Source organism: Caretta caretta, chromosome 7 (assembly GCF_965140235.1).
Source record: "Caretta caretta isolate rCarCar2 chromosome 7, rCarCar1.hap1, whole genome shotgun sequence".
Lineage (NCBI taxonomy): Eukaryota > Metazoa > Chordata > Testudines > Cheloniidae > Caretta > Caretta caretta.
Genome location: NC_134212.1, coordinates 35,607,078 through 35,895,435, shown reverse-complemented (window position 1 = coordinate 35,895,435; position 288,358 = coordinate 35,607,078). Strand labels below are relative to the sequence as shown.

General features: G+C 42.8%; 1 protein-coding gene across 6 annotated transcripts; it reads left to right on the top strand.

Annotated features, from left to right (window-relative positions):
- The first annotated feature begins 55,873 nt into the window (after positions 1-55,873).
- On the top strand, positions 55,874-246,775 carry FBLN2 (fibulin 2). 6 transcript variants are annotated; one of them, XM_048858464.2, is made up of 18 exons: positions 55,899-55,959; positions 94,154-94,225; positions 102,117-103,572; positions 177,316-177,427; positions 185,462-185,591; positions 197,282-197,468; positions 206,752-206,958; positions 211,688-211,816; positions 212,271-212,372; positions 223,002-223,136; positions 226,676-226,813; positions 227,151-227,294; positions 233,651-233,779; positions 234,281-234,406; positions 237,155-237,271; positions 239,453-239,581; positions 243,302-243,425; positions 244,791-246,775. In XM_048858464.2, the coding sequence occupies exons 3-18, from the start codon at positions 102,186-102,188 to the stop codon at positions 245,146-245,148; spliced, it is 3,654 nt and encodes a 1,217-aa protein (XP_048714421.1). In that variant the 5' UTR covers positions 55,899-55,959; positions 94,154-94,225; positions 102,117-102,185; the 3' UTR covers positions 245,149-246,775. The 6 variants fall into 6 exon arrangements, with proteins under 6 accessions (XP_048714418.1, XP_074986632.1, XP_048714417.1 ...); XM_048858462.2 differs by lacking the exon at positions 55,899-55,959 and adding an exon at positions 73,409-73,531; XM_048858461.2 differs by lacking the exon at positions 94,154-94,225 and having other exon boundaries at positions 55,874-55,959; positions 206,758-206,958.
- The last annotated feature ends 41,583 nt before the right edge of the window (positions 246,776-288,358 follow it).

Genomic DNA, 288,358 nt, shown 5'->3' with positions numbered 1-288,358 from the left:
ATTGTTTCCAGTGCTGCTACCTGAGTGGACGCCAGGCTCTGTGTGTGTAGGGAAGCTGTAACAGTTCATTACGCTGAATCTTAATGGCAAATGTATTGGAGCCTACAACAGGAATGAAGTTTTCATAAACTTTCAGGGCAATTGGCTAGTCTGTCATCTTGTTCTCCATTTCTGTCTTTTACTGGCTCAACATCTGTAATAGCTTTATCCCATAAAACACGGTGTGTATCCACTCCAAGTCTTATATCCAAGTTACTGATTGGACTTGCACACCTAGGCTGTGACCATATAAATTTGTAGTCTTCCTTTAATCCATTTCATGGTGGATTTATATAATATTTTTCTTCAGTGCTTCCTCTGTTGCATTTTACGCCCCTATAGTTAACTACTTCAAGGTAGAAGATCTATTTTCATTGTACACAACTCAAGAAATCAATCTGTGTTTCTGTGTCTTAACACCAATGCTGACTTTACCCCGCATCCATCCCTAATACAGTCACAAACTAGAGAAAGTTTGCTATGTATTTGGATAATGCTAGGTCATGCTAATGTTATAGGGGTTGATCTTTTGATGTATTAGGTACCCTCTCAAAAGCGACTACCCAGAACCCTGGTGGATTGCCCCATTAACTGATCACAGCTGAACACAACAACAAAGCAAAAATAAGATCCCTACTTCCAGTGTTTTAATCTTGACTCTTATACAACTAAATGGCAAATTACCCAATATAAACATCCTTCCTCTAAGTCTTTAAGGGCAAACCAGAAGTGTGAAAACAGGATAATCTTTATTCATCTGTCCTCATATCTTATTTTTACAGGTGTTTGGAATGCAAGGGTAAATCATGAATTATTTTTATGGGAATGCTGGCAACTCTTGCATAGTGTTGTTTCTGTTTCATGATAAAGCCTGATTTCAATTAAGAGGTACTGTTTACTGTGAAAATGATCACAGCAAAGGATTCTGCTGTCCCAAGGACCATAAGCCCCAGTCCTGCAAACACTCATGCACATGCCTAACTTTCAGTCACTGAACTCAGTGTGAGCACTTGCTTGCTAAAAATTAACCTTGTGCGTAAGAGTTGGCAGGATTAAGAACTCAAACTGTAAATTCCTCCTGGCAAAGGCCAGTCCTCTCTTTGTGACTTGTACAAGAACTAAGAACTGTCCATACTTAACAAATAAAGTCAGTAATAAACTATTAATTAATATAGCAGCCAGATACAACTGAATCGAATTAATTGGGGATACCAAAACACAAACTTTTAAAAAAAGACTTAGCTAGCAGTGCATGTGATATACCTGATCAACCTCCAAACCACTTGAGCTGAGCTTTGAGTTTTGTGTTTTACATATTTGAGAACCAAACACCTACAAAGAGCCATTCCTTTCTAACTGCACAAGCTCAGTGATATCTAAGGGGACAGGGGTGCCTCCTCTGGTATTCCAGATGGTCATGCTCAAAACTCCAAGTGAACCTGCCTGCAGAGGTTGCTTTGCTTATAACCCTGTGAACCAAACCCTAGGATTTGCATAGCACTAGACGTAACTGCCTCAACTCTGGTCATCCAAAGGGTGAATTGTAAGACTCTTTGAATATAATCAGGACAGAACACTGATGGCTCCCTTCGTGTATCTGCAACAGCAGACACCACTATCAATAGCATCCAATGCTTGGTGAAATATAGATTGTCTACCCAAGTCTAAATAATGTTATGTTGATTTCTTTTCCCTAGAGGGAATTTTGAAGTTTATTTCTCCAAAATGTTGTGTACACCTGTTCTTAGCTTTGACAGGATCCTGATGAGTACTGTACAGCCAGAATGGAGCACCATCAAAATATACCTAAAAAACCCCTCGTTAATGTTGCTGACAGTTCTGAGCTAGTCATTCAAGCTTCTTGGTGTTTTCTGAGTAGCTCCTTTGAAATTTAGTGTTAAATAGTTAAGGGAGGTCCGTGGAACTGCCATTTTTGGTGAGGTTTCAAAAGGCCTATTTTTGTGCTAAGACAGATTTTAATAATTGCTGTAAGTATGCTATTAGTCAAAATGAAGCCAAAAGAAACCCAATTATTGCAATAGACTGCTGTGATTGGAATCTATAGCTGATATATTAAAGCTCCACTGTCATGCTTAATAAGTGACTTAGCCCACAGGCAATTTTGGAAAGGAAAATGAACATTAATAATGAGTTAAACTGATCATTATTTCTTTTCTTTGTGCTATTAGAACAATATCCTGTAGTGGACCAATTAATCACTACAAGAATTGTATTACATACGCCATCTGTTTTTTCCCATGCTCCCCCACCTCCCTGGCACCCTTCTTATGTAATTAAGGGCAAATGCTTTTACCAAAGTCCCCATTTGCTGGGCTGGCAGGTGTGAGTGTGGAAGACCCAGGGAACTGTCAAGGTATGTTACTGTCGCTTGAGATATTTGAGTTTTCAAATGAACCAAAATGAAATACTCCAGGTTCAGATGGTCAAGTGCCCACAGGAAAATACAGTCCTGCCCTGATTTCTGATTGCTCTAATCCTTCTGATTGCTTGACCTGATAATGGCAGAATAGAAAGAATCTGAAGAAAGTGACCAGTGGGTTACAAAATACTTCAGTGAGAAGACCCTTTCTTATTATAACTCCCTCCTACCAGAAATAGGCTCATATCCCTCAGTAAAATCTCATTCTCCCCTGTTTTTGTAGGTGGGATGGCTATTGATAGGTTTAGTTCTTCTCCCAGTAGGCACCAGAGGAGCATGTGGGTGGCCAGCTGGCTTCCCACTGCAGGAAAGCATCAGTCCTGAAAAAGTGCCTTGGACAGGTTAGTTGAATCCCCACATTCTTCTCCGGTTCCTGTCCCTGACCCTATCTATTTTAAGGGGGAATCTTTCTCTCTTACAGGAAGGAGAGATGGACTTGTGGTTAAGGTACAGGATTGGGAGTGGTTACCTGAAATTGGGCCAGCTAGTAAGCTTAGGGAGGATTAATGACCCACCAGAGTTTGGCAGAGAGTAGCACGTTTATTACACTGATATCTAAGCTCCAAAGAAGAAAAGGTGGGGGGGACGGGGCGGGTCAGGTCACTCACATCTGCATAATCACACTCCCAGGACAGGCACGGCATTGGAGATGTCAGGATCCTTCAGGGTAAGTGTCCCACAGCGCAGCAATGGATGGTGTGATGGAGGTAAGTCTTCCCGAGGCACGATGGAATGCAACTCAGCGAACCCCTGGCCAGGTGGTCTGGGCAAAGGGCCTTTTTTGGGTGGTACAAGCTTGTGAGTTCACTCTTGAGCCCCTTCCCCTTTTAAGGACTGCTCCTCATGGCCTGTGACTAGAGATGACTTGGCCGCATCTGGTTGGTCACACTCCACCTCAAGCAGTGTCCATGCATTGGGTGCGTGATCGCTGCCTAATTAGAGTCCCAGACACCTTGTCTACCTTGAAGCTCTTCTGAAGCAGCCCATTCGTCCCACAAGCATTCCAGGAGGGAGGAGGAGAGGGAAAGCCACTTCACAGGTATTCAAAGAGGGAGAGGAGGCAAAAGGGGGGAGTGTAACAGACCTTTTGAGCATAGAGGTTATACATAGCATAGTCATACAGATCACTGCTGCTCCTACAACAGGAGCCAAGAGATCTGGATTATACTTCCAGCTTCGTTACAGACTTCCTGTGTGATCTTGAGCAAGTCACTTAACTTGCATCTCAAGGTATGTCTACGCTGCACACTCCTTATGGCAGCATGTTGAGTACCTACGCTACACCCAGCACAGGTAGAAAAGGCAGTGTAGACAGTGAGTCACTGCTTAGGCGAGTATAATAAGGACACTGCCTGAAGCCTGTGGGTACCCGTCCCTATTCACCCAAGCAGTGCTGCCTACACTGCTGGTTTGAGCATTATAGAGTCCCGCTGCCCTTTCTCTGCTGCAGGGAGCTGCTGGGGTCTTCCCCCATTGCAGGGAAGGGCTCCAGCAGCAGGGAAAGACTCGGGCAGGATGGAGGAGACAGGTGACAACTCCAGCAGCTCCCTGATTTTCCCTGACATGTAGCTACATGCCGCAGTGTGGACACACCCTGCTTTTCCCTGCAGCATGTAGCTACTGTTGTGATTATCCGGCCTAAAAAATTACATAATTTTACGATCAACTGTAAAAAGTATGTGAAAGTTCATAAGATGTCACAATGACCTATAACGTTTCGCCTGCTTGCAGGGGTGAAAGTAAAATTGAAAACTTACCAGTAACCGGTACAGGGGCTGGCTCTGCCCCCCGGGAAAGGGCAGGGCCTTGGGCAGAAGGGGCGGGGCTGGGGGGGGCGGGTCAGTGTCCCCCAGGCAGCCCTTCCACGCTGCCTGGCCTGCACCACCTGGGGATTCAGTTGGAGCCCCGGGCCCTTTTAAATCACTGGCCCTGGAGCAGCTGCTCCTTTTGCCCCGCCCTGTTGGGGGGGCAGTGATGATAAAGGGACCGGCATGGCTGCCGACGGGGGGCAATTTTACTTTCAGTGATTGTTAAAGTGCTGCCACAGCAGTGCTTTAAAGTAAGGCAGTCGGGGCTGGTACCGGTGGCCACTTTTTATTGGTATGCTGTACTGGCCTGTACCGCCATACTTGCACCCCTGCCTGCTTGGGAATTAACCATGGAAAATAGGTCGGGTTGTTATTAATAATGAACAAGTGCAAGAAAATCAGAGGGGCTGAATTAATCCAAAAGACCTTCCCAAGAGGGAGGCCATCAGGTCTCGCTCCTGTTGAAAGAACTTTGTTTTTTTTACCTGTGAGTCCTGAAAGTCATCATTATGACACCCATTCCTCGGCCCTTTGTGGGGATGCCAGCACTGCAGAGGCATGTAAAATCGTGTTCTGTCTCCCTTCTTTTTTATGTTCCTTTCTGCCCCGCTAGTTCTTTCCTCCTATCCTCTCTCTCACTCTCTCAGCTCTTCATCAAATCCTGAAATCAGTTTCACTGCATCAGCACAGCGAGATGAGATGACCACAACCCTGCCCTGTCTAAGGAGAAAGGACCCAACCAGATGACGTTCTGGACCAAATGTGAACCAGAGTCCAAGCATCCAGTCTTGTGGTCGACCTGCCAGCCAAAGTATTCATTCATAACCGACCAACCATCTAGTGCTCCAGAAACATCAACAAAAGCTGTATTTTCCCCACCTTTTCTATCCTCTCTCTCTTCCAGCTTGTGTCTGCCCATTTGTGACAAACAGGTGAAGTGAATACCCTACACACATCATCACTGAAAGTAAAATTAACCCTTTCTTCTTCATCAAAGAAAGGTTGTTAATGAAAATAAGAGAGACTGATATTTTGCCTCCAAAAGGAGAGACATTAATAGATTCTGATTGCTTTGCATAATCATTCAATTTCAGTTTCAAAATACATGCTTGTTTTAGTTTCTTTTTCCTTCTTGTGTATGATCAATAAACTTTCAACTTTAGAATGAATGCTTTTGAGCGTTTGCCAACAAATTGAGTAAACCAGAGCCTCTGTGAGAAAATAACCCAAACCCATGTATCACTACGTTAATGTTTGGGCAGTGAAAAAGTTTATAATACCTTTAATTCTTTTGACCCTTGAGATCAACACAACATGACATACACGCTGCATATCGCCACCAGGGGTGTGCAGTGTAGACATAGCCTCCATTTCCTCATCTTATGTACATGACCCTGTCTCCCAGCACTATTGTATGCCTACACTGCTATCCTGGGGTGTGACTGCAGCTCAAGTAGAGCTAGCTGTCTGAGCTAGCTTTAATCCAGCTAGCTTGGGTACTGGAGCAGTGAAGCTGCAGCAGCACGCACTTCAGCATAGGCTGTACAAGCCCATCCTGAGCCCTGGGTAATTACTTGTAGGGGTTGCCTATAACGAAGCATGTACTACCACAGCTTCACTGCTCTGGTATCCAAGCTACCTAAATTAAACCGAGCTCAGGAATGCCTATGGAAGCTGCCGCTCCACCCCATGATTGCAGTATAAATGTACCCTATGTTCATTAGTGTTTGCAAGGCGCTTCGAGATGCACAATGGAACGCATCGTACAAGTGCAATGCATCATCTCAAACTGGCTATCACTAAAGAAACTAGTTCAGCAGAATCCAAAGTCTGCATACATCTATGGCAGATCCTGAACACAAATTTAAAAATTTGCTGAGCCAACTCCCCCAGATCTTTTGGGTGCCCCAAGATCTTTGGATAATCCAGATTCTTTGGTGCATTTCCCATTTGGTTGTTTTTGAAAGGGAAACAGTGTTAATCCAAATAGAGAAGACTGATCTTTGTATTGTACAAATATCCATGTTCACATGCAGGCAAGGGTATTTGAACAAGAACATTAATTATTCGTTATTCACTATTTGTTATTACGATAATATTATTTAGCTCATCCGTAGCACGTTTCATCTATACATCTCAAAGCACTTTACAAAGGGGGTAAGAATCATTTATCCTCAAATTACTTGGTGGGGAAACTGAGGCACAGAGGTGCAGTGACTTGCCCAAGGTCACATGCCAGGTATGCCGACTCCTAGTCTGGTGCCCCCTCCACTTGACTGCTCTGCTTCCATTAATAGCTTCACTTAATATGTTACAATAATTCACAACTAAATATGTAAGGAATTGTTATGGCAACTGTGATATGGACAAAGCTGCAACACGTCAAAGGGTTCTGGTGCTATCCAAATACACTGAGAGTGGCGTCTGCATGACTTGTAATGTATCAGAACCCTTAGATAGTGTAACCCTTGGTCTCAGTTTCATGTTTTTTCTTAGTACAATGCCCAGCAGTGCTCCCCTCTCGCCTCTCTTCCTGTTGTTTAAATGTTTTCCACTCCGCCCTTTCTCTGTGAGTCTGTTTATGTTCTGTTTACCCCCTCCCTGGCACAGTGACAGGCTTTAGCAGTACTGACCTGTGCTCCCTTTTACTTCTTAATTACAAAACAAAATCAAAACTGGAACTTCATAGCACTCCAATTAAGCTGTGGCAGGTGTGCTTCGCCCTGGATATAAGCAAGTGGGAGTGACCTTCTAGGTAAGAGGAATTAGGGTTTGACAACAGGAAGAGCCAAATCTTAGGTTGATATTTTTACTATTTAAATTGTTAATACAGCCAAACCTCAGGAAAGGGGCATGAGTGGACTGCAGGTGGAGGGGTTGCTCTTTTTCCAAGCCAGGTGACAAATCCACCTGCTTACAGGCAAGTACTGTAAGTCTGTAATGCAGTTGGATGTTTTACAAAAAGCTAGTGTCGTAGGCCAGATTTTGCCAATCTTGCTCTGTCAATCGGAGTGTGGAAAGGTATGTTCTGTGACTGATATACCTAGTGCCAGTAAAAGCCCCAAGTATAACTACGATACCTGCAAAATGACTTCACTCAGGAGGGCTAGAGTAAACTCTGCCAGCAAAAGCGCAGCTTTGTGGCACAAGGTGTGTCCACACTAGGAGCATTTTGCTGGTACGGTATACTGGTATTGCTATACTGACATAGGCCTCCTAATGCACACCCAGCCTTATTCTCAGTAGAAAACCCAACAGCATGAGGAAGCAGTGGTAACCACCTCAGTTCTGAGGCAGAGTAGTGTGTGAGACAGAACAGGGATAATCCTTCAGTGGGAGAAGGGGAAGGGAGCCCAGAAAGATATAAAAGCATATATGAAATAAGAGCATATAGTATTTAGACCCTGATCTTGGAAAGATTTCTGCATGTGCTTAACTTTATGTGAGTGATAGCAGAGTGGGACTATTTGTAGAGTCAGATCCTCAGTGGGTGAATTAACCTGGCTCCATTGAAGTCAATGGAGCGATGTTAATTTACACCAGCTGAGGATCTGTTCCACAGTGCCATCAAATTAAGCATGCTTATGAATTAAGTCTTTGCAGGACTATGGCCTTGCTGTTTCCTTATGTTGGAGTGAAAGGGAGTTTGCATGTGTGACTGTCGTAGGAGCAGTCTCTAATGGAGGATTTCATGACAAGCTAGCTGTCAGTAGAGACAGACTGGATCAGAAGGGCCTTATCTGAATGCTTTTTAATCTAAAATGTTTAGCAAAGAACAACTCTGAAATATACTGAAAAATACATGGTAAACACCCCCATTTATAATGTGAAAGAAATGCTGGGAGGGGTCTGGTAATCTATTTTTTGGTTTTGTTTTTTCTTGGCTCTGAAAAACTTAGGACCTTAATTATAGGTCTAAATTGCCACTTGAGTGTACTGAGTCTGCTTAAGCTACTTGAATCATTGTACTGCTGTAAGTCCTCAGTGGGTTGGGCCCTGATCTTGCAAACACCTATGCCTGTGAGTAAAAACTAATTCCTGTGAGCTGTCCCATTGTGACACTGCTTACATGAGTAAAATTATACACATGCATAAATATTTTCAGGATCAAGGCCCATATTACGAACTGCCCATGTGTTTTCTTGTGCCTTGTCTACATGACTGGATGTTTGCTATTTGCTATTAATGCTAATTCCTGCTGCAAGAGTTTCTTGGTTAGTCTCAGTAATTTGGACTATGCCCCATTGTCGTATGTGGATAGTGACATATACTATAGAGACTGCCTTGATTGGGCCTATTGTTTTTAACAGTTTCCTTAATACAGCTTCCCTTATTGTGGCTTTAGAAACTACAAAGGTTGTTAAGATTTTTACCATATGTCCTATCCTGTGTAATAACTTATAGGAATTGCAATGGATCATATAAAACTTCTCTTAAATCCTTTACAGTTCATAGTCGTTTTTGTACCTCTTTCTGTGGAAAGTCATTTGAAAATTATTTTGATTATTTAAGAAGGTCTCTTTGATTTGTATGGTGTATTTAAACCAGAATTCTTCTGTACCGTGGATTTAAGTATGTCTAATTCAAGCAGGTCTATAGTACAGTATGTAAGAGTACAATCTACTTTGCAGCATATAGACCTTAGTTCTAGTGTGCAGCTAATCAGGGCATCTGCAGAGACCTGTGTGGGGAATAACTTCATATTTACAATAGGTAGTAATTATCTTTAAGATGAAGCTCAAAATTCTTCCTTGATCAGATCTACAGACTTAACAACATTTCATTTGCTACAAACTAAGATGGTAGTTTAAGGAGGATCTTTCACCCTGAAGCTTTTGTAAGAGTCAAAGTACTGAAAAGGTCAGAATTTATCAGAGCCCGACTAAAACTAACAGGGTTTTAGAAGAGTTAAGGAGACCTTCAGGGTCAGCTGAAGAGAAGTCAAATCTAACTATTGGTCCAGCCTGGTGGTGGAGCTCAGTGTTATGCGATCAGAAAAAGGGATCTGTTTGAAATGAACATTCCTGAAAACTGTAATGTCTAATATTATTGCATTTTAATTTAATGGCTATTTACTGTATGCTTTGATTTTTCTAAAATGGAAAGTGCTTTGTTTATAGCTCATGAACACCCCAACCCACATACACACACCCCTCTTGTGAATATGTACATAGGTGGAGTATGCAATTACGCAAAGTTGGGTATCTGGAAGTCTCCTGGTCATGTTTTCTCCTCTATGCTCTTTCCATTAAAATTTATGTTTGGCATTGTCTTCTTTCCATTTACAGTGAAGGTTTTTGTGTCTCAGCCATGTTTTTAATAATAGCTTCATACTATTTTAGCACATGCAATAATTGTTTAGAAAAATATTATATGGACAAAACCTCACAAATATGCTAACTACGCTTGTTTGGAATCCGAGTGATGTTTTGACATTGGCTGTTAATCAGAACTCCCTATTGAAATTCCAGTGCTTAACAAACGATGGCCCCAAAGTGCCTCACTTGACATCAGTTCGGTAAACAAATAACAAAGCAATTTATCAACAACAAAATTATGCAAAGGAGCAGCATGATTAGGGGGCTGCATCAGAGCTACATGATTCTTATGCCCATAAATGTATGAAGGGAGTACACTGAAGCTACCGGTGAAATTTTTCAAGGAAAAAGAACTTGACCAAATACATCACTGACTGACCATCTAAGCTACCATTGCAAAGTAGCGTGGTTCCACTCTGAAAAGATGGTAAGTATCTACTCCCTGGGGGCAGATCTGTTGACTCTTCTGAAAGGACTTAGGCCCAGATCCTCAAAGGCATCTGGAGTTAGGCACCCAAATACCTCTGATTTGGGTCTTACTTTGGCTTTGCAGCTAGAGTAAAAACAAATGGAACCAAGAGCCAGTGAGCTGGATTCAGTTCCTCCTTGTATCTCCTTAATGGAGTTATGTATTAACACAGGTGTGAGTGATCAGAAAGTCCATGCAAGAAATAGAACTGTACAGGTGTCACTGAGAGCATTATTTGGCCTGAAGAAGCTTTTTACTTGTGATGCTCCATATATAAGGGGACTGTTGCCCCCTTACTAACATTCAGTGGGGGTGTTTTGGTTGGCTAGCTCCCAGTACTAAAAGGGGAAAGGTCTATGGGAAATCAGGACCTTGAGACTGATAGTCCCCAGGAACAATAGGGAGAGGCCACTGCTCCAGGTCAGCCTGAATGACAGGGCGGGCAGGCTAATCAGGGAGTCAGGAAGCCAGGGAGGTCCCGTCCTCCATGTGAGCTGGAATTGCCTGGGTCAGACAGAGTGGGACCGAGCTAAGGAGAAAGCAGGGGCCCAAGCTGAGCTGGGGAGCAGAGCTATGCCAGATCCAGAGGGTCCAGAAAAGCAGCCCAGAGAGAGCAGACTTGTCCTGGAAGGAGAGCTGTAGCAACCAGAGCCAGAGGGGCCAGAGAAGCAGCCTAGGGAGCTGAAGGCAGAGCAGCAGCCGTGCTGAGGCAGAGTGGAGCTGGAGCTAAGACAGAGTGGGGCTGGGGCTGGAGCAGTCTGGAGCCGGGTGTCGTGAGCAGCTGGGGAGAGCGAGGGGGGACCCTGGGCAGTGGGCCCAGCACAGGGAGACGCCTCAGCCATGAGGCTCTGCAGGCCAGACTCGAAGGGGGATTGGTAACCCCGAAAGGGCGGGGCAACGCTGGGAAGAAGGGCCCTGCCACCTAGAGCCTGTGGCCACCACCAGAGCGAGTGTCCAACCCACAGCATCCCTGTAGCACAGCCAGGGCCTGAGAAGAAGGAACAGCCTGTGAACTGCCCTGACATTCCAGAGACGCTGTGACGTTCCCTGACACAGAGCTGGTGCAATGTGTTTCCTTTAACCTTTCCCATTTCCCCTTATTCTTTTTAAAATTAATTGTTGATTAACTAACTTGCATTTGCTTCAAATTATATGTAATGGTCAGTGGGTCAGAGAAGTGCGCAGTGCAGAGAGAGTACCCGGAGTGGGGACACCCTAGCCCCTGTCCTAGGTGACCACAGCAGGGTTGGGGGTCGAGCCCCCCAGGAATCCTGGGCCCAGCCTTGTTGGGGTTACGAGGACTCTGCCAGACAGGAGAGTGGAAGGGGAGTCCTCAAGGGCAAGGAGGCCACTGGGTAAAGGAAGTGGGAGCGAGGACTCGGATCCTTTCGCTAGCCCACTTCACTGGGGTAGTTCAGAAGCCAGGAAAGTTCCCCACAGTAGCGGGACTATTCCCCCTCTTACACATATATGATAAGGAAAGAAATATGAGAAGGAAAGAAACCCAATGGGTGTCTCAGAGCTTAAGCTAATTCTGCAAAGTGAGCAGGCCATTTGACATAGTAAGCAGTGACTCACAATAAGCATGGAATTCTATCAGTTACTTTTCTGAAAGGAGTTATGCTTTTCGGGGTTTTACGTTATCAAGCCTCTCACAGAAACTAAATCTCCTCCCCTGAGACTGTCCTACAGTGTAGTCAACATTAAACAGAAGTCCCACTGAAAACAAATATCCAGAATGAGCGTTCTACTCCGAAGGTGTAAAGCAAGAGATAAAATATAAGAAAAGTGCATAGGGAAGAAATCCATGTGACTACTTGAGGGGAAAAATGCCAGTGTTAAAAGATGGGCTTGAAATGTAATGTATTTCTATTACCATAGCACCTAGGAGCCCTACTCATGGATTGGGATCCCAGCGTATTAGGCACTGTACAAACACAGAACAAAGAGCTTACAATCTAAGTATAATTAACTGGTTTTACAAGCCATTTGGGGATAGTATTTTTATATGGGGGATGCTGTGAAACATTTATTAAAATGAATGTTACAATTGTTTAAAGCTTTTTTCCTAGCTATACTAGATGTTTGTTTTTTCCTGAGTGTTTAAAGCATGCAATGACTCATTGCTTTTGAGGATGTTTACTCTCTAAATGTCTCTAGCTAAATCCCCTGCTGTTTTATGTTTACCTGACTTTTTTTCATATTCATTGGCAACCAGTGAGAGCAGGTGTGTATCACAGGAAGTACTGCCAATTAGATTATTCATTTAATTCTAGATAATGAAAATATGCTTAGACACATCTAAAATCTCTGGTGGGAGTCAATGCATTAATTTCTTATTAGATTCCCACTGGCATTCTATGTAAATAGTATTCATAATTAATAAACCAAAATAATAACTAGAAAAGGGTAGAAGCCCCAAAGGGGACAATGCATTCCTTAGTTAATACGGGTTTTAATTGACTGACGCATCCATTGCCTTTGCAATCTGCTAAGAGTCCCAGTTTGAGTACTCGACAAATTAGTTCACTGTGCACTTTGTATAAAAGCTATAGCTAAAGGAAGATCTAGCTTTCTATTATATGAGGTGGAATAGTAAGTTCATATAATGTGTCCGATGAACTTTTTCCCCATCAAAGTTGAATAACTTAATTTTGAGTAAATGTCTTCATTAGTAGACAGCTTCATGGATTGTAAATAGATGGTCTGGGATTTTTTTTCCTCGGCTTTTGGTTTTTGTTTTTTATTATTATTGAGCCAGCTCTATTCTACCTGGATAAAGTGAAATATACAGCAGTCCAAGAAAAAAATCTGTAACTCCTTTAAAATCCATGAGGGCTACTTCTTTCATAGCCAATCATTTACAAATTTAGTCCCCTAACCTGTAAATCCTTTTGCATGTGTCTAATTTATTGAAGTCAATGGAGTTACTCACATGAGTGACAGGTTTCAGAGTAGCAGCCGTGTTAGTCTGTATCCGCAAAAAGAAAAGGCGTACTGTAGCTGTAGCTCACGAAAGCTTATGCTCAAATACATTTGTTAGTCTCTAAGGTGTCACAAGTCCTCCTGTTCCTTTCACATTTTTCTCTTAAGGATCATCCCCCTAATTGCTCCGTACTCCTAAATGTGCATCAGTTTCACACTAACAAGTCACTCAATGTAAGAAAAAAAACAAATGTTGATGGGTAGGATTAATGGAAACACACTGTAAATCAATGGCTTCCTGCCTGTTGCCTGCCTTTCTGATCCATCTGCTAGAAGGCAGTTCTTAAATGCAGTGTGTCAGGAGATGAGAATTTCTTTGTTCTGCATGCAGTCTGAGTGCCACGTGTACTTCAAAGACGTATTTGGGGTAAACATGGATAGTATGCACAATTCATCTCCTACACCTCAGAATACCATTACAGTTGGCTAATCTAGAAGAGGAGATAGGCCATGCTGCAATAAGAAATTCCAGAGTGATTTCAACAGCTAAGTGAGAAGGAAAAGAGCCAAAGATTATAAAAAAGAAGTGAAACTCAAATGCCTCAAAGATATCTAAAGCTGTTTTGATTGTGTAACTTGATCAAAGACGGCAAATGAGGTAATACAACGGTGTGTTCAAAAGATTATGATCAGAGCAGTGTGCGAGGAAACTTTGAGGTAAAATACAAAATTTGAAAACTATTTTACAAAGATGCAAATCATTCTTAGAGTTCCCCTCTCGCTGGCCCCAATATCAGAATGAATGGTCCCAAGTTGAAATTGAATGGCTAATTCTGGTCTAAATTGTGCTTTCAATTACACAGGCATAAATTCAAAGAAACTAACGATTGAATTCAGTTGAGTAATTCCAAATACACATAGGTGTCACTGAGAATGGGACAGGGCCTTAGTTATGTGATGTTCAATTGAAGAATAACGCCTTGTGAATTTTGAACATGGGGTTGACCCTTTAGTGACAATAGGTAAGAAGAGCCAAACCTCACACCTAAAAATATATCCAATCTTCTCTCTGTACATGTAGCTTACATTTCCCTATTCACTGACTTTCTTCCACTGATGCCTGCAATGGAGTATTCTGTAATAAATAGGCCTTGATCACTCAGTCATTCTCCATGTAGGCACCAGGCTCTGCCTGTATGGAACCAATTGTGGGACTGGAGCCACCGCTGGTTAATACAACAACCTGGCCATTTGGCGTAGCCAATGCTTCATTGTTTCACCTCCAGAAAATCTGTAACATTTTTCCCACCTCATCTCCCAAATGTATAATTCACATCTTGCAGCTGCCTTTGGCATCTGACAGTCCACGAAATCTTCATAGAGATTTTCATTTGATTCCTAACAGTAAGTCAAGTAGAACACTATGAGATATGCCTCGGAGGTCATGTAGTTACAAAGTATCTCTGTATTTGCATTATGGCAAATTTAAAATCATTTTATGATTTTTTTTTTAAAAAAGTGACCTGAGTGCTCATTTGGGTCTAACATATGTTCCTCTACTACTTGTATGCTGAATCTTTTAAAAAAAATATTGTCTGGGAACTGAACTTTTCAGACTCTTGAATGCCATTTCAAATGTGCCACGCTTGGTACCTGGAGGCCCAGGCCTGGATTTAGGGAATGTTGAGAAATACTTTCAACGAGTTACTGCATGATAAGACCTTTTCTTCCGATTGCTTTGCTTGAAGTACAAATGCTGTCCGCAGCATTCCATCAAAGAAACGGGGCTCTTATCAGCTGAATGGCATCCTGATTCACTGAGGGTCAGGTTTGCAGCTAGCTTTTTTTCTTTGCTTTTTAAATGACTGATAAAAAGAAACCCCCTAGTATCTCGAACCTGGGTAGCATACCAACATTTACACATCTTGAAAGAGAGTATTTTAGAATCATAGAATCATAGAAGCTTAGGGTTGGAAGGGACCTTTTGATTCTGTATTTGCCTCTAGAGTGCATATCTATGGGCATGAAACAGTTTCATGTCTTTGCTAGAGGTGGTGCTCCTGGGAATGCTGCAAGTGTGATGGGTAGCCTCCTTCCTGTTTGTAGATTAAAAACATGATTCATCTAATGTTTCATGTTCTTACAGAGCAGAGGTGCCTTCCTATTAGTAGGTAGCAACTCATTGGGCAGTGTTCCTAGTAGCCTTGTGAAGGAATTTATTTATAAAACTAACTCCATGAACTTGATTTTTTTTTTAAGAAAAGTCTGTAGTGCTCACTATTCTTTCCCATGGTCCCCTATATGTAAAGGTGGCTTGTGGATGAGACACTGTACAGATAATTGGGAGATGTGGATTCAGTCCCTGGCACTGCCCCAGACTTACCCAACATGCCCTTCCCAAGGTCCCACAGTATGTCTACATAGCAATTACATGTCTGCGGCTGGCTCCAGCCCAAGTCCAAATGTCTACACCCCAATTTTACAGCCCCACAGCCTGAGCCCTGTGAGCCTGGCCCAGCTGTTGGTGTTATAATTGCTGTGTAGACATACCCTTAGTCTTTGTGCCTCATCTGTCCAATGGGGATGATAATACTACTGTGATGGGGTACACAAACACCATAGTAGGCCCAAAAGGTTTAAAAGGCAATACTGGGTCCAGGTAGCCCTGCCCCTCTGGGCAGGTGCAGCATGTTCTGACTGGAGGAGCAGGTCAGAGGTTGCTCAGAAGCCCAGGCAAAGGGTGAGGGACAGGCTGCAGGACAGAGGAATCCTTCTCAAGCCAGAAGAGTGAGCCTGAAATGGGACCACAGAGTGGATAAACGCCTCAGGCAGAGCCTCCTCTAATCAGCACTCCATTTGAAAATTTGCAAGTCCAGCGGGGCCCTACTCTTTTGGTTGTAAAGTGATGGACAGTTTAGGCCATATGGGTCATGCCCCAAACTGCATGGATCTATAGGTCGGAAGTAGCTCAAGGAAGCAACTTAGACTCATTGCAGGAAGGACCCTGCCAGTGTTGCTTCCCACAGGGCCATAGGCTGGGACCAGGTGGAAAGAGATGGCCCAGGTCCCTCTATCACACCCCCTTAAGGGCCTAGACCCAGATTTTGTGGAGGAGGGGCTGCTGAAGATCCTCAGCTTAAGGTCAGGAACAGGTACCTCCACTGCTGTCAGAGGCAAGGGGCTGGAAGTCGGGTGCTCTAACCACTAAGTCATCTGGCCCTCTGAGCCCCCTATCACAACAACTTTTTGCCCATTTTTTTCCTCTCTTGTCTATTGAGCTTGAAAGCTCTTCAGGGCAGGGACTGTCTCTTACTATGTGTGTGTGTTTTTCTGGTGGGGTGTGTGGGTGTGTGTGGTTTTTTTTGTGTGTGTGGGGGGAATACTGTGCCTACCACAATGGGTCCCAGATCCCATGGGTCCCTTTAAGCAGCTGTATACCAATGTATTGCTGGTGCGCATGCAAACTTGGCTGCTTGCGCAGTCACTGCATACTCACCAGGAGTGCTTGGGTCAGTGCAAGGGGCAGTGTACCAGTGTGGTATCCTTGTGTGCCACATGCTGCAGTCTGGCTCGGTGCCGTCTTGGAAGTTTTTTGCAATGTGCTCTGGGAAAGAAATAGCTTGCCCGGGGATCTCTGGGAGCGAGGGGTCAAGTTCCCAGCATGCAACTTTCTACATCCCATAATACCATCCAGACCCCATTTTAAAAAAAATCATGGAATTTAAGATCCCATAGACCTGCGTGGCACTGTTGGCCCTCTCTGACAGAAGCATGGAGCCTACAAAGTTCTGTGCTGTTCTCATGAATGTTGTGAATGCAGAATATATGATTCTCTGGTACTGTCAGGGCTGGGGAAGAACTGCAACAATGGGGGTCATGATGATTTCTTTGAGGACAGTTTGTGAAGGACATAGCAGAAAACAAATCAAGGTGATTGGTGATCATGGAGCAGCTGCAGATGGTGAAGCACTGTTTGTGGGCCGGAGAAATGAGCACTGACTGGTGAGATTGCACCATAATGCAGGTTTGGGATGATGAGCAGTAGCTGCAGAACTTTCGGATGTGAAAGGCCACGTTCCTGAATCTGTGTGCTGAGCTCACGCCAGCCCTTCAGGGCATGCAGAGCAGAATGAGAGCTGCATGGACAGTGGAGAAGTGAGTGGCAATTACACCCTGGGAGCTTGTAACCCTGGATTGGTATGGGTCAGTGGGAAACTATATTTTGGAGTTGGAAAATCTACAGTGGGGGCCATCGTCATGCAAGTGGGTAGGGCCATTAATCCTGCCCTACTATGCAGGACTGTGACTCTCAGCAATGTACAGGATAGATTTGTAGCAATGGGATTCCTGAGTTGTAGTGGGATGATAGACATATCCCTATTTTGGCACCAGCCCACTTTGCCACAGAGTACATCAACTGAAAGGGCTACTTCTCTGTGATTATGCCAACTTTGGTGGACCATTAATATGCGTGTGGGCTGGTCAGGGAAGGTTCCGAAAGCTGCAAGCAGGGATCTACTTTCCTGACAGGCAGATTACAATTGGCAATGTTGAAATGTCAAAAGAGATCCTGGGAGACCCAGCCAATCCCTGGCTCACAAAGCTGTGTGCTGGCCACCTGGACAGCATCAAGGAAAGGTTCAGCTACCAGCTCAGCAGGTGCAGAATGACAGTTGAATGTGCTTTTGGTAGACTGAAGGGATGCTGGCATTGTTTACCCCAAAAAATTGATCTCAGGGAGAACAGGGAAGAAGGAGGATCCTGGGAACTACAGGCCAGTCAGCCTCACCTCAGTCCCTGGAAAAATCATGGAGCAGGTCCTCAAAGAATCAATCCTGAAGCACTTGCATGAGAGGAAAGTGATCAGGAACAGCCAGCATGGATTCACCAAGGGAAGGTCATGCCTGACTAATCTAATTGCCTTTTATGAGGAGATTACTGGTTCTGTGGATGAAGGGAAAGCAGTGGATGTATTGTTTCTTGACTTTAGCAAAGCTTTTGACACGGTCTCCCACAGTATTCTTGTCAACAAGTTAAGGAAGTACGGGCTGGATGAATGCACTATAAGGTGGGTAGAAAGCTGGCTAGATTGTCGGGCTCAACGGGTAGTGATCAATGGCTCCATGTCTAGTTGGCAGCCGGTATCAAGTGGAGTGCCCCAAGGGTCGGTCCTGGGGCCGGTTTTGTTCAATATCTTCATAAATGATCTGGAGGATGGTGTGGATTGCACTCTCAGCAAATTTGCGGATGATACTAAACTGGGAGGAGTGGTAGATACGCTGGAGGGGAGGGATAGGATACAGAAGGACCTAGACAAATTGGAGGATTGGGCCAAAAGAAATCTGATGAGGTTCAATAAGGATAAGTGCAGGGTCCTGCACTTAGGACGGAAGAATCCAATGCACAGCTACAGACTAGGGACCGAATGGCTAGGCAGCAGTTCTGCGGAAAAGGACCTAGGGGTGACAGTGGACGAGAAGCTGGATATGAGTCAGCAGTGTGCCCTTGTTGCCAAGAAGGCCAATGGCATTTTGGGATGTATAAGTAGGGGCATAGCGAGCAGATCGAGGGACGTGATCGTTCCCCTCTATTCGACATTGGTGAGGCCTCATCTGGAGTACTGTGTCCAGTTTTGGGCCCCACACTTCAAGAAGGATGTGGATAAATTGGAGGGAGTCCAGCGAAGGGCAACAAAAATGATTAGGGGTCTGGAACACATGAGTTATGAGGAGAGGCTGAGGGAGCTGGGATTGTTTAGCCTGCAGAAGAGAAGAATGAGGGGGGATTTGATAGCTGCTTTCAACTACCTGAAAGGGGGTTCCAAAGAGGACGGCTCTAGACTGTTCTCAATGGTAGCAGATGACAGAACGAGGAGTAATGGTCTCAAGCTGCAGTGGGGGAGGTTTAGATTGGATATTAGGAAAAACTTTTTCACTAAGAGGGTGGTGAAACACTGGAATGCGTTACCTAGGGAGGTGGTAGAATCTCCTTCCTTAGAGGTTTTTAAGGTCAGGCTTAAGGTCAGGCTTTAAGGTCAGGTTTTTAAGGACAGGCTTGGCTGGGATGATTTAACTGGGAATTGGTCCTGCTTCGAGCAGGGGGTTGGACTAGATGACCTTCTGGGGTCCCTTCCAACCCTGATATTCTATGATTCTATATATCCCAATGGTTATAGCTGCCTGTTGTGTGCTGCATAATAAATGTGAAACAAAGGGGAAAAGTTATTGTGGGGCTGGAGGGCAGAGGTGAAGCAGCTGTTTGAGTTTGAAAAGCCAGACACAGAGGCCATTACAAGAGCCCAGCATGGAGCTATGTGGTTGCGGGAGGCTTTGAAAGAGCATTTTAATGGTCATCCACTTGAATGTGCTGGGCTTGGCTTGCTCTGGTCCTGAAGGTTTGTAGTATACATTTATGCATTTAACACTCTTATGCATGTAACACTCTTATAATGAACCTATGAATTATTGTGTTGCTATACACTTATAACTATTCCACTGTTTTTCATTCACACTATGCAGTACACTTAAACAAATGACTGGGTGTTATTCTTGAATCTTCGAGTTCTGTGGTGCTGTACACTTACAAATACTTTCAGTACAGCTATCCATTCTGCAGTGTGTGTGGTGAACTCATACAGAAATTGAGAGGAACAAACATATAAGGAAGAAATGCCTGCAAGCTCCATGGAAACTTTTTTTAAAGGTACCATAATAAAGGCTCAAATTAAATGTATACCCCCCAATAAAATAAAAAAGTAATACCAACAAAAAATGCTGCCATGGCTAAACAGAGTAAAAAGTGGGTAGAGGCAAAAAAGCATCCTTTAAAAATTGGAATTCAAATCCTACTGATGAAATAGAATGAACCATAAACTCTGGCAAGTCAAGCGTAAAAGTATAACTAGGCAGTCCAAAAAATAATTTGAAGTGCAACTAGCAAAAAACTCAGAACAGACTTATCAGACACATACCCAATTTGTTGGGGAAAAGTCAACACAGCTTTTGCAAAAGGAAATCATGCCTCACCACTCTATTAGAATTCTTTGAGCAGGTCAACAAACATGTAAACAAAGGTGATCTGATGGATATAGTGTATTTGTCAAAGGCTTTCTGAAAGTCTAATGTCCCTCACCAGAGGCTCGTAAGCAAACTAAGCAGTCATGGGTTCAGAGGGAAGATCCTCCTATGGATCGGTAATCAGTTTAAAGACCAAAAACGAAGGGTAGGAATAAACAGGGGGAAACAAAAGGTAGGAATAAATGGGCAAGTATTAGAATGGAGAGAGATAATGTAGCCTGATCTATAGACTATGTATTAATTTTATTGATTACTTAAAAATTCCCAGTTATCACTTTGAGGGTTGATAGTTCTTGTCTCAAGATCAGGCCCAGTATTATTAAAATTACTATATAATTGTGTACCCTGATGTGCACAGTTGCAACACTCTCACACTCTAGGAACTCTTCTATATTTATATATAGTTTATTAATATAGCTAGCAAAGTCAAACACTCTAACTCAGTAAGGTAGATAGAGATAATACAGACTGTACATCTGAACATCTATATACTCACACCATCCCTTGCAGGACAAACTGAAATGTTAGCCATCTTCCTCATCACCATCTCCTTCATCATCACCAGTGGCCATCATTCTGGCTCCTCCCAAGGGCTACATCTCTGTCCTACTGCTCACAGGTTGGGATGTAACTTTTATATGTTACGCTGATGCCATTATATTTAATGCAGATTCAGTAGGGGTATTTCCTCTCTTCCTTATTTGTATTGCCTCAATTTACTAATGTTGAGGTGTCCTTCCTGTATATGTTAGTATATTAATACGTGTAACTACCATTTCAGCTCATGATCATACCTGTCACCCCTTGCTCAAGTGGATTTGAATTTATGACTTCCATGTTCCTTGCGGTAGCACATACAGGAACATTCTAACTCATACTAGTGTGCAAGCTCTTCTTAGTTCCCAAAATCTAAAGGTAACTATTAATCTGTGCCAAGGGTTATGATCTACTTAACCACACTTTTATATTAGCTGAAGTGTAAGTTAGCATCTTACGGGATATAGGCCTGTAGATTTCTTTTGTTATGGCTGAATATAATGAAAGCAGGTAAATATAATGTATTCATTGGCTTGCCTTCAATAGGAAAGCTTGCCCTATGGGCTACAGTAAATAGCAGTGTTCCCCAGGGATCTGTACGGGGACCAGTGCTGTTCAACATATTCATAAAAGATCTGGAAAAAGGAGTAAACGGTGAGGTGGCAAAGTTTGCAGATGATACAAAATTACTCAAGCTAGTTAAATCCAAAGCTGACTGTGAAGAGTTACAAAGGGATCTCACAAAACTGGGTGACCAAGCAATAAAATGGCAGATGAAATTCAATGTTGATAAATTCAAAATAATGCATATTGGGAAAACCTCTCTACTATACATACAAAATGATGGGGTCTAAATTAGCTACTACCACTCAAGAAAGAGATCTTGGAGTCGTTGTGGAGAGTTCTCTGAAAACATCTGCTCAATGTGCAGTGGCAGTCAAAAAAAACCCAAACGTGTCAGAAAGGTTCGGGAACCATTAGAAAAAGGATAGATAATAAGACAGTAAAAATCCTTACACCACTGTATAAATCCACACCTTGAATACAATGGGCAGTTCTTATCATGCCATCTCAAACAAGGTATATTGGAATTGGAAAAGTTGCAGAAAAGGGCAACGAAAATGATGAGGGGGATGGAACAGCTTCCCTACGAGGAGAGATTAAAAAGACTGGGACTGTTCATCTTGGAAAAGAGACTTCTAAGAGGGGATAGGAGAGAGGTCTATGAAATCGTGAATGAGATTGAGAAAGCGAGTAAGGAAGTGTTATTTACCCCTTCCCATAACACACAAACCAGGGCTCACCCAATGAAATGCATAGGTAGCAGGTTTAAAACTAACAAAAGGAAGTACTTCTTCATACAACTCAGTCAACCTGTGGGAGTCATTACCAGAGAATGCTGAGAAGGCAAAAGCTATAACTAGATTAAAAAAAGAATTAGATAAATTCATGGAGCATAGGGCCATCTATGGTTATCAGCCAAGATGGTCAGGCATATAATCCCATGCTGTGGGTGTCCGTAAGCCTCTGAGTGCCAGAGGCTGGGAGTGGACAACAGGGGATAGATCACTTGATAACTGCCCTGTTCTGTTCATTCTTGTTGAAGCATCTGGCATTGGCCACTGTCAGAAGACAGGATACTGGCCTAGATGGACCACTGGTCTGAGCCAGTATGACCGTCTTATGTTCTAAGACCTGACAAGATCTCACCCCTAGTGCAATGGCTACAGATGACCCATGAACTACTCTTTATTTCGGTAGATTCAGGGTCAAGCTGGACAGCTGCTTATCTTTTTACTCCAGTTACCTGTAAGTTTGGTTGGGTAGTAGGGAGTTCTTGTGCTGTACTATAGTGTATATAATAATACAGACGGAGTTAAATTGGGGATATTGGACACAATCACTATCTAACTCCTTAAATGTAATTCAATCCCATTTGGATTCTTTATATCACTATTTGAACATACGAATGAGATTCTCTTTATTGTAGTCTTGATAGGATTTATAGCCTTTACATTAATGAAGTGTTAGGATCTGTAAATAAGATTTAAAAAAAATCCTATCACTGTACAAAAATTATTAGTGGCAAAATCAGTGGAATTATAGTAAAAAGAAGGCTACAGTGTCAGCCTCCACAAATATCTCAGGAATATCAAATAACATTTTATTAAACGGAGAGCAGCCCCGATAACAAGTTTACCTTGGGTTGCTGCACTCCTAAGGCAAGTGTCAACAAACAAAAGTGAAGACCATGCTGCTACTCAGAAACAGCGGATCACTATCTCCTTTACTGCCCCAAGACTATTCTAGAGGGTATATTTTAATTGGTGATTGACGAAGGGCTGCTAGTATTAGATTATCAATTAGGATAGTTTATTATTAGTCAAGATTTAGCAAATTAAGATTGGCAAGTGTTTGTGTTGACTCTGATTTGCCAAATTAGTTGAGGCAAAATTTTAAAATCCGATTTTCTTGGGAGAAAGGAGACCCTGTTCAGAGTTATAGATGACCTTTGAGGGCATTAGCTACTGGGGTACAAGCAGAGAGTTTCTGAATGCTTGGGAAATGAGAGTTGAAAAAAACAACTAATAGTTGTGTGAAAATATATAGAAGATATTAAGAAAAACACCTGATTACAAGAGAATGAAAAATCACTTGAACTCTACTGGGTCCAGGGACACTGAACAACCCTAAAATGGTAGAAAGTCTCTGAGAAGAGAGGGGGTCAGAACCCCTGCTGCATTGCCTTTTAGACTGGCTTAGCAGGTCACTTGAGGGTTCCACACCACACAGAGGAACTTGTGGGTGGTATAGAAACACCACAACCACTTCCTCATCCCTTGAAGCAGGGGCAGGGCCAAAGGAAAGGAAATATGGTCAGGGTTTGCTATGGCCCTTGGGCAGCCACTGAAAGACATAAAAGGCTACTCTAAATTGTGTTGTGGGACTGATCCAGCGCTGCGTCAGCAGCTGTGCACCTCCTTCCCTTCTGAGTGCTCTTTGGACACAACTCAAAATGTGGACTCAAGCTTTCATATCTGATGTAAGAAAATATAACCTGTGGGCCTGCTCCATCAACATCCGTTCATGCACGTAGTTCTTTCTCAGTGCAGCCACTTATGTGAATTAATGTTTTAGGAGCAGGCTCTCCCTTCCCCCATGTAGGTTCTCGGCTATGCTCTTATTAGAGAAGGAAATTCACCCCTTTAGGAGTGGGATGAGCAGTTCTAGAAACTCTTCAAAGCATCATTTCTTCCTTTCTTCTCTGTGTAGCTTGAAAGCTTGTACCTTCCAACTGGTCCAATAAAAGAGATTATCTACCTTGTTGTTTCTATCCAGTGAGAGAGAGAGAGTCACTTGTCTCAGTGAGTCAGTAGAACCTATTTAACTCTTCTCAGACAATCAACATCTGCTAGCATGGTGGTGTGTTCTAGGCAAACACTGTTAGTCTGTTAAAATCCTCAACTAGTCTCAAGTAATGTCTAAAACTGGCCCTTGCTGACATGTTAATCTAGTGATCCCTCCTAGATGAGTTTCTCAGGCCACCAGTAATGCTGATTTTCCCACTCACCAAAAATAACAAGATACTTCACTGAAACAGAAGTGGAACACACATTGCAGGTGTGCAAATACCAGAGAGAGAGAGCCTAACAGTGTAAAAAGGGGATGTAACGTGAAGCTAAGGAAGGGAAAATTTACATTTTTGTATCAAGAAAAAATGTCCCCATGGTGCTGTTGATTGGCCTGTGACAAGGGAAGTGGTGGAAACCCCATTGCTGGGTACACTTAAAACTAGGACTGGACAAATTAGTATCAATGTACAGTCAGGAACAACTGTGCATGGACAGGGGGATGGATGAGCTGGCATGCTGTGCCTTTTCCATCTCTAGAGCTATGATATCTAATCCAAGCTACCCAACTGAGATCATTTAGATCAGTGAAATGATATATATATTGACTAAAGACCAGGTTAGGTTAATGATTTAATATGGAAGTGTTGCAACCAAAGTATAAATCACAAGTCTATGCAGTTGCCTATGGTGCAACTATGAAAAGTTAGCGGGCACACAGGTAGTTCTGCTTTCACATAGTTAAACAGCAAGCCTTCCCCCACTATTCCTTAGGGAGAACCTTTTCCTGTTCTGCACAGACACTCAGTGCAGAGTGCTTTACTAACTTCCACCTCACTTCCCCTCTCCCCCCTTCTCTTTCAGTGTCACTAGGAAGCACTGAATGTAAGTAGACATTAAGTAAGTGGCTCTGTCAGAGAATAACTTTCACCAAGGCTAAGCACAGCCAATTTTCTTGTTCCTGGTGTAGTAAACACCCCTCCCTGGTACCTGTAGTCCTTCCATAAGAGAAATAATCTTTCACTGGTGCAGAGGAACAATAGATTTGATTGGACAATTATACCGCATACCTAAGTTGAAATGGTGAATTATTTGCCTGTCTGAGACATGGTTTTTGATTCGCTAAATTGTCTGTTAGATGATATTTTTAAAAAACAATTAATCTTATATCCTCTGTAGATTATACAGTGGATTAATCTTTGTATAGATGCCAACACTAGAAAACTATTAATAGGGACACTTGGAAGGGAAATTAGGGACAGAGTGTTAGCCCCTATTAAAACCTGCTGGAGAGAATGGATTCTTCATTCCCTCCCCCCTTCCTCCGCCCCCAAGATAAGTGGGGAGGGAAAATATCTTAAAAAGAGGAAGAGCTGGTAATTCTGTGTCTTGCTCTTCGCAGAACTTAGATGCTGAGATGGACCAAACTATTTTTGGTGGGTTCATGAGGATCAGAGGGCTCATAGCACAAAATACAGGTCTGACCTCCAAGCTTTTGACTTGAGAGCTATGGAGCTCCTGGGGAATTGTTTGATCTCTGAATGTGTTTGTGGATTGGCAGTTTCGGTGTCAAATATTCCTATTGTTAGTGCAGAAAGCACATATGATGGAGAACAATTTCAAGAGATTGCTGCATGCTAAGTCTTGCAATTACCCCTCTACCCTGATATAATGCGACTGGATATAACATGAATTCGGCTATAACGCAGCAAAGCAGCGCTCTGGAGGGCGGGGCTGTGTGCTCCGGTGGATCAGCGCGTCAGCGTGTCTGACTCAGAAAGGGCAGTAATTGGGCCCCACTGCTGGGGTCACAAATGGATAAACTTGTAAGCAATTTATCCACTGATATCTTAAGGAAAATTGCCCAGTACTTATAGTAATGGCCAAACCACTGTAGCTGTTATAGCCTGTGGGTCCCAGGATATGAGAGAGAAAAGGTAGATGTGGTAACATCTTTTATTGGGTCAACTTCTGTTGGTGCAAAATACAAGCTTTCGAACCACACAGAGCTCTCCTTCCAGTTCGGGAAGGAACCCGAGTACATTACTACAAGTAGTGGATTGTGCCTTTAAGACATAGGCCATGGCACGGGCTGTTCAGAGTTGCATTACTGCAGTGAGAGACAGGCAGAGAGCCTCCTGGGAAGCTTTGCTGCTTGCCACCCTTGGGCCGGGTGTAACGCCATGTATGGAGAGCTGATGTAAAGAGCAGTCAGAGGAAGCCATTTGCAGTGTGTAACCCACTTTGTCAGCCCTACAACCCCAGGGACTATACTACAGGTTCTTTGACCACCCTCTTGCAATGACAGGCTCTGTTTTCCCTGTATAAGGCTTCCTTGCCCCTCCTCTTTGGCTTTGGACAAGCTACCATCACTGTCAACACTCACCTGGAGCAGTCCTTGGACTCAGAAGAAATGCCATCTTTCCTTGCTCCATGCATAGCCACGAAGGCCTGTACCTATTGGTACGGCCGAATGCCATAGTATTTGTAACAGAGGCAATTATGAAGTCCAACAGGAAAAAGATGTTTTTAAATCCATTTCCAAGTTTACACTTGGCTAGAAGCTCTTTCTGTGTTTCAGAGCCATGCACTGAACAAAAAGTGGAGTGGTTTCCCTTTTAACTACACAGGAATGGGCTGACACATGAATTTTTGACACTACATGAGGATTGGAAGGATATGTTGACATTGTCATTCAGTTCTTTTGTGATTAACAGCAGCCTCAACACCTTTCAGAAAAATCTCTTTAAAAGTCCATTTTAGGCTTCCTTTACAGGTTTGTCATCTTAGTCGATGTATTAGGAAGCTGATTTTATTTTCCACTTTTTTTAAGCATTCACATTTCTACATGGTTTTGAATGTGTATGAGGACCTGCCTTGAAGAGATGGCCTGTCAGTGTAACCCTCATCCTATGGAAATGATGCATCCAAGAGATCTATTGGTTTAATAGTTTTATGGTTTTCCTGGTTACTTTTTTCCTTAATAAGGTCAACAAACCGACTGAGAAGACTTTCCTACCCACTTTATGTCGCATCACAGAAAAAAATTCATTCCTTCAGACATCAATTTGCAAAACACTGCCAAATAAAATGTTTGTCTATTTACTGATCTAGCAGTCTGGCAGTTGGAACAGACTCAATGGTTTCAGACCCACAGAGTTTATCTTTGGAAATACTAGGGATTTGAAAGAGCATTATAGATGTTAAAAATGCTTCACAATCACGCAGAGACAGATTGAATAGTTGCAAAGGGAGAGCAGGGGCTCAGGATGATAAATGGCAGAGATTTATTTGATGGAACTTGATTAGAAATAAAGTGGATGCGGAAAGAGAGAGCAAAGAAAGAAAATCCAGAAAAGTGAGTGAAAAAAAGCATTTTGGGGGGCCAGAGTATAGGCTGGAAAATGAGGTACGTGGGAGGGAAACAAGGTGGAAGATCGAGGAGAGGCAGGTGAAGCTTCTGGTTCTACCATGGGAAGTCTTTGTGCATTTTGCATTGCAAATTCATCTAATTTCAGAGAATTTGACAGCGATGTACAAAATTTAGCAAAATCTTCTGATCTTGTGATCAGACATGGATTTTTCATTGCTGAAAGCTTCTTGTTTGTTTTTCTTTTATTTATAGTGCTGCTTATTTTTCTCTTGGTACATATACAGTGGGATTTCAAATTATGGTAAAATCCCAATCTTCACTTACTGCATTGTTTTTAAACTAAGTCAATACAGCTCTATTTCTAGGAAAAGCCAAACCTTGCTAGAAAATTGTTGTGGGTCTTCAAAAAAACTCCAATCTTCATAGATAGTGTGTGTGTGTGTTTGCGTGTGCGTGTGTAAAATGCCTGCAAGGTCACATGGACATTTCAAATTCTCTCATCACCGATTTTTAGCTGCTGCCAATAATGGAAGTGTATGGAAACAGTACTGTGAGACAGGAAGAGTTTTGTTGCTGGAGACTGAGAACGTCTCTTCTGTTCTGTTACTTTTTTTTTTTTTACCCAGGAAAACTCAGTTTGGATGAAAAATCTGAGTTGTTTTTCAAAGAGGTTCTTTCCTTTACCCACTTTAACAATAAGATCGAGTAAGAATGCTCAAGAGTCAAATCCTACTCCCATTACCTTCAATGGGAGCTTTGACATTGATTTCACTAGGACCCGGATTTTGCCCTAGAGAAGTAAAAAGATTTGCCACGGATCAGAGAGTAGCACCATGAATCAATGGCTCCATTAGCTTGAGATCCATTCTTCTCCTCACTCCTATTCTTTCGCTGTAACTACTAGACCACATAAGCCTCCTTACTATGTTGTAACATTTTTTGCATGTGATTGAAGTCAGCAGGTGATTTCTATAAAATCCTTTAGCATGAGACAGACTGTGGTGTTACCACACAGGGCAGGTGGCTGGGGCAGTAAGTTATGTGTGAGGATCCACGGGTCTTGCACCCGGGTCCCTGGGTCTCCAGGTAACTCTTGTAGCCCAGCCACCAACCAGTAGCTGCTTGTGGTGGGTGGGCTGGGTGGCTAATGGAACCTTAGCCCCACCAGAGGCACTGCCTATGGGAGTCCTGACTGGAGGAGTATCCGCCCCCACCAAGTGGTCTGGCTGCACCACTAAGCCAGAAAGAGGCACAGGTAATTGTTTATGCAGCTAGGTAAGTTCCTGGCTAGCTGCTACGCTGGGCCCAATCTTCTCACCTGGCTCCTGAGCCCTGCTTCCCTGCCTTGTCCCTGGGTCCTGTCTTCCTGCCATGTTCCTAATTCATGCCATTGTTCTCTGACTCTGGTTTCAGCTCCAACCCTAGGCCCTAGCATTTGGCCTCTGAATCTGGTTCTGACTCTCAGCTCCATTTCCCAGTGCCTGACTCCTGCTCTGACCACTAGACATGACTGCCCATGTCCCCATCCCTAACAGTGTGACTGTGTGGCATGGATAGAACCTTGCCCAAAAGAGTATGGAAAGAAACAGTTATTTACCACTGACATAATGGAGACAGGATGTGAGATTTTTAAAATTCAGATTAAAGCACTTTGTTCCCATTCTGCAGGTAAGAAAAATTATTGTAGAATCTGTATACTGTCTGATAAAATTAAATGTTGTGAAGTGGCTTTGCAGGAGTATATGAACAGGTATTGAGACAACAAATAATGGATGAGGAGAATAAGTCAAGTTAGTGAAGTGGTACAAAAGAAAAAGAGAAAACATGCCACTCATTAAATGACTGTACACTGTCCCTTGAATTTTGAAAATGTTTTAAGCTAATAGAAAATAGATCCTGATGGGCAACATTTTATAGTTAAATACAGGAAGATATTGTTCATGGGGATGTAACTTCTTCAGCAAACACAGAGAAGGGAAAGTAGAAGACAAGGTTACAGGAGATAATTCAGAAATGCTGCCAACATGCTGATATGTTAGTTTAGATGATAGTGAATGACAGCTCTGGGCAAGTTACTTTATAACCTTCTATGCTGTGTTAAGCATGTGAAGTGTGTGTGTATGTGAGATACTTTAATACATTTTAGAATTATCTAAGTTTCAAAAGACGTAAGGCTGTGAATGATGGATGATGTCCAGACAAAATGAATTCACTCAATATTAGATGGTGGGCCAAATTCATCCCTGGTGTAACTCCACTGATTTAGCAGTGATGAATTTTGATCAAGATCTAAGGCATGAAGGGTAAGTCTGATCATGTACTCAGCATTACTTCAGATGGCTAATATTCACTTCCAATATTCTGTGGATAGTTAGTGAAATTTAGATGTTTGGAAAAAATTAATTTGAAAGTATACTGGAACATTTCTTGGACCAGCCTACTCTATTACTCATGCATCACAAATCCCTTAAAGTATTAAGGGAACATTTCTTAACATGGGGCCCTATTCCTTAAAGAGACATTAAGCAAATTGGGTTGTTTTCCTCTTGTTTAAACCATGATTTAGCATGTGCATTTCAGGAATGTTTAGTAAAATGTTACTAATCTGCATATTAGTCAGCAGATTACCATGGCGCATTGGCGCAGAAAAGATTTATTTGGAATTGCAATAAAGTCTGAGCATTGGATTCTCTTTCATTTAGACTATATACAGTGTAGTGTATAACTCCATGATGTATTGGTGCCATAATTACATCTCCTAGTAAATACTAATACGTTTTAACACTTATATAGGGCTTTTCATCTTCACAGCACTCTATAAAGTTCAGGTTCCGTGCTGCATCCCTTGTGCACCTAAATCTCCCATTAACTTCAGTTGGACTATTGGGTATGCAAGGAAAGCAGAATCATGCTCATAAAGTAAGAGCTTGTCTACATGGTGCAGCAGTGTGCTCAATGGAGATGTGATTTCTTAAGTGTGCTAACCTATTGTGTAATTGGCCCATGCAAAATGCACTAGGAAACTTTTACTACGCACCAGCAGGGTCTACATGGGCCAGTTAGTGTGCAGCATTTTAGCATGCTTTAGAAATCACTCGCCCGTAGAGCATATTGCCGCACCTTGTACACAAGCCCTACATGTACTGGGACCATAGCTAACTTATTGAACTTGTCTTAGTTTCTGATGGGTATATGTGTGTGTGTACGTATGTGTGTATGTAGGGGTGTGTGTATATATATATATATATATATATATATATAAAAATTTTGCAGTATTGATTTGCTTGTTTTGCAGGCCTGTCACTGTCTTGTCACTTTCATCATGTTCATTATTGTGAAGCAAGAAACGGGGAATTAAAACCAAACCCTGTTTTTCCACTTGATGTATACTGAAACGCACTTATTAGGGTTTATCTTGCCCTCTGCTTTAGATCCAATTGCGGCTCCTGTGAAACTGACTACTGTGTATAAGACACACTAGTTGGAATAAAGTTTGGAATGAAATAGACTTACTCTCAGGTGTTACATCAGCTGCTGATCAGCAACAAACTCCTTTAGTGAGTTATTTTTCTAGAGAGACAAATTTAAGGTGGATGCTGCCATCCCATACAGGAAGGTAACCTGTTAAAATAGAATGCTTAATTTATGGAAACCACACCGAATACTTAAACATAGAAACTGGGCATTTTTGTTAGTCTCAACATAAAGGCAAACAGCTGAAGTAGATGGAGACTGAATTTCTGTGGGCAAATGGTAACTATCCCTCTATGGCAAAGTTGATCCACATTGCTGCTGCCTGTGATAAACCTATCTAAAAATAAACAAAGGACTTCAGCCTCCCCGCTGTCAATGTGGATGTTGTTATGTACACTAAATGTACCTAATTCTTTGAAAACTATCAGTAGCCGATATTCCTTCTTATGTACTTAGTGACACATGTAATGTATTGCGAGGACAAGACTGGATCCCAGATCCTGAAAGGTATCTAGGCACCTAACTTCCATTGATTTCAGTGGGATAGAGACACCAAAATACCTTTGTACATCTAGGCCTGAGTCCTTAAGGTGCCGCATTTGGGAATCCGAAAAACTCAAAAGTAGCTGATCATTTCAGTCTCAGTACTCTTGCATCAGTATCCTCATTATTATTCAAGTCAATCAACCCCACAGAATGGGCAATTTTACAACAAATGTAACCACATCAGTTAGCTCTTTCCCTCAGGCATCCCGTCCTTTGAAGATCACCCAGCTTATATAGGAAATAACTCTCTCCTTCCTTGTTTACATCTTGGGGCAAATCCTCAAGGTATCTTGGTGTAAATTGGCATAGCTCCATTGATGTCACAGAACTATGCTGATTAACACCAGCTGAAGATCTGTTCCCCTTTATGTACACTCCCTCTGTTTTACTAAGTATTTCTGACTTTGCCAATACCAATTTATATTTTTGGCATGTACTTTCTTCCCCTCCCCTATGTTGGGTCTCTATTTGCCAAGCCTTAATCATAAAAAAAGGGCTTTATCCTGCATCACAAAAGTCAATGAGAGTTTTGATACCGATTTCAATTGCACAGGATCAACCTCAACAGCTGGTGTAAATCAGCATAGGTCTATTGAATTCACTAAGCTAAGAATCTGGCTTTAAATGGTCTGTTGTTCATTACATGGTCTAACATACAAGGATTATCTATACAAATCTTTTCGGCAATAATATTACTATTTTTATTAGATATTAACGAGAAAGATTACAATGTCAAATCCATTTTAGGTCTGATCTATCTAATGTGTAGGGCCCTACCAAATTCAGGGTCCATTTTGGTCAATTTCACTATCAGGATTTTTTAAATTGTAAATGTCACGGTTTCAGATATTTACATCTGAAATTTCACGGGATTGTAATCGTGGGGGTCCCAACCCAAAATGGGTCATGAGATGGGGGGGTCGCAAGGCTATTGTGAGAGGGTTGCAATATTGCCACCCTTACTTCTGTGCTGCTGCCTTCAGAGCTGGGTGGCTGGAGAGGGGCAGCTGCTGGCCAGGCACCCAGCTCCGAAGGCAGCGCCACCTGCCCCAGCAGGACAGAAATAAGGGTGGCAATACCATACCATGTCATGCCACACTCACTTCTGCGCTGCTGCTGATGGCAGCACTGCCTTCAGAGCCGGACTCCCAGCCAGCAGCTGTGGAGCTTCCTGCAGCCCGGGGAGGTTCCCAGAGATAGGTCTGAGCCAGCCTTGGGAGTGGCCCATGCAGAGGAAAAAGAAGTCCTGTCCCTCCCTAACCCTTCCAAGACTAGCAGCTGGAGCTCAGTGCTTGGGAGTTAAAGGGCTCTGTGTGTGTGTGTATGGGGGGGAAGCGGGACCACGGTGCCCCAGGCAGTCACCCACTCACCCACCCGTAAAGCCAGCCCTGCCCCCTCCCCAAAAATGACTACCCCCCGCCCAATACCATGCCACCTCACTTCTGCGCTGCTCCTGGCAGTGCTGCTGCCTTCAGAGCTGGGCTCCCAGCCAGCAGCTGCCACTCTCCGGCCACCCAACTCTGTGAAATCTGGTCCTCCCTACGATAGCTAGATTTCACAGGGGAGATCCGATTTCATGGTTCGTGGTGCGTTTTTCACAGCCGTGAATTTGGTAGGGCCCTACTAATGTGGAAAGACATTTGCTGTACTGTACTCTCTGCAGAAATCTAATGGCTATGGAAAACCCTTTTGAATATATATTCTTTTCTTTGTGCGTGCGTGCGCTATGGTAGAAATAAATGAACAACGCTAGTCTGAGGACCACATAGGAAAATTTCAGTAATGTACTTTCTACTCTTCCATAGCACTTGCATCTTGAATGGAGCATTCTCCTCTTTGAAGGTCATTTTAAGATGAAACTGACAATCTGTAGTGAAAAGCCAAAGGTCCTTTTAAAGAACACAGGCCAGATTTTGTCTCATTAGTTACCACTCAGCTTGTGCTACTCTGCAAGTAACCCATTGAGGAAACATAACTACTCAGAAGCTGGTCCTTTGTGTATCATTCACTGCAAATACACTTAGCCCCGTGCACTCTGGGTGAAATCCTGACTCCATTGAAGTCAATGGGGCCAAGTTTTCGCCTTCTGTATTTAACATGCATGGGTAATTGAAGATGGCAATTGCTGATTTGGACAAACCATGTAACTTCATGCTGTTCAAGAGTGAAATTCACCTCTCTAGAGGGCTAGAAGTGCCCTATTAATAGGATTTAAGCAGTAAATTTCATCCCAAGAGTTCAGTTGCTTCACTTACATTTGCCCAGAGAACTGAGAGGCTGACAGTGATTTAGAACAGCTGGAAACTCGTATTTTCCTCTGTCTTAGTGGAAAATGTTTAGATGTTTTCATTGGTTATACAGCTTCCTTTTTTTTTTTTCTTTTGCAACTGGAAATATCTGCAATATATAACTGTTTGGTGGTTTATCATTCTCTTGTTCATGGTACTAAATGACTGATCATTTGTGGTTTACATAACGGGTTTCCCTCTTGTGCCTTTGCATAAATATGTCTCTTACAGAAATTGGGTGAGACTTTTTTCTATAGTAATAAAAAAGGATTTTTAAAGAGTGCACGGATAATACATAATATACAGTAGATAAATCTTCAGTGGAATTTGATGTGACTTCGAGAGACCTATTGATTTGAGCGGTGTATGTGTTCGGGGATGGGGGGGGGGATCAAACTGCTAATTAATGTTCGCAGGAAGCTTCTAGTCTATGATATGCCATGTGGGTATTAATTCCTTCAAGTTGTGACAACCCGATGGAGTCACTACTAAGGGAAGAAAATTATACGCAACATATTAACCACAGCAGGTACTTCTCAGCTGTGAGGGACCGCAGGTAGCAATTGGTACAAGGATCTCTGTCATAAGGAAGCCTGGAATCTTGCAGCAGTCTATCACCACCAGTGGTGGCACAAAGGAAAGGGAGAAACACAAATAGAATAGGAGGCAATAAAGAAAGCACTTGACATCAGAGAGGTCAATACTGCATTATTTTTATCAACTGAATTAGGAGTGAAAACTCAGATATGCTTTGACTATATTTGCAGAAATACAGCAAGTCTGTAGCTGTGTAGTGCTAGTCTCCATGCAACTCGGATGGTTGATATATGGTAAGTATGCCCTGGCCTGAGCTTAGATCTTCAAATCACTTTCACAGAACCTGTTTAGTAAAGAAGGTAACTTCAATTTTTCTGCAACATGGTTTTCAATTGGCATTCTCTTACTTTGACTCTCTATAGCCCTTTCTGTGTGAGGATCTCAAACGTTAATGAATTCAGTTTCACAACACTCTGTGAGGTAGATTAGTAATAGAATTTCTCTTTTAGAGAGGAGGAGACTGACAAAGAGAACCTCATTTAAATTGATGGCAAAGCCACTGTTGACTTCAGTAGAGCCAGAATTTCACTCAGAAATATTAGGGGAATGGCCCAAAGTCTCACTGTGTGAAGTGCTTATGATTGGCTTAAATGGTTGATGCAGAGTATTATGTGATGTAGCCATTCTCCACACCTCCCTTACTTCCTGTTTTAGTTGGTGGCAGTCCCCCCCTCCCATGCTCTGTTTTGAAGTATTTAAATAAAGCAGCAAGTTTCCAGTCTGCAGCCCTGTGAGCTTACTTTTCTTGCACTGAGTGGTCCTTTATAAAATTGGCAATAAGGAAAAAACATAACATGGGAGAATTGAAGAGTTTAATACAGAAAATAAGAAGTGCAAGCAATATATTGAAAGATTGGGCCACTATTTTCTTGCAAATGGCAGAGCCTAGAATAGAGCCTGAGTCTTCCACCCCACAGGCCAATGTATGAACCATAAGGCCATCCTTTCTCTCTCTGCTGCCAAATGTGGAGGCTGTGAAATACTGCCTTGCCCTCTTCCCAAATAAGGCTTATTACATCAATGGGTGTCACTGTTCTGTTACTCTGTCACCTATAGAGCAGTGACCAGCTCATAGACTGTACACAAGGTCTGTCTCTCACCGCGGTACGTGTCAGGTTAGGGCAAGGTGGGGTTAGCTAGAAGGCCTGCTTCTCCACTGCCTGGCCTTTTGTCTAGTCACTTACACCTGTGCAGAGCCAATATAATCCATTAGATTGGAACAAGTGTTTTATACCTACTTTGCACTTGACCTCATGGTGCAGGATAGCTTCTGGGGTGCTGCTGGCTTGACTGCTATGGTTATTGAAACCACTTTCAGGAAACAATTCCATCTACCCCACCCTAGATTCACATTTAACTTTTTTCCTAAATAAGGGTTTTTATTACTTCTTGCTTAAATCAAGAGTAAAACATATGGGTCAGATCATCAATTGACATATTCTTGATTATTTAAGCAGCATCAATTACTCACAAAATCAGTAATTCTGGGTATGGACAATTTTGTATATGATTGCAATATATCTAAGCCCTTACTGCAATTAAAAGTTAGAAATCATTCTGCTAGCAATTTGATGAAGAATAAATAAGCACATCATTAAGCTAATGAGACCATATGCTCATATGGTAAAATAAAAGTGAGCTACATGCAATGAAAGCGCAAGAAGCAGATGAATGAGCCACTGCATACATCCTGAAATAATGCTTAAAAATGCAAATATTGATATTTGTCACACTTTTTTCTCATGTAAATCATTGCTAAATAAGGCATCTGGTGGAAGAAAACGTATTTCTGCCTTTAAGCTCACTCTCAAATTAATGAAACAAAACCAACTTGAGAGAGTACCTACAGGCTGCGACAATTACTCAAAATTGCTGGCAATTGGCTAGTTACAAAGTAGTTTGTCATCATGACGGAAATTGAGCTGAAAAGCAATTTATACAAAAATCTGCACAGACTCATCTGTTAAACTTTCTCTTAAAGCCTAAGCAGCTGAATGTGGAATCACAAATCTAGATTTGGGAAGCTACAGAGCCCTCCTTTCACAAAAACATTTTGAAAAATAGTTGCAATCTGACAGAATTTTAATGCCACGGAAATGATATATTCCCCCGCCCCTCTCTCTTTTTCTTCCCCCATTTCACTTTTAAAAAAACATACAGGTATCTTGTTGCTTGTTTGGAGGGTTTGCATATGGGAAGAGATTTCCCTAGCTTTCGCCAAAGAGCTGGGTCACTTCTTGATGTCTTGAATTAGCTTTTCTGGTGCTGACAGTGACTGACTGTATTCTGTCCATTACTAGACTAAGTGATTAGCACATCTTTCTTTACCAAAGGTGTCATTTGGAAATGACTTGCAAATTTTTGTTTGCTGAGGACTAGCAGTATCAGGCTTTGCTCCAGGAACAGAAACACCAGCGGTACTCACATTCCCTCAGAAGGTGCCAGTTTGAGCTGTTCGCTTTACCTGCTTGGGTCAGGTTGACTGGACTCCCTAACCCTTGCCCCAAATACATCCTCTTCTGGAAAGAATCTTCATAGACTACTGGCTCACGGCTACCTTGGATGAGGCACAGGTGTAGAAGATGCGACTCTCTTGCTGACTGTAGTGGTTGTGCCTATAAGAGCATAGGGCTGCTCATGAGCACTGAAGCATATGATTAAGGGTTGGATGGTTGGGTTACTGGGTTGGGTAACTGATCTGAGGCCTGTTCCAAAGGCAGCAAATATTTTCTGGTCTCTGTAGCTAGGGAAGGGAGATACAAGGAATTATTAGAGCTTCCTGTGAAGCTCAAATGCATCTCAGTCCAGAGCTGCATCTCCCCTACCCCCTCTGCCCTAGATCTCTTGAACCTAGCTTGGTTTTTAAATGATCTCTTTTGGTAACTGGGAAAACGCTGAATATTCATCATGCTTAGTTTAATTAATGTTGGCCTCCCGAATGGAAAATATAAATAGCCAGCAGATGGAAAAACTAATGTGTGTCTTTCCTTCAGGAATTTTCACTTTACAAATTAAAGCTCCCCGCTCCCCCAAATCAGTGAACAGCAGCATAAGATGTGTTTGGTTTGGAATCTCTGCTAATGGTTTTTAACAAATTGTAGACTGCCTCTGCATGCAGCCTCAAACTTGCCGCATAAAGCTTACAGACATTTTCCCTTCCCCCCGGAGTGGAGAAAGTAAGTTTAAAAACTATTTTCCACCATATTTAGGAATCTAGAGATGCAGGTAAGTGCCAAATAGGATTTTTCAAAGGTCCCCAGGCACCTAACACCCATTGATTTCAGTGGGAATTAGGGACCTAGGTTCTCTTGAAAATCCCACTCTCTTGAAGAGACTAAAACCCTTGTATAAAGCTGACCCTACGATATTAAGAGAGTAAGGGCCACAGCTGGTGAAAATCAGTGTATCTCCACACACTTTAATGGAACTGGGCCAACTTACAACAGCTGAGGATCTGACCTTTAACTTCTAAACGTTACCTGATTACACACGTTTTACAACTCCAAATCAAAATTATCTTTGTCATACCAGCTGCAGTATGACAGCTTCATTTGAAAAGTTTGTAACCCTGTCAGTCAGCAGCTGACAAACTCTTCCTTTTGGAATGATTTTGTGTTCACTAGAAACACTAATGTACATCAATGGTATGCAAACCTCATACAGGACTAACAGCCAGCATGCTAGTTGAGAGACCATGCTAACCCTAGTGTAAACATACAGCCAGTTATGTGAGAATTGCTTCTATCACAGTGAAGTGTGGAGCTGTGGGGGGTTGGGGGGAAGAAGGGTCGCTGTCTCAAGTGATAAACGGACCTATATGCATTTTACCACCGATTAAAAACAAGAATACGATTTGACTGAACTCAGATGAAAATCCCTAGTTCCCATTCCTAAATCATCATGACTTAAAGTGTACATTCACTTCATATTATTTGACCTTATAAAAATCTATATTGGTGTATTTCTGCCTAGACACCCTATGAAGCTTAAGTGCTTGGAAATCCTATTAAATGTTCTAATTATGTGAAACATGTTGGTTAATCTTTTTTAAAATTAGTGTAACCTTTCCAGTCTCAGCTGGCAAATAAAGGTGAAATGAAGGGTTAATTTGCAATGTGCATTGTTTTACAATTAATGCAAATCTCTCCTTCAGGTTCCACACGGTCTTTTTATCTCTTTCTGCTGGTTTATCTGAAGTGCAAAGGAGAATCATGAAAGAACATAACTATCTGAAGACAACAGCTCAGTTCAGATAATAAGCTTTTAAAACTATTATTATAGCAGGGTGTCTCTTATCCAATGCCATGTAAATACCACACAACACCAGAGCATCCCTTTTATCTTTAAGCTTCTACACCAACTAAGGAAGATGCAAGCTATTTTGGGCAATTCTGATTCAGGTCCCCACATGTTATGAAGGTCCCAGTAGTAGAACTAAAACAAGAATTTGCATCTCAAATAGGCTTACAGCAAATAGCAAGGAACTCAAACACAACACTCTCCTGTCCCCAAACACGCACACACAAGTTGTACAAAATGCTTTGAACACAGCTAAATCTCTTGAGAAACCAGCTGGTAAATAATAGCTTGCAAGCCCAAATTTAACATCAATTCCAGCATCTAAGAATTGCATTGAAAGATTGAAGTTCTGAAAGATAACTCTAAAGGTGAAGAAGTTCACATTTATGCGAATTAAATTATTAGTTTGCACGTACACAGGGCCTTTCATTGTAGCATCCCAAAGCACGATATAAACACTAATTAAACATTACAGATCCCCCGAGAGATAAATAAGGGGTTACCCGCTTTTGAAATACAGCCACCCCTAAGGTGATATTCAACAGTAGTCTGCATAGAAACATGACATAGCAATTTAGAACAGGATATTAACACTAATAGTGCATCAAGCAGAGATGGAAAGGAGACTTTAGGAAGCCAGAATGGAGTTATTTAAACTGGAATTAGATTAGGACACTGCTGGAAATGGCCCACCTTGATTAGCACTACAAAAGGTCCCCCCCCCCCCCCCCCGGCTCTCCTGCTGGTAATAGCTCATCTTAAGTGATCACTCTCCTTACAGTGTGTATGATAACACCCATTTTTTCATGATCTGTGTGTATATAAATCTCCCCACTGTATTTTCCACTGAATGCATCTGATGAAGTGAGCTGTAGCTCACGAAAGCTTATGCTCAAATAAATTGGTTAGTCTCTGAGGTGCCACAAGTACTCCTTTTCTTTTTACAGTGAATATCTGGCACCAAGTGCCCTAGGTCCTTTATTTCTACACAGCAAGCAGGATCCCACAGCAGCAAGTCTCAGAGCACAGCTCTGCAACGGGAACTATAGGTTGTCTTAAGGAAGCTTTCAGTATTGCACTCTGTCAGGCTATTGGAGGACATTAAGTGAAAGTCTGAACTATGAATTCCCTTACTTCTCTCTTTAATGTGTGTGTCAGTACAACAGACTCAGCCTGGCTTTAGCAAAGGAAGAACCTTGGCTTAGAATTCCTAGACGAGCCCCACAGAATGAGCTCAATTGCAGGGCAAGTCATAGAACTGCCCCTCCCGCCGCAGGTTTGGGCTTTTCCACTGGCAAACCCCTGGTGATCAAACTTTGCCGGAGAAGCAAAGAAAGGGGTGGGTTCACACATGACTCATAAGAAACTAACGCCATGGAGCTGTTTCAGAAGTATTTTAAATGTGGAAAAGACTGATCTTGTTACTCAGTCCATCCCCTCCCCTTCCCCCATCACCCAGGGTCAGTGCAGAATTGCGCCCTGCTCTGCTTCCTATTGTTTTGTACAGCCTGGTTTGAAGTGTCTCTCACATCTCTTGGGAGACTTGCCCAGCCTATACTTTCTCTTGGATAGAAAATGTAACCTTTACTCCCATTCTCAGCCCCTAGTACTGCCCTAGATTATTTCTCTCTTCCCTGCAGATATCTGTGTTCTGTAATTCTGCCCCCTTAACTTTTCCTTAACTAAACTAAATATTTTCAGCTCTTTTAATCTTCCACCATAAGGCAACCCCTCTAGCCTCCTATTTATTTTTGTTGCTCTTCTCTAAACCCCTTCCAAGTTATCAGTGTATTTAATGGGCACCTCATTATCAGACTGAACACAAATGTTCCAGGTGTTGTCCTATTAGAGGCCCATTCAGAGGGATTATTACCTCCCTCTCCATGATGTGCGGTCTCTCTATGTGTAGCCCAAAACATCCGAGCGAATACATGTCTCACTTGTTTTTCACTACCACTCCAAGGCTCCTTTCAGCGTTACTGCTTTCCAGGTTCTCTGCTTCAGTTTAAGCCTATTTGCTTTCCAAGAAGTATTTGTGTTCCAGAGGATTTTTCTCCAGGGGTATTTTCTTGCATTTATTCCAAGTTTCATCTTTCTATCATTTTTTCCCCACATTTCTACTCTCTCTAGGTCCCTTTGTATTGTTGTTCTGTCTTCGTTGCTCATGCTTGCTGTACCTCCCAGGTTTTATCATTGCAGGCTGCAGTGCAACTGCACAGACAAGGCAGCAGACTAGGTTGTTAGAACGCATCTAATGGCTAAAGAGGCTAAATTTTGGCATATAGCCACAGACCCATGTTAAAGATGTTGTGGAAGGGCACCCCCAGCAGGAGTTCCTGGAGAAGGCTCTGTGCCTGAGATGAAACGCCTTCTGAGAAGTACATGCTCTTTACCACTGTTACGGGTAAAGTACTCCTCTCCATGGCTGGCTAACATGAGGGGGAGGGAGGTGCGGGGGAGACAGCGGGCAGTGCATCCTCCTTGCTCTCTTTCCAGAATCTAGAACAGATACAGATCCAAGAGGAAAAGGCTTATTCTCTCCCTCCCTTGTTCACCGATGTAGGGGCTGAGTACAATCTGGACTTAAAAATTCAGGGAAAAGCCAGAGGTTTAGTAGGCAGCATATGGTAAATGTAGCCTGTCTGCTGAGGCATTATGTCAGCACTGTAGTAATCCAGGGATTGATTTTTTTACAGATCACGTAAGAATGGCCATACTGGATCAGATCAATGGTCCACCCAGCCCAATATCCTGTCTGCTGACAGTGGTGGATGCCAGATGCTTCAATAGGAGTGAACAGAATAGGGTAACGTCTCAAGTGATCCATCCCTGTTGTCCCGTCCCAGGTTCTAGCAAAAGAAATATCTCAAAAGAAAGATCCCTTTGTGGCGCATCTCCTTTCCCAAATTCCCAATTTCCCCTCCCCCCCGAGCCCCCGGTATATTGTTTCTGCTCTAGACCACCAGAGAAAGCTACATGGATAATTGGTGATCCATAGGCCACAGTCTGAAAACTCCTGCTTTACATAAACACTTTTCCCAGAAACTGAAGTGCTGAGGGAAAAGGACCACATTGCTGCAGTTTAGCTCTTCATGGTAGGTTTTTTGTTTTTTAAATGACAGCTATAAAACTAAGGGCCACATTTCCCTTCTCTCTGGTGTTATTAAGAAATAAGAATAAAACCAAACAGTTCACATCCGTGTTCTGGATCTTAGGGAAAATATCCAGCCAACTTTCAGAAAAAAATTGCCGACAGCTGGTAAGGGGGTGCGGCTCAAAGTCTATTTTGCAAGAGTCATCCACTCCCTTTGCTAGAAAAGTGAGAACTGCATCCAAGGCAATAGTATTTCGGCACAGTTGGCCTTTGAGTAGGAACGAGCCAAGGAACCATAATAGCTATAATCTTGTTACTTCCTTATACACTCAGGGTTTGTGAATGTCAGCAAAAGAGAATACATTGGAACAGGGATGCCAATTAACCAGATTCAAATCCAAAACTGTAGTCTCAGCCAGGTTGGGGGGAAAAAGATGAAGGAAGCTGTTCACACTGTCTGTGCTGTGTAATAGCTAAAAACAGAATCACCTAGTTTGAACTCTCAAACTGTATTGTTCTGGCAGTGACAGATATCTCCAAGTACCCTGGGTGGAGTTTAAGAGAATGGATTTCTTGCTAGTGACTTGGCTAGCTGCAAATATGGGGCTCCCCAACAGGGATATTTCATCTCCATAGATGATGTAGTTGCTGTCAAAGTAGTTGCTGCCAAGCAGCACCCAGTGCCAACCCACTCAATGCAATCTAGCAGCACCCCAGCTTCCCTGCAGGATTTGCCCTTCGGGTGCCCATGTTCACTCTGGCTATTCCTAACCCTATGCCTTATCAGCTGGGAAAGGACCCTGGCAGCAGCTCCTGTCTGGATCAGGGACTGTAAATCCTCCAGCATTACTCAGTACCCATCACCTATCTCTCCACAGCAGTGGCCCGTATTTTGTTTAAGAGATCTAGGCTGTTACATGCTGCTGTGAATCAGAATGTATTTTAAAGGAATTGGAAAGCAAATAGAAGGAGCTTAAGAATCCTCAGCAGGGCAGTTTCTAGTCAAAGACTGATCTAAAAACAAACAAACACACAAAAATTCAGTCTATTTTTCTTTTAAAAGCTGCCCTCCATCTGAAAAGTCCATTGCTGCTTTTTCTGCCAAAGAATATTTTTTGAAAAAGGTTGAGGGTCAGCACTCCCTTGGTGCCCTGGGCTGCTGGAAATAGTTTGGCCCTGGTGTAAACTAGAGCAGCATCAGGGCTGTTCTAATTTATGATGGCTTGTAATATCCCAGTAGGGCTATCATGCCCCTGATGCTGAAAGGGGTGGCATGGAGCCAGCTAAACCAGCTTTATGTCACTGGAAGATTTCCCTCATGCTGGGACAATATCCAGCTGTCCATTTAGGGCATTTTTTATTTTAATATTATTTGTATTGTGGTGGGGCCTAGGACCCTCATTGTAGATCAGGACCCCATTGTGTGAGGGACTGTAGAAACACAGAACAAAGAGACACTCCCTGCCCCAAAGAGCTTAGAAGTTTTATATCCCCTTTGTGTTGTTATGGTGATGCAAAGACCAAACCCTGTGGGACAGAGTCTGGCCCTTCCCACTTGTTTTACCTATTTATACTCAATGTAAAACAGTGCACAGGCCTACTTTTAGCTTTAGGGTTTTCTAATTCTTTAGTTATTTTTTATTGCTATTATAAACGCCATCTGATGTTTGTAATCTCCATGGTTACTGCTACATAATTTAAAGGCCCAGAAGTGCTGCCTGTAGACTTTTTAAAGCTCCCTGCTAGTTGCCACAGAGATGAAAATACCCAAAGTCACTGTCTGTGTCTGGTTGAGAGTCTTAGTTCCAGTGTGACTGCTACAGAGCCCAGAAGCCCCAGAGAGATGACTGTGGATTTCCTAAACTCTGGATGGACCACTATGACGTCTCTAAGTAATTTATCAGCCATTGTGTAACTTCTGTGATCTGTAAGGGTAACTCCAGGCCTTCTTTGCTCTGCAGTGGCTACTAGGGAACCATATGTTAATATTTCACAGTTGGGTTTTTTAAAATTAATACTGTCCATTTTAAAAATCTAAGGGCATTCACAGATGCCTTCCTTAGATAATTCAGCGTATAAATAACTATACATTATTCTCAAGCACATTATTAGAATGATTCAGTTATACACACAAGGTAAGGAGATATCTGTTAAGGTTTCTCTGCAAGCCTTAACTCTGACCCAGTCCTTTCTATCCTTTCTGTCCTTTGGGACAATGGCAATCTGTGGTATATATCAAAGGAAAACTTCATGTCCTGACTTTTGTAACAATGCTCCTGAATGGGCCATCTGTGGGGCCTGGAACTGGGACCTCAAGATCTAAAACAGGAGCATCTACATCCTGAAATGAAGGACTGAATCTATTAGCTTGGCCGCAGTAGCAGACTCCAGCCACTAGAAAGGCACGAAGACTCACACTGGGTTAATGAGGGTTCTCCCTTGCCATGGAAGCTCATCCTAAGCACCACAAAACTACAGCAGTTCCAATACCCTGGTCTGCAGGGATAGAATGTGGAGTATTGGGATCTAAAAGCATGGACTTTCACTGCTTCTGTTAGAAGATCAGGCATCTTAGCATAAGCTGTGATCCGACCATATTATGTCCACTGGACCACAGTGCCTGCATTTGAAACAGAGCTGTTTCTGCCTGCCTCCCAGGTTCCTTTAGCTTAAGCCTGTGTACTTGTTTTCCACTAGGGGCTATTGTGTGTGTGTGTGTGTGTGTGGCGGGGGTGAGAGGGCGGGGATCCTTTCCCGGGGCAGTTCAGCTGCGCAGACTATTTGGAGGCATTTCTCTAGGATTAGATCTGTTTCTCGCAATCTCTCGTTTGAGCTGGAACTGCATGTCTCACAAATGATCCCATCTCTATATAGTGAATCTTTTGTGTCTGCAGAGTTACACGTGGAAGCCAGAATTCTCAGTTCTGCAATGTAAGCATCTATTCCTTCTTCTGTTTTGTGGTTTTGGTTTTGGGTTGTTTTTTTTAAAAACCCAACATATCTTTCTATAGTCTCATTCTGTCTGCGCTCATCAAACACCTATCAGATGCTCCAGTGTTTTGTGTGTTGTTCTTGATAACAGTGCCTCTCTCACTTCTTGTCCTTTCCCCCCGGTGAGAAAGTGTTACCTTCATTTTTTCATCTTTATCTCCCTTTATCCAGGTACAGACTCAGTTGTTCTGTCCATGCTTGTGCAAGGTTTTTTGTCTGGAAATCCAGCATTCCCAGTGGTCTGAGGCCCTCCATGCTGCTTGTTTGCGCTATCTCTAGGTGCTGCTTTGTTTGCCTGTTCATCACACTCTTCCTTGCCGTGTGTCTTACTAGCCTGACCGCTGCCACCCTGTTTCATGTACTACGTTCTGGGTAGTAACATGAAAGAACTCAGTATTCGTACAACTAAACTGGCTCTTTAGAATCATAGAATATCAGGGTTGAAGGGACCTCAGGAGGTCATCTAGTCCAACCCCCTGCTGAAAGCAGGACCAATCCCCAACTAAATCATCCCAGCCAGGGCTTTATCAAGCCTGACCTTAAAAACCTCTAAGGAAGGAGATTCCACCACCTCCCTAGGTAATCCATTCCAGTGCTTCACCACCCTCCTAGTGAAAAAGTTTTTCCTAATATCCAACCTAAACTTCCCCCACTGCAACTTGAGACCATTACTCCTTGTTCTATAATCTGGTACCACTGAGAACAGTCAAGATCCATCCTCTTTGGAACCCCCTTTCAGGTAGTAGAAAGCAGCTATCAAATCCCCCCTCATTCTTCTCTTCTGCAGACTAAATAATCCCAGTTCCCTCAGCCTCTCCTCATAAGTCATGTGCTCCAGCCCCCTAATCATTTTTGTTGTCCTCTGCTGGACTCCTTCCAATTTTTCCACATCCTTCTTGTAGTGTGGGGCCCAAAACTGGACACAGTACTCCAGATGAGGCCTCACCAATGCCGAATAGAGGGGAATGATCATGTCCCTCGATCCGCTGGGAATGTTCCTACTTATACAGCCCAAAATGCTGTTAGCCTTTTTGGCAACAAGAGCACACTGTTGACTCATATCCAGCTTCTCGTCCACCGTAACCCCTAGGTCCTTTTCTGCAGAACTGCTGCCGAGCCACTTGGTCCCTAGTCTGCACCGGTGCATGGGATTCTTCCTTCCTAAGTGCAGGACTCTGCATTTGTCTTTGTTGGACCTCATCAGATTTCTTTTGCCCAATCCTCTAATTTGTCTAGGGCCCTCTGTATCCTATCCCTACCCTCCAGCGTATCTACCTCTCCTCCCAGTTGAGTGTCATCTGCAAACTTGCTGAGGGTGCAATCCACACCATCCTCCAGATCATTACCGAGAACTATTTACAGAGGTGACACAACTGCGGCTAGCATTCAACCCATGTGCACACAGACAGGCTTCCTGTAGTGTCCTGCAACCTGTGCTGCTCCCTCTAAGTTCCATGTAGTTCATAGGTGCTGGAACTAGGGGCGCCAGGGTTGCTGCTTGAAGTGGTTTCCATTATATACAGGGTTTACAGTTTGGTTCAATGGCTCTCAGCACTCCTACTATAAAAATTGTTCCAGCTCCCCTGATGCAGTTTACTATGACTACTTACTATTTACTGATGCCCATGTCCCTTTTACTTAGGCCTAGATCCTGCAAGTTGCTCTGTGTTGGCTGACTCCCGTGCCCATAGAAAGCCCCACTGATTTCAGGGAGTGCAGAAGCACACTTGTTCAGAGCAACTTGCAGGATCAGGCCCTGAGCTGGTACTCCTTGGTATTTTTTTAATGATACAGCTGACATTTCAGTCATTTTTATTCATTTTAAATGAAAAGCATATTTGAGAATCTTAATGCAACTATTACTCAGAGCATAACTCAGTGCAGTGAAGCATATCAATGGTCACTTTTATCTTGGGTGGATATATATGTATGTACTTTTGTTACAACCTGCATATAATTTGCTGCAGCAAACCTCAAGTGGAATTTAACAAGCTGTGTTACTCAACTCACTTCCAAAAGAGAGAGAGCTTTGTATGTTCTCTGCAAACTTGCAAGGTCAAGACTGGAACATTTGAAAAAAAAATATATAGCTTAGATTGCCTTCATCCTTCTCCTCGCTCACGGCCATAATTCACAGATACAGGAGTTTCTGTGAGAGAAATTGTGATGATAAAGAGGCAAGAGGAAATTTCAATAGTGGATGGCTGGGAAAATGCAATGTCTGCAGGCTGAATGCTTGCCCCGATGTCAGATTTAAACCACTGTTCCATAATGACAGGTCCATTCTAGCTAAGGCGCATTTGACATGTTCCCCCATGCAGGCAAACTACTTCCTCGAAACTTGCTTCACAGATGCTAAATGTTAGGCAGCTGATCTGCAGGAGGGTCATGTAATATCAGCGGATGAGACTGGGGAAGTGAAAGGCAGATTGCAGACCATGTTAGAAGCATTACCTCAGAGGGATTGGCTGGCTGAAAGTTCACCGGATAATTAACTTTTCCTAACATCAAAAAGGTAATTTGACAGATGGAATTCTGCATTTTCTTGCTGTTGAATCATCGCTGAGATATTCCCTCTCCCACTCACAAAAAAAAAAAGGGCACATTGGCTGCCCGAGTATCCTCACCATGCCAAAGTTCACCAGCCTTGTATTGCAGATTTACTTATTTTGAAAAAAACTCCAAAACAAAGAGCAGTCTCCAGTTAGTCTAATATCAGTATTATTTTCCTGCAATTTGTACACTAAAGCCTCTTGTTCTTGGTTTGATATTTTTGCCAGGCTTTCAGAAGTTCAAGGAACATAGATCACTATATATTGTTGTTTATAATTGGCCTTCCTTTGGCAATATATTAAATTAACAGGAGCTGCAAAATTGCTGTAGGGTGCACTCATTAGCTATACAATAGACTAACCTCTGCTCTGTTCATCTATGCAACCTCATTTCCTTTCAATGGATTGCAAGGGTGTAACAGACAAATTTGGCCCAGTACCTGTGGAAAAAGTGGCTTGCTGACAAAGGAAGGGCGGTGCTGTTTTCCTCTAAAATGTCCAAGTACATAATTCTCATATTGTACTCACTCAGCACAGTGGGAATCCTCTCTTGTAAGCTGTTTCTTTAACTCTCTGCTGTCAGAGTTCAACCATTTAGGTCACAGCAAATCTTAGCACGCACTGAGCTATCAGAAATTAGGAAACACCCACTTCCTAGCAGAACCTCCTTCTGCCGGGGTGCTTGGAATAGACTTTTAAAATTGATTAGCGTGGGTGGGGGCGTTCATCTTTAGATCTTGTCATTTTCCTCCCATTTAAAATGTTAGAATAAAGACTGGCATTTCAAAGCAGGTGGTGTTGCTAGCATAACTAAGAACACCATCTAGAGGTCCCCCCCCCTCCCCATTTGTAATTCTGCAGCAACAAAATGCAGAATTCCATCTGTCAGATGATCTTTCTGAATATTTGTCCAAACAGACTTTTGTTTGCTTTGCTTTGTGACTTCTCCCAAAGGCCTAAAGCTGCAGTCAGATGCAAAAATGTGAGACTAGATTTCATTCTGGGTCCACCCACATGTGACAAATGTTCAGCACTGCTCAGTGGTGAGTCAACAAAAGGAATGCTAGGGGAGCCTGGGAGTGAGCTATGTGGATCACACGCAATAGATGTGGCAGCACACCCAACTTTACCAAGAATGTAGAGCTCAGAGACACAAAACAGCAGCAATGGGCACTTGATGGTAGAGCTACACATCATCCCTGTTTTGCAACTAGTGAATCCTTGATTATGAATTTGTCTTGCTGCTTCTTGTACAAGGGCAGAGACTTTGCTAAATCGCTCTCTCCTCCTAGAAATTTTGTTTGGAAAACCTCCAGCTGCTTAGTAGCATAGGCCAGATCATACTTTCGAGGGTGATGCATGGAGAGCCCTCTTCTCCATGCAGATCTACTCCGGACCATGTGGAAGGGGAGGTCAGAGAATCTGTAGCCCTCTCTATGGGATCTGGGGATCTACAGCCCTGGAGGGCAGGGCAGGGGTCTGGAACTAGGGAGAGTCTGGGAATGCACATTCTTTTAATCTCCAAGCCCTGTGGGGAAGTTTAAAGTGCCGGATAACACAGCTTTTACTGTAATGAGGTGTTGGTAATGAGGGAGCAGGACTTCAGGGGGCTCAGGGGTTACACAGAGCCCATGACTCAGAGTCCCAATAGAACATACTTGTTGACATATTTATCCTCTGGGAAACAGTCAAATATCCAAAGAATTGGCCTTTTGGGCCTCCAAAACCAGCTTCTTAACAGAGTAGGTAGTGATCCACACAAGAGACTAGTGCAGTTGCATATTCTGTGCAGAATCACATGATCTGTCTTGCCACTCAGTCCCAAATGGGCAATTTTTTTCTGTTTGTTTTGTTTTCCTTTTCAGGAATGACGGATATTTCCTTCTTTTTTGACTTTATAAAAGCCTAGTGCTGTACAATGCATTTTGGAATGAAAGCAAAATACTACAGCATGCTCTTATACAATGTAGGCGACTGGAGACCTCTAGATGTACTCAAGTCCATTGGACCTTGAGATTTTTATTTTGGGGCCCCTTGTATCTTGTGCGCGCTCTCTCTTTCTCCCTCCCTCTCTCCTGTTGGATCAACTATTGCTGAGCCTGATTCTTATTCAGGCAAAAGTCCCACTAAGTGAGTGGAAGTACTGCAGGTCTGGATCCTCCATTTTTGAGAGTAGGCTTCCCATGGTTTGTCTGGCTCAATAGCATAGTCCTCTCCTAGGACATAGACAAGACAGTCCTTCATTAACAAATACTGCGTTGTGGTGCTATTCTGAAGACTTCATGTGCTTTACGAAAAGGCCTTGCTGAGGGAGCTATGTACTACTATGCATTTCATTGATGGGGAAACTGAGGCACCGAAAACTAAAGTGATGCCCACCCCCACAAGGTCTTACAGGAAACTATTGGTAGAGCAGGGGACAGAACCAGGTCATCTGTATCTCTGCACTGTGCTTTAATGACAAGAACAGAAAAGTGGTTTAGAGAGGGGCAATATCCTGTTTGGTATGGGCCACTGGATGCAGACTGAGACTGTGAGACTTGGCTTACTATCTTCCAGAAGGGTTGTGTGCATTCATTTTTTTTCCCCCAGGACACAGGGCTACTGTCAAGGCTGAATCCCCATTCTGTCACTCTGAGTGCACAAGTGAGGGCCCGCAAGGATTTTAAAAATTAATACTTGCCACTCCAGGCTTGTATGACACTCCCAAGGTTACAGCTTTTCTCTGACCTTGGCTTGGTAAACGCTGCCACCACCCAAATGCAAAAAAACCCAACCCTTTAAACCCAGGAAGGAACACTTGGGAATTCCTCCCTGTGGGGTACCCTTAATCCCTTTCACCCCCCACTCCCGGGAAAGAGCTGAGAAAGAAAACAAAGGAAATTAGCTGTGGCTACCAGCTAATCAAACAACATGCACAAACCTCTTAGGACACCAAAAATCCAATCCTGTTCTTAAAAAAAGAAAAATTTATTGAAAACAAAAAGGAAAAAATTACATCTGGATCTTAGGCTTTTGCTAGATTTTAAAAGAGCAATTCCAAAAATCAAGCACCCAAAATAGCTTTCTTGCGGGATCAGCTTAAAGGTTACAAGCAAACAAAAGCATCTGGTGTTAGCACAGAGGAGATCCACAAGCCAAAATAAAAAATAAACCTGATTGTGTCTAGCTCAACATTCCCTATCCAAATAATGTCTTCTAGGTATGGAAGATGAATTTTCATACCTGGTTCAAGCCTTACACAGCGTTGCTGCTCCATCCCTGCAGCCCAGCCTACAACAGACAAAGGGAAAGTTTCTTTCCCAAGTTCTACCTTCCTATTGGCTCTTTTGGTCAGGTGCCCACTCCTTTTCGTTTACCTGTGGGCTTGTTAGCCCTTTTCAGGTAAAGCAAGCAGAGAACAGACCAAGAGGAATTTTACCACTAACTGGTTGGCTGGGTGTCCATCAAAGGGAGCTACTGCCACCCCGCTTCATGTATCACAGCTCCCATCACTTCAGCTCTACCTGTAGTAGCCACAGTGGGCATGCTACTGTGCAAAAGGTGCAAGATACATTTTAACCACCTGCTTTAGAGCAGATCTAGATGGCATGAGAGTTAAAATTCTGGCAGCCGCTGGTATCTTGTCTACTGCACTAAAGTTCAAACCAGGGCTACCACTTGTGGAGGCAACTATAGAAAACTGTGCGGGGGGAAGTCGGGGGGGGGGCAGGGGGAAGAGGGGAGAACCTATTGTAGGGAAAGCCTAATGTAGTCCAATATGCAACTGCTATCCTAGCTTAAGAGTACCATGGACCAGTTCTTTCTCAGCTCTGCTGCTAACCTATTGGGTGACCCTAGGAAAGGCATTTCAAGGCCTCTGTTTTTGCTCCTGTTTTTTGTCTCTTTATACTCAAAGGGCTTGTCTACACAGGGACACCCAGGAAAATTTAATCTGAATTAACTAAAGGTGTGAATTTAAAATGGATTTGATAAAGTGCACTAAACTCCTGTGTGGATTCTCTCATTTAGAATTAAAGTGGCCTTAATTCAGTTTAGCTTATGAGTTAAAATTCCCTGTTTATACAAGCCCTAAATTCTTCAGAGCAGGGACTGTTGCCTTCTATGTTGTTGTCGATTACCCAGCATGCTGGGCCCATGGTTTTGGCTGCGGTCTCCAGGTGCTACCATAATACAAACCAATAACAGAATGAGTTACACTCAAGCAACGGTCTCTGATCTCTGGAAATCATGGTCCAAGCTCTGCTTAGATCATAAGGAAAATTATTTTGGTGATTAGGTGAGATGACTCTCCCTGCTCCCCAGTGGGTGGGTCATTTATACATAATTAAATACAAACAAATCATTTTCCTGACAAGCTTGGCTCAGGACTGGAACAAAGAGGGTGCTGTGATCCAGCACTGAGGGATGGTGCATGGGATCTGTCTGTCTTCTCTAAGAGCAACAAATACACCAAAATATTACAAACCAGATAACCAAATTTTGCCTAGAAAGCACTATTCTTAGTTTAAGTAAACTAAAGTGTGCGTAGTGTAGGTTAACACCTGAATATCAACACCAAAACAAGCATCAGTAACTTACATCCAGAGAATACTTCTACGCTATTAGCAGCAGCATGTGACTGAAGCATATGAGAATTATTATACTTTGAAACATATATTTATCAGATTTCAGAGTAACAGCCGTGTTAGTCAGTATCCGCAAAAAGAACAGGAGGACTTGTGGCACCTTAGAGACGAACACAATTATGTGAGCATGAGCTTTCGTCAGCTACAGCTCACTTCATCGGATGCATGTATTTATCAGTTATTGTGCTGCTGCTATTGAATTACAGCAGCGGGCCTGAGCCTGAGGTCTTCGGAACAAGACATCTGTTCCTGCTCAGGAACTAATTGGTCAATGGGAGTCTGGCCACTGCTTTTAAAGGGAGCAGGATCAAGCAGGAGCCAGCCTTAGCACTGGCTCAAATCAACTTTCCATTGCACTAAATCCTGAACTACTTATTCAGACGTGACCTAGTCCAGGCAAATCTCCCAAAGAAGTAAATAAGGCTTTGGGCTGAACAAGGACTTCAGAATTGGGCCCACTATTATCAAGATGCTATCACTATGATAAAATCCCCAGGTACATCTCGTGCTTTCTTGGACTTTGCATTTAATTTTGTTCCGATCTCTTTCTGCTAGGCTTATACCATTGCCTCTCTTTTGTGTGCCCACGAAGTTAGGTTTGTAATTGGTTGACAGCACTTGACATTTAGTGATGTATGTAAACCAGGGATTGGCGATAACATAAATGCTGTGCTCACTCCTGAAGTGCTTGAGGCACATCACTTTGTAGCTAGAAAGCAATCTGAGTCCTGAGGCCAACAATTCCCCTGCTCTTTTCTAAATTCTGTCCTTTTCACCTAAGAAATGATCATTTGGGAAGGGTGCTTGATTGTTTCCTCACCTCAACAGGAATTTTTTGGGTTAAAGTTACACAATCATTTCATGTAATTACTCAAACCTCAAGGGTATAAAGTGATTACCAAGCAGGGTCAGAAAGCATCCAGGAGGGCGGGGCGGGAGGGGGGCAGTGTAATATTGCACAATAAGGCAGTTAAATGCCTTCCTTTCCCATTGGCCTGTCAGAGACAGGCATTATTCAGAGATGGAAACTCTTAGTCTTTTATAGTTGTATACACATTTCCCATTCAGTTACGGTCAGATTGTTCAAAAGAGCTCAGCTCCCAGTTAGACACCAGGTTAAGTGGGCAGTTTTTGAAGAGCCCAGCATATTGCATGCTGTAAGTGTCAGCGTGGGAGTTGCAGGGCGCAGAACACATTGAAAATCTGGCACTTAGGTAGGTGCCTGCAGGAGAACAGACCATTTTGAAAAGCGCATCCCATGTTGGGGGGGCCGAGCACCTGAAAACTTGATTAGAAGGAATTTGTCTGGCCTGTAGTTTGTACTATCCGGGCAGTAGGAGCATGGCCTAACTGCCTGGTGGTCTGATCGGACGCTTGGATCAGATCATCACACTGGAGACCGGGCTCATTCTATGTCTTTGTTCTGCCCATCACCTCCATAGTGGCGAATACCAGGAGGACCTTTATGGTCTGAAAGAGCCCAGCCACGCTGGTGTGCAGGTTTTTCCAGGGTGCTTATCATCAGAGCACCTCACAGGTATTAACACCCCTGTGAGGTAAGCCCCGAGGCCCAGAGCCACACAGGGATTTAAGCATTGCAGCGCTCAGCCTTGCAGCACCTAGAGAATCACAGGAACAACACTGAGAGCCACAAAAGCTGAGTGAGGCACCTAGGCTCCCTATACAATGAATGGGGAGACACGGGTGACTTCGAATGGGATCCACAAAAGCCAGCACCTTAGGCAGGGAGTTGCCTCAGCTAGCCAGTGGGAGATGCTGTTGAGAGGAGGTTGTGCTAACCCCCTCAGAGACAGGCGCCTATCTCCGCACAGTGAGCCACAACTGGGGAACCAACTCCTGGAGTCGGGCAGCTTAGGCACCTAAGCGGTTTCCTGCAGGAATGAATCGGGCACTTGCCTCACTCCCCACAAAAGGGCTGGAGAAGGAGGTGGCGGTGACACTATTTCATTTGCCAAGAGTGAAGCAGCATGCAAGTTAAGTTGAACAAGTGGAACTTTATTAAAGCCTGTGCACTGTTGTTCTGTCTACCTGGCTGAATTGCTTCCAGCTTAACTCCCCGTGTTCCCTGCTCCCCTGTCAAGAACAGCTCCCACAGGGCCCCTTTGACTCCATTTCCCCTGATCCTGACACACTCACCTTAAAACTTTAAATCCAGCCCTTAGATCACGCACCGGGGATGTGGTGGACCCAGCTGCAATCCCCCCTCTACCTGAGACAGAGAAAGTATTTGAAGAGGGGCCTCCCAGAGCTCAGGCAAGGGCGCTAACCCCCAAGCTCTGGGATATTCTGATGTAGGGCTCCCTCCGTCTCTCCTGTTGAAACAGTTCCACTGTGACTGAATAATGAAAGAACGATTAGAGCAGGAGGGACCGGCACAAGAGTCTCCCAGCTTCCATGTGGATGCCCGAACCACCAGGCTACACAAAAGTGAGACTGACTCTGTAATCCAATGGTTAGGGCCACCCACCTGGGAGGCAGGAGATCTAGGGTCCAGTCCCCTTCTCCAATCACTCTTCCATTGTTTAGAGGAGCAGGCAGTGGGGAGCTGCTGGACTCTTTTCCTGCGGTGGGGAAAAGCTCTGGCAGCCTGGAAACAGTGGGACACTATGCTGCTAAAAATAGCAGTGTAGATGCAAGGAGCCCTGTTTGGGTGTGTAGGGTACATACCCTGGTGTTCTGGCATGTCTGCACTCTGCTTACCTAAGCAATGCCTCGCCGTCCAAACCGTTATTTATATTTGAGCTGGGGGCGTGCCGTGTATGCACTCTACACCTCACCGTAAGGAGTGTGCAGTGTAGCTGTCCCCTTAGAGCGAGGGAACAGAGCACATGCTCAGAGGCAGAAGCTTAGTCGCAGAGGGAACTTTTACCCTGAAACCTTAAGCACCAAGTGAATTTAGGGACCTACTGGGTTTGGTGAGAATTTTGTGGATCACAGTGGAGCCTAAAATGGGGATCAGGGCCACAGAGATTACATTGATTTGGTCAAGGGGAGACAGGAAATGGCTATCAATTGAGTAGGGGAGCCAACAGCCAGCCTTCCCTGGATGCCTCTGGAAAGCTGGTTTTAGCTTGCAGGGAGAGAAGGGTGGCTGAGTTATCCTGCTTTTAAGGCTATCAGAGACATTTTCTTGATGGGACACAGCACTATAAGGATTTTGTTCTTTGCCTAAACCTTGTCTTTATAGCAGCATGCATTTCTCCAAACCGTCTGTATTTTCACATCAATATGCCAAGTGGAAGATCTGATGTTAAGGTCAAAATCATCCAATGCTGCAGTCATGAGTTACTGCAAGGAAAGCAAACAGCAGCCTGGATCTCTGCAGTCAGCAGTGGAAAATTAACAAATAAACATAATAAAATCAATCCTTAGCAGAACTTTTAAGCAGGCTTTGATGTAACTGACTAAGCTTCTAACCTCTGAAAACCAATACAGCCAGGCAGTTTTGCATGGCATGGCGACCAAGGTGGGGGACGGGGACATTGACGTTGTTTAACTTTCTTCTTTTTCCACCAGGAAATATGATGCAGATTTTCTCCTTCTCCAGGAGAATGTTATAAAACAGGCTGTTTCATTGTTTCAATATGTGCAGCTTTCCCCTGGCTTTTTGAGTGGAGGGCGCTACAGGCAGAGGGTCCCGGGAGGCTGCTGGGGACCCACCTCGTTCCTATTAGAGAGTAAATATTTCCAGGTTTTCCCCTTTCTCCTCCCCTCCTCCCCCCACTGGTATAAGAGAGGGGGAAATGCCCTACTGTAGAAAATGGCCTAGTTGGTTCAATCTCCGGTTAGGTCTCAGTGGCTCTGCAAAGCACCTGTGGGGTCTACAAGCCCTTTCCCCACTAAAGACGTTTAACTGGCGAGGTGGAACTGAAGCTCGGCTTTATCCCCAGATAGTTCAACAGCAGGGCAGCCCGGCCCTCTCCTGCAGGGGGAAAGGGGGGGGGGTCCTCAAGGGCCTGGTAATTAACAATGATTGATGGGCCATCGCCCCTGGGTTTCAGGTTAGACAAACACTTCGCGCAGTTGGTCAGTTTCACAGACACTTTTGGTCCCTCCCCTCGGGTGCTCCGGGATCCCCCCGGTATGAAACGGCTACAGCAGCAGCAGCGGCGCCCGCCGGCCCGGCAGAGGAGGGTAAGTGTGTCCGCCGGTGGGAGCGAGCGAGGGAGGGAGCCGGGCGAGCAGCAGCCCTCCACAATTGACGGGAGTGTCAGTCAGTGCTGCGGGCCGGGGGATCGCCCCCCCCGTGGGAGTTCCGCCTCTGCAGGGAACTGCAAAACGTAGCTCTGGGCCAGGTCCCCGGGCCACTCGCCCCGCCGCTGCCTCCTGCTCACCTGGGAGTCCCCCCTCTCCCCAGCCACCCAGCTCCTGAGCGCAGCAGCAGCGCTCCCAGGCACGGCGCAGGCGGGGTCACCGGCCTGTGCACGGTCCCGCGGCTTCGCAAAAGCCCCGGCGCCCCTGGACCCTCCCCGTTTGCGCGGATGGTAGAGCCACCGCCTTGCGTGGACACTTCTGGCTCCCCTAATAAGTCAAAACAACCAGCAGGCATCGCGCTACGGCGTTCAGAAATCCTGTTTTCGTCCCGCCCCCGGGAACGCGCACGGAACAAACCCTAGCCCGCTTACAGAGGCTCAAGCGGCTGCAACGTTGAAGTAATTAAACAGCGTGCGGTCCTCCTAAGCGACGGACTGCGTGCGCTGGAGGTGTAATGGAATAGAGAACTCTGCAGTCCGTCAGAATAAGCGATATGATCCAAAACCTGTTTCCTGCCCACCCGGACAAATATGCAACTATTTGCTTACCTGGTGGTGGTGGTTTGTTGTTCTGAAAGTGGCAAATTGCCCCTCCACCCCCCCCCCCAAAATAATACTTGAAATGTTTCAAAACTATTGCTTTACTGAAAACAACTCTCGGGGTGGAGAGGAAGAACTGAGAACAGTTTGTGGAGTGGTGGGGGTTTGCAAATCAAATTACATGTAGAATGCGGGGGGAATTGGCAGATAAACTCACTTTTTCATGAAATTGTTGAAGTTGTGCAGACTTGCTAGCCCAGTGTGAGCTTAATGAGACCCAAGGAGGAGTTTACAAGGAAGACTGTGTATATATAAGACAGCTAGGGGAATACTATGGGCTTCTTAATTTTGCTGTGGACTTCCTTGGTATAAATCTACTGTCTAAACAGTTTTCAGAGTAGCAGCCGTGTTAGTCTGTATCCGCAAAAAGAAAGGGAGTACTTGTGGCACCTTAGAGACGAACACATTTATTTGAGCATAAGCTTTCGTGAGCTACAGCTCACTTCATCGGCTGTAGCTCACGAAAGCTTATGCTCAAATAAATGTGTTCGTCTCTAAGGTGCCACAAGTACTCCCTTTCTTTTTGTCTAAACAATGCTATGTGACATGCTCAGCAGATACACTGCAGTAGTGAAAAACATCCAGATTCTTGAGGAGGGAGATGTGTGACAGATATTTGCGGGGAGAGGAAGGGAAGAGGAATGGGGCAGTGGAGGGAGAGATTCAGTCCACTGACAGGAATAATATAAGACTCCTCCATGACATGCTCAGTACTTGAATCAGCCAATCGCTCCTTTTCTCCTGCCCACACCCCCTCCTCTCCTTCCCTCTTATCTCTTCCTCTTTACAACTCAGATACTTTGCTGGACTCCCCCTCTAGCCATGTCCAGAGTTGAGGAATCTGACAGGTGAGTGGAGGGTGTAATTAGACATGCACATTTGTACCACCTGCTGCAAGTTCTTTTGTTCTTTTTGGCTCTGTGATAGCAATTGGCCTTTCTCGAATTCTTCAGCGCAGAAGGAAAAGATGTTATTCAGTCACTCAGCAGCTAGTGAGATGGTATTTGAGAGTATATTTGTCAGTGTGGCTTCTGATATATCAGCAGCATCTAACTTTTCTATGTTGTGAAATCTGCACTCTCCCTTTGGAGGGCTCAGTTAGATATTCTATATTCCCGAATGTCTTTCTGGGCTCCAGAGAAGGAGAGAGATTCCAGGTATGATCGATTCTGGATCAGTATTATATCCAGTGTGTGATTTTGTTTTAACTGAAATAGTTATTCCAGTACAACCCATAATGTGGACACATTACTACAGGTATAAAGGTGCATTATACTAGTACAGCTTATTTCCTTTCTTGTATAAGACTAGTTGTAAGGCTAGAAAGCATACTTGGGCCACTGTATCTGCATCCTCGCTAAGGGCTAGTCTACACCAGAAACATTTTGTATTATAGTTATACCATCAAACCCTCCTAGTGTAGGTGCAGTTGACACCTGCAAAAAAGTGCTGGACAAAATGAGCTAGACAGGCAAAAGCACTTTCATGTCATTATAAATGTTTCTACACTAGGGCTTTTGTTTGGTTAAAAAAAACAAAACAAAACACCTTACCACAAAACAACCCCCAAAATCCATATTGCACCCTGAACTGACATTGGTAGAATAGCAAACGTTTCTAGTGCAGACTTGGCTTCAGGTGGTTGCACAGTTTAATTATAGCAGTATATTTAAGCAGTCCAACTTTTGTATGTAAACAAGCCCTAGAATGTCTCTAGGGTTGCCGCGACAAGTACTACTGCAAACTTACCTGGCTGAAGTAGAGCAGAAATGGACGCTGCAGTCTGGGAGCATGTCTAGATGATGGAGGAATGTGTTTGTGAGTTTTTTCTCCTTCAGGTTAGCGGAACCCTCCACTGCCTTAACACCCCTTTAGAAACAGGTTAACAGTTAAGACTCCCACCTAAGGAAGCTCAGACAGAGCTAAATGGATTGAAAAAAGCATTCGTTACCTAGACAGGGCGTTTGTGTTCGTTCCATGGTGGCATTTGTCTTGGGTTGCTAACTTTGGCATATTGCAGCATGTTCACTGCTTTTAAGGGGTCACTAAAGTGATGTGAGTTCTAGACTCGTCATAGTACATTCCTGGGTACATGCAGCCTAATTCAATTCTGTTTCGTGTGCACAGCCCCATTTTCCATCCATTATATGAGAAAATGTATGTGCCAGATGTATGTGGAGGGGAAGCTGAATTTTAACCTTGCTGCATATATGTCAGAGTAGAATTTGGCCTGTCACATTTAATGAATGTGTTGAGAAAGTTCTGCAAACGCACACATGAGTAAATGCACTGGACTAGTCACAGGCTTCTAGACATCTGACGTTGGCTTTTGACATTGCTAGGTAAAATCAGGGAGGAAGGAAGGAGACTCATTGATTCCAAGGCCAGAAGGGACCATTGTGATCATCTAGCACAGTGGTCCCCAAACTTTCACGTCATGCCCCCCTTTATTCCTGTCTATGCCCCCCCAGGAGTTGGGTCTGCGGCTCTGAGGAGGGGGAGCGTGGACAGCAGTAAGGGGGCCAAGGCTGGGGCTGCAACTGGGGGCAGGTCTGGAGCCGGGAGCAGAGCTGTGGCTGGGGGCCAAGATTGGGGGTGGGGCTGGGAGCCGGGGCCGCTGCTGGGGGAAGGGCTGGGAGCAGAGCGGGGCTGGGTGGCCCACACTCCCTCTCTGCCCCCATGGAGGCTGATCTGGGCCCTGCCGTGCCCCCCTGAACATTCCTCCAGGGGACAAGGGGGGTGGTGTGCCACAGTTTGGGGACCACTGATCTAGCCTGACCTCCTGGATAACATAGGCCATTGAACTTCTTCAAAATAATTCCTAGAGCAGATCTTTTAGAAATACACCCTATCTTGATTTAAAAATGGTCAGTGATGGAGAATCCACCATCACCCTTGGTAAACGGTTCCAGTGGTTAATTACCTTCACTGTTAAAAATTTACACATTTATTTCCAGTTAGAATTTGTCTAGCTTCAACTTCCAGCCATTGGGTCATGTTAGACCTTTCTCTGCTAGATTGAACAGGCCATTATTAAATATTTGTTCCTCATGTAGATACTGATAGACTGTAACCAAGTCACTTGTTAACCTTCTCTTTGTTAAGCTAAATTGATTGAACTCATTGAGTCTATCACTGTAAGACAGATTTTCTAATCCTTTAATCATTCTCGTGACTCTTCTCTGAACCCTCTCCAATTTATCAGCATGCTTCTTGGATTGAGGGAGCTACAGCTGGACCCAAAATTCCAACAGCAGTTGCGCCAGTTCCAAATACAGAGGTAAAACAACCTCTCTGCTCCTATTCGAGATTCCCCTATTCATGCATCTTAGGATCATATTAGCTCTTTTCACCACAGTATTACACTGGGGGCTCATATTCAGCCACCAAAATGCCCAAATCTTTTTCAGAGTCACCACTTCCCAGGATAGAGTCCCCAACTGTGTAAGTATAGTCTACATTTCTTTGTTCTCAGATGTATACATTTACATTTAGGTGTATTAAAACACACATGTTTGCGTGCACCCAGTTTACCAAGTGATCTAGATTGTTCTGCATCAGTGACCTGTGCTCTTCATTATTTACGTCTCCCACAATTTTTGTATCCTCTGCAAACTTTATCAATGATGATTTTATGTTTTCTTCCAAGTCATGGATAAGAATTTAAGTAGCCTAGGGCCAAGAATCTATCCCTATGCGATCCCATCGGAAACCCATCTACTTGATGATGATTCCCTGTTTACTGTTATATTTTGAGACCTATCAATTAGCCAGTTTTTCATCCATTTAACGTGTGCCATGTTAATTTTATTTTGTTCTAGTTTTTCAATCAAAATGTTGTACAGTACCAAGTCAAAAGCCATACAGAAGTTTAATATGGTCTGTCACTTGTTGTAGACTAGTTGTCATTCAGCACTGGAAGTATGCTTTTTTCAGAGTTTATTTTTGTTTTGCTGGACAGTTCCTTGGCAAGCGGAAGGGGGGGGGCTTCCATCAGGTCTGGGGGATTGTGCTGTGGAACCAGCTTTTCCAGGCAGGATCCATGGATTTCAGCTCCCCTCTGTTTGCACAGGAGGAAAAGAGCATTCAGTTCCTAGCTTGTGGGTATAAGCCACTTTCTCTTACAGCTTACCTCACTTTGTCTCTCAAATCACTGACTCCTTTCCAGATTTACAGTTAAATGCATTTTGCATTTATTTTTCTGTTTGTTGAGGTGTTTATACAGTTCTCATCACGAGAGTATCTTCTCCCAGATTTTTAAAAGAAGTATCTAAGAAACGTATATGTGCATAGGAAGAATACACTTTTCCGCTCACTGTCTTTGTCTTGTGGATATTGAGTATTTAGCTTGGCTATACTGCTTTAATCAAAGCACTGACTGCCTGGTTAAGGGCCTTTCTGCTTCCCTGAAAATAATTAAATAAATAAACAAGTAAGCAATTGGGCGCCGTCTTGTAGTTCTGAGTCGGGGCCTGATCTTGTAGTTCCTACACAGGGAATGCTCCGACGGAAGTCAAATGTATACCCAACTGTCCTTGACGTTTTATTTTAAGACCTTCTAACTGGACTAGTTTGGGACCAAATGGCTGGTTCAGGGCCCCCTCTACATATCTCTAGTTTTCATGTCCAAAAAAAAAAAAAACGGTAGCAGGGTGGCCTGCCTTTAAAGGCCAAGAGGCCTGGGGCTAGCCAGCCCTGTTCAATCAGCCTCACCTGTGCCGTACTTAACTGCCTCCCAGCCTAAGGGGGCAGGGCTGTTTGGGGTCAGGGGACAGCCTGAGTATCACCTCGGCCTTATCCAAACAGTGGAGAGAACTCGGGTAGCAGGAGGAGAAGAGAATTGAGTCACAGGGAGTCTTGTGGAAGGCACTGAAGTAGGGGGTGGAAGAAGCTGGGGACTCCAGGGAAGCAGGCTGGGAGTCCCTGTCCTATCCCAGTATAGGGAAGGCTGAAAGGTAGTCTATAGGGGCTGAGGCTATGTTGGGACGCTGGGGAAGCAGCCTGGAAGTCAGTGCTCTATCCAAGAATAGAGAGACTCAAAGGTAGCTTGGAAGAGGCGCCCGAGCGGGGTGGGAAAGCTGTGTGTGTGTATTTTAGTGTTGCCCTGGAAAGGGTTACGTTTGAGTGACTGACTTGGCTGGAGGACAAAGCTATGGCAACAGCTCCAGCCTGGGTGGGGAAGGCTGTAGGGACCCGCCCTTGGAGGAGGAAATGGAGGCAGGGAGCACCTGCAGTCTTTTTATTCCCCCAGCTGTTACAATTCTAGCAACTAGCCTCAGCTGAGGAGACCAGGAATTTCCCTGTTAACTTTTTAGTGGCTGGAGTAGCCTGGGGTTTATACACCCCGGGACAATACTCTGCTAAAACTTGTCCTGGTGTGGCTGTTTTCTTTTTCTTTGTCTCTCTCTGGGGCTGTGTTGGGGATTGTGAGATAAAAATGCCTTTTGAACTTTCTCTGTGTCAAACCCTCTCTTGGGGATTTTCCTGTGCAGGGGAAAGAAGAGTTTCAGCTTGTGGAATGTCCATCCCCTTGGGGTGGGGGTGTGACTGGGGTTGAACTCTTCCCCAGGGAATAAGCAGGGGTTTCACTCCCTTCAGTCAGTGGCTATCCCGAGCTTGTGGTGAATGTTGAGACCCATTGGGCCTGTGCTTCCAGGCTGTACTTCCAACCAAGGCCTTCTGGCAGCTTGGGTCCTGAAGGAGCCAAACTCCCATAATTGATGCAGCGTAGTCATAAAGGTGGATTCATAGGTTTTGATGGTGAGTGTCCCAATGTCACATCTGCAGGGGCAGCAAGAGAGCATCCTAGGGAAAGGGCCAAGTCGCCCCTCTCTTGTTCTGGATGTCTTTTCCAATCAAGTATGGAGGCTTACCCACAGAGCTCAAGGGGAGACGTGTCTGTGAGATTCCCAAGAGCAAGAGTGGCTAACCTGTGACTCCGGAGCCACATGCAGCTCTTCAGAAGTCAATATGCGGCTCCTTGTATAGGCGTGTAGCTACAGGTGCCAACTTTCCAATGTGCCAGGGGGATGCTCACTGCTCAACCCCTGGCTCTGCCACAGGCCCTGCTCCTACTCCAACCCTTCCTGCCCCCTCCCCTGACCCTGCCATGCCCTCGCTCCCCCCCCTCCCTCCCAGAACCTCCTGCATGCCACGAAATAGCTAATTGGGAGGTGTGGGGAGAGAGGGGGGAGCTGCTGATCGGCGGGGCTGCTGGTAGGGTGGGGGTGGAGCTGATGGGGGGTTGCTGATGTATTACTGTGGCTCTTTGGCAATGTACATTGGTAAATTCTGGCTCCATCTCAGGCTCAGATTGGCCACCCCTGCCCAAGAGGCAGACAGCGTGCTACATAGCTGACACTTTCCTCAATTCTTAGTTTACTTTGATACCTAAACTTCCTCATACCCCTCCCCTTCCACAGAGTGTATTCAACCCTCTGGGTGGGAATGTACTTCAGTAAGTTATGTGCATACAAGAAGAAGAGAAAAGAACCCTGAGTCTTATTTAGTCCAACTCTTATCTCATCTTGCACACACCAACAATCCATGTGTTTAGACCAAGGCCTTGATATAGTGATATGGTCTCCCCTGTTTGCTTTTGTGTAGTTCTTCCCCTGGTTCTCTTGCCCTTGCGGAAGTTTGGATTTCCTGCTAGCTCTGGGGCACAATGTTAAATTCATTTTTGGGCTCAAACCAGCCAAAAAAAAAAAAAAAAAAGTCAGGGGCTGGTCTGCCAGGGATTGAATTGTTTGCGCCTGATTATACCATTGTGTTCTCCATATAAGAAAGTGAACTGTTGAAACAAACAAAATATAATGATGTCCTGCTAAGAATATGGTGTGATGATTTTTTGGGATGTATGTGGGGGAGGGCTGGGTCTGCATCTTCTCCCACCGCAGTCAATGAGCCATTAAGTTCTAATATCTTTTGAACTTGTGTGTTACAAACCTATCCTATTTATTATTCATCAGAATAAAGCTGTGCTAATTTAACTTCATCTTCCATTCTGCTTTAAGAGTTTTATACATTCCTATCTGACTGACTTGCTAATGAACTCTCTACATGGATTGCTTCCAAAATCAGACAGAAGTTTAAATATTGCCCTTGATCCATGTACACAACTCCCATTGACTTCAGAGTCCAGATGTGACCTTCGGGCTTTCCAAGTAGAGGCAATTTATGGAAGTATGTTTTTGACTGAGATATGACATTATTTCTGGGTGCACAAGAAGCTGTGGCTTTCAGCAGTGTGGTCACATTTTATGAATGGGTATAGGCAATGACAGCTGAGCTGTCCAAATCTGTGCCAAGAATACAGCATGCAAGGGATACGGGCTGAAACGTAAGCTTGAGAAACATTTCCATTATGGACAATAGAACAGTTGAATAGCAGACTACTATAACTCCCTGTGTGCCCGCTTACTCTGCTGTTCATACTTAAACAGATCTCAAAGGGTAAAGGGGTAGTAGGACAGTAAGGCTTTGTCTATGCTGGCAACTGAATGACAAAACTTTTGTTGTTCAGAGATGTTAAAACAGCATACACCCCGAAAGACAAACGTTTTGCTGAGGAAAAGCGCCGGTGTGAACAGCGCTTTGTCAGCAGGAGCATTTTCCTGCCGACAAAGCTACCACCGATCATTGGGGGTGGAAGTTTCTTGTTGGCAGGAGAGCTCTCTCCCGCTGACAAACAGCGGCTATGCTGCCTGCCTTTTAGTGGCATGGCTGTAGCGGTACAGCCTGTCAAAGTTCCTTCCCCACTCTGAACTCTAGGGTACAGATGTGGGGACCTGCATGAAAACCCCCCGAAGCTTATTTTTACCAGCTTAGGTTAAAACTTCCCCAAGGTACAAACTATTTTACATTTTGCCGTTGGACTTCATTGCTGCCACCACCAAACGTCTAACAGATATATAACTGGGAAAGAGCCTGCTTGGAAACACCTTTCCCCTCAGAATCCTCCCAAACCCTACACCCCCTTTCCTGGGGAAGGCTTGGTAAAAATCCTCACCCATTTGCATAGGTGAACACAGACCCAAACCCCTGGATCTTAAGAACAATGAAAAAGCAATCGGGTTCTTAAAAGAAGAATTTTAATTGAAGAAAAAGTAAAAGAATCACCTCTGTAAAATCAGGATGGTAAATACCTTGCAGGGTAATCAGATTCAAAACCTAGAGAATCCCTCTAGGCAAAACCTTAAGTTACAAAAAGACACACAAACTGGAATATACATTCCGTTCAGCACAACTGATTTTATCAGCCATTTAAACAAAACAGAATCTAACGCATATCTAACTAGATTGCTTATTAGCCCTTTACAGGAGTTCTGACCTGCATTCCTGCTCTAGGCCCAGCAAAAGCAACACCCAGACCGAGAGAACCTTTGTTTCTCCCCCCGTCCAGCTTTGAAAGTATCTTGTTTCCTCATTGGTCATTTTGGTCAGGTGCCAGCGAGGTTATCCTAGCTTCTTAACTCTTTACAGGTGAAAGGGTTTTTCCTTTGGCCAGGAGGGATTTAAAGGTGTTTACCCTTCCCTTTATGTTTGACATAGCCGTATTGCTAAAAGCTGCCTAGGGTAGTAGACATAGCCTAAATATTCCGAAAGTCATAAGCTGAAAATCTTTTGAGGTGTACTTCTTCTCTGCAAAGTGGCTAGGTAAAAATGTGTACCTTCTGACTTGAGACCTGTTCCCCGTGTGTACTCAGAGTCCTCCTAAGGTCATTAAAGTGAAACTTTTATTTCTTTTTTACTCCTGTTAGCCCTTTGGAGCAACATAACTCAGATGGAACGAGCTGGATTCAATCCCTGTTTGTGCATCAACAGAAATATTTAGTAGGGCCTAACTGGTTACACTCAAGGAGACAGGGCTGCACTGGTGTCAGCCAGGGCCTAATTTGACAAATACCTGTATACCAGGGTGTGAGAAGGAAAAGAATGCTGCTTGACTCTTAGGTTTTGTCTACACTGGAGAACTGAAGCCTTAGTTATAGAACTGTTTGTCCTGTACCAATATCAGCTCAATTGTTTCAGTGCATCCATGTTCACTGAGCTGGATTGGTTTAAGATACCAGATACCAGCATTTCAACCAGATACCTATCCCAGTATCCAAGCTGAGTTCTTGGCTCAGCTTTCATTCACCGTGCATTCTGGGAGATTTCAGAAGATCATTGGTATACTGTGGGCTGGGGGGTGGGACCAGTGAGTGCAATGGCCAGTAGCAATAAACCAATGCAGACTGAACTAGTTAGTGTTTAACTAGTTATGAAACCTGCTGAAAGGCAGTCCTGGCAGTTAGAAAAAACATCTTTTTGTTTTTTTGTCTGAGTACCTTTAATATGGAAATCGGCGAGATCCGATAAGTACAGAACCTTCACTGCTGTTATTACCCAGTACCTTTTTCGAGAAGAACCACACACTAAATATATGTCAGGGCCTGGAAAAAATGCATTCCTGTTACGCATACTGATTTAGGAAATTAAAAATAACCATATAATTCATTTGGCTTTGTTTAGAAAAGAATTGAATATTTTAAAAGTTTAAGAAGCTTGTCTGCTTACAGTGATATTACAAATGATTGCATTTTGTTTATTTAGTTTGTTTTAAGGTTTGCTTTTTACTGTATCATTAATTGTAATGGACTCGTTCCAGCTGACTTGCATGCATGCATAACACCACTGAATTTTGCATGCAAAAGGAATACTAGATCTTAGTTTAGATACAAAACCTTCCATTTATTTTCTTATTTATTTTTAAAGTTATTCTTTCAAAATTTCCTTTACAACATACACTATTGGCTTTGTTGGAGATGGGAGGCGACTAGTTCTAGTTATATTGTGTAGAGTCACATTCTGCCCTGGTTTTTATACCCTGTGCAATGCCATTGATTTGGGGGTTGCACAGGGTGTATGCGAGCACAGATAACTGCCCTTCTAGTGAAGTCACTAATCCAAGGCCCAAATCACACTTTCTGTATTGAGGAGAATTGCCACAATAACTGAGTTGGATTCAGCGGCTATAAAGAAGGCAAAGAGATTTGGCCTTAGGTGGCTCCCTCCTTCTAAAAAACCCTTTGTAATCAACATGATCTACCAGCCCAAAAACTTTACAGAAATAGAAAACTAGGGGTAATGTGAGTCATATTTTAAACAATGCTGGAAACTTGAAAGGGAAATCACTTGAAACAGCAGTGGATTTTCCTATGCAGATAGCTTTGGGGATTACCTCTGGATCCTGCATTGATAAGTAAGTGTCAATGGATTCATTCTCTAATATGAATTGTAGTACGTTATAATATGCTGCAATTTGCCTTTAAACTTGGGAGGCAATGCTGTAAATACATTTTGCTTTCTGGCATGCTCTTGGGTTACTGACATGACATTCTGCTTTGATGCTGGAAGAATTTGCCCTGAGGAAAAAGCATGTTTAATCTTTTGTTTTTTTTTGTAAAATGCCGAGATTAATATCTTGAGCACATCACGAGAGAGGGATACGTCCTTTTGGGATTCTACATTCATTTCATATTGTTTAGGATCACTTTGATTTCTTCCTCATAGTACAGCGTGACAGAGGATGAGCTGAGTGTTCGAAATCTCTATTCTGTTCAACAGGGAACTTTTAAGAGTCTCAAATATATAAGATGTGTTAAGGTACATGAGCAATTATATTTACAGCTTCTTTTCTTGGCTCTGGGCTGTCAGTTGCTTGTTTTGAAATTTAGGACTAAAACAGCACTGTCAAGTTAAACACAACTATATACCAATACGTTTCCTTAGCTATTTTACTGATAACAGCTTGAATTGTTGCAATGTGTTCTTTTAAAATATCTACTTTACTTTTCACTCTGTTTCGTACAGATCTTTCAACTTAGACCAGCCCCCCACCCAAAACAACAACAAAAACCCAAGTCAGTTTCACTTTTGTTTATAATTTCTGGTTACTTTGTTTCTAACTTAGATAACAAGTTCCCAGGGGCTGGGACTGTCATGTGTTTTGTGTAATGCCTAGCACGCTGGGGTCTTGGACTATGATTGGGGTCCTTAGCTACTACTACAATCATCATCAACTTTGGCAGGTTCTTATGCACTAAAATAATATTTTGGTGATTCGGTTGCAAACATTGCTGGGGAATATTTTTTCATTAAAAAGAAAATAGCCTCTACTGAAATTTTAAAATAAAATATTTTCATGGGTTTTAATTTGTCTTTTTAGTTCTGTCAAAACATGTTGATCTGAATCAAATATGCTGCTATCCATAACATCCTCATGATAGGAAACTGCTGGACTCCAGTCCTACAATTGATACAATGTAAGTGGACTGCCCTGCTTCAGTGGGGATGCCATTTTGGTCAATGAAATTCTGGTGAGTGCAGCAGTTTGCCCATGTTTTATCATTTGCAGGGCTGGAGCGTGGTGTATTAGGTGGTTCTTTTGTTTTTGTTGTCCCCTCTCGTTCCCCACCCAGGTCTCTACGCTCTGCTTCCTGATCACTAAATTCTTGACGCTTCCATTAAAGGGAACTGAGTTCTAGAAAAATGACTTCTCTAGGTGGACTCCTGTTTTATTCTCCTTTTTTATTATCTAGAATTTTAATTTGCAGGAGTGATTGTAATCAGCATAAAGCTACTTTTCCCCTTCCTATTGACATGGATATTAGAGCTGTGAGAACAGTCTCACTGCTGGCCACACAAGACTGGAAAATCAAAAGTTGGATGTTTTTTCTTGAACATTTTGTGGTTTCTCCTCAAATTCTGTTTTCTCCCTAAAACAAAGGGTATTCTTTGTTTTTCTTTAGCCCATTGTGAAATTCTGCCATGTCATCACAGATTGTTGCTTTTGTGCTGAAAAATGGCCCTTTTACCCGAGGCAAAGGAAGAACATTGCAAATTGTTCCACAGTGGAGTTGTGCCTATTTTGGCAATGAAATATCGTCTGCTGGCAGAACTGTGCACTCACAGGCAAAATGTCAGTTATTTTGAAATTTGTGAAAACTGATGATTTCCCACAGCCCTAGTTTGGAAGATGTCAAGGGTCTGACTTTTCATTCTTCAGCAAAGCTCCTGCTGAAGCAATGTTTGCGAAAGCAATATTATGCTTTCCTTTTTAAAATGCCATTGCATGGTGTTAAATACTGTCCTAAGGTTATCTATATATTTTATTTTACTGTGGTATATTTGGGGTCAGATGTAAAATGGATTTTTAATTGTTCCATTAAAGCTCCAATGGGACTTTCCTTAAAGATTTATTTATTTGCATTGCAGTAGTGCCTGGAGGCCCCAGCCCAATTGTACCAGGCACTGAACAAACATCGAACACAAAAAGATGGTCCCTGTCCCAAAGATCTTATAAAGTGAGACAATGAGGGGATACAGCAAACAGAGTGGGGAGAACAAGATAAGAATGAGGCAATTAAGGTCAGTGTGATAAGCAGCGGTCACAGCACACTAGACACCAGACTGTTGTCAAGTCGTTGGGCCTAATGTAGGGATCAGAGCAGAGGTGGGATTTGAAGGAGGACTATATAGTGGCTTTGTGGATTTTTATTGAGAACTCCTCTCAGGCATGAGGAATGGCATGAGATGGAGCCTTGAAGGTGTGTATTTGGGGAAATTTGACAAATAGGCAATGAAGACTGGCATCATTGGCAGGATGGAGGATGATAGTCAGTGTCCCCATTGGGAATGGAAAATGGATAGGTCCATGAAGGGCCTCACAAGTCGCTTGTTTGATGGTGTGTTAACTCCAATATGATGGCCAAGTTCCAAGTATGGGTCATAGTGTGTTGGCGTGATATGGACCAAGGCAATTACTTTCCAACTACATTTTTCTGGCACTTTCAGCTCATTGTGTTTTTGTTTTTTACTTCTGTGAAATTAGTTAAATAGCTGCTGATTTTCACCCAAGAACTGACTTCATTTTGGAGAATCCCTAAGTATCTCTTAGTTACTCACAGAGTTAATGTGAAAATTCATTAGTTGTTCATACACTGCTTTGAGGTTGTTAGATGAGAGGTACTACAGAAGTACAAGGTATGAATCATAATTTCACCAAATTCTAGCCTGGCTCAAATGGCTAATAAAATTAAGCATTTTTGAATTCTTAAGTGTGAGTTTTCTAGATAGTCTGATCACCATCCTATCTCATGCTCAACAGCTTATTGATTTAAACTCTGTCCTGGAACTACAGCAAAAATGTAACCTGAGGTTAGCAGGGAACAAGCTGTAAGGTCTTCACCGTGTCTGAACTTGGCTCTTAATGCTGTAGGCCAGCAAAAGTCCCCAGGGAGTTGTACTCACAAATACCAAGTCTGAAATTGGCTCTAAGAATCTATTTAGACTTTCAGCCATTCAGAGCAGGGATCACGTCTATTTCAGTTTGTCGAGTGCTTAGAATGGTGGGTCCTGATCCTGACTGGGGCCTTCAGGCAATATCAAGATGTATATAAATAATCATGATAAATGTATTTAATCCCCTCTGCTGCCAGAAGAGAAGTGTGCTCCAGCAACAGTATAATAGAGAACCGCTATGTAAATGAATGGTAAAGGAAGATGTACCTGGTATGTGCAACAGTGAAGGGGAGTATTGTGCCATTAACATTGTCTAGCACAGAAGAAATTAAATCCTTTCTGTGTCAGAGAGGATGTGGCTCTCCAAGTAAACCGTGAACTCCTTGACACTGGGGCACTCCACAGTTTAGGTTATTGGTTACAAAATCTGGATCCTTCTAGAGCACTGAGACACAGAGCAATCCAGTGGCTAAAAGTGATTATTGTGTGATGGCTGCTTGGCAATTTGAGACATATACTGGTGGCTTCAGTTAAGTTCTTAAACAAGCATTTACATCACAGAAATCATTGATTTCCTTGCGCCTTGCTGGTCTCTTCTAAGCAAGACTGAGGCATGTTGGTAGAGTAGCAAGTTGCTTTTCCTGAAATGTAGATTAAAAATGGACTTTTGTTTTTAGAGATGTCTATTTGTAATTATTCCTAAGCACTGAAATCCCTCTGTCTGCTCCTTTTTTGTTGTTGTTGCTTTGTAGCGTATAATTATTATGACTGAGCAAGATAAGAATTCTTGAATGGTAATATAACTTTTAAATCCATTATGAAGGGTTTCTACAATTGAGGTTTTATTAAAAAAAAAAAATTGTTCCAGTTAAGCTCACACAACTGTTTCTGAACAGCACAAATAAGCTGGTTAATTAATCAACTGGAGGATCTCCAGTCACACAGAACTAGTGCCTTCACTTTAGAACAAATTGGTTTCTCCCAGTAGGCAAAAGTATGTGGATCTGGGCAGAAGGGAAGTGAGTTCATATGTTACTTATATGGAGCTTCAAAATATCTTATAAAAAGCAGGTGTTACCACCAAGGTCCATTAAAAAATTAATGACAAAAAAATTAAAAGTAAGCAAATCCCTTGTCATAAATTGCTTTGCTTTGCACTTTTCTGACCAAGAGTTATTGTTCTCAGAGTGTTTGTATTTCCTGTTTGTTCTGTTGCCTTGATGTCTCAGATTCTCCTTCCTCCATGATTCCTAACTGTTGCTCTCCTTTAATCTTGTGTTGCAGCTGTTCCTTGGTGAGCATTTCAAAGATGATATAGCTTTCTCTCCATGTCTCATGATCTTAGCCTGGCTGGGAAGCAAATGGAAGCCTCCACCCCTTTGCTCATGAATTATTGCCAGATAGGGTTGTATCCTCTTTGCTTTGCTTGTGTAATTTACTTGAAAATGTATGAGCAATTGGGGAGTGGCAGGGTCCAAGTGATATTGACAGTGGATTACTTTACATGCTGTTTTCTTGCAAAAGTCTGTCTGGAGCAACGAGATCATCTGTTTCTAGTTCTTACTCTTTTCAGGAAATCTAGATTATGTATCTAAAAGCACAGCGGCATCAAATGAGCATTTTTCTTAAAATTATATGGGCTTTAGGTGTGTGCTGATTATGACCATCGTTGTTGGTGGGATTAGATGGCAAGGAGGAGTTATTCTGGAGTACCAGTTTTACCGATCTGCTGTTCCTACTTTGTGCCCCACGGGCAATGTGAAGCAGCCATCAATCCAGTTCATCTGACCAGTTAAATTGGGTTTCGGACTCCTTTACATTGCTGGAGTGGAACAAAACTACTGGAACATAGCAGTGAATGTGGTCCCAGATTTTTAATGTAAAGAGACAAAAGGATGTCTTACGACTGTATCCTCCCACTCAGTGACAAAGCGGTAAGCGAATGCATCAACATGGAGTTTTCTAGAGACACTGAAGAGGGGTAAAGCTACTGCACAGCATGCTCCCACTTTCCCTCCTGCGTACTTGGTGGTGGTACCAGGGGATAAACAATGTGTGATTTGCAACATCTGTCATTTGTGGCTGGGATAGTCCCAGGCACCACCTTCTTCGTTTAGATGGGGCTGATGAAGCAGGTTTTTTTCCTTGAGCCATTTCTCATGTAGTTCTTCCCTCCTCATCGTTGCCTATATACTGAGGTATGCTATCTTCCCAATGTATATAGGTGTACCTATATACCGAGGTATGGCCTCACCCTTAAAGAGGTACATGGTCAGAAAGAGCTACTTCCACCTCTCCGTAATGCTGCTCTACTGGCACTGAATCATTTATACTTGATTTTTGACTATTTCAATACAAAGAGAATCAAATACAAAAAAGAAATGTAATAGAAAAATGTCAACAGCCAGCAGAAGGTGACCCGATTTCTCAGCTAGAATGTTGCCAGCGTTTGAGGAGTCCATTGGCAGTATGGCTCCATTTTGCTTTTACTTCCAAAATGCACAGGCTTTTGGTCAACTGATGCAAAAGGAATTACAGTGCCACCGAAGGGCTAAGGGTGCTGTTGGAGTCAAAAGGCCAAAGATCACTATTGAGGGTGAAATTATCACTGTCTTTACGTTGGCAACCCGGCGGCTTGCACTCCAGGCATTCAGATAGTTCAAAAGCCTAAGATAGAACACTGGGTGTGGAGGTGGGAGGGGAGATGTGCTGTGCTTCCTCCCCTGCACACACCACCAAAGAGTGCTTTTGGGCGCACACTGCACTGGGCAGCACTGGGAAGAGCGCTGCTGCCTTGCTCAGCATGCTCCATCCAGCGTCCACAGGCATCACGCTTCCAGCACTGGGGCACTCCTGCTCTGGTGTAACCAACTTGTCAGTGTGTGTTGGATGTTTTCCTGTCTGTCCCATACGCAATGGACGTGAGTCTGTTTAAGCTCCCTCCTATAGAGCCTAGATTTTTATCTCAAGCTGTAAAGGCTTGTGCTGGTAACTTAGGGTCCCCAGTTCAGTCCTTGGTGTTGGCCAAGTTGATAATTGTCACATTTACTCTCCCCTGGAGCAATAAGTTAGCTGCTAATAAGGGTTAGTTTCTTCCAGACTGATCCTGCAAGTCCCTGTATGTGGACCTCCTAGAGAAGTCAGTGGGAGTTTTGCATATGGCAGGATTGAAGAATCAGGCCCTGGGGAAGTTTTATATTCAAATGATTGTAGTTAGTCGTAATATCGGTTTCTGACTTCGAGATGCCAAATGAAAGTCTAAACTGCCAGATACAAAAGTCCTGCCTTTCATTATACCTGGATTGACAGGACAGAGAACAGTCCTTTGAAACTCTAAGCTGTTTCCTTACACATCACAGGGGGTAAGAAGTGAATTAACCATATCATAGGCACATGGTACTTCCCTGCTCAGATTACACCACAAAATCTGGGCAGTTCCTAGGACAGAGCTGGGAAAGGGAACTTGTGAGTGTAAGAAACACTTGGAAACAGAGCACTAGTAACATGACTGCAGACAAAAGGTTATAGGAAAATTTAACTGCATCTACAGTCCTGCACATCTACAGGTTAGCAGAAATCATGGTTAACTAGATGCTTGTAGTGAATTTATTGTGACTGGTATGAAATAACTTGGCTTTAAGCTTTAGTTTTGCTTTATGTTATCTGTTTTGCTTGTAGTAGAGATTATACCTTACTGTGTTATCCCTTAACTTTGTACTGACTTTGTTCTCCAAATTTACTTTCTAAATGTTAATCACAGTTTTAAAGCTCTTGTTAAATGTCCTCTGTTTGCTTGATACAGTAAAGACTTCAGCAGACTTAGAAGTGTTTACTATGTGTTCTTTTAGCAGTGTATTAACTACAAGCTATGGCTGCACTGCACATGAACAAAGCTCTTTGCAGTAGAGTTTTCTGCAAAATACTTCATAAACAAAATGTGTGTGGTTTGTATTTTAGTCAGAACTCAAGTGAGCTATTTTTTTCCGTTCCTCACAAGTGAATGTCTCAGAAAAACAATTATTTCTAACACTGCTTCTGGCCTTTTTGACTGTGAATTCTGAGAGGATTTTATCTCACATACTGAAGTGGAAATTAAGTTTGTTTTTGTTTAATGCAAGTCAAGAAGTAGTCATGATTCAGTGTGACAGGCTGAATGTAAGCCATATGAGCTGAGCTATATAAGCATAAAGGATGATTGTACTGCAGAATACCTCCAAGTAATTTTAGATTTTTGACACATTTACCACTTCACAAGTTGTGTTTTTCTCTCCTCCACGCTCCCCCCCACCCGCCCCCAGAACCAAGTATCTGATGTGATGAAAAATGTCTGTATTTTTTGTGGGAATAGTAAGTGTTTGGTTAAATTTTCTCTGCTACAATGAATTTCTCATAGGAACATGGAATTTTCTCTGAAATATAATGGGAATGGAGTAATCCAATAGTATATGTACTTGTCCTGCTTTACTTAAAAATGACTTTATAGAAACCTTGAAGTGACTCAACCTCTGATACTAATAGTTATCACTAGATCAGGCTATTAGCTGGTGATCTGTCAGTAGTTTCCTTGACTAGCTTTTTTACATGCAGTGATATAATACATGGCAGTCTTTGGTTGTTGAGGATTACATTTTCACTGTGGCATGTGGAACGTAGCTCACTCCACTCTCATTAATGCCCCTAACTGGAGTTTGCATGTTCATCGAGATCACTGTTTGTCCCTAGGAATCCTGCAACATGAGTCAGATTTCCATAACTAAACTTACTTTTTGGTGGGTGTGTTTTTTGTTTTTGTTTTCGTTTTTTTTTAAAGGGTCATCTATTTTTTTCTTCTTTTGATATTTCTTCTGTCTTTGTATAATGTATCACTGTTGTATAGATGGCAAATGAAAGGCAGTTTTAATTCTAACTCGAAATATTTGGGTTAGTAACAGAATTGCTGATTTAATCCTATTACTGGTAAATCTCTGTATCTCCTAACATTTGTGAAGGTAGCTGATCATTTTGCAACCTAAACAGTTCAGCAATGGATACAAGTTAAGGTCCATTTCTGAATTACAGGCTAGTGCTTTCTTTCAGATGTTGTGAATGGTGTGTTCTGATATTTAGTGTGTGTGTGTGTGTGTATAAAACGGGGTGTGTGAAATTAATATAACAAGTAGCGTACATTAGAATGTAGTAAAAAAAAAAATTGATCAGCTTAATCTACAGGGCCAAATTCTGCTCTGTTACAATAGGGTGACTTTGTCAGAGGAGTTACTCTAGATAAACACCAAGGTATATATGAGAGCTGAACTTGGTCCAATAAATCTGTGCCAGTGGAGTGGGATAGTGTAAATCCCACTGGAGTTAGTGGAAAGCCTTTCCATTGACTTTGATGGCAACAGGGTCAAGCCCATTATGACGGAAGATGGTCCAGATCATGGTGTATTTTTGCTGCTTAACGTTGTGTGTTAATACATATTGGATACTATTTGTTTTTTAAGGAAAATGCCAGTAAAATGTCTATTGTTAGGCTCCAAAGTATCCTTACTCCACTTTCACAATAAACTAGCCAATATATACTCTGAATATATGGAATGTTAAATAATTTCTGGCATTAGTGTGCCCTTGCAGGAAGAACAGATGGTACATTAAACAAGTTTTGCTATGGGATAAAATGTTCCAGGTCTCTGACAGATCGTATCCATCTGTAAGGAAGAAACAGGATTTGTGTAAAGTAAACAGGGTAGATTCAAACGATTTGAAATTCGCCTCAGAAGGCAAAACAGGTTTTGTGCACTGCTGTGGTGGAAGCACATTGCTGTATTTGACCAGGTGACACGTATTATTTGTGCTACCATAGCATCTAGGAGCCCTAACTATGGGCAAGGATCTCACTGTGCTAGGTCCTGTACAAACACAGAACAAAAAGATGGTCCCTGGTCCCAGGTGCTATTTATGTTCTTCAGAATGGGGTGTCGTCATTTTAAACATAAGTGCATTTTTGTCAGGTGGATCCCAAATGGGTGTGTTTTTAAGAAATGGAAGACTAGGACATGGAAGATGGTGCTCAGCCTGTAACAACATAGTTCCTAGAAAATAAGAACAGCTGTATTTATTATCAAATAGGTATTAAGGGGCCGTGGTCCTCTTTGGCCATAAAAGCATGTGGGAGAGGGAAGTATCAGTCCTCGCAGCCACGCAGCTATTTTTGACCAGAAGGTGGGACTAACATCAGAAGAGAGGGCTTGGGCAATAGGTTGAGTGGAAGGAGGAGAGTTGCATAAATGAGGGCAGTTTCTGATGGTCTCAGTCTGTCCATGCTCCTACCGCTTGCCCCTGGGATAGTGCCCCTGGTCCTTCCTCCCCTGCAGTATGAGTATAGCTTTTTGTCACTGCCCCACCAACTACCTTCCACAGACCCTCCACAGTTTGGGAAAAGCTTAGGATGGGGAACTAACATTGAGAGGCTGTTCTTCTATAACCCTTTTTGGTACTGTAACTTAAACGGCCTTCGGAGGGGCATGTACTTTGTAGGATGCCCTAGATTTCCCACCCTTCCCTCAACTTATGCCTCTCTGGCTGAACAGAGCAGGACATCTACATTGGAGCCCCCGAAGGGCTAGATGGGGGCATAGTTGTAGGGCTGCTGTGTGGCTGCTTTTCCTCTCCTTGTACCCCAATTACATTCCATGTACATTGGTCTCCCTCTTACCTACTGAGCTGTGGGGAGCATAAGTCCCAAAAAAGAATATGGTGGTTCCTGATCTTATGGTTTCCATGACTGAAGTATCCTTATAATAACCCTGTGAAGTAGGGAAGTACTGCTGTCCCCATGTTGCATATGGGGACTGAGGTGCAGAAAGACCGAGTTGCTCAAGGTTACACAGAAAGTCTCTGGTGGCACAGGGAATTGAATCTTGAATCTCCTGAATCTTGAGCTATTGCCCTTCACTACTGGACCATCCTTCTTCCCTTTCTGATATCTCTACCCAATTCAGGACTGACCTGGATTTTCAGACGCACCTCTGAGTATGTCTACACTGCAGCTGGGAGCATGCTTCCCAGCCCGGGTAGAACAAGATGCTCTATCTCTGCTTACGCTAGTGCACAAAAAGTAGCAGTGTGATGGTTGCAGGACAGGTAATGGAATGGGCTAGCCACCCAAGCGTGGACCCATGGGGTCTGGGCAGGCTGGTGCTGCGACATCCACACTGCTATTTTTAGCACACTAGCGTGAGCAAGCTCATGTAAGTCTTTCTACCTGGGCTGGGAGGCATGCTCCCAGCTGCAGGTTCAACAATCCACTTCACTGAGTGCTGATCTAGTGGACAGCCAACACTTCTTGGGTGGTTGAGGGCACTTGGTTTGGGGTTTATTCCTCAAATGGCGGGTAGGTACAATGGCACAACTTTGTCACCACAATTTTTCCCTTAAACCTGCTGTGTTTCCAGAGCCAGAGTGTGTTCTAGAATCACAGGACTGGAAGGGACCTGGAGAGGTCATCTAGTCCAGTCCCCTGCACTCATGGCAGGACTAAAGATTATCTAGACCATCCCTGACAGGTGTTTGTCTAACCCCGCTCTTAAAAATCTCCAGTGATGGAGATTCCACAACTTCCCTGAGCATGTCTGTGTCCACAGTTTGGTCCAGTGTATCATCCTCTCTGTACTTGGATTATTTAAGGTCACAATGTCTAAACTCTTGTCTCAGTTAGTTGTTTTTTAGATATGATTGTGGAAAGAATGTATGTTTCATGTTCATTTAAAGTTTTGTAAACCTCCTTTCTCCCCTCCTCCCCCCTTGAACATTGTGCCCACTGGATCTGAACCTGTGGCTGCACTACATAAGTGTGAAAAATCTTGTGGGGTAGGGGAGGGAACCAGAGGGTGTGGCTCAGTAGCAGAAGGGTTGTGCACAGGGGTGTCCCTTCCTACTGGCAGATTTTAGGAGATCTTCCAGTTTAGGTGGCTGGAGGGCAAATCTTGCCTCTTCAGTGGGGAAAATTCCAGGGAAATTGCAAGCTGAAAAGGCAGGGGACACACAGAATTTAACTATAATGTCCTGAGGTGGCATTTCTGTGACCTAATGAAAGATGCATTTTAGCCATAATCACTCAGGTTTATTTCTATCGAGATCTGACTCTGTTTCCCATCCAACTGCATTTTTCTTTTTTAATAGATAGGGCAATTTCTCTCTCCAGGGACTCCAGCACATAATTTATTTCTGTCATATTCGTTTTATTTCCTCTATAGTCTGGTTCAGCATCACTATGTGGAATTAGTGTGGATGCACTGTATATTAGTTCTTTCTTGTTTTCTTGTATTAATGGTTTATTTTCTCTTCCTTAATTCCTCTTATGTTTATAATTTTCTTTTACTGGAAAATAGAAGGAAAGCAACCTCTGATCAAAGGGAAAAAACACTGTCAAAAAGTTTGAACATTTTATATGGAGACTATCAAATTCAAACAATTTGCCTTCACTAGTCCATAGCATGCTTGGAGTATTGTTAATTTTAATGAAAATCAGCCTTAATTTACTATATGGCTTATTCGTTCAACAAAAACAAGATGTGGACAAAGAGAAAGGAGCATTCTCGTTATTTAGCTACATATATTCCTCCATAAAGTAAAATATTTATTGAAATGATCTTTTTCATTTGAGGTTAGTGGGAGTCAGTCTGTATATATATTTACAGAAGGAGTAAAGCTTTGAAGTATCTAATTATCATGGCAAGATCTAAGATTCTGGCTCTGCACCAGCATCTGTATTTGGCCTAGTATAAAAAGAGAAGGTTTTTATTACATTTTTTCCAAAAAATTCCATAAAACCCAACTATTTTTATTTAGTTTATCTTAGGTCCGTTCCTTCACTCACCTTTCTTCTTCGAGTGATTGCTCATGCGTATTCCACAATCCCAGAGCACTGCACCGGTCTCCTCGCCCTGCCCGGAGGAAGTGATTGCGGCCCCGACCTCTCTGCACCGCAGGAGGACTTCAGGGCCCACCAAGAGCTCTTAAAGAGAGTGGCACCAAGCCTCCATCTCCAAGCAGAGGAGATGGAGGAGCCCTCAGACTCCCTGTTTAATGTGTTGTCCCCGTCAGCACCGGGCAGGGTGGCCTTGCCTCTCCATGAAGGGCTGGCTAACATTTGAAATGCCCTGTGGCAAACACCCGCCTTTATAGAGAAGGGGGCCAATGAGGCCGAACGCAAGTACTTTGTACCCACTGAAGAGTACCTGTATACCCACCTGGTGCCCAACTCCCTGGTGGTCGAGTCGGTCAACCACAGGAAATGGCAGGGTCAGCCAGCCCTGACCCCAAAGAACAAAGACTTTCGGAGACTGGACTCTTTCAGAAGAAAAATTTATTCGTCTTCGATCTTCCAGTTACAAGTGGCAAACCATCAGGCTCTCCTGGGTCGGTATGAATTCAATCTGTGGGGCTCCCTGTCCAAGTTTGAGGCCTCCCTCCAGGAGCATGATAGGAAGGAGTTCAGGGCACTAGTGAAGGAAGGGGCAGCGGCCGCTAGGGCGTCCCTGCAGGCAGCATCAGATGCTGCAGACACAGCCGCATGATCAATTGCCTCCATGGTGTCCATGAAACAGGCGTCATGGCTCCTGCTCTCTGGGCTGTCCAGTGAGGTGCAGTCTTCCATGCAGGATCTCCCGTTTGGGAAGGCTCTGTTTGTGGAGGAAACAGATTCAAGGCTGCATGGCATGAAAGACTCCTGCACGACCCTCCAGACTCTGGGCCTCTATGTCCCTGCTCCGGCAAAACCTAAGTTCAAGCCGCAGCAGACTCCCACTCAGGCCACCCTCCCGAAGTATGAGGTCGCCCGTAAGAAGCAGCTGGACTATAAGAGACGCCCTCAGAGGCAGTCTCAGCCTGCCCTCCAGTCTGGGCCCTCCAAGGGCAATCAGGCAGGGAAAAGGCATTTTTGACGGGATGCTTGGGGGCACCCTGCCAATCCTCACCAGGGATCCACCCCCAATAAAGCTACCCTTCTCCAACTGGTTGTGTGCTTTCCTCCTGGAATGGTCGCGGCTAACCTCGGACCGATGGGTCCTCAACACCATCTCCCGTGGTTACCCCACCCAGTTTACTTCCTCCCCACCTAACCATCCCCTACCCCCATCCTTCTTGGGGGACCTCTCACACAAAGCTCTGCTCAAGCAGGAGGTGGGGCGGCTCCCAGGACTAGGAGTGTTAGAGGCGGTGCCCAAGGAGTTCATGGGCAAAAGGTATTACTCCCGTTATTTTCTTATCCTGAAGGCCAAAGGGGGGCTCAGGCCCATCCTGGACCTGCAAGGTCTGAACCAGTACATGGTGAAACTCAAGTTCTGCATGGTCTCCCTGGCCTCCATCATCCCCTCCCTGGATCCTGGGGACTGGTACGCTGCCCTCGATCTACAGAACATCCACATATTCGAGGGGCACAGGCGTTTCCTCTGTTTTGTGGTGGGACAGAATCATTACCAATTCACGGTACTCCTGTTTGGTCTGTCCACTGCCCCCAGGGTGTTTACAAAATGCATGTAAGTGATAGCGGCCTACCTCAGATGGTGCAGGGTCCAGATATTTCCCTATCTGGATGATTGGCTTCTCAAGGGCACCTCCCAGTCGCAGGTGAGGGATCTCGTGGCGCTCCTCCTGTCCATGTGCACCGTCTTGGGCCTGTTGGTAAACAACACCAAGTCCACGTTATTCCGGGTCCAATGCATAGAATTTATTTGGGCGCTCCTGGATGCAGTGTTATCAGACAGATTCAAGATCCTGAAAGGTCTCATCGACTCGGTCACATGGTTCCTGGTGACAACAGCCAAGGTTTGCCTGCAACTCTTGGGTCACATGTCAGTGTGCACATATGTGGTCCATCATGCCAGATCCAGGATGAGGCCCCTCAGTGGTTGGCCCTGAAGTTCTCCCAGGCCCTGGACAGGATGGACAAGGTCCTCACCATGCTGGACTCTGTGATCACCTCCCTACAGTGGTAGTCCGCCCAAACAACATGCTCCAAGGGGTCCCATTCAGGGACAGGGCCCCGTCATTGGACCTGGTGTCCGATGCATTGGATGTGCATTGGGGGGCCCATGTGGGGAACTTTCAGACCCAAGGCCTGTGGTTGGCTCAAGATTTGACCCTACATATAAACGTCAAGGAGCTCAGGGCGGTGCAGTTGGCGTGCATGGCCTTCCGCTCGCACCTGGAGGGCAAGGTAGTCAGGGTCCTCATGGACAACACAGCCTCAATGTTCTATATCAACAGGCAAGGTGGGGCCCGATCCTCTACCCTTTGCCACGAAGCCCTCAGGCTGTGGAATTTCTGTATAGCCCACAACATCCACCTGAAGGCCTTCCACCTGGAATGAGAGGGCAGATCGCTCGAGCAGGGACTTTTCCTCGCAACATGAGTGGTTCCCTTAACTCGGAAGTGGCCCACCAGCTCTTCCGAAGGTGGGGAACTCCCCAGGTGGACCTATTCGCGACTCAGCAAAACCGGTGATACCCCCAGTTCTGCTCCAGGGGGGACCTGGGGAGGGGCGGTATCTCCGATGCCTTTCTCCTGTCCTGGTCAGGCTGGCTTTTCTACACCTTTCCCCATTCTCTCTAATCAGCAGGGTCCTGGAGAAAATAAAGACGGACAAGGCCCGGGTCTTCTTGATTGCTCCGGCGTGGCCCAGGCAGCATTGGTATGGGACCCTCACAGGCCTGGCAGCAGACCAGTTCTCTCAGGACCAGGGCCGCCTCCTCCATCCCAACCTAGCAGCGTTTCACCTCACAGCGTGGCTGCTCAGTGGTTAGGCGGAGAGGAAAGGACGTGCTCAGAGCAGGTTCAGCGCGTCCTCCTCAAAAGTAGACGGCCCTCCACTCGCCACGCTTATTTGGCGAAGTGGTCCCGGTTCTCTAGGTGGGTGGTGGACCAGGGTGTCTCCCTGGTGGCCACCCTGATCCAGCTTATCCTTGATTACCTCCTCCACCTGAGGGTTCAGGGCCTGGCGCCCTTATCAGTCAAGGTGCACCTGGCAGCCATATCAGCCTTCAATCGGCCGGTGCAAAGGCACATGGTATTTTCCCATGCTATGACTGGCCGGTTCCTTAAGGGTTTGGACCGTCTTTTTCCGTATTCTAGACCCCTGGTCCCACAGTGGGACCTAAGCCGCCTTTCATAAGGACAAGGTCCAGCTTTGCTCACACCCAGCGTTCCTCCCGAAGGTGGTCTCCGCCTACCACATGGGTCAGGACATTTTTCTACCGGTCCTCTGCCCCAAACCTCACGTGTCCAGTGAGGAGCGCCATCTCCACATGCTTGATGTGTGGCAGGCTCTGGCTTTCTACCTCAAGTGGACCAAGCTGTTCAGAAAGTCCTTGCAACTGTTCGCCGCCTTGGCTGAACAAGCGAGGGACCAGCCGATTTCCACTCAGAGGCTTTCCAATCGGATCACTTTGTGCATCCGCTTCTGCTATGAGCTGGCGGGTGTCCACCCATCACCCATTGTGAGGGCACACTTGACTCGGGTGTAGGCCTCGTCGGTTGCCTTCGTGTCCCACATCCCCATCCAGGACATTTGTAGGGCCGCTACGTGGTCTTTGGTTCACACGTTCACCTCGCACTATGTGATCGTCCCCTAAACCAGAGATGACACCGGGTTCGGCATGGCTGTCCTCTGTCCTGGGAACTTGTGAACTCCTGCCCACCTCCAACAGATATAGCTTGGAATCACCTGTTGTGGAATACACATGAGTAATCACTCGAAGAAGAAAAGACAGTTACCTTTCCGTAACTGGTGTTCTTCGAGATGTGTTGTTCATGTCCATTCCACATCCTGCTCTCCTTCCCCTCTGTCGGAGTTGTCTGGCAAGAAGGCACTGAGGGTGGGGGGAGCATGCAGCATCCCTTATACTGTGCCAGGCAGGTGCCACTCCAGGGGTCGCAGGGGCGCTCCCCCCCTACGGATACTGCTAGGGGAAAAACTTCCGGCACTGGTGCATGCGACGAGCACGCACACCTATTGTGGAATAGACATGAGCAACACATCTCAAAGAACACCAGTTATGGGAAAGGTAACTGTCTTGTTCATACTGTGCTGGGAAACTCAGGCAGAATAGCATTATGCTAGTGTATAAGAACCAGAAAGTGAAAGTCAACAGTAAAAATAAGGGGGGGGGAAGGGTGGGAGAGAATCAAGTTTACTTGTGAAAGGCAAAAAGTAAATAGACCCTTCCTTTACTGTTCTCTAATTCTGACTTTTGATGATCTTGGTGTTATGTGAGCAATTTAAGAAAAAAGATAAAATAAATGGCTATCTTAACACTGCCTTTTGATTATGAATTTTAAGTTTGTTACAAACTTGGGGTCAGATCTGAGGACACTTACTACTTGGCTTAAGATTCTGATTCAGGAAAGTATCCCCATTCAGGACAGCCCTTATCCACATGGTTTAAGGCCCACTGAAGTCAATGGGACTTAAGCATGTGCTTAAAGTTAAACATGTGCTGTGTGGTGTTCTGACTAGGGAAGGACATAAGCACGTGATAGATCTTGATTTTAGTAAGACTTTAGCACTGCCCCATGACATTCTCATAAGCAAAGTAACGAAATGTGGTCTAGAGGAAATTGCTGTAAGGTGGGTGTGACAGAATACAACCCTGTGTTCACACCCTAGACACTATTGTAATAATTTTTGTACAAGGCATGTCTTGTATGGTATAATTTGAAAACTCATAATTTGCTAGTCAGTATTATCCTGATAAAATATGTATGGCAACGTTGTATGTAAAGTTATAAGAGTTCCCTGTATGATGTTATTAACACATGTTCCAAACTCCACAGCCCTGCCCAAATAGAAGCTAGGTCTGTCCTAAACAAAGGTATGCCTGCTCTGCTTAATTTGTATTTAAGCAGTAAACAGAGTCTTCAAGCAGGAAGGGAAGACAAAGGAAGTTCAAACAGGTGAAAAATCCAGCAGAAAATATCCTTCCACATAGACTCTTTGACACCTAGTGCCCAGCTGGAAATGGTTTTCAAGAGTGGGACTGAAACTATAAAAAGGAGGGAAAAACCCCACAAGGCACCCCCTCCCTCTCCCAGCCTGTTGCATTCACTGCCCTTGAAGAGAAAAAGGAAATAATCCTTGGGACTTTGAAGGAGGGGCCCAGACTGAGGGAGTTTGGTCAGTAGGACTGCTAAAAGCAGGTGGTGAAAAACTTGGCTTGAATCTGATATAGGTTGTTAAATTAGGCATTAGTAAATGTTTTTTATCTTCATTTTTCTTGTAACCATTTCTGAGTTTTATGCCTCCTTATTTGTACTCACTTAAAATCTATCTCTTGGTAGTTAAAACTTGTTTTACTATTTTATCTAATCCAGTGTGTTTAAATTGAAGTGTCTGAATAACTATTTGAGATATTCCCTTTAAGGGCTAATAGACTTAAAATATTTTGTACTGTTCAGGAGGGGGCTGGGCCATACAGGACATACATTTCTGGAGGAAAATCTCAGTGTGGGGGTGTGTTGGGTTACACTCTGGCTCTCACCAGCCTTGGTTATACTTGGTGACCCCAAGCATGGCTGGCAGTCTGCAGTCAGACACAGACATTCAGGGTGTGGCTGGCTTACATGCTGGAAGGCTGTTTGTTTGTGAGCAGCCCAGTTGGGAGTTACTTCAGCAAAGCATTGTAAGGCACCCAAAATTGTAGGGTGGGGTGACACAACTGCTCATTAGACTGGATTGTACCCTGGTATGTTACAGTGGGTGCACAACTGGTTGACAGGCCATACTCTAAGTGTAGTTATCAATGGCTCACTGTCAAACTGGAGGGATATATCTTTAGGGTTCCCACTGGTGTCTGTCCTAGGTCTGGTACTAGTGCATATTTTCATTAATAACTTGGATGGTGGAGTAGAGAGTATGCTTATAACACTTGCAGGTGACACCACGCTGGGAGGGGTTGCAAGCACTTTGGAAGACAGGATTAGAATTCAAAATAATCTTGTTGATTTCAGATCAGTTCTCCAGTTTGTCACGATGAAATTCAATAAAGACAGGTACAAAGTGCTACACTTGTGCATTTGATTTTTCCTTCCTAACTATAAAATGGGGAATAGCTGGCTAGGCAGTAGTACTGCTGAAGAAGATCTGGGGGTATAGTGGATTGCAAATTGAATATGAGCTAACAATTTCTATGCAGTTGCAAAAAATATAAACAGGAGTGTCATATGTAAGACACAGATCGTAATTGTCCTTGCTCTACTCAGCACTGTTGAGACCTCTGCTGGAGAGCTGTGTTCAGTTTGGGCACGATACTTTAAGAAAGATGTGGACAAATTAGAGAATCCAGAGGAGAGCAACAAAAGTAATAAGACTTAGAAACCTGAGCTATGAGGAAAGGTTAAATAATGTGGGCATGTTTAGTCTTGAGAAAAGACTAACTATAAGGGTAGTTTAATCTCTGGAGCAGGCTTCCAAGGGAGGTTGTGCTGTACCCATCACGGGAGGTTTTTAAGAACAGGTTGGACAAACACCTGTCAGGGATGGTCTAGGTATGCTTGGTCCCATCTCAGAATGGGGGGATGGTTTAGATGATCTCTTGAGTCCCTTCTAGCCCTACATTTCTATCATTGTATATGCTTACTTGCTTCCCTGGCCCTAATTCACCAAGGTGCTTAACAACATGACTACCTTTAAGCATGTGAACAGTCCCACTGAAGTCCAATGAGTTCACCTATGCCTGGTAATAGCTGTTAATGAGATCAGACTCTTAGCTTTGTTAGTGTGGTTCACTTGTACTTGTTAATAAACAAACTTCAAAGCAAAATTCCATGCATGATTATAAATCACATATTATTTATGAAAAAGACCACAACAGCTTCATGTGGTAATGAAAAAAATGTAATGTATAACCTGAAAAGGAAACGAGCCTAGATCTTCTAACACCATTCTGGTTTGTAGGGTAAACATGGTACGAAACCGCAAACTCATTATAAAACTTGGAGCCGCATGCATCCAAGGGCAGAATTTGTCCATAAATATTGAAGATGAGAACAAACCCTATATTTGTAATTACTGTGTGTTAGTAGCTGATGCTGAATAACAGACAGGAAAAGACACTGTCCTTGTCCAGAGGAATTAATCATCCAAATTGAGGATACATCTCAGACATTTTGGGCCTTGTCCAAAACCCACTGAGGTCAGTGGAAAGAGTCCAGGAGCCAGGCTTCCGTGCGTGTGAGAAGATGAAGGGGTCACAGATGGTAGTGGTCTTTTCATACATGGAGCAAACATTCCAGAGAGAGTAGAAGAAATGGAGGAGGGACAGGGGGGATAGATATGCGTCAGAGAGTCCAGTGGAACAAAGGTGGTGACAAGGAAGAGTGTGGGAGTTGGAAAGGGTGGGATAAAGGGAGAGCTGGAACTGGGGCAGATGTCACTGGAGATGAGAAGCAGGGAGAGTAGTGTGCATGTGGGTTATGGATTTGTGAGTGTGGGAGACTGAGAAGGGAAGGGGGAGAGGAAAAGACAGATGTGGTGGGAACAGAAGGGGAAGGTTCAAGGGAACAAGAGATGGTGCAAGAGGTTGAAGGAACAGACTATGATGCAGAGAAGGGATGTGGTGAGAGCCATGGGTGATTAATGGCTGCCCATGATTAATAATGGTGATTCACTGGGGAACTCAGTGAGTTGGGCAGTGCAGTAGATTTTGACTGAGATCAATTGGAATGGAACAAGCAGCTAGATTTATACAACTAAGCAGGTGAATGGTCGATAATACAAATCTACAATACATAGAGTAACCTAGATGTAAGGCATACAGCAGGATATTGAGTTCTGAGGGGATAGGGGTGGGAAATGGCTGTTTATCTCCAAATATTAGGGTCTGAGGTAAAAATAATTAGGATATAAATAACATGAAATATTTTCCCATATGAAGTGTTTCCCATATGAAATATTTTCACCTAAAGATGTCAAAGCACTTCACAAAGATCAATGGCCAAGATTTTCAAAATGGACATGTAACTGTGGATGCCACAATTGTGGGTAACTAACTTGAGACATTTTAAAGGGGCCTGGTTTTCAGAGAACAGGTGCTCAGTGTTCTCTGAAAATCAGGACCTCTTAAAGCATTTCAAATCAAACAACTTGAAAATTGTTGCCACTAAAGATTCGTTCCTCCAGCTCTAAAATGGGGCTATTGAGACACAGAGAGGTTAGGGCCCAGATCCTCCAAGGCATTTAGGGAACTAACTGCCATTGATTGATTAAAATGGGAGTTAGGCACCTAAATGCCTTTTGAAGATTTGGGCCTAGATAACTTGCCCATCTTTACCCAACTGATCTATAGCACAGCAGGAAACGGAGAGAGAACTTGTCCCTTGGCCCCATGCTGAATCCATTAGCCCAAGAACAAATTAATTTTCAGCACAGCGAGCCATGTAGCAACTCTTCAACTTCTCTTTGACAGCTTTTGACAATCACTGCAGTTCACTGAAAAATAAATACCAGATAGAAGATGGGGAGGAACTGTGAGAGTAACTTCTAGTAGCTACATCTGGTAATATTGTTTGTGAATGATAGAAATTTAGACGAAATAGCAAGGCTTGCATCTTCTCACATTTCTGTATCCAGCAAACAAAATTAATTCTATTGTCTTTTATGGAAAGCTTGTGTAGGAGCCGTTTTGATTGGTGGATTACATCTGCAGTTGGAGACTGAGTAAGGGGATGATAGATTCAGGCTTCAGTTACAGGGATTTCACTTTTCATTCATGAAGAAAACTGAAGATTTCTTTCCAGCACATTTTATTTTGGCATTAGAACTTTTCAAAGCACTCCACAAATGGTGGGCTTTGATTTCCACTTGTTTAAAGTCAGTGGTAATTAACATTTCTTTGAGAACATTCTAACCAAATGTTCTAGTTTTGTCCTCCATTAAAATAATAATTTTTGCTCTTAGCTAAAAGATGTTAATTAGTGTTTATAATAATCCCGTTGTGGAAGCATTATTGTCACCAGTCTGAGAGGGGGAACAGGTTGTTTGGGTGCAATTGGAGACTCACGAAAGACATGGAAAACTTATAATTAACATAATACATCCTGATAGATCTGTTTCATCTGCTGTGGATAATGCTTTGTCTTCAGTCCTTGTGTACTTGTAGTTTGTTTTCTTGGAGGGGGGGAGGGTTGTGCCTGGGAATAATGAAATAATTTCCTTCCCTCCCTGCCCAGTCTAGTAAACATATTTGGGAGAAGAGACGACAAACTGACTCCTAGATTACGGAGGTTGTGGATGTTAGGTGGCAAGGCTGGGTCATCTTACCCTTTCCATGAGGAAGGGGTGGGTATCAGGACTCTAGCCCATCTTGCCCTTCCTGGTCTGATGTGGATGGCCATGGAGATTTGAGGAGAGAGCTGGAGATGCAAGAGGGTGGAGCAAGGGAGGAGACTATCCAACTTCATCACCTGTGTTGTGCTCAGCTTTCCACGTGGAGAGCCAGAGATTACACAGCTAGGGAGCTCTATAACCTTCCTTTAGAGCCCATCCAGGGTTGCTCTGTGCGATCATAAGGAACAGTCCAGTCGAAGGGAAGGCAGCTCCTACAGAGTCTACACTATCAGTGGGGTCAATAGGCCTCTGATTCTTTGCTGAAGGGAGTCCCCTTTCCACACACAGAAACAGAGATGAGTGAGGTTGGAGAAGGCTCAGTCTGCAAATCTACATCCCCCCCCTGCTTTCTCTCACTAGGGGGAAGACCATGCAGAAAAATCTCCCAGAATGCTCCTCTTCTCTGATACCACTTCTGTGAGCTTTTCTACTGGAAAGCAATCTGGCCATGAGGCTGTTTCTTCCATAATGCCAGCTACTCTTCCCCCTTCCCTTGTAAGAAAAGCCTGTATTGAAATTAGATCACAAAAATCAACCCAGATTACTTCCAGGATCAAGAGAGTACCCGAATCCTAAGAAAATTGCAGTGACTGGCTCTTTTTTTTGAAACCAGTGGAAAAACCTGCCCCATGACGAGCATGCATCCAGTATGTTGTGTGGAGCCAAGAATATCCAGAAAATGAAAACTGCTTAAAAATGCCCTGTAAATAAAGGAAAGACACCAATCATAATGATTGAGAAGAGGGTGCTAGCCCAAACCAGGGAGATGAGGTGAAGAAGGTTGCAAGGCTGGATGGAGAAAGGCTTTGGAAAACTGAACAATTTTGTATGCTATTGCAAATTTGCTCCTGTTAAATGTGCAGAGCTAAAAGTTTAAAATACCATTTATATTGGCACCTAACTTGTTCAGGCAATCGAATAGAGCCCTGCAGCAATCTCTGAAATCTGCATCTGAAAGCTTGGAAACATGCCTTATACCAAATGGAAAGACAGAATAAAGCAACAAGTAAGAGAGCAAGCCAATGTAAAGCACCTCTGGAAGACCCTGGAAAAAGCCAAACAGACAATCAGCTGCCATGTGCAATAGCCAGAAGAATTGGAAGGTGAATTACAACAGACTGTTGATTAGTGGGAAGATATAACAATGTGTGAGAGAGTGGTGAGCTATTAGCTGGTACACAAGTTTGGAATATGCTTCATTTGTCTACATTTATTAAGTCAATGGGAGCCTTGCCTGATAGGGACTGTAGGATTTGGCCTGATCTGTATTACCGGTGGTGGTGGTGGTTGTCATCCTCTTGCAAATTTGTACAGCATTAGATTCACTTTCGTGTGTGTGTGTGCTGCACTAGAGAAATTGTCTAAATTTGTTCATCGTATTTAGTTGTTTTTTCTACAGCCATGGTGCATAATTCTTTTTTTATTAATTAGACTGGGTAGAGGAGGTGGTATTTAGAGCCTCCTGGCTCCCTTCCTTGTACATCCATGTGAAGGGGAAAAGATGTGCCAAATTCTGTTGGAGCAAGTAATGAACAATTGCACCATAGTATACTCTTGACAGAACATATAGCACTTGGTTCCAAGTGGAGCAAGTAGCAGAGGAAGAAAGAGACAAGGGAAATGAAATAAGGCAGAAAAACCTATGGAAATCCTGTGTCCAGTCCATTCTCTGAGGGCCTGATGAACACGATGGGTCTTCAAAACATGTCTTTTAGAGGACTATCTTCATGGCTACCTTCACTGATGTGGCATGATCAGTTCACATGCTACCCTGTTCTTTTTACAGTTTCTGTTGTGTTCCTGTCACGTGCACTAGAAGTTACCAGTGCTATAAGAAGAATTAACGTGCGATAGTATTTATCCCATGTTGTTCAGATTGTTCCTAGGACATCCTCTGATGCCAGGCTCACGGTTGCTGATTCTCTTCTTCCACCTTGCTTCTGCCCCATATCACATCACCATGCAGTACTCATGTCATGTACTTTTGTCTCACTGTAGCAAATCTTCTGATCAGATCAAGCTGACTTTGACTCTGGTCCGGATTCTGATACCATGCTGAATGGTAACTCACTCAATGAATGGTCCCATGGAAGTCAATGAGAGCACTTGTAGAGTAAGGTGCCACTCAGCATGTGTAAGGATATCAGAATCTGGCCCCTAAGCTTTATACCTAACACCCTCACACACTGGGTGTGAGGCCTCTCTTCTTGTAGAGGCGATGGTGGTGGCTCACTATATACTGATGCTATGTCTGTGCCATGCAGGTGATTGGAGAATATGACTTTGGGGCAATAATAAGCAAATGATGGAACAAGAATTGCAGTAGATACTCAGGCAAACTTTCATTGACTTCAGTGGAAGTTTTCTTGAATGAGGACCCAGTCATCCTTTCTTGGGTATTACTCCTTGCAGAGATTCCCTTGAATTCTCCCAGCAGGGACAGAATCCATGCAGCCCCTTGAGAGCATGGCTCTCACAAAAGACTTCATACTAGGGTCTTGCTTGATTGCAGCTCCCTACCTGTCATAACCAACCTCTAAAGGGGGAAGGGTTCCACACTATGGAAAGGAAAGCAGCACAAATTACTGTGAACTCTGTTGCAGTAACTTACACTGTCTTGTCTCAGAAGCCAGCAAAGACCTGCCGGCCCACCTACTCCCAACCCCACAGTGGAAGGGAGATTAGGCTGTGAAGCTGGCTTTCCCCTCTTTCATTGTTCTCCCAGCCAATCCGCAGGTGTAGATTCCCCTCTACTTATGGAACTAAGAAGCTCATGATCTGGTCTGATATTTGTAAGTATGACATATTGCCATGCCCATGTTTTGGCTTTACGCATACAGAAGTTTGCTCCTGGGCATGGCATTCTTAACTCTTAGCCAAGCACGTTCTGGCAGCTGAGAGAGTAGAAAGTTGTCTTTCTTCAGCTGCACTCTCCTACACGTAGCTGAGAAAATATATCAGTTTGCTGCTACAGTTGATTCTTGAAAGCAGCATTTATTCTCTGGAGAACTAGGTTTGAATCCTGTTGAGAAACAGAGTTTTATCTTAGATTCTAGTGGGTGTTTGGTACATTACAAAACCACCATGTAATATGGGAGAAAAACTTTTGTGATTGGCAGTGTATTCCCAGGAGAACCCAAGATTGCAGTCTGCAGGCACACATGTTGCAGATGGACATAGAGGTACATTCACAGAGTTCTGTGTACCTAGCTCTGTTTACTGGAATCTGTCTCTCTCGAAGTATGGAAAGTCATGGAGAAAACCCAAACAAGAAAGAGATTGATGTAGATAAAATAAAACTTACCATGCAGTTAACATGTTACAATGTATTGCAATGGAAATTCAACATTCATCATGAAAATGACAATGTCTAGACAAGTTTGACTGATTTATTTACCTCAATAAACATTAGACTATAGCGGCAAGATTTATTTTGACGCAAATGACTCCTCACTCTTTAGGAGTCCATTGTCAGAATGAAACCAAATTGTGTTGGTTACTTTGGGGACCTAATGCTAATAGAATGGATTCTAACTTGAAGATGAGATGAGCCGAGAGAGACCCACTACTGTAACTGACTTTGAAGCATTTTTGCTTGGGGAGCGGGGCATAAATCTGGGATAGAATACATAGCTGTTCTGCTTCCGTTTTTACCCAGTTGTTAATGATGTTGAAACACTTCCTATATAATCCATGAGGCAGGGAACCCCAGAACTCCGCTGAACAGTCACTTACCGTATTTTCCCCATTCACTTAGCTTATTTTCCCTCAATAAAGTAAAAACTGTTCCAGCAGGACTGCCCAATATAGCTAGAAAGTAACTAGACAGGTTTCCATCTGATGCTTATATTCAGTTTTAAAACAACATGTTCCCTAGTGAATGGAGGTGGTCTCCTGCATCATAGCTCCCCCCATGCTTAGGGTGGTTAGGTTCAAAGCGCCTTAGGAGTACTGTACTGTTGCCATTTTAAATGCTTTCATCTAAGTATTTTTCAAAGAGTAAGTTTTAATTAGCACTGTAGTAATTTAATTGCTACGGGGGAAATTCTGAAAACTTGCATGCCACAGTCCATGAGATCACTGCTGCTTTTTCTCTCAAATTTCTGATGGAGAGAGTGAATAGAAACTCTTTGTATGCCAGCTGAAGGAAGAGAGAGGGAAGGAGACAAAGACTTGAATGTATCAGAGGAAGTTTGGAGATTGAGAGGGGAACAAAGGATGAGCACCACAAAGGACTTTAGAAGTGCAAAATCCCAAACCACTTCCTACATGAACAGGGGTACAAGCAGCTGTGTCCTGGCCAAATTGAATAACTTAATTTTGCCTACCAAAATTTTTTCCTATATTGTCCAATCCTTCTGCCATTCTTACTTAGGCAAAACTCTGGAAAATTTGGCTCATAGTTTCCTGAGCGTTCTAACCTATTTTACTTAATCTATATGCATTTTTATACTACACTCATCACAGAGCTATGTGAGTATCATCTTGGTTGCATACACCCCTACGTGCATGGTGTTGAACTAATTTTGCATGCTTGTTATAGCATCTGTATAATAAGTGTTGCCAAATTTGCAGTGCCTACATATAGTAGAATATTCTGCACATGTGTTGTGCAGTCGGAGTCTGTGTGGTCAGGAGCTTCTCTTGCATTTCATGTGCACTGTGAAAGCACAGTAGTTCTGTTTGCTTGTGGAAACTGTACTGGGACGTTGTGAGCACAGAGAAGTTTTTGTTGGCTGCATCTTGTCACACTGGTTTTTATTTCTTCCAGATTTTTGACTGTTGTGGAATTAGAGGGGTTTTTAGGTGCAAATAGGGTGGTCTTTAACTTTCTGGAGTGGATAATTTCTTTCTTATAAATTAAACCAATTTATTTTAATTTCAAAGATGAATAATGAAGCAGATTTCCTACATAACAGCTGACTAAGTACCTGGCCAGTTATGTTCCAGGATATAATACAGTGGTCCCCAAACTTTTTACCTTGCACCCCTTCTTACCCCTGTCTCCCTCAGCTGTGGTTGGGGGCTGGGCTAGGAGAGGGGCGGGGGCTGGGCTGGGAGCCATTGGCTGAGGACGGCGCTACAGCTGGGGGTGGGTCTGTGGCCCGGAGAGGGGTTGGGAGCAGAGCCACAGCCCGGCTGTGATTGGGGCCTGAGGCTGGGGCACGGCTGGAGCTGGGGCCGAGGCTGGGGCTTCACCTGGTGGCGGGGCCAGAAGTGGAGCCATGGCTGGGAGCCAGGCCTGGGACCAGGACTGGAAGTGGAGCCATGGCAGGGAACTGTGGCTGGAGCAGAGCAGATGGCAGACCAGGACTGCGTGGTGCTTCCTCCCTTCCCCCAAATGTTCCTCCACACCCCACAGTTTGGGGACCACTGATATGACGTATACAGTGGGTTGTATTTGGGATGCATTTGTGGGAATTTGAATCTTGATCATCTTGTTAGGCACCTTGTGTTTCATTGGTTTTGTAAAGCACAATAGCCCCATTTCAGAAGGGCATGTGTTTTAGTGCTATCCGGAACAGGGAGGTTCTCCTGAGTCAAGGCTCATGTGCCTTTATGTGACTGAGAAAAATCCAGCCCCTCCTTTTCCCCCCAGTTGTTTTGTTGGAGAGGTCCCCATGGCATTGGAATTAGTGTGGTTCCGCAGCACCCATTAGCCCAACAACAACCCCTTCACTGCCCCACAAATCACCCTGATGTGCTGGGTGTCAGGGAGTTGAGGCAGAGTCCAGCTGCACTGGGGGTGGGGTGAGCATTTGTCCCCCCATCCCCATCACACATGTACACACTCATATGCAGGTCTCTTTTTTTTTTTTTTTTTCAGCTGCTCATCATCCCGTTGAGTCCCTTTTTGGATTTGCTGCGCTGGGGATTTTCCACAACCCTGCAGTGACAGGTGAATTTCTCCATATGTGAGGCAAATACACGTTACGTTAATTTGGGTTGAACTGCAGAGAGGAGAGAGTACTGAATGAAACATTACACCTAAACTGTGGCTCACAACCCCGCCGCCTCCCCCACCCCACCCTCTCCTATGGTATATTTGGGGCTGGGCTGCTTTTTACTACGTGACTGCAAACACTGCTTCCAAAGCTGCACTTCCCGGAGAAGCATAATAGTATAGTTTAGCAATTGGTTGATTAGTTGTAATAGTTAGTTACAGGTTTCCAAAAACTTGGTTTGAGGGACTCACCTTCCTCTGAAATAATTTGGCCCACATTTGGTTGACAGGCAGATAGTAATGCTGACCTTACCACAAATTCCTCTGAGCATATCAAAGGACTTTAAAAACATTAATTAAGCACCATAACATCGGTACAAAGTGGGTAAATAATTACAGTAGATGGTGTGTTGTCTGATTTGGTTCTCTTTCTTTGAATCTGCTATCATTTCTGCCTTGCATGTCTTGTGCCTTAACTTTCCTCCCGCTTTTAATGTCTCCAGTGACCTAAGTTATGTCTATGCTTCAATCGGGAGGTGAGACTTCAGCATGTGTAGTTATATCCAAGCTAGCCTCAATCTGCCTGACTCAAGTACTAATAGCAGTGAAGCCATGGCAACACAGGCCCCGTCTTCCCAGGACCCTGGGTGCATACTGCTGTAACTTCACTGCTATTGTTACTCAGGCTAGCTTGGGTATATCTACACATGCCGCAGTCATACCTCCCAATTGCAGTATAAACATATCCTTATTCGAAGCTCCATAAGGCTCTCAAATGTTCTTCCTGTGTGGGTTAACTGCAGTACAATTTCAAGCTTTTCTCTGCAACCACCAGGGCTAGAAACATCTGTCTTTTTTTAAAAGAAATCTGAGCTTCTCACCTAATCACAGGTCCCCAGGAGATGGGGCTTTGAGAATAATGCCAAATATCACAAGACTTTTGTGATAAACTCATGAATTGGTGACAGTGTAATTAAGTACAAGACGTGTTATTTTTAATAAGAGACAGGACAAAGCTACAACAATTGGATCCAGGTTTTTGTTGGGGTTCATCAGGTCCATCTCAAGTTTCAGTAGTTCCAGAAGGAAAGGGCTAGTGTTTTTGTAGACTGTATATTATATAAGAGAACTGCAACAAACATTTCTCCTGTCGTTCTTTCATGTTCTGAGTAGCCCTTCAGTTACACCTAGTGTGAGATGGGGTGGAGTAAGCCATGAATTCTCTCTTGCAGCTTTTGGTGAGATCACAAGTTTCTGGCGGGTGAGGGTGTGAAAGGAAGAACTAATCTATTAGCTGGCACCATCTACTCAGGAGCAACTGGGTTCAGGGTTGTTCTCCCCCAGCGGAAAAAAAAAAAAGAATAGAAAAGATTTCCCCCCCCAAATTATTTTTTCATCCTCTCTTACATTTAAGGGTTAGTGTTCTTAGACTGATCTTTCCTTCCTCATTTTCTCCTGCCGTTTGTGATTCTGACAGCTACCAATTTGACTGCCAGCAGTTGAAGTAAGAGGTATAAAAGTATATAGCATATAAAAACACATTTAAACTTCTTGTATAGTGTGTGCTTTCCAGATTACTGCACCTTTTTGAATGCTCTTCAAAAAATGTAATATCCTGGTTGGATGCTCTGTTTATTCACAGACCATGGGCCATGGCAGTACAAGTTTTTATATGCTGCCCAGTCAACAGAGCACATGAGGGAAGGACAATTATTTCTAAACCTGCCATAGATAATAGATAATTTCGTACGTTCCTTTAGGATGAAAAGGGCTGTCTGCCAATTAAACACCTCTTAAACCCTGAAAGTAGGGCTCAAGTGGGAATTAAGGGATGCATAAGCTTTGTGCTGGCCCAGGTGAATTTCACCTTTAGTGCATGTATATCATACAATTTTTTTATACTGTATCTATATGCTGGCTATACTTCTTTCCAATAAAAACATTTAAAAGCATCCTGCAACACCATATACACCCGAGTAATCCTTTTGTGTGTCGCCATATTGCAGTCCATGGGACTACAAGCATAAGTAAAATTTACTCGTATAAGGAAGCCTTGTAAGGAATGGGCCTCCTGTCATTTGTGGGCACCTGAAATAAACTGACGGGCTCAGGGTGACAACTGGAGCTGATCTACAAATTTTTGACAAGACATTTTCAACTTGTTTATACTATTGTCAGAATGAAACACTTTTGCCTTGTTGAAATGAAATATGTTTAGAATATTTAATGGAATGAAAAAGTTTGAGATTTTGACTTTTTGTTGTGATTCAGGAGGAAACATTTTGAACTCTCTGATCTCCCCACATGATGGAAATTCTGCGTTTTGACCAACTCTAGTTATAGTTTCTACTGCATACTGACAATAGCCTTGAATGTCCTATCTTGGAAATCTGTCCATCTCGTTTGCTAACTCAAAAGACTCTTCTGTCCTTCTCTCCGTTGTCTAATGCCCATATATCCCACGTGTGCACTTGCCTCCTTCCCACCCACCCCCATCCCAGTGTTCCATAGAATGTCGTCTTTCTTCCTTTGTTATGAATTTGGGGAGAAAAATGTTACCAACATGAATAACATTCTCCTGCCAAAAAAAAATATTTTCCTTAAGGTTGATTTTAAAATAATGGAAATGAATCTAAGTTATTCTTTTAGTGCTTAAATTGGTAATATACTTGAATGTCATTTTAAAATCAGAGACCTCATGAATAGTCCTTTGTTTTAGTTGGGATGGTGGGGGATTAGTCTCCGAGAGACTCGCATGAGCTCATTCTTTTTGCAAAAGTGGCCACCTTTGGAATGTTGGCTTTATTGCGGGCATTATTATGAGGCTAGGCTGCTTTTGATGGGCAACTCAACACCTTGAGGTTTCATTCTGTCTCATTGTGGAGTTACTCCAGATTCTCACCAATGTAAGAGGAGAATCAGGCCTTTGGTGCCCGTATTAACTGGGACCTCCTTTATGTGGTACACTATGCATATTAGCATGGCAACAGAGGTTCTGTTCTGCCTTTTGCCCAGTGCAATCCCATTGAAGCCAATGGGACTACATGGAATAAAAATCAGTGCAGAATGTGGATCTGTAAATTTAATAAATTTCACAAAAGATGTATTTAAACAAACAAAGAACACCCAAACTTTCTGGGTAATGAAGTGGTGTACAAGCCTGTGGGTGAGATTTGGGTGGTTTTGCTGCAGAGTTGTGTGAAGCTCAGATACAGTTGTTGGAGGGATTTTCGTTCATATGTGTGGGGTTCTATTTGTTGTGACATCCCATCCAAACTCTGAGCAGCAAATGTCAATGAAGTTAATAAGACGCAGTGAAAGATATAAATGGGCCTGATTCTCTCTCACTTACACTAAGGCCCCTCTCTAGTGCACTGGCTGCAAAAAGGGGCATTTAAGTGAATGTAAATACAATCACAGTTGTGGAGAATAAATTATTGAAATCATAAAGTAGTTGTAAAAATTCCAAAAGCCTCACACCCACTGAGATGATGCAACTTCTCCAGTCAGTCATGACACCCTTCTTCTACAATTAGAGTGACCAGATAGTAAGTGTGAAAAATCGGGGGGGGGGGGGGGGGGAAGAGGCACCTATATAAGACAGCCCTACATATCGGGACTGTCCCTATAAAATCGGGACATCTGGTCACCTTATCTATAATAACATGAGTTGTATTTAAACTAGTTGGTGTCTCCACAACACAGTTTGTCTCCAGAAAGGGCTGAGTTCCCAAAGCAGTTATACACAAACTCCTTAGGACTATACAGGATATGCACCCATTCTTTGGAACAAGTGTAAGATACATTTTCCCCAGCTGAACAAAATAGACATGACTCTGTGTTTCATTCAATGCTTGGGTTCCACCATCCCCCCAACCCGGTGCAGAAGGAAGCTTAATTGGGGTGGGGGGAAACTGGTAGTCAACAAAGGGAAAATATAAAGAAGATTTAGCAGTTTAAAAGAGTGAAATGAGATATTTCATTTGAAAGCATTTTCTCCAGAAAGACACAGGCATCAAAGAGAGATTGGGCATGGGTGACTGAGAAGATAATGTGGTTACTAACAAAGGATTTCAAAGGGGTAGATAAATTTGGCTTTAACCAGCTTGATATGAGTGTGTTTGATGAGAAATCAGTTAGAGATGTGAAAGTGACTAGAGGGGGAGGAGTCAGAGTGATCATGGACAAAATGCTGTGATTGGATAAGAGATAAGAGGTTGGACTCAAGAGATAAGGTGTAAATGGAGAAGAGAACTAGGGACAGAACTCTGAGAGACCCAACAGAGGGGGAAGAGGAATCGTTAATGGGAAGGGAAACTGAACTATCTTCTGAAGTGGCTGGAGAGTGAGGAAGAGAACCAAGAAAGCACTAAAGCCAGGAAAGACCAAGGCAAAGAGAGAACAGCTGTGTCACAGCAGATAGCAAAAGAGACAGAAGATCATCTTAGGCTAAAATAGGACCAGGTAGGATCAAAGGAGATTAAGGGGAAAGTAGACAGTAAAGGGAGGTTGGAGATGGAGACAAGTGGAGTTAAGAGGTTTTCTTTTCAGGGAAACTGGAGTGATTTTGAAAGCTATAGAAAGGAGCTAGGTAAGTAAAGATGACCATGCAGGAAGAGATAGAGAAGCTGCAGTTTCTAGATCCACTAATAGTTAATGCACCACTAAAGGATTTATTAGGCATGCTAGATATAAAGTACAGCTAATTTTGTGTTATTCACTTCAAAAAACAAACTTTGTGGCCTTTCGTTGAAACGTCAAGTTTTGCTTGAGAAGTGAGCCTGCTCATATGCTACATTTGAGAGGCAAGAAACAATGGACAGCATATGACGAACGTTATACTGCACTGACAAGTATCACTGTGTGATATTCACTGAACTATCCCGCTCCATTTGTCATGTTTAATATGTTGGTGCAACAACTATAAATATGTGGTTGCTACCCAAGTATCATTAGTCATTTTAATATAAGACTGAAAATATATAAGCACAATACATCTTTTAATGAGGGGTCCTTTATTGTGGAAGCTGGGGTGAATTTTAGTGCTGTGACGGGTCAGATTGACAGCCTTCGTGAATAAACTGTTTTAGATACTCTGAAGGACAGATGATTGCAGTGTGTCTCTCTTGACACTGCTCTCACCAATCTGCTTCAACCCTGACTTGGAGAGACCAGCTTTAGGATTTAGTGCTTGATTGCTTTACTGAGATTATCAACAGAAGTGCTCGTTAGTGCTTATTGTTTTTATTGAGTTTGGAGGAAATAAGGAATGTAGGACACTCCCCCCGAAGGGAACTGGAAAGGGAAACCGTTCCAGTGGGAAGTGGAAATTCCAATTTCACGTAGGTCAGCGTAGATGGTAACAACTCTTGGTCACCACACAGCTGCACTGATTTTCAAACTGATAACCTGGAGGTGAGAGGCTCTCTATTCCCTTATTAACCTCCCGACTAACCGGCCTTACTGTAGCGTGATAGGACATCCCATGCTCACGTTGGTATCAATATGGGTACTATGGGGAGAGGGATAGCTCAGTGGTTTGAGCATTGGCCTACTAAAGCCAGGGTTGTGAGTTCAATCCTTGAGGGGGCCATTTAGGGATCTGGGGCAAAAATTGGGGATTGGTCCCACTTTGAATAGGGGGTTGGACTAGATGACCTCCTGAGGTCCCTTCCAACCCTGATATTCTATGATTCTATGGCATTGCATGATTTGCCTTCTCTGGACTAAGAAACATTTGAACATAGTCACCCTGGTTTCAGTAGACTGGTTTAAGTTGAGAAGTTATGACTTGACTCCCAGCTGCCCCAAAGTTCAGCAGTGTGCTTGAGACCATCTGTAAAGTTAACCTTATGTTAGGGAGGGGAAAATGGACCATAGTGGAGTGAGTGTACTGGCCACCAGCAAAAAATTTGGCCTGATGACTTAAATGTGCTGAGGTGTTATAACCTGGATATTCTACTGTAAGAATCTGATAAAGTCCTGTCCTTAAAGACTCTCAGTAGTGGCTTATCTTTAATTCTCCTTCCAAGTATTACTCCAGTCTAATCCAGATAATCAATTACAAATTCATATTACCTGAAAGCTGCTGAAAGAGCAGAGCAGGCTTTGTATATAAACAATGAAATGGTTAAATCTTATGAACCCATATTGAATTCATTCAGGAACTGCATAGTGAATACTCTACCCCTTATTCCTATGTGTCCAAAGTTGAATGTGGTTCTCAGTAAATGGATCTCTTATGACACAATGGTAAACTTCCTTTGTATTTTTATTTTTCATTGAATCACAGTAACATCCTTAGTACCTTTACTGAATTCATATCATAGTACTGGAGTTTTCACTAATTTGACTCAGAATTATCATATTAATGAGTAATGTTGTCTAGCAATTCAAATTGTAATACAGAATGACAGAAAACTCTAAATATAATAAAATGTTCATATCTTATCAGGACAGGCAGTCTTTTCCCACATTTTGGCCAATTTCCAGTAGTACCTCTGAGCTGACTTGTTGGAAACCCAGTATAAGGGGAAGAAGTAATCTTTGGAATGGGTTTTTTGGCAAAATTCCTGTTTTCTGCTTAGTTTATTGTTCCTGGTGATGCTGTCAGTGAAAACTTTCCCCCTATCAGACAACTTTTAGAATTAGTGGTTCAAAATGTTTTTTTATTTTATTAAACTAAAGTCAGATTTATTCTGCATGTACATTTCCATGTTAACCATAAATAATTTGTGTGTTTTGTGACTTGACAGCAGTTGATTTGCTTTGACTTCGATATTAATCATTCCACAGTACACAGTGTCAAAATTATTAAAAATTTCCAATGCACAAATGTTTATTTTACTAATCATTAGTAGGTATTAATGTCTTAGATTCAAATGCTTCACATGCGATTACTCTAGAATGTTTGGTTTTAAAGTCACAGGAGTCCAGATCCTCAAAAGTATTTCAGTAACTAACTCCCATTGAGGAGCTGAGCCAAAGCCAGGTGGGCACTGTCACAAATAAACTACATTGCTACACATTGTAGCAGATCCTCAGCTTGTGTAAATTGCCATAGCTTCACTGAATTCAGTGGTGGATGGGTATTTACACCAGCTGAGGATTTGCGGTTGAGTCTTAGGCTTTCAGTGGAGCTATACCAATTTATACCAGCTGAGGATCTGGCCCCAATGTGGTAGTAGAACAGGGCTTCCTATATGCACAATTGATAATGTGATGTTTACACATAACTGCAGTGACATGTAATGCAAGTTTTATGTCTTGAGTTTACAAGCATTACAGAGTCAAAAATATCGTTGTCAGCAAAATGTCATTGTATTTAGTTAATGGAAAAACCCCCTCACATTAAGTGTTTACATATACAGGGACAAATCCAAAAGTCCCTAATCAGGCAAAGTTTTGCCTGAGTTACATCTCCAGGATTTGATCCTTTGTAATTAAAACATAACGAGTCAATATCTGAAACTGACATCTGCAAAGGAAGAGCTGTGTATTTGCTTATTATCTGCCAAAAGTATCTTGTCTTTGTTTAGCCAGAAGAAATTACTTGACTTAAAGCCCACTGAAGTATAAAGGGCTAATTTTTAATGTTACTCTGTTTTTTATGAATAGATACAAAAAAAAAAAAGCAATCTTGGATTTTTCTTAAATAAAAGAGAGAGAGAGAAAGAAAAACATGCAACTTGAAGCCTAGTGCCTGCAATGCTTGGAAGACATTATGATTAATTTTATACTTGGGTTTCCAGATGTTGGATTGTATCCCAAATTTTAAGGATTTCTAATGTTTAACAGGATATGTGCTGAGTATAGCATTTAACAGAGTTTTCTTTCATAAACCTAGGATCTAGGAGAAAAGGAGAATTCAGGAAAATATTGCAGACTGGGATACAGTTCTTCCAGAAAAAATAGGATGAGCAAAACTGGATTGGTGCCATATTTGTTTAGGAAGACTATGGATAGGCACAAAGTCCCTCATTTGAGCTGTTTGTGCACTGTCCTTTTGGTGCTCGTCTGGACTGGCATCTCACACGCCCAGAAGGATTGTACAGGAGTGGAGTGCCAGCAACTGGAGAACTGTATTGAAGAGGTGCTTGAGCCTGGTGAATGCTGTGCCTCTTGTTTGCAACATGGTTGTACTTGTGAAGGCTACCAGTACTATGACTGTGTCAATGTGGGATTTATGAATGGCAAAGTACCCGAAGGGCAATCTTATTTTGTGGACTTTGGAAGCACTGAATGCTCGTGTCCCAAGGGAGGAGGCAAGATCAGCTGCCAGTTTATGCTTTGCCCTGAGTTGCCCCCAAACTGTATTGATGCTGTGCTACCAGCTGATGGCTGCCCTCAGTGTGGAAGAATAGGCTGCCTCCATGAAGGTCAGAAGTATGTAGCAGGCCACACGTTCCATATTCCTCCGTGCAAGGTTTGCCATTGCCCAAATTCTGGAGGTGAACTGATGTGCTACCAGCTCCCAGACTGCGGGGCATCCACATTAAATCCTCAGAGCCCAATGGATACTGAAGAGAATGAACCAGAGAGGCACTACGATGATCCGTACAGCTATGACCAAGAGGCACCCGAAGGAGACTCCTCTCAGGTGGAACCTCCTAAAAAACACAGGACCTCTGCAGCCCATACAGAAGAAGACAGCATTGGCCAAGAACAAAGTGAGGATTATGAGTACCGTGGAATAAGCGTTACTTCCCCATCCTTGACTCAACCTGTTACACACACTAAAGAAGCTGCTGTAGCAGTCAGTGTGCACACTCCTACTTCCCACCCTGAACTTAACAGTGCAATGGAACAAGAAGAGGAAAACCGAGACCTAAGCACCACAATGGCACCCACAGTGCAGGTTCTGAGTGAAAAAATAACTGTGACTAGCAGTGCTCCTGAGGAGCAAACAACAGTTATGACGGAGATGCCCACGCAAGTGGTAGAATTGGAGAGAAAATCAAAGGGGAAACAAGGGGAGAGAGGGAGACATGAACAAGAAGGATATGCTCGCCCTAAACCAAGAAAACACATGAGAAAAGATTATAAAGAGCAGGGGAGCAGTATGTCTCCAGGTCTGAAAGAGACAAATGTAACAGTGTCACATGGTCACAGACCTTCCCATGAAAAGCATGGAGGAAATACTTTCCCCAAGGTCAAATTTAGTCCCACAACATCCCCTCCCATTGCTCTGAAAGAAGACCGTAGTCAGGCATCCCCAAAGCAGTCACAGACGCTTTATCATTACCAACCTGAAGAAGACAGAGACCCCAATTCTATTCATGCTGCTTCCAGGTTACCAGAAGGTAAGGCCTCTTTTTATTTACAGTATAGATGTTTTGTTGATATTGAATTATTATATAAAAATGGCCCAGAAACATTGTTCTGTCCTTCTCACTGATACACACGTGCATGAAATCAAATAAACCTCCAATCTTCTTTTGTCTTTCTAAAAGAAGCAAGGATTGTTACCTTTTTAATTTGGCGGAATAGGTAGACTTCTACTGCTGTTTGCCTTACTTTAATTTCAGAGACTGTGGACAATGTTTTCTGGTATTTCAACTGCATTTCAGATTAGGCATTGTTCATATACTAACCCTTTCCCTTACCCCACTCATTACTGATGTTGAAATGACTTACTATGCAGAGAAGGAATCAGACATAGCTGGCTATTTGCCTGATTTGATTATCCACCTAAACAAAATCTTAGCTTTGACCATATTGACAAAAATCAATTGTTCTAGTGTTCCTAAAAGACAAAGTAGGTATTAATACAAAGAAGTATTTACAGTAGTTGCTGTATGTGGTGATAAATTTTTAAATGTTGTCTAAACCTATTAATGCAAGAACTTGATAAATACTCTAGAATATATTGCCATGGAAGGAAGTAGTTAGAAGCAAAAGAAATACTGCATCTTTCTTGTCGTTTTTGGGCTAGAAGTTTTATATTTTTGATCAGGGCTGGCAAGAGCACGTATTTGCTCTTTGCCTCTGGGTTCCTTTTGACATCTGTAATAAACATTGATTATAAGCTTTATGCAGTGCTCATTACAGTAATGAATGCAGACTCCACTGCTGCAGATCAGTATGAGTGCATCTCACACTTCTGATTAATTTTTCATCAAATCAAACGTAACATCATTTTTTTCATGGTGTGGCACCAAATATTCTCATGATGGTTTTTAATGTTACATTTCTTTTTCTTGTAAAATATCTGCAGTTCATATAGAGAATGCTCATTAATGTGGGCCATGGTTTTCTTCACATGTCATCCAGGTAACATGCTGAACCACCTGGTCCCACTCAGATAAGAGGGGAACTGAGTTCAGATCTAGATCCTGGGTTGAAATAGACATTATGGCACCTGTCCAAAATAAACTATATACACGATACATGAATGGGCATGGTAGCCTCTCCCTTTCCTGCCAATCTGAGAACCCAAGTACTTGCATTTTTCCTTTGTTTTTATTGCAAATGCTGATTTAATTGGCTTAATCAGAGTGGGACCTTGTGTTTTCAAACTTAGAATAATATCCTGAACAACAGCAGTAGGCCAAAGGTCTTGTTCTGTATAAAAATCTATACATTGACACCATGGATAAACACTTCAAGTGGCTAAGTAAACATAACACCTACAGAAGTGAATGCTTAGTACATAGCAGCAGGGTAATATGCAAATTTTTAAAGGCACATCATTAACTTCTGACTTTAAAAAATGATTTTGAAAGTCACTTCAGGTACTGATCCTGGGCCTACCTCCCAGTGCTTTGGATTTACAATCTCATTGTCTTTTTTTCTTTTCTTTTAAACATTTTTCTGAAAGATCAGAACGCACATGGGAAACTAGATGTGACCCTCTGGGGGAAGCGAGAAACTGCCTGTACAAGAAGTCCTGGCCACTTTGCAAATTAAAGATTGGGGAAGTGGAGCGCAAAGTGGAGAAAGAAAAAAACACTAATTATTTGTTAGTTTGGGATGAACTGTATAAGTCACTCCCAGCCAATGTAGCCATCCAAAAATTCATGCCAATAAAACTGACGCACCACCCCACACTATCATGTATTCTTTTGATAATGTTCATCAGTATAATACATTTTTTTCCGTCTTCCTCTCTGTCGTCTTGCCAACACATCCCAGATATTATGGGTCTGAATCTCCAATGTTCTTAGACCTGGCTACACAAGGTAGATCTGTGTAAAGTGGAGTAACACACTATCTGATCTCAATGGTAGCCTCTTTGAACAGATGTAAATGATCATACAAGGTGCAAGGCCATTAGAAATCAGACCCTACTGTTCAGAGATTTCTGATAATAAACAGGGGACATAATCCCAACTCCTGCTCAAGTTTCTTTGACAATTTAGTGTCATACTTTTGTACACAGCTACAGGATCTAGGTTTAAAACTGAGCCACTGCGTTTCTTCCATCTCACTCAAAGGAGTTGTAATGGATTGATGACTTTAGTATCAGGGTTATGCTTTATCCTTGGATCTGAATACAGATGCCCCATTTTTATGGTTCTGAATGAACATTGGAGCCATTTGATATTTTGTCCCTGGTACAAATCCTTTCTGAAGAAAACCTGAATGTGAATCCTAGTAATAAAACTTCATCTATTATCAAAGTTACTTGTAGCATAAGGCAGGCTCAAACTAAAACTTCAGCAGCAAGCCTTGCTCCACCACAAAGTGATGTTTTGCCAACCCCAAGCCCTGCCTTCAATCTTTCAAAGTCCCCGGAGAGCCAAGAGCCTTACAAATTTAGGTTTGAACCTCTCCACAACATTCCATAAAGAGTCTTGTGTCCACTCCCACCAGAACATCATTCTCCTTTCGTCCTTGTTGCTGTCTTGAGAGAAGTCTCAATGCACACACACACACACACATGTACGTACATATGTATGTATCTGGTACCATAGCTGTATGGTTGTCAGCTGCCTGTGGAGGGGTTGTGGACCATAACTGCCTATGGACCATAACTCTCAGGAGGCCAGTGTGGCTAACTACTTCCTCAGGTGATTTTATTTAAACACGTTTCAATAGAATTGGCTGAATTTGAAGCCTGGATGTGGTTAATAGTTAATAATAATAATAATAATAATAGTTAATAGCAAATAGTTAATTTGCATGACATGGACAATATGGATATGTCAGCAGAGAATTTTCTAACCAAAGTAAGGAACATCCTAGTAGGCCTTGAATATTCTGTTCAATGGGGAGGTGGATGGATACCTTGGCCCTTAAATAAATTAGTATTCCTGTCAAGATTTTGCAGTAGAAATATGAAAACCAGTAGTCTTTGTTCACAGCCCTTTTTGTTCAGATATAAATGATGCACCTTCATTGTGGTCAGCAGTACTGAATTTGGCTCATGGAGTTGAAGAAGTTGCACAGAGCCCATGTTTGCGTCAATAACCGAAGACATTTCCTGAGACCAGTGTTGGGCAAGGCACAGAAGGCCAGCTGTTTCATGTTTTCCCATGATACTAGGTGACAGTAACATATTTCTAAAGACCTATTATAAAGCTGACACTGTCCACAACTGGGAATGTCATTCGTCATGGTTAGGACCAATGTTATTGCCTGGGAACTGGGTTTTTTGTGTGTGTTTCTTTTGTTTCTGTTTTTTGTTTTAATTTGGATGGGTTGTGACTCATGAATATAGCAATGTATTTTGAGTAATAAAATACATTAGTCCTATATTTTTGGTGATTCTTGAGCTAGACTGGTAAAGAACTTAGCCAGAGCTTGAAAGAAAATTGAATTTTGCATGTGGGTATAGAATGGAAACTTGAATTTGTTAGGTAGACTTCTAAATTGTAAATTTAGTATAATCTGCCAGAACTGTCAGCTAATCTTTGCCTTTTCCCAGAAATCAAAATATATTATGCTGACTGCACCAATCAGATAATCTTGTTTTGAAGGGTCAATTTAAAAACTAGGGAGACAGATTAGCTGATTCCAAATTAGCTGCCACTGAAATCCATGAATAAAGCAGTGCAACCAATACACTCACTTTTGGAGAGATTCTGATTCCCACGTGGATTTTTATGGAACCTGAGCCCTATATGGATTTCTCTGAAATTTCTAAGCCTCCCATAGATAGGGCCAGATTCTCAGCTGGTGTAAATTGGCCTAGTTCCACTGAGGTGAGGATGTGGCCCATAGACTCTTGAGGAGTTTAGAAATCACTGGATTTATTGATAGCAGAGTCCTTCCATATCTCTTTCAGCACATATGCAAACGTTTCACCAACACCACATCACAACTCTCTTCAGATATAATCCCTCCCCAAACCACACCACCTACAGAAAGCTATACTTCCTCCTGGGCATTTCTACACCCCACAGGGACTCTTCTGAAACATCTAACGCCCCAGTGGGGACTCCTTTGAAATCCTTAGAATCACCTTAGTTAAAGAACTTTTTAAGGAGGCTTTGTCTTCGTAGACCTACTGGTAATAGGTCTGCTATTGGTTCAGAATAGGTCTGAATCTGCTGGGCTGAAAGATTTTAAGATGGCTGTCTGCTTTTATCAAACACTGAAGAAATTTTGGTGTCCTATGAGAAGGAGATTGAGATATGCTGATTAACACAGCTGAGTTTACCCACTTTTCATTTGGGGAATTAGGTTAATTTATCCACTTCTTTTAATCACTACACCACTGGTGGAGAGTAAATGGTTCCATCTGGCAGGAATGCCAGTACTTTCCCTTGACATCACCTCAGAAACTAAGGGAATTCCTAGATGAGAAACTTGAGGGTCAAGTTAAAGTTTTTAAAATTTGTGTTAACCACTTAAAGAGAATTTTTTAAAAGAAGCAATAGACCTAGAAAACTCAGAAAATTTATAGAATTTTTAACGAAAAAATAGAAAAATATGGAAATATTATTAAGGAAACACCAGACAAATTTAACCTTTAGTCTGCCACCTACAAAAGGTAGAGTTATGTCTAGAACAAGTATTACACTAGTTGGCATCTTAAATACAACATATCTTAGTGGCTGGGAACATCTCAATTCTCTATATGGTTTGCCTATGTATTTAAAGACATTGTGAACATTGTTACCAAAGTCCCAATAATTTTACGTAGCAAGTTACTCACAGTTCAAGATCTCCACCCGTCACAGGGAGCCTTGATGAACCAAATAACAAAATACTGCACTGACATATAAATACCCATTGTCTATCATGGGAGGAAAGAAAATCCTAAATTAGAAACGTGGGATAGAGACTGGATAGCAGAGGCCTGAATCACCAATACCCTATACTCGGGATATTTATTTACTCTGAAACAAAGTTAGTGTAAAATCCTATTATTCTGATTTTGTAATATTATATATCCACCTTGCACTGTGTAAACGCTTACCCAAAGTGAAGGTTAACGATGAATTGTGTCTTGTATTAAGACAGTGGGATAGAAGTTGGTCAGACTTGGGTGTATATATGAATGTGTAGTATGTATTTTTTTTTCAAGTTTGTTCTTAACTAAAAATATCCCATCTTCACAATCTACATGTTTGTTTGTTCAAAGGTGTAACCTTAATGTCAACTGATTTACTTTTTTTTCTGGGAATAATATTTATTTACTTACATCCCTGAGCCACCGAAGGATACATTAAAAAAATTCTCATGCTTACAAGCAAGTCCTGATACAAATATATTCTTGGGGCTTTTTCCAAGAGCCCAGAAATTTAAAGGAGGCTTCACAGATACAAATGTTTCTATCAGTTGCAGGACAGTGTGTAAAGATGATGGAAATAAGTCTTCACAAGTTGAAAGCATTTGGTGATCTTTCTGTTCTTCCTATTAACAGGCTCCAAATAACAGAATTCAGTGATGGTTGGTTTCCTGATGCCTTTGGTTAAAATTTTGGCTTCACTACTTACATTTTTTAGGTCTCAGTTTGGTTTTATATGTCGTTTACTTTTCATGTCCTGAATCACTGCAGCCTCAAATGTAATCTCAGTAAGTACTATTGGTGGAAATAATGTGGCTTATCTTGTAATTTGCTGGTCAGAAACATTCTGTTTTTGGTTTGATGCATGTTCTTTTTTCACACTTCAGTTGTTCATCTTTCTTTTAGTCTGAAATTTTGGTTTGAGAACACAGTGTCCCTTCTGCACGATGAATAGTATTTGGCCACAGGGTGGAAGTGCATGGTCCTAGCTCTCTGTAGCTTCATACTTGAACCATTTTGTATCCTATTTCAAAAGCATTCCTGTCCTAATTTTCTGTGGTAAGACCACAGTGATATCGATTGGCCTAAAGTACTAACTGTAGCATGCAGACAAACCAACTGCAAACGTATATAATAATATAAGATGTAACATTGCATTACATCTGTGATTCGTTAGCCGGCATCTTTTAGGAGATGAGTTACTGCATGTAATTGATGGGATTTTTATCCATGTGGTTGTCCATTTAACTCTGTATGCTAATTTATTGGTATACTGGTTCCATGTTACTGGGAGATTTTGGTTAGTAAACTAAAGATCATTGTAAAGAACAAAGAGGTTTATTGAGTACCATACAGCATTAGTGAGACAAAGTGGGTGAGGTAATATCTTTTATTGGACCAACTTCTGTTGGTGAGAGAGACAAGCTTTCGAGCCTACACAGAGCTTTTCTTCTGTGGAAGGTCAAAAGTTTGTTTCTCTCACCAACAGAGGCTGGTCTAATAAAAGAGGTTATCTCACCCACCTTGTCTCTCTAATATCCTGGGACCAACATGGCTACAACAACACTGCATACATACAGCATTGCCAGTTATCCACCAGGAAAGGTATCATAACTCTCAAAATATCCTGACACTGTATAATGCATCTGTGGACTCATTCATAGAGAACCACGTGGTTTTAGTGGAGAACCCAGAACCTTTGGTTCCATAAACACAGGCCTGGAATGCTTGAGCTAAATAAGGTCTTTTAGCTGTTGTAAGTCATAGGGTTTTTAATCCTTTGTAGCTCTTTTTGCTCACTAGAGGGCAGTAGTAGACATACACTTGTGTTTATAGGGGGATATCATCTGTTTTTGTGAGTGTGAAACCAAAATCCTAGACAGGAGATAATTCCAGGATATTATACTAGCCTCAACCAATGGAGAAGAAATGTGCTTTAGGAGTCTGGTAGTCAGGGGCCCTATTTCTAGCTCAGTCATTAACTTACTACGTGATCTTAGGCAATTCTCTGTACCTCAGTTTTCCCATGTGCAAAGCAATCATAATGACACCACGTTTGGAATGGTGCAAATACTTTGATAGCCTGAGGTGAAAAACTTTCTGAAAGTGCAAAATATTATTACTGCTTGCCCACCTTCAAAGTATCTGTTACTGTTTTGCTTTCTATCGTGTTGTTTCTTTAAATTCTTGTCTATGCTGCTGCCGCTTCTCTCCTGGATTTTTTTTTACTCATCTCTGCGTACGTTGTGTCTCCTTAGTCTATATTCATAATCCATTCTTTCTTCAGCAGTCTGTTAGACCTTCTGAAGTTCCCACATCAAATGCTAATTAGTGCATTCCGGAAGGCTTTCTTGGGAACATTGAGACTAAAATACAAGTAACTACTCAGCTCAGAAACTATAAATTAATTACTCAATCACTTTTACAAATAGCGGAGAGGAGGAAAACAGATTTTCTTTAGCCTGTATCCTGCACAAAACATTTAACACTGATCTAGTGCTGTAAGTTACTGTGATAGTAACCCCCGCGGCGCCCCCCCCCCCAAAAAAGTGTTAACTGTCTCCTCTTCTTGCCACATTTCCTGTTTCCTCTTCCTTCAAAAGTTATGTATGTGGAAAAGAGGGATAAATCATCTTAAAAGCTATTGCTGTCAAGTTTTATTACTATTTTCCCAGTCATGTCCATTTGCCTACTTTCTGCCATTAGAGTGCTGGTTTTTGAATAAATGTAGCTCAGGTAGCAAACACCGTTGTTGTGAATGTTTTACAGTAGTCTTTTTTGTTTTGACAGTCTGCATAGCAACTTTGCATCCAGCTGGAACCAGGATCTTTCAGACCATGTGCATGTCTCCATTTTAACCTCTCCCCACCTAATTATGGATGAATTTATTGTCATTCCTAAAAATGTAACGATCGAACATAAGAATGACCGTTCTAGGTCAGACCAATGTTCCATCTAGCCCAGTATCCTGTCTTCCAACAGTGGCCAATGCAGCGTGCTTCAGATGGAATGAACAGAATAGGTACTCATCAAGTGACCCATCATCTCCTGTCGCCCATTCCCAGCTTCTGGCAAACAGAGGCTAGGAACAAAAATAGTTGATGTCCATCTGTAGAAAACTGCACAAGGTAAATATTTGTAAGGCAAGATCTTGGGATGAAAACAGCATGCATTGTACACAAATTTTGGCCAGTTATGAAATACTAGCAAGTGCCTTCAGGATAATGCTGGGATAGAAAAGGTGGAAGAGAGGGGCTGGTGGAGAAGATGTTAAAAATCAAGAAGAAAGATGGATTAGGCCTTCATAGCTAGAGCCCTGCCAATCTGTGGCTAATCCGTGGATCATTTCTGCGGATCGGGGATTGAATGCAGATACAAATTTTGTATCTGTGCAGGGTTCTATTCATAGCTAAAGAGGGTGTGGTTGGGGGAGGAGAAGTAGATGATATAAAATAAAGTCTGCAACAAAACCTTCATGAAAGTTTTTTATAAATATAGAAACCTAACATGTATAGTGCTAATGCATAGAACTAGCAGTTAATAAGATTGAGCAGAAGTGAGTGAATACTACAGAAAAGGTTCTGCAAATATGAAATCTAATATTGTAACCAATTTGCTTCACTGAATACCAGATCATACTTAGGGAATGAAACTTTAGCATTTACATTAACTACTTTGGGCCTAACTCTACAATCTTTGATCACTCAAAATTCTCAGTGATTAGGAGGACTTCAAGGTTGAGCTCTTAATTATGAAAACTAAGGAACACAACTTCTTATAAAAAGAATCAAAATCTGCAGGCTAGATCTTCAACTGGTATAAATCAATATAACTCCATGGGGCTGTGATTTCAAACAGTTATTTCTCAGACTAGTTAGGATTTTGAGATGAGTTGCCAAGTAAGGTCATTGAAGAAAATATCATCAATGCGTTTAAGAGACAGGTCGACATATTTATAGAGAGGAAATTAGATTGAGATACTATAAAATTAGAGGAGGACTAAAAGGAGGGCAGGCACACTGGTCTAAGTCGTGGTCAAAAATGTATGCTGATGATTTAAGAGAGAACTGGATGCAGTTAGCAGGGGAAAAGGAAACACATTTTCCAATGCAAAAATGCCATATACTGTAACTATTAGCTGTTCCTATGGTTTCAGTTAGTGCATAGTTCTATTTTTCCTGCACCTCTCCTTAGAATCTTGCCTTAGTTCTTCTACTACAGATACCCCAATATAGAGGAGTGCCCAGGGAGTATAAAGTATAGCGAACTTCTACACAAACCCTCTCCACAGCACAGGAATTGAGGTGGAGCAGATGATTTTAATTTCTTTTTGTTAGATGCTCTTTTGCCTTGTGACCCATGAGATGAACCAGTCTTTCCACCTCAATCTCTCTAATGCCACGTTTCCTGCTCTGTTATAGTCTGTTTCAATGACAGAGGGCTCTTTCTCAATGGTTTTTTTAATGTCATCTGTTGTCCTCCTCTTTTCCCTCTTCCACCAGGTAGTATCTAATCAAGAACTTGTCTAGGAATACAGTTTTTTGGCATCCATACAATGTGTCCAAACCACTCTACTCTCTTGTCTCTACTGTCTGCTGGCCAGTCCTTTGTAACACAGCAGGGTCGGTTACCAATGGATACCAAGTGTTCTTTGCAAGCATCTCTGATGGAATGCATTTAGTTTCCTGTTGTGGGTTTATAGCATTTGCCAAGTTTCAGAAGCATATAACAATGTGGGTATCACAATAGCATTGTATAATCATAGAATCATAGGACTGGAAGGGACCTTGAGAGGTCATCTAGTTCAGTCCCCTGCACTCATGACAGGACTAAGTATTATCTAGACCATTCCTGACAGGTGTTTGTCTAACCTGCTCTTAAAAATCTCCAATGAAGAAGATTCCACAACCTTCCTAGGAAATTTATTCCAGCGCTTAACCACTCTGACTATTAGGAATTTTTTTTCCTAATGTCCAACTAAAACCTCCCTTGCTGCAATTTAAGCCCATTGCTTCTTGTCATATCCTCAGAGGTTTAAAAAGAACCATTTTCTCCCTCCCTGTAACAACCTTTTACATACTTGAAAACTATTATCATGTCCCCCCTCAGTCCTCTCTTTTCCAGACTAAACAAACCCATGTTTTTCAGTCTTCCCTCATAGGTCATGTTTTCTAGACCTTTAATCATTTTTGTTGTTCTTCTCCAATTTGTCCACATCCTTCCTGAAATGTGGTGCCCAGACCTGGACATAATACTCCAGTTGAGGCCTAATAAGTGCAGAGTAGAGCAGAAGAATTACTTCTCATGTCTTGCTTACAACATTCCTGCTAATACATCCCAGAATGATGTTTGCTTTTTTTTGCAATAGTGTTATGCTCTTAACTCATATTTAGCTTGTGGTCCACGATGACCCCCCATATCCCTTTCCGCAGCACTCCATCCTAGGCAGTCATTTCTGATTTTGTATGTGTGCAACTATTGTTCCTTCCTAAATGGAGTACTTTGCATTTGTCTTTATTGAATTTCATACTATTTACTGCAGACCATTTCTCCAGCACCATCATTGCTGACTCCTCTTTGGACAGTCATGACTTTCATGAGGAGGAGGAGTAGCCAGAGCTCATTGTGCTCTGGCTACATTCAATTGGCTGATGGTCATTTAGGGACTACTGCCAGGTGGCAAAATTAGAGCAATTCCCAGGCTGCTGTAGACTGTGCTAGGGCAGAGAATCAAGAAGCAGAGTACAACAGAGAATCTGACCCTGCTTCTTTGTAGTTTTGGAGGCCGTAAGACCTGGAATGCAAGTGTCACGATCACTTCTCCTCTTTCCCCTCACTTGCCTTCCCTGCCATATCTGAAAACCTTCGAAGAATGTGAGCAGGGGATGATGGTTGATAACTCTGCCAGTGGCAGGAGAGTAAAAGAAACGGCCTACCCTGGAATGAAACAACCCTCTGCATAGTGGCACACATTAATAAGCCAAGTATTTTAAAGTGTCTGTGCACACGAAAAGATGGCGTAGAATGAAAGCAAAGCAAAATATATCTAAAATGAAATGTGTAGTATTGAATTCATATATATATATATATATATTGGAACTAAAACCTCCATTTCCTAAAGTGAATGTCCTCATTGGGAGAGGCACTGTGACAGCACAAAGAATGATAAAGTTTCTCTACAGTCAATGGGCTAGATCTGCCACATACCACACCTGATTCTGGAGGATGCTAGGAGCTGGGTAAACCCCTAGTGCAAGTGAGAAAAGCTTTAGGGCTGCTTTCAGTTGCAATGGCTTCAAACAGGTCACAAAGGCCCATTGTGCTGGCAGAATTCCAGTGCAGTGTGCGCCAGCCATGCTTTTGTCTGGGAAGCAGGGTGACCGAGCAAGCTTTATCCCACCTGTTGGTTCTGACACGGCAATCTCCAGCTGTCCTTTTAGGGGTGGTGCAAAGCAGGCTTGGCCTATGCCAGGATCAGGCACGCTCTCTGAATAGCGATCGTTTGTGGAAGCTAAAACAGGCAGCACCAAAAGGCATGAAAGATGCTAAGGGTAGGATTTTTCAAAAGAGCTCACCATTGGCCTAACACTGCTCCCACTGAAGCGAATGGCTAAACTCCCACTGCTTTCAGTGGCTGTGGCTAGGCGCCTTTGACAACCCTTTAACCACCCAGTTCAGAGCAGGCAAAGTCTAATTTAAATGTGGGTGGAAACCTTTCCAGAGTATGTAGCCAGCCGCTGCAGACACTGCCATCCATTTAATGTAAGTATGCAGTTTTGTCAGCATCTTAAAAGACTCAATTCCTGCCAACAAAAAGTGTTGCCCTTATCTTTGGCTGTCTGGATATCTCACTACGTCATTTGCTGCTAGGCTGGCTGTATTTTGGGTGACTGTAGCAGGCCAGGTGATTATCCAGCAGACTGTTTGCTTTCCAGCTGGCCTTGGTCAGACTTTCCCCTCAGAGTTAGCTTCAACATGTATTTTAAAACAATAACATTCAATATATTTTGACACCTTCCTCCATCTTTGAATTCAATTTTTATGAATGTTCTCATCTGTTACTGGCTCTGTTCCATTCATCCCATGCTGCCCTTTTTCTGTTTTCTGAACCAGCGTCCCTGGCTCTGTATATAATATTTGAAATGACTAGGATGTATCATTCGCAGCTTTACCAAAATGCGCTTCGCCTACTGTGATGTGTACTACCCTCACCAGGGGTTGCTTACATTATCAGACACCCTCTGGTCTCCAGAGCAGTAACCTGTATGGAGAACATGCTGGAGGATTTCCTCCTGGAGATAAGGGTGGTCTAGTGGCTAGGGCCCTAGCCTGGGCGTCAGGAGACCGAGGTTCAACTTCCTGCTTTGCCACAGACTACTGGGTAATGTTGGGTGAATCACCTAGGGCGTATTTGCAAAGGTAGGTACCTAAAGATGCAGATAGGTGTCTAGTGGGATTTTCAAAAGCATTGCATTTCAGTAGGAGTTAGGCGCATCCCCTGCTTACGTGCTTTTGAAAATGCCATTAGGTGCCTATCTGCATCTTTATGCACCTAAAGATCTGTGAAAATCTGGCCCTCAGTCTGTCAGTGTCCTCTGTAAAACAGGGATCATAGAACTTCCCTGCCTCACAGGGGCATTGAGGATAAAAACATTAGACTGAGGCATTCAGATACCATGGCAATAGGATCCTACAAGTTACTAATTTGTAAATTAGAAGGTGGAACACACATGCTTGCTTTGTACCTTTTCAGATTCTTTGTAGCCTTACCTTGGTTAAATTTAGTCTCAAGAGCAACTTTTCTCTTAGCTGTCAAGATGATATGATGTAGTCTGACTTGTCATCCATTGGTAGATGTGTACACATTTGTATAGAGTGTATTTTCCTCACTGCGGTTCAGGGAGTGAATATTATTCATTTGGCTGGAGTTTTCTTATAAGGAAACCCACTTTGTGGTATGTGTTTGGTATCATAGGTAATAGCAGGGAATGTCTAAAGAAAAAGTAGATGAGACACAGAATGGAATATTCAGAAGGAACTGGGAAACTTTACTTCTGTGATACCAAAAACCTGCATTCTTCAGTGCAGACTGTCGATGTCATCTAAAAACGCTGCTGCTGATTGGAATTCACCCCTGTGCAAAGCACCCATCACATTTAGGTTCCTGAGAATGCACACAGGTAGCTAGTCGGATTTTCAGAAGTGCCTAAGCAATTCAGAGGCCTAACTTCCATCTCTTTAGGCACTTTGTAAATCTCATTAGGACCCTAAATAGCTCTTGAAATCTGGTCCCATGCCCCTATTTTGAGGGCTTAACTAGGCCTTCTGCATAGGAGCAGATTTCGTCCATAATGAATACACAATCTGCAACAGGTGCATTCAGGTTCTAAAGAAAGAAGCATAATTTGAGCTGAAGGTAAAATGTGGATAGAAGTAAACTATGAAAATAATGAGAAAATGAAATTTTGTTGCAAGAGCAAAGTGGCCAATTAAAAAGAAAGTATTGGGCTTATCATGTTTCTAGTTTCCTTTTATTCTGCCTTTTTAATATCCATCTATAGTGTGTGTCTCGGAGAGACTTACCTTGATACATATATTTAATAGTATTTAAATATGATTTTCTGCAGTACAGTAGTATTAGGTGTGGTGTATTAAAATCAATCTCTGAGAGAATAAAAATGACCCTGAGAAGAATTCCTTAAAGAGAGACATTAATGTAACTGGTATTTTGTGATGTGAATTTTGTGAGACAATAACTCTTTTTGAACAGTTTCAGATATGTAGGCCAAATAAACCTAATATGTTTAATCATGAAAGGCGCTGTAATTCCATTACCCTGGGCCTGTCAGAGAGCAATATATCATACCTCTTAGGGATTCTTAAGTAACAAGCCAGCAGTAATTGGAATTTTACGAGGGTCCTCAAGTGTGTGCGGGTTTCATGTTTTATTGACTCTCCCCAATGTGTCTGTGTTCTCCCAGAGATGACCAGTTGCTTTCCAAAGCCACCTCGAGAAACCATTGGTGTCGTTCATGGCACTAAGCCAGAGCCCCTAGGGGAAAGAAAAAGTAATTGTTATCATTAGGAACAGCAAACCTCCACTGCACAGTATCCCCTTTCCTGCCTTTGTCTAGTGGTACTCGGAGCCATTGTTATAGGGCATTAATTCTCTCGGTGTGGAATACAGAGCAGTAGATGTTGGTGTTTGATTTACAGTATGTATTAAATGGCAGTGATTCAAAAAAGTTAAAAAAAATTGGCTGCATATTTTGCATGAGAGCAAATGAACTTGAAAATAGCGATGCCATAGAATCTCTGGGATTGGGGGTTATTCCCCCTAAACTTTAAATAAAATTCACTGGATGTTACTTTAGAATGTATAAGTGGGACACATTTTGTTCATTTCTTTAGTCCTACAGGAATAATTTCTTTCTTGAATGGCATCTTAAAAATCTTTACCCCTTGAGCAGTGCTTAATTTGTAATGAAAGGGGTGCCAGGGCTCAAGCAATTGGGTGTCGGGGCTCAAACAATTGTTTTTTACTTTCATAACTGATGCGGCAAGCCCAGAGGTGCTGGGGCTATGAACTGCCAAGCTTAGAGGTGCCGTGGCAAGCCCTGGCACAAATTAAGTACTGCCCTTGGGAAAAGAACCTTTCTGTAGTAAGGAAAATATATAAATGACAGTAGTCTTCCCCCTGCATTGTTATGTGAAGTGGTTGCTTCTTTTGACTATGTGTTGCAGACCAAAGTGATGCTGACTGTAAATCTAGGGGTTCAGATTTTTTTTTATCAACATGGTTTTGAATTACTGAGTGCTAAAAATAAATGTTTAGGGCTCCAATAACAATGGACTTAAAACATATAAACAGTTTCATAGGAGGGAAGGTTTTCCATCAATGCTTTTTTTATAGAGATGTCATGAAAGTTGGTGGTGTTGCAAACACTGGGCCTGCAGGGTACCAAGCAGATTGAACTTCATTACTTGTGTCTACTTGAGCCACGGTGGGTGGGTAGTTTAGCAAAGAAATGTGTATGTCTTTCTATTAAAATGATTTGAACGGGATATCAGTGTGCCCCAAAGATAACAGGTAAGTTAAAGATGCCCATAGCCAGCTTAATTTTGTAGGTAGCTTTTTTAAAAAAAAAGTTTTCAAGGAGATGAATGTGTGTAGCTTGTTCATTTCAGATTGTTATGTATGGTTTCCTCCCCCCGCCCCCAGCCCCTATTTGCAGTTCCCTTTCCTCCACTGCTTATCTTATGTTTCAAGAGCATCAGGGGTTGGAGGAACGATTTTCTAAGGTTTTGAGTAGCGCTGGAATGAGCATTCCCTAAAGGTTAAAAAAAAACAAACCAAAAAACCAGTGTAGCCTACACATTTCTCAGAATTCACTCTGAAGATGCAAGCTAACTATTCTCTCAATGCCAGTTAGCTCGCTTTCCACCTTCTGTTGCAGTTTCTATGACTGGTCCAGTGCACCATCTGCATGACCCCTGAACCTTAGATTTGATGTCAGTGACTGTCGGTAGCAAAAAAAAGAAAGAAAGAAAATGCCACTAGTAAGAAGACGACGGGGGTATATCAAAAGAGACAGTAAATGGTAATGTGCTGGTAAATGATAAGGCCATGATACAGAAATATACTTCTTTGTACAAGTCAGTGAGCACAAAGAGAAAGGAGGAAACTGATGCAGAGAGAAGTTTTAATATGTGATGGTAGGGAGTCCAAGAAAAAAGAATTGATTGGTACCAGATGGAAAGAATTGGCATCTTCTAGGAACCTCATGTACATTCTGAAATGTCTGACCTCTTTACCCAGTGTGTCATGACTTAATGCCTCACAAAGACACTTTTGATGTACTATCTGGGTGAGCAAACTGACAAGCACTGTCTGCCAAATGAAAGCCAGAGTCTGACACCCTTCCTGAGGCTAAGTAACACCTTACTCCACAAAAAGTCCCATTATTTGCCTTATTTGTGCATTAATAAGGTGCTACTTGCGATGAGTAAGGGTATTGGAATCTTGCCCTAGATGATTCACTGACGTGTGAATGTACACCACAGAAAGGAAAACGAATGAGTGCTCATTGTCATGGACTGGGTAGGAGCAGCTGGGCCTACTTGTTGGAGCAGGGGCAGTTAGGCCTAGTGGTTGGAGCTGGAGTCAGGCCCCAAGCAGGGCTAGGAACAAGGCCAGGAGCTGGTCTGAACAAGGCAGGCACAGGAGAGATCACAGCTGTGGGCATGAGTGTTCAGCAGCCTGCTGCTGCTGAACTTAAATGCAGATCTGTAGGCTCCTTGCAGCCAATTGGTCCAGCCACCCAATCAGGTGATTCTGTTGCAGCCCAGCTGGGCTCATTAACTGGCCTGAGGGCTGAGCCAGCTAGATGCAGGTTCAGCTGAGGGAACCCAGGCCCATAGTTCCTGACACTTGCAACTTTAACGTCTGGACATACCTCAGTTCCCTTTTCATCTCTCCTCTCACTAGTTCCGTGTTAAATGGTTTCCTGCTTATAATATTAAAAATGTATATGCTCATTTGCTTGAACATCTCAAAAGCTGCTCCTTACTGCAGTTGCTTGCTGAGCACGAGTAAAGGTGGTGAATACCGTATATGGAGCCTCTTTTGTGTATTTACAGTATTTGTACTGGATTTGCGCAGTCTCACCGAGATGTAGACGATAATTCCAGCCTTGAGATCAGAATATATCCTCATCAGTATCAAACTCTTAAATGAAGAGTTGGGATTGTCTATTTATACTGAACCCATTGTGCAGATAGTGCATGTGCACATGAATTCCAGAAAACAATAAAAGCCAGGCCCCACACTTCACAAGACTTAACAGTGAGAAGCAAATACTGAAATGAAAAAGACTAATGGTATCCAGATCCCATCAGAAACAAATTTTTTTCGTGCAATTTTTTTTTATGTAAATGAGTTATGTTTGGCCTAAAATGTTGTTAAAACTTTTTTCAGCTTTACATAAAAAATTATAAATATTTGGGTTTAGAGGATCAAAAACCTGGAAATGTTTGATTTTTTTTTTTCAATTTGTGAAAAAAATCAGTTTTTATTGGAAAAATTAATTGAAAATCCATATTCCATTGGGAAAAAATATTTGGTGGAAAATTTTCATCCTGCTCTATTGTCATCCATGGAATCTCCTTATGACCTTGAGCAGCCTTTGGAAACAGTTTTTTTGGAGACCACTGTTAACTCAATCCATTATTTGATTGGTAACATTTTATGCAAAGCTTTCTATCTCTTCCAAACACTTTCAGTAGCAGGTAGATTGGGCTATCTATTTACAGAAGGTATTTCAACCTGTCTCTAATTTCCAGCTCGGCCTATTGCGGTGCTTCATTGTTAAGATGACACAGTGCATTGCAAATATTACTATTAATAGCCTACCTAAGGCTAAAGATGCCACAGTTCTTCCTCCTTTCCCAGAATTCTCCCTTGCAATATACATCCATTTTCAACCTCTTGGAATCATGTCTTGCACAACAAAACTATTAGGACTTTTCATTTTCTGATTCAGAACTGTAATACTGTGGATTAATGATTTTGTAAGATGTTTGTTATGAGTTATATAAGGAACTGTTTTGCATTGGAAATAATTTAAACTCTAGGTAATGCCTGATCTGTTGATAATAGTGTTTGTGCTTTTATTGGTTCTGAATCAAAGCACATAAACATTGGCTTAGTGCAATTCATGGCAGTTTAAATAAAAAGAGAAGCATGGCAGATGTGGGCTACTGCCAGGTTTTGAACTCATGAGTTACATAAAGGAGTAAGTGCACAGTTATCAGCGTGGATTGACTAAAATCACTGGCAGATTTGAGAAATAATTTCACAATCTTATTGTCTCATTTAAGGACAACATTATTCAAGTTCATAATCAAGTCGTTTATCTTGGGAAATTTTCAGGGTGAAGGAGGTAGAAATCCCAGCATATGGCCAATAAATTGTGCCTAACAAACTTCATCACATTTTAAAAAGCAATCTCAACAGGTTTCTTAATGTTACTTCAGTGTTTTATAATACAGAGTTTCCTCTTATCCATTGCAAAACATTAGTTGTGTTACCAACCCTTTTTTGTTTTTCTTCGTATGCACATTTTAAATATCAAACTATTTTATTATTCATTTTCTGGATTAACTTTCTATTTCAGAAGATTTCTTTTAAGCATCCGTATTATCTAGTAGTCTTGGTGTCTGTGTGTAGAGCCAAATGGAACTCTGATACCTAAGAACAGAACTAATTTTTATCCCATTCTCTCTCACGAAAGCTTATGCTCAAATAAATTTTAGTCTCTAAGGTGCCACAAGTACTCCTTTTCTTTTTGCGAATACAGACTAACACGGCTGCTACTCTGAAACCTGTCATTATATATGAGAGATTCCTCATGCTTTATAAGTAGTTGCTTTGAGGCTTCAAATAAAGAGCTGTAAGAATAAATCACAATGGTGGATGTTCTCTCCAGGATTTCTTCTTTTCTGTTAGACACGTGGCTAATTCTTCAGAGGAGCCGTATTGATTGTGTTAAAGTATAGTGTATAAAAAGATACCTCACAAAAATATTGTATGTACAGCAGGGCTGTCATGCAGCAGTGGCCCTTTTAAAACTTGCCAGTTTCCTGAAATACTTTGGATAAGGCAGTATTATTTAATTAGTAAATTTGGGGAAGAACAAAGGAGTACTGTAGATATCGAAAGATTTTATCTTTGGTTAAAACAGTTACGTTTGTAAGGGACCTCATTACTGTATTTGAATTTTAATATATTTTTCAGACATAAGAAATGTATACCAGAGATTTTTATTTTTCTTGATTCATTCACAAAGTAAATACTGTGCAGATGATGATGTGTCTCTCTCTCAGATGCCTCCACTGTCCACATTCATCTAAGAAATGCCAATATGAAGAAATGCTTGTTGCGTCTGAGGAATTTGCACCTTATCCTCACCATAAACCCACGGTAATGCGCAAATGCTTGAGTCTCACATTGTTTATATATAAAATGAAGTTGGGGAGAGAAATCTAGAACATAAGAGCCTAAAGATCTATGCTATGCCCCTAGAGTTCTAGATCTATCAGCAGAGTGGGCAGTGCAAACAGGAAACAAAGAAAATAGCAAAAGAAGAAGAAGAAAAAAAAGCTATAATCCAGGAATGAGTGTTAAAGACCGTTTTAGAGAGGGTCTTCCAGTTGTTAGGCTCAATTATATGTCTTTAAGGTAGGGGTGTCGTGTGTGTGCATGCATGTGTTCGACAGAGATCCTAAATTCTCTAATTTTAAGCAGCTGATGAGGATGAATTTGAAAGGAAAGAAGTAGTGGCTACCATCAGCATTGAGGCTGGGTACATACACTGGAATTGTGCTGCTCTTTAAAAAGAAGTTACAGTTGTGTCAAGTACAGCTGTCTGTATATGCCAAGATGAAGCTTTGGGGGTTGATTTTGTCACGATGCAGCTGTCTGTGTCTAGTCTCAATGCTATGATATAATGGAGTTTTAATCTTGCCCACAAAACCAGTGCAGTTACTTACTAGGGCCCTCTATAGGCTTACTTCCCTGCCTTGAGCTGGTTCGCCTCATCAAGCTGGTGATGGTGTCTGAGCTACAGCTGTGTCCACGCCCTGCCCATTTGCTTCAGGTAGGGGCAGTAGGTGTGTGGTACCTGTTGTCCTCCCTGCACCTGGACTGGCAATTGGAACAGGTTACATGAGGGAGCGAGAGAGACCTTGTGGTCTCTGATTGCCCTCCCTGTCTGAGGGCTAAGTGGCAATTAAGCCCTAAGAATGTATGTAACAACCCATGTATGCATATCTTGTTTCAATGGATATCATCAACATTTCATAGAATCAGAGACTTTAAGGTCAGAAGGGACCATTATGATCGTCTAGTCTGACCTCCTGCACAACGCAGGCCACAGAATCTCACCCACCCACTCCTGTAACAAACCTCTAACCTATGTCTGAGCTATTGAAGTCCTCAAATAGTGGTTTGAAGACTTTGAGGTGCAGAAAATTCTCCAGCAAGTGACCCGTGCCCCATGCTGAAGAGGAAGGCAAAAAAACCCCAGGGTCTCTGCCAATCTGCCCTGGAGGAAAATTCCTTCCTGACCCCAGATATGGCGATCAGCTAAACCCTGAGCATGTGGGCAAGACTCACCAGTCGGACACCCAGGAAAGAATTCTCTGTAGTAACTCAGATCCCACCCCATCTAACATCCCATCACAGGCCATTGGGCATATCTACCACTAATAGTTGAAGATCAATTAATTGCCAAAATTAGGCTATCTCATCATATCATCCTTTCCATAAACTTATCAAGCTTAGTCTTGAAGCCAGATATGTCTTTTGCCCCCACTGCTGCCCTTGGAAGGCTGTTCCTCAACTTCACTCCTCTGATGGTTAGAAACCTTCATCTAATTTCAAGTCTAAACTTCCTGATGGCCAGTTTATATCCATTTGTTCTTGTGTGCACATTGGTACTGAGCTTAAATAATTCTTCTCCCTCTGTGGTATTTATCTCTGATATATTTATAGAGAACAATCATATCGCCTCTCAGCCTTCTTTTGGTTAGGCTAAACAAGCCAAGTTCTTTGAGTCTCCTTTCATAAGACAGGTTTTCCATTCCTCAGATCATACTAGTAGCCCTTCTCTGTACCTGTTCCAGTTTGAATTCATCTTTCTTAAACATGGGAGACCAGAACTGCACACACTGTTCCAGATGAGGTATAACAGTACTAACACCTCCTTATATCTACTGGAAAGACCTCGCCTGATGCATCCCAAGACCGCATTAGCTTTTTTCACAGCCATATCACAGTGGCGGCTCATAGTCATCCTGCGATCAACCAATACTCCGAGGTCCTTCTCCTCGTCTGTTACTTCCACGTGATGTGTCCCCAGTTAATAACAAAAATTCTTGTTATTAATCCCTAAATGCATGACCTTGCACTTTTCACTATTAAATTTCATCCTATTACTATTATTCCAGTTTACAAGGTCATCCAGATCTTCCTGTATGATATCCCGGTCCTTCTCTGTATTGGCAATACCTCCCAGCTTTGTGTCATCCGCAAACTTTATTAGCACATTCCTGCTTTTTGTGCCAAGGTCAGTAATGAAAAGATTAAATAAGATTGGTCCCAAAACTGATCCCTGAGGAACTCCACCAGTAACCTCCTTCCAGCCTGACAGGTCACCTTTCAGTGTGACCCGTTGTAGTCTCCCCTTTAACCAGTTCCTTATCCACCTTTCAATTTTCATATTGATTCCCATCTTTTGTAATTTAGCTAATAATTCCCCATGTGGAACCGTATCAAATGCTTTACTGAAATCGAGGTAAATTAGATGCACCGCTTTTCCTTTGTCTAAAAAATCTGTTACCTTCTCAAAGAAGGAGATCAGGTTGGTTTGACACGATCTACCTTTTGTAAAACCATATTGTATTTTTGTCCCAATTACCATTGACCTCAATGTTCTTAACTACTTTCTCCTTCAACATTTTTTCCAAGACCTTGCATACTACAGATGTCAAACTAACAGGCTTGTAGTTACCCGGATCACTTTTTTTTCCTTTCTTAAAAGTAGGAACTAAGTTAGCAATTCTCCAGTCATACGGTACAACCACTGAGTTTACAGATTCATTAAACATTTTTGCTAATTGGCTTGCCATTTCATGTGCCAGTTCCTTTAATATTCTTAGATGAAGATTATCTGGGCCCCCCGATTTAGTCCCATTAAGCTGTTCGAGTTTGGCTTCTACCTCAGATGTGGTAATATCTACCTCCATATCCTCCTTCCCATTTGTCGTCCTACCATCATTCCTAAGCTCCTCATTAGCCTCATTAAAGACTGAGGCAAAGTATTTATTTGTTTAGATATTGGGCCATGCCTAGGTTATCCTTAACCTCCACTCCATCCTCAGTGTTTAGCGGTCCCACTTCTTCTTTTTGTTTTTTCTTATTTATACGGCTATAGAACCTTTTACTATTGGTTTTAATTCCCTTTGCAAGGTCCAACTCTACATGGCTTTTGGCCTTTCTCACTTTATCCCTACATGTTCTGACCTCAATAAAGTAGTTTTCTTTGCTAATTCCTCTCATCTTCCACTCCTTGTAGGCTTTCTGCATTTTCTTAATCACCTCTCTAAGATGCTTGTTCATCCAGCTTGGTCTACAACTCCTGCCTATGGATTTTTTCCCCTTTCTTGGGATGCAGTCTTCTGATAGTTTCTGCAACTTTGACTTGAAGTAATTCCAGGCCTCCTCCACCTTTAGATCCACAAGTTCTTCAGTCCAATCCACTTCCCTAACTAATTTCCTTAATTTTTTAAAGTTAGCTCTTTTTGAAATCAAAAACCCTAGTCACAGATCTATTTTTGTTTATCCTTCCATTTAGTTTGAACTGAATTAGCTCATGATTGCTCGAACCGAGGCTGTCCCCTACAACCATTTCTTCTCTGAGGTCCTCACTACTCAACAAAACCAAATCTAAAATGGCATCCCTTCTTGTTGGTTCAGCAACTACCTGGTGAAGGAATCCATCAGCTATTGCATCCAGGAAAATCTGAGCCCTATTATTATTACTAGCACTTTCCTCCAGTCTATATCTGGGAAGTTAAAGCCTCCCATGATCACACAATTCCTGTTAGTATTTACTTCATTAAAAACATTAAAGAGGTCTCTATCCATATCCAGATTGGATTCCAGTGCTCTATAGCATACCCCAACCACTCTCCCAGGGGAGGCTCCAGTAGCTTTCTTCCCCAATATGATTTTTGCCCAGACAGACTCTGGCTTATCTGTTCCATCATTTCTTACTTCTTTATGGTCTACCTCATCATTGATATACAATGCTACTCCACCACCTTTGCCTTTATTTCTGTCTTTCCCAAACAGCACATACTCTTCAATACCTGTAGTCCAGTCATGACTACTATTCCACCATGTTTCTGTTATCCCGAAAATATCTGGTTTCAATTCCTGCACCAGTAGCTCTAGTTCCTCTATTTTGTTACCTAGGCTCCTCGCATTAGTGTAAGAACATCTTAATTTTTGCTGTTTGGCCTCGCTCACATTCTTTACTCGATTAGACACAGATATTCTACCACCAGTGTCACCTATTAGACTGGTATGTATGGTACCCTTCCTCCTTATATTCATTCTTCTACCCATGGCTGTATCCTTTCTTACTTCGTTTTCTTCCCTCTCAATGTTAAAATCTGGCATGGAGATTACCTGGATGTCTCCCAACCATCTCCCCCAGATTCCTAGTTTAAAGCTCTCTTGATCAGTTGTGCCATCCTCCATCCTAGAGTTCTATTTCCCTCCTTACTCAGGTGAAGTCCATCCTGAAAGAACAGTCCTCTATTCATGAATGCTTCCCAGTGGCCATACATCCCAAAGCCTCCTTATAGCACCAGTGCCTGAGCCATTTGTTGAGCATCATAATCTTGTCACACCTTCGTTGCTGTTCTCTAGGAACAGGCAGAATCCCACTGAAGATCACCTGAGCCTCGATTTCCTTAAGCGTCTTCCCCAGCCTGGCATAGTCTCACTTGATACGTTCCAGCGAGAATCTAGCCATATCTTTTGTTCCCACATGAAGGACAATTAGTGGTTTCTTTCCCGCTCCCGTTAGGATCCTCTTCAGCCTTAGGTCCACATCCCGTATCTTAGCACCCAATAGATGGGACACCCTTCTGTTCTCTGGATCAGCTCTTGTTACAGGCCTGTCTATCCTTCTCAGTAAGGAGTCCCCAATCACGTAGACCTGCCTTTTCCTGGTGATGGTGCGATTCTCCAGTCTATCCCCTGTTCCCTCTGGCTGCAAGTCCTCTCAATTCCTATTGTCCCTTGCAATCCTCTGCAACCCATCCCGTATCCTCCTGGGGCTCATATTTGGTGTTCTCTCCTGTCATAAATATAAAGGGAAGGGTAACCACCTTTCTGTATACAGTGCTATAAAATCCCTTCTGGCCAGAGGCAAAACCCTTTCACCTGTAAAGGGTTAAGAAGCTAAGATAACCTTGCTGGCACCTGACCCAAAATGACCAATGAGGGGACAAGATACTTTCAAATCTGGGGGGGGGAAAGACAAAGGGTCTGTCTGTCTGTGTGATGCTTTTGCTGGGAACAGATCAGGAATGCAGCCTTAGAACTCCTGTTAAGTTAGTAAGTAATCTAGCTAGAAATGCATTAGATTTCCTTTTGTTTAATGGCTGATAAAATAAGCTGTGCTGGATGGAATGTATATTCCTGTTTTTGTGTCTTTTTGTAACTTAAGGTTTTGCCTAGAGGGATTCTCTGTTTTGAATCTGATTACCCTGTAAGGTATTTTCCATCCTGATTTTACAGAGGTGATTCTTTTACCTTTTCTTTAATTAAAATTCTTCTTTTAAGAACTTGATTGGTTTTTCATTGTTAAGATCCAAGGGTTTGGGTCTGTGTTCACCTATACAAATTGGTGAGAATTCTTATCAAGCCTTCCCCAGGATCGGGGGTTTAGGGCTTGGGGGGATATTTTGGGGGAAGACCTATCCAAGTGGGCTCTTTCCCTATTCTTTGTTTAAAATGCTTGGTGGTGGCAGCATACAGTTCAAGGACAAGGCAAAGTTTGTACCTTGAGGAAGTTTTTAACCTAAGCTGGTAAGAATAAGCTTAGGGGGGGTTTTATGCAGGTCCCCACATCTGTACCCTAGAGTTCAGAGTGGGGAAGGAACCTTGACATCTCCATTGACCCTTGCCATCTTCCTATAGGACTAGCTGCTCTTCTCTTCTTCCTTGCCCTCTCACCTTCAGTGACCACCTGCAGTGCCCCTTCTTCATTTTCCAACTCCACAAACCTGTTCCTGAGCTCTTTCTCCTTCACTAGCCCATCTGTTCCTCTGCCTGGTTCTCTTAGTCACATGCTTCCACTGTCCACTTTCCTCACCCAGCAGTATCCCCTCAGAGTTCTTTGGTCCTGCTTCCATCTGCAAGTCTGAGCTTTTCTCTTCAGCCTCCTCATGTCTTTGCTCCATCATCCGCTCGAACCTCCTTCTAAACTCAACCAGAGTTTCCACCTGCATCTCCAATCCTTGAATCTTCTCTTCCATCCACTCTATCAGGCGGCACTTCATGCAGACAAAACTCTTTTCAGGTACCCCCTCCAGGATCATGTACATGCCACAGCTTCTACATCCAGTCATCTTCATTGTGTCCTCCACTGCTTGGGTCACTACCACTGCTGCCTCTGTATCTGTCATTGCCTTCTCACCTAAGTCCTGTTAGTCCAGAAAACACAAACCAAACCAAAACACCACCACCCACAGCAAAACAAACCCCCAATGAGCACGAAAACACTGCCAGACCACCACACAACTCCCTTCACTTGCCTGTCTGTTCCTTTGCCTGGCTCTCTTAGTCTTCCACTCAAACTCCCCTGTTTACAGCTCTGTTTGCTGGCTCCTGTGCTGCTGCCTGACTGGCTGGCTACCTTTATAGGACCCCTAGTCAGGGAAGCCCCGCCCCCTAATCAGGGCTCAGCTTCTCTCCCAGCACACTGCCCCTACCAACCTCTATAAATACCAATACAAATAATAATACCTAGAAATACCTTCTCCTCCAACAGAACTTCCACTCAAACTCCCCTGTTTGCAGCTCTGTTTGCTGGCTCCTGTGCCGCGGCAGCTGTCTTAGTGACTTAGACCTGGGTGAATATTTACGTCTTGGGCCAATGGATCTTAAAATTCTCTCCCAAAAAAAAGCTGAAAACTGCTTTGTTACGAGGGTAAAAAGACAACTGCAGAGCAGTCTCTATAAATACATGAAAAGAACAGGAGGACTTGTGGCACCTTAGAGACTAACAAATTTATTTGAGCGTAAGCTTTCGTGAGCTACAGCTCACTTCATCAGATGCAACGGTAATTACAATGAATACACGGTAATTCATGTTCATTCTTTCTTGAAAACTGTAATTAGCTTGTGTCCCCACGCTCTGGGTAGTATCAAAAGACATAGAAGTTAGGTTTTAAAAAATGAGGTGATGACAAGGAAGGTACAAGGGTTAGAATGTCAGTCCATCCTTTACGCTTCCTTGTGTCTCTAACGATTGCAGTGCTTATGGGAGAATCTTACGCTGATTTAAGACCCCACATTTCTAAATCTTGTGACAGAGGTGGACTTGCAAAGTCTTTTTTTAAAAAAAAACAAACACAACATACTGTAGAGCTGTTAACTCCTATGAAGTTAATGCATATTAAAGAATTACTAAAATATGGGTTATTGACTCAGTGGGCTGTTCTGTCCTTTGGAGTGATGATGGCCTATCTTGTCAGTCCTTCTTAGCCACTGCACTCTGTGCTGTCAATGCAATTATAACCATATGCATTAGGGCCTGATCTATAGCTCATTGAAGGCAGTGGGAAAAACTCTTACTGGCTTCAGTGGACTTTGGGTTAGGCCCTACATGTAGATGGTGAAAAACTATATGAAACTAAATGAAAGAAGTTACTGTACTTACTTAATGGAGCCTTTAGCTGACAGTGTGCTGAGCACTGTACCGTACATATGGGGACACATTCACCACTGCATGTTTTATAGTGCTCCTAGTAATGCAAAGCTGCCATAAACCTGATTTAACCAGCCAGTTACAATGAGTTTAAGCCAATTTGCACTGTTGGAGTGTGCCAGTTAAATTTTCCCAATAATTTAGTTGTTTTGCACTACCCTCCTTTACAAAATTGTGGAAATTTTCATTTTAAATTCAAATATTTATTAGATTTTTAAAAACTCCTGAAACTATTAATTTCAAGAAGGGCTGTTTTTTTTTTAAAAGTTTGTTTATTTTATTTGTTTAGCCTCTTCGCCAAAATTTAAAGAAATCTAGGTTGCGACTTTTTCATTCAAGTGTCAATTCAGAGAGCCATTGTCTTCAGTGGTTTGAGCTTTTTGAACTTAGATCACACCAGCATGTTACAGAACTAACAAACAATGCCAGCACATGCTTAACTTTCAGCATGCGCATAGCCCCATTGACTTTGAGGGACGTTGGGACTTGAATCAATGGCACACCATGTGGTGGGGCACGGCATGGTGACAGGTGTCTGCCTGTGTGCATCTAATTGCAGGATTGGGACCTTACTGTGTAATTTGGGAAGATCACAGCTTGGTTCATTGAAGGGACTTGGTGTAAATTTGCACTTTGGCTCTGATGTTCCAAAGAGCCAGCACTCACCATTGTTCAAGGTTAAATAATGATACATAGCTCTCTTGAAATAAATCATGTAGGCTAAATTCTATCCACGTTTAATGCCCATGTGTCTAGAGCTGTCTGAATATTGGATTTTTCAGTTTGTTGGCCATTCCAAAAAAAAACAAAAAATTGTTTTGGGTGAAACAATATTTGTCCAATTCTGAGCATTTAAAACGTTTTATTTGTTTATTAAAATAAAGTTAAAGCACATTTAGAAACAAAATCATTTCATTTAAAAAAAGTCAAAAGGAAATGTAAGGGTTTTTAATGGATTTTTAAAAGGTTTTTAACTGAAATAATTTGGCAAAACCAACACAAATGTATGAAATTTTAGTGTCACAGAATCTACATTTTTGCCTGAAAAAGTTTTTTTGTATAAAATTTTTTACTGAGCATCTCATGTAACCCACATGTGTATAATTGAAAAGTAGAATTTACACCTCTGTCTACATTTTTCTCCTATTTTATTATAAAATGCTAACTGGCACCTGCCTTAGGCTTGGAACTATAAAAATTAAATACGATCTTTCAAAAGCAAAATATTAATAATCGGCATTTTATATTATTGGATGTAAAGCAATTTGTCTAATTTTTGACAGTATTCTTTTCAGCAATGAGTATCTCATTAGTATCTCTGTTCTCCCAGGCCTTATGTGTAATTTATAATAAATAAATAAAGATATGGAAATTTGGGGTAATTATGCAGAAATATTATTATAGCCATTTGTCTTGTGTTTGCGAATTGCAGATATGAAATGTCTGTTATAGGTAAAGCTAATTTACATGGAGAGGTAGAAGATAATATCGACTAAGTGTACAGTGAATTAATCCCAGGGTCATTTCTAGAGAGAACACATGAGCTGAACTTAATGAGTTGAGCTCCCTTTAGAATGAAAGAACTGAAGCATTTGATCCTTTATGGCTAGGCACAGTTAGCAGTATTTGCTCAGAAAGAAATGTGGTGTTTGTTAAATATACTTCCCTAGGCAAACAGTAGTTGGAAGTTTTGTGTTTCCCCTGCCTTGCATAGAAAAACCCTGATTCATCAAGATGATGATTATTATTATTTATTTGGATTATCATAGCATGTAGGAGCCCTACTCGTGGACCAGCACCCCACAGCACAAATAAATACTTAATCTCATGGTCAGTTTTTGCAAACTTAAGCAGTTTTGTCTTTTAAGGCATTAAAATGGCAGAGGGACATATTCTTCTCTATTACACTAGAGTAACTGCATTGATTTATTTCCCATAAAAGTTGCTGTCTCTGAGACCATCTCTGAGTTCAGATACCTTCAGTTCAGAGAGGAGCACGGACTTCTATGGGGCAGCTTATGACTTAAACCAGTGACTTAAACGGCAACCGGGGTCTGGTCTAGGGTTGCCAACTTTCTAATCGCACAAAACTGAATACCCTAGCCCCACCCCTTCCCTGAGGCCATGCCCCCTGCACTGCCCCTTCCCTGAGGCCCTGCCCCCGGCTCACTACATTTCCCCTCCCTCGTTGGCTCACTTTCCCCCACCCTCACTTACTTTCACTGAGCTGGGGCAGGGGGTTGGGGTTTGGGAGGAGGTGAGGGCTTATCTCTGGTGGCTCCCGGTCAGCAGTGCATCTGGGGGGGCTAAGGTAGGCTTCCTGCCTGTTCTGACTCCACACTGCACCTCTGAAGTGGCCAGCAGGTCCGACTCCTAGGCGGAGGCATGACAGGTGTCTCTGCGCACTGCTCTCACCTGCAGGCACTGCCCCCGCAGCTCCCATTGGCCATGGTTCCCGGCCAATGGGAGTGCAGAGCTGGTACTTGGGGCAGGAGCAGCGTGTGGAGCCCTGTGGCCTCCCCTGCCTAGGAGCCGGGCCTCCTGGCTGCTTCCGGGGCTCAGCCCGGAGCCAGGACAGGTAAGAACTACTCTGTCTTAGCTCTGCAGCACTGCTGACTGGACTTTTAACAGCTTAACCTCCAGCATGCGAGTCACTCCCAGCTTAACCCTAACCCTTCTAGAGAAATACACAGCATGGGCTCAATCTGCATATGCTTCCAGAGGTGAAGGGAGTAGCGCTGCCAACTCTTAACGATTTTATTGTGAGGTCTCACAATATTTGATGTTTTTCAAAAAGCTTCATCTTTTGGAGTCATGTAACTGCGTTTGAATCTCAGCTTCTGTTGTAAAAGATTAAGCTTCTGGCACTTAGGGTTGCAGAGAGCCGCTTGAAAATGTGAACCCTAAAGGCTCAAAAACCAGAAGATGTAAATAAAAACACAATGAGTATTATTTTTGAAGGATCTCATGATGAGTTTTGAGCCTGACACGATTTTTGACTGGTTAGGTTGGCAATCTGGAGATGGGAAGAGGTAGTCGCCAATTAGCTCTGTGATATGCCAGGTTACACTCCAGACTAATAAGCAGCTGTCTCACCACTGCCCTCTAACCTGGGGTGCCCCTTAGCATCAAAATATTGCAGCAGTCTTTAGTCTGGACTGCTCACAAACTGCCTCCAGCATGCAAGTCACTCCCAGCTATGTCTGTCTGTGTGCTGCAGCCAGCCACCACACCTTGGCTCTTACCAGCCATGGGTATACTGCAGGGTGACCCCAACACACTGCCTATCTTAGATCTCACCCCCCTCCCCGCCAGCAATGTGTGTCCTGTTCTTCCCAGCCCTTTCCTGCACCATACAAGTTTACATAAAATCTGTTATTGCTTTAACAGAAATAATAGGCACACAACTTGCCACCCCAAATGGAGTTTTCCAGACACTTCCATTTAAACACACTGGATTAGATAAAACAAGTTTATTAACTACAAAGCGAGAGAGATTTTAAGTGAGTGGATGTAATGAGGCATAAAAGTCAGAAATGTTTCCAAGAAAATAAAGTTAAAACACTCCTGGTGCCTAACTTGACAAACTACATCAGATTCAAGCAAAGTTTCTCACCAGATGCTTTCAGCAGTCTTACTTACTGAATTTCAGGTCAGGACCTCTTCTCCAGTTGAACAAATGATTCCTTTGTAGCTTCTGGAGCCATGAATGTGATGGGCAGGAAGAAAGAGGCGGTGCATTGGGGTGTTTGTCCCTCCTTGTTATAGTATCAGTCTCCCTTCTGAAAAACATTTCCAGCTGAGATTCAGGAGGCAGAGGCTATATAGAAGGATGTTCCCTACTGCTTTTTCCTCATCTGTTTGAGCAACCTTTGTTTCCCTTCCTGCTTGATAACTCTCTTTACTGCTTAAATGCAAATTAAGCAGAGCACATTCCTTTGTTTGAGACAGACCTGTCTGCCAACCTCTGTTTGGAACAGGTGTTAATAACACCATACAGTGACATCTTGTAACTTCACGTACAATGTTGCCATACACACTTTATCAGGACAATAATTACCTGTAAATTTATGAGTTTTCAAATGATGCCTGACAAGGCATGCTCTGTTCAAAGATTATTACAACAGTGTGTAGGGTGTAGACACAAGGGTACATTGTCACAAGCTCCCAATCCTGCTGGCCAGCCCCCTTTGGGTTATGAAGTACCCCTGAACATACTGTCAGTCCCACTGTCCTCAGCTTCCACTCAGTGGGCAGCAGGAATTCATTGTCTGAACCTGAGGCAGGTGTGTAAGGGATAAAGAGGGCCCCAGCACCTACACAAGGTGAAGCCGCATATAACCCGCTAGGGAAACAACAGACATCAGCAAATGTGAGCCTTACCTTGTTTGGCTAGGATGCAGAGCTCTGATTCCTTACAAAGCTGGTCTGGTTGCCATCCAGATCTGGAACTGACCAGATTTCCAATGGCATGAGTTGGCATGAAGAATCCCGCCCCCAGGTCTCAGTCTGATCAATGATGGTCAGTCTTTACTTGCAACTTCCTGCCTCTTTCTCCCTCCTCATCTGTAGTGAGGTTCTCTTCCGCCCTCCCTAAGACTGTGCAGGCAGTAGGGGGTGCTTCAGCATGGGTGGGGTGCTGAGGCCTCCTCCCCTCCAAGGCCCAAGCCCAGTCTTTCTGCGCTCCTCTCTCTTTGGAATGCCCTGTTCCTACTCGAGAGAACACAAAAATGAATCCCACAAATAGGAAGGTCACTGGAGTAAAAAGAGCCCAAAGGGAAATGGACAGGGAGCTCCAGGGAGAACCACTGAGGAAATTCCCTTGTCCCCAAGGGTAGAACTGATGGAGGGAGCGGAGTGGGGGAATTCCTCAGCCTTGTGACAAGAGTGGTTGTGGAAGAGACAAGGAAGCCAAGACCCATGTGGAAATATCCTGCTTCACAATGTATATGGTGAGTTGTAACAGGAGGGCTTTTTTCCCCCTTCTCCACCAATGTCATCATCTCCTAATTTTATGTGAAAGTGTCCCAGAACAGTATGCTTTAAAATATAATCTGGGTTGCCGTGGAAACGTGTCCATTGAAAATCCAAGTCCAAATTGAATCCGCAGTATACCCGCCAAAGCAAAACTTGGACCCGCTGGGTGAAACCTGAGCAGGTTTGAAGAGTCCTGCTGAACGAAGCTTGTTTTGCCACAGTCAGTGACTCAGCTTGGCTGTGGTGGCTGTGGCTGTATTTAGCTGATGTCACTATGCAGCCACTGCAAGAGTTCACGTTGGCAGAGAGTCTCTGGGAAAGGAAATGTCCTTCACTTTTCAAAAGTTTTCCTGCCTTCTGCCCCAGGGAGGTCTGTTGAGCTTGGAGAAACTCCATGGAGTGCTGCTTTATTAGGGAATGGGTGAGAGTTTTTATTTTAAAATGGTATCGCTGCAAAAAGGCAGCAGGACATTAAAATTCCTTAAGTGGAGAAAAGCATTTTCTTGGAGAATGTCTTCCATTCAGAATATGTGTCTATTATAATAAATATGCCAACTTTGCCTTCATCTTCTTCCAGCATAAAGAATATGAAAAGAAAGCACTGCATGAAAAGCTTTTAGCATGATGAGATGAGGCTACCCTGAAGGATTTGGTTAACGCAAACTTACCCCATTTTTGGGATCTGGAAACATATGGCTGCACCTTGTGTTTTGTAGGTGGGTGGTATTGTCTCATGACAAGTGCAATCAACTCCTGAAATGCTTCACTTTGAGATAACAATGCATGGCTCTGCCTGCAAGGGTTTCTAAGTGGAGTTGTCTTAAGGAGAGCAAATCTGTAAAATGTAGAGGTCTGGGACACAGCTCCTCAGCTGGTATAAATCAGCATGGCTCCTGTGAAGCCAGCAGAGCTACACAGAATTTACATTAGCTGAGCATCTGGCCCATGGAGTGTATAGTCTAGTGTCTTTATTTCCTCTCCAATTTCTTCCTTTGTAGGTGGTACAGAATTGCTGCTTAATTAATTGCAGGCCATGGACAACAACCAACCCCTTAAACTGTTTACATTTCTGGATAAGACTGTAGCTGAACATTCTTTGTGGTTAAATATTTCTCAAATTCCATCGATGACTTTATAGCTCTTGCTAAAGAGACAACAGCAGTTTTTTTAGACCATATTGAGAGAAAAAAAGTTTGTTTCCAAGAGACACATACACACGGGTGGGTTTTCTTGACAGACAGATCTTTCCGAACTGTGCACTAATAAATTTTTTCTGTAGGATCCAACAGCCTGAGAGGTCAAAGGCCAGATTTTGCTCTCGGTTACACCCTTGCAACCTCATTGTTTTACTGAGAACAGAATTGGATTCAAAGTCTGAATGATAGAGCTGGAGTTTTAGACTTGCATAGATTCAAGAATAGAAAACTAAATAATACAATTTGAATAAAATAAAATTTCCCTCTCAACAATATTATGTAGACGCGACACAGAAAATTCCTCTTCAAACAGGAACAATTATTTATGTCCCAGGTGACTCATTGGCACAGAGATCCTCTGCTCACTCCCCATCCGGCACATCTTAGCACAAGCCCTGCTTTTTCTCAGGCTGGCCTCATAAACCCCACTTCTCTGTGCCCCCAACATCCCTGCTTACTCCCATAGCTCCCTACAACTCCATATTCAATCAGATTTCCCCCATACCTCTCTCCCCTTTTCCCTCCACTGCAAACATCCAGCACTTGCTGGCTTCAGTTGAGAATTTAGCCCCAGTCCGGGGAAAGTCACATAGTTCTACATTTCTTTTGAATGTCCATTACTTTTGTCCACCTCCTATTGGGAGTGCCCCCCTTGAGAAATCTACACACCTCAAAACGTAGGTATCCAAAATTAATAGGCATTTTCAGACGCATAGGCCTTGCCTGTGCCTTCAGTCTCCCTGTCTGTAATGGAGATACTTCCCTTCTCAATGGCTTCTTATGAGATTATGACCCTCAGAGCCCCTCAGTGCCCACTGACACAGGGCCACTATACTGTAACTCATATCAGACCTGACACACTCACTACCCCTAACACTCTGTTGTCATAATATGTATCTAAAAGGTGTCTTGTCAGGTTTCATGTGTAAATTGGTGACACTCTGATCTGGAAAATCATTGCACAATAAGTGTATGGGTTGTGTACAAAAAGTTATAGATGTGTGCTACAAATATGTTCTTAAAATGTATTTGGGAGGCAGAGCATGAATCCAGCCTGCCCTAGACAAAGGAATGTGGATTCACCAGTCTGCCCAGCTTGATTACAGGCAGAGGACAATGAAAGTACATTTACATATAAGGTAAACAAAGCCATCAAGCTAGCAAATAACAGAGAAAAGAGCTTAGTGAGCTCACTAGGGGTCCCATGATGTCCTCCTGGCTCTTGAGTCAGAGACAATGAACTTTGGAAAATATAAGGGGGTAGCAAAAAAGACATTCTAGTTACCATCACTTATGGGACAAGAGGCCAGAGCTCTTGAAATCTGGGAAAGGTAGATCCTTCAGCCATGTGAACTGAAGTCTCTGGGAACTGACCGCAGATGAGAAATTGCCTGAGATCAAGACTGTAATCTATTAAGCTTTAAACACTAGAAAGAGTGTTTTATTTTGTTCTGTTTTAACCATACTTGTCTCTTTTTCTGTTGTTTAGTATCACTTAAATCTCTGTTAGTTTTGTAATAAAAGAATAAATTTATTAATATTATCTCAGGGCTGTGTCTTATGTGGGTCTGGGTCTTCACCTCACCTAGCACACTGGTGTATGCACTCTTTGGAGGCAGTGAATTTATTAATTTCTGTGAGTGTCATAGTGAGATGGACTGGCCATTGCAGAGAGACGTCTTTGGGGAACTCCGGAACTGGGGTTCACTGATTGTTACCTCCATGGCCAGGTTTAGACTGACGGAGTCTTGAGGAGTTTGCTGGTGAGGTCGACAGACTGATGTGGCAGGGATCTGACATAGACTAATTTCCAGTAAAGCTCTCTCATGCTGAGGCAGAGGTGTAACACAGTGGCTTACAGATCTGAGCATCCTGAACAGAATGTCACAGAGGCTTACAGTAATTTGCCAGTAGGTGAACTTATTCTCTGAGCAATAAGACAGCATGAGGTCTGTCTATCATATAATTTCAGTTAAACCTTATTTTGTGGCATTAAATGGGATTTAAGTGATTCATAGGCCCCATGCTTGCTCTCTGCACAAGGGTGAATTTCATTCTAGTCTGTGTAACAGCTTAGAGATCCTTTTATCATAGATAATATGTAAGGGCAAAGTGTTGTTAATAATGCGAGTATTTTAGGAAAGGACCTGCCACTTAAAAACAAACAAGCTTTTTACTGCATTTTTTTAACAATTTATTTCTAGATCACAGAGTGGGGAGAGCAGATAAACAGCACATTTATTCTGAGGAAAAGCTATTGTGTATCCAATGCCTTGCCAATTTTAAAGAAATGGCTTAATTGGCCTGCCTGGTTGTAGTGTGTAAGAAAAGGATATTATCCCTTTAAATACTTGAGCCCTCTGGCGGTGCTCACTGCCTTCTGTGTGTTACAAGCTGTTCCAAACCAACCAGAACAGCAAGGTTATTTGTCGATAGGCCTTGCATGTTTGTGTATCACTAGTAAACGTGGTTATTTGGGACCCAGCTGTGCCCATGTGGTATTTTCATGTTGTTGTTTAAAGAGTAAAAAACCCGAAATAACATTGTACTATAATACATAGGTAGAATGTTTTACCCTGTGTCACTTAGAGATAAATTTTTAAATGCTCACTCTGCATTTTTTGGGATGTAATTTGGGCCACTAGAAAAATAAATAAATTTCAGTATTGCTCATAATAGTTACTTGTCAAACTACTTGAATGTAAGTACAAATCTTTAAGACTTGCACCGGCAATTAATAGGAGGGTACTAATAAAAGTGTTTGGTCCTGCAGCAATGTAATCTAAAGAAGTTTTGACAGGAATTTTCTCTGGGTGGCAATGATGTCCATAAAAACAGGTTTCTACCCTACTCCATAATTCCCCAGCCCAATATTATTAGACTTGGGTTACCTGGTCAGGATGTTCATGATTCCAGGTTGATTAATAGCATAGAGTATGTTATTTATTTTGATCACCCTGATGCTCTTTTGATCACACTGGAAACTTGTACTGAATGTACAGATGCATAGCACTGCATATGCTCTGTTTTATTTTACTGACTCCTGATATTCAGGACATGCACCCTCTCAGTTGGTCTTTATAGGCCTTGATCCTGCTCCCATTGAAGTCAAAAGCAAAACCCCCCTTGACATCAGTGGTGCAATACCAGTCCCATACTGTACGATATGCAATACATAACGGGAGGTCCTAATTTATTTAATCAGTTTTCCTATTGTTAATTATTATTTTATTGGTAGTTAAGCTTTCTAGATCAATTCAGGTTTCAGAGTAGCAGCCGTGTTAGTCTGTATTCGCAAAAAGAAAAAAAAGGAGTACTTGTGGCACCTTAGAGACTGACAAATTTATTTGAGCATAAGCTTTCGTGAGCTACAGCTCACTTCATCGGATGAATCCGATGTTATAAATTTGGTCGTCTATAAGTTGCCACAAGTACTCCTTTTCTTTTTCCGAATAGGAATGCATCTGATGAAGTCAGCTGTAGCTCACGAAAGCTTATGCTCAAATAAATTTTTTAGTCTCTAAGGTGCCACAAGTACTCCTTTTTTTTTTTTTTTTTTTTTTTAAGATTAATTCAGTTAGAGGTTTGGTTTCCATACTGAGAACTGAAGTAAAGACAGGTCTTAGAGTTGTTACGCGGAATCTGTTACCAGTGTGTCCTCTAATGAACGATGGTTTGCAGAAAAGTTTTGGGATCCTGCCATTCTTTATGTGGATTGTTCTCCGATAAATCTGTCATTTGAGGTGGTTACCTCAGCTGTCAGTCTCTTGGGAGGTATACAGCTTTTAAATTCTCTCTCTTTCATGTGGCCAAAAAGTGATTCAGTCCCTTTAGTTATTGTATTACTTCAAGCTTCTGGTATTTATTACACAGGCAGTCAAGAAATTAAGAGTCTGAGGTTCTCTAAAGATTTATTTGGGAATATTTAATACCTATCCACTTTGTGGCAACGTGGCTGGACAGAAAGAGAAATGACTGAAGAATTTCATCTGAACCTCCTTTAGTGTGTAGTTAAGTACTTTTCTATGTCACTCTTAAAAATGTTTGATTTGTCATTTCTTGTCAGCATTTTTACAAACATAATGGATCCTTTCTCCCCTTGATATGAGGCAGATTGTTGCAGGTAACTTCCATTAACTAAAATAGGAACTGGGTGTAAATTCACCCCATGAACTGAAAGGAGAATAAAACACCCTTTTGTAGAATGGGTATTGCTTTTGCTGAGTTTTTTAAATTTGCTTTATATTTGGCACTGCACTGTTACATATAGGTTAAAACTGAAAATAATTTCCAACTGTATAAAAGGCTGGATTTTTTTTTTTGTTATTGATTTTAGGTGTCAGAGACACCCATGTGGAAAAAATGTTTAACTGTCATTAGCACTTTATTTTCTAACGAGTTACTGCTACGGAGTCACTCCCTGTGTGGCCCTGAGGGGGCGAACAGGGAATGCTGCCTACAGTTTGTGGCCCCACGTACCAGTCAGAGGTCAACAAGTTGGGGGGAATTCAGAGGGGAAAAAAACATAAAGGACAAGCAGGATGAGAAGAGTATAAAAGAAATAAATGCATACATTTTAGCTAAGCAAGACCCGCAATGTCAGGGAGAAAGAATTTCTTGGCCTCTCCAAAAACTTAAACCTACAACCATAGAGAAAAGGGCCACTCAAACTCCGCCCAAGACCCAGTACTGGTAGACATAGGGTGACGAAGGCCATCCAGCCTTTCCAGAGTATCCAAGGCCTTTATCTAGAATGGAAGTGTATGTGGTGGGGAGTGGGGGGAGATGACCCCTTGACCTCACACAGAGACCTGCAGTCAGAGGGAACACGCCATAAAACCTGTGTCTGAGAGGGTTAAGAGGGCTACCAAGCCACTTCCTTTATCTAAAGAATTCCTGCTACTACTGGACATGGAGAGTGGTGGTGGTGTGTCTGTGGGTAGAGCCTAAGTGAATCTTCAGAAAGTTCTTGCTCAAAGGACTCGCTGGGGAAGGTTTGAGAGGCACCACGCAGGCAGGTGTGTGTTATTTTAATTGAACTGGTTCACCCCAGGCAAAATAATGGAATGGCTTAATAAAGAATTTAAGTAGGGTAGCATAATTAATGCCAATCAACAAGGGTTTATAAAAAAATTCTTGTCAAACTTACTTGAATATCTCTTTTCAATGAGATTACAAGTTTGGTAGATAAAGGTAATAGTGTCAAGTATCAGAGGGGTAGCCGTGTTAGTCTGGATCTGAAAAAGCGGCAAAGAGTCCTGTGGCATCTTATAGACTAACAGACTTATTGGAGCATAAGCTTTTGTGGGTGAATGCCCACTTTGTCGGATGCGTGTCACGAAGTGGGCATTCACCCATGAAAGCTTATGCTCCAATACGTCTGTTAGTCTATAAGGTACCACAGGACTCTTTGCCGCTTTTAAAGGTAATAGTGTTGATATAACAGATTTCTATAAGGCTCTCGATTTGGTATTGCACAACCTTTTGATTTAAGAAACTAGAATGGTACAAATTTAACACACACATTAAGGAGGCTAAAAACTAGCTAACTGATAGCTTTCAAAATATAATTGTAAACTGGGAATCATCATCAAGCAGGTGTTACTAGTCAGGTCCACAGAGATTGTTCTTGGCCCTACACAATTTAACCTTTTCATCAGTTACCTGGAAGAAAACATCATTTCATCACTGGAGAAATTGCAGATGATACAAAGATGGGGGAACGGTAAATAATGAAGTGGACAAGTCACTGATACAGAGCAATCAGGATTGTTTGGAAAACTGGACACAAGAAAACAATATGTTTTAATGCAGCCATAAATAAAATCATACATCTAGGGACAAAGAATGTAAGCCATACTTAGAGGGTGGAGGACTCTATCCTCAGAAGAAATGACTTGCAGGTCATAATGGATAATCAGCTGAACATGAGCTCCCAATTCAATTCTGAGGCCAAAAGAGATAATGCGAACCTTGGGTGTATAAAGAGGGGAATCTTGAGTAGGAGTAGAGAGGTTGTATATTAACTTTGTATTTGGTATTGTTGAGACTGCTAGTGGTATATGTGCAGTTCTCTTGTCCATAATTCAAGAAAGTTGTTAATAAATTGGAGAGGGTTCAGAGAAGAGCCATGAGAAGGATTAAAGGATTGGAAAACCGATCTTATAGTGATGAATTCCAGGGGCTCAATCTATTTAGCTTTATCAAGGGTAAGGTTAAGGGGTGACTTGATCACAGTCTTTAAATACCTACATGGGTGATAGCAGGGCCATCCTTACCCATCTGCAAACTACGCAGCTGTGTAGGGTGCCAGGAAATTTGGTACCCCAAATTTCCTGGTGCCCTACACAGCTGCGTGCTGCTCCAGCGCCTAGCCCAATCCCCCGGCCTGCTGAGCCAGGTAGGAAAGCTGCCCCTGCTCCTGTCCCATGCCCACTCCACTCCTTCCTCATAACCCCCACCCCTGCTGCACCCACGCCCCACCTCTTCTCATCCCAGCCCCGCCCCCACTTCACCCTTTCCCCTGAGTTCCCGGGGGACTGCAGCAGGGGTCGGGCATGCCCTGCACTCACCAGGTGGCAGGAAGTGGAGTCCGCGCCGGTCCCCTGGTGAGGGCTGGGGAGTGGTTCTCCCCTATCCCCCAAGTCTGAAAGCCAAGGGAGCAGAGTGGAGTGGGCTGGGGCTGGATCACTCCACTTCCCGCCACCCCGTGAGTGCGGGGTCGAGCCTGCCCTGCAATCACCAGGCGGCAGAAAGTGGAGCGACCCGGCCCCACCCCGCTCTGCTCTGTCGGCTCGAGCTGGAGGGTGGTTCCTCCCTGCCCCCCAAGCTCCAAGCCTGCTCCTGCCCCCTACAGACCTTGGGCCCACACCCCCGCGGTGGGGCTGCGTAGGGCTCCTCAATGTCTAGGGGCGGCCTGGGTGACAGAAATTTGAAAGAGGGCTCTTCGGTCTATCTCACAAAAGTATAAATAGGTCCAATGCCTGGAAGTTGAAGCTGGACAAGTTTAAATTTGAAATAAGGCAGAAATATTTAACAGTGAGAGCAATTAATCCCTGGAACAACTTACTAATGGTTGTGTTGGATTCTCCATCATTAGGACTTTTAAATCAAGATTGAATATTTTTCTAAAAGCTATGGTCTAGTTCAAACAGAAATTAATTCAGGCAAATCCCATGGCCTGTGTTTATGCAGGAGGTCAGAATAGATTATATCAGTGGCCTGTTCTGGCCTATATTGTATTAACCCATGGCTTCTAAATACAAAGTCCAATATCGACTTCAACTCTGGCAAAAGCACATGCTGCTGTGTAGCTCCAGGAGTCCTTTGTTGCTGGGACCTTTTATTGTCTTCACTGCAACAATATGAAAGGAGTCTGAATGATAAATCTGTTGTGTAAACTGTCATATTTGGAATTGCAATACAAATATCAGACTGTGTAGTATTCTGTATTATTTAGGTTCGACTGCCCATCCATTGCTGTGATAGCTGTGACAGAAACTCACCATGGGACTGATCCAAAGCCCACTGAATTCCAGTGGGAAGGCTGTGACTGACTTCAATAAGCTCTGGACTAGGCCTTATATGCATGACTATCGTACCTCACCTATAGTACGGATTGTGTTATAATTTAGTATTTTTCTTACAGCAGTGGCCAGAGGTTCCATAGTGCTATACACAGTACATGCATAAAATAAGGTAACCCCTGCCCTGCAGAGTTTATGATTGAGCTAATATGAGATGAAGTAATTGAGTGTAACAAATGAAGGGAGGGGGGGCATGGGTGGAGGAGAAGAATGGTAACAGGAACTTCTGGTTACATGGATTAGCGATGCATATTATTAATGCTTTCTGGCCCTCCACCTAACCATTATCATTTGTCAGTTTACCCTAGGCATCTACCCAAGGTAGACAGGAAGGGCATTCCACAAGTCAGAGTGGTCTAGAAGAATATGCAATATACCTATGGCTTTATTTGGCATTGCAAAGGAAATTAATTCATAAGAAACTCCAAATACAGTTAAACAACGAGAGGGTTTTTTTTCTCTGTAGTCTCCTCTTTCTATAAGTTCTGAGTCCATTCTTTGTATCCCCTATGCAGTTTGTGTTGGTCTCCTGGGGCACAGCTGTCCTGAGACTAGTGGATCCAGACAGAGGATGATTACACCTGGCTTTGGGGAAATGATATCACTTTCCCTTCCTCCTGGCATAGTTGGTGTGGCTAGGAGACAAGGGCCAGCGGCAACTGATGGTTTGGAGGTCATAAACTCTGGGGAGTAGATGGGCAGGAGGAGGAACTATCTTAAAATGGCTTAATGGTACCCAAGAACAGTAGGGAAATAATGGCTAGTAAATCTTTATTTTACAGGTTTTGAAATATATCTTTCTAGTTTCTGCACTGTACTCTCGAACCAGGATGCACACAGAATAGTGAACAAGACTGAATGAAATATACTCCTGAGGGCATTCTGCACCAATAAAATAAAAATTCTGTGCACAATATTTTAAAATTCTGCAAAATGTGGAGGCTCCAGGATCGCACTGGGGAGCACAGGCCACTGGCTGCACAGAGGTGGGAGATTACTGTGCAGTTGCCTGAGGGACAGGGACTCAGTGATGAGGCTGAACCCAACCTTGACACAGTGCAAGGGCCGGGCCTGCCCCAGAAACACCCCAGGGCCCTTCCCCTCTGTGCTAGGTGCACCAGGTGTGGACAGGCAGGCTCAGCAAGGCAAAATCCAAGTGTGGAGGGGCTTAGCATGTGGGGATCCAGGTGTGGGTTGAGAGGGTTCTGTATGGGAAAATTTGGGTGCTGGTAGCTCACTGGGGGATCTGGGTGTAGGAGGGATCTGGATGCACAGGGTTTTTTGGAGGGGTTCTGGGTGCAACAGTAATAGGACTCTGCAGGGGTGTCCAGGTGAAGGTGGTTGGAGTTTTGGGGAGGGAACTAGGTGTGGGGGGAGGATAGAGATCGGTGGGGGTCTGGTTGTGGGGGGCTCACTGGCGGGGGGGGGGTTCAGATGCTGAGGGAGTGGGGCTCAGTGGGGTGGGGATCTAGGTGCAACTGGTTGGGACTGCATAGGGTGGGGATCTGGGTGTGGGAAACTCGTCAAGGGGGTCCGGGGCAGTGGGGCTCTTTGGGGGTGGGTGGGTTCTGAGTGTGTGGGGGAGTGAGGCTTGGCAGGAGGGTCTGGGTATGAGGGGCTCTGGATGCATAGGGCTTGGGTGGATGGGGGAACAGTTCCCTGTACAGGGATCCCTCCCCCTGCAGCTGAGGAGCAATGGGTGCAGAAAGCAGGGGGTGGGAGGCACGAATTTCCAGAGCTTCCTGCAGCTGGGGGAGAAATCTGAGGGTGGATCTGACCTAGCTCCAGATGCTGTGCAGGGCAAGAGGAAGTCCTATCCTCCCCAGCACAGTGAGGACTAACAGCTGAACCTGGCACAGGGTAGGAGCCACTAACTGGGTCTTCCCCAGTCCTGCTCCCTGCCTCATAGTGATTTACCTCTCTGCCAGCTGCCCTGGGTACCTGAAACATACTCCTGGGGAGTGTCGCATGACCACTCCTGTGGCTTCCCTTTGCTTCCCTGTCAGAAAGTCAGTTTTCTGTGGGGAAGCAAAGAAATCTGCGGGGGACATAAATGTTGCACATGCACAGTGGCGCAGAATTGACCTAGGAGTAGACGTGGTTTATTGTATTTTGCATATAGTTTTAAGGAGACCAGGGTGAAGCTTCTTATTTCACAATTAGTCTGTCCTTTCCTGTTGGTTTATTTCCAAACCATCCCTTTTTTCACATTTCAGTTTTCTCTAATTATAGTTTGAAGTTTACAAGTATATTTCTTGGGAATATTATTCATATGCTACATATTGTATGCAAAGATAGATATATACCCTTATTTTTTTTGAAGTGAGGTTTATGCTATGGAAAGTGCATATTTTCTATATAATCGGACATATGGACATGTTCCATTGTACGTAAAATATACTTTTTTTTTCCTACTGAAGTAAATCATAGCTAATTTAATCTTCATGCTTGTATGTTATGTGACAGGGTCGGGCCAGATGGCTATAGGAGAGTAATTTTTTTTTTGAAGCAAAAAAGGTGGGTTTTTTTATTTGCATAACACACTTACAAAACAAAACAACAGCATATGCAATGTGTAACACAGCAACCAATCACAATTGTTTTCTCATTATGTTCAGGGGAGGGAAGTGTTCAAGCTTGCTTGGGTCGACTCTCGTGGTCTTCCACCCTTTCAAGTTACCTGGTGGTCCAGAGCGAGGGGGCTTCATCAACTCTCAAGGTCTGCCACCCCCTCGACTTACCTGGTGCCATGCCCGAGTGTCACCAACAATTCCCTACTCTGAAAGCACCCAACAAAAGGGGCAGGCTGTGGGGTGGACAACCCGGGGGGGGGGGGGGGGCGCACATGCACCCATGTGTGAAAGGACCCCTCTAAGGGGGTGGTGTCCGCAGCAGCAATGGCTGGGGCTGGGGTCCCTTATTCTCTCCCCCAATCAAAGGGTCAAAACAAAGGGAGCCGGACGGGGACACCGAGCAGAGAGCCTCGGACAGCACCCACCGCTCCTCAAAAGCATTACGGGAGTCGGTAGACACCGCCCAGAGGAACTCCACCCGGATATGTGAACGGACCGAGGATCGGAAAATGGCCCCACACTCACAGGAAACTCCATCGGCCAACCTCCTCTCTCTGGTTTTATAGATGGCCGTTTTAGCCAGGGCCAGGAGGAAGTTAACTAGGAGATCCCGCGACTTTGTGAGGCCACAGAGTGCATAAATAAAAAGGTGAGGGGAGAAATGCAACCAAAAACGTAAGAAAAGATTTTTGAGGAGCCGGAACAGGGGCTGCAGCCTGGCGCACTCCAAATATATGTGCGCCAGGGTTTCCCTCACACCGCAAAAGGGACAAGTGTCTGGGATGGGGTTGAACCCCGCCTAGTACATGCCTGTGCTCACAGCTCCGTGAAGGAGCCGCCAACTGCTGTCCCCGACAGGCCTCGGAGCCAAGGTGGAATATAGGCTGGCCCACAGGGGCTGCTCACCCTCCAAAGGTGGCAGAAGGTTTCGCCATTTTGTGTCGGGGCGGGACACTAGGGTGAGGGCGTGAAAGGTGTGGCGCACGAGCCTGTATAGATGTTTCCTTGGCGCAGTTTGGAAGCATACCATCTGCAGTTCATGCAGCCGGCTCGCAGTGAAGGGGTGAGGGGGTCGATTGGGTCTATGGGGCAGGGGTCCAATTAAAAGGTCCGGCGGGCCTGGGGTAGAGGGTGGGTGGGGCGTGACCTCGAGCAGGACCCGATCGAGGTAAGCTCTAGCAGCGGGCGGCAAAGCGGCCTTCTCCTCCTGAAGTACGCGCCAGGGGGTACAAGGTCTGGAGAGCCCCAGGCACCGAGTGTTCTGAAGGAGGTGGATGCGGGATCGAACAAAGTCGCCCCGGGCCCGATGGTCCTCGAGGGCCCGGAGCTCCTCCCGCTTCTCCCGGCACACTCCGCAGAGGAGTGGGTCCTCGGGGCTGGTGGCCAGACACCTCTCCAGCTCTAAGACTTCCTGTTCCAACTGCTCTATATCCGCATTTCTCCGTCGGCTGGTGCCCCGGGTGTAGTCATGGCAGAAAAGCCTGGCGTGCACCTTCCCCAGGTCCCACCATCGCCGTGCTGAGGGAAAGGCATGCCGCTGCCCTCGCCAGGCCAGCCAGAATTCCCGGAAGGACGTCACGAAGCCCTAGTCCTCCAACAGGCTGTCATTAAAATGCCAGTAGGCCGGCCCCGGCCTCTCTGCACAGAGGGAGGCTGTCACGGTGGCTAGATGATGGTCAGAAAATGGGGCCAGCCGAATGCTGGAGGAGTGGGCTCGTGAGAGATGGAAGCATGATAAATAAATGCGGTCAACCGGGAGTGGCTCAACCGATGGGCTTCCACCCGGACAAAGGTGAAAGTGGAAGTGTCATCTGGGTGGTGGTCGTGCCAGATGTCCACTAGGGAGTGATGTTTGACTATCTCCTGGAGGGTGTCTGCGGCGGCCGGGCGGTGCTCGGTCCCCGAGCGGTCCTGTTCCTTGAGGGTGGTATTAAAGTCCCCTCCCAGGACCAGGCACTCGTGAGAATCTAAGGTGCCGAGGAAGGCAGACGCCCGCTGGTAGAATTGCAGCCACTCCAGGCCCGATGTCGTGGCATAGACATTAACAAGGTTAACCATGAACCCCTCCATACGGACCCAGAGATGCAGCAGGTGACCCGGCACGGCCTCGGCGACCCCTAGCACCTCGGGCCGTAGGTCGGGGGAGAACAGGGTTGCCACTCCAGCCTTTCAAATTGTGGCATGGCTAAAGTAGACCCTGTCCCCCAACTCCAGCCATGTCGTCGGCGGTTGGGTCCGTATGGGTCTCCTGCAGGAAAACCACAGATTACACTCCGTCCCAAAGGAAGGAGAGCACCTGGGACCTGCGGAGAGCCATCCTACAACCCCGGGTGTTCAACGTTGCGATGGTGAGAGGTGTCATGGGGAGGGTCGGGGGGGGTCCTCACTGGCAAGGATGCTCACATCTCCCAGCGGGCCGCGCAGCAGTCCATGACCCATCCTGTAGGTGAGTAATTGTTCATGGAAGACGCGGACCTGCCAGTAGGCCACGGCATCCTGCTTCCCCATCCCTTTACCTTCCCCCATGAGGGTCCTTGTGGCCTGGAGGATTTGAGAAAAGTCCCCCCATCACTGGAGAGCAAGTTGTACCTTGCTGTGGGAACCACGGACATCCTCTAAAAACTTCCGCAGCTCTCCTTGCAGCTCATGGGGGGGGTGGGGTTACGGTTTCCCGGTTGTTCCCCGGTGGGGCCCTTCTTGCAGCCCTGTGGTCCACTAAAATGGACAAGCAGGGTGCGGACCCCCGACGGGGTGCCTGATGGGCTGGAGCTTCTAGCCCTGCCTCAAGCTCTGGGGCGATAGGGGGTGGTGGAGGGAAAATAACAGCTCCTAATGGGTTGGGGCAGGAGAACACAAAGGCCACTCCCTGGGGGTCATCAGTTGGGAAAGGGAAGGAGACAGCCCCAGGGGTGGCAATGACATTGCAGGAGGTAAATTGGATAGGGATGGGAGCAGGGGCAGGGGCGAGGTTCTGGGTTTCGGGAGGCAAGCAGCTGGATGGTGGCGCCTCCTGATCAGGCTCAAGGGTTAAGGGGGTGGAGAGGGAGCTCTCAGTGACACTGGGCGCACGCGCTGTGGTGGATTTAGCGGCCACAGCATCAGGAGGTGGATTATCTTCTGTAGGGCCCCCGCCCGGGAAGAAAATCGACTGCTCCGCACCAACGGGGAGTGCCCCTGGCGACTCGTGCCCCGGCCGCATGGCGCCGGCTGTCACCTGAGCAGGCTCGGTGGTCATCAGCGGGGTGCCATCAGCGGCTGGGTCGGTGGAAGAGTCCAGGGGCTCTTCGGAGGTGGGAGCGGAAGCAGCAGTTAAGGGGAGGGAGCATGGGGAAAAGAGAGGTGGAGTGAGGTCGCCCAGATCAAGATTTGCTGGCGAAAGGTCGTTCTCCCCCGGGTGACCGGGGTCAGATCTAAGGCCTCGATCTCCTCGAACATGGAGGAGAGGACACTTTCCGCTGCCCCGGGGTTCTCCCTGCTGACACCCGCCACGATGGTTGCCTCGGGGTTCACGGGGGCTTTGGGTAGCATCAGGACAGCAGGGGCTTCCTCGAGGGTCTCAGAGGGGGGGTCTTCTGTGAAGGGGAGACACTACCCTCCGGTGCTGCTATGTCTTTCCCGGCTGACACCGGTGGATGGGACGCACTCGTGGGCAAAGCGGAAGGTTCGGCATCGGTGCCCCCCTTCCTGGTCTTCCGGGGGGTCTCCGCCTCGGGTAGATGCTTCCGCTTGCCTCGTTTCCCCTGGACTGTGGCCCAGCCCTCAATGGCATCATCTGGGGGCTGGTTATCAGGGGTCATGTCAGGGGGTAAAGGTGATGGCTCAGGGACTTGGGTGGGGGGAATGGTGGGGCAGCATAAGGGAGGGAGGATTCTCCCAGGGGCAGGCTCTCTCCCATGCCTGGTGGTATCTCTGCCACACCCTCCTTGATAGGCCCCGCCAGATTGTCAGCAGTGAGGGCGGGGCTCTCCCGCTCGTCTGGGCGTTGTAGGGGAGGTGTCCCTTGGGCCTGAGCGGGAGTAGCGGTGGTCCAAAGAGGGGGCAGGGCTGGGTTCAGATAACGGGCAGTCGGGGGCGTCGGCAATGACGGGGCCGATGTCCTGCCGGGTCTCAGGGATCCCAGATGCCCCTCCTTGCCGGGCTAAGGGGCAGTCCCTCCGGACATGCCCTGATGCCCAGCAGAGGTAGCACCGGGCCTCCCCCAAGGAAAAGTACACCCGGTAACGGGCCCCCTGGTGGGGAACTAGGAAGGACCCTTCGAGCGCCACTCCGTCACGCGCCACCGACGGCAGTAAAAGTTGCACTTGCCGGTGGAAGGAAAAAATGTGATGGAGGGTGGGGTCCTTGCAACCCAATGGGAGAGGGCTGATAACAGAAACAGGTTTCTTCAGGGTGGAAAGGGCGGGTAGCAGGGCAGCATTGGGGAGAAAAGGAGGGACAGAGGTCAGGACCAGGCGGACGCCCAGGTCCTCTAGCGGCTCTAGGGGGACAAACACCCCCCCCACACCAGGCCCCTCTCCACCACTTCCTGGGCGGCAGCCTCCGACGCTAAGAAGAAAGCGACCTTCCCGTACATTTTGGAGGCCACCACAATGGCCGAGGGCCCCACCACCCTCGCCAATGCCCGCACGTAGGTCTCCATGTGGGGCAAGGCGGGCACCTGGAGGCATCGGACACCGTGCTTCCTTGTCATGGTGGAAAAGGGGCCCTGGCCTCTATTGATGGTGGCGGAGGCGGCGGGGGGGGGGCTGCCACCGCCTGGGCATACGTCCTGGGGGCTGAGGGAGGGACATCCGCAGAGTTGGTGGAGGGGGCAGCGGGGGAGGATGCCGTGGTCAGTGGCAGGGCTGCAGCAGTGGGGGTGGCCCCTGCCATGGAGGGCCCTGTGGTTTTAGTCGGGCCCTTCCCCTTCTTCTTGCCCTAACCTTTCCCGCCGGCTGGGGGGGCTTCCCTAGAGTCTGGGGAGGCGATGGGCATGGCAGAGGTCACCCCAGTGCCCTCCATTGCCTATGCCCCAGCGGGGGTGGTGGCAGGTGATTAATAGGTATTGGGGTCAGGTAGAAAGGGACAAGCTGTGGGGTGGACAATTCGGGGGGGGGGGCACATGAACCACCGTACGCTTGTCCAGAGAGTCCTGTTTGGTTGGCTGGTGCTTCTGGCCCACACGGTGGAATCAGGGCGAGCAGCTGAGTCCAGAGGCAGATGTTGGACAGCCAGCAAAGATGGTGGAGTGGGGGGGTGAAGATGGCAGTGTGGGGGTTGGGAGGACACAGATGGATCGGGGGGCAGCTCCGTGCCACACCCCCTGTGTCCCTACAAATACAGTTAAGACACAGTCAAGGCCTCCCCCCACACGAGAACACAGTTCGAAAGTTACTCAGTCTTAGGCCCCCTCCACGGCAATTTGTAGATTCCCTGGGCGGTGTTCCTCCGGTGGACGGCTTTTTCTCTGCCTGTTCCGGGCTTTCTTTTTTGCATTCCAGAAATACCGGAGCAAGTGATAAGAGTCCTCTCGACCGGAGACAGGTCCGCAGACAAACAGCAAGTGGCTGGGTCTGGGTCCTTCCACTCCCCCCCACTCTGGGGAAGTGGGCCGGCAGGCCCCCTTCTTTTGTGGGGGGGGAGTTTCAGCTGGAGTGGCAGCAGTGTCCGAGGGCAGGCGGCAGGCAGGTGGGGGGGCACTAACAGCCTGCCGGCAGCCGGCCAGCACTCTAGCAACGGCAGAGAAAGAAAAAAAACAACAACAAAAGGAAAAGAAAGGGGGGAAAGCATCAGGCCCGGTTGCGGGGGAAGCCGAAAGCAGGGGCAAAAAGCAAGGAAAGCCCAGATCAGAGGGCAGCAGCAGGAGAGCAGGCTAAGTAGGTCCCTTTTTCCTGGGTAAGGGAACAGGGAAGGTTTCAGAACAATCAGGAACCTTCTGGAGACAATTAAGACAGGCTAATTAGAACACCTGCAGCCAACCAAGAAGCTGCTAGAATCCATTAAGGCAGGCTAATCAGGACACCTAAAAAGAAACTCACTTCAGTTTGTGGTGTGTGTGAGAGGAGCTGGGAGTAAGAGGTACTAGGAGCTGAGAGTGAGAATGTAGACTGTTGGAGGACTGAGGAGTACAAGCCTTATCAGATACCAGGAGGAAGGTCCTATGGTAAGGATAAAGAAGGTGTTGGGAGGAGGCCATGGGGAAGTAGCCCAGGGAGTTGTAGCTGTCACACAGCTGTTCCAGGAGGCACTCTAGACAGCTGCATTCCACAGGGCCCTGGGCTGGAACCCGGAGTAGAGGGTGGGCCCGGGTTCCCCCGAAATCCTCCCAACTCCTGGTCAGACACGGGAGGAGTCGACCTGGACTGTGGGTTCAGAAAAACAGCCAAGTTGAGGGCTGCTGTGAAGCTCCAAGGCGAGCAAATCCTCCAATAAGCACAAGACCCACCAAGATAGAGCAGGAACTTTGTCACAGTTTGGTTTAGTTTAGTCAAAGTCTCTGAGAAGGAAAAAGTTTTAGAGTAATAGTGAGTCAAATAGGCAATGGAACTAGGTACAATCCATAAATTCTTTCTGTTTAGGAAAACCAGAATTTAAACCAGAGTTTAAAAACTCTGCCAGAGAATTTCACAAAAACATGAAAACTTAAATGAACTCTTCACTTCAAAAATAAAAACAAAAACCAGGATTCTAGGAGTGATTTTTTTTTTCTTGAGTGATAACATTTGTATGATTAAATATTGGGGCATTAATAATCCACGTCAAGAAAGCATTATCTTCCGATGATGTGGAAATTACTTTTTAACATTTTTAAAAACTCCATTTCTTCTACGGATTTGATGATATTCCTATAAAGCTGTGTGAGGAAGTGTTTCTAAATGCACAAAGCTGTTGTGCATATCTTAACCGTTTCAGTGCTGAATGAATTTTCTAATGTGGATGAAAATGCTTACCACTGTCGCCAAGCAGTAGGTAGAGTTGAGGACTTTGCAATAGCTCAGTTCGTCTTTCAATTCCAGATATTCCTTCGAGCCAGTTTCTTTCAGAAGGTGTGAAATTCACTGCTGTCCAGAAGGCCAGTACAAGTCCACAGAAGCCTTACTGTGAAGACTTAGGTAGTGCGTAGACCTTGTTCTGCCCTTCTTCGCAGAGGAGAAATTCACCCAATATATACATGCATCCCGTTTGCCTTGGACAAAAGGCAGCAAATACAACAGCAATGCCCTGTCATTCCATTTGCACAATCTAAGATGACACTGCATTGGCCAGCTTCTTTTTGCGAGAAACTTCCCTCTCTAAATCTAAGCCCATGTATAGCCCTTTTGCTCCAACTTGTGCCTTCAGGACTCTGGCCCCTATATTGTCACATGAAAACCTCTCACCCGCAGCCCTATCTTCCTCACATTGCCTGGCCCCTGTTATTGTCAATACTGAACATAGTTTGGTATAGTTGTGTTACCTGATTTTTTTTGTCTATAAAAATATGTATATAGTGACTGTACTTCAGTTCTTTCTTTTTAGAAATACTCCCAGTTCCACTGGTATTTGCCACTTTAAGTATAGGGAATAAATCTCTGAACTGATAGGGTCCTTTGAAATAGAATGAACTTAATCAGTGATACCAATGTAGAATATATGACTTGTACCTACATTGTCACTGCCACACCCTTTGTATATTTTTGTCACTGGTGGGGTTGGGTAGAAGTGGGACTAACACACATGGCTGTCATCACACAGATAACTTCGCTTCTGTTGTGCATTTGGTTCCCCTTCCCTTTATCTGTTCCATTTCCTTTTAGCTCATAAACTCTTTGGAGCAAGGTCTGTGGCTTCCTGGGGCCCTAGTTCTGACTGGGGCTTTTGGGTGCTATTTTAATCCAAATAATAAGACAAAACAGTGCTCAGACCCATCCTGAGTACCATTAATAATTGTGTTTGCAGATGAAGCAGCAGGCTCATATCAGACACGATGAGGTCCTTTGGCCAAGGTTCTCTATATTCAGCCCCTTACACAGAATTTCAGAACAATAATTCAGATACATACATTTCATTGTTCACTGCAACAAGAGGCAATAAAATACCTGCTGTTCTAACACCTGATCAGATGTTTCATATAAAACTACTCTGACACAAGCATGTAACATTAACAATTGAAGGTGATAAGCACCCTCTTATTGCTCTATATAGAAGCATGTGTCAATGTGTAGGAAACGTAGAACTACACGGTATTGTGATTGTTTTCTGTCCCATAATTACATCAGGGGTCTGGCAGTCAGTCACAGTAGAAGAAAAATGTATTCTACACAGACACACTAAAAGCAACATTGGATATCTAGGTTGTATTTGGGACATAAATTCAGTAATGGAAAACCTTCCTGGGGTTGGGCAAGGAGGGAAGATAGTAAAAACTGCTTTTGAAGAGGAAGTGAAAAATAAAATTGCTGGAGCTATGGAGCATTACTCAAAACCCTTGACTCCGACACCTTCGTCCAGTACTGTTGAGCTGCAGAATGTGTAGTCTTGCGGGAGACCTGGATTTGATAGCGATCTTGGAAGTCTTTGAGCCAATGTGTTGGGGAGATGATGCACTATGTAGTTTAAGAAGCGTTATGGGTGTTATGGCTTCACCACTAAATGAACTCCCCTTCATATGTGTTGATTGAAAAGGCAGCATCAACAGCAGTTCTGGTGGGAAGAAAGAGTGGTTTCCCCAGTGACTGGTAGTGAAGATCACTGCCAATGAGGGTGGGGGAGGAATCTTACCATAATGGTAGAAAAACTCTCATGCTAATTCTAGTTCCATTTTTAAAATTACCTTTATAAAGTATTGTTGGTAAGTAATGGGAATGTACACTATGCAAAAGACAAACTTCCAGCACTTGCGAGTTAGTGCATTTCCCTCTGGAGTGTCAAAGGAGGAAACGGTCATATGAGTGAGGGGCCTTTACCTATTCCATGGTCTTCTCTGAACAGAAGATGATCTCAACAGTGATACATGCTGCTTTGTGTGTGAAACAATATATAACTCCTTAGTAACCAGAACAACAGAGATTCTAAGGGCTGGTCAACACCAAAAACGTACGTGGGGATAGCTACATCTCTCTGGGCGAGGGGTGAAAAATCCACATCCTTGAGAGCGAGCGAGTGAGCTGCCATGACCTAATCCCCTGCATAGACCCATGCTAAATTGACTAGCTACTGACTCTCAGGGAAGTGGATTAACGACAGGAACAGGAGCACCCCTCCCATCACTGTACTGAGTGCCTTCAGTGAAGTGCTGCAGCTGTGCCGCGGTAGTGTTTTAAGTGTAGAGATAGCCTAAGCAATGTGATTTGTGGTCTCCAAAAGAAGAAAGTGTTCCAGGTTACATAGACAGAGAGATTATCACGAGTGATATGTTTGGAATGCAGTGCCCAGTGTTTTATGGCCAGATCCTCAGCATGGATTCTCTGCACTGATTTGCATCAGCTGAGGCTCTGGCCTTCAGAGTTATGAAAACCAGTAAGCTAAGAAATTCCTTCTCACAGAAAATAGGTATAATCATGTAGGAGCAAATCCTGAGCAGCATTGAGCAATCACAGACCTGCAACTATAATTGTAATCAATAGTTCTTGCTAGTACTCAGCAGCTCTCTGGATTTTTGCCCTTTGTCACCATCCAGATCATTTGCATGCCTGTGGCAGAATCTGATGTACGGCACAGTAGTTCATAAGTTCAGTGTTAGCCCTGTTTTCCCATGCTGGGTTGGTTTGTAAAAATATTACATCAACAATTACAAATGTTCAGGGTTTTTTTAACATATGTCACTGGAAGTCAAGTAAGCATATCAAATTTAATTGACTCTTTTTTAAAAGCATGAAGTAATTTGGAGCTGTTTCATGGAAATAGCATTAGAACAACTTACCTGTCGGTACTGTTTTTGTTCATGTTGGATCTCTGTTTTGTTGGCAACACATAGGGCTGCTTTGACTCCAGCTTAGACTGGGTTTGTTTGACGCCAGATGCTGAGGAGCAGGAGTTAATCTGATCTCCCAAATTTAAACTCCAAAGTATTTTCTTCCTTTTGCAGTTGTTTGTTACGTGCCAATCCACTGTACGCATGTTTGCAAAATGAATTCTTTATCATTGATGCCAGGAACGATGTAACTGCCGCCAACCTTTGGGAAGTTGGAAAATGCAAAATAGTTTGCCCAAACCCTAGGCTATCCAGAAATTAGGCAAATTAAAGTAGAAAAATATGTGGAGGGAAGAGGTATTTATGGGGAAGGAGGACAAAATAGAAATCAAGTTTTTGTTCTGACTGCAGTTTTTTTTCTTTTCCTGGTTTGTTTTGTTTTTGTGTTTAAGTTTACTTCCCCACCAGATTTCTTTAATGCACAAATAAAATGCATACAGCTGCACTAATTAATAGGTGCTGGTGTGGAAGAATAATTAGTTTTGAATAACAAATTGTTACGCTACACAGGGCGGTTTTTTTGCTTTATACTTATATGCTGTAAATGGAAGTTGTCTTAATATCATTATGAATTCATGAAACCATTAACTCAGATTTCTACATTCTCTCAACTTTTTAAAATATTACTCATTCAACTACAGTGCCAATCAGTTCTTGTCCAGACAGTAGAAAATAAAAATCATATAAAAGTCAATTAACTGCTGCACAGAAATAAAATATCTTCCAACCGTATAGATACAGTACAAATATCATGTTACTTCCATTTTATCCACTGTGTCTGATGGGTAATTTCAAAGCACAGTTGAGTGGTGTACTGAAGATATACTTTGCTGTAGTTGTTGCCAGCAGTGAATTGCATGGCTATTCAGATTTTCTCTTCTCATATATTCAGAACCTCCTGAATAAAAAATCAATAGAAACTACTACATTATTATGATTTATTATTAATTCTTATTATTTGTATTAAGTTAGTGCTAAGGACCTCGGCTTTTTTCATACCTCTCCCTTCAATGTCCCCTCTCCTTTCCTTTCTCTGCCTTTTCATCTTCTCCCTTCCCAACAATACTCGCCCAATAAATAACAAAGCGCCACCAGCAAAAATTGTGGCACTAACATGACATTTGTTGAGCATCACTCTGCTTGTAAGTTATATCACTTCCCTCCCAACCTTTGTTCTGTCTATTCAGACCTCTGAGTTTAGTCCTCTTATGGATACCTTGTAACAATAGATTTTATTTTGAAAATCTGCATTTTAAATGTATTTGCAATGCCCCTAGAGCTTGAGATAGGCATAACTGACAAATTTGAATCAATAAATGCAAAGCATACTTAAAAACTATAGCTATACCAATATTTTAAAACTGCCTAACAGGCCATGTATGATGCATCAGTAGCCCTTGTTCTGCAGGATAGTTTGTAAAATAAAAACAGTTGAGTTTGTTACCTTAATGTAGCTGAAAATGAAAGTAGATTGTCACTTACGGGACAGAATAGGACTCTGTATCCTGTAAGTGATACAATCATAGAGTCATTATCTGCTCTTTTATAGTTCTTGTTGCAAAGGAATTTTAAAATTTTGATTGCTGATATAGTCTGTGAAGTTTGGTAATATATTAATATTGCCTTTTTCATTCTTCGTGATTGGATCATCTATTTGCAATTGTTAAGTCTGTAATCAGGGAAAGGGCAATATTGTTAGCCTCAAAGGCTTAGTGCCTTAGTCCAGACTTGCTGGGATGTAAAGTTTAATGTGTACCAGCATGTTGCATGCTCATGGCCTTCCCCGTCCCGAACTTTTAGTGTTAACTGTAGGGAACTTTGCGTGTACACCAGCAGAATCCACATAGGCCAGTTAGTGCACAACATGCTGGTGTGGGTTGGAATTTACGCCCTTCTAGTGCAGAGTAACGCACAATGTAGACAAGCCCCAAAATATTTTTTTTTCTTTTAGTGAAAGATAAGTTATGCATTTAAATATTTAAAACTTATTTTTAAATGGTAGAAATTTACTAAACACCAGTGCCCCACCTCGGTGCCTATCTTATGGTACGATAGCCCTTTAAGGGAGTTGGGCTTGGCACCCACCTATGACTACTCAACTGCATAGAATTGTGGGACTGGAAGGGACCTCAAGAGGTCATCTAGACCTGTCCCCTGCATGCATGGCAGGACTAAGTATTAGCTAGATCATCCCTGACAGATATTTGTCTAACCAGCTCTTAAAAATCTCCAGTGGTGGAGATTCCACAACCTCCCTGGGCAATTCATTCCAGTGCTTAACCACCCTGACAAGAAATTTTTCCTAAGATCCAACCTATACCTCCTTTGCTGCAATGTAAGCCCATTGCTTCTTGTCCTATCCTCAGAATGTAAAGAAAATAATTATTCTCCCACCTCCTTGTAACAACCTTTTTTCTACTTGAAAAATGCTATCACGTCCCCTCTGTCTTCTCTTCTCTTCTCCAGACTAAACAAGCCCATTTTTTTCTATCGTCCCTCATAGGGCATGTTTTCTAGACCTTTAATCATTTTTGTTGCTTTTCTCTGGACTTTCTCCAATTTGTCCACACCTTTCCTGAAATGTGGCGCATGCAACTGGACACAATACTCCAGTTCAGGTCTAATCAGCACAGAGTAGGGTGGAAGGATTAATTCTTGTGTCTTGCTTACAACGCTCTGTTGATCTTGTTCATCTATCTTATATAGCACCTATAGCCTTTTTATTTACTTATACAAAAGTCCTTAAAATTTTCCTTTTGAAATGAATTAGTAGAATGCATGTGAAGCTTCTTTTTCCCAGTTATTTTCTTTTATTGCCCCCAGCAATACTCCTGCAATGGTCTTTGTGGGAAATACACACAAACGTCACCACATTTCATCAGACTTTGTCTCTGTCTCCTATCACTATTCAAAATACTTTTAAGACATCTGTTTTTAAAGCTGTTACCAAATAAAAGTCTTTTCTTTCTCTCCCTCTCCATTTCTAAAGGAAAATACATACCTGGTCGTGAATTCTTTTAAAATTGGCTGTTTCTTGCTGTTTCCTATTCGGAAGTGTAGCCAGAATCCGTTTCAGGGAAACCAACTGCAGTTGGCGATTTACTTGCAAATGTCTCGGGTGTTAAATATCAGGCATTGTAATCTCCCCCAATACCAGCCAGGTCAGTGATTATTCCCTCAGACCATTACTGAGAATCAGGAGGAGAGAAACTCTTTTAACTGCAATTTCAGTGCAAGGATAAACTGGGCCATGACTATATGTGCCTTTTCTTTTCAAATAGTTGTCTCTCTGTTTATAACTCTATTGGTATAGGTACAGGAGATGGAGAGGGGAAGGATTTTTTAATGCTTGCCCAATTGACAGAATGGATCAAATACTGAAATCACTGAAGAAAGAAAATAGATCCTGAGAATGCATGTTTACTAATGAAAAATTAATCTAGTCACAATTAACTTTAGGATTGCATGTTTCCTGGGTTGGGTTTGTGTGTGTGTGTGTGTTTTTTCTCTGCAGTTTACAGGAGGCACAAGTTGGTAGATGGTGTCTTGGAGCGACAGTATATTTTATGGTGCTATAAGCCAAGTATTTTAGCACATACTTAAGTTCATTTACTTCAATGGGAAGTAAGCACTTGTTTAAAGTTAAGCATGTTTTTACATATTCTTCTGAAAGGGGCTAGAGTGTAAGGTTGTCAATGAAGCAGCAGATTTTAGGGCCTGATCCAAAGCCCCTGGAAATCAAAGGGGGGAGTCCTTCTCTTGACTGCCATGGGCATTGGATCAGAACCATGAAATAAGGTATTTTGAATAGGTCAGTTTCTCTGGTTATAGTTTACCAGTGCACAAAAATGGCATTATTTGTAGTATTGTAAGTGTAAAATATTGCTATTTCCTATTGTGCCTGTTACCTTGGCAGCTGGACACCTTAGAATTTGGATTTGCCCCATCAGGACACCAAAGTGAAGAAAAATAAATGTGTTTTGCACTGTGCTCGGAAAGTCACTGGACTTGGGTTCTGAGAGTCTTCTAGGGGGAGCGAATGCCAAAGACAGAGTCACACAAAGGCGAAAGCCTTGCAAGAGAAACTCAGCTGGTCTTAACTTCCTCAGTGGGGCTTGAAGTGAGAGGTGACTTCTCAGATAGCTGTTCTTTAGGCATTGGTAACATACGTGCATTAGTAACCTCAGCTGCTTCTGTTTCTGGGAATGTAATTCTGGAATAAAACGGCAAATGGTTTTTAATTCCTGGTATTCTGTGGTCCTACAGGACCCCTTCTAATGCTGGATGAAATTCACCCAGTACAGAGTGTGGAGAAGTGAGAAACCTCTGATTTATTTTTATGAAAGACTCCCTTTCCCCTCTCCCTTTGTATTGTTACCCACATTTCTGATAGGGAAGTGTGACAGGTGTGAGTCTTTAGAAGGATGAAAAACTTCAGGGACTGTTCTACTGAGATATGCCAGATGCTGTGGACATGAGGACATGATATAGTCAATATTACATGCATCTTTGTGTTCCTGGATCACGGGGTGGGTTTTCTGAGGAATCTAGAATCACTAGGAGGTAATTAACGTAAAGTCCCAGTGCTGGTTATGGAGATACCCTGCCTTTGAAGCTTTGTCCTCTGAGGGACATGAATTAGTTTATCTGCTTCAGGAGGCGTGGGCAACAAAGTCTCCAAACTGGATGAAGTATCGGCCTGAACTGACTCAGGGGTTGTCCCTCATTTGATCCAAGAACTGACCATGAGACTTTAACGAAGAGGGCAAAACTCTGCTGGAAGGATTTGAAGGACTTTGAAACCTACTACGTTCTCAATTTGAAAGATGGGTGAAACCTAGTAAGCTTAGCATGCATTAAATTGTTCATTGTTTTATATGTTTTCTCTGTTGTAATACCTTTGTCCTAAATAAATGTATTATGCTTTGTGGAGTCTGGCTGGTCACTTGCAAATGCTGTCAGGGTCCCTGGGAAAAAACAAAACTGTAGGCATTGGATTAAAGTCAGAGCTGCTGGGATAAGCACAGTGAATTGCAAAAGGACTGCAACCCTAAGACTCTGGTCTATAGACAGAAGGTGTGCAGGTTCCTGCTCATAGAGAGGTGACAGATAGAGGCCTGAGACCCAAAAGGGAGTCCTTGAGGAGACCATGAGGAGAGCAGATGTGCAGTTAACCCCAGAACTTTGCCACAGAGGGCCAGCACAAGGTCTAAGAAACATTTTAGTCCTACATAAGTCTTAAATTGTAGTTGAACTACGCATAAGGATTGTATTGGCCCTCTGCAAACGATCTGCAGTTGCTAGTGACATGTGGGAAGAAGTTATTGACTGACACCTCCATGTAGAGGCTGAAATGTTACCACTTCTTTATGATGATGGTTACAACTGCCATACCATGGTTCTTTCCATTAACCTGGTAATTCCATTTGTTCTAAATGGAGATGAACATAAAGTTCAGCTATGAATTTGGGGTCTTAACCTTCCTTCCTAAAGGGTTTTTGGATTTGGGGGTTCAAGTTCTTAACCCATTACAGAGACATGAAAGCTGAACCTTGAGGTTTGGATACAGATTTAACTTTGAGTTTTCCAAAAGTTGACGGTAGGTTCAGTTCAAACTTTAAACTTGTCAGTGTTTCAGAGGAATTCAGTTAGTCATGTTCATAAGTATTCTGCTGAATTAAGGCCTACATGAAAAAATTGATTCATTTTTAGCTCAAATTGAGGAGATTTGTTAGTGCCTCAGAATATACTCTGACTAGGACTGGCTGAAAATTTCCCATCAAAACTGTTTTTTTATAGACAACTGGATTTTCAATTATAGATTTTTTTTTCCACAAAAGTGTCTGCTGTCCACAAAAACTTGACTTTTCATTGAAAAATGGAACACCTGAAAACCAAAAAGTTTCAGGTTTTGGCTGAAAACCAAAAATATTTTATCCAGAGATGCCACCATTGTGCCTAATGAGAGCCGAGTTTGGGTGCTTTGTGTACCCATTCTCTCTTTTGGCCAGATTCCCCAGCCTCACAATTGTAATTCACTGCAAAACTAACATTTCTGACTAAGCTTTCTGGTAACTGCTGCAAATTCCCCTGAAGCATTCAGAACATCAGCAGCAAAACGATATTTCCCACTGGGCTTGTGAGAAACAAAAGGAGAAATATGGAAAGCTTATTTATTCATTATTTGTTGACTAAAAACATCCCAGTGAATTATAATAGCAGTAACAACTCCAGACCCAGGCACTTCCTGGAGAATTAAAACCTGCTTGGGGTTAATGGATCGAGGCAAAAACCATGGGCCATCAGCTTGTCGAGCCTATCATTAATCCAGGAAATGCCTTGAGCGGTAATCATTATTGCTGAAATTCTTGCACGAACACTGATTACAGAATTTATTAAAGTAAGTGAGGGAAAAGCCAAAGGAAATGACTGGGTTCACATGGACTTTTCATGTTTGTTCTCTTCAGAACATCATAAAAATAAACAACATAATTTATAATTACAAAACTGACAAGGACCAGTATGATCTGCAGTATGAAATCCAAATAGGGAATGCTGAAGTCCTAGAGTGTCTATTCTATGATACTTAAGCATCTCTACACACTAATCAGAAACTAAATGGTTTCCTTCCTCTACTATTCAGTTCTGTTAATCAAATATCCTGTCAAAACAAGATCTGAGTGCAAATATTTATCTGGAATGTAGTGTGCTTCCATAGCACATTGTGGGTGGGCGTTGCTAACTGATGCTATCTTGTAGCCCCGTATTTTCTTGCCTTTGCTAGGTGCTGTGCAAGACTGCTGGGTACTGGTTGCTAGAGCCATGCAACTAATTATTCTATTAGTTGCGAATTCTAAAAAACTGGAGGAGGGGAATAGTTTTGGGGCGTAATGAAACATTTTGTTCAAAACAAAACATCTCATTTGGATGTCAAGCATTTTAAAATACTTGTATTGATTAAGATTGAAGAAAATGTCTAAGCAAAAATTTGATTCATTTTGACTTTTTGCAGTTTTTTTCAACATGAACAATTCAGGAAGATTGACATGAATTCATAAAACATTTCAGTGGTGCTGAATCTGAATTTTTTGCTAAAACGTTTTGTCCAAGATATATTGCCTGGTGACTGCTTCTTTTGTAGTTTGTTGTAATGTATCTGGGTAAAGTAACTTGAAAAATTGTATTGGAAAATATACTATAGGGAGCAAGCCAACACTATCAGGGGTATGGACTGAATGATTCAGTACAGGGGTGGGCAAACTTTTTGGCCTGAGAGCCACATCGGCTTTGCGAAACTGTATGGAGGGCTGGGTAGGGAAGGCTGTTTCTATTACAGGTATATCTAATTATTTCTTTTTGCAGTTTGCGTGGCAAAGTGATGACAGTAGAATTCCAAAACACACAGAACTTCACCTGGTTTTGGTTGCCATTACTAGCTCAAAAACTTAGACCCTTTTCACTGATGGGTTCTTGACTATTTTGAGCAGAAACATGGCTTTCCAGTGTATTCATTTGAAATTTATGAGCTCAGATGGTTACCTAGCCACATCTACACCAGAAGTTAGGTCATCCTAACTACAGTGCTACAGTCACAAAATTTTAATAAATACACCTGGCACATCTGGCATTATGGCACACCTGGCATTATGGTGTGTATTCAAAATTTAATTTTGAAAAGGGTTGGATAGTTATCTCTGGAGATGAAGACCTGATTAGCCACAGAATAGGCATATGTATATCTTTTAAACATTCAGGCTGGATTCTCATCTGCCATGGGTGTAACTTCTCTGGCTTCAGTGGAGTCACTCCAGATCAGAATTAGACCCTCCAAGTCTGAAACAATTTTTACAGTGTCATCAATATAAATATAATCTGTGAAGTAGGACGGGAAGGAAAGCCAAGTAGATAAATATGACTGAGAATGTGCTGAAGGACACTAAACATTATTCCTAGATGAGTTCTCATTGTAACTAATAGAAGTGTGATTGTGCAGGAACTGTTTCACTATATATTTGCTTGACAAAAGGATAGATTGACATGGGACAAATCTGTAGAAGTCAAGAAAAACTGCTTAGTTTTTAGTCAGTGATAAAGGTGAAATTCTTTATTGACTTAATTACTTTTGTTATTTTTTTCCATTCTAACCTGGAGCTAATAAATGGTGCTGTCATGAAAACAGAAAAGACCAAAGTTAGGCTAAATTAGTTGACCTCCGGCACAGGTAATGCAGGTTTTTACTTAGAATGATTATCCAGCACAAAGACCAGAGGGGATATTAGTTTGTTGTTCATTCACACTTAGAGCAAAATCTGCCAGACAATCCAGGCTTGGGGGCATGTTGATGTATGTCTGTATTGTACAGTGCATGACAAAATGAGAACATCGTTTGTTTTATCCAGTGTTTCAGTGTGCCTTTGGGGAGGCATAAATGTTTTGTTTTTAATTTTTGCCAGGGAAACCAGCCTAAGGAATTTATGAAACAAAGAATAATCTGTGAAACAAACACAGCATTATCAGGTAGAAATAGGAAGCAGATGCCTAGCAAAGAGCATGGGGCAATATTGTAAGAACTCATACTTTTGAAAAATTAATTCATTTATCTATAGAGCATCAAATGCATTATAGGGAGCAGAAGAAAACAAAAGTTATTTGAAATATACATCCCCTTCTTCAGTGCTGTCAATGCCTTGCTTCTTTGTTGTTGGGTATGATGACAAAGAATATGTCACACCAATTACATGAGTGTTGTTGGTCCAGAAAGAATGGAAGAGAGGATATGTGGAGGAATTATGGCTTTGTGACCAAGGCACTGGACTGGAAATGTGGGTTCAGTCCCCAGCTCAGTTACAGACTTCTTGTGTGATCTGGGGCAAGACACTTAACCTACTTCATCCTCAGTTCCCCATCACTAAAATGAGGGAGGGGGAGAAACTTCCTCACCTGACAGGGAAATACTTAAAATAATAGAATCATAGAATGTGGGACTGGAAGGGACCTTGATAGGTCATCTAGTCCATTCCCATGTACTGAGGAAGACTAAATTTATCTAGACCATCCTGACAGTTTGTCTAACCTGCTCTTAAAAACCCAGATTTCACAACCTCCATAGGTAATTTTGTTCCAGTGCTTAACTACCCTTACGGTTAGGAAACTCCCGCTAGTACATCCTAGAATGATGTTCGCTTTTTTTGCAATGGTATGAATATATGAGAAGTAAACCATGGTCAGTCCACAAACAATGTGCTAACTAAAGCATTGATTCAGGAAAGTGCTTAAGCACAATCTTAACTTCAGTGGGGTTTAAAGTTAAGCGCATGAGACGCTTCCAGAATTATGCAGTAGTCTCCACTATGATTTCCTTGCCCACACACACACACTGTACAAAATAAATATTTTGCTGTGTATCCATTTATGCTTATTCCTTGGGATGGCACCTCACGAAAAAATGTCAGAAGAGTTGCTCGTATGTAGGTGTAAATTCAGTTTTAAGGTGAAGGTATCTAGTTTCTGTGTCAGATCATCACTTTCACCTCCCTTTCCTTTATCTATGCCAATTAAACTATGTTCCTTGCCTTTTGAGATAAAGTAAAGAACATGTTGTTCCACATATCCAAGTAGTGCTATGCCATGAGTGAATTTAATGAAATCTCACCAACTACTGATAAGAAATGACAAATAGTTTACTATGGGGAAGAGCTACAATATTCAAAGTATCCTGTTTATTTACACTTTAAATGGGGACGGGAATAGAGCAGATCAACAAACCTTATTGAAAATAGGCCTTTTCAATATCTTAAGGACTCCACCAAGGTAAATGTCATCATTTTGTTCAATATTTTTTTTTATTGTTATTACTAATAAACCCTACAGAGCATGAAACCATACAATTTATTTCCTTATCAAATATATTTTTTCTCTGTAGTGTGCAAACTGTTCTTATTGTTTGGGGTGGGAGAGCACTTGACTTCTGAGCCGCACCCATGGCTGAATGTGCTTGTTTTAAAACAACTAGCCAGATAAAGAGTTTTTCTGCAAAACAGAACACATATAAAACTGTAAAATTTGCCAATAGATAAAAAAGGGGTAAAGAAAAAAAAGAGCCCTCACTCTGCAGCCCTGCACCTGGCACACTTGGTGTAAATGTCTACCATTCTTTGTGCTGGTCTAAATGGCTACACGAGGTGCAGGGCAATCTGGTTTCTAGGTCAGATATTTGTACTCAATTCTATCGAGTAACATCTTAAAAGTTATGAAAGGGAACTGGCCTAAGGCTGGTCCCTGTGGCTCAGAAGCCATGTTTTCTGTTATGCTACTTGGGAAACCCACTGTCTGTCCTGTCTTTGTCATTTGGGAGCTTCACTAAAACCCTTGAAGCTTGCTTTATTAGTCCTACCTAACCTATATTTTTACCCACATCTTGAGCAAGTGTAAAGTAATGTAGCTCCATTGAAGTGAATGAAGGTGATAATTTATGCTAACTGAGGATCTGGCTCCAGGTATAAAATTTCATTTCAGAAACTACTGATTGCACCTGATCAACTCTGGATTAACCTCTCTACCAATTTTTGGGTATGGCTAATGCCTACATTGACATAACTCAGAACAAAATAGGGTCTGACACAGAGTGCTAATTTTCTTAAAGGACCCAGATCAAAAGTAATTTTAACTCATAAACAAACAGATTTACTTGCAAACTCTTAAATAATTGATTCAGTACTCAGAGTAAATGCTGTAATTTTGGGGGAAATAGAGTGTTCTTTACGTTAAGTATAAAGCTCAGCTCAGCCTTACCTACAGAACTGTGAACAGTGACTCCAAAATATGAATGAGTAAGTGAAGCATCAACATTTTACAGCATCATTAGAACGCTAAGATGCAGTTTCAGCCTTGCGGCTGGGATTTGACCATACATTGATTTACGTGAAATGTAAAGGCATCCTATAAAATCTGTCATTTATCTGTAGTAAAAAATTATTCCATATTATCTGTTCTCCTTAAGTTATTCACTTTTAAAAATAATGTTCTGTTGCCTTGTCATGGGGTTTCCACCCCACATAGGATTGGAAGGGGTTAAGATGGCCAGGCAGACCAATTAACCCCACAGGCTATACCTGGAGGAGGATCCAGGGAGCAGGGAACTAACTAAAAGCCAGCTTAGCTGTGCAGGAACAGGCCAGGCCTGTATAAAGGTAGCTGGCAACATGCAGGGGCTGCTGGGGAAGGCTGCAAGAAAACAGGCTGCAATCACTCCCTGGGAAGAGGGTTTGGGGGCTGGTACACCCACAGAGAGAGAAGGGAAACCAGGTATGATAGGAAACAGTCCAGGGAAAGAGCAGTGAGGGCTGAGAGAGGAAAGCCCAGGGTCCAAGGACTGGAACTCAGAATAGAGGATGGGCCCGGGTTCCAGTACCAGCCTCTGAGGGAGTGGCATTGAGTCAGTGAGAGGGAAGACTGCTTAGGACTGCTAGGGAGAAGGGGGGAACGCTGAGTGACCTGGCTGAAGGGCTAAGTCACAGAGAGGACACTGTGGTTCCTGGGAGGTGAGAGGAGCTGCAGACCAGAGGGAGAGACAGAGCGAGCAGGAGGAGGTGCCAGACCAGCGGTGAGTGGTGCACCCCATGACATGTACTTCCCAATTTTAAATTTGTGGGGTAAAATAAAAATGGTTTCAAGTGTAATTATTAAGTGCCTGCTCCAATGTAGGTTGGTTTCACAAGTATAATGACCTGTAAAACTCTATCCAATGCATTTGGCCCAATTATAAAAAGCCCCTTTACAGTACTTGGGTCCTGTTCTGTGGATATAATTGGCCAGTATATATTTAAATTAATATTGACTCTTGTGGTAGAATTGGGGTTGCTCCAATGCATTATGAATGTGAATTTCCAAAAGGACTGGGCATAACGTAACACTTTATTGTATGGTTGTGCTAGGTGCTTTCCATTTAGAAGAACACACAGTCCCTGCTCCAAAGACTATACAATTGTAGAAGGCAAACACAGACAGTGGGAGTTGGGAAAGAGATACAATACATAAGCAAAGCAATTAAGGACATAGTCCTGTCAAGTGCTCAACACACTCTGTCAAGTATCTTTAATGGGCCTTGACAACACTAATCACCTCACAAGAGGCACTTATGTAATGCTGACAGACTTCAGTTATGGGCAGGTGGCATCGAACCTGGGACCTCTGAAGTGTAGTGTATGAGCTAAAAGGCACATATTACTTAGTGAAGGCGGTAGCAGACTTATCAGTCTCTAGGTGGTCTGCGTGCCACACCCAAGCAGGTATGAGTTACCCTTACGCTAAGTCTTAACTATGTGCTAAGGCAACGGCATGCAAAATGGCTAACTACAGGACTTTCAAACTGGCAGCTTCTTCACTAGCTTTCATAGTAAGTAGATACACCAAATTATTCTTTGGGCATAATGTTATTTGTGATTTAGCCTGTTTTCTGATCATATTGTCACTATGTATGGGGCTGATTCTCATGTATATCAAGGCCCCTTTATACCACTCTGGCAGTGCACGGGGGCCTTTAAAGTGGGTATAAATTACATTCACACCTACTTCTAGACCTCTCTGTGTTGCCAGAATGGTGTAAAGGGACCTTAGTATATACAAAAATCAGGCCGTATATTAACTGGGTTTAAGTCCTGGCTGCATTGAAGTCAAAGGCCAGGATTTAATCCATTAGTCATAACTGATTGCTAGGACGGAACTTGAACAAACAAGTTTCGGCCTATGGGTTTTTCAAAGCTGTTCTCTTTCACTACTTGCTATTCATTATTCATGTTGTGATTAGTCATCAAAGTCACATGTTGTTTTCATAATTTAGGTGGCTGAAACATCTTAAACAAAAGAATTAACAAATAAAGTATGGTTCATAGCAATGTGAGTACATGTATTTATGCAAATAGCAGCCATTCAGTAAATACAGGTGTAAATTAAAAACCAACTTCATGAATATTTGCAGATTGCAAACAAAGACTAAATAAACTGATTGACTCAAACAGCATTTCAGTATTCAAATTAATGTTTGCAAGCACTGTTTTGCAGTATTTGACCAGGTGAAATAAATAATGTATGCACTTTACTGTAAAATCAAGGCTATTAACCAGAACTCGTCAAAACTTTCTGAACATTGAGTTTGAAAAAAATTTTCATCAAAAATTTAATTTCTGACAAAATATTTTGTCAATTTTTTAGGCTTTTGACCAACTCTAGAGCTTTCAACGACCAAAATATATATTTTTTTTAAAATACACTTAAATCTTTTTGAAAAATTCCCTGAAAAATTTTGGCTGGTTTCATGACCAGGGTCTAGTTTTTATTTGAACAAATCAGAATATTCAACAATGCAAAAAATTGATTGAGACTTTACCTTAGTTTTTTTGTTTTGTTTTGTTTTTTGTTTGTAATATTTGAGTTGTAACTTAACTGTTCTAAAAGATGTACAACTTACAAAAAGATATGAGTTCATGTCAGAAAGACCAATCTTATTTGGTGGTAGTAAATAAATAATGTTTGAGAAAAAGGACTTGGGATCTGATCCAAAGCCTGTTCAAATTAATGCAAGGATTCCTGTAGAATTCAATGAATTTGGCTCAGATTGTTAGCTGTAACAACTTTTGAGATGGGAGTCACATTCGAGTACTAGTCAAAATTCTCAGGAAGGAAACAAGTGTTTCTCTAGACATTTTAATCAGGTTCTAAGTGCATCTAAATTACAATACATGAAATTTTGAGAGCTGGCCAAAATATAGGCCAGTTCCTGACTTCAGGTTGATGTAAATTGATAATTGCAAGACATAAATTACTAAATTGAAAACAAGTTAGGAGACATGTTGACATTTCATAGTATAGGCTGAGCGAACGACTCAGCTGTTACTGACAGGTTTCAGAGGAACAGCCGTGTTAGTCTGTATTCGCAAAAAGAAAAGGAGTTCTTGTGGCACCTTAGAGACTAACCAATTTATTTGAGCATGAGCTTTCGTGAGCTACAGCTCACTTCATCAGATGTATACCGTGGAAACTGCAGCAGACTTTATATACACACAGAGAATATGAAACAATACCTCCTCCCACCCCACTGTCCTGCTGGTAATAGCTTATCTAAAGTGATCAACAGGTGGGCCATTTCCAGCACAAATCCAGGTTTTCTCACCCTCCACCCCCCCACACAAATTCACTCTCCTGCTGGTGCTAGCCCATCCAAAGTGACAACTCTTTACATAATCAAGTCGGGCTATTTCCTGCATAGATCCAGGTTTTCTTACATCCCCCCCACCCCCATACACACACAAACTCACTCTCCTGCTGGTAATAGCTCATCTAAACTGACCACTCTCCAAGTTTAAATCCAAGTTAAACCAGAACATCTGGGGGGGGGGGGGGGGGGTAGGAAAAAACAAGAGGAAACAGGCTACCTTGCATAATGACTTAGCCACTCCCAGTCTCTATTTAAGCCTAAATTAATAGTATCCAATTTGCAAATGAATTCCAATTCAGCAGTTTCTCGCTGGAGTCTGGATTTGAAGTTTTTTTGTTTTAAGATAGCGACCTTCATGTCTGTGATTGCGTGACCAGAGAGATTGAAGTGTTCTCCGACTGGTTTATGAATGTTATAATTCTTGACATCTGATTTGTGTCCATTTATTCTTTTACGTAGAGACTGTCCAGTTTGACCAATGTACATGGCAGAGGGGCATTGCTGGCACATGATGGCATATATCACATTGGTGGATGTGCAGGTGAACGAGCCTCTGATAGCGTGGCTGATGTTATTAGGCCCTGTGATGGTGTCCCCTGAATAGATATGTGGGCACAATTGGCAACGGGCTTTGTTGCAAGGATAAGTTCCTGGGTTAGTGGTTCTGTTGTGTGGTATGTGGTTGTTGGTGAGTATTTGCTTCAGGTTGCGGGGCTGTCTGTAGGCAAGGACTGGCCTGTCTCCCAAGACTTGTGAGAGTGTTGGGTCATCCTTTAGGATAGGTTGTAGATCCTTAATAATGCGTTGGAGGGGTTTTAGTTGGGGGCTGAAGGTGACCGCTAGTGGCGTTCTATTATTTTCTTTGTTAGGCCTGTCCTGTAGTAGGTAACTTCTGGGAACTCTTCTGGCTCTATCAATCTGTTTCTTTACTTCTGCAGGTGGGTATTGTAGTTGTAAGAAAGCTTGACAGAGATCTTGTAGGTGTTTGTCTCTGTCTGAGGGGTTGGAGCAAATGCGGTTGTATCGCAGAGCTTGGCTGTAGACGATGGATCGTGTGGTGTGGTCAGGGTGAAAGCTGGAGGCATGCAGGTTTATTCATTCATAAACCAGTCGGAGAACACTTCAATCTCTCTGGTCACGCAATCACAGACATGAAGGTCGCTATCTTAAAACAAAAAAACTTCAAATCCAGACTCCAGCGAGAAACTGCTGAATTGGAATTCATTTGCAAATTGGATACTATTAATTTAGGCTTAAATAGAGACTGGGAGTGGCTAAGTCATTATGCAAGGTAGCCTGTTTCCTCTTGTTTTTTCCTACCCCCCCCCCCCCCCCCCCAGATGTTCTGGTTTAACTTGGATTTAAACTTGGAGAGTGGTCAGTTTAGATGAGCTATTACCAGCAGGAGAGTGAGTTTGTGTGTGTATGGGGGTGGGGGGGATGTGAGAAAACCTGGATCTATGCAGGAAATAGCCCGACTTGATTATGTAAAGAGTTGTCACTTTGGATGGGCTAGCACCAGCAGGAGAGTGAATTTGTGTGGGGGGGTGGAGGGTGAGAAAACCTGGATTTGTGCTGGAAATGGCCCACCTGTTGATCACTTTAGATAAGCTATTACCAGCAGGACAGTGGGGTGGGAGGAGGTATTGTTTCATATTCTCTGTGTGTATATAAAGTCTGCTGCAGTTTCCACGGTATACATCTGATGAAGTGAGCTGTAGCTCACGAAAGCTCATGCTCAAATAAATTGGTTAGTCTCTAAGGTGCCACAAGAACTCCTTTTCTTTCAGCTGTTACTGTATGTCAGAGTGCTCCATGAAAGATGAGGTGCGCAAAGGATAATAAATACGATACATGCATGTTAGCATTCATATTGCATAGCAATAAATACTTACATAACTGTTTTTTAATCAGCCATTTAATGTTATGAAAGACAAAAGGAGGCAAGGCCTGCTGGAAATTAGAAGAATTTCAGATGTCTTCTATCACATGCCACACACTCTTTCTATCCATCCAGTTTATAGTTCAGCTTTGCTATCTTCATTTATTAGTCTCGGGTTGGGGTGTGTGTGTGTGTGTGTGAGAGAGAGAGAGAGAGATAAAAATGTATGTCAGAATCTCACAAGTTCGCACAAATGACTGGGGGAGCTATTGTGAATTATTCAGTTTTGCAAATTTCTGATTAAGAGATCAAACGCAACATTAAAAAACAAGGATAATGCACTGGAAAATGTTCATTTATTCTGATACCTGAAATTTACTTTTAATTATTCATGTCATAATTAAGTCTAATGTATTTTGTAAATATGACAGCTTAATAACACAGTACCTCAGTACAGCACATTCGATATTGAGTGTTTGCTGAGCTATGGGTGTGGACTACTAATTTTTGTGTTTATAATTACACATTTTGTAGATTGAAGTATAGGTTAGTGAGTTCTACTGTATTCTTATATATTGAAACTAGAAATACCATGCTAACCAACAATGTGTTTCCATGGTTGGTAATAGAAACTCCATATATATATATATATATATATATATATATATATATATATCAGGGAGTAAAGAAAAAGTAGACTTAAAAATGTGTATTACGTCAATGTCAAATAATCATCTGGTGCTAACTTTAATCTGCTGTGTCCTTTAACTGCTGTGCATACAATCCTTCTCATGTCTTATAATAACTCATATACATAATAAAGCTATCAAAACTCAAGAATATTTTAACATAGTTAACATAATGCATACATTGCAGATATAATGTAGACTATGCAATTTGGTGTAGTTTTTCAGGATCCGATGCTCTTTTGTGTCTACACAAATATGGGAGCCTGGGCCCATGCAAGTTGGGAAGTTCTACCTCAATGTCTTCTCTTCACCCTGACCCCATGTCAGCCCCACATGCGGGTCAGGATGGGGTCAGGCAGGGCAGGAAGCCAGCTAGTGTCCTCTGGAGTCTCACCCTCCCAAGCCTTGCAAGGGAACAAAGCATAATTAAATACAGTTTGAGGAATTTCCCTCCCACTTTCTTTTTCTGCACAGTAGTGATAGGGGTTACAATAGAACTGAACATTATTTACTGTACCAGGGTCTTCTGCAATCATTACTGTGGTGAAAATTGCTAAGGAAATCGTATAGTAAGGGCCAAATTCATTCCTTATGTAAATACATTTAAATCACATCAGTGTGAGATTCCATTGAAGCTGATGAGGTTACACCCAGGAAGAATTTGGCCCTTAGAGCCTGATTCCCCTTTTATTTACATCAGTATAAAATTGGTATGACTTCACTGGAGTTACTCACAGGCGCAGTAAGTGGAAGATCTGGCCCTGTCTAACTGATCCACAGGATAGTTTAGACATTCATGCTATTAAAACAGGTTATCAGCTGAAACAAAAAGTTCTGGCAGATTTCAGTTGCCTGTTGGATGGTTGTAGGAAGCTCTCTGCCCCAGCCCACAAGATTAGTCTTATTCTTGGCACACACCGCTGTAGTAAGAAAGTCATATCACATGTCACTCTAAATAATTCCTCTTCTTCCTTGGCATTTATTGGAGCTTTCTGGAAAATGGGGTATTTTTCTACAAAACATTTCAACTTTTGGGTGAAAAGTCAAACGCCAAAATATTTTGGCTGAAAACCAAAATAATTCAATTTGGAATTGTCATTGTGTTGCCTCGTGAGAGTCCCTAAAACTCCCATTCTTCTCTGTAGGCTGGTTTAGTGCATGGTTGAACTAAATCTCCCAGGATATACCACCCCTTTTGCTCATGGTGCAGCATGTGAGATGAAGTCTGCCTGGGAAGCCTGGCCCATAGCAGAGAATTGGAACTTGATGCAACCAGACTAGAACTCTCATAAAGCACTGTAGCAGTATAACAGTTAGAAAGAACTTCGAGCTAAATCAAAATGAACCACTCATGCTAAAGTATGAGTGCCCTCTTTGCCTTCTGCACCAGTTTTACTGTCTCAATTTAAGACCAAATTTTAACAAGTGCAACTTTCTTGGAGCTGAAGCAGGTTTCTAGGAATTGTTTCATGCGCTGCTGTGCTTTGGACTTTCACATGAACACAAGCCTTCTTCTCAATTTACCATCTCATGAATTATACATATTGCTTGATTATTATGAAATCATGTTTCAGCTGGCAACCTGACTTGCAAACATTGCTCAGCCAAATCAAACTTATGTCTGTTAACCAGGATCCTCTATTAGATCCCACTAAAAAGTACATAGCTGGTCACTTTCTTACCTAGGTAGGTCCCATAGCCAGTGCAAGAGCGGAAGTGGTACTTGTTGCTGCAGGCTTGTTGGGGATCATTGAGTTGAGTAGGGAGGTGGGTACCTGCTTGCACCCATTGTTGTTGTTTTTAAGGTGGTATCCCACTAGCCAATGCAAGGACCTTCCTAATAGACGTGGGATGCCAGTTGCCAGCAGGTGCCTGGGGGTGGGGCCAGTCCTCAAGTTCCAAGCCCTGCAATCTAGTACCACTTTGATGGCCAGTATTAATATTGTTGTTTGTTATTTGCATTACAGTAACACAGCAAGACCCCAGACATGGGCTTGGTGCTGTACAGAGATAATGAAATACTGTGCCTGTCCTAAAGAGAGTCCTCCCTCTGTGTTTTATAAAATCATGTGTTTGTTTGATATGTTGAAAATTTGCTAGCATAAATGTTTCACTTATTCCTGAGCGTTTACTGTTTAAATGTTAATTCAGTAGGGAGAATGTATGAAATAGCACAATGTTCCACACTTCCATGTTTTTTACAACATCTTACACCTGGGTTTTGCATCAGCTAATCAGCCGATTCAGCGCTGAGTCTCTCAGGGCCTTTTTATTGTGGCTTAAACCAACTAAAGCATCAAATTCAGCCCTCGGATTATATTCCAGGCAAACGTCGTATGAACAAAACTTTAATCCACTTTATGGAAACAATTTCTTAGCACTTCATCTGTCAAAATCTACAGACCAAAACCCTTGCTAAATCCTATTAGCTTCCAGGGACCATGACAAAGAACATTTGTTCACAGTTTGTTGTCCCTATGTCATTTTTACTGCTTGTATGTTAAATTTAGCAACACTGAGACATGCATGTGCAATAGATGGAGGAAATGCTCATGCATATCTGTTATGCAGTGTTTATGCACAAGTTGTAATGGATCTCCTCTCCCACACATTAGACAGCCCAACTACTGAAGGGGAAGTCCCCATTACATGCAAACAGTTTGGTAACAAACTAAACCCATTTGAGAACTGAATCAAATGTGATTTTTATTGTGGTCTTTGGATGTCTCAAAGATGGATTTATCTTCCAACAAATTATGGCTTTCCTCCCATTTAAATCTTCTAGTTGTCTCCATAAAAGAAAATTTAGCGTGCTCCAATATGTCCGACCATCCTGGATGATGGAATGTTCACCCCTTTCTTTGTCTCATCAGACCAGGAATAGAGGCTGTTACTACATAATTCTGCCAGTATTCCTTGTTAGTATAATACAAAGAAAGGTATATTGAATTAGTATGGAGTAAATGATCTATTTATGGGTTACAAATCTCTGTCCTCCCAAAATGTCCATCACATAGTGTTTGTAAGTGCAGTGCACACAACCAGCTAGGAAACATAGTATACCAGTGGAGATGCATCTTTATTATACATTTCAAATGGTTGAGGGCAAGTTTTGGTTTGAACTTTGTTTTGTGTACTGCTAAATATCTTTGGAATGATCACTCTGTAAAGATATTCATTTTCCAAAGATAGGTTTAAGTATAACCTTTGATTAAACTTTGGATGCTTTGCAGGCATTCATTGCAGATCTATGGAAACCATTTAAAGACAGACATAGGACCAACTCCTGCTCCCATTTAACTCAATAAACAAAGTCCCATTGACTTCAGTGGGAGAAGGATTGAGTCCAGAGAGATAAATTTGTACTGTGTTTTTCAGAATGAAGATTGCAGTTTCTGTGTTGTCTTCCAAATGGTGAAAAGCCAAATGCCAGCCTGCCCCCATCTCCGTGAGGAGGAAGATTGGTCAGAGTAGCAGCAGGATAGACAAGCCAGAAAGAAGAGGGAGAGTGCATGCTTGGGAATGTAGGGCTGTGCCCCTTCTCCAAGGGTTCACCATCTCCTATTAGCCATGCAGAGGGGTGCTTGAGTACTGATTGGGCCCCCTTGCTCTCCCCCATTAATTTAAATCTATTGGGGGGGGCTTTTGTCCCCTTCAGCTGCCCACCCTCCCTCTTTCCTTATAGTAGTAGTATGTACACTGTGTTCGGGATGCTGTGAGTCTGACTAATCGCTTACGTTGGGATCAGGAAGGAATTTTTCCCATTGGGCCAAATTAGAGAGGGGGTGTGTGTGTGTCTCAGAGAGAGAGAGACAGACAGACCATCATCACAGAATCATGGATGCATATAGTTCACAGACCCTTTTGGTATTCTTTTACTCCCCTCATAGGAAAGAGGGTGAAAGAATTCAGAAGTTAGTTGAGTCCTAGGTCAGGGAGGGTCTACCTGCAGTATGGGTTATATGGTGGGAGCCCTTTAACCACACATTAGACCAATTTATATGCCTGGTACATGAGAGAGGGTGAAAGTTTGGGCATATAGCGCCACTCCTGAGTGTTAAGTTAATAAAATTTCAGCCTGCCACTTAAGTCCATCCCTATGTCTATCTTCATTCATCTGCGTGTCCCGATCAATGAATTTTCAAGCTGTGCATTTAGCCAACAGAAGTTTCAAATAAGAGGACTTTTAAAATCTTATTTTCAATCAAAAACAAAAACTCTCCTCACAAAACCATCCCATGTCTCTCTCTCTTTCAGTTTCCACAAAGGACTTAATTGAAACTTGCTGTGCAGCTGGACAACAGTGGGCTATAGACAATGGAGAATGCACAGAAATCCCAGTCAGTGGGACTGATGGTGATATTTGCAGGTATGTAAACCAAAAACAAAGCTATCCAGAGTCATTCAGTGAGTACTGCTTTAGAGGAACCCTAATGATTGCATGAACTGGCTAATCTCCAGGGAGATTATACTGCTGGCTGCCTGGCAATATGTCAGGGCGGAATGAGAAGAGTTTTCCCCAAGATCTAGAACCTAATGTAAACAGAAACTTTTAAAGTTTTTTGTTTCTGCTGCTCAAAAACAAAATCCAGTGTGTAGTTTCCCTGTTGTACCCAGATGGGTGGAGTTTTTAGATTTTTAGGACAATGCAACCAAATGTTCTTTACACTTTTGTTGATAAATATTAAATTAAATTATTTTCCTTACTTTTTATTAAATGGTAAATTTGACAACTAATCTGGTATGTGGGAGAATATGTTCCAAAGGCTAGGTTCTGATGCTCTTGCTCACCTGTAATAGCACACCACTCATCGCATAATCCCACTGGAATCAAGGGAAGTGCTTGCCTAATACTGCTCTAGGTGTACTGCTCTAGGTGAGTGAGGCTATCTGATCTCATCCCAATGTGGAGAAGAAAAGGATAGCAGTTGAGAAAAGAGCAGGGTAACATGGATAACATGTTAACTTAACTCCATTTCATACCCTCTCTCTTTCTAGTCTGAAAAAGAGACAGAAGTAGAAACAAAATAATTTGGTTGTCAAATATGAAAACCATGTGGATTCTTTAAAGTGATTTCAGCATTTTAAGGTGCTGGTCTTATTTCTGAACTCATGCTGGTGGAAAGCAGCAGTGAATCTATTGAAGTCAGAGACGCTACACTGTTGAAAACCAATGTAAGTGAGATTAAAATCCAGTCCATTGGGTTGTAATATAACAGTATTTACACACAACAAATATATGAATTGGAAAACGTAAGCTCTGCTTCTACACTTGCAAAATTACAACAGTTGCATTCGTACATGTGTTTTAAAGATTCAAAAACTTCACATAACAAATGCTAGAATTGGTATCCTATAAGTCAGTCAAATGCCATGATGACAGGCACAGTATGAAAACCTGGACAGAAAACCCATTGTGCCACCTGCACCATATAGATACACATACAGGTGTTCTATCTGTATGTCAAAATGCCGGTAAGTACCTATGGGCAACCATGTACCTGCAAAGAAGCAGCTAACTCAGTTCTGTTGGTATCCAGAAAAATACAGGACAACATAGACTCTACACGTTAACTACTATTGTGTCCAGGATAGCAAATTATTAACAACTAGACTTTTTTGCAAATGATCAAAAGTGCACCTGATCTTGTGTCACAGCTGAAAGATGAAAGGGCCAGATCTTCAACTTGGGCAAAAGAGCACAGCCCCATGGGGCTTGTAGCTATGTCAGTTTACACCAGTTGAGGACAGGCTAGAGTGTCCCAACATGAGTGGCCCGTAGCACTATGCTGGTGCATTAGATCAGTACAGATTCAAAGGCTGTGGTGTTACTAGCTAAATCACCCACACCTCCTCTTGCAGCACCTGGGTTTTCCTTGGATGTTTTCTATTCATCTACCCACCAGGCCTAACTTTTGCTTGTTCCATGATGAAACAATTCCTCTAGGTGGGGAATGGAAAAAATATGCATTGAAATTATTTTTATTGATGTGAAGTTAAGGTTAGTATAAAGTATGCACAACTTTTGGGGGTTCATGCCACTCATTGGGAATGATGTGTGAAATAACATGCCCTGCCCTCTGTGTAGATAATACAGGCATGGTATTTAGCTCGGCCTAGGTAATAAATGGACACTAATCAGACATCAAGAATTATAACATTCAAAAACCAGTCAGAGAACACTTCAATCTCTTTGGTCACTCGATTACAGACCTAAAAGTGGCAATTCTTCAACAAAAAACTTCAAAAACAGACCCCAACGAGAGGCTGCTGAATTGGAATTAATTTGCAAACTGGATACAATTAACTTAGGCTTGAATAAAGACTGGGAGTGGATGGGTCATTACACAAAGTAAAACTATTTCCCCATGTTTATTCCGCCCATATCTCTCTCCCCCACACCCCCCGCTGTCCTGCTGGTAATAGCTCACCTTAAGAGATCACTCTCGTTACAGTGTGTATGGTAAAACCCATTGTTTCATGTTCTCTGTGTATATAAATCTCCCCACTGTATTTTCCACTGCATGCATCCGATGAAGTGAGCTGTAGCTCACAAAAGCTTATGCTCAAATAAATTGGTTTGTCTCTATGGTGCCACAAGTACTCCTTTTTATTTTTTTGCGGCTACAGACTAACAATGCTGCTACTCTGAAACCTGATTTTATAGGGACAGTCCCGATTTTGGGGTCTTTTTCTTATATAGGCTCTTATTACTCCCCACCCTCTCTCCTGATTTTTCACATTTGCTGTCTGGTCACCCTAGCTTGGCCAGACAGTGAGATTTTTCTTACTATGTCCAGGAGTCACAAGTTTAAAAACAACCCAAAACTATAATGGTGTACATTTTTTCTTCCTTTCCCCCTCCCCCCAGTCCTCCTCATTTTAAGCAGTAAATCAACCCTTGTTTATAATATGTAAGATATTTTTAGCTAGTTTTGACTTTTCTCATTGACATTATGGATATAGTGTTGAATATATCCCAATAATACGTGGGTCAAACTGGCTGCCAAGAAATGACAGCAATAAATTAACAAGGAGTGACTGCTAGAGCACAGAAAAGTTCTGCTGAAAACCTGTCAACATTAAGGAAATTTGCACTGGGATAACTACATCAATGCAGTCAAACCAATACAAACTCCTAATATAGACACGCTGCACTAGAATAAAGCTGCACTAGAATAAAGCAGGGCTTACACCCATCCCGTTTATATTGATAAGAACATAAAGAATGGCCATATTGAGTCAGAAAATGGTCCATCTAGCTCAGTAGCCAGTTTTCTAACAGTGGCTGGTGCCAGATACATCAGAGGAAATGAATCAGGGCAATTGTTGAGTGTATCCATCCCCTGTCATCCAGTCCCAGCTTCTATCAGACAGAGGTTTAGGAACACCCAGTGCATGGGGTTGCATCCCTGACCATCTTGGCTAATAGCCATTGATGCACCTATCCTCCATGAACTTACCTAATTCTGTTTTGAACCCAGTTAGACTTTTGGTCTTCCCAGCATCTCCAGGTTGACTCTGCTTTGTGTGAAGAAGTTCTTCCTTATGTTTGCTTTAAACCTGATGTCCATTAATTTCATTGGGTGACCCCTGGTTCTTGTATTATTTGAAGGGGAAAATAACATTTCTTTATTCTCCCCATTCATAATTTTATAGACCTCTATCATATCCCCCCAGTCATCTCTTTTTTAAGCTGAACAGTCCCTTTTAAATCTCTCCTCATATGGAAGTTCTATACTCTTAATCATATTTGTTGCCCTTCGTGGAACTTTTTCCAATTCTAATGTATCATTTTTGAGATGGGACAACCAGAACTGCACTAAATATTCCAGGTGTGGGCATACCATAGACTTATATAGTGGTATTTATATTTTCTGTCTTAATATCTATCCCTTTGCTAATGGTTTCTAACATTCTGATAGCTTTTTGACTGCTGCTACACATTGAGCAGATGTTTTCAGAGAACTATCCATGATCACTCCAAGATCTTTCTTGAGTTTTAACGGCTAATTTAGTACCCATCATTTTGTATGCATAGTTGGGAGTATGTTTATCAATGTGCATTGCTTAGTACTTATCAGCATTGAATTTAATCTTTTTTGTTGCCCAGTCACCCAGTTGTGTGAGATCCCTTTGTAACTCTTCGCAATCAACTTTGGATTTAACTGTTTTGAGTAATTTTGTATCACCTGCAAACTTTGCAGCCATTTTGACCTAGGTATTATTGGGGTACATGCAATACTATATCCATAATGTCAATGAGAAAAGTCAAATCTAGCTAAAATGTCTTAAATACTTTAAACAAGGGCTAATTTACTGTATTAAAATTTTTTCCAGATCACTTATGAATATGTTGAACAGCACTGGTCCCAGAACAGGTCCTTGGAGGACCTTGCTATTTACCTCTCTCCACTGTGAAAACTGTCCATTTATTCCTACCCTTTGTTTCCTATCTTTTAGCCAGTTACAGATCGTCGAGGACCTTCTTTCTAACCCCATGACATATGTTACCGTGTTGAACTGCACTGGCACAAGCCTTGCTTTGTGTCAGTGGAGCATGTTTATATTGGAGGCTTGCATCAATTTAATACATTGATGTAGTTATACCAGCATGAATTTTTGAGAAGGGCTCCCAGAGTCCAACAATCCACCTACCTAGCCATCTAAGAATGGGTTTGTGAATAGGAAATAAATATGAGTACATAAGGTAAAGCTTTTATCTGCTCAGCTAATGGTTCAGTGGTACAGTACCCAAAATTAAACCATCGTGAAATGTCTAAGGGCTTGTCTTCACTACTGGGGTAAGTCAACCTAAGGTATGCTACTCCAGCTACATGAATCATAGGAATGGAAGGGATCTTGAGAGATCATATAGTCCAGTCCCCTGCCTCATGGCAGGACTAAGTATTATCTAGACCATTCCTGACAGGTGTTTGTCTAACCTGCTCTTAAAAATCTCTAATGATGGAGATTCCACAACCTCCCTAGGCAATTTATTCCAGTTCTTAATCACCCTAACAGTTAGGAAGTTTTTTCTGATGTCCAATTTAAACCTCCCTTGCTGCAATTTAAGCCCATTGCTGCTTGTCCTATCCTTAGAGGTTAAGAAAAAACATTTTTCTCCGTCCTCCTTGTAACAACCTTTTACATACTTGAAAACTGTTATCATGTCCCCTCTCAGTCTTCTCTTTTCCAGACTAAACAAACCAAATATTTTCAATCTTTCCTCATAGGTCATGTTTTCTAGACCTTTAATCATTTTTGTTGCTCTTTGTCCAATTTGTCCACATCCTTCCTGAAGTGTGGCCCCCAGAACTGGGTACAATACTCCAGTTGAGGGCTAATCAGCTGGAGTCAACATAGCTTAGGTCTGTTTACCCCAGTATCTTCACTGTGCTGCATTGGCAGGAGATGCTCTCTCATCGACTTACCGTAATCTTGTTGGGGAGCTGGAGTACCGGGGTCAACTGGAGAGCGCTCTGTGGTCAATTTAGCCGGTCTTCACTAGACCCACTAAATCGACCTCTGGTGTGTCAATTGCTGCAGCATCAATCTCCGCATAGTGAAGACGAGTCCTAAAGAAGTTACAAGTATAAAAATGACCAATTGCACTTCCTATAGCACTGGATCACCATTTTGCTCTTTTTGTATTGGAAAGGAACTTTTCAAGGCAAAATGTTATATTTCTGAGGACTGTTAATCCATGCAGACTTTGGCCTTTTAACAGCAGCTAATGATTTTTGGATTGTAGGTGCTTTACATCCAAAAAACTACTTCATTCAGTGTTGGTCTTTTGGATGCTTTCAAAGAGCCATAATAGCCATCAATAAAATTTCAGATGTCCTATGATGGCAGTAAAAAATTAGATTCAGTGCTCAAATATGGTTGGACATTAGCCACTAAAATTTCAAACAAAGCACTATGTTTTTTTCTCGTTGGCAATTCACATGGGAACAAGAAGCAAACATTACTGGAAAAACAAAACACAAAGGGAAAAAAAGATCATCTTCCTTTATTCAACCACAGGCCATTGATTAACTGATAACACTATTCATACATTGTCCAGCATGTAAATATTAACTTAAACCTGGTGCAGTTGGCCACTGACATTTTAAGTGTGAATGGCCAATGGCCAAGTTGCAGTCACAGGCTAGTTTGCACAGGAATATGAGACATCTCCTTCCAATTTTTTTTCCAAGCATCAGGAAAAAAAATGAATTGGAAATATTTTTTCTCAGGGGGCAAAAAAAGGAGGGGGGAGTTTGCTTCCAGAGAGACTTGTTTCTTTGTTGTAATAATCATACATATCTTATTGACAACCATTTTTGGCTTGGAACTTGCTGTCAGTAAAGGATAGCTAACTGGCTATTATCCATTGACTATTAAAAAACAACATCCCTTACAACCAGTGCATGTTTGTGAGACTGTGGGTTGGAGACGATTAGTTTACGCCAGGGGTGGGCAAACTTTTTGGCCCGAGGGCCACATCAGGGTTGTGAAACTTTAGGGAAGGCCGGGTAGGGAAGGCTGTGCCTCCCCAATTAGCTTGGACCCCGCCCACTATCCACCCCCTTCCACTTCCCGCCCCTGAGAACCCCCAACCCATCCAATCCCCCCCCCCACTCCTTGTCCCCTGACCGCCCCCTCTTGGGATCCCTGCCTCTAACTGCCCCCTCGGACCCCGCCCCCTATCCAACCTCCCTGTCCCCTGACAGCCCCGACCCTTATCCACACCCCCGCCTCTAACTGCCCCCTGGGACCCCACCCCCTATCCAACCCCCCTGCTCCCCATCCCTTGACTGCCCCGCCCGAACTTCCACCCCATTCAATCGCTCCCTGTCCCCTGACAGCCCCCCTGACTCCCTGCCCCTTACCCAACCACTCCCCGCCCCCTTACCACACTGCTCAGAGTGGCTGGAGCTCGCAGCTATGCCGCTGCACTGCCAGGCAGGAACAGCGGGCCAGAGCGCCAGTGGAGCGGGGACAGCAGGGGAAGGGGCCAGGGGCTAGCCTCCCAGGCTGGGATCTCAGGGGCCGGGCAGGATGGGAACGCGGGTCGGATGTGGCCCGTGGACCGTAGTTTGCCCACCTCTTGTTTACGCCCTTTGGGTGCACTTGGTAGCCAGAGATTACAAGGACGCCCCCTATTGGACAATTCTTGTACTTTGTGTTAGGCACTGGAACTGGCCGTCATAAGCAATAAAGGGTTCTGCCTGGAGAAAGTAAATCCTTTCCCTTCTTCCCCTGTATCACCTGAAAATGGGTCCACCACAAAAACATAAGGTTAAGAACATGAGTATAATACTAGATGCCAGTGGTGGGCAACCTACGGCATGTGCGGGGTAATCCACTGGTGGGCCGCAAGACAGTTTGTTTACATTGACCGCCCGCAGGCACAGCTGCCCACAGCTCCCAGTGGCCACGGTTTGCCGGTCCTGATCAATGGGAGCTGTGGGAAATGGCGGGGGCTCACTGCCACTTCCCACAGCTCCCATTGGCTGGGAATGGCGAACCACGGCCACTGGGAGCTGCAGGCGGCCGTGCTTTCGGACGGTCAATGTAAACAAACTGTCTCACGGCCGGCCAGCAGATTACCCTGAAAGTCCGCGTGCGACCTGCGAGCCTCAGGTTGCCCACCACTGCTATATGTTGAAGGAGGTTTAATCCATTGGTCTATAGTATTTATATAGTGCCCGGCATTATGTTATCTGAATGCTGATTGATAGATTATAAAGTCAGAAGAGACCACTGTGATCATCTAGTCTGACCTCCTGTGTAACACAGGCCACAGGACTTTCCTGAATTAATTCCTATTTGAACTAGAGAGAGAGAGAGAGAGTAAGAGTGTGTGTGTGTGTATACAATCTTGATTTAAAAACGCCTAGTGATGGAGAACTCACCACAATATGGGAGTAGTCATTCTGATGATTATTTACCCTCAAGGTTAAATATTTGCACTTTATTTTGAGCCTGAATTTGTCTAGCTTCAACTTCCAGCCATTGGCTCTTGTTTATATCTTTGCAGGCTAGATTGAAGAGCTTTCTACTATCAAATTTCTATTCTCCATGTCGGTACTTATAGACTGGGATCAAACCTTCTCTTTGTTAAGATAAACAGATTGAGCTCCTTAAGTCTTTCATTATAAGTCATGTTTTCCAATCTAAGACAGAATTTAACAGGTGAAATCCTGGCTCCAGTGAAGTCAGTGGCAAAACTCCCATTGACTTCAATGGCAACAAGATGTCGCCCATAATATACGTTTAAAAAAAAGGTGATGACATATTAGGAATGAATATATTTCTATGTCCAGTGATACAAATTCTTACTGTATAGTCTTGCAACCTGATGGCACTACCTTTTGAATGCCAGTTAACACTTAACCCTGTTCCGTCTTTGCAGAATTGCTCAGAAGCAGTGTTGTGTCTCATACTTAAAAGAAAACAGCTGTGTTGCCGGCATGATCGCAGCCAAGGAAGGAGATTCGTGCGGACCTGATGAAAGCAGTATCTGTGAAGGATCTTTTTACAAGGCAAGACCCGTTGGTACTTTTGCAAGTCCTATTCTGATGCAGATGTATTGAGTTTTGTGCAATTTTTTTAAAGGTGTTTTATATTTGTGTCATGGAGTTTAGTTATTTATAAAGTTGCATGGATAAGGCATGGAAATCATACTTAGCTAAATATTTTGGTAGTTTGCATTCAGGCTTAATTGTGCCTGAGATTTGTAAAACTTTGTAATGAGGTAATTTGTATTGTTTCTCTCTCATTGTTAAAATTAAATTTGCTGGGTTTTTTTTTAATTATTATTGCTTTCTCCATTTGGAAGAGAGTGGGAGAAGTTTACTTCAGTTTTTTTTATCTGCGGTAATAGATTTTAGAAAATGATAGGGAAAAGCCTAATCAAAGATATAATTTGAAAGCCCCATTACTGAACAATTTGTCAGCTTAGACACTTTATTGAATAGCAGTTTAATTTACCAGCTAAACAAAAAATTTGACAAGAAACAAATATTTAGATTACTATAGAGGCTTTTTCTCATAAATAAAGAAGGGCTATTAACTGGTGATTCGAATAATGAACCATGTGCCAGAACCTCAGCCAATCTAAATCAGCCTAGCTCTACTGAAGTTAAAGGAGCTAAGCCAGTTTACACCCGCTAAGGATCTGGTCTCTTATTTGTTATGCACGTTTCTCCAGTTTGGGCCTGAAGTGAAGGTTTCAGAATTCCTTAAACACTGATCAGAATTTATGTAGGTGTTTGTATGCCCAGATGTAATATTCCATTGTATCAGCAGGAAACTTATTAGCTCTGTCTGTTCTAATGCATCCGAGAGTCTTGCGAATAACTTGATTTGTTGGTAAGGAAAATATAAGGTCATCCACTGTGTAGTAAAGGGTTTAATTAGGTATGCAGGCTTATCATTTCTAGGGGATGATTAAGTCTTCAAAATAATATTTGTTTAAAGCCAAAATTCTGCCCTCAGAAACATGCAGAGAAATCAATTAAACTTTCACAACTCTATTTGTTGGTAGATTTTGGCCTTTAGTTATTTCAGAAATAAGGCAAATATGCTACTCTTAGATCTGTGGGGGTGTCATATATGCAGTGCAGAGCACTATTGCTGTACTGTGGTTGCTTCACACACAAGGAACTCTCAGTGAGTAAGGCCAGGTTGATGTTGACTTCTGCCAACATGGCTATGTCAGTCAGGTGTGATCCCTGACCAGCGTAGTCGTGCCAGCAGAAGCCCCTTGTGTTGACCCAATTACATGGCAAAGCTGTGCTTTTCCTGGTATTGCTTGTTTTGTTTGTGGTGGGGTGGTTTCACCACTTTGCCAGTATAGTATTCCCATGCCAGTGGAGCACTCCTAGTGTAGATGTAAGTGAAGAGGAGAATTTTGCCGATCGTTTGTATCTTAGCCCTGGTCTACACTACGAGTTTAGGTTGAATTTAGCAGCGTTAGATCGATTTAACCCTGCACTTGTCCACACAACAAGCCATTTTTGTCACCTTAAAGGGCTCTTAAAATTGATTTCTGTACTCCTCCCCGACAAGGGGATTAGCACTGAAATCGACATCACCAGGTCGAATTTGGGTTAGTTTGGACGCAATTCGACAGTATTGGCCTCCAGGAGCTATCCCACAGTGCTCCATTGTGACGGCTCTGGACAGCACTTTCAACTCAGATGCACTAGCCAGGTAGACAGGAAAAGCACCAGGAACGTTTTAATTTCATTTCCTGTTTGGCCAGTGTGGCGCGCTCATCAGCACAGGTGACCATGCAGTCCCAGAATCGCAAAAGAGCTCCAGAATGGACCGAATGGGAGGTACGGGATCTGATCGCTGTATGGGGAGACAAATCCGTGCTATCAGAACTCCGTTCCAAAAGATGAAATGCCAAAATATTTGAAAAAATCTCCAAGGGCATGATGGACAGAGGCTACAACAGGGATCTGCAGCAGTGCCGCATGAAAATTAAGGAGCTCAGGCAAGCCTACCAAAAAAACAAAAAAGGCAAACTGCTGCTCCAGGTCAGAGCCCCAGACATGCTGCTTCTATGATGAGCTGCATGCAATTCTAGGGGATGCCCCTACTACTACCCCGACCCCTGTCTGTGGACACCTGCAAGGCGGGAGTCTCACACAACAGGGATGAGGATTTTGGGGACGAAGAAGGTGATGAGGAGGAGGAGGATAGCACACAACAGGCAAGGGGAGAAACTGTTCTCCCCGACAGCCAGGAACTGTTTATCACCCTGGAGCCAGTACCCTCCCAAGGCGGGCTCCCGGACCATGAAGCTGGAGAAGGCACCTCTGGTGAGTGTACCTTTGTAAATATAATGCATGGCTTTAAAGCAAGCTTCTTTAATGATTAATTTGCCCTGAAGACATGGAATGCATTCGCGGCCAGTACAGCTACTGGAAAAGTCTGTTAACGTGCCTGGGGATGAAGCTGAAATTCTCCAGGGACATTCAGAGGTGGCCATTCCTGCTGGGCTGTTTGCCTGTGGCTGAAAAGAAATCATCCTCGCTTTTAGCCACACGGGAGCGGGGAGGGGGCAGCATTCACGCTGAGCTGTTCACGTTTGGCTGGCAGGAATCTTTCCTGATACTAATCACGTGGTGGGAGGAGGGGTGAAGTGATCATCCCAGAGAATTGTGGGGAGGGGGAGTAGTTAACCCGAAAACCGCAGCGCCTCATTTTAAATGGCCAACCCAATGGGTGCTTGGTATGGGAAAAGAGGGCACTGCTGTTTGAAACCATTCCCACATGTTATGAAGGTTGAAGAAGCCGAAAGACTGTGGCTTAACATGGCTTCCTGAAAGCCGAATTCTGTTGCCTGGCCCTGCATGTGTGATCTCTCACCAAACCTGCAAGCCCTCAATATAAGAGGCAAAATGCGACCTTGTACCGAAAGCACATGTGCTATGGAATGTTAACAGCTTGGTTCACCGTGAAAGAGTCTACCCATTGTTCTCTAGAATGTGTCTTTTTAAATACTACTCTCCCTTTTTTTCCTCCCGCAGCTGCAAATGTTTCAACATTCCCCCATCGTCTCCATCCCAGAGGCTAGCGCGCTGAAAGAGCTCCGTAGAATGGGTGGAGGCAAACAATGGCAGAGTCCAGGAAAGCAGAAAATGAATGTGAGGATAGGAGGGACGAGCAAGATGAGAGGTTGCGGGAGCAAGAGGAGAGGTGGCAAAAGCATGATGAAAGGAGGCAGGATGCAATATTGAGGCTACTGGGGGATCAAACTGATATGCTCTGGCATCTGGTGGAGCTGCAGGAAAGGCAGCAGGAGCACAGACTACCCCTGCAGCCCCTGTGTAACCGCCCGCCCTCCTCCCCAAGTTCCATAGCCTCCTCACCCAGATGCCCAAGAACGTGGGGGGGGGGGGGGGCTCCAGGCACCCAACCACTCCACCCCAGAGGACTGTCCAAGCAACAGAAGGCTGGCATTCAATAAGTTTAGAAGTGTAGTATGGCCTTGTCCTTCCCTCCTCCCCTCATCCACCATCCCACCCGGTGCTTCCCTCTTCCCCCACCCCTCCCGGGCTACCTTGGCAGTTATCCCCCTATGTGTGTGATGAATTAATAAAGAATGCATGATTTTGAAACAACAATGACTTTATTGCTTCTGCAAGCGGTGATCGAAGGGGGAGGGCAGTTGGCTTACAGGGAAGTAGAGTGAACCAAGGGGGCGGGTTTTCATCAAGGAGAAACAAACAAGACTGTCACACTGTAACCTGGCCAGTCATGAAACTGGTTTTCAAAGCTTCTCTGATGCGCAGGTTGCCCTGCTGTGCTCTTCTAATTGCCCTGGTGTCTGGCTGCGCGTAAATCAGTGGCCAGGATATTTGCCTCAACCTCCCACCCCGCAATAAACATCTCCCCCTTACTCTCACAGATATTGTGGAGCTCACAGCAAGCAGCAATAACAATGGGAATACTGGTTTCGCTGGGGTCTAACCGAGTCAGTAAACTGCGCCAGTGCCCTTTTAAATGTTCAAATGCACATTCTGCCACCATTCTGCACTTGCTCAGCCTATAGTTGAACAGCTCCTGACTACTGTCCAGGGTGCCTGTGTATGGCTTCGTGAGCCATGGCATTAAAGGGTAGGCTGGGTCCCCAAGGATAACTGTAGGCATTTCAACATCCCCAACTGTAATTTTCTGGTCTGGGAAGTAAATCCCTTGCTGCAGCCATTCCCACAGACCAGAGTTCCTAAAGATGCGAGCGCCCTGTACCTTTCCCAGCCATCCCACGTTGATGTTGGTGAAACGTCTCTTGTGATCCACCAGTGCTTGCAGCACTATTGAAAAGTACCCCTTGCGGTTTACATACTGGATGCCAAGGTGGTCCAGTCCCAAGATAGGGATATGCATTCCGCCTATCGCCCCACCACAGTTAGGAAATCCCATTGCAACATAGCCATCCACTGTGACCTGCACATTTCCCAGCGTCACTACCCTTGATAGCAGCAGCTCAGTGATTGCGTTGGCTACTTGGATCACAGCAGCCCCCACAGTAGATTTGCCCACTCCAAATTGATTCCCAGCTGACAGGTAGCTGTCTGGCATTGCAAGCTTCCAGAGGGCTATTGCCATTTCTTGTGAACTGTGAGGGCTGCTCTCATCTTGGTATTCTTGCGCTTCAGGACAGGGGAAAGTAAGTCACAAAGTTCAATGAAAGTGCCCTTACGCATGCAAAAGTTTCGCAGACACTAGGAATCATCCCAGACCTGCAACACTATGCGGTCCCACCAGTCTCTGCTTATTTCCCAGGCCCAGAATAAGCGTTCCACGGCACGAGCCTGCCCCATTGCCATCAGGATGTGCAAATTGCCAGCGCCCGTACTTTGAGAAAAGTCTGTGTCCATGTCCTCATCACTTTCGTCACTGTGCTTCCGTCGCCTCCTCACCTGCTTTTGCAGGTTCTGGTTCTGCACATACTGCAGGATAATGCACGAGGTGTTTACAATGCTCATAACTGCTGCGGTGATCTGAGTGGGCTCCATGCTTTCCGTGGTATGGCATCTGCAGGAGAGCAGAGTTGCAGCGGAAGTGGTGGTTTACGATGGATGCCACAAGAATAGATATTTATAGAGAACGACGAGAGGACCTGTGAGGTGGATTCATGAGAGCAGAGTTGCAGCAGAAGCGATGGAGGACGATGGTTAGCACCGAACACACTTCCCAAGGAAGAACACACATACCCGGGAGCCCATGACAGACAACATGGAGAAATTCGCTATTGAGACAATAGCAGCAGAGCAGAGTTGCAGTGGATGATGACAGTTAGCAGTCCTACTGCACCATCTGCTGAAAGCAGTATGGCGTCTATACAGAAAAAAGACACAAAACTACTGTCTGCCGTTGCTTTCATGGTGGGAGGGGCGACTGATGACATGTACCCAAAACCACCTGCGACAATGTTTTTGCTCCATCAGGCACTGGGAGCTTAACCCAGAATTCCAATGGGCGGCGGAGACTGTGGGAACTGTGGAATAGCTTCCCACAGTGCACCCCTCTGTATGTCGATGCTAGCCACGGTAGTGAGGACGCACTCTGCAGACTTAATGCGCTTAGTGTGGACATATGCAATCAACTGTATAAAATCGATTTGTAAATATCGACTTCTATAATATCGACCTAATTTCATAGTGTAGACATACCCTTAGTTGTAGTAAAACTTGCAAACCTCAGCACTGTGATTCCATGCTATGCAGATGTTAATGTAATGCTTTCATTCAAATGAAGTGATTTTAAACTCTACTCTCTTCAAGGCAGGGAATTTGCCTTTCTATTCTGTCTGCGAAGCTCCTAGGATATAGTGGCTGCTACGAGAAAGAAAAATCAATAATAGTATTACTGAATCACATCTCTTGAAAATTAAGAAAGATGTTTCAACAGTATTATAATCAAACACTTCTCCTTTCATTGGCGGTGTCATAGAAAATGCTAATGGGAAAACTATATACAGTAACTCCTCTATCCTTGCAACAAAGCCCGTTGCCAACTGTGTCCACATATCTATTCAGGGGACACCATCATAGGGCCTAATCCCATCAGCCACACTATCAGAGGCTCGTTCACCTGCACATCCACCAATGTGATATATGCCATCATGTGCCAGCAATGCCCCTCTGCCATGTACATTGGCCAAGCTGGACAGTCTCTACGTAAAAGAATAAATGGACACAAATCAGGCGTCAAGAATTATAACATTCAAAAACCAGTTGGAGAACACTTCAATCTCTCTGGTCACCCTATTAGAGACCTAAAAGTGGCAATTCTTTTACAAAAAAACTTCAAAAACAGACCCCAACGAGAGACTGCTGAATTGGAATTAATTTGCAAACTGGATACAATTAACTTAGGCTTGAAAAAGACTGGGAGTGGATGGGGTCATTACACAAAGTAAAACTATTTCCCCATGTTTATTTCTCCCCCTCCACCCCCCACTGTTCCTCAGACATTCTTGTCAACTGCTGGAAATGGCTCACCTTGATTATCACTACAAAAGGTTTTTTCACCCCTGCTCTCCTGCTGGTAATAGCTCAACTTAAGTGATCACTCTTGTTACAGTGTGTATGGTAACACCCATTGTTTCATGTTCTCTATGTATATAAATCTCCCCACTGTATTTTCCACTGAATGCATCCGATGAAGTGAGCTGTAGCTCACGAAAGCTTATGCTCAAATAAATTGGTTCGTCTCTAAGGGGCCACAAATACTCCTTTTCTTTTTGCGGATACAGACTAACACGGCTGCTACTCTGAAACCTCTCTTAACATTGTAGTTATGTTTCTGAAAAATGCGACTTTAAGCAAAACGATGTTAAGCTAATCCAATTTCCCCATAAGAATTAATGTAAATGGGGGGGTTAAGTTCCAGGGAAATTTTTCACACACACACACACACACACACACACACACACACACACACACACACACACACAGTATAAGTTTTAAACAAACAGTTTAATATTATACACAGTAATGATGATTGTGAAGCTTGGTTGAGGTGGTGAAGTCATAGGGTGGGATATTTCCCAGGGGATGTCTTACTGCTAAATGATGCACTAGCATTCATCTGAGCCCTCAAGGGTTAACACATTGTTATTAATATAGCCTCACACTCTACAAGGCAGCACGAATGGAGGGAGGGGAGACAGACACACACACCCTGTGTGTGCGGGAGAGAGATGCACATTGCCCCTTTAAGTATGCTGACCCCACTCTAAGTACACTGCCTTTTTAAGTATATCAGCATGTTGAGACAGCAGCTAGGGCCAGCAAACTCTCTCCATCCTGAGCCCTGTTGTATCCCCACCCTGCCCTATATGGAGAAGGGGTAAGCAGGAGCAGGGGGGAGGGGGACACATTGACGTTAGCCTCCTTCTTCCCCCCCCCCCCCTCAGCAAGCAGGAGGCTCCCGGGAGCCACTCCAAGGCAGAGGGCAGGAGCAGCACATGGCAGTGGGGGGGGACAGCTGAACTGCCGGCAATTGGTAGCTGGCAATTGGTAGCTGGCTGGGCGGCTGCCGCACTGGGAACTTAGGGGAACGGGGAGCTGATGGGGGACTGCCTGTCCACCCTGGTTCCAAGCCCCCACCAGCTAGCTCCAACGGGCTGCTCTTCCTGCAAGCCGTGGACAAAGCAGGCAGCTGCCAAACAACATTATAATGGAGCATTGCGCAACTTTAAACGAGCGTGTTCCCTAATTGATCATCAGCGTAACAACGAAACAACGTTAACCGGGATGACTTTAAGTGAGGAGTCACTGTAGTTATATCTCCCCCCTTCCCCCCCCCCCCATTATGGCCATTGCTTTTTTAGTGTTCTAAGTGTAAAGACTTTACAAGGAATATAGAAAAGAGCTTTGAAAGATCTTACAATCTAACCCAATTAACCAACATTTCAAGACACTGTATTTCTGGAGAGGAGCAGAATGTGAAGTGATGAATAGAGCTGGGTGACTTTTTTTCAGCAAATAGTTATTTGCCAACAAATGCAGTTTCTGTTGAGCCAAAACTACACCTCTACCCTGATATACTGCGGTGCGATATAATGTGGTAAAGCAGCACTCCGGGGAGTGGGGCTGCTTTACCTCATTATATCTGAATTCGTGTTACCACAAGTGGTTCCTCTGCCCGCCCCCCACCCCCTTACTTGCTGCGGCCCCCCCACCCCAGCTCACCTCCGCTCCGCCTCCTCCCACGAGCACACCACGATCAGCTGATTGGCACTGTAAGCCTGGGAGGGAGAGAAGCAGAGCTGTGGTGTGGTCCACCTCCTCCCCTGAGCACAGTGCTCTGCTTCTCCCCCCGCCTCCCTCCCTTCCTTTCAGGCTTCCCGCGCCAACGGCTGGTTGGTGAGGCATCCTGGAAGGAAGGAAGGGTGGGGGAAGCGGAGCAGTGGCAGCACGCTCAGGGGAGGAGGCGGAGGCAGAGCGGAGGTGAGCTGGGGCGGGGAGTGGTTCCTCTCCCTACCCCAATATACCACGGTCTCACCTATAAGACGGTAAGATTTTTTGGCTTCCGAGGACCGCATTATATCGGGGTAGAGGTGTATTTGCAAATTCATACCAAGTTTGCCAAATAGTTTCAGCCAAACAAAAAATCAAAATGCTTTGTTTCAGCCTGACTCAAAATTTTTCGTGTTGATTTTGGCAGCTATGAAAAAAGCAAATGAGGACTAGATTTACTGAATGGTCCTGGGGAGAGGCAGCAACTTCAGTGGTTAGGGAATTCACCTCTGATGTGGAAGGTCCCGCCTGATGTAGAGAAGGGATTTGAACTTCCGTCTCCCACATTGCCACTGGGCTATTCTGGTATGGGACTGTCTCAGTCACTACTGTTGAAGCGGTTCTACTGTTTGTAAATAATCAGTCATAGGAGCAGAGTTTTGGACTTGGGTCTCCCATGTCCTAGGTGCATGGCCTACCTACCTGGCAGTAGAGTCATTTCCACTCCTTCTCCCTGGCCCCATAACTATTCATCGTCATTCACAGCGGCCATTCAAAGTCATTAATAATGGTTTTGTTTGTTTTAAACAAAATGTAGAACATGGCTAACAAAATGAAAAGCCATTTTTGTTGAAAAGCCATTTTTGTTGGGAAGCCATTTTTGTTGGGAAGCAATGTTTTGACAAAACCTTCTAGCCGCTGTAGTACCAAAGGCTAGTTTGTCAATGGCAGGAGTAGGGCCTGCAATTATAGATTGGTGCCCACCCAAAAAAACCCAGTGTGAACAGACTTTGCTTTAGAAAAGGTGGCCCAATCTGTCTTTTTGGATTTTTCTCTGTGGCTGTTAAATGTGCAGCTGTGTACAGTGTTTGATCGTCTATTAAATTTCTGAAGCTCTTACAAATAGTAGTATAAGCCACATTAGGACATGTGGTGTGCTAGAGCAAAGGCTGAGAAGTCGAGGGAGTAAAGTGAGCAAGGAGGGGGAATAGTTTTGTGGCCTGAACGTCAGGTATGAAATATGTAGGCTTCCTGAAACTGCAGGTTTGAATCTTCACAGAGGCGACTCAGCCCTTCATTCTTCAGATGCAGAAAAACTGAGTTCCATGCACTGCCTTTTGTGGGTCTTTTGGAGGAAGCCCTTAAAGCCCAGATTCTCTGTTACAGCCCTGTCCATAGTGGGAGCAGTGCTGGTGAAAAATCCAAGTTTGACAGGGATGGTGTGTGAACGGGCACAGCATGACGCTGGGAGGAAACCAGCCTTTGATAGGAGACTGGTTTGGTACCACCAGCTCTGGAAGAGAGAGCTTAGTTCAGTTTTCACCTCATTTAGTTTTTGGGATTTCTGCTGACATTGTCAGCTGGTGCCAGTTTAAATGTGGCTTCTGTTTCATGCCACTGATTGCTGTCTGCAGCTGAACTACACTGAATTCCCTGGTCTTAGTTCATATGGGCAGTCTCAGTGGGGTTGCAGAGGTATAAATGAGAACTGGACACATTGACTCTCATCACTTATCTAGAGGAAGGGAGATTCTGAGTGCTGTCAAGCATTTTGTAACCATTCACTGTGAATGTGGGCATCTAAATGTACTTATTAAGGTGTCAGGTCAGCTATTTAATATTCACATCATGGTGGGCATCTTCATTTACCTGTGATCTCCCTATGGTCTGTGTAGCAGGGAGAGTTAGCTTCTCCACTTCCTTGCTTGATTAGCTGCTAATTATGCTGAAACATGAGAAATGCTCAGAAAGGACTCTTAAACATGTATAGGATTCTGTGTTTGTCTCATGCACTTTTATGGCCTGATTGTGGAAATTGCATATAGCCCTGAGTAAAGGTCAGTACAATCACCCCACCGCAAGGGAAACTCCAGGAGGGATGTGCCCCAGGACAGAACGAATCCTCCCTCATCTCCCCAGTGTGCAGGGAAAGACCACAATCTGTGTTATCCCTTCTAAATGACCCATGGAAGGGGAGGACGGGTGCAATTCTTAGCAATGCATTCTGGTCTGTTTCCTAATCCCGTCTCTGCAGCTGTCAGCTATGTGGGCTCATGTTCAGGGGAGTCCGGGAATACAAAAGCCAGAGTCCATTTGCTGGACAATAGGTGTCTGGAGGGAGCAGTCTCTGTTCACCTGAGTATTCCTGGTGCTTATGCAGAGTGCTAAAGGAGGACAGCGTCCTATACCGTCTTCCCTTACTATAAACCGATGTAAAGGCCAGGGACAATCTAGCCCTCAGTAGTCTCCTTCATTTGTGGACTTGGTAAATATAGTGCTCAGTGTGTCACAGTGAAGTTTAGGGTTTTGCAAAGGGATCATAAGTTGAATGCCATGGGGTAACTACCATCACCTCCTACGATAAATTAACAATCTTATTGTGAAAGAAAAAGTTGATTATATTAGCAGTGCTGTTCTAACCTCATCTCAAACTGGCTATTTGAGCCCTTATTAAGAGCTGGCTAACTTCTTGTGTAGGCTAGTGTGTAGGATTCATTGCAAAAGACTGGGTAGTACGTTGACAGAAATATTAATTATGTGATAATGGTAAATTCACTTAATTTGGGTGTTTGTGAAATGGTATTATATTTAGCGATCGAAGGCTAAACGTGCAGATTCCAATATGCATTCAGTCATTTTCCCTCCTATGTATTTAATTAGCCCAAGCTGTCAAAGGAGCACTATTTCATTTACTGTTGCTACTGCAGTTTTGTCAAAAATCCAACATAAAGACAAATCTAATGTGAGACCAATGAAACGGTAACTTGCTCTATGAAGCATGGTACTTATAAAAAGATATCTGACAATTTACTAGACAGTAACTGATTGCTGGCTAAGGTTCTGTATGTTCATTTGAGATGGTCTTAAAGAACCTACACATTTTCCACATCTAGTTTGTGGTGTATTAACATATATCCAAAACAATGACTAATGTATGCAACTGTTGTGAGCAGATGTTCCTACAGCATTTGCCTTCTGCTTCCATGTGAACAGTAACTGAAGTCCACATTGCAGCTAGATTTCAATATCCATCCAACTTCAGTTGCCCTCTTTGTACTAGACAGGCCAAATAAGCAGGGAGTGAGGATCCCATTTCTGTAATTGGCTAAATCCTAACCATTGATTCAGACATCCTTGCTCCTGGGGGAAGTTCAGATCGACTCAATTCTGGGGCTTGGGCCCACCTCTATTTATATATAACACAGGCACCAAAAAACTAGGCTGCTAATTGTCTCCTTTCTTTACAGCAATGTTGTGATTGCTGCACTCTGGGACTGAGGGTAAAAAGTGAGGGGCAAACCTGTGAGTCCAACCCAAATCTCGGCTATCCCTGCAACCACGTGATGCTGTCATGCTGTGAAGGAGAAGATCATCTTATTCCTCCAGAAATAAAAAGGCATCCCGAACCTCTGCCGACAGTGACACCTGAGAGAAGTAGGTTCCCTGGTTTTAATTACAGGCAGTTGTACAGATGAGCAGTTTCTTCATTCAAGACCAAAAAAACCCCCAAACTGATACTGTGGAAGTACAATTGGTTTCACTTTCAATCAAAAATAAAGCGCTTCCTTTGGACCAGAGATGGACTGAATTGGGTCAGAAATTTTAGATGCCTCTGACCTTGGGGTGCCCACCTATCTGCTGGTATTTCATTAGCTGCCAGGTTGGATGATGCAACCTACTAGATTGTCCAGAATGGTTACCCCCAACACTTTCACTGAGCCAAATAGGACTGACTGTTCCTTTCTGTGCAAAGGAAATATTTACTAATGCTTAGGGCTTGTCTACACGTGCAAGTTAATCTGGAATGAGGTAGGGTATGAATTTAAAGCAGATTAACTCCATTGTATTAGGCAAATCTGGAGTAAGGCACTCTTATTCTGTAATAAGAGCATCTACACAGAGTTCGTCAAGAGTAACTCTCCATGCCCACAAAGCCTTAACCAAGGTCTCAGTCCTCTTGTTTCCTTGTTGCTTGCCACAACACTGATGTAAAGTCAAGTAGTTTCTACAGGGTGTGCTGAATAGTTTCACTGAAAAAGCATTTGCCTCTTCAATGCAGACTTAGGGCATCACTAGTGACATTTTCTCCCCATCCTCTCCCTTGAGTCCACCTTCAGTGGAAGCAAGTAGCTCCCTACCAAATGGTGTTGAAGAGGCTGGGGGTTCCTGTCTGTCCGGCTCAGTAAATGTAATGGTAGCAGCAGGGCAATCTGTTTCCTGCCTTTTTGCTATAGGCAGATGGGCAGCTCTGAGCCCTCAAAAGATCCTTTTAAAATTGGCAGGTAGCAGCCATACCGAAATACCAAAGGAGATTGGTGGAGCTGCCTCTCAGTGCTCCCCAGAGTCACTGGTGCTGGAATAGGCTGGCTGAAAGGCAGTGGGTCATTCCCATGGAAGACTGCAAAGGTAAAGGTGGGGGTGGGTGCCTTTTTATAGGGGTAGCAACTCATAGGCCACGTTCTGATTGGCCTTTTGGACTCTGCTACCACATGCTGCAAGCTCCGTAGTGCAGTTTGACTGCAGTAGGTCAAAGCACACTACAGGACATTTAGTGCACAGTAGCAAGGTCCACACAGTGACTTAGTGTGCAGCAGGTTTGTGCACTGTAGCTATACCCTAGAGTCTCCGTGTGGCCAAGCCCTGAGTTTGCTCCAAACAATCTGGCCACTGGTTTATGGTGCAAACAAAACCTCTTGAATAAGGTTTGCAAACTGCAGATGAACCAAAACGGACACATATTGGCCTATCCTTGTTTTGCATTAAATACCACAACACTTGTCAGTCAGGGACTCAAGGTTTTTTACAAACATTAATGCGGCTCCTTAGTGTCCTTGCAAGCTGTGCAAATAGTGTTATATCCATTTTGAAAACAAATATACTGACACCAAGCAGTTAAGTGAATTTACCTAAGGTCACACAGTGAGAGAGTTGTGGAACCAGGGACCAGAATGGTAGAGTCAAGACTCGTCGTCCCTTTCTCTAACCACTAGATTATACTTTCTCCAGCATGAAGTACCAAACACCTGTTACACGTAACTAACAAGTAATTGTCCCTCTGGATAGCCATCTAGCATGCTGGATTCAAATCCTTGCCCATTCTCTTCTCCCAATTTGTACGTGGAATGATTCTGTTTTAAACCAGTGTAGGGACTGGTTAGTGCAGCTAGTGCTGTGTTACACACACATTTCTGACATTCGAAAGCTTTGGAACTTCAGTAAGAAACAGAAATCTAGAACACACAGGCTTTTATGTGTTTTCTTTTTAAAGAGTGGAAAGCTTTTAAAGACACGATGTTTTAAAGATTTCTGAGGGAAATGACAACATTTGTGTACATTTTCACCGGGGGCAAAGGACAGGGGGTTATTTCTCCACTTGGTTTTTTCCAGAGTATTAGCATATAGTATGTAAAAAAATACACTGCGCTTCTTTTTTTTGTTTGTTTTTTAAAGGAAGGCGAAAGATGTACATGGGAATTTAAAAAGTAAGATGGTATAAAATGTGACCCTGATGTTCTCAGTGCTTTCATGTGAAAGTTTTCAAAGCTCCTGGAAATTCCGACCCAAAAAATCTCCGAAAGTCTCTCCTAAAGAACCTTGTTTGCTGAACAGCATATCAGAAGTAGAGTGAAAAAGGAACTCTGCGTACCAATGTCTTTAATAATAATTTCATATTTTGTTAAGAATGCCCAGAACAGTCACACTGATGCAACAATAGTTTGATTCTTCAGATAGGTACAGCATGTGAAAAGTTGCAGAAATCCATTGCATATTTTTAAAGAATTTGGGTTTTGGCCAGATCCTCTTTTAGGATCAATGGAGCTACACTGATTTATAGCAGCTGAAGATCTTGGTCCTTACCTGTGCCATGCTGTCTAATCAGATCAGCTGTTTTCCCTTGAGGTGGTAGTAAGGTATCTCTAGCTTTATCTTGCTAATAGAGATGTGCAAAATATTTGTACTAGTTTTCTAAGTTTGTGCTTTGGTTTTCTTTGCATTTCACTTGGTACTCAAACTGAGCTGTTTTTGAGGAGGAAAAGTCATTCTGGTGAACTCCTCTTTTGGAGTGAAATTTGGCTGGGTATGGGTATATTTGAACAAGAAGGGGTCCCTTCCAAGTGAAGAGAGCTTCAAATCTTAAACTGCAAAGAAAATTAGTTTTTTTATATGGCAATAGCCATCCCCTACAGCAGGACTGGGCAAAACAAATATAACAAACCTTTGTGCACAAATAAGTTCCCACAAATGAACACTTTTGAATTTTGCACACATCTAATTACCAGCCCATTTCTTTTAAAAACTGTGGCTCTTGCAAGCAATAGACGGTTGGTAGAAGGATGAAGCTTTGGTTTGTTCTGTATCTGAAGCTCTTTACCTGACACAAAGTCCCCTGTTACTTGTAAACCCCTCACCTTCACTTTGAGTTCTCAGGATTGTGTGATGTAGGGTGACCATATTTCCCTATGCTGAATACGGGACACCTGGTAAAATTATTCGTATTCAAGCAAGTTCAATGGTAATCAATCAGAACTATGTAGTACAAACGTTCAAATTAACATCAGGTTGACTGAGCCCCTGTTGAAAAGTAATATTGCAGAGTGGGATTCTTTTTATTTACCTTCTTATCTTCAAAGCTTTAGGGTTCACACAGGGAGTGGTGACACACACACACACACTCCCGTTCATCTCTCTCACATGGGAAGGTGACCAACCGACCCGACCCTCCCTGCCTGGTGCTCTGAGCCCTCCATGCCTGGCTGGGCCTCCGGGACAGACCCGCCTCTCCTGGTACCTGGTGCCGGGTCTTCCTGAGGCAACACATGGAGGGAGGGGCATGCATATTCACATTCACATTCACAACCCTCCCCAGATTTCTGCCAGGGTTCATACCAGAATGTGGCCAGCAGCAGCCTTTTGGCACTGTGTGGGAGGGACAGGTCAGGAGCTGCTTCCAGCCACAGAGGGGGAGGGGAAGGGATGACCTGGCCTGTGTCTTTCTCCCCATCCACCGTGGCTTGAAGCAGCTCCCTTCCCTTCCTGCCTACAGTGTGAGAAGGCAGCTAACACCTCCTCCAGGCTGCTGCTGGCCACCGACATAACCCAGCCACCTCCTGTCCCCGCTTCACTCTGCTACAGTGCAGGCAGGAAGGGGTTAAGCCCTGAGGATGCATTGTGCACCAGGGCCCAGGGAACCTGACTGCAGGAGCTTCAGCAAGCCCAGCCAGAGAGGTGGCTCAGCAGCGGAGGATGCCTAGGGGACGGAGCAGCCCCATGCTCCCTGGGGGTGGACCCGGGTAGAGAGGGGAGTGAGTGAAGAGGGAGCTAAGCCCCTGCCCAGGGGGGCTGTTGTGGAGCCACTGGGTTGGGGCACAAACAGGCTGGAAATTGCTTCTCCCCCTGCCACTCCAGACAGGGCCGGCACCAGCAAAACAAGCAGGTGCCTGGGGTGGTGGCACATTTCTAGGGGCAGCATTCTGGGGCCGGCCATGCCGCCCCTAGAAATGTGCCCCCCCCTCGAAATGTGTCCCCACCGCCCCAGATTGCCTCCGCTCCGCCTCCGCCTGCTCCCCTGAGCGCGCCGCCGCCACTCCGCTTCTCCCCCTCCCTCCCAGGCTTCCCACACGCAAAACAGCTGTTTCGCACTGCAAGCCTGGGACGGAGGGGGGAGAAGCGGAGCGGCAACGCGCTCAGGGGAGGCGGCGGAGGTGAGCTGGGGTGGGGAGCAGTTCCTCTACCGGGGGGGGCATTACTTCCTGCGCTCCCCCCCACCCTCGCTCACCTCTGCTCCACCTGCTCCCCTGAACGCGCTGTCTCTCCCTCACCTGAGAGGGAGGGGGGACAAGCGGAGTGACGGCGTGTTCAGGGGAGCAGGCGGAGCGGAGGTAAGCTACGGCAGGAGGTTGCAGGGGAGGAGCCGCGGGAAGCAATGGGGGGGGGGGGGGAAATGCAGCACGCCCGGGGGAGGAAGCAGGGCCAGGGATTTGGGGAAGGGATTGGGAAGGGGGCAGAGTTGGGGCAGAGCCAGCGTCAGGGGGGCATGAAAAAAAAAGCGGGGGCAGCCCAAAATTTTTTTGCTTTGGGCAGCAAAAATCCTAGAGCCGGCCCTGACTCCAGAGCTTAGCTGAGGGGTGGAGAGGCTTCTCTGTGCCAATGCTGTACGGGGCTTTGGAACATGCAGGTTTTGGCTCCTCCTTGCCAGCACTTGGGGCCAGAGGATTTTGAGCTTTCCTGGGGTGCTAGCCCAGCCAGAGGCAGTGTGGGAAGGAAGGAGCCTGCCGGCCAGGCTGTTGGCAAGCTGAGCATTCTGACCAGGTGCTGGTTCTCTGCACAGTGCTGGGAGTGAGACGTGCCCCGCTGGTGGGAGGGAGGGGGGGTAGTTATGGATAAGCACCAGGGCTGGGGCGTGAAGGGGCAAAGCAGTGAGAGGACAGCGAGAGGGAGAGCACATAAAAGGCCAATGGGTGGGCAGCAGAGGTGACGCATAACCGGCCACTGCCCGGCACCCACACTCGCCAGCCACCACAGAGCGCAGTCAGTGCCGGCCAGAAACGGGACAAGGGGCGAGACCCGGCTGGCTGAGAGCTGACATGCAGTGGGGACTGCACTGACAGAGCAGCAGAGGGAGTGGCCGGCCCGCCACGCTGCAGCCTTGCCCCGCCACCAGGCTTGCACACCCACTCTCATTGTCGGTTACTGGACCCCCACGCTCACCAATGGTGGGTGGCTGGCTGGCGAGCAGGGATCTGGCCAGCAGCAGGACCCACCAGTACTGGTGGGGGGGAACAGAAAATATGGGACAATTTGTCCATTTTTTAAGAAAAATCGGGACACCTGCAGGAGGGCTTAAATACGGGACTGTCCCTTTAAAAATGGGACATCTGGTCACCCTAGTGTGATGCCAACTTCTGTCAACCTTTGTGTAGAGTAGAATTGACAAGACTTGGCACCTCTAGCTATGAGGGGGGAAAACTCTACTCCTTTGAGGCCTCTCTGCTGTAACTAGTCCAGTTTTAAATAGTTACATGTTGTTTGGCTTGTTACAATAAACTTCATGGGGGGGGGGGTGGAAATCACTATTACTTTAGTGTAATTCACAGTTGCCCCAGCAGAGGTCACTGTGTGGCTGAGGGGCGGGAGCAAGGAGCTTTCGCTTCCCAGCTTTGTCCCTAAGCATATGGATGTGGATTTGGCAAGGGCTTGCTATTGGCAGAGCAAAATACCCAGAGCCAGATGTTTGGAGGCATGACTATTGTCCCTGTCCAGCCCCTGCCAGGCACTGGACAGCATCTGTGCCCCAGTTCAGCACAGCACTTAAGCACATACTTAAATGTAAGTCCTGTTGATGTTAATGGGATTTAAGAATGGTGAAAGTTAAGGACCCGCTGAAGTGCTCTGCTAAATAGGGATGGTTTGTTGAATCGGGGTCCTGGAGAGCTGCATTGGGATAACAGGTTACATCTTTTCAGAGGGGGTAGATGGGGTACCAATGAGCATGCTGCCCCATCACTCCTAGACCCATTATGTCTGCACGTGTACTTGGTAGGCATAATGCTTCCACCCTCAGTCTGCTCAAGCTCTGTCTCTTCTTCCTCTCCTCTAAGGTCTTAATTTGGGCCTGACAAGTCCAACTGAAGAATTACTGTATTTTACTTTAATCCTTCCTAAATTACTCTTTTAAAATGCATAAAATAATTAACGTGGCATTCAATTTTTCTGACATTTAATTAACTTTTACATAATGGGAAGCATAGTAATGTATTTTAGTGGAACTGGCTTAAACAAATACTTGGTAAAGAAACAGACCTATTGAAAGGAAACTATTTTTCTAAGTACCAAACCAAAACTCATACAGAAATACAACAAAACCCCTTTAAATCCTTAGTAACGTTATACCCTACACCTATTAGAAAGAGAGGCACTTTCAGTCAACAAGTGGAAGTGGCCTGGTGAAAGAAAACATCTGCTAGGTAAATATTTTGTCTGTGTAATAAATTAAAATATCTTCCACAAGCAGAACGCTCATAAACAGTTCCCCTTTAAAGGGACACACCTGTTAAAATAGTAGTTTTGATGCATTAGGGTTATCTGTTCAAACTATCTGTAGGATTTCAGAAAATTCTCTTCTGCTCGTGCTTCTTAGCAGGGCCCTTTTTTAAAACTCTGGCTCTGCACATGAATAGATGTGTGACCCTTTGCTCTTGCTGTTCATTCTCAGGCACTTGATCCAGCCAAAGCAGTTTGTAAGCGACAAAGAGGAAAGAATAGGAAAAAGGATAAGAGAGCATTGATTGTTCACCTACTGTAGGTACACTAGGCATATCTGAAGCAAGCACATTTTCCCCCCTTTCTGATTGGCTTGACGCATCCCTGCTTTAGTGCAATATGGGAATTGTCTTATTGTTAAACTTTGTGGGCTGAGGATTTTTTATGAAAAAAAAAACTATGAATGGTGTTGCCATTAGGCATCATTCTTACATTTCTTTTATGTTGCTAAGGATTCAGTATAATCACTAATGCTTCTTCTTACAATATCCCACAGATGACAGCTTTTATTTAAAAACAAACAAACAAACAAAACCCCAAGAGTTTTCAAAGAGTTGGAATTAAGTGATTTTGAAACATAAGGTGCTAGGAACAAAACAAGGTGTTTGTTTCATAGTCAGTAGTGTTTCTTACTACTGAAATGATATGGAACGCAACATTGAATATCTGAGCACACACAAACATGCATTAGAATCTCTAGGTTTTCTGAATTTTATTTTTGTGAAACCACAGAATAAGTTACTGAAACTTATGTGATCCAAAAGGGAACACCACTGCAGGTTTGCTAAGGCTTAGACTATGATCTCTCCAGGAGTAGCAAACGGGAGCTTTCCAGCCTTATAGAGAGAGATCTCTGGACAAATCAAGCAATATAATCAAGGCACAGGACATTTCTGGAGGATTTGATACGTGGCTGGGGGGAGGAGATGACCCTAAATGTGGCTGAAGACCCTTGATCACAGATGCATATTAATCCCAAAGAAATACTCTGACCCATGCTCAGCATACTACTATAACATGATTTTTTAAAATTGTGTGGGTCATTTTCAGTTGGTACTATACATACAGAGCATGCCTACAGAAGTAATGCCTTGAATAGGAACTGCTCTGATTACTCTTTTCAGAGTAACAGCCATGTTAGTCTGTATTTGCAAAAAGAAAAGGAGTACTTGTGGCACCTTAGAGACTAATCAATTTATTTGAGCATAAGCTTTCGTGAGCTACAGCTCACTTCATCGGATGCTGTAGCTCACGAAAGCTTATGTTCAAATAAGTTGGTTAGTCTCTAAGGTGCCACAAGTACTCCTTTTCTTTCTGATTACTCTGATCATCTCTCAATGTTTATTTCTTCTTAAAATTATTAGTAGATATATGGATAGATGACTGTGAAGAATAGGAAATTATTGATAGTATTCTTATGAATACTGTGTGCATATTTGTGGGTTTAGAGGTTCTCTTGTGGCCAGTTTAGAATTAAGTCCAGCTCTTCCCAACTACCTAGGTTTTTAATTCAATTGCCTGGGCTCAGAGGAACAATACTTGATGGGTGGCTACCGCTAATGCCCTATGGAGAAACATATAGACCAGTTTGAATCAGGTGCAGGGTCCCAAATCAGACAAAGGAAAGAAAATAATGGATAAAAAGCCAGTGAACTAATGGGAGAGACACTGACTGGGGAAATCAGACTGAGAGGTAGAAGCTTCCTGGACAGTCTGCCTCACCTACCTAGAACTGGCAAGGAAAGGCCAATGCAGGATAATGCATTTAGGCTTTTGTCATTTTAACCCTGGTTACTGTACTTGTTATGTTCCTATGGATAAATAAATCGTATGTGTTTTGAAAAAGCTGTCATAAGTCACTATGTTCATCAGCTGATCGCAGCTCCTGGAGAGAAATGTATAGCAAAGCAAAATGTGGGCCTGCTGGGATAACAGGTCGGTGAAACTGGGTACTGTAACCTGGTGATACAGTCGAAAAGTGGCATATGCCACAGAGTGCCAGCCTAAGAGAAGTACAGCTAAGGGCCTGGGGCTTAGAAAGAGTGCCCACAAGAGAGACGGAGAGTGGGGTCAAGGTATAGCACCTGTCCTAGAAGCGTATCAGTAACTTTATCCAAGATGAAATTATAATGGGTAGGGATAGTCAGCATGGAGCACTGGACTGAGACTCAAGAGACCTGGATTCTATTTCTGCTTTTCCCACTGACCTTCTGTTTTTGCTTGAGCAACACTGTGTTTCTCTGAGCTTCTGATTCCCTTCCCATCTTTTGTCTGGCTTGTCTCTTTAGATTGTAAGCTTTTAGGACAGGGGCTGGCTCTTACTGTACTTCTGTGTACTGTACCTAGGACAGTCAGTCCCCAGTCTCAGTTGGAGCCTCTAGGCACTACTGCCATACAAATAATAATATAGTGGACCTTACAAACAGAGTGAAGGTGCATGAAGGACCGTCCTTTAGTCGGTGGCCACTTTAAAGAACTGCATCCTCAAAGCTTACACAACAATTATGATTGCCATTTAGTTAAAGAACCACCTATTTAGGGCAAATATTTTTTTTTATCCCTTGAATCACTGCTTAAGGTGCGTTTCACTGTGTCTGCTGGTGTTTTTTTCCTCATGACAGTACATGCCGTATTCTCTAGGTTCTTGTCTCGCTTAATGATGCTATAATGCTGGTAGTTTCAGAAATTGAGGATCACAATGAAGCCTTGTCCATCAGTAACGAAGCTGAACTGTCTAACAACTTACCTGGAGATGACCTGGATGAGTGCCTTGTCTATCCTGGAGAGCTCTGTCAGCACCTGTGCATCAATACAGTGGGATCTTACAAGTGTTCATGTTTCCCAAGATTTACTCTGCAAGATGATGGGCTCAGCTGTAATCCAGGTGAGAAACATGGACAGGAAACAAATTAAGAAAAGTCATCCCATACATGACTAGTAGTGTCCCCACCTTGCCATCTTTACTGACCTGTCCAGTTTTAATCTGACTTTTTATTTAATCTCGTACTATCTGAAACAGAGAGTGTGAATTAAATGTTGGAGAGAGAGAGGGAGAGAGAGAGGTTTTACGAAGAAAATAGGAAATCATAGCAACTAGATCAGCAGGATTATTCCCTCAGCTATGTTGTCTAGTCTTTATCATTTTTTTTTAAATGACCCAAGCAATGGAGGTTCCACCATTTTTCTTGAGTCTGATAGTTCTCAGTCAGGGATCTTTTCCTGATATGGGTTGAGAAGCTTTTCAAAGTTATCTATGGGGTTTAGACATGTATCTTCCACTAAGAATTGAAGGATCCATTAAGAATGGAAGATACTTTCTTGTACTGGATTTCCACTCTGAACAATTCTTTGGAGGTTCCAAGGGAGGAGTTGTTGGGAGTAAAACGCTACTTATATTGCATTGGGGAAACTAATAATCTGAACCAAACCTGATCGTTCTAAAAAGGTCCAGCCCGATGTTCAAATTGAGGATGTGACTAATTTCTTCATTTCCAAACTCACGTGTCCTTTAGTAGTTATATTTCAAATGATCTTTTTATCATGAATATGATTTTGTAAATTTAGCATTATGACTTCACATCAGAATACAGGAGCAGAAAAGGTTGGAATGTGAGCAAGAAGAGGAACCTCTTAAAATATGTTCCTGCAACTTTTGAAATTTGCATACATTACAGAAAAAATGTGACAAATGTAAACGTAAATGCAGTTGGGATGACATTTTCAATAGATCCTAAAGGAGGAAGGCACCTTTAGGGTCCTTTGAAAAAAGTAAAGGATTTGTAATGACTTGCATTTGCAGTGTGTCATGTGTCACATGAGGTATTTTGTATGTCATGGCTAGTTTTCCAAATGAAAATAATATTTATTCAGGTCAAACACATGGTAGTGCTTCCTGAACTTGAATTTTTTTTGCAATCATTGACTTCTGTCCAGTGATATAAAATATAATGTTCCTGAATACAGTGGAAGGCTTGCAAAGAAAGCCTATTGTGTTGTAATTGTTTGGATGTATAAAGTTCTCCAATGGCAAGATTTCAAGTCAGCTAATCTGAAAAGTTAAAACTTTAGGTTAATTACATGTGCTTTTAATTTAGACATTCTTTGCTTATTTAATGAGCAAAAGAAATGCTGCCATCCAATTTTTGCCAAACCTTAGACTCCAAGTACTGTCAGCTAAATCCAAATAATAAGTTCTTATTATATCATTCTTCTCACCATGATTTTGAGAAAGTTACACCAGTGAGGTATTTTTTGACTATGCTTTTGCTACAGTTGTCAGTTGTCTGCTCTTTTGTTTATATTAAATTCTGTGTAAGGAACCTGATACAGAGGTGGTGTACTTCAGCCTTGCAAAATTTAGTTCACCCTCTCACTTACATCAAATTTATTTGTTTGTTTGTTTGATCCTGCCACCAACATCATCAGAAGCCTGGTTGTGGAGTAGTAGATTTTGTGTCTGGTAGCAAATTTTCATGGCAGTTTTGCAAGACGGCTGTACGTAAAGCCACATCAGATAAGTGCTGCTGTGTGCAGAATTAGTGCTGGGTTCTACTTTTGGGTTTAATTTTTATTCTTTTTTTAAAACATCTGTAACATGTAACATCTGGATCTGTAAACTTAGATTAGAAAACTTTTGGGAATGAACTTTCCAGAATGGTGCGTACACTTCATGAGGGCGTTTATGCTGAAGCTGACCACCTGTGACTATGTGGTCAGTTGTCCCGGTAGCTGAAATGATCAAGAGTTTCTCTGCCACTGAAGTGTGAAAATGACCCATGAAACCTTGTGAAAGGGCCATTCTGGTCATCCAGATAGACCATTTCAAGGACCGAGCTAGAGATTGATCCAGGTGGTGCTCGATCTGCAAGGAGGCTGTCTCCCTTTGAGATTTGATTTGATGATGGGTTCTTATAAGATTTTTGGTGATCACTACTTCTGGTCAGTCTGCCAGTAGAGAGAACATCTCATTGGTGCTTTCAATCCTGGCTGAAGACCATCGGTATATTAGGAAATATGAGAGGTGCTGAGCACCCTCTATTTTGAGTGAAGTTCTTCAGATCACAACTTAGTGAATATAAATAAGACTCAATGGTGAAAATAGTTGAATGAACCTTTGCTAATGTACTATAAATAGGTTTGTTTGGAGCTTTCAATGAAAGTTGGTGGATGGTTCTTTATATTATACAGTAAATAGTTTGCCCATATCTATTCAAGAACAGTAACTCATTTAATATGCAAACCACTTCCTTGCCAAAACTTTTTTTCTGGCACTTCTGTTTTAAAGTGGACTCTTCTTTTTTAAAATACATGTGATCAAAGTCACTGTCTATTTAACTTTTAGTTTTCATCGTAACAAATAAAAATGCCCTATGAGAAGTGGGAGGTGGTATATTGGTATACCGTTTTCCAGACATCATTATTTCCTCATCAGTAACTTCCTAGATGATTAGAAGGAAGGCTTGAAATAAATTAAGATATGTAAAATCTACAAAGCACTGTAATCATTCAGGTTTACGTTTTCAAAAGTGCCAATGTGATGTAGGAGCCCAAATCCCATTTTCAAAAGTGACTTAGGCAAATAGGACCAGATTCATGAAGGTATTTAGGTGCCTAAAGATATAGACGGTTGTCCAGGCACTTTTGAAAACTCCACTAGGCACCAACCTGCATTTTTAGGTTCCTAAATACCTTTGAAAATCTGACCCTTAAGGTCCTAATTCTCATTGAATGGCAATGGAACTTAGGCTCCTAAGGTCTTAAATCACTTCTGAAAATGAGACTAAAGTTCCTAAGTCACTTAGGTGCTTTTGAAAATTTTACCCTCAGTCCAGGATGAAGTAATCTTCAAATTCCTAAGGGAAGGCTGGGTCTGCATTCGGCATGCAGTAACAATAGTTCCATATGCTGGTCCATGCAGAAAGAGCCCAAGCTGTGGGACACAGAGATGGTGGAGCTGGAACAGGGCTTCTGCACCAATATTCCATTCACACTGCTGCACTATAAGCAAGATTACTTAGCTCATCTCCACGTTTTGCATGAGTTTAGGAAGAATGCTTCGTTGCCCTTCCAGGTTGCAATGCACCACCAGTTGGCTATCTAGTAGCCATGGCATCTTCCCATTTTCTCTTTCTGGCCATAGGACCTGGTGAATATCTCCTCATGAGCACTACATATGTCTTGTTTTCATGCTGGGCAAGGGAGAGGTGTAGTACATGAGGAGAGGGCCTTTGATTACACCCGGCTATGGAGCAAGAAGAGACATGCATGTAGTTGGATGTCTGGCTAATCTCCATTCTTTCCTGCTGTAGCTCTCAGTGCTCCTACTGGACTTCTTATTCCTCCTGTTTAATATTTCCCCCTGACGAGGTGTGTAACAAACCCATCGTGTTTTATATGTCTGTCTCCTCTGTCCCCCAATGCACTCTCAGGTATGGATAACCCCACTTAACTTTCTGCAGAACCCTGATTATTTTTTCTTTTAATTTACATTTTCCTGTTAATATTTTGAAAAAAGAAAATCTCTGTTTTTACAGAGAATTAATCAGTAATGTCTTAATTCATACAAAATGTGCCTTTTATTTTTGTTAGCTGGGTTGGCTTACCCTCATGGCAGGAAATCTAGCTGGATCAAACACATCTGTATCTCTTGCCTTATTTTCTGACACTGGGAAATCTAACTGGGACATACCACATGAAGTTTTACTGCTCTTGCCTCATGCCTCTGCGCCTCTCATACCTGTTATTTTCATGGAAAATCTCCATGCAGTAATCCTGGTCAGTCATCTCTCATTGTCATACACCCTGTGGGTCATATTGTGTGCTCAGATGTGTGTGTACCACTTCTGCTGAAGCCAGCAGGAGTTGTACATCCCAGGGCAGAACTGGGCCTTGTTCAGCTTAGACACAAAAAGATGACACACACAAGCTGGATTGCTACTGTTGATATAACAGAGCAGAGCACTAGTTTAGACCTGCTGTCATACCTTTAAAGGTTTTTTTTTAGACACTTAAGGGAAATGATAGATGTTAGTCACGAAAAGTCCTACTTGTCTGTTCGGATGTTATTCTCTTTCATACTGTGCCTACAACAGTGGACGTATTATTTTCAATTACATTTTAGTAGAATATACAGCATATGTTTGAAGACCACATATATTTTTATATATTGACCATGCGATTCATCCAAGGAATTAAGACAAGGAGATTGGCTTCATGGCAGGGCAACAGTCTAAGGCTTAAATCATAAACTGTTATGTGATGAATTAGATTTTGATACCTACAAGAAAAATTTAACTTGGTGGAGGAATTGTACAGCAGGCTACCCTGCCTGCTAATTCTGGAGCATATCCATTTATGCACACAACCCTCTGCATGTGCTTATGCTATTTGGACAATTGCCTGGACACAATATGTTTTAAGATCACAAATATCAACTCAGAGCCTTCATCAGTTTTGCAGGAGAAATTATGGAGTCATCTGAAAATCTATTTGTATAGATTACAGAAAGTAGCATAACTGAATGACAGGTCTGACTTGGAATCTTTGCTTCTGGCACTTGAGGGATGTGATGTAATATTCATCTCTACATTCTTTGTTTTTGTACATGTTCACAGATATTGATGATGGACAAAACATTGATGATGGACAAAACATAGGAGTGGAAGCAACCATTGCTCCAGAAGCCTCTAATATTCAGCCTACCACTATTAAGACTTTACAAGTAGAGCAAAATAAGTGTAAAGGTATGTATGACAGACAAGCTGGAGACAGATGGTTTAGGAATGTTTACAAGGCTGGAATGAAATTCCAAAGCTCCCTTGGCTGATTTCATTTCCGTGCACATACATACATAAGTTACCTCTTGTATTAGCCTGAGGAGTTTAGAGGATTGTCAGGAGGAATGTGCTGAGGTAATCTGAGGTAAGACTCTAATTTCAAGGTTATTACACACTTGCTATTTAGGTTATTTTAAACAGAAGAGCGGTGCAGGATAACTTAAGTAACACACGTAGGAATATTCGTATAATAGAATTATATATAATATATATTATATATAATAGTATAATAGAAGGATGGTAAGTACCAAGAGATTGTTCGTTTACACATTTTATACCTGGGATTATACCTGGGTGAACAAAGCTCTTTAGAGGACTTCTGTGTTGAATTTTAAAATGTTTGAAACTTTGCTTTGTCTAGATAATGGCCCCTGCAAGCACATCTGTAATATTGTGGAAGGAAATGCTGTGTGCTCTTGTTTAAGTGGATATGCTCTCATGGCTGATGGCGTTTCCTGTGAAGGTGAGTAGGTGTTTCCACTGAGATAATAGACTAAAGACACATTATATGGTTCCCATTAATCTTGGGAGCCTCATGGACATTTCTCTAAAGGCCTATTATTTTTGATATTGCTAACTGCAGGTGATAGTAGAGACTTAACTTTACTGTACTTAAAACTAGATTGCACTAGGGATGCTAAAAGTGTTTGAGCACCTCAGACATATCACTTACAACATCCATCTGGTCATTTGAAGAATTGCCTGGTTAGCCATTTCCACTGTGGTGATTAAAGATGCATTCCCTGACTGTGTGCATGGCAAAGTAGTTAAGACTGGTCAGACCATACCTCTTGTTAAAACATAAGACCTTATTACTATCCCTTTTTCACTAAATGTAAAATTCACCTTTTGCTTTACCTAAGTCTTGTATTGGAGTTGTTCAGGTTGGAGGAATGGGGCCTGTACACGCCTTGCATGACATTGGAGGGGGGCCTCCAATCAAAAGCAGTTGGGGTCTGGGCCATGGGATCTACAACAGCACAAATCCAGTGGCCCTGACATTCTGCAGTGAAGTTGTGAAGTGGCAGAGGCTACCGTTCCAGCCTATGAGCTAGCATGGAAACCAAGAGAGGCTCTGCTGCAAATCTGTGTTCTCTCTACAGGTGGAGGAGTGAACTCCATCCTTCAAGCCAAGTTTGTATAGAAGGGTTATATTCACTGTGGGAAGTTATATAGTAGAAGAGGCATTTGTAAATGACTGAAATGGGTTTTAGAGAGACAAGATGGGCGAGGTAATATCTTTCATTGGACCAGCCTCTGTTGGTGAGAGAGACAAACGTTTGCAGTAGAGTGGCCCATTAATACCTCTGCAGTCATAGGAGAAAAAGAGGGGGATAATGCGTTACAGGTTGTTGTAATAAGCCATAAATCCAGTGTCTATGTCCAGTCCATGATTTTTAGACTTTGTCTACAGTAACCCTTTGGTCAATAAAACTTTTGTTGGTCATGGGTATGAAAAAACATACCCTTGACCGACATAAGCTTCACCAGGGGTCTGTCTGGGGTCCTCTTTTGCAAGTGTTGCACAGGTTTCTTTTGAGGGTGATGACCGATAGGTCAGAATATAGTGAGCGCTTTGTGAAAAGTGTTCATCCATAGGTGATAGGGTGTTTTTGTCTTTTATCATTTTCCTGTATGAGTTCAATACTGTGTTATTGGGGCATTTAGTGCACTGGATGAGGGGTGTGCAGATGGGGTTTTATTTCTGGATTGAAACAGGTTCTCTCAGGGTATCTGGGTGGCCCATTCCATGATGCCATCTACTTCTCTGGTGAAGTGTCCTTATTTGGTGAAGGTGGTTTTAAGTGTGTTAAGGTGTATACTCATAGTTCTCACCTACCACCCCACACTGGAACCCATAGTGGGTATCAACAAACAACTACAACAATCTGTAACCCACTACCGCCCTCTTTTTGTCCTCTCACTGCAGAGGTGTTAATGGGTCATTCTACCTTGATTGGTCCCTTACAGTATGTACTAACTACTTATGCTAAACAACCTGTTCCACCTTGAGTTTTGCTGTGATGCCAGGAGTTCCTTTCCCAGGCCTGAAGAAGAGCTCTGTGTGGCTCAAAAGCTTGTCTCTCTCACCAACAGAGGTTGGTGCAATAAAAGATATTACCTCACCCACCTTGTCTCGCTGATATCCTGGGACCAATATGGCTACAACTACAATGCATATGTGAAATGGGTTTTGTCATGGTTGGTGCTGGGCAAATAGTGTGTTTGTGGTGGTGGAAGAGACAGGCAATCTGTGAATATTCACCTGAATCTTTAAATAAATTTTCACTGGCCTTTTTGTGTTTGCTGTACTGGAACACTTGAATGATCTAAGTTTCACTGGCATAAATGGCCCAGATCTTCAGCTGATATAAATCAGCACAGCTCCCTGGGCTTTAACACCATCTGAATGTGTGTCCTAGGTATTTATAAACAGTGAGTTTCAAAAGTCACATCATGATTATTCACAGAATCTGAATTTTAAATTTACACATCTGAATATTCACATAGAAAGTGCTTGCACAGTCCTCCAGTCATGGAACCGACACAATGTCCTGTGTCGTACCTTGTCCTTATCAATCAATAATAAATATCTGATCAATCATAACTAACCAACTAAGGTTGGATAGCATCTCCTGAACTCTCACAGAGAACTGTTCCCAATCAATCCAGAGGGTTAATATTTTTTAAAACATAGATTCTCGAATGCTGTTGAATATCAGTTGAATCAGCCTAATTCAAGGAAACCCTAGAAATTCCATGAACAAAAACAAGAGGTTAAAATCCTGGGATAAATTATTCCCTATGAATCCTTACTTAAATCTTGTCATGATGGAGATCAGCTTGTTTCAACAATATCAGTGTTGAGATGATTGTCTCTAGGCAACCACGGTAACATTTGGAATGTTAATTGTATCCTTTACACTGAACATAATGCTCTGCCTAAATTGTTATATGATACTAACATGGTAGCTCCAACACACTGTATTTAAATAGCTCCAATGTGAAAGAAATATTGTATCATTTCAGGAACAAAGCTAATAGAATTCTATTTTTCCCTTTTGGTTGCAACATGTTGATATAGACCTGGATGAGTGCCTTACAGGTGCTCACAATTGTTCCAGAAGCCAGTTATGTATGAACACATTGGGATCATTCTACTGTGTCAACCACAGGGTGATCTGTGCAGAGGGCTTTACACTCAACATGCATAGAAAATGTGTTGGTAAAATGATAGGTGTAAGCCATTCACTGAAGCATCATAATTCTTCATGCTGCGCAATGCATTTAAACCATTTGTGCTAAAAGGCTCTCTGGCCATCTTTGCATATGACATTTCAATGTGAGTTAGTAAAAACACATGTGCATCACTCACTCCATGATTTTTACCATTGTGTGTTCTTCTGCTATTTGGCTTTTCCCCTAGCAATACGTTCTCAGGATGCATATTATTCAGCTGGAAAGCCATAAAAGTTCATGCAGTTATGAAAAGCAGAAATTCAGTTGACAGTTAAATTGGACTAATGTAGCATAGAATGGTCTTGACCTTTCTGGACAGGGTGAATTCTGCTGCTTTAGGTTTGGGGCTTTGGCACAGGAGCTTGATAAATGTATCTGATGAAAGGTGCGCAAATTCAGGTAACAAAGCTTCTGTAGAAAATGCATTCCGAAACAATGGAATTTTTGATTCTTGGATTAACCCACAGGTCTCCCACTGATATTATAAGAATAAAGGTCAGGTACGTCAACATCTTGTTACAACATCCCTGGTTTATAACCTTCAGTGGGACAATAATAATTTTTTACCACTATTCTGTCATTTAATAGTGTCTTTAAACGTCATTGCTTACGAAAGGCTATGGCCTACATTTTAAAAAATTACTTGATTTTCACATACCAAACTAGAGACATCTCAGAGGCCTAATTTTCAGAAATGTGCACTTACCCTCTGCAAATTAGACCCTCTTAAGGTGTCTAGAGTTAGGCATCCAAAAATTGAAGCCCTGGAAATCACTAATGACACTTGAAAATCACTACCACCTGTGACGATAATATCACTTGTAGACATGTCATTATTTTCCTTCTCCCTTCCCTTCCTTGACTGTCCTATAATTTTGTTTATAGCATCATGTACTGAATCATGTTCAACCCTGCAGCATCACAGCTTTGCTCTTTTCCTTTCCTCTAGTGCTCTGTGATCTCATTTTATTACCGAGCATCATGCGGCATGAAGCAGGAGGGAGCAGGCAGGAAAATGTCCCAATAATAACCATGTCAAAGTTCAGAAACAGGAATGCAAACAAATCTACTTCCATTCTGGCTTTTCAAATGTTCCAATATGGATTTTTTTCCAGCTTATTTTTTTTTAAATACTGATTTTTTATTTATCTAAATATAATAGTTTAGATTAAACAATGAAATGATTAGCACAAGATCACTGGGAGGGAAGGATATTTTAGGGTTAAAACACAGAACTGGGAGGCAGATGTTATTCTGTGCTTCACCATGTTCTTCCTGTGTGCCCAGGGCCACTTTTTTCAGAGTTTTTTCTTGCTTTTGGTGTATATAAAAAGATCTTCTACACTTTCCACAGCATGCATCCGATGAAGTGAGCTGTAGCTCACGAAAGCTCATGCTCAAATAAATGTGTTCGTCTCTCAGGTGCCACAAGTCCTCCTGTTCTCTTTGCGGATACAGACGAACACGGCTGCTCCTCTGACACCTTTTTTCAGAGTGCTGAGCACTCAGCAGCTCCCAGAGCCTTAATGGAGGCTGCAGAGTACACAACACTTCTGAAAATCAGGTATGTTATTTAAGGAGCCTAAAAGAAATTTTGGAGCCTCATTTTAGGTTCCTACACATGAAATCTTGGTTACGTCACTTTGCTTCAATAGCCTCATCTGTAAAGTAATGGACAACAGTATTTTCCTACCTCACACAGGAGTGGTTCGAAGCTAAATTAATGAATGTTTTCCATTGACTTATATAACCCTTTGCAAGGGTATCCCAGGTACTATAATCATTTTCACTTTTCAACATCCTATGACTTCCCCCCCCGCTGACATAAGTAAAAGATACAATAGCAGTTTTGAAACACACTTAATGTGTTTTTTATTAAAGTGATGCACACGTGGAAGGAAAAACTCTTTTGTGAAGCAAAAAAACTTCCCTTGTTCCCTGGCTAAATAATGAAGTCATGTATTTCTCTGCTACAGTTCAGATAGCTACAAGTACCTTGGTTAAAGAGGCAAGGAAGTTTTGAGACTAGTGTAACTTGGAATAGTTAAAAAGAAAAGGAGTACTTGTGGCACCTTAGAGACTAAGGTGCCACAAGTACTCCTTTTCTTTTTGCGGATACAGACTAATACGGCTGCTACTCTGAAACTTGGAATAGGTACACACTGAATATCTGCTTCCTGTACTTGCACATGTCTTTACTATACGTGCTTGGAGAACATTTGCCATATTTAACATTTTTCTAACTTTTCTAGTCAAACAGAAAAGCCACAAATATATTGTGGTTTCTAATTTGTTGAGCTGCCATTTCAGCCTCTCACTACAGCCATGTTTCCCTAAAGAATCCTTTGCAAGCTAACTGCTTTTGTGCTCCATCTTGAACAATTTGGGACCAATAAACTGTGTATTTAATACTGTGTCTGCAAATTGTTTTAATTTTTTTAATATCAATATGTATGTATATCAGGGAGGGGAGGGACTATCTGTACACTACAATAGAACAGCCAATGTATTTTCTCTTGAATTTCCTTGAGTCAAATTGTAGCAGATTAAAATTCCAGGTGCATTCAAGAGCAGATTTCCAGAATTCCTGAAAGTCAGTCAGGCACACAGAAGAGCCAACAGCTGTTTAAATGGCATGCAAACAACTCCTCTGCTAAGCTTGTTTGAATGCATATTATAATTTCTTTGCTCTTGAAAGCTCCATGTTTACCAAAGATAAGAATCAGGTGGTGAGGTGTGTTTTTAATGGGGTTGTTTCTATTGGCAGTTTAAAGTCTGATTCATCTCTCTCTCTCACACACACACCCAAACACACATACCCATTGGCTCCTTTCCATGTGATTCACTCCTATTTACATGTGCAGAGCACAGTATGCCATTATCTTTGCTATTTCCCATCCAAACTTTTTCCCCCTCTCTGAGTACACAGTAAGTGGTCACTTTATTTATGCACCACAGGGACTGCACACAACCAGAACTACGAAGAGGTGGGATGGGTAGTTGCAAAAGGAACAACCATTCTAAATAAAACAGATGTGTTCTATAAAACAAATTTGAGCTGATGTAATTTAAAGAGAGAACAGAATTCTTGAGCAACTATAGAACACTAAAAAACCTGCACTGACCATTTACAAGATTGTGTAAAAATGCTAATTTACTGTACAATTATATAAAACAAAGCAAAAAAACAACCCCAACTAAACTGAACAAACAAACCCAAGAAAATCAGCGATCAGGTCTTTGCCAATATCCCTTTGCAGCTAAGGCAGCTTCTGAGACACAGGAAACTAACACTGATGTCATGTGAAGTTTCCTATTTTAAACAGTAGTTCCAGGGGAAAAAATAAGTGTTGTCCTATGATCACACACACAACTTAGCATACAGCTTCAATCTACTCATCGAGGGTGTTTTGACTGATGACAAGAATACTGAATTGTTACTGGTAGCAATGCAAACCACTTTTCTGTTCCTAGCCCACAAACACATTTCAGCAATGCTTTGGATCTCTGAAAGAACAAATAAATAACTCTATCATTCTAATCCGTGATATCTTTCCAAAGTATTTTTCTTGCTTTCTTTGCAACTCTCTCTTTCTCCCTTACTCTTGTGGCTGTGAGGTTTTTTCCTTCCTCCTGTTTTTCTGACAGCTTCTGACTGAAGCTGAGACAATATTTGGTCCAACAGCAGGAATTAATTTTATCTGATTAGTGAAAACCTGGCTCAGATTTTCCAGTGCTAGGTCAAACACCTTACAGATGTGATGAGTGGTTCTCAGAGTACTGAGGAGAGCAGGGTTATCAACCACCCCTAATTTTATAGATAATCCGTAAAGGAAGAGAGATTGGCCTGGTCTAAAAAATATATTGGGCAAGATCCTTGTGACCACTCCATCTGCTTTGCATCACTCTGGTAGCAGCAACCAGTGTTAAAGCTGGCTTAATCGTCCCCTGGAGGATTCCCCCAGGGTAAGTGAATCTTTGGGTGGTACAGAACCACCATAGCAGCTCTCTTGCTAGCCCTGGTGCCAGAGGGCATGTCTGCAGGAATAGCAGGGTAGGTGCATGGTCAGGGCATACCTATGCCAACAATCCCAAAATCCCAGAATGGCCATGGGAATTCTGGGGAGTTCTGAGGCTTCTCTAGTTAGTGCCAGCAAATTGGTCTCGGGATCCAGAAGCAACAAACATACTAACCATCACTACCCCTTCCCCACTCTGCATTTGCATGGAGCGTAGCTGAGCCATTTTTCTGTAACTCCTGTTCGTATGTGGGGCCTGATCCCTCTCCGTTCCCACGCAAGGGAGATGAACAGATAGGACCGTGTTTGTTGAGCAGGCTGGAGGATGACAATTCTCGTTTTGGGCCCTTATCATGGTTTTGAATTTTTTTTATTCTACTCAAAACAAAACCCAACTTTTTAAACATCTTTGCAAAAACAGAATTTTCTGAATGTTGTGGGTACTCTAGAACCTGGTGGTTAGGACTCTGCCTTGGCATGGGGGAAATCCAGTTCAAGACCCTGCTTCGCCAGCTTCAGAGCAGAGTGTTTCATGCCAGATCATGCTGATTCAGGCAGAGCGGGGATTTGACCTTGGGTTTCCTACATCCCAGGCTAGGGCCCGAACCACCAGACTACAGAGCAGGGGTGGGCAAACTTTTTGGCCCTAGGGCCACATTGGGTACAGAAATTGTATGGAGGGCTAGGTAGGGAAGGCTGGGAGATGTTATGCCTCCCCAAACAGTGAGGCGTAGCCTGGCTCCCTATCCAGCCCCCCCCCGAACCCCTATCCCCATCCAACCTGCCCCCCCCTGCTGCCCACCCCTGACTGCCCCCCGGGACTTCTGCATCCTATCCAAACACCCCTGCTCTCTGCCCCCTGACCATCCCCCCGGGATACCCATCCCCTATCCAATCCCTCCTGCTCTCCAGCTCCTGACCACCCCCAGGACTCCCACCCCATCGAATCTCCCCTGCTCCCCACCCCCTGACTGCCCCCCTGGGGCCCCCCCACCCCCTATCCAATCCTCCCTGCTCTTCCTGCCCCATGTAACCGGCGGGGGTGGGGGCGTGGGGAGGGGGGTAAGAGGGCTCAGTCCTGTCCCTGTGTGTTTCCCCTGCTCATTTGGCTGCTCTCCCTGGCAGTTGGGCAGGGCTCGCTCCCTATCTGGGCTTGGCTGCTAGGGACGGGGGCCAAGCATGCTGTGGGGGCCCTGGCTTGCTTTTCCCCTGTCCCCAGCAGCAGGGCCCAGGCCCCATGACCGCTGCCCTGCAAACACCCCCCGGAGCTCCTCCTGACCCCGACCCCCTGACTGCGCCTCCTTGGAGCACCAGGTCTGGCAGCGCTATAGCCGTGCCATCTGGCCGGAGCTGCAGCCATGCTGCCCAGGTGCTGGGGGAACTGTGACTGTGAGGGAGGCAGGGTGGGAGAGGAGCAGAAGGGGAGCGGCCAGGGGCTAGCCTCTGCCATGCTCACTCCACTGCCGGGGAGTTGGGCTGGCTCCTCCGCAAGCCTATCCTGACCCCGCTCCCTGGCTGGAGCTCGGGGGCCAGAGGGAAGGGTCCTGCGTGCTGGACTTGATGTGCCATAGTTTGCCCCCCTCTGCTGTAGAGCATAAGTAGCTCTCTTAAAACAAACAAAACAACTTTTGATGAAGACTTGATCAAAACCAAAACGTCTCTGCAAAAGGTTTTGGCTTCAGCAAAATTTCATTTAATTGACAATATTCCAGCGAGCTCCACTTGTTTGTCCAGGGTCGAGGAATTTTTGAAAAAAAAAATGTAATTTGGACAAAAATGGGGGAGGGGGAAATAATATTTTCAGAACACTTTTTTGGCAGAACCCACCTAACCCTTTCCTTAGAGGAGTGACACCCGCTAACAGTGTGGAGTGTTTCAAACATTGTCCACCTGCCATGCTGTGATATTTTGTCCTTTAACAATGTTTTGGGCCCTTATCATGGTTTTGAATTTAGCTAAGTTCACATGATACACTATGATATCATCTAATGTGTTTATATGAGAACATTTTCTTTGTCTCAGAGAAACTGTAGCAAGCTAAGAGTCCAGATCCAGAGCCCATTGAATGGAAAGACTCTGACTGGATTTGGCCCTAGAAATTACATGCCATAAATGGCTATTTGTGGGAATAGTCATTTAAAATTTAAAAATCACATCAAATCCATTCAAGCAGTTTTGGTTTTTTAAATCAAGTTTTATGAAAATTTTGAAGCCTGTCAATGAAGTGCACACAGGAAATAACTGTGTAAACCATGCACACTTCATGAGCCTAATGCTGCAAACCCATTGTATGCGGGAAGTTGCATTGAGCTCAGAGAAAATTCTGCATGCATAGGGCTTGCAGGATTGTCAAAAGGGTGCCCAGTTGATGGTACTTAACTGCAGATGCATTGTTAGGGACTGATCTCCTCGCTTTGGAAAGTCAGCATGAAGCACGTGAAGAATAACAAATAAAAATATAAGAAATAAACCGAGAAAGTCCAGTGAAACAAAGGCCCTGCTCCTGCACAAACTTACACAGGTGACTAACCTAATGCACATGAACAGTTCCACTGGGGCTGTTCACAGGTGTAAAGTTACGAACAAGTGCGTGCAAGATTGGTGTCTAAAATTTTTGTCTGTGGCCCTCTTCCACTGCGACCAGAAAAATCAGCTTTATAAATTTTGTAATATCTGCTCGGGTTTTGGGGCTTTGCAAGGTGATGGTGTGACCCAGGCTGTATGTATCTGGGAACCAGGCTCTTTCACCTGAATTTTTGAGGCTTCATTAACACAGTGCTAGTTCTGATGCATGCTGAGAAAATAGCTTTGGGCAGGAAAGCGTGGTGACTGACTGTAGTTGATGTGTTCATATTCCTGTTTCGTGCAGCTTTTAATTGACTTCATAGTTTTAACTAGAACTGTGTGAAAGTTTAGCATCTCAGGGAGAGTTCTGCATGAAGATTTTCTTCCTTTGTCTTTTCATTCCATTTTGTTACTTAGGATTTTTTTTTTCTTCATGAAATTTCCAATTTTCACTTTTAACATATTCAGAAATCAAACTGCCTGTTTTTTAGTCTGAATGGATTTCCATCAAAAATATGTCAAAATTTATCTGTTCAGAGATTGCATTTTCCTTTCTAAAATAGGTACCTTTTTCACTTGAAATGATCCAACGTTTAAGTGAAAGCATTAAATTTTCCTGTTTTGTACTTCCTCCTCATGAAGACTGATCACTTGAATTGAATTTTAAAAGCTTTATTTCAGCCTTTTGGATTCTCCTCTTCCCTGCCCCATATTTTCACAAGATTATTGTTTTAAAATGTGTTCAACTTCAATAGGGGGTATCCCCTATTGAATGTAAGTCCATTAGCAATGTGAATAACCTCAAAACACAGTCCCTGCTATAGTTCATGCATGCAGCTGTGGTATATTTGGCATAAAGCAGTAGGATTGATAACCTGAGCTTTGAAAAGCCTTTAATGAGCAGGAAGTCTGAATCCTCTTTTTGTTCTGTTAGAAGCCATTAAATGCAAAGTTCATTATCTAACCTCTACTGGCTTTGGTATCTAATCAGTTCTGTCCATCCCATGTCCTTGATGAACACATCACTCACTGTGAATTCAAAAGGGAAATAAAAAAGCTACCTTTAATTCTCTTCAGCTGCTCTACAGCAACAGAAACCCTAACATAAAATGTCCTCAGTCAAAATACTGAAGCACAGTGCTACGTAAACTTGCTTTTGGAAGAAAAGTTTTAAAATGAGCCTTTGACTCTTTCCTAAAGAGAGCAGGAAGAGGCAGCTTTCTTGGTGTATGTGAGCCTCTGAATTATCTAACTGCTTCTTCTTGTAGATATTAATGAATGCGTAACAGAAGCGCACACCTGTAAGCGAGGAGAACACTGTATTAACACAGTTGGATCATTTACATGTCTCCAAGAACTCAGCTGTCAGCCAGGCTATGAACTTAAGGATGGTGAATGTGTTGGTAAGGCAAGCACTTTTCAGTCTTTCATTATGTTTGCTGCTAAACTCTTCTCATGTAAGACCAGGGCTTCATGTCCTGACCAAGGTTATCAGAATCTGGCTTGTAGATATTTATTTTTTGGCAAGCTGCTAACATCTAATTAGTTGTAATTATTCGAAGGGAAGAGAAAGCGCGGGTATGAATAATTTTTTATGGTTGCTGCTTAATATTAAATAGATGAGAGAAAAGCAGAGGTCACCACAAAAAGAATTGTTTATGCCAAAGAGGCAGGTAAAGCCAATTTCCCACAACACTTTGGGTTTTTTTTTAAACTGTTGTTCCTAAAACAGGTTCATCCCATGGTTTGTAATAGAAATATTGCTGCATTGCCCCATAGCCTGGGGTCCTTGTTTTATCCTCCCACAGGAAAACCTCTGGGAGGGGGAGGGGAAGGAAAACACAGTAAGCGGAATGTTTCCAGGGGTGTGGGTGGGAAGGGGCAGGGTTAATTACACCCCCAAAGACATAGATGGTCAGACCACACCTTACAGATCCCCTGAGATGCATAGTGTGTCTGTGCACTAACTGCTAGTCCCTTGTAGCTCTCCAGTGGAGCCAGATTATTAGGGACTTCTCAGCTGAAGGCTGCCCCTGGCTGGCATCTCCCAAGAAGGGCAGTCCCCAACACTCAGGGGCTCCAGAAGAAACTTAATATCATAACTGAGGAGTTGATAAAACTGTGAAAGGGATTTAAAAACCTCATAGTTCAAGGCTTAAGCCAGCCTCTGTCAGGGATCAGGATGAGTCTTCCATGGGGAAAGATTATCCCAATTCTGCCTACTGTGGGGTTCCAGCACCTTCCTCTGATATATCTGGTGCTGGTCATGGTCAGAGACAGGATACTGGACTAGATCGACCATGAGCATGATTCAATATGGCAATTCCTATGTTAATGCAGCCTCTGGCTGTATTCAGTTTTTTGGAGCATTTTCCATGGGGGTGAGAATGATTTGGGTTCTTCTCATCCTTCCTGCTCCTTGTCCAACCCTATATACGGCAGCCCAGACCAATGGAGAGTCTGCTACAGGCCCAGGTCCGTGGAGACCATGCAGCACAGGTGGCTGGTGTGTGTGTGTGTGTGTGTGTGTGTGTGTGAGAGAGAGAGAGAGAGAGAGATGGGGGATCCCTCTCTCCTCAATGTATGAAGGTAGGAGTTATGTCCCCACCAGTGTTCCCTCTAATTTTTCCCACACATGTGCGGAATGAATTTTGTTATGTGCACCAATATGGAGGTGATGTGTGACACGGCCGAGGGGTTCTGAGTGTGGGAGGGCGCTCAGAGCTGGGGCAGGGGTGTGAGGGCTCCGGCTGGGGGTGCGGGCTCTGGGGTGGGGCGGGGATGAGGGGCAGAGGGTTGGGGTGGGTGGTGAGGGCCCTGGCTGGGGGTGCAGGCTCTGGGGTGGGGATGAGGGATTTGGGGTGCAGGCTGCCCTGGGGCTATAGCGGGGAGAGAGGACTCCCCGCAGCAGCACCTGGGCTTGGGGGGAGAGGCACCTCTCCCCGCCATGGCAGCTGTGTGGTTGGGGCCACGGGATAGGTGCCCTTCCCACAGATGCAGCAGGTCTAGGGCTGGGTTTGGGCGAGGGGAGGGGCACCCCTCTTCCGGCAGTGGCACAATGGGGGCGGGGCTAGGTTGCGGCTGGGAGAGGGGCACCTCTCCCTTGGCCATGGCATGTCCTAGCCAAGTGGGTTCCCTGAGTGCTTGCACCGCACTTAATAATCTGGCTTAAAGGGAACTTTGGTCCCCACTCCATTTTTACTCCTGCAATTTCCCAAGGACTTGAATAGCAGTTGGCCTTAGTGTAGCCCTGAGGATTTGGCATACAGCAAACATTTTAAGTGAGTAGTAACTGAATTCCTACACTGTAAGTGAACCAGATATTTAACTGTAGGTAGCATATGTTTGAAAAGACTTAATAAGGGCTAGATTGTGGAGTCCTTGCTCACCTCGAGGGAACCTTAGCTCCACGGTTTGGTCCTAGCATTTATTGGCCTTATAAATTTGTTACTATTTATTTATAATCCTTCTTAATGGTGTATAAAATGTATAAAGCAGGTTTTTAAGTGGCCCTTTAAGTGTGACTCCAAGGGCTAAAATTCCAGCATCTCTGTAAGAATTAATGTCTAGATATCGCTACAACTACTTTGCTTTGGCAGTTAGTTTTATGCTATGAGATACTGAGTCTCCATTGTTTTTTGATACCTCATCTTCTTTCCGTCGTAGAAAGATTTGACAACATAGTACCTTCTGGAAGATGGACAACCTTAACATATGAGAGAGACAAGGTGGTATGGAAATGCTTTTTCTTGAACCAACTTCTGTTGGTGGAAGGTACAGAATTTCTAGCTACACGGAGCCCTTCTTCAGGTCTGGGGAAGGACCTGAAGAATAGCTCTGTGTAGTTTGAAAGCTTGTACCTTCCACCAAAAGAAGTTGGTCCAGTAAAAGATATTACCTCACCCTCATATCCTGGGATAAACACAGCTACAACAACACTGCAAACAACTTTAACATATGTCTCTTGCTGATACTTACCGCTATGGGAATGCCTCCAACGGTTCTGCAAGCTTTCTCCTACCTAAACCATGGATTTTGAGTTTGTGCCTCCTTTTTTTTTATTTGCTTTCCTGGCAATATTCTAGCAAACGAGGTCACCAACAGGAATGTTCACAGAAACAGCAAATTATAAGCTAATATTAGAAAATACTCACAGAAAACGAGTTTTGAGCTTGTGAATGTGAGTATTTACACCAGAAACCTCATTATACTCACCCACTCAGGGAAATGAAACTATTCCATGCGATCTCTATCCAGTCAAAGCTGACCAGCACAGCTTGAATTTTGAAGATTGAAATCTCACAATAAACTGCTAATAAACAGACCAAAAGTTAAATGTGGAAGCTATTTGGCAAATAATGTCATGTAAGAAATAAATTGGAAAAAATTGTTAGCTGCTTATAGACCGCAACAGTCATCAATAAATTATTGGCTATTTCTTATTTGTTCATTGTTCTCTCTCTCTCTCTCTTACACACACACACACAGAGAGAGAGAGAGATTTTAGCTACAGTTTTTATTCTGTAAGAAGCAAAATGTCCATCTTGCTTTAGAAATGGAGCTACTAGTCCACACAAAACATACACTACATCAGTGTTTCTGTGGGTTTCTTAGACCCCGATCCTGCAATAGAATCTACACTGGTGACTTCAGTGGGACTCTGGAGATCGTGGGGCCTACATGCATGGGTCCCATTGCAGAAATGGTGCCTAAAAAAATGCAACTGCAAGATTCTGAAGCCTGTCCATGGGCAGGAACAAACAACTGTACTCACTGATTTTACAAGCACGTTTTCGGAGGCGTTTTGAAAATCTGATACTTCATAACCGCATTTGGGGGGGGGGAGGGAGGAAGGAAGGAAGAGGGTTACAAATTATTTAACAGGATTAGAAAAAAATATGGCAGAATTGATCACATATTGTTTCTTTATCTTTATTAATAGACATTGATGAATGTGTGAGAGGAACTCATACTTGTCAAGTAAACTTTGTATGTCAGAATACCAAAGGATCATTTTATTGTGAATCAAAGCAGCGATGCATGGAAGGATTTTTACAAGACCCGGAGGGTAATTGTGTCGGTAAGTGTGATTACAGCAATACATTTCTAATGTGTGCAGTAGCACTGAGCAGACTCCTGATGCTGTTACACTGTTCAGTGGCTGTACATTGATCGTGTTTGATGTTCCTTAAATTTTCACTGAATTTTGTCCAAATGTTGCTGCTCTTTTAAAAATGTTATATATTGGAATTGCATACTGTGAAGTTTTAAAATGCAGGCATAACTGATTCTCATCAGCCCCTACATAGATTACATAATAAATCAAAATCAAAATGAAGGAAAAAAAGTGACAGCTGGAACAGAAAGAAGCAGATTTAATATGAATAGCTAATACTAACACACTTTCTCTTCCACAGATATTAATGAATGCACTTCACTTCCTGAGCCGTGTAAGCCTGGATTCAACTGTATCAATACTGTTGGATCGTACACTTGTCAGAGAAACCTGTTAATGTGCAGCAGAGGCTATCATTCCAGTGAGGATGGATCTCGATGTATCGGTAAGGATCAGACTCCTGTCTGCAATTGGGTGCTCTGTTAAAGGAAAAAGCTTATCTCAGTTCCAAAATAGTTTTAGAAAACTTTCAATTGTTATTACTGCATTCCAGGAGTAGGAGAGTTTAAAGATTGGCTTGATGATGATGTCTAAACAGCCTGTTGGTCAGTACTGACTATGTTATGTTATTATTAATGCCTGAATACTGTAGTTAGTTCCTTTTGGTGACCTTGAGTGAGCTTGGTTTTGCTTGTATCTTGTACCTACTAGCTTTCATTCTAGATTCTGTCTGACTCAGTGGTTAGTCCCAGCCTGACCATCAAAAGCTTCACACTCTGTTATTTCATAGTATCTCACTGTGGACGGATATGGTGTGGGGTAATAACATACTGCATAAAAGAGATACTGTGAGTGCATTCATCAAAAGAGATAAATGGGCAGATCATCTTTACAGCAGTGCAAATGAAATTCCTAGTTATTTTTCTGTTGTCCAAATTCTCAGAATAAGTCCGAGTCCTGACTTCTTTGTTAAAGAAGAAGTGCACATATACCCAGGGCCAGATTCTCTGTTGCGCTGCACCTTGTGCAGTCTTTTCCACCTGTACAAAGTGGGCGTACAGTGGTATCCAATCAGATTTGTAGGATTTTACACTTCTTTTTGCATTCAGTTACTGGTGTAAATGACTACATGAGATGCAAGAGAGCAAAGACTGGCCTACAGCGTTCAAACAAGAGTGAAGTTGTGTCTTTATGAATTAAATATATTTTGTAAATGTAGAAAATAGGAAACTATATTTGGAAAGAAATGAACCAATAAATCCGAATGCTGTTTAGGACCAATACTACAAATATCCATTAATTATCCTTGCAGTGAACAGAGAATGTGAAAAGAACAAAATCAGCCTTTCCGTGAATTTAGGGGAGGGATGGAAAGAGTAAAGTCCCATTCGTTTATTTTCTGACTTTGCTCATAGCAAGGTTTAATAAACTGTGAAAGATAGAGGCTAAGAAAGAAAAAGGCCCCAGCAGAGTGCAGTGGTGTGGGTACAGGACATATGTCAGATGAGCTTCCCACCTTCAGCATTACACGTTGCCCTACATTACCACCACGTATCTCACTTCTGCACTACTATCCCCAGAGTGTCACAGTCCTATCTCAGGGCCTCTCCTTCTGCCCCTCCACCCCCACGAACATGATACAGTTCTGTGGTGACCTAGAATCCTATTTTCGACGTCTCCAGCTCAAGGAATATTTCCAACACACCTCTGAACAACAGAGATCTTCCTACCAAGACTACAAAAAGAAGGATTCTGGGTGGACTTCTCCTGAAGGTCGAAACAGACTGGATTTCTACATAGAGTGCTTCCGCCGACGTGCGCAGGCTGAAATTGTGGAAAAGCAGCATCACTTGCCCCATAACCTCAGCCGTGCAGAACACAATGCCATCCACACCCTCAGAAACAACTCTGACATCATAATCCAAAAGGCTGACAAAGGAGGTGCTGTCGTCATCATGAATAGGTCGGAATATGAACAAAAGGCCACTAGGCAGCTCTCCAACACTACTTTCCACAAGCCATTACCATCTGGTCCCACTGAGGGTTATCAAAAGAAACTACACCATTTGCTCAAGAAACTCCCTGAAAAAGCACAAGAACAAATCCGCACAGACACACCTCTGAAACCCCAACCTGGGGTATTCTATCTACTACCCAAGATCCATAAACCTGGAAATCCTGGACGCCCCATCATCTCAGGCATTGGCATCCTGACAGCAGGCTTGTCTGGCTATGTAGACTCCCTCCTCAGGCCCTACGCTACCAGCTCTCCCAGCTATCTTCGAGACACCACTGACTTCCTGAGGAAACTACAATCCATTGATGATCATCCTGAAAACACCATTCTGGCCACTATGGATGTAGAAGCCCTCTACACCAACATTCCACACAAAGATGACTACAAGCCGTCAGGAACAGTATCCCCAATAATGTCATGGCAAACCTGGTGGCTTGTCCTCACCCATAACTATTTCACATTTGGGGACAATGTATACCTTCAAATCAGCGGCACTGCTATGGGTACCCGCATGGCCCCACAATATGCCAACATTTTTATGGCCGACTTAGAACAACGCTTCCTCAGCTCTTGTCCCCTAATGCCCCTACTCTATTTGCTCTACATTGATGACATCATCATCATCATCTGGACCCATGGAAAAGAAGCCCTTGAGGAATTCCCCCATGATTTCAACAATTTCCATCCCACCATCAACCTCAGCCTGGTCCAGTCCACACAAGAGATCCACTTCCTGGACACTACAGTGCTAATAAGCGATGGTCACATAAACACCACCCGATACTGGAAACCTACTGACCGCTATTCCTACCTACATGCCTCCAGCTTTCATCCAGACCACATCACGTGATCCATTGTCTACAGCCAAGCTCTATGATACAACCGCATTTGCTCCAACTTCTCAGACAGAGACAAACACCTACAAGATCTCTATCAAGCATTCCTACAACTACAATACCCACCTGCTGAAGTGAAGAAACAGATTGACAGAGCCAGAAGACTACCCAGAAGTCACCGACTACAGGACAGGCCCAACAAAGAAAATAACAGAATGCCACTAGCCATCACCTTCAGCCCCCAACTAAAACCTCTCCAATGCTACAAAGCCCGTTGCCAACTGTGCCCACATATCTATTCAGGGGACACCATCACAGGGCCTAATAACATCAGCCACACTATCAGAGGCTTGTTCACCTGCACATCTACCAATGTGATATATGCCATCATGTGCCAGCAATGCCCCTCTTCCATGTACATTGATCAAACTGGACAGTCTCTATATAAAAGAATAAATGGACACAAATCAGATATCAAGAATTATAACATTCAAAAACCAGTTGGAGAACACTTCAATCTCTCTGGTCACTCGATTACAGACCTAAAAGTTGCGATTCTTCAACAAAAAACTTAAAAAACAGACTCCAACGAGAGACTGCTGAATTGGAATTAATTTGCAAACTGGATACAATTAACTTAGGCTTGAATAGAGACTGGGAGTGGATGGGTCATTACAAAAAATAAAACTATTTCCCCATGTTTATTTCCCCCCCTCCACCCACCACTGTTCCTCAGACGTTCTTGTCAACTGCTGGAAATGGCCCACCTTGATTATCACTACAAAAGATTTTTTCACCCCCGCTCTCCTGCTGGTAATTGCTCACCTTAAGTGATCACTCTCGTTACAGTGTGTATGGTAACACCCATTGTTTCATGTTCTCTATGTATATAAATCTCCCCACTGTATTTTCCACTGAATGCATCCGATGAAGTGAGCTGTAGCTCACGAAACCTTATGCTCAAATAAATGTGTTAGTCTCTAAGGTGCCACAAGTACTCCTTTTCTTTTTACATCTCTCTGACTCCTCCAAGTGGGGAGATGGTCAAGTTTTGGGCTCAGCCTATGGACTGGGACTATTAAAAATAACTAGATGATGGTTTAGGTTAAGAATGGTTGCTGGTACAATTATAAAGGCAGAGGAGTTGGCTGATTTTGATCAAGAGATGCACTCATCTTTCCTCCGTTATCATTTAGCAAGCAGGGAGATACCCCAATAGACACGAAGAGAAAAGGAAATGCTCCTGACCCTCACAATGGAAAGCATCTACACTCTAGGATGGATCCCCAGCTGGTGTAAATCAGTGTTACTTCACTGAGGTCAACAAAGCTGTTTCAACTTATACCAGCTGAGGCTCTGGCCTGGCAATAGTTTTTGAGATTGTGAAGCGAGTATCGAAACAGGACAAAGGCTTTTCAACCCTGGATTAGAACCACATGTCACTTTTCTACAAGGCGACAGCCTTTGGCAGGCAGCTGCGAAGTCCCAGCATTAGTTTAAAAGGCCTTTGTTTTCAGACCAGTATCAAAGTTGACTTGTGTTGGCTAGTGCTTCACTATCGTTTGAGTTTCCAAACTGGTGGCCTGAGAAAAATGGGCCATTTTCTTTTCTTTTCTTTTCTTTTCTTTTCTTTTCTTTTCTTTTCTTTTCTTTTCTTTTCTTTAGGAGAAAAAAAAAACATTACTCATACATAGCTGGGTTGTGTGGTTATAGGGATGAGGTAAGGTAATATACTGCAATTACAGATGTTACTCCACATTTTTAATTTAAATAATTGGTGCAGTTTTTAGGTCCAGGTATAAGAAAATTCATATGGTAGCTTGCCACATCTAGAGAGTGTCGGAATCTGCTTTTCTGTTTGGTTTGGGGAAAGAAATGTTTCATATTAATATGACCTATGCTACATGCAAGCTCTCTGCCTCCGGCTCAGTGAGCTGTGCCTCTGTTTTCAGTCTAAATGTTTTAGTATGGTTGCTTTAAATAAGGAAAGAGTATGTAGAAGAAAAAAGAAAACCATGTGGTTCCAATTTCCCCTTTCTATGATAAAATCCATTTCTTTAGGGCATTGTGATGGTTAATTGGACTTCAGATTAACTCATAGTAATAGAAATAGATCATCTGGACATCTCTGCAGCAGAACTGAGTCTGTGTGGTCATCTTCCTCTGTTTAGAGACTTTATCCTGAACGTGTTCTTTCTTTCTAATTCACCAGATCAGTTAGTAGCAACCACCCCCGTACATTTAATAGAAAAGTATTGTAACTATATTGAAATACGCACCTCAGACTGAATAAAGTCCTAGACCAAATTAAGGGCAGGGACTTATACATTGGAATATACAATTTCTAACAAACAAATGAAATAATGGCACAAATGAATTCACTGCAAATAAAATTGCTAATTTGCTGATTTAAATCTGTGTTAAAGACTCCCTTTTCCTAATGCTTGCTCTGATCTGAAAGAAAGCGGAGAGGCAGCATTTCAACAGAAATCTTTCCCCCTTCCAGGAATTCTTTCCTGGATAGGTTTTTCTGCAAATCTAATGCCTGTAGTCGTTAGAAATATGTGAATCTGTGCCAAATAAGAACTGAACCAAACATGAAGCCACATCTCTCACCACATCCAAATCAATTTGAGGTCTGTAGAAGTAATCCTTGTGGGTCCCTGGCTCCCAAGAGACCTACCACAGCAAGCATCCATGTAGAGGCTCAGAAAATGTCCATTTTTTTTCCTGAGCAGACTTGCTATCTCCAAATTTCATAGAGCAGGGTGGAGTGGGACCATCCATTCTTGGGTCCCTCTGGAGTAGTCCCAGAATCTATGAATTTGCATAGAGTAGCCAACCAGAGCACAGCAAGGAGAGTTTCAGGTCTTAGACTGCCCTCCCAGATGACGTTAAGCAAAGCCAACCCTATTGGCAGTTGGGGAGAGGGAGTTAGGATGCCAGAGGAATTGAAGAGGTGGATATGGAGGAGGGGGAAGGATCTGATGGGATGGGAAGAGGCAGAATTCAGAAGGTTCAGATGATCAATAAGCTCTTAAAATGCTGGAGTGTTATCCAAACCAAATTGCTGAACCTTGTCCATCATAGAGGAGAACAAACAGATGTTTGTTTGATAGGGCTTCATCTTTACTTGCATTGTGGATCCTACCAGCCTGTATTAAATAGACTTTTATTCTCATCTTGGAACAGAATGGGAGCAGGGGAGAGACCAAGATTAGTGACCTGTAAATTGGAAAGGGGTGGGCAGGTGTGTCAGGATTGAATTTTGGATCAGATGGGGATAGAAAATGGACTAGTGTCAAGGATTGGTTTGGGTCATAGCAGAGAAGAGGATCAGGTTGGGGAAAGAGAAGAATGTAGAAAATGGAACTTGAGTTAACAATGCAAGTAGAGGTAGGAAATTTATTTGAACCAGAAATTAGGTCCAGCTTGGCTCAGGAGATGAGCAGAAGTTTGAGATGGTTCTTATTTTGCTCTATCTGATTTGCTATAACATGCTGACTCGTAATATCAATATGTATTGATCTAACAACATCGGAGAATGTCACTATAAAATGCTGTTGATAAGCAGGTTTAAATGGCATGGTTTGAGCTCAGTAACCAGAAATTTTGCTTTGAGCTAACTGTGGGGTAACAAGGGAGGTATTCATGGTGTATGAAAGCATTGTTTTCTTTTCCAAACAATGTACTATTTTGCAAAAGTTTGGTTTAGAGGAGCCCGGCCATACATGAAGCCATCTCTGAGAATAACAGAGCAGAAAAAAATGATTATTTTTCCTGACACAGGAAAGATAAAGTTAAGTGTTTCTGTTCCTTTTTATTCTTTTACTTGAAACTTCTCTCAGCGGTGTGGCATTTCTTAAACTGTGTCATTTAGTGAATGCCCACCACTTTCACCCCCCCACACACACATTTTAAAGTAATTGATGTTTTTTCCTGCTATAGACGTTGATGAATGTCAGACAGGCATACACCGCTGCGGAGAGGGACAGATTTGTCATAATCTACCTGGAGCTTATCGCTGTGACTGCAAGATGGGCTATCAGTATGATGCATTCAACAGAGCCTGCATTGGTATGTAAGGCACAGAGCAAGCAGAAACTACTGATTGATGATCCATCGCAGTGTTTAGCGCTGTTGTTTAGTGTGTAGTTATTAGTTCTGCTCTACAGTAGCTCAGAAGAGGTAATAGGATTGCTTCCCCAACTACCTTCCTTCATTGTGACCATCCTCCACCATTCTTCTGTATCATTATGGAGCAGATGTCCTCAGTGTAGCTCAATGGTAGGTTATTGATTGAGGTCATCTGCACAGTATTTTTCTCTGGGTTAAATATCTTCTGCTGCAGAAATGTATCTTTCTGAAAATCTTCAGTGTTCTGGGGAATGCACGGGGATAAAGGTTTTTATATGTTATCATCACTGTATGCCACTTAGAGTACAAAGCCAGACAATGTAGAAAACCAAGGTTGCAGCATTTCACGCTGTAGAGATCGATCTCTGACATCTTTAAAATATCCTCCCATGTCTCTCTCGAATCCTGTGTTTTCCCATTGTTTGCTTGTTTTGCTGACAGATATAAATGAGTGCTGGAATTACCCAGGACGACTGTGTCAGCACACCTGTGAGAACACTCCTGGGTCTTACCATTGCTCTTGTTCATCTGGTTTCCGCTTGGCCTACGATGGGAAGCACTGTGAAGGTACTGGACTGCTTTCCTTTCCTTTTAAGACAAAGTTTGCACTGGAAGAAGAAGGACTTTAGGGGAGGAGGTTTGGGTGGCATTTGATACAAGAACCCATGATTCACGCATGCTCTGAGGCTATGCAAACACTAAAATTTCACATTCCGAGCATCCTTAGAATGGCTCTCAAACTGCAATGTGGTTAAGGTGTTTATTAAAGTTGCAATATGTATGTAAAGCTTCTCCGGCATCATTACATCCCCTACTTTCTATCACCAGGGGTGGTAGGTAAGGCAGGTCATTTCTACTAAACAAGAATGAAATGCTGAAAAGCCATTATAAGGTGACAACACAGGGTGCCTCTTTCTTGTGCCTTTGGACTTTTTCTCTCTTGTCTTTCCCCCTCCCTGTCAACTTCTTTCATAGTTTTCCCCTCACCTTTGTGGTTACAATATTTGCAGGTAAAGAAGTAAACTGACTTGCAGTTGTGAATCTGTCTTTGTTGTTTAGCAGCTGTGCTTCCTCTCCGCCCAGTAGCAGGTTTTCCTACTGTTTCAGGTAGTTTTAGTAACTTTCAGATTATGATCTGGGAACACGTAGCAGCACAAGAGACCAGGAACATCAGGGTTCTGATGCATTCTGAGGAGCTCTTCTAGACTGAGTGAGCCTCTCCAGTAGTTGTGCATGAGCTTGACACATTCTGTTTCTAGAGCTAATCTTTTCGGTTAGAGTTGTGCAAATAATTGATTTTTTTTTTCCCAGTTCAGTGACTGAACTGCAAAAAATGTTGCAGGTCAATGCGAAATAAAATTTTTCTATCAAACTGAAAAAGTAAAAACAAAACCAAACTATCTTCAGGTCAAACTAAATATTTTGTTTGACTTGTAGTGTCTAACTGATGGATCGATGTGTTGATTATTGATTCATTTTGTAGACACAGTGGCCGATAAAAGTTCAGCCCCCTGAGTGGCTACAGCCTCAGGAAGATTATTATCAATGTTATTGGAATGGGGGACCCAGGGAGCACACAAGAAACTGCTATTTATCACAAATCCACTTAGCAGATAACTAATCCCACAGCCACTGAAATACAGCTGTAGATAGAAAGAGAGTACAAAGTGTTTAGCCCTGTGACTGGCATCACTCACATCTCCTGCTGGGGAACCCCGGAGTGTCAGTAATCATCTTCCTCCTGCTCATCATCACCCTCTTCACCAGTGGGTGTCATCTAGACGACTTGCAAGGCATGCAGGCTGGGACACAACTTTTATAATGTGTTATACTGACACCCACTGGCGTTTATACGTATTTTAACCCTGTTTTCCTTATCTGTACTTCCACTCCCCACTAAATCTGGGGTGCCCCATTTTTCGTAGGCTAACTTTCCCCTTATACTCATTAATATTTATGTCCCTCAACCACCATAACAACTTGTGAATAGCACATTGCTGTCACCCCATGTCTGCAAAAATCCCAAAAATGTTACAACCAGCTTTAACTGGCATGTTACACTGTTAGCGGATACATTACAATACACTTTTCCCCAAATATCAGCACTTAGCACAATTCCCCATACAAGGTTATTCATCAGTCAACTAGTTGATGTGAGGCCCTGTTTGGGCTAAGCAAAATATCTTACAGGCCTAAGTCTTGTAAGCCCCATATTACAACGTTAATTAATACTTATATTTCACCTCTATATCCTAAGTATACCTGATATATTTTATCCTTTGCTACAGAGACAAAATTAAATGTTTCGTTTTCTTTTCAGGGTTTTTAACTTTTAAAAAATAACATAGAAGCAGAATTCAAAATGAAAAGCCATTTCAAATAGAAAAATTGAAATGCTTCATTCTGAAAACATCAGAATGAAATGTTTTGATTTTTTTCACAACTTTTGTGATTTCTCGGTTTCAGATTAAACAATTCAGTGAATTTGACCCAAATTTGCTAAATGTTTTGGTTGACCCAAATCTGCTTTGGTTTAAAAAAAAAAAATTCACCTGAAAAATTTCTCCCCACTCCACTTGGCATATTGCTGTTCATTTTCTCTTTCTGAGTTATTCAAGTGGATGTGAACAGCCGGTTATAGGAGATAGAATCGACATTTGAACTAGTTGAAATTCTTCAATGAAAAGGTTTTTCTTCAATGTAAAATGGCTTTTCAAAAAAATTAAAATTTTCTTCCAACATTTTCTGGATCATTTGAAACTTTCCAAATTTTCATCAAAACAAAAAATTTCAAATTGAATCAAAATAGAAAGGATTTAGTTTCCATTTTCTGATCTCCTCCCTCTCCCCATTTCTTTTCCTATATGCCTCTTTTCCAGAGGAGAAAGGGGGGAATAAAAGGAGAAGGAAAAAAACCAAAAGAAATGAAAACTTAACTCCTTTTGTTTAGATTTTAATCAAAATCAAAATGGATTAAAACAAAGAATTATGCAATGACAAATCATTGAAAATTGTTTCATTTCTTTGAAATATTTTTATTCATTTATTTTGCAGAAACGAATTGGCATTTTTCACCAACTCTAATATATTAATTATATTTATTATTATGGAAGGGCTATAGTTCTTCGTGCATCAGGCCATAAGCCAATCACTAGCAAAGAGGGCTAGACAAAAATTTCTCCTGTGAGCAGATTATGCCATAATTGTGCATGTTCTCCTGAAGAATCTGGTTCTAGCTGCTGTCAGAGGCAGGAAACTCTAGTAGATACTGTTCTTCTCCAGTGTAGCAATACCTTTGTTTATTTTTGGATACAGATGTGAATGAATGTGACAGCACTCCTTGCAGTCAGGAGTGTGCCAATGTCTATGGTTCCTACCAGTGTTACTGCAGGCAAGGGTACCAGCTAGCAGAAGATGGCCATTCTTGTAAAGGTATGGATGCTGTTCATGTCGTTTGTACTTTTTGCACGTTGCAGGGAGTGTCTAAGGCTCTGAAATTTATGCCCTGCTGCAGTGGCCACAAAGGGTTGTTCCAGCCGCTGGCAATTGGGCATGTGCACTGGGGGGCTGTGAAAAAGGGATGGCATAAGGCCAGAAACAATGTATGTATGCTATTGGAGAATTCCTGTGCAAAGGGAAATCTCAGCTGCCCACTTAGATCAGATTTAAGTCTGCTTTGCTCCACCAGAGCAATACAAATCAGACTTCACAGGGGCCAGGATGTATAGCCTAGCTTTGCTGGAGGAACCTATGCGTGACTGAACAACTAGTGAGATTATTGCCTCACAGTGGCAAGAGACTGAAGTCTGAGCAAGTAAGACAAGTAGGAGGTTTTAATCAGACTGTTTTTCTGAAACTCTGTAAACAGTGGTTCTCGACCTTTCCAGACTACTGTACCTCTTTCAGGAGTCTGATTTGTCTTGCGTACCCCCAAGTTTCACTTCACTTAAAAACTACTTGCTTTGAAAATCAGACATAAAAATACAGAAGTGTCACAGCACACTATTACCGAAAAATTGATTGTGTTCTCATTTTTACCATATAATTATAAAATAAGTGGATTAGAATATAAATATTGTATACTTACATTTCAGCGTGAGATCTGAGCCTGTTTTTCACTTGCAAGTCTTGTCTGAAGCCCGAGCCTCAGCAGCGGGACTGAGGCATGTAACTTAGCTTCGTGGGGCCCCTTGTGGCATGAAACTCGGTTGCCCTGCTTGCCACCCCCTAATGCCGTCCCTGTACTTATAACTAAGGCTGTGATTCTTTCACGGAGGTTGCAGATGTGACTCCGTGATTCCGTGACTTTCCACGACCTCCATGACTTCCACAGCGGCTGGCATGGCTGACTTCAAGGCCATCTTAGCAGTTGTTCCTGTGGACCGCCTGAGCAGTGGTCCTGGGGACAGCCCCAGGGAGCGCCCAAGCAGCAGTCCTGGGAGCCGCCCCGGAGCCAGCTGCACGGGCCACTGCTCGGGCAGCCCAGGACAGCTAGCTCCGGGGACCGCCAGAACAGTGGCTGGCTCTGGGGAGTGCCCAAGCAGCGGTCCTGGGGATGCCCTGGGGTCCTCCTGAACAGCAGCGGCCCGGGGCACCCAGAGGCTGTTCACAGAGCAGTCTCTGGGAGCCGCAGCCTGCGGGCAGTCAACCCCCACACTGGAGCAGGGGCCCCAGAAGTAGAGATTTAGTCAGGGGTATTTTTGGTAAAAGTCATGGACAGATCACGGGCCCCCTAAACCTGTCCTGTGACACCTCCCTTAGGAGCTGAAACTCCAAGTTCAGAAACACTGATCTAGATGAGTTGAGTACCCCCTGGAAGACCTCTGAGTACCCCCAGGGGTACATGTACCCCTGGTTGAGAACCACTGACCTAAAACTTCTGCAGTACCATAGCTGAGCTTAAAGTCTGCTCTGACTTCCACTGGCTGTATTGGTCCCCTTGGAGCTGTTATGCTATTGTATCTCACCAGAGTGCATCATATTTTGGTCATTCCCCCAGCTTGCTCTGACACCAAACTGCACCAGAAGTCAAGAGCAGGTGATGTCTGGGCAGTTTCCAGCTGCAGCCTATAGGACAGCTTTCTGGCTGGCTTTCTGCTGTCTGAGGGGATGAAGGATCTGAGCCTTTGGGTTTTGTTTGCTTTTTTAGCACCTGTTTAACAGACACCTGACAAATACTTGGGAGAGAATCTCTGTTTGTTTATGAAGGAGTCAAACACCTGATTCCTTCCGTTAATATCTGAGAAAGCTCCCCTAAAAGTTCTAGAGGAATTCTGAATTTGGAAAGCTACAGGAGAGTATAAACCCAGACATATGCTTGGTTTATTGCCGCTCTGCATTACTTTTAAGTTGTCAGATAGTAATATTCAAACATGTAAGAGGAGAGCAAGGGGGGAGCTTTGTACTGAACACTTCATAAAACACCATGAACGGCCCTACAGCAAAGTCAGACTTTCAGAGTTGGGCTCTTGTTAAGTAAAACCTATTATAAATTAGATGAGTGTTTGCATCTGACATCACCTGTGTCAGAGCCATCGGAATTTCCTTGTGTTCCATTTTCTCTTCATTTGTATCTGTCTCTTCTCTAATGCTTTTGTAATAATTTAATTCCAGATATTGATGAGTGCACACAAAGTGCGGGTATTCTTTGCACTTTCCGCTGTGTGAATGTTCCTGGTAGTTACCAATGTGCTTGTCCTGAGCAGGGATATACTATGGCAGCAAATGGAAGAACATGTCGAGGTGAGAATAAGATTAAGGGACTGGAAAGATTGTATCTTGATGTCAGTTCTGGACACAATCTAGAACTCTAGGGTTATCCATTCAAACCTCTATTTTATACAACGATCACCGTAAAAACGTCAACACGTGGCAATAGTCGCCACATATCCCTATCAGAGGTGTCAGTTTTTGCGCTATATTTGGAGTAAGAAATAATTATGTAATGGAAACCACTGTATTATACAAATTAAGGTAAACTTTCACTTGTGTACCTAAAGTTATACGTGTGGGATAAACCCATATTTCATCACCTAAGTACATGGGCTGATTTTCAGAGGTTATGAACCCTCAAATCTCTAATTTCAGTGGAAGTTGTGGGAGCTCAACACTCCTGAAAATTAGGAGACCAAATTCAGGAGACTAAATATGGATTTAAGTGCCTAATTTCAAGGCATACAAGTTTGAAAATGTTGGCCTAAGTAAACAGTAAGGAATAAACCACACTGGACTAACTACTCCCATAAAATCACAGAAATGTGTTTAAGATGGCTAATGTTTTCATCTGCTGTACAGCTGTACATGTTTGAAGTTAAAATCCTCCATTTTGAAAAGATGCACTTGTCATGTAATGATGTTTGAAGAGCTGATAACCTATCACCCTATATGCATTAGTGTGGTCAGTTTCACTAGCTATCAGGCATTTACTCTGCTCCTACTTTTTCTGGGCATCTTCAGACTTTTTAGGTTTCAGAATAGCAGCCGTGTTAGTCTGCATTCGCAAAAAGAAAAGGAGTACTTGTGGCACCTTAGAGACTAACAAATGTATTTGAGCATAAGCTTTCGTGAGCTACAGCTCACTTCATCGGAATGCTCACGAAAGCTTGTGCTCAAATAAATTCGTTAGTCTCTAAGGTGCCACAAGTACTCCTTTTCTTTTTTCAGACTTTTTAGTTGCACAACTCAACTCTTGGGCTCTGATTCTTCTTAACAGTAAAACTCAGGAGTAACTCCTCTGACTTCAGTGGAGTTAGCATGTGTAAAAACATGAATGACCTCAGAATCAGGCTCTCAGTGTTATGCCTCTTGCATGGAAGTCAGAGGAAACATTTATTTTGCCCACCTACAGTAGCTTTAACGATCCTCTCTCCATTTCTGTTATGTGCTGACATCATGACCCGATGTTGCTTGTATGACAGCTGCTATCTTTGTGAAGGCTGGAATTTGAAGCAGGTTACTTCAGACTTAATAGTTTGAGTCACTACTGCTGAGCTGACTAGCCAGGCTCTCCGTAGCTCAGAGCTCTCTAAGAGACCCATATCCTCTGTGGCTCAGGCATAGAGGGGGATGCCTAGCACACACTGTCCAGGGAGATACACTTGCAGTTTTCACCCTCTTTTCAAGTGCATTGCTTGCCATCTTAAACCTCACAGAGGGAGCCCAGCATTGTGTGGATTTACCCCACTGAGTGAACTGTATAGTGATACTTGTGAGGCAAATTTTTAAAGGTTCTGCAAAAAATGTACTCTCTTTATTTGCAGCTGTACAACTGCATATCTGCATTGATAATTGCAAAAAATACATGTGTAGCGGCAACCATGTATTTTGTGTGTGTAAACTGGCACTTAACCATGCAGCAGAAGTAACTGGGTGACTAGGTGCTTGTTTTCTTGCACAGATGCACACATGATGTTTGCATGAACAAATGCAGATTTCTGAGCAATGCCAAGTGGGTACACACAGAATTTTCCAGGCTCATATATAGAGGCCTCTTTGAAAAGATGGTCTTATGCATTTCTTTCTAGAACAGTCTAAATTCAGGGCCAAGTCTTCTGTTGGTGTAAATCAGCCTGAATCCAATTAAGTTAGGTCAGTTTACACCAGCTGAGGATCTGGGCCTGAGTGTTCCTCATCTGCTGTATCCTTACACTGAAAGCCACTAAAGTATCTCATTTCTTTGCTGACATTTTCGTTGCACCGTGAATTCAAACAGAGTAGTTGTAGGTGGCCCCTCAAGTTATAGAACGTTTTTAAAAAGCTCTGCAGATTTCATGCTAGAGCCAAACTGGTGAAGTGAGCCTTTCATGACATTGGCTACAATATAGAAAAAATTTCCCTTTTCACCTGGGGCCAGTTCTGAGAATTTATGAGGGGCCTAATTTACTTTAATTCACTTTTATTTCATATGATATATATTTTTGCTGGGCTTTTAGACCAGTCAGTGCTGCCTGCAAGATCAAGTCTCATTTCTAGGGGGGGATGGCTGTGGTTTTCCTTTAAGAGTCTCCTCTATGACAGTTGGCAGAATCGCAGAACACTACACTGTCCGCGTGGTTTGTCTGTTAACATTTATTTCATTTTAAAAGCTCCTTGTGTTGTCTAGACATTTGAGAAAACACAATGTGACTGCAAGATGTCTGCCAATCTTTTCTGCTCACCTTGGATCCCTGTGATTGCATCTGGTTTTCAGCATTTTTAGGACCATGGTTTAGTACTATGCACTTTTATTATTCAAGTAGCTGTGTTTCTGCCCAATGACTTGAATCATCTTTCCTTCGAATTCTGTGTTGCTTTCTGCAATTTTTGTCGTTAGTAGAGGACATTTTTTGAGATTAAATACTTAGAATCAAATCGTATTGTTTTAAACTGTTGTTCATGAAGTTCCCATATTCAAAATAACCATGTAGGGAGCTCTTCAAAGAGTTGTACGTTAACATATAATCTACCTTTCTGACCCTGTAAAAAATCAATGAGAAGGGCCTGCTTGTTGTAAATACCAGCTGGTTATGTCCTATGAGATTATTGCTAGTGACAGCGAGGAAGCAGACTAAAATAATTCTGATTCACTGTATTGTTCATATCATGGATCTGCTGGCACCTCGTGAACACCAGAGATGACCAAGCAACTCAGAAGTAGTTCTGCCTAAATCATTGTCTTTCAATTTTGACCTTTGAATGTTTTGTTTGATTACGAAGAGCAGTGATATGATAGTAGGATCTTTGGTTTCAAGAGTTCATTTCTTTCCACTGCTTATTCCCCACTGGAAGTTAAAACAATCCTGGGCTCCATTAGATTTGCTTGCTGTGGAGTAAGAGCAGCAGAATTTAGCATCTCAAAAGATGTGAAAATATTTGCAAAATGTTCAGCAGTGGCAGGCGCATCTTGGCAGGATGATTGGAGTCTGCCAAGTCACCTCAGTGGGAGACGTGGCAGTCAAATGATAACAAGGGAAAGATTTCAAGCTCCTTAGATCAGGAACTCTTGTCTTCCCTGTTTCTTGTACAGTGCCTAGCATGTGTCAGCTTTTAACTAATAATAAATGATCATACCAAGAAGGAGGTAAACCAGTTTTTTTCACAACTTGTTTTAATATGCCCTGGAATTTTAACATAACCTAAATGAACATACTTTATTCTACCATTCCAAGACCCTGAGAGCTACATATCTGGATATATGTACTAGAGATGAACTTGACCTACAAAATTTGGATCTGGATTTCAAGTCCTGCATGTTGACATTGTGTTTGTAACAATCCAGGCCTGCAGGCAATAGTCACTATTGGTAGGCAAACTCCCAGCCACAGAGAGTCAGGATGCGAGCCTTTTCCCTTCAGATCCAAAAGCAGAGGTCTGCCTCTCTTTTTGTATATATCACACACGTACATCTGTTTAGGTTCATATCTCATGATTGCACATAGCAATTTGTAGATGTACTGCATATTTTCCCCATTTTTCCATTGTCAGATATTGATGAATGCGCAATAGGAACCCACAATTGCTCAGCTGCAGAGTCTTGCTACAACATCCAGGGCAGCTACCGATGCCTGTTGTTTGAGTGCCCTCAGAACTACAGAAAAGTATCTGACATGTAAGTCCTCACTGATTATCGTAACAAACTCCCTTTGGCTGCTCATTATTTTCAGACTGTTTTAATCTTATGGTATTTGTAAAGTGCTCCTTGCTACCCTGCTGTGGTTTCTGGGCTGTCCAGTGAACTCCTGCTGCTGCTGTTTTAGAGCTCTGTGCTTCAATATTCACATTAGGGCTGGTTGGAGATTGTCGAAGAGGACCTTTTTCTGTTGGAAAATGCTGCTTTCTCCCACAGAACTGGCATGAGCAGCCTAGCAGAGGGCTTCCAGGGTCCCCGGCTTGGAGTCAGGACTCCCAGTTCATCAACAGTCTGGAAGTTATGAGACCCCTGAGTCCCCAGGCTGCCCAGCACTTCACCTGGTGGGCTGTCAGGGCCTTAGGCAACTCAAGGAGCCTTGGGAACATTTCAAAATTGGGTTTTGCTCCACTTCAGAACCTTCTTTTATATATTTATATATATACATATGTATTTTGGAGTTTACTGTGGAACGGGAATTTCCGTTTCCGCTCTCATGCATATGGTCACTGGGGCACTGGAGCAACTGCCCCCCAAGGATCGATCACATGGAGGAACTATCCCATGAGAGTGGAAGCTGTGAGTCACACGCAGAACTGGAATGAAGGAACACCTGTTTTGTTCTGATTGTGTTGTCTCATTCCCCTTAGTGGGGCAGTGCCCTAGCAGTCCCTGCATTCGTTTGCACTGCATGCGGAATGGTGCCTCTGTGCCCAGAAAGCAGCCACGTCCAAACCTTCACAATCAAAGAGGATGGCTGTGTTGGGTGGCCTTGGAGAATAGCTGGGAAGGAAATACAAGAGCTATGGAGGAATCACAGAGGATGCTCTTCTCCTTTCCAAAATGAAAATCCCTATCACTTATGCCTTAAACATAGTTTATTGTTTTCTTTAAAAGCTAGGATTGGGCAGTTTGGCTAGTACAGGCACTTGGTAAGAGTTAGAGTATAATTGTAAGTGCGACTGTTTTGGATTTCATAAAACACAATCCCAGTCTTGCACTTTGATGATTCACAGATTCCTCTTCCAAGCATTAGGCTGCACACAGTAAGACTTTTGTCTAGCTTTCTCTGTATGCCATTGTGGAGCTTCCAAACAGGACTCTCTGGGTGGAAGATGTTTCTGATATGCTGTTGTACTCTGACAATTACATCATTTACAAATGTTTTATGGGGGCTGTAAAAGCAGAACAAGCAGCTGTTAATTACACAGTTGAAGCTTTGGGTTCTGCTGCATTTCTGTCTAACACATGCCAAAGGCTTCTTGTGTCTTTACAAATGCCTAAAATGTACATCTTCTAACTCACGGTTACTGTAATACTAACCATTTCTTGTTTTTACTCTCTCAGGAGGTGTGAACGCAACAATTGCTTTAATTATGTGGATTGCCAAAACACCCCTGTGCGAATTACTTACTATCAGCTCAACTTCCAAACCAACATCGTAGTCCCAGCTCATATTTTCCGTATTGGACCTTCACCGGCCTATGCTGGAGACAACATAATACTTACCATCAACAAAGGAAATGAAGAAAACTACTTCAGCACTAGAAAGCTTAACTCCTATACAGGCATTGTCTATCTTCAGCGACAAGTGAAGGAGCCTAAAGACTTTTTGTTAGATGTTGAAATGAAATTATGGCGTCAAGGAACATACACAACTTTTCTTGCCAAAATTTACATATTCATCACAGCTCATGCTTACTGAGGCATGTATTGACATTGGAATTTATTGGTGCTATGCTCTTTTAGTATTCTACCAAAGCTTATTATGGTGGAACTGGTATTTACTGTGTCTAGCCTTTATAATACTTTTCTATCATTGCTTCCAACTATTTTATTGGTTGTGTAAATTAACTTAATTTTTACTGACTCGTCTTTTGTGTAATTCTTTAGATGTTAATTGGACTGTACGTAAGTGAAGGAAAGATTTTAAAGGCAGTACATGTGTTGTGTACTGGAACTTTTTTTTACAATCGCTCCAGTGAATTCCTTTGGATTAGTCACATCTATAAGACACTGCACTAGAAAGAAAAACAGTTCACTTGGGGGCTTTGGTTTGTGCCACTGATTGGGGGAAAAATAACAGCAATTTCTCTTTAGCACACATTGCACAAACCTAAAGTTTTGCTTAGCCAAAAATTTCACTGAGGTGTCTCTGCACCTAGATGCTATGGTGATGAAGGCCATATAAGTACAGACAGTGCACCTCATGTAAAAGGTTTATTTTTCCCCAAACTTTCATAGTATATTGTCTATAACAATAAATACAGAAAATATACAAACAAACCCGCCCCAACAACAAACAAACATAAACTGTAATCATAGGCTTGATTTTAAAGGGACTATTCACGTACTTAAATTTAAGTACGTGTCCAAGCATTTACAGGACTGGGGCCTTAGTGTAATGTCTTGCACTGCCAATTACAAACTCCCACTGCAGTTAGTAGCATTTGTCTTGTACCATTTGAACTCAACTCTGTACAAATCCATTCTATTCAAGTATCTCTGCTTATAGATTAGATGTGTTATAATTCTTAAAAGAAATGCCAAAGAGGAAACATGTAATCAGTTTCCACACCTCATTCAAAAGCCTGGATGTGCAATTAGATTAATATACTGAAAGTTTAAATAAACCAAACAAAAGGGGAGTGACTTTTATTTTTCAAAAAAATTATCTCAGTTATGCTACCTTCAAGATGCAGAGGAAACTGCTAAATTGGCAGGTTTTGTATTACGCCATTTGTCATTCTATCATGCACAACTTCAGTTTCAAAGTGGATTTCCTCTTGTCTCATAGGAAACTGGATGAGGTCCCAAAGCTGAGGGCCAGGTGTGGTATGTGTAGTGTAATCCAAGTATTTGTTAGAATTTAGAGGTGAATGTCAGAATTCTTTTTGTAGATGATCTTTTTAAAAAGCTCCAGTGCTGTAATCTTCTGAGCATTCTTTGATCTAGTTATAATTATTCTGCAAAATGTTTTTAATGAAAATCATAACTACAATATATAAATATTTACTGCACTGTAGCTTAATAATCCATTCTATCCTACAGTAGATCATATATTGACCAGTGTTCATTGTATATAAAATAAGAGAGAAACCAAGTCTTATGTTTTTTTATACAGTAATAATCAACCATTTGATTATCCTCTTTTTGTAAAATATTAACTTGTTTGTACTGTGGATTAAGAATATGTAAACACTATCTATGGGTAAAGGGGGAGATGTACTGTATTCATTATATCCCATGGTCAATTCTACCATTTCAAAATAAGTCATTTTTTAAATTTGGACTTTTTCCAGATAATAAAATATAAACCTTTTTGTACCTAACCTTGACTGTAGAAAATTAATTTTTATTCTGTAGTTGTAAATTCTTGGAATATCTATAGGTTGCATACATCAAACTTATTCTTGTTCTTCTGTCAGAATCCTTTCTGTAAAAGTGATCTTTTCTCCACACGAGTTCTGTTTTCTAAAGTTAATGGTCTTAAGAACTTACCAGTAAAGTACCAATCAGAAACAATGTGTTTTCGCAATTTATCATTTCAAGTAAATGCATATCTGCAGTGCTAGGACTGGCAAGATGAAGAGGCAATGCTGCAATGAGTACCAAAGTCTTTCAGATTCACTATGCAGCTTGCACACTAAGAGGTGATAGAGTTCTCCGTGCCCCAGTAGGGCACATCAAGAATCACTGAAACCCAACGTTCTCCATCAGCATTAGTATTTGATTGGGTGTAAATGCCATTCAAGCTCCAGCAGTCTGTCCTGTCAGAGAATTAATGGACAAGCGATTTGTTACTTCTGCTGACTAAAAGCAACAACAGTCAATCATTATGTTAAGCCTCTGGCAGTTTGAAACACTGGCTTTTCATTTTCTAGGACAGGTAATTGATGAACAAAGTTCTGGAAAAGACTTTCCATGCTCTTATATAAAAAAAAATGTTATAGATAAAAGAGAATGGCTATTATACTCTACCTATCAGAGAAAAGGACAGGCCTCTGCTGGATAACTTCACATTTTAATTTTTCTCAAGCAACCTAAACAGCCACTTATCTGGACTTGGGGGAAGAGGGGGGGGATATGGTCCCTGTTAGTTCTCAGCAATAGGCACAGTGTTGTTAGGGTTAGTACTACACACATTGTGAGTCACTTGCTCCTTTTGCATTCAGTCCCCAATGCTGTAATTGACTCTGCACAAATGGATGTCTGTACCTATACACAGCCCCATTCATTTCATTTTCAGTTGTAGGCTCATGATCTCAGGGTTTGGCCTAAAGCACGTTGAGGTCAATGGATATATTCCCACTGAGTTTAATGGGTTTGGGATTGGGTCCTTATTCTCTTGTTTGTTAACATAGTGGACACAGGGTCTGATTCTTATTTATGCTAAGTGTAAAGGGGCCTTAGGGTAAATGAGATTCAGGCCCACAGGGCCAGATCCTCAAAGGTATTTCAGCACTTAAATCCCATTGATTTCATTGGAAGTTAGGTACCTAAATACCTTTGAGGAGCTGGGCCATAGTGATTACAACTGTGCATTATTCAACCATTGGGTGGGCTAGACCTTAAATAGTTTTGTGGTCTTAAAACAAGATGTCAATACTTTCCTTCTTGTGTCAGCTATTTCTGAACAAATCAAGCCACTGCTGAAATACTGAGCTTTCTATTTTAATTTTTTTTAACGAGTGCAGGTAATTGAGGTGTGTTCATTTTTCCTGGCTATGGCATATTGAAAATTTGTAACAAAACTTTATTTAAATTGATTAAATTAGGAGAAGATGACAGCAGTTACAATCCTAATGATCAAACTGGCTTAGTGGACTTGGGACAAATGTATAAGTAAATATTTAAACCACTCAGCTAACTAATATCCTTAGGCCTCCATAGAAAGGAGAGGGGCTGCATGTGACATGTCTCTGAACATCCTATATCCCAGGCAACCTTTCTCTTTCTGAGGCTCTCCCAACATGCTATAAAAAAATGCCATGGCCCCGCTGTGCCACTGACCAGGTGTCTGGTTTTCAGGCAGAACATTCGATCGAAAAGGGACCCTGGCGGCTCCAGTCAGCACTGCCGACCGGGCCATTAAAAGTCTGGTTGGCAGTGCTTTGGAGCCAAGTCAGGCTAATTCCTACCTGTCCTGGGGCAGGAGGCTCCACGGCGTGAGCTGCCCCTGCCCCGAGCACTGGCTCCGCACTCCCATTGGCCAGGAATGGCTAAGGGAGCTGGGGGGGGCGGTGCCTGCAGACAAGCAGCGTGCACTGCGTAGCCTCCTGGCCCCGCTCCGCCTAGGAGCTGGACATGCTGGCCACTTCTGGGGCACAGCACAATGCCTGAGGACAGGCAGGAATCCTGCCTTTACATCACCACTGCATCACTGACTGGGAGCTGCCCAAGGTAAGCCCATGCCCCAATCCCCTGCCCCAGCCCTGAGCCCCTTCCTGCACCCTCATCCCTGGTCCCACCCCAGAGCCTGTGCCTCCAGCCCAGAGCCCATACCCACTCCTGCACCCCAGCCCGGAGCATCCCCAAACTTGGAGCCCCCTCCTGCACTTCAGAGCCCACACCCCCAGCCCAGAGCCATCACCCTCCCTGCCCCAGCCCAGAGCCCCCTCCCATACCCTGAACCCCTCGTGCCCTGACCCCTCCTGCACCCCAACCCCCTGCCTCAACCCACAGTCCCCTCCCGCATTCTGAATCCCTTGGCCCCACCCCCCAGCCTGGAGCCTCCTCCTGCATCCCCAGCCCCACCCCAGAGCCAGCACCCCCAGCCCAGAGCCCTCATCCCTCCCAGACCCTAACTTCCTGCCTCAACCTGCAGCCCCCTCCCACATTCTGAATCCGTCAGCCCCAGCCTGGAGCCCCCTCCTGCACCCCAAATCCCTCATCCTGAGCCTGGAGTTCCCTTCTGCACCCTGAGCCCCTCATTTCTAGCCCCACCCCATAGACCACACCCCAATTTAGAGCCACCCCCAACCCCCTACCCCCTCCCAGTGAAAGTGAGTGAGGGTGGGGGAGAGCAAGCCATGGAGGGAGGGTGAATGTAGTGGGTGGGGGGCAGGGTCTTTGGGAATGGGCAGGGCAGGGGGTAGGGTCTTGGGGAAGGGGCAGGGCTAGGGTGTTCGGTTTTGTGCCAATAGAAAGTTGGCAACCCTAGCCACAACTGTTTTTCTGAATATAAAAGCCAGAGCCGGTGTTAAGGGGTAGCAAGCAGGGCAATTGCACAGGGGGCACCACAAAGCAAAGCTGCTCAGGCTTTGGCTTCAGCCCCCAGTGGTGGGCTGCAGTCCTGCATTGTGGGGCTTTGGCTTTCTGCCTTGGGCCCCAGTGAGTCTAATGCTGGCCATGCTTGGTGGACCCCCTGAAACCTGCTCATGGTCCCGCCCTTAGGAGGCCCTGGACTCCTGGTTGAGAACCACTGCTATACCCTACACAATCTTGCAAGTCATATACTGCATGTTGTTCATTTAAAAATTGGTGTGAAACACTTCTCCCTACATATATGAAATTGGACCATCACTTTCTAGCTGTATTATATTTATCTAATATGTAGTTGAGAGAGAAAATAAGCCCCAAGAATGAGGAAAATAAAGGTCTGGAACTAGCAAGAATGTGTGTAGAACACTGACTTGTAAATGAAAATCTTAATGTTTTCTGGAAACTCAAGTATGTTAGATAGAAGGCAACTCTTTGGTCTTTTGTCTGATTGGAATTTACATGACAAAGCATCCAACCTCTCAACCATCCAACATTACAATAGATTGTAATAGATTTACTAGGCTTAACTAGTGGATGAAATTATTTAATGTATTAGATAGAAATAGGCTTCCCCCCGTCCCCTCGCAAACCTAACTTATTGTTAGTATTTTTGCATCCCTCCTTGTTCCTGGTCCTTAGAGGAAGTGAGTTCCAGTCCCCAGCTAAATCCTGTGTCTTTAGCTCAAGTTGTAGAGATTCAGGGTGAAATCCTGGCCTCATTGAAGTCAATGAGAGTTTTGATATTGACTTAATTGTAACAAAATGTGCCCCTTCTCCTTTTAACTCTAGATTTCTCAGGCTCAAGACCCAGGGTTATACCACAATGACATCACACAAACCCCTCTCCCCTAGGGGTTTTGTTTGTTTTTTGCCCTGTATCTATACCAAGGTGGAAAAGGCTCAATGATTTTTTTAGTTGATTTTTTTATTTAAATAGTTTTATTTAAAAAAAAACATTTAAAATTTAAATTGACAACCTATATTAAGGCCTAAACTTATATTAAAATCATTTAAATTAAATACAAAAAATAGTAAGCAGTATATGTTTGGTGGCAAGTTTTAAAGAAAGTCAAACAACTGAACTGGTAGAAATTACAAGCTAAGCAACAGGAACAAGAGTTTGCTGAAGTACAAAACCAGCTTTTGACAGCAATAGGCTCTTCTGCAGGTGCAGAGAGAGTATTTTATTCATTTCAGTTTATTCAACTAGTTGAGTTCAATGAATAATTCATTCAATGTTAAGAAACCATCTGGGAGTTTTAAAAGCATGAGAGATTGTTTTGCTCTGTGAATGTATGAGTGAAAAGGTGGCATGAGAGGATGAGATCTATTAGTTCTAAAATCTTGAAAGACATAGCGACCAGAAACAATCAATTCAATTCACTAACTATAACTAATACTTCCGTTGTTGAATAAGTTAGTTTTAAATGCAAAACATGTTTTTCTAGACTGCTTGATCCATTTTTCCTTGTTTCTATCACATTGAAAGTATTTATTTACTAAATTTTAAAAATGCTGCTTTTGTGCATTTTCAATTACATTTGAATTTCCATCCAAATAGAGCTTGATACAAATCATAAATAAAAAAATTAATTGTCTGGTAAATATGAAATGTATAATTCACCATTTTCTAAAATAGTAATAGATTAAAATTAAGAATCAGAATAAATGTAAATTAATCTATACACTTCCTTAAATAAATGCATATATATATAGTTTATCCTTCTTATTAGCAAAAAGAACTACTGAATGTAGTGTAAAGAATATATTTAGTTGCAAATCAACATGTTTTAATAGTTACCAACCAATGAGACTCAATCTTTTTTGAAGAAAATAACTAAAAAGAACAAATGCAAACCACAACTAAAATTAAATTGCTAATTTAAATCATCATTAAAAATCTGAGATTTAAATTGCTTTGACATAAAACAATGCTCCCTGCTATATACAGTCCCAGTACCACAGGACAAAAGCTGATATGAAACCCATGGATCTTTTTGTTTGTTTGTTTTGGATCATCCTTCATGACTAATATATGAAGTGATGTATTACATTGATAGCTTTACCACTTCAGATGTAACAATCCCCTGTGATCACAAACTTACCAATACATACAGTAGCACTGAAAGCCTTAAATGCAAAGGGGAGTAGTGAAGCAGGAAAAGCAAACCTTTGTTATTTTAGCTTGTGTACAGGTGCTGCAGCCATTTCAGAGTCATAACCTGAACTCAACTTCCAAGTGCCTAGGCTCCAGTTTTCCAGTCCCTGGTTCTGCTTTCCTTGTGGTTCATCCTATCATTCGCCTCCTCTTGTCCATGCTCCAGGCCCAATGGCTTTTAAGTGGTTGATCTTGCAAACATGCCTGTGCTTATCTTTGTGCATGGAGTAATATCTCCTGTCAAGAGGCCAGCTAGAGTTGTCACCTGTCCAGGTTTTCCCAGTCTTGTCCTCCTTTTTTGTGGTAGCTGCCCTGGGAAATCTGCAAGGGTACTCAGCACACACTGCCAGCTGTCCAGTTTTATGGGATTAGGGTCAGCCTAGATGTTCCAGTTTTGTGCACCTCAGAGGTGGATGACTCACAAGCATACGTAAGCAGTTGTGTTAGTGCTTCCTGAATCAGGGCCTTTGTATTTTTATTAAATGCAGTATACTACTTTAGCCTTCTCAAGGCCAGCAGGAAGGCAAAACTAGGTTCCACTGAAGAGCAGTAGAGAAAGCAGAAGAAAAGAGCAAGAAAAACAAACCGTTTTGCAGTTTGCCATTTATTGCAATGGGAGGCTACAGTGCTGAGTTTAGGCCACATCAGGGATGTCTACACAGCAATATAAGCCCAGGCTTGAACCCGGGCTCAAGTCAAACCTTCCTTGCGTCCATAAACCAATTGTTGTAACCTAGGGCTCGGACCCAGGACCCTGCAGGGCTGGAGGGTCCGAGCACCTGTTCAGCTGGGACCTAGGATCTGAGCCTTCTTGCTTTGCTGTGTGCACACAGTCCCAGTTTGACTCGGGTCCCAGACGTGCTCCAGATGTATCCTAGAGTTCCCAATAGCAGAGGAGCAGCGCCGCAGGCAGCCAATGCAGCAGTAGGAAGTGTATTATTGCATCGCTGAGCACACTCCCGCTTCTTGCTTCGGCTCCTCCTCACTGCTGCACAGAGCTTGCCTGGAGCAGGGAGCAAAGGTGGGAAGTGCTAGGGTGTTGGGGATCATCCCTTCCCCAGCCATGCTGAGCCAGGGGCTCTGCTGCTTCCCATCCCTGCAGGGTGACACTAAGTCCCTGCTCTGCTCTCTGCCCCTTTTCCTCCCTGGGGCTGTATGTACTGTGCAGGTGGTGAGTGGGAGCCAGCCCCAAAACCTCCCCATAGCTTCCCAGGGTGTGGTGGGGGCAGGGATAAGGGATTCCTCCTGTGTTCTGGAGTACACTGTACCCCAAGCCCTGGGGATGCACTACACTGCTCCGCAGCCAGCAGTACCTGTCTCTGTGTGTGTGTGTGTGTGTGTGTGTGTGTGTGTTTTGTCATTCATGTCAAACTTCAAAACAAAATGCACAAAAATAAATGAAAAAACAACCAAACAAAAACACTTTCACAGACCATCCCATTTTGAAAATTAAGAATTGCAAAGTTTTGTTTTAATAATTTGACAGCCCTGGAGACACATGTCCTAGTTATCCTCAGAACAGGTGCCCATGGGCATTTTCCTGCCACTGTGATTCAGCGGAGAGCTGGAGAGCCCCATTCTCAGATTAGATGGTAGTTCAGTATACAGCCTTCTCCAACTGCAGCCATTCTACAGAGACAGCCACCAAAGCAGCTAATTAGGCAACTTATGTACTCATGGGCTCCTTGTGGACACCTGAGTCCCATCAATAGTACCACCATGGTTAGGAAACAGAGTAGGCAGTAGAGTTTTCCCACAGTGCACTATGTTCCTAGGGCTAGAGTGTCAACACTGGGAGGCAGGTGCTAGGCACTTTAGGATACCCTTACTTAGTCTCAGGTATATGCACTGCAGTGTGAATGCCAGAGCCTTTGGTTTGAGCATGGGTCAGGAAGTTCTTAACTTTAGGGTTAAAATGCAATGTAGATGCTCAAACCCATGGTTCCCTGACATGGCTCAGCTGACTCAAGTTCCACTAACCCTAGTCTTACATTGTTGTTTAGACATAGCCTAAGGGGCTGCTTTAGGGCCCCCAGGCTCAACCATGTGATTCAAAATGGAAACTCCTAACAGCAAGCAGGTTCTGACAGCTTCTTCTGGAACCAGAAAGTACCCTGGACATTGGAGGTGATTCTTTCTTGAACAGAGTGCCCCTGTAAGGTAAGAGAATGTCCTGGCTACTGGATCTATGTTGTGATGTCCCGGAGAATAGCAATGTTGTGTGTCTGCTGTAGAGCCTCTGTTTTTCTCCCTGATCCCAGGAGAAGGAGCTGGGATATTCCTCACTGTTTCCTCCTTTAGTGATGCCTTCACAACCCAAACTGTGAGCGAGAGGAGGGTCCAGCAGTGGTGAATCAGGCTCAGTGTATATAAATGGATCTGGAGCCTGAGTAGAAGCCCCTCTTCTCCCACTTTCAGTACATGTCCCTTCACAGAGCCATTCAATTTAAAGCAAACATTGAAGGGCCTAATTCAGTCACTTCAGTTTCAGTGGCATAACACAGTGGCACATTAGGCCCATTTTCTCCTCAAATCTCCACATCTTTTGCATATGCAGTTGTATAATGATCCTTCAAAGTGCATCAGCCCCATTGTTATCTTTTATTCTTCTAGGCCATGTATCTCAGTTATTCCAGAGGTGCAGCTGAGTAGTAGGGGTGGGGAGACAGAGTTGATGCTAAGCCACCTTTTTGTTTCCCCTGACCCTGGGGCAGGTTGGGAGGCAAACTGCCTTGCCCCCCACCCCCGAAAACTAATGGCTACTCTGACTTCTACTGGCATGTAGTGGCCTCACACAAGCAATTAGTCAGGTAAGGAGGGCTGTCACATAGTGTATTCCACTCTGCACCTCACACTCACCTACGCTTGGGGGCCAGGAAGCTAATATGGGGCTGGCCATGTCAGCTTTGAGCCAGTCAAGGGTTCCGGGAGGCCTTAAGATAGCTCTAAACTAGTGGTTCTTAACCTTTACTGCAGCCTGCTCCCCTTTGGTTCTCGAAATATGTTCTCAGACCCCTTATAAAAAATCGTTGAAGTAGGTCAGTTCTTTAAACCTAGATATATTTTTGTTTGTATATTACAATAATCATTAAAAATGTATAATAATAAATACATAGGTTTGATGAAACAAAGTAGTTGTACTTGGGTGCCTGTGCTTAATTTGTGTTTTTGATGATTTACCTTCTAAAAAAACCTGGCATGTCTCGCACCTCCAGGGGGTGCATGCACCCCAGGTTAAAAACCACTGCTCTAAACTGTGCTGGCTTGTCATAGTCTCCATGGGGCTTTTGTGCTGGCTGTGGGCTCCTGAAACATAGTATGTTGTGGCTGCATCTCCAGCACACCAGCTGTGATGATGGCATAAATTGAGGTATGCCATCTCTGCGATAGCCATGCTGCAGAAATCCTCAGTGGCACTCTTAGGCCTGGTCTACACTGGGAGGGGGGATCGATCTAAGTTACACAACTTCAGTTACGTGAATAACGTAGCTGAAGTCAACATACTTAGACCTACTCACCGCGGTGTCTTCATTGTGGTGAGTCTATTGCGGCCCCTTCCCCATTGACTCCGCCTGAGCCTCTTGCAGCGGTGGAGTACAGGAGTTGACGGGAGAGCGCTCGCAGGTCGATTTATTGCATCTAGACTAGACGAGATAAATCGACCCCCACTGGATCAATCACTGCCTGCGTATAGACATACCCTTACAGACTCCTTTATACCACAGGAGTGATGCAAAGGCGCCAGTGCAGTCATTATGGTGGATGGAAGGCAGTCCTGTTTTGGGGAAGGCAGGGCCTAAAGGAGCTGGTGCAATAAAAAAAAAAAAAGTTGTTTTTTACCTTAAAGATTTAGACCAACACAAAAGTGAAATACTCCAGACATCATAATTACCTGTATCAAAAGCCTTATCCAAAGTGTAAGAGGGAGCTCCTTCCCTTCCCCACTTCCACTCATCAGAAACAATCCAGAATTTCAGCTGGGGTTATCTAATCTGACATACTAATGTATGGGAGGAAAAAGGGGTACACACCCATAAGCAGCTATTCCATAATGATATAATTATGGAAATTAATACCATTAAGGAACTCATGGGGGCTATTTAATATACCATCTCAAGCTTATAGCATTATTTCATTTTTCATGTAGGAAACCCAAGTTTCAGGAGACCGTTAATGAGGATAGAAACACTAATTCCAGGAAAGGCCACCTCAGAGGGCTTGACCTCCACATGGTGTAATGAATTCTTACTGGTGGTTAAGACTGCCTTTATGGGAAAAGGATCTAAAAACAGATATCACATTGGAATAATGGGAAAACCTCATCCATTTGTGTAACCATTAGGGGAAATCATTACAAAATATGTTATGAATTCATAGATTATAAGGTCAGAGGGATGACCGTGATCATCTAGACTGACATCCTGCATAACACATGCAATAGGACCTCCCTGAATGAATTCATTTTAGAATAACATCCTACCTTGATTTAAAAATATCCAATGATGGAGAGCACACAACAGCCCTTGCTAAGTTGTTCCAATGGTTATTTACCCTCACTGTTGAAAAGTTGTGCCTTGCAAGATTTTCGAACTAGTAGATCTCATCCTCTTTCACCTAGTTTTTATTCATAGATTTGTAGAGGGAAAACATGCTTTCCAGCTTTTCAACTCCCAGATGGTTTTTAAACTTTGAATGAGTTAGTCATGGAAATGAACTTGTTGAAATAACTGAAATGAAGAAAATATTCTCCCTGCAACTGCAGAAGAGGCCACTGCTGTCCAAAGCTGGTTTAGTACTTCAACAAATGCTGGTTCCTGGTGTTTAGACAGTGACTTCCACCAGTTCAGTGGTTTGACCTTCTTTAAAACTTAGCAGCAAATGTGAACTGCTTAATTTTTTTTTGGTATTTAATTTAAGTGATTTTTAATAGATTACAGTAAGATTAGGCCTTAACATAGGTTGTCATCATTTCAAAATTGATTTTAGATAGGTTTATTTATTTTTTTAAAAAAATCTGTATTTAATTATTAAATCAAGTTTTATCCACCTGGGTAGCAGCCAACCAGTTGTTCCTGTCTTTGCGAATAGAGTGGGTGACCTCTCTAAACTGTATTTTCATGTTTAAATTTACATATTGTATTTTTTTTAAATGTGCAGATTATCAAAACTATGCTTCAAATAGGCCTGGTTGTGCATATCTTTATTTACGCTTAGTAGCACTTACTTGTCTGAGTACTCCCATGGGCTTTAATGAGACAGTGTAGCTTAGTGGATAGAGACTCCTGATTCCTGGGTTCTACTCTTATTTCTGCCACTTCCTGGCTGGCTGACACATGGCAAATCACTTCTCTTCTCCCCCTCCCCCGTGACTCAGTTTCCACATTTGTAAAGTGGGGATAATGATACTGACCTCTTTTTTTAATGAGCTTCGAATTCTACTGATGAAAAGTGCTTGCTAAGACACTAATTATTATTATATTACTCACATAAATTAGTACTAGTCAAGACATGAATGCCAGAACTGAACCCATAATTTGTGTAAAAAAAGAAGTGTAGTATCAAACTGGTGTTTTATAGTTATTTGCCTATTATTATTAGGTTAGTAGCTAGAATGGAAAACTTACTGGCTACTTTGTTTTTCATCATGTGACTGGAAATCTTGTTGAGAAGATTATCTGAACAGCAGAAGCATTACATACATACATTACAAAAGACAGCAAAATTGTGTGAATTTATGGTCTTGCTATGGCAAGTGCAATAGATACCGGTTTTCACTTGTATCCTTCAAATATGATAAAGTAAGAGTTCCTGAACAATCATCAATGTTCTTGACCCCCATAAAATCCATAAACAAACATATATCCCTGTGAGCTAGAATCTCAGCTGGTGTAGACCAGGCATAGTCCCGCTGAAGTAAATGGATTTACATTGATTTATGTCACATGATTTATATCACATGAGGCTCTAGCCTTAATTCCCACTCCATTTCCTGCTGGGGAGAGGAAGAGAGAAAGAATGAATCACATGTGCTAGATGCTAGTCACATCTCCAAATGCAGAAGTTCTCAACCAGGGGGCTGTGGCCCCTTGTGGGGCCACGAGAAGATGTCGGGGGACCACCAACCAGAGCTGGCATTAGCCTCAGAAAGCTGAAGCACCACCGTGCAGGGCTGAATCCAGAGGCCTTGAGCCCCACCACCCAGGGGCTGAAACCAAAGCCTGAGCAACTTAGCTTTGTGGGGCCCCCTATGGTGTGGGACTCTGAGCAGTTGTCCTACTTGCTATCCCCTTATGCTGGCCTGGGCTTTTATATGCAGAAAAACACTTGTTGTGGCACAGGTGGGCCATGACATTTTTATAGCACGTTGTGGGGGCATCAGAAAGAAAAAGACTACCAACCCCTGTCCTAATGCATTCCTGGAAGATACTGAGATACTAGAGTGATGAGGACTGTGTAAGACTATGAATAGACTGTAACAGAAAGGGAGTGTTGGGCGGGGGGGGTGCATACACACACGCTTTCACAATATGTATTACATTCAGAAATATTACAATGATATTATTAAGGTTGCAAAGTCAAGCATTCAAAAGTTTGAAAATGTCAGAACAAGGTTGCCATGGCTACCTTAATTCATCTCCTTTGTATTGCAGTACATATGCACAGTCTTTGATTACAGGCTCTTTTGGAGGAGGAGAGAGACTCATGGAAATTTAATTTATTATGATATAGTTATTTTTATTGTTGTAGCTCTTTTGGAGACTCAGAATTTCAGCTATACTCCTTGTAGTTGATCAGTAAATATGACAGCACATATTGTATCATGAACAGTACAGCTGGAGGTCAGAAGATAGAAAGTAGAGATATGTATACCAGGGATCTGTAATTTCTAAATAATGGGAGTAGCATGAACTAGATGCTGGCCTAGTAGAAAGTGGTTAAGGAGTGGAAAGAGGATTGTGAAGAGGAGAGCAGCCTCAAAGGTGTACAAGACATAGACTAGGCATCACTGGACTGTTAGGTACTTGAAGGAGGCGGGTGGAAGACAATGTTGGGCTCTGGTGTTTGGCTTGTCCCTAGTGTCATTTTCCCATGGTAGCATGAAACTTGTCAATTACTGGTTTGATAGACTGAGATGGGGCCCAGTTTTTCTCATAAATCTCTTACTCCAGTGGTTCCCAACCAGGGGTATGTGTACTCATGGGGGTACATAGAGGTCTTCCAGGGGGTACATCAACTCATCTAGATATTTGCCTAGTTTTACCACAGACTACATAAAAAGGATTAGTAAAGTCAATACACACTAAAAATTCATACAGACAATGACTTGTTTATACTGCTCTATATACTATACACTGAAATGTAATTATAATGTTTATATTCCAATAGATTTATTTATAACTATATGGTAAAAAAGTCAGCAATGTTTCCGTAATAGTGTGCTGTGACACTTTTTTGTATTTTTATGTCTGATTTTTGTAAACAAGTAGTTTTTAAGTGAGGTGAAACTTGGGGGTATGCAAGACAGATCAGACTCCTGAAAGGGGTACAGTAGCTTGGAACGGTTGAGAGCCACTGTTATGGCACCTCAGGTCCTCTGACTCCAGACACAGCCTTTATCTCTCATCTCATCCTCGTGTGAATTCCCCCTGTAGTCTTCTCTTCTCCATCTTCCTCTGCAATCTCAGTCTTTCCTTTATTCTTGTCATCTGCAGCTCTCATTCCTTCCTCATCTGTTGCAGCTCATCCCAGGATAGCCAGTTCTTCCTCAGATCATCAATGGGCTTTGTGTTTTGCCTTCTCTGTCCCCTCAGAATGTCACTGGTGGGACAGCCGGGGCACATACCAGAGAGCCCATCAAACTGTTCTTCCATTGATGCATTGGACACAGCGTCAGAGCTGGAAGGTCACAAGTCTGCTGGCAGCACCATTGTGCGGGCAATGGAGAGTCAGAAGAATAACATTTTAAAATTTGTGCCATGGCTTTGAATCGTACAGTGTGCAACTTGGGAATACAGCTGTTCAGTGCACAGATGGGGCTCTAGAGAGTGCGTTGCTGAATGTGAGCCCTTGGAAATCGCTAATAAAAGGCAATTTATATTTTCCACAATTCCATTGGTTTGTTTTCTTTTAATTATTTGTTTGTTTATATTTTGGGGAAAGCAAAATGTTTTGATTCTTACTCAGAGTGCTTAAGAGGAAATGTAGAGGTTTTCTTGTGGTGTGTGGTTTTTTTTAACCAAAATATTCCTTACTTTGATTTTTAGAGGGGAGGCTACTGGATTTTCTACTTGGATCCTTACACACTGTATTTGCTATAGGCCAACAAAGGGAACCCACTGTGTAACGGTAATAACCACAACAGTCATGTCCATCTCCCTCAACCACCATGCAGTGTTTGAGAGAACCATTTTGGTAAGTTCTGAGCCTCGCTTGAGAAACATAGATTTATTTTATTTTTATTTTTTTTAATGGTGATCAGAGCTGGCAGCCTGGTGCTATGGAGGGAGCATTTTAGGTTCAGCTATATGTAAGGGAAGTATTTACTTCCTAACCTAGTCACAAAAAGCTAAAGGAGCAGGTGTCAGAGAGATGTTCTGCACTGACTCTAGAAGTCTTGGAAAAGAAAATCCAAGATCAGTTTTTAACTGCAATAAATATTGTCATAATCCTGCCTGCTGATTGGGTTTTTGTTTTTGTTACTGAGCTGAATGCTACATTCATGGAACATATTGCTGCTTACAGCGTATCAGAGTGGAGGTGTACCATTATTTTCCCTTTAACTCCAAACTGAGTATCTGATTGTTAGAGTAAAGAAAATAGTATTATCTATATAACGTTACTCTCTTTTCTCCGCCCCTGTCCCCCCCATCCTCAGATTAGAGTTTCTGCCTCCCTCCTGCCTGATTTCCTGTTATAGTTTTAAAGAAACAGTTCAAATATCCTCACAAAACCAGTCATGTCATATGCTGATTGCCATGGAAGGTGGAATCAGGTAATAGGCCTATGTCTTTCTTCTAGGGGTCATTTATTTTTCTTGGATCTTTAATTGAACAGTGAGATGGGGTAACTTATGACATCCATATGTTTGGAATAGAACCCATGGTAAGAACCCTCTTAAGTTTTTAATTCTAACACCTAAATAATTGGATGGCTGATGTATTCACTCCCATGGTAAATTCATAGATAGTAATTCTGGATCCTAAAGGTCTGATCCTAAGCTAATATAAACTACTCTAGCGCCACTGAAGTCATGGAGTTATGCAAACTTACACCAGACGAACATCAGACCCTAATTGTTTATAAGAAGTCCCTGTACTTAAGTATATACTTTATTTAAAAATAAATAAATAAATAGTCATGCTGTATCCCGTAGCTTTGAGAAACAAACTACCATGTTTGATCATCTTAACTTATTAATTATTGTAGCATAAACACCTGTCCTCTAAGGCGCGCAGAATGTAAGGAAGAAAAATTGTAATAGTTACTTTGTTTGGTATAAAATATGACAAATATAAGATGTGGATTCTCCTAATAGCACTGTTTGTGTGTTAAATGTTTGTGCATTTGCTGAGTTTTAGTCTTACCTATCATACAAGATTTTAAATCTTTCATCAGATGTGTTATGCTTGCTGCCTATCATCATTGCTTTATAATGATACTGGCTAATAGTGGCCAGACAGAAATAATCATAAGTTAACTCTAGGTTGTTGCTTATGTTTTGGGAGATTTTCCCCTCAGCTGTCTGCTCTGTGAGTTTTGGCAGAACTGCCTGGCTTGCAAAATGCAGAGATAACCCAGTTTCTGGATGTCTCCTTATTTGGGACAAGTGCCCTTATCATCCTTGCCAAGAATACTCAGTGTTGAGTGGCAAAGATCCAGAAGCTTGCCACAATCCCTTGGAGGTTTTAAGTTTCCCATCGAAAGGTATGGCTGGTATGACTAGTCCAATAGTATAGAGACTCTAAGAATTGTGACCATAGGTGTTTGCTGGCTTAGGAGCAGCTGGAATGTTTTCCCTGTCATTAGATTTTATTTCATAAACACGTCTTTCAATAAGCTGCTGGCATCTTCCTCAGCTCTTGCATTTTAGTTTTGACACTTGATGAAAGATGATTTTTGAACTCAAATTAAACCTGGTTTTTGGAATCTCCTGGAAATAAAAGCATTTCCATTTACTTGAATGTTATTTTAATAATCTCAAGATACATACAGTATACTAAAGGGCTCTGGGCGCTAAAGTTGTTTCACTCTCGTGCCAGATTGTATTGGAATCACTAAAGTGAGTGGAGAAGAGAGGCCTTTTGTGCGCTTACTCAGGAAACACTCCCATTGTGCAGCTAATGGTTTGTTTCACCTATCAATGAAAACAGCAAACAATATTTACACCTTGAGACATAAAAGTGAAGTCTTAATGATTAAAGATTCCCATGCTGCTTTTCATGCTAATGCAGGTGACCCGACCAAATTCCAGTCCGTGTAATTATATTCTTCCTTGCTAACCTCCCCTCTGCAGTTTCAGTTGGATGCCATGTTCTTGTTGGTATGGCAGTGTCGTATTGCTGTGCATTATTCAACGGCTGTGCATTCCAGTCCAAGTGGTAGCACATTTCAGAGACTGGTAACTTGATTCTTACATCTATAAAGTTTGTGCAGCTTTAGATATTTTGGGACGAAAAGGGCTATATAAATGTTAAACACTGAGTCAAATTCATCTCTGGTATAGTTCTGTTGAAGTCATTGAAAGCGTACCAGAAATGAAGCTGGTGCAATGTTACGATTTAAAAAAGAAGAAAAGCATATAAAACAGCAGACGACTGAGAATAACTGGGATGCTTTGAGCACTGTAGATCTGGGCGTAAGCTTGGAATAGTTTGTGAGCAAGGTGGTAAAAGAAGAAAAATAGCCCTGTGCGATAATTAAATGGAACATCCTCTTCAGTTTGCTAGATAGGATAATGGTAACAGGGCAAATGGAAACCATGCAAGAAGGAAAGTAAATAAAGGTAGTTCATATATTTTTAACTCCAATTGCACAAGTTGGAGATTTGTTTAAAAAATTGTAATTGGTAAAAGAAAATGATTTAACTTTAACTAGTTGCATTTGTCCCAGCCATGCTGTCAGATAATGAGCCGCTAGCAGGCACAATAAACAATTTAAAATTTTAAAGATTCTAAAACAACGAGCAATTCAGCTGATTATCTATCTTTAATTAGTGTCAATCAAGGGAAGGAGTGCCCCTCTGGGTATTTCCATTCATTGTCTTGTGACAATCAAATTGTGTTTGTTTTCACTGTTAGAAATAAGTGATAGATACCAACAAAACCATGGATGGAAAATGAGGCTCCATACACCTGGAAGTGAAGTTAGACTCCCCATGCTGTGGAGGAAACTGAGGCAAGGATATGTATGTAGAGTTTTATTATTTTTGTTGGAATCTGTGTATTTTCTGTGCTATCTAAGTAAAGAGTAACTGTGTAGAAACCTTTGCCAAGTCGGTCTGTGCATCTGTTTGTTTGCTTCATATGTCATGTGCCCCTGAAGAGTTAAACTGTAAACCCAGGGTGCCTACAAGCCTGAAGTTCTGAGAAAGGATGTGCCTAAGCTATTGGAGTGGGGAGTTAGCACTGGTCCTGGGTTTCCAAACAACATTTGACAGATGTGTAGTCAAGTTGCTTAATGTACTGTTAGAAGGCACTCAGATACCATGGTGGTGACCATAGTTGAAGAACCTATGTAGAATAGAGTCCCCATTGCAGATAGAAAGTGGAAATAAACAATGCTGGATTTGGCTGAAATGATTCACTCATGAACCTCACAGTTAGGACTGCCTGTGTGTGTGTGCTGTATGATAGTTAAGGAATCTCATTCTGGCTGGATTAATCCATGGATTTTGGCATCAAGTCATCCCTTGTATGCCATATTGTGGTCAAAATAAATATGAAATCATACCTGTCCCTCACATCTAAACCTAGCTGGAGCAGTAGTAAGGAATAATATTGTCTGTATGAACTGGGGTGGGGGTGGGGTGGGGTGGAGGTTGGATAAAGGCTAGCTGGCAGCATCTTAAAACAGACTGACAAAATTCTGCTGCATTGCAGGGAGCAGCCGGAAGAGTCTGTGGAATTTTTGCTGCCAAGTGTGGCTGCCATTTGTAACACAGGTGCGCAGCTCAAGTGTGTTAGCACCTAAACTGCTCCTGGATTCCCAAGGAGCAGTTGTGTCCAAGAGCGAGTCTTTTTTTCCTCTGTGCCTGTTCCACTCTGATGTAGATCTAGCCACAATTATGCATGCCTTTGTCACCTCTAGATTGCTATATTGCATGCTCCATGAGGCCACGCTTTGAGATAACTCAGAAATGCAAGCTGGTGAAGGACATGGTAGTCCACTTATTGGGCATGATTGTCGCCGATGCTAAGGCCATTATACATCAGTTGGCATTGTAAAAGGGAACTGAAGTAGGCATTAATAGTAGGCAAGGGGTATAAGCTAAACCCCAGAAAGTCTGTCATATACCAGAATAAGAGCATCCATAGAGGGTTTATACTGATTTAACTATATTCATATAACTAGTAAAACTTTCCTTTGTAGACAAGCCCTGAGAATCAGGTCCCATAAATGGAGTTTCCTACTGCAAGCACATAAAAACCAATTTCCAGGTAGAATGGAAGGTGTTGGTGTTAACCTAAAGGTCATAAATGATTTGGGACCTGGTTACCTGAGTGATCATCTTTTTTTTCCTGCTGCCATACTGCTACAGATGAGATCAGTGGAGACTGAGCAGGAGTGCCCTCTCTGTTAACAGCTGGGAGCAGCTGGCAGGACATTCTCTAGGAAGATTCCCTGACTCTTAAACTCACTAGTCCTCTACTTGGCCTGTCAGTGTCTGAATGGATTACTCTTTCAGGGATACTGCAAAATCCATCTTTTTCTTCCAGCCTTTTGGGGAAAGGATGAGCTGAGGGTTTATTTTACTCTCCTTTTTATATTTGCTGATGAGTATTTATTTATCTGTCAAGTTGGGATGAGTACTCATGTGGGCTGTATTTGAATTTATATGATGTCCAGAGTATTGAATACCATCAAAGTTTATTTTTAAAGTAAAATTAAGTACATAAATCCACTTAAATATAATGTATTTTATTGATCTGAAAATTACCAGTGTAAGGGGAAAAAAATCTAAATTAAGAACCACCTGAGTGTGGACATTGAAAAGACTTCAGAAACAAAGTGTCCCGAATCAGTTCTTCAATATGGGCTAATCCTCCAGCCCTTAAATGCAGCAGAGATATTTGTGTAAGAATGATAATGGACTGAAAATTGATAAGGGAAGATAGAAAGTGATGACAAATGCAGAATGTTGGGGACTGGGACAGGAGGAGGTTAATGATAGAAACTGATCAAATGATTTATTCGAAGAGGAATTGAAAATGTATTCAATCTATGGTTTAAAAACATGCATTTAGCATGAACTCTGCATTGGGTTGTTTTCTAAACAAATTTATGTAAGGATGAAAAAATCTGTACAATGGGTATAAACCTACATTTTCAAAAAAGATCATTTGAGTATTTCTTAGCATCCCAAAGTGCCTACGTGTCTCAGTTTAGACTTCGTACCACTGCATGGCTCTGTCACTGTGCCCTTTTGCAGCTGTCAGCAAAGCAGAGCCAGGCTGCACTGGCTAAGATCAAGTTGTAAATGAAGAAGTCTGTATGGTTATCACATTTGTGTCATCATGCAAAGTAATGTAATGCATTTGCTTCAGAAAACAGTAATCCTCATCTTTGGATTCATCAGCTTCCTGATGGAAGATGTGAGTTTGAGTATATGCAAAATGGGACCATCCATAGCAGTGATAGACTAACCATTTGTGTTAGCCTAGGAATGTTGCTCCTGGGCTTACTCCGAGTTCTCTTGACTGCTGAATGTTATCCCTTGATTACTGGTGTCTTGGGTATTGGCACTGAAATTTAGAGAGTGCAAACTTTTTCTTGCTAAGTAATGTCCACAGACATGTCTAGATTATCCTTTCCTTGGGTAGTGCTATAAATTACTTCTCTGCCTGCTTTCTGACCTGACAAGCATACAAAATCTTTGGGGAGATTTAAAAAAAATACAGACTGTACAGTAATTAAATGCTAGTCTCAAGATACCCACGCACAGACGACTGCAGTTGCGAGATTTATTACTACCAATTACTACCTAGATCTGCATTAATGAACCTGTTGCAGTTATTGATTCAAGTCAGTAATCCCCTAGAGTATGCCAAAACCAAAAAATAAACCTGCATGCTATCAGGGATAACTAACAGTTTGTAGATTAGGGTATTTAAAAATGGCATGGACTGAAGATAAATTGAGCATGATACTGTCTCCTTCAGAGAATGAGAAAATAATACAGAGAATTTTTAATCTCATGAGCTCCCCAGGGCCTAGGGTTATGAGGCAACTCACCACCGCCTGCCCTTAGCATGAAGTATTCTTGTCTGTGCCTGCTGTGGATCAGCTCCCTCAAACTACCAGCCTCTAGTAGCACAAGCCCGGCCTTCCAGGGCTCGCTGTCTCTGTACAGGTAGCAATAGGCACTCACCTGCCCCTGAGTCCTCAGACCATTGACTGCAGCATCTAGTCCCTTATCCACTGAACGCTCATAGAATCACCAGGCCTGCTGTTCCTAAAGGAGCAATACACACCAACTTGTTAAGATTCTTCTCAGGACCATTCCTTTGCCTAACACCACAGCATGTGGATTATATTTATAGCGAAATCAAGAATAAGTCTATTTATCAAAGTTCAAGTGACTGTGAGTAACAGTATTCTAAATAAATGGTTACATACAAAACAAAATCATAACACACTTCTAGGGGTTAAACTTTAATTAACAAGTTACTCTATTGTCTAAAGAAGCTGATCTCACCCAAAGCTCTCTCCAGCATTTTCAACCAAGTATGGCTGAGATCCCACTTTCATGAAGCAAATTCACTGTGCATTTACTTCCTAGGTGAGGGATGCCCAGTTCTCTTCTCTGCCCCGAAATATAGTCAAGTAAACCTTAGAAGTGCACCTTCAGACAAGGTTCTCTTCCTCTGGTGTTTTTCCCTTCCTGTTAGTTTCTTTCTGAAATTCTTGCTATCCTTCACTCGCATACAGTCCAAATTGGTGATAGAAAACACATAGTGAATGAGACAATACTCAATTGACCAGTAAACAGATTGATGGCTGAACATCCCTTGTCTGACCAAAAAAAACACCTGTTTTTCACCTTTGCTAGAGCCCCAGATACGGACTTTAAGACCAAATTTTCAATATATGTACATAAACTCCTTACACAAAATCTTCACATGCATTTTGCAATGCTATTGATGACCAGTGTGATGCTGGCTTTTAACTGAGACCTCACACAACATTATTTGGTGAACTAGAATGTACACACCAGACTCAGTAGATTCCTGTAACCCCTTTTCACCACCTTGCCAGTTGGCATTAAGAGGTTCTCAGGTCACATCTCTCCTTCAGGTGTTGGCCGTATACAACATGGTCAAGGCACATTGATAAGGCAGTGAGTGATCTACCTACACTGTAGACGGAGGATTTCAGTCTCTAGGATTGTCAAACCAGAGAGACTGGTGCTCGGGAGATCTGGGTTCCATTCATGTCTCTTCCACAGACTTCCTCTGTGACCTTAGGCTGATCACTTATGGTCATATTTTCAGAAGACCTCCACTCCCATTTAGGGAACCGAATAAAGTGCCCAGATTTTCAAGAGTGCTCATTGCCTAGCAGCTCCCATTGGAAACAATGGCCTCAGGTCTCCGCCCACAAAATGGGGACTAGTAATACTTTCCTCCTCCCATGGGTATTGTGAAGATAAACTCATTACTGAGCGTGAGGCTAGAGCAATGTGGGCCATATAAATGGATCGACTTTTCACGAGCACTGAATTCACATGAAGATTTTTCAAAATACATTCAGTATTTTTAAAGCCGTGGTTCTCCACCTTTCCTGACTACTGTACCCCTTTCAGGAATCTGATCTGTCTTGTGTACCCCCAAGTTTCACCTCACTTAAAAACTACTCGCTTACAAAATCAGACCTAAAAAGACAAAAGTGTCACAGCACACTATTACTGAGAAATTGCTTCCTTTTTCATCTTTACCATAACATTATAAAATAAATCAACTGGAATATAAATATTGTACTTACATTTCAGTGTGAGACCTGAGCCTGTTTTTTCACTTGTGAGATTTGTCTGAAGCCTGAGCCCCACCGCTTGGGGCAGTAGCATGTTAGTTAACTTTGCAGGGCCCCCTGTGGCATGGAACCCCAGGCACTTGCCCTGCTTGCCAACCCTGAATGCCAGCCAGCACCTGTGACCCCCCCCAACCCCAAACCTGTCCCATGAGTCCCCTAGGGGCTGCAACTCCCAGGTTGAGAAACACTGATGTAGATGAGTTGAGTATCCCCTTGAAGACCTCTGAGTACCCCCAGGGGTACACATATCCCTGGTTGAGAACCACTGTTTTAAAGTAATATTTACATAAAATTTACAGTTAACTTGGATATACTCAGATCTATGCTTGTAAACTAAATTAGAACCAAGATAAAATTTAATAAAATTATTGTGACAGATATTGCAACTGCAGGAATATTTGGGGGGAACACATTGTATGAAGTTTCTGTATCATTGTGGGCCAGGGATTATATGCAACTCCAGGCAGGAGGGTTATCACGGCTCCTCCAGGAACTGAAAACTGGGATGGGGAGTGGCGGGGTGGGGGAGATGGGTGATTACAACCTAAGCAATTCACCTTAAACACCTCCAGAGATGTATCACACCCTGGGGAGACTTGCATATACAGGTTCAAACTGAGTTTTCCAGACAGCAAGAAGGGGGTTTTGCTATACAAAGGCTTGGTTTAAACTGGTTTCAGAGTAGCAGTTTTTCATGAAGTTGATAGGTTTCCACTCCATATGGCTAAATGCAGTGGCTTGCATAATGACAGGTACTCCTCTTGGTTTAAACTGACTCACAGTCTTCTTTCTCATTCAGCAAATGGAGGCCCCTGGGACAGAAGATCCTGTCCAACCTTTGCAGAATGGTTGGATAGACTTGGGCCTACTAGGGCCCCATAAGACTGACCGATCACCTCTGGTAAGCTATTAGCATTGAGTATAGAAGCTTTTATTGTGTTTTTTATGTCTTCTCTTTAATGCTTTTACGTTAAGAATAAAGGTGCTTGCTTAGAAAGAGCTGTGTGGTAACATGTAACTGCTGGCAAAACACTGTTCATAGCCCTCAGAGAGAGAAAGCAAAGCAAAAGGGCTATCTGTTAGGCAGACTGGCTTGCTGGGGATATTGCAGCATATGGCAGGGAGCTGTGCTGCCTTAAAACCCCCATTCTGGAAGGAATGGGATCAGGATCCCTGCCCAGAGACGGGTATCAGGTCTCCAGCTAACACCTAACTGGGAATTTGTGGAGTGGACTACAGAACTGTGGCAATTTATTTCTAAATGCCGTACATGTTCATTTGCTCACGATTTGATTGCCTCCTTCTTTAGCCCAATAACACAAACAAAAATGCATGAAAAAACAGAAGGATAAGATCTCACATGTTAAAGTATCCAATATCTATAAAAGAGAAACATAATTAACCACTATAATTATGATGAATAAAAATTTATAGCCAGTCTAATTCAGTTAAAATGATTGTCTTAAGGTTTTCCTTGAGGCTACTTGGAAATGTCTCATCCTCATGTAATAAATTCTGTCTGAAGAAACTTCCACATGCTGTTTTGTTGGAACTTGTTCTCGTTAATACCATCTCTTTCTTAGTTGCCCACTAAGTTTATTAATACTTAGAGTATTAGACATATCTTCTGTGTTATCTGAGCTCACAAGTGCTCTTCTGGTCTCTCTCTGAACCCCAGATTGCTGGGTGCCCATCTTCAAGAAAGGCCGGCTCAATACTCCATTGTTGGTCTCTATTTAGTAGCAGATTGCTGTTACCTCTTCCCAAAACTAAAGCACTTTTGGCTATCCCCACACTACAGACTGGATACTCCTTTCCACTTGTACTGAAAGAGGGGAAATGCAGATGGTGAAACTGAAGAGGCCATTGTTAAGCTGGAATTGAAACACTTTTGTACATCGTCCTCCACTCACCTCCCTCTGGGAAGGGAACAGAGCGACAAAGTAAAAGCACCATTTTGTTCAGGGCTATCTTGCTCTTCAGTTTATGGAGTGCATAGATCTCTCAGCAGTAGGCTATATATAGATAGCCTTAGATAAACAGAACTGGGTTGCATGCCCTGCATGCTCCCAGAAGCCCTGCCATGGGCAAAGCATGGGGTTGAGGCTCCCGGGGCCGAGATGGGTGTAGGAGGAGATGGAAACAAGGGAGCAGCCACTCTGCTTGGTATGATACTAAGCCTATGACTTTTAGGCCATTGCCTGGCCTCCCCACTGGGCTCTGCAGCTTTAGACTTCTCGTCATGGTATTAGGCCAGTGACTGAGACTTTCTTCCTCTGCCAGCCAATTAGCACCCTCCTTGACATTAGCCCATCTTCCCTTCAGTGAAAGGGTCAAAGGGAGGGATCGCTGGCCGCTAGCAGGGGAAGGAAAGAAGGAGACGCAGCAGCAACAAATTGCTTAAATCTGCCTGTGGGAAGCCTGACTCAGAGCCTCTGTGTGAGGAGAACCTGGGAGCTATGTTGGGGTGGGGAAGGGGCAGGGAGCATGGCTGGAGTGGTAGACAAGAATCAAGGGGGTATGCCTGGAACTATATGAGATGAGGGAAATTAATGAATTTGGAGAGGGAAGGATTAGTATTCTGAAGTGTGTAATTTGATGGTCTGTGCAGCTGCAATCTTTCACAGCCGGGCACAGGAGCAGCAGTTGGGGAAGTGGGAATGGGAACACAGGAGGAAGAGTGAAATGACTATCATAGATGCAGCAGCAGGTGAAGGGGAGAATGAGCACCGTAGCAGGAGGAAGACGGCTGCATTTCTAGTGCAGGCCTTGTGAGTGTGGTGATACGGAGAATTGGGGGGGGGGTAAAGATGTGCAGGAGAGACTCTGAGACCTGTGGGGAGTGGAACAGACAGAGAAGGAGGCAGAAGGGAACAAACAGGAGGTTTGAGAGACAGAGTGTACTTTGTAGGAAGGGAGGTTAAGCTCTTAGCAGAAGAAGAGTCCTGACACACCCTGGAGCTGTCAGGAGATTATCAGACCTTGTCTGCCCCCAAACATGTACAAATGGAAAATATTTGATTTCTCTCTAGGCCATGAGTAGGCATATTTGCATAAACTCTGCATATATCAGTCTGGAGGGGTGGAGGGCTACGACGCTAGGTCTGCATGATATCTTCCTAACCGGGTGGATATCTGAGAGGATATGCACCCTCCACACTTTCTGCTCCCCCGCAGAGTGGGGATTTGGCGTGGGCGTGGGGGCAAAGGGGGAACAAGTCATAGCACGGCTCCTGAAGAGATGCCCACAAGGAGGATGTGAATGGGAGATTTTGTACATAGGGAGGGCACAGGTTTGAAGCTGGCTGCAAAGTGGGTCTGTGAAGAGAGCTGCTTTACAGCTGTCTCATTACTTAGAGCCTAATATCTTCAAGTTTTTCCAGTGTAGCACTGCAAATCTCAGAACAGCATAGAAGCAAATACTTGGCTGCTTACTTTCGCTGACATCACGGATTATAGCAGTGGCCAGCACTCCTACATTAGAAAGTATTTTGGTATTAATTAACTAGTGGGTTTCTTCCAGCAGCATTTTTTACAGGAAGTATATCCCACACCTGCCCCTCCTCTCCTTTTTTTGGCTTCATCCCTTGGCATTTACTCAGGAAGGCTCATAAAGTGTGTGCCAATACCACTTATGCTGGGCCAAAGTAATCTCTGGTGTAACTTTACTCAATTCAATGGAGTTACACCAAGGATGAATTTAGCTCACTATCTCTGTGTGGTATAAGCCAGTGCTGATTTAGATCAGTGCTGATGATGCACCCACATATGAGGCAGAAACGGCTCATTCTTAGTGGGCAGTTAGTGGTCTTGCAATGCAGCCACGTATGCTATCCATTAAAATGAGAAGGTGTCATTACAGCTGAGTTCTTCCTTTACATTTCATCACCCCCCTCTTGAGGTGAGAAATATGTTTGGTTTCACAAGTCAAAAAAACTGCTTAAGCTAGTAAAAACTGCTTTTCAGTAATGGCACAAATTTCATGTAACTACACTACTCAGAGTGCAAAGGGATTCGTTATTTTTCTTTTCATGAAACTGATGAATTTAAGAGTCACTGGTTCACATTAGTTGCATGTAAAGTGAAAACTAGGGCATTTTTAGAGCCTGTATTAATCTGTGGGGAGGGTGGGCAAAGTCCCAGGGCCACAGTAAACAAGGGGCAATATCCATCTATTAAAAAATGCTGAGAAGAAAGACATTCATGAATTTTCATATTTTTTCCATTTGACTCAGCTGAATTATGCTATAGCCAGCTGGATACGGCTCTCTGTTCACTCGGATGCTGTATCCATTGCATTTTCATGTACACTTGAAGTTATGTCTGCTTGTTGAATTCGTGACAGTTCTAGGCAGACCTCAAGGAAATACCCTGAAGATGAAGAGTTCCATTAGTGCACCTACAAAAGAAAAGGTAAACTGAAAGTTTTCTTTTAATTTCCTTCAGTACTAAGCCAATTGTCAGAAACTTCCCAGCCAGAGACTTATTCTTATTCTTCTTGTCCAAACATTTCTGGTTTAATATGGCTGTTAACTAGGGTATTCAAACATGGGCATTCCCATTCTTATGGACCATGTTATCCAGTGTGCCCATAACTTTCCTCACTATGAGCTGTGTTACCAAATACATAGACTTTGTACGCATCTGGGTCTTACTTTGATAAGTCCCAGGCCATTTCAAGCAAGGAACATGTTTATCTGTATTCCTCTTTGGGCTGGATTCTTAAACCTCTTTTCATATTTGTTAGCCTTTTTTCGTGTGAGTAGTTCTATTAAAGTCAGTGGAACTACTCCAAAGAGTAAGATCTACCCAGAGTGATTGATTTGGAAGCATTTGGCCCTATCTCTTTACTAGAATAAAATATGTAGGTTGAAAAAGAGAGATTTCAGGAACTTTGTAGTGGATAATAGTTATGACACAGTCAATATATGTCATCCATTATACATCTGTTGCACCGCTTTTAGAATCTGTAAGGTGAGACCAAAAACATGATCGCTTTTAGGTATGTGTTGTTTATTTTGTTATTTTCAAGAATATTTTGGGGCCATTCTCCTAGCATCACATTCCCTGTGAGTTTGTGTAGCAGCAAGGCTTTTTCTGCATCGCTTCCCTTGTTTGGCAGTGCTAGAATGAGAAGATGACTTTACCCTTTCGCTCCCTTGGCCGTGGGGAAATCAGCAGCTCCTTGAGTATCACAGTGTGCTCCAACATCAAGCCCAACAGTTGTGTTAAGCTATCAGACTCATCTTGTGTGTGTAATCTGTGATGTCCTATCAACATAGCTTTGTCTGATATCTTAAGGGCAAAGCATATTTACTGTGGAACAGGGAATGACTATGCTGGGGATTGGTGTATATGGTGATTTTAGAGGAGATCAAACAGTTTACACTGTACACACAATGCAGTCCGTCACTGCATACTAGCCCCACATTTGCCATAAACCCTGGAGTCCTCTTGCAATGTGGACTAGGTTTGCTGAGGTCCATGATTCATGCAGATGCAATTGCTGTACATCACTTTTTCCCCGTGCTTCCAATGGCTATCCCATAGTGCTTTGTAATTCAGCCATTACTCATGTGTCCATTCATCTGTGTGCCCTTCCCTCTCTGCTATCAAGTTCCCAGCTGTTAACCCCTATATAGACATTCCCTGAAATAGAGATATAAAATGATGATTTTATCTAGGCAGAAATTGTGGAATTACACTGCTCACCCTTAATGATCAGTTCGTGTATTTAAGATCCATATACTTTGTCTCTCATCTCTTCTTCTGTTTGTCTGCATCCTCAGCATTACCAAAATAATTAGAACTGACTGATTGTTCTCACCTTTAAGGCTGATTTTTACTGCATGCATCCAATTATGCCATCTGGTTCTTCTAGTACGAAGAAGCCTGTTGGCCAAAATGCTTTTAGGATAGAGCTTCAAAAGCCGAAAATTCAATGATATGTGTCTCATAAATCTGGGCATTCTAGAGTTCTTCGTTACACTGTAATTACAGTGTATGTATCATACATATATTAAAATCCTAATTCTTTACTAGCGTAAAGATCAATGAGATGAATAAACTTCCTCTCTTACGTATGCGATTTCTGTATTTCAGTTCATATAGGCAAAAATTAAATTAAAAAAGTCAGTTTATAAAGAGAATTGGAGTGACACATCTTCGTCTAAATTCAACTGAGTTTCCTCTGGGGAAAAAAATATATAGTTGTCAAAGTCGTGCTTCGTTGACTGTAAAGACTATCTATCACCTTTTGGTGCATTTGTTATCATGAACTCCACATGTTTTCTGTGGGGAAATTAAAGATTATAGAGCTCATTTCCAATTCTAATGGCCTATAAGCAAAAATATTATTAAAACCCTTTGACTCCTAACCCGTTGTTATTGATAGTCATGGCTGTACTTTACGTCAGAATGAAAATCTACTATGTGTTAATATATAAATGCTTATTCAGGGAAACTTTAATGAATGTTTGAATAAAAAGGTGTATATGATTTGCAAGTGAAAATAATCTTCGATATGGAGTATATCATTTCAATTAAATGCAATTAATATCAGTAAGCTTTTATTATTTTAGATCGCATATGCCTGAGAAGCTATGCACATTTACTAGTCCTGTCTTGCTCTTTCAGTCCAAATTAAAAAGAAGAGAGTGCTGTATCTTGAACAGTAGTTTTCTTTGTGTTGTTTTGAACTGGTTATTCTTAGTGCTTTAAGCACAAATATTGGCACAGATTTATTTTACAAGGTGCAGACAACGTTTAAATCCTAATTCTTAAGCTATATAGATCACTAAACTACAAGACAAACACCATGCAATGGCAGAATATTTACATGGGGCCTTAGAACTGATGTCCTGATGGTAATAAGGATCAAAATGACATTTTTCAATGGTAGGGCTAGTCCTGAGTCATTTTTCTTTAGAGTTGGATTATTGCCAAATCCCTATTTGATTCAATTTCACTGGGCCAGGACCTCCAGTATAGACAAGCTGTGCTCAGTGCAGGACTAACAGGAGGAAGCAAAGGTGGCTTTAAGCCACCATTACATTTTCCGGATCCTGCGGCTGGGTGGGGATAGGACAGTCTCTTGCCTTAATCAGAGCTTGTTGTAGAGAGAGCTTGTTGTAGAAGATTATAATTTAAAGTTGCTCCCTCATAAGGGATAGCATTGTGAAAATAAGAATTTGGAGATGTGCCCTGGAGGTGGGAGTTGAGAACACCACATAGCTGTATGCGGCAGATCACCACAGATGTTCTTCAGTTTGTTTTAATGCAAGTTTGTATTCCTTTCTCATTCACTGGTTTGTTGTTTAATGAACCCCAAGATTGTTACACAGGTTGCCTGAATTCCCATGGTCCCAAGGGATCATTCCAGCAGTTGGGAATTACAAGGGCATAGGGACACGCTAACCAAGCTTCCTTTGCACTGGAAACACCTCTCGCCCTAGAGGCTAAAGGGGGTAGTGATGTATAGATGCCATGCTGGCCCTACACCCTGGAAGGAATCCCCTTATACAGGAAAATCCCCAGAGAACCGGATGCGCCAGATTATGGCTGCTTTGTGCCCCAGAACAGCAAAAAGCAGCCTTACTAGGGCCAAGAATCTGGCCCATTGTGTCTACTTAAAATTCTGAGGTTGAGATTGCATAAGAGACTCTTCACTTTTTGACCCAGACATTTGCTATGCAGTAGAAGATGTGCCCACTAATTTGGGAGTCTTGGGCATTTTTGGTACATAATATTGTAGGGAGCTGTATTTGTGAGTCTCCAGATCAATGCTCTTCTCTCTCCACAGAAGAGATACAACACAGGCAGTGGCAATGCAAGCTTTCTCCACCTTCCAGTGTGTCTCAGTTCTATGCTAGCAAGACCATCTCAGAGGAGTAGATCATTTTCCAAGTCCATTCAATCTGCTCAGATTCCTAACAAGGTTGCTGGCAGTGTTTGACTGAAATACTGCCTGTTAGCAGGTGTTGTCAAATCTGCTGGGATACAGTTAAGCAAGTTTTGCTGACTCACTCGGGCAGGCAGCTCATTACCCTAATAAAATATAATGGAGGTAGGGCTGTCTAGAAAGAGGCCAGACTTTAATTTAGAGCAGGTTGGGAAAGGCACCAGGTCCCAGGTGCAAATTAGTGCCAATTGTAGTTGTATCAGGTTGTGCTATGGACTCTTGTCCAGCAGGAACAAGAATGAGATCACCAATATAGTTCACAGAGGCTGCCATCAGACAGTACAAACTTTCTGTCATTACTGATCTATGGTGGATTCAGAGTGGAGATTTACTGATTAATTTAACTTGATAAAAGTATAGGAAGGTGCCTATCTGAGGCTTTGAGATAAGTTACAAAAACAAATTGGAAAAAAACCCAGACAGCTAACTACCTTGGCAGCCCCCAACAAAACTCTACATCACACAAAACTCTCCCTATGCCAAAAACTTCATTTTTCCAAACACTTGAATAAACAGCACCACTAGTCCTCTAAGATGTCTCTTCCTTTGAGTAGTATTGGCACATTCCAGTCCAGCTTTCTAAAATGGTTAGTATTGGCACATTCCAGTCCAGCTTTCTAAAATGGTTAGTAAATGTCAGAAAGCCATCCCACTTCATCCTCCAGGCTGGAAGGGTTGTTTGATTGTTTGAGGGTTTTTTATTTCTCATATAGGTTTAAAAAGTCTCAGTGAGATGCCTTCATCTTTATCCTGATCTCTGTCTGCCCTCTTGTGTGCAAAAAGGACAACATGCTTTAATGGCATACTCCTTGTTCTGTAGTCAGTGACAAAAATTCCATTGACTTCAGTGGGAGCATGAAATAACTCTTTGCGCTTCTATGGAAATAATAACTCTTTGTAACAGAAGTACAATCATTTCAATGTCAACTCATTAAATGGATTGCTAAAATTACTTTACTTATGCACAAAGCTCGCCTAGATGAAAGGGCTGCATTCTTTGAAGTGGAAAACATTCTAGCTATCTGAGTTGAATGAACGCTGCAAAAAACTATTTTGCAAATATTTGTTCAACTTTTCAGATTAATTAACTCTGGCTACATTCACGCCCCTTTTGGGTTTTCCTTCCACGGTCATGTAAGCAATTGAGTTTTTCCTTTTGTGTATGTTTATAGCAAACAAATTATAATATACAGATGGTGACTTTTACATTTGATTTTCACAATGGTACCAGAAATTTGATAAACTATGTTTATCCTGTCAGGGCACAGAAGCAATACATGTGTTCTAATCATGACCAAACTCAAGAAAATTGTGGTCTGTTCAGACAGTCCATGAATGGAGAGGTGAAATTCATCAATTAAATTAATCATTCAGTTTGTGTTAGGTAACTTTAAATTTGCCTATTGTTTGACTTAAGGATAGCAAATGCTTGAACGAGACTGCAATTTAATTTGGAGTTTAAAACTGCCAAACCTGTATGCTCACCTGCTCCCTGGTTTTTATACAGAAATTGAAGAATTGTGATACTTACTCCAATCACTTATCAAATACATGGAGGAAGAATGGTGATATATGAAGTTTTTACTTTTGTTTTGCAGTGAAAACTGATTATTCATTGCTCTGGAGTAGCCTGTAAAGCTGCCATTGTGCTAGGTGCTTACAAGCATGAAGTAGAAAGACTGTCCATGCCCTAACTTGCTCATAATCTAGATTGACAAAATATAGCAGGTAGATGAGATGAACCAAAAGGGAAGGAAGTGGGGAGTATGAAGTAGCAGTTAATTAAACAAGTTATTATACAATAATCAGCAATAGTCTCAGCTTACCACTTTTTAAAATTGTAATTTATTGGCACTTTGTAGGTGACATGGCAGAGGTTTCAAATAACTTAAAATATATATTAGACATTCCATCTACATTTTGTTGAATTTTGCTAATTACTTGCATTTCATGAAAACGGATCATTTCCTGAAACTGCAGATATTTCAACAGCTGTGCTCTTACTTTGCTAATGATATTGATCCATATTTGAAGAAGAAGGTGGGCCAATGTAGACAGAGAAAGCTTGTGATTGGGGCTGAATGGAGCTGGGAGGAAAGTGGTAGACAGCGACTGTGTTTTAAAAAGTCAAGTAACTCTTAAGGATGGACTTGCACCATATCATCTTTATTACATGGGATTGAGACTGACCACTGCTGGAAAGGAATGGGGGAAGGCTTTTGAGTGGAAGAGCGAACAATGCTAAGGCTGCAATCCAGCAAGGTACTTAAGTATATGCATAACTTCAAGAGCATAAGTGGTCTTCAAGCACATAAGTGATTTCAGCGGGTCTATTCATATGCTTAAATACCTTGCTGAATCAGGACCTTAGTGCCCTCTTTTGCTCTCTCTTAATCTTATGATAATGGCAACCGTTTTCAAAACCCACAAGAAAATGCTTATATAAAGTCAGACTTCTTGATTCTGTCCACCACTGTCCTGAAAATTGTGAGATTGTTTTTATTTTCCAGTGTGTATCTTGTGTCCTATAACCTTAGCTTGGTGGACTATTAATTAGTTCCAAGCATCACTGTGTCCTGGCTCACTATCTTGGCAAGGTGACATTGCATCTTCTCCTCATGATGTTGCATGATGAGGGCAACCTCATTGTGAGCTAGTAATATCATTGCTTGAGGATGTGTGGTAGGCTGCACTGAAGTATGATGGTGTTGCACAATGTGTGGCCCATCCCACAAACATTTGTGGTTGAGTGTAGTGCTTGCTACTGTGAGGTCAATGGGACTGTTCACTGTATTAAGAACTATGCTCCATAGAAGAGTTTGCACATAGGCCCCAGTGCTGTAAAGCATTTCTATTCAAAGTAATACTTCAGCACATGCTTAACTTTAAGTACGTGCAGAAAGTTCATTTGAAATCATTGGAATTTCTGTACATGCTTAATTGAGGCCTGAATTATGATGTCCTTCAGGGAAACACAAATAGATTATGGGTTTCAGAGTAACAGCCGTGTTAGTCTGTATTCGCAAAAAGAAAAGGAGTACTTGTGGCACCTTAGAGACTAACCAATTTATTTGAGCATGAGCTTTCGTGAGCTACAGCTCACTTCATCGGATGCATACCGTGGAAACTGCAGCAGACTTTATATACACACAGAGAATATGAAACAATACCTCCTCCCACCCCACTGTCCTGCCGGTAATAGCTTATCTAAAGTGATCATCAGGTTGGGCCATTTCCAGCACAAATCCAGGTTTTCTCACCACAGTACCACAAATTTGGGGGTGGAGGGTGAGAAAACCTGGATTTGTGCTGGAAATGGCCCAACCTGATGATCACTTTAGATAAGCTATTACCGGCAGGACAGTGGGGTGGGAGGAGGTATTGTTTCATATTCTCTGTGTGTATATAAAGTCTGCTGCAGTTTCCACGGTATGCATCCGATGAAGTGAGCTGTAGCTCACGAAAGCTCATGCTCAAATAAATTGGTTAGTCTCTAAGGTGCCACAAGTACTCCTTTTCTTTTTGCAAATAGATTATGATAACCCTACTACAGACCTTTGTGAAAAGAGTTATCAACTGACTCAGTGACAGAAATTTGTTGGCTGGCACCCTGCATATGTTCTACGGCCATCGAGGGGCTCATGCAAAAAAAAAAAAAAAAAAACCTTTCAAAAATTGTTTAATGATTGAAAATACTTTTAAATTTGCTAAAGTAACTGCATAAACTTCAATTACTTGCATGTGTCACCCATGAAAGAAACTGCCATTGTTATTTCAAAATGCAATACTTGTCTCCTGGTGATGGATGGGAATGAATGAGAAGTGAAAGTTATTTTTATTCTTAATAGCCCAGCACCACAGCCAGACTTTCAGCCTCTTAATCAATCAGTGTCAGACAGCATCATAGTCGCTAAGCACCACAGTTAGGATTTCACTAGTCCATTATTTCTATCACTCTCCCTTCTGTGAGAGGGACTTTATTTCTGAATTCCATTCTTCAGAAGATAGGCTAAGTTCTTGTGAAGGACCATCTTCCTGCAAATGCAAGCCCTGCGGTGGGTGCATGGCTGGTTTTGAGAACTCAAAATGTCTGCTATCTTCTCTGGTGGCATGGGTGTGGCAGATGAATCTTTAGTGGAGGCCTCGGATGAAAAAAGTATCTTGCCAGTCTTGTTTTGATCATGAAGTTTGGGGTACAAACAACTTATTAACTGTGTAAAACTTTTAGGCTAAAATCAGCCAAAACTTACTTTATGTATCTTGAGGGGACAAGACAGATTGCCCAAGACTCCATCATTCAACCTACCCAGAGAAGTGAAGCTATTTTATTGCTTGGCGAGGCCTGGGGGAATTTTGTTCTATTTAAAAAACAAACAAACAAAAAACCTTCCTCCATTTTCTTGCTAAGATTGTTTGTTCAGCAGGCTACAATTCAGCTTCTGACAAGGCATTACAGCAGTAAGAACTTATCCCTTGACCTTCAGCTTCATTGTTGCCTTAACGAGATAAATGAAACCTGAACCGACCCAAAATGAATGTTTTGCTATTTCACTTTATATTCAGCATAAAGTCTTACCACACAGTTCTAATGTACACCTCTGTTTTCCCCCACAGATGGTCAAAGTGACCTGCAGAGAGAATGTTTCTGAGAGAGGATCACATAGTTGAAAGAAGTGGGAGAACAGAGATTTTTGAAAAACTGCATTGCTCTTAGTGGTTTGGAAATTCTTTGCCGAACGAATAGGAGTTTTATATGTAGGTGTTAGAAGAATGTTAGCCAAATGCAGCGTTAGAGCTGGTGAGGTCAAATGATAAAGTCATTTGCTTCTTCAGAATAACCAACGATTTTGAATTGAGAGAGGCCCAGTTTATTGCTCAGAACATAGGACTGAGGAATCCAGTGATAACAGAGGTCTAGTCCTCTCTATACCACTGATTCCCCTTTGTGGTCTAGGGCAGTGGCTTTCAACCAGAGGTCCGGGGCATATGGTCCTCCAGGCATGGCCGGTGTTGGACTTGCTAAGGCCCAGGGAAGAAAGCTGAAGCCCCACTGTGCAGGACTGCAGCCTGGGGTCCTGAGCCTGACCTCTCAGGGCTGATGTCAAAGCCTGAGCAACTTAGAGTTGTGGGGCCCCAGGCAATTGCACTGCCTGCTACCCCTTAACACTGGCCCTGGCTTTTATATGCAGAAAAACAGTTGTGGCCCAGCTGAGCTGTGGAATTTTTATAGCATGTTTGGGGGGGCCCTCAGAAAGGAAAAGGTTGAGAACCTCTGGTCTAGGGCAGATCACTCGCCGCTGGATTGCGCGTGGCTGCTGTGGCATGTTTTGGGAGGAAGGCATAAAAAGCCTTCTCCCTCACACACACCCTGTGCAGAGACCAGACACAATCACACTCCCCATTTAGCGCTCTTGGGGGCATAGGTCACTGCAAAAGAAGCGTATGCTCCTCTCACACACAGACCAGTAGAGGTGGCTGGGAGCAAGCAGGCCGCGCTGTGCCATAGGATCATGCAGAAGGTATGTGCTCGCCTTGTTCCAGGGAGCTCCATCACACATTGTGTATGAGACAAATACATCCTCGAGATTCTCTTGGGAGTAACAGCCACAGCGACACCTAGCGCTCTACTTCTGCTCCCCTTTCTACCACTGGGATAACGTTACCTAATGACCTACTCCACAGGTGTGTGTTTGTTTATAAAGCACTCTCAGCCTGCGTCTACACTGTGAGCTAGAAGTGTGATTTCCCCTGCTCATATACACACATTGGTGCGAGCTCTCACCAAGCTAGTGCAAGGATAAGTAGCAGAATAGCTGCAGTAGCATGGGGAGCGGCAGCAGGGGCATATGCCTTCGCTCTGCTGAGTACACACACGCCTGAAACCGGTGCCATACTCAGCACAGCGAAGCCATGCCTCTGCTGCTGCTACCATGGCTACACTGCCTTTTATACTCAGGATAGCTTGACAAGAGAGAGTGGCAGTATGTGTAAGTGAGCCGGGGTCTCATGCCCCTAGCTCATAGTGTAGACATAGCGTTTATATAGGCAGCTTTTCATCTCAGGCTAAGTACAATTTTTTAAAAATAATTGTCCATATTTCTTCTGTTCATTGGGTTCACTGGAATAGACAATGTCACCACTAATGAAGCACACAAGCCGAGGTGTTCTTAGGTAGTTTATAGAAACCACTAGTGGCCTGCACTAGTTCACTTCACTGTGGCATTTGGAAAGGCCTAATACAAACCAAGAGACCATTCTGAATGACTTCCTTACACCAAATTGCCACAGGGGCTTTCCACAGCTCTTGCTTTTCAGAATAAAGTTATTTTGTCTTACTTTATCTGTTAGTGATGACTTATAAAGAAAAAAATTTCAGGCTTCCTGTCAGCAAAGTGACCTGATGATTTAATAGAGCTAAGAATTACAAGGATCTATTCTTTAGAGTAAATTTTTGCACGATAATTACAGCCCTCCTAATGCCTTCTGGAAAACCATGAAAGGCATTCTGTTTAAAACTGTTTCTGCCCTTATGACATAATCTTTTGTATCTTATCATTCCTTATCACATTTACAGTGTCTAACACAATGGGACTAGGCCCCTAGGCATTACTGCACTACAAATAATAAATTGTTATTTCTAGGGATTTTTGCATGTGCACTATCTCAGTTTAGGAGTTCATATGGTCCTCTTGCTTATTCTCCATATGAAGTAATAATCTTTTGCTTTTGAATTTATAATCATTTTCAGAACTCTGCCAATACAGATGTCACAAAGAGACGTTTATGACTTCAAGTGATGAATACACAGCAGGAGCAGGTAAGCAAGGAATAAATATCCAGGCTTCACACAAATTTTGCTAGCAAAGAATAGGTGAGAAAAGAAAGTAGGTGTGAGGAAGTATGATGTATTGTGATATTTCTTCCAAAATGGAAGAAGGTTCAGCTGCTCTTTAACATGGATGACTCAACATGAAACACTTCTCAACAGGAGACATATCTTCAATATCTTGAAGGGCTGGTCTGCACCTAAAATTTAGGTTGACTTAGCTACATCACTCAGGGCTGAGAAAAATCTCACACCCTGTTTGACGTAGTTAAGTTGACTTAACCCACCATAGAGGACTCAGCTAGGTCAATGGAAGAATTCTTCTGCTGACCTTACTATCGCCTGTTGAGTGGGTGGATTTTCTACAGCAACAGAGATAATAGAGATGTTTTTATGATACTTCACAATGGTTGAGAAGCCCTTTTGATAGAATCTGGAAGTTTCTTTTAGATTATGTATATTGATTTGTATGAGGATAACAGTTAGAGGTCCCAACCAAAATTGGGTCCAAAGGTTCTAGACACTGTACAAAGACACCATCCTTGGCCTGAGGAATTTACAGTCTGTGCAGATGAGACAAAGGGGAAGGAAAACAAAGGTGCAGAGTGCTGAAGTGACTTGCCCTATGTCAGACAGATAAGTGACAGAGACAGGAATGGAACCCAGTTCTCCTGACTTCCAGGCTAGTGCCCTACTAGATCTCACTTGGCTAGTATATGTCTACAATATAAACACTACAGTGGCACTGCTGCAGCTATGCCGCTGTAGTGTTAGTTACTTGCTACAATGGCGGAAGGACTTTTTCTGTTGCTGTAGAAAATCCACCCACTCGACAGGTTATATAGGGAGGTCGGCAGAAGAATTCTTCCATTGACCTAGTTGAGCCCACTATGGGGGATTAAATCAACTTAACTACGTCAAACAGGATGTGAGATTTTTCTCAGCCCTGAGTGATGCAGCTAGGTCAACCTAAATTTTAGGTGAAGACCAGGCCTTCAAGATATTGAACAGGGGTAATAAGTTTATGTAGTAACTATGATTTAACTGTATAAAAGATACATTCCTTGTTTATCATTATAAAATAATTCATGACAAGATTTAAAAGGATGCTGAGGTATTTGCTCCTATGAGATATTATGAGGCACAAGGCATATTTACTGTATATTCCTCAAATTCTCCAAGCGTGAAAGTATCTTATTAAACAAGACAGCCCTGAAATTATTTAGTACTGAAAGACTACTGAAGGGATTTCTGTATCATTAGGTTTGGAAAGAGATAGGGCCAGTATAGAATGCAGCTCAGCAATTTAATCTGCTTGAACCACCCAGCAAAGTTGAAACTGTCCCTTTAGAACACTAGCCAACCAATCTGATTATGGAATTATTTATTCATGCAACTCTTTTTTTCTTTATTTTAAATTCCAGGCAGATTGGAATTTGGCAAATATTGGAAGCTAAAGTCAGTGACACACAGAATATCATAAATGGAACAAAGTTAATTCAACTTCCTCTTGGAGTTTTTTCAAATACACATATATTAAAACATGTTTAAATTACAATGCATATAATACACAGATGGTGATGTTCACCCTAGTACAAGGCCCATGGCCCACTTAAGTCCTGTACTTCAATGGTGTATGGGCCATGTGCTGGTCCTCATGGTGAATTTCACCCACAATGCATAAAATATAATGCATTCAATTTTTTTTTAAACAACTGTGGGTGCAAACTCCACTCTTGCTCCCAAGCCATCTAGCTATCTGATACCCCTCATATGAATCTGTATTGTCTTATATGTAATAGATGAGTATAGGCCACAAGGAAATACAGCTTTATAAATACCTTTCTCATACAAACATAATCAGTTTTGTGTCTCGAGTAACAGGGATACAAATGTATCTTCCCATGGTCCCATATCCATACCAAGCTAGTGAGAAGGGAATGGAACCCAGCAGATCTCAAAAGATGTATGCAGACTTTAAGAAACCCATTCAGAAGTCCCTTGTCTCCATGCTGCCTCCTGGTTCTCACTCCCATGTGATATGCAGGCATGTCTCTTGCAAGAGCTGTGGTACATGGGATCCACTGCTAGGCACTAATACCAAACATTCTCCCACTCTCCACCCCGAACCAGAGGTGGGGCAGACTTTGTGTTGGAATGCCTATAGTGTTGGGGCAGGAAATGGTACAATGGAGAATATGTAACGTTGTAGCTGTGTTGATCCCAGGATATTAGAGAGATAAGATGGGTGAGGTAATATCTGTTATTGGACCAACCTCAATAAAAGATATTGTCTCACCCACCCCATCTCTACAATGGAGAATAGGCATTCCACACACAAAGCTGCCTTCCCATCTTGGCTCACCTTCAGACACTAGGAGAATGATCTATAATATGGATTCTTAGAGTGGTTTCATGTGTCTGCATTAAACAGAGAGTTACTGTGCATAGCTTTGACTATTTACTTTGCCTTTATTTTTATGCAAAAGGCATAAACCAGATTATGAATAAGGGCCTCAAACATTTCATTTTTATTTGTAAACCTCAGTGTTTGCACATTCTTATCATTTAAAGTGAGTCAAAAGGATTCTTGTTTTCAAACTTTTTTTTTTTTAAAAGTGTTCCTGGGCTGGGAGCCAGGACATCAAGTTTCTACCTACATGATTTTTTTTTTTAAATGTTAAAAATCAAAACAAAAAAGCCAAGCCTTTCTGAAACAGGAATTTATAGTAGAAATGCTGATGCAGTCTGAATTGATACAAACACCATCTCTCTAATTTTGAAAAATGCCTTACAGTTGGCGGGGCGGGAAGACCTAGGATACAAAATTAAAGACTCATATCAATTCTGTGAAAGAAACATCTCTGGCTGCATAGTGCCCTTCTTAATCACCTAAACTTTTACATGCTTCTAATGATCTAGTTTCTCATTTTTGTTTTATAGTCCGTTGTCTTTTTCTTTGTTCTCGAATAGTGGTTTTGTGCTGTTAATCTGCGCTACATGCTGATACTACAGGATTTCTCCAGAGAAAGGACCTGATCCTGAGCCTGTCTATGCATAGAACTCCGCTGGAGGCCATATTGAGTTCAATGCACAGGGCAGCCAGTAGCATCAAGTCCAAGATCTCTCCTGGTGCTGCTGCCAACCAGTCCAGGACTAGTTTCATGTTAAGGTTATCTTGAGACTCCTTTTTCTAAATTCTCCATTTTTGCCAGCAGAGGCAGCTATCCTGCGTAGCAGTTAATAGTTGGCAATAGTCATAAATTGACTATTTATTAGAGATAACAGCACAATTCATTATTAAAGGATGAAAGTGCTGCTTTGCATCAGATAGGTGTGTGCGTTAAGGCAAAAGTTTTGACTTTTTAGCCACGTTTCTTTTCTTTTTGACAAGGGCAGTGAAACTTTGCTTGATTCAGCCACAATTCCCCCAGAAGATCCAGGAGAGGGCGTGTTCATCTCCATGTCGGGCAAGCTCTGCTGGCCCCTGTTGAGGGAAAGATAGGATCTGCTGTGGTCCTCTCCCACCAGGATGCAAGTGCCATTGGCAGTGCTTACTGGGAGTGGTGCCTTCCTTTCCCAAAAGTAGGAGAGTAATGAGAGTGGGAAAACATATGTACTGTTTCTTTAAATAAAATAAAAATCTCTAGTAAGAAGTCAGACAGGAGCATGGCTGTGGATGGTTCTAGGTGGAAGCTTTACAGTGGAGCAAAGAGAGACAGAGTGTCTTCAAGCACAATACTGTTTTCCTTTTAATAAAGGTCCCTGTTCAGTGCTATGAGAAAATGACTTCATATTGCTGTTAACGTTCCAGCAGTGCAAAGAAACTAAAATGAGATTAGTGCTGCCTGATGCTAGGCGCTATACGAACACTTTTTGAAAACCATGAACATAAGAACAATCAGACTGGGTCAGACCAATGGTCCATCTAGCCCAGTATCCTGTTTTCTGACAATGGCCAATGCTGGATGCTTCCAAGGGATTGAATAGAACACAGCATTCATCAAGTGATCCATCCCCTGATGTCCAGTTGCAAAGACTGTTTCTTATCTAAACATACAAGATGACAAGGAGTTGACGTAAAGTATTTTTATTATTTCCATTTTACACAGGAGGAGGAGAAAGAGTCAGTAACTTGCCCGAGATTGCACAAGAAGCTTGTGACTGAGCTGGTAATTGAAACCAGGATTTCTGAGCCACAGACCAGTGCTTTAAGCACAATGCTATCTTGCTGTCATTCTGTGTGGCTTTACCTTTGTCACATGACAAGGGAATTCTTGTGCCCTTGAGTAGTCAGGCCATGCTCAGCCTGTTCACATGTATCTAGCTGGTTTTGGAGTGGTTGTTAGAGATGTGTGGAATTCTATGTCCGTGTCAGATATGAGATGGATAACCCCCAGGTTTCTGGTAGCAAATACTATCTCATTGTCAACATACGGTACAGCAAAGAAGAGAGAACAGGTGGGAGGGAAATGATATTGACTGCATGTGGCTATGCCAGAAGAGTTTTAAAACGTTATCCCAAAACATTTCAACAGAGAACTGCAATTCTGTTATATAAATCAGCCATAGTGTAGATGAGGTCAAATATTTATGAAATAATGCTGAGCATCCACATCAGTGAAGTTAGGGCTTGTATTAATCTCCAAGCACAAAGTGGGCTGAACAAAAGAAAATCAATTTTTTAAAAAAATCTGAGTCTCCATAGTGTCAATCCTGCCCTTGCGTCAGCAGGCCCCATAAATGATAGAGAAAATAAGAAAGCAATTAGTAGGATCTGGTTGTAGCAGAAAACAGGGCACTTGATTTCAAATGTCTTCTGCATACAAGAAATGGAGCTGCATATTGTGAAGATGCAGTGGTGGTTCCAATGTGCTCTAAGACAAAGTCTACACATTGAGTCAGATTTTTCATTCCAATCAAACTCCTCTTACTGCAGTAAAGGAAGAGCTGGGGGAAAGGTGGGTTGGCAGCTCCCAGGTTTTCTCCCTCTGGGACGCTCAGCCTAAATCTTAACTCTTCTCTCTTTAAAGACACAGATCCACCTTCTTTTTGGTGGGGTGGGGTAATATACCATCTGAATCAACGAGTCTGCACGGCACAACCCAATCAACCCGTGTCCAGCAAAAAACCACAGAACTAGGTCCTGCAGGTAAGCAGTGTCAGCCAGTTAAACACATATTACAAAGAAACTTTAGGGATTTTGTGGCTGCATCACAAGCGAATTATTGCTGCAGTTTCACACATACGTCACTGAGACTCACTGCCCAAGGTGTTTGTTTATACTTATCCATGAGCTCACATATAGTACCAGGGGAAACTCTCCCCAGACTTTATGGTAAGTTGGCCTTCCTCAAAGCTCCCCTTATGGCAGAGTAAGACAACATTCAGAACAAATCTCATTCAGGCCCAGTAGTTGCTTCAGGGAGACCTGGAATCATCCACCTTCTGATATAAAG

Coding starts and splice junctions, on each gene's coding strand:
- FBLN2 (XM_048858460.2), top strand. CDS start 55,909: ATGAAACGGCTACAGCAGCAGCAGCGGCGCCCGCCGGCCCGGCAGAGG. Junction 185,592..197,281: donor GTGAAGGATCTTTTTACAAG/GCAAGACCCGTT, acceptor CTTTCTTTACAG/CAATGTTGTGATTGCTGCAC. Junction 226,814..227,150: donor CCCGGAGGGTAATTGTGTCG/GTAAGTGTGATT, acceptor TCTCTTCCACAG/ATATTAATGAATGCACTTCA.